General features: G+C 44.6%; 2 protein-coding genes and 1 pseudogene across 3 annotated transcripts; all 3 read left to right on the top strand.

The window, feature by feature from the left end:
• Positions 1-89,244: 89,244 nt before the first annotated feature.
• LOC143729386 (uncharacterized) lies at positions 89,245-94,785 on the top strand (annotated as a pseudogene).
• Positions 94,786-139,760: 44,975 nt separating this feature from the next.
• olfcb1 (olfactory receptor C family, b1) lies at positions 139,761-230,059 on the top strand. Of its 2 annotated transcripts, XR_013200068.1 has the most exons (8): positions 139,761-139,844; positions 164,759-165,168; positions 196,615-196,906; positions 217,775-218,530; positions 220,027-220,230; positions 220,318-220,435; positions 225,970-227,663; positions 229,876-230,059. XR_013200068.1 is itself a non-coding variant. In XM_077221193.1 (7 exons), exons 2-7 carry the CDS (start codon positions 164,972-164,974, stop codon positions 227,046-227,048), a joined length of 2,646 nt encoding a protein of 881 aa, XP_077077308.1. In that variant the 5' UTR covers positions 139,761-139,844; positions 164,759-164,971; the 3' UTR covers positions 227,049-230,059. The 2 variants fall into 2 exon arrangements, 1 of the variants encoding a protein (XP_077077308.1); XM_077221193.1 differs by having other exon boundaries at positions 225,970-230,059.
• Positions 230,060-230,488: 429 nt separating this feature from the next.
• pcare2 (photoreceptor cilium actin regulator 2) lies at positions 230,489-248,025 on the top strand. The gene is made up of 2 exons (XM_077221192.1): positions 230,489-233,387; positions 247,493-248,025. The coding sequence occupies exons 1-2, from the start codon at positions 230,737-230,739 to the stop codon at positions 247,551-247,553; spliced, it is 2,712 nt and encodes a 903-aa protein (XP_077077307.1). The 5' UTR covers positions 230,489-230,736; the 3' UTR covers positions 247,554-248,025.
• Positions 248,026-288,358: the final 40,333 nt, after the last annotated feature.

Below are 288,358 nucleotides of genomic sequence, written 5' to 3'. Positions count from 1 at the left end.
AGAACTAACCTTAACTAAAACATGAGTCATATGAATTCCTGCATGAATATACCATCTTAACTACACGTTAGTTCATGCTTGTTATTGTTACTAATTGTTATTAATTAACACTTTCGTGTAAACTAAATCAAACATGCTCTAGATTAGAAGAAAGATGTATTAAACGGGAACAATGTAAAATTGTTCATAAATTTGCCACCAGCAACTTGCAATATTTACATTTAACCTTACTCATTGAACATACAATGATGCATTCATCATTAAAAACAAGTGTTTAAAGTGTTTAAAACATCCGTTTTAAAGGGGTGGTAAAACACATTTTTTCAAAGGCTTGATTGTGTTTGTGGGGATCATTGTAACATGTGTTCATGCTTCGTTTTTAAAAAATTGCGTTATTTTTCATATATTTTACCTTTATTCTATACTGGTCTGTTCCTCCTTGTAAAAACGGTCTGATGGTTTCCGGGTTCTATGAAGCCAGTCCCTCAAAAATACGCAATGGGCTCAGATTGGTTAGCTGGCCCAGTGTGTTGTGATTCGCTAACCGACTAGTGCATGCTTTCCGAAAACGTCACGCCCCGTACCTTTACCGGTAGCCTAGTTTGTGCTTTGGTGTATTATAAACGATGGCGTCAATATAACCATACCAATTTGAGCCCGATTCAGACCCAGAGAATGTTAGTGAAGATGATCGGGCAGAACCTGTTCAAGAACGGCTGTTAAAAGACGTTTCAGAAAGGTTTGTTTTTTGTTGTCTCATTACCTTTTAGATACACTGTTATTTAATTGTACTAATTATTATAGTTTTACAAAAAATAAGCTTCATAAACAAGAATTTCATATAATCATTCTAACAAATTATACTACAGTCCTAAAAGGGATTATTTTGAGTAAAGACTGCGGATCTATAGTGATCGTTACTGAGTGTATGGCATGGTTACTTTTGTATTTTTAGATCGATTGTAGCAAAATATCTGTCGACAGAACTATTAACCCAAAACGAACACTGCTTTACTACAGTAGCCAAATCAAACACAGAACGTCCTGGTTGCGTATGCAACCCACCGTTCCCTGAAGGAGGGAACGGAGGACGTAGTCGACGCGACTGAAATGGGATCACACTAGGGAGCCTATCATCTTCGAGTACTATTGAACGAGCCAATGTAATTGGCGTGCGTGATTCGCATCACACACTCCGCCCCCGCGGCGCGGGTATAAATACGGAAGTGGATGCACGCACTAGTTGCTTTTCGCTGAGGAGCCGAGAGTAACCCGGGGTCAGCGGTGGTCCAGCGGTAGTGGCAAGGGGACTACGTCCTCCGTTCCCTCCTTCAGGGAACGGTGGGTTGCATACGCAACCAGGACGTTCCCTTTCAGTCGATAACGTCGGACGTAGTCGACGCGACTGAAATGGGATCAACCATTGAACACGCCACTAACGCTGCCACCTTCCAGTGCCTAAACCAAAGCCTCCTGATGCCCCCGCAAACTTAAGGCGGGGAAGGACAGGGCTTAGGCCAGGGAAGTCACTGCTGTTCCTACAGGACCACTGGGAAAGCGTTCCCCGTACGTTGGAAGGAAGGGACGCTGCGGAAGCCACATCCAACCCGAGGGAGGAAATGTGGAGAATACACATATGAACTGGGCGGAAACCGGGCAGTCTAACATATGGAATGTCACTGGGGTGGCTCCAGCCTAAGACGGGGGGAGACACACCGGACAGTGACGGCAGAGAGACTCTGCCGAGGGAAGACACGGGCTCACCGCAGGGAGCCGTATCGTGGAAGAATACACATATGGGGTCACCGAAGGGACCGCAACATATGGACCCAGCCTAACACAGGTTCCACACTGCTTACGAGTGGTAGGCCTAACACCAGACGTTCCGCACGTCCGACGTCGGAGGGGTGTGGAGGAACTCAACAGGGTTCAATTTTAAGGGAACTCAACTGGAGTAAAAAGGCGCACGTATCCAGTCCATAGGAGGGGAATGGCGCAGCAAGCCGACACTTGAACCGGGCTCACGGTGAAACTGGCTTCATGAGAAGGGAGCCCACGGGAAGCAGCGGTTCAACCAGGTGTCGTCCAGCCCCCAACTCTAGAATCTGTTTAGCAAAGTATATCGTCAACGCCCAGGCGGAGCCCTTTACACTCATCATAGAGGAGCTCAACACCTAAGTGGACATGTTGCATCTCGGATCTTTGCCGAAATGAAGGCAAGCACTAAGTGCAACTTTGCATGGAAACAGCCTTCCCTCTCTGCTGCATTCCAACAGATATTTGAAGAGCTGGTCTGAGGTCTATGACTTGCATTCTGTACACGTCCAAGCAAACGGACAGAGAAGCCAGGGCTGGATCTGCCTCCTCCAGGGCAGCGCTTGCAGGCTCACCACCTGCTCCTATTACGGGAGAGGTAGGAACCTTGGGCACAATCCGAGCCGGGGTCTCACCTGTGAGAGTTAGCCGGCCCAGACTCCAGGCACAATACGTTGACCGAAAGCGAGCAAGTCCCTACCCTCTAGTAGAGACCACGCGAGCAGGAGAACTGATATAACAGAATTTTTAACTCACTACCTGCAGTGGCTCAGGGGCGGTCTCTGCAGTGCAGTCGCACCAGGGACAAGGCCCAAGAGGATAAAGAGGGACACAAGGATTTACAAGACCTTGCTCCTCAGGAACCTGACGACCAGAACGTGCTTCTGCATACTTCTGCAACATGATGAGCGTCGTTTAAACACCGAGGCAACATCATTTTGAGGGTGATTTAGGAAAACAGCCTACTGCAACCCATTTTGCAGGAAAGAGAGCACTGAAGTGATCGAAAGCTTTCAGGATCTCCTCAGGGGAGAAGACGCACTCAACGACTAGGTTCCACTTCTAAAGGCGTAAGCACGCTACCCAATTCTAGGGGGTGCTCGCAGAAGTGATGGTAACTAACACATGTTCTTGTGATAGCCACCTGAACCTCCGCGTTCGGATGTAAGACCGCCCGGAATCTCCGGGGGAAGAACGCGTGTGCCATCGTGCCCCGTCCCCGAATCCAGGGGAAGTCAGGAAGGCTGTTGAAGGGAACCAGGTCTAGTTGGGCCAATGAGGGGCAACTATGAAGACCTGTTCCTCTCCTGACATGGCACGTAGGTGCAAGTGACGGGCGCAAAAGACAGGAGCATTGCTCAACACAACATGTGAAGATCACTGGGCTTCAGGAGCATTTTCTGCTCAGCACTTGGGTGTGACAAGTTCACTGAGCTTCAGGAGCATTCCTGCTCAACACCTGAGTGTGATAAACTCACCGAGCTTCAGGAGCATTTCTGCTCAACACTTGAGTACGAAGAACCTCACTGAGCGACAGGAGCATTTCTGCTCAGCACTTGAGTGTGACAAGTTCACTGAGCTTCAGGAGCATTACTGCTCAACACCTGAGTGTGATAAACTCACTGAGCTTCAGGAGCATTTCTGCTCAACACTTGAGTGCGAGGAACTTCACTGAGCACCAGGAGCATTTCTGCTCAGCACTGCGTGTGATGAATTCACTGAGCTACCTGTGATGGACTCACTGAGCTACAGGAGCATTGCTGCTCAACACCAGAGTGCGATGAACTTCACTGAGTTTCAGGAGCAAATCTGCTCAACATGAAGAGTGATGATTTCACTGACTTGCAGGCGCAAGGCGACCATGAGTCGCAGTCACTTTTAGAAGGCTCACTGGGGTTAAACGCATTTCTGCGGGCCCCTGGGGCCGCTGAGTCCCAGTGTTTGTCCAAGGGTAGTCCGCTCGGTTTACCCAAACACTGGCGGAAAAATAAAACCGGGGGGGCAACTGAGCGGCCCCGGAATGGTCATGACCCAGCCGGACCCAGGGGATGGAGTCTCCACTTGCCCTGGCTATAACTGTCGTGAGGCTTGATGGCGGCACGATTGAGTAAGCGGGAGGAGTGGAATAAGGCGCCCTCAGAAGCGTCTGACTCCAAGGAGGAGGTGACGGGTGAGTTTGTGACATGCAAGGGAAGCTTGCGCAACGGTCGCAATGTCTAACAACTCGAGGCACGAATGCCCGTGTAGTCGGGGGTCGCCCAGGCCCCCATTAAAACACGCCCTTTGTACCTGGCCGCTCTGTTGAAGAGGGTTTGGCAGCAGACCGGGATGAACTATAGTCACACAGGGTGAGCTGCTCTGCCACGGTCACCTCGGGACTCGATCGTGAAGCTAGCGCTGAAGCGGTCACATATGGAGGGAGCCAAAGGCTGCGACTACCATATACCCCAGGAGCCTCTGAAAGTTCTTTCAGTGGGACCCTTTCTCACTTCAACACCAGCTGAACACATTCTCATTGGAGAGACATGTTGGACCGAGTACCTCTCCAAAACTAGAAAAGAGATACTCAGCCCGTGGGCGAGATTACTCTCTTCCAGTTGACCTGAAGACCCAACGGGCTCTGGAGCACTCGAGGGGAAGGACACTGTACTGATACTCCACCCTTAGACGCAACACACAGGATGGCCTGCGGTGCGGGAGGTAGAGATCTGAAGCACATGTCTTTCAGGTCAAAGCTGCAGACCAATCTTGGGCCAAGATGGTCACGACCCACCACCTAGTAGCACGAAGAACGAGTTTACAACTGGCCTTCGTACCGGCTGGAGGAGCGGCTATATCAAATCCTTCGCCAGCAGGATAAGATAAGCACGCACAAGTCAGGAGCACTGCTCAACACTCGGTGTGATGAATATCACTGAATTTTCAGGAGCACGTCTGCTCAACACCTAATGTGATGACTATCACTGACTTGAGCGGGGTAGCCGAGCCTGAGGTGGGGCAGCAAAGTAGAGAGAGTGGTGTTAGTGTGCTGTGCAACACTTACCTGTCTCCACAAGCGGCAGGGGGCGCGTGAGAAGGCGGATGACCGGGTCCTCGAACGCACCAAGCTGCCTGCTGGCGACCAAGGGGGAGCTGAGGGGTGTAAGGCTATACAGGGTCACACCCGCCAGACTGGCCCTCTTGGGACCCAGGAACAGATGAAATTGCTCTCTCTTTGAAGTGTGGGTACCGCTTGCTCCGCTTTTTTTTTTTTTTTTTTTGGGAGCCAGCGGCGGAACAGACACACACACAAACAAAGGCTCCACCCGGCCCTCACCCGGGGGGAGGGAGTGATCGTGCCACTCCAAGAGCATCTCATCCATTCCTGGGCGGCCCGCTCCGGAATGCTTTCGCTGTCGCTTGCCACCTGGCTTGGCAGCGCCTGGAGCGGGCTGGGCGTCTCTACTGCGGCCGGCTCCCTGCTGAGGCCTGGGTGGAGGCTGCTGCGGAGGCCCAGCAGGAGCGGCGGCCGGAGAACGCCCACGGCGACGAGCAGGCGGAGGAGCTGCCACCGGCGGCGGGTGGAGGCAGCAGCTGGCCACCGGGGCAGGATGTGCCGGATGACCTCCGTCTGCGCTTGAGCGGCAGAGAACTGTTTGATGCAGTTCTCCACCGCGTCGCCGACCAGTCCAACCTGGGAAATTGGGGAGACCAGGAACCGAACCTTGTCCGCATCCGCCATACCAACCAGGCTGAGCCAACGAAGGCGCTACTGGACCACCAAGGTGGACATCGCCAGACCGATCACGCACGCTACGACACCCGTACCCCGGAGGGTGAGGTCGGATGCAGTGCGGTGCTCACCTATGAGCGCACGGTCTGGATTACCCTCGTGCATGCCATGGGTGCCCTAGCCTGCAGCAACGCCATGGCACGCAAGAGGAAGGGGCTTGCCCACAGGCTTTGTAAGCTCTGCCCGTCGGAACGGACGAAACTCACAGGCCTTAGGGGGGAGACGAGGATCCCCCCAAAAGGCAGCGGCCGCCGGACACAGGTGCACCTGTGTCGACAGACCGCTCCAATGGAGGGACACCTCGCAACCCTTCACCGTTCCTCCATCAAGGGTAATGAGGGGGAAAAGCTATTCAGGCAGTTTCTGGCAGAGAAAGATGCTGTTCACCACCTGATAAGCTCTCCATGCATTTCGGGAAAGAAAGGCACTGGGGCGGCGAGCTGAGAACCAGCGCGGCCCGCCCCAAGATACCAAACTCCAGATTCCAACCGAGACTGAACGGGACACGGTGGAGGTTCCACTCGAGCCCGGCAGCCTAGGCGGCCCGTTTCAGCATAGCTGATAATTCTGGATCCGGCTCGGGCAACATTGAACTCCCGGAGGGAGACAATGCAGCCGAGTCATCATCTCCAGAAGTCAGCTCACCCTCTGATGCTGCAATCGGCGTCCTGTCCTCCAGGGGAGCCCCGAGTGAAACCGCTGGCCCACCCATTACAGATGGACCAGCAGACAACACAGGAGGCTCCAGTGGTTGCAGTGGAAGGGAGGAGTGAGGAGCCCACAGGGAATGGTTACCGGGCGGGACATCCAACACTATCCTCCGGTCACCCATCCCACACAGCACCCGAGGGTGGGGCATGGTAATGGGGACTCGCTCTCCGCGAACGAAGGCGAGTCTCGCCCTCAACACTGCGACAGTCATGTTCCCACAGTGAAAACATGAGCTGTCCACAAAAGCTGTCTCAGCGTGCTGTAAGCCAAACACGTGACACAACAGTTGTGACCATCAGAGAGAGACAGGGAACGACCGCACCCAGAAACGCACGGGCGGAATGACATCTTGAAAAAGACGCAAACGCACCCGTGTTGCTCTTTCAGAAAATAGGACCGTCACCAGTGCCGGAGCACACAGGGAAATGACCGCGGCAACACTGAACAGAGAACTGAAACAGTGAAGCACTCACTTTTCCGCCCTCTAACCAGCCATCAACACACACAAACATTTAGAAATTTGTTGCTGTTAAAACAGCAGTTGAGAGCTCAAAGCTCGCGATCACCGCTGCACTCGCGCTGTAGAACACCAGCACTGGGAGAGTCTTCCTGAAGAACACCGACACACTCGCTCGTTGTAGACAACAGCACTCTCAGAGACATCAAACGATCGGCTCCGAAGCGAAAGGCAACTAGTGCGTGCATCCACTTCCGTATTTATACCCGCGCCGCGGGGGCGGAGTGTGTGATGCGAATCACGCACGCCAATTACATTGGCTCGTTCAATAGTACTCGAAGATGATAGGCTCCCTAGTGTGATCCCATTTCAGTCGCGTCGACTACGTCCGACGTTATCGACTGAAAGGGAACCATGTTTAGCATGCCTGTAGATAAACAAGCGATAAACAATACATAAAAGCTCTAATCAAAGAATAATTTACTCTAATTCCAAGTTCGCTGTTGAGATTTAAAAAAAGTTTGTAACGTAAGGTGTTTGTCGGACAACGTTAAGTATGAATGAGCATTTAACAAGCTGGTTTGCAGAGTCAAACAGCGTTGTCATTTGTTTACTTCCTTGCTGCAACATACAACCTTCATATTGTCTTCGTTTCCTGTTTACAAATCTTGGCTTTGGGGTCCATATGACCCCAACAATTGATAGAGTAATTGTACAAAAAATATACATTTTTAATCATACAAATAATATATCTTTTTTTTTGTTTACTTCTCATCTATTCATTAATGCTGTGTTTTGGGGGATATGAAGTACTTTTTTACCTATTTACTGCAGAATCCCTCCACTACACCATTAGCATATGTATGAAATATTAATTTTTTATGAAAAAAACACATTAATGATGATCAAATTTAAATAGGAATTGTTTCTGGATATTGATCTAGGTGTTAATGCATAATTCTGCCATCTGCTGGTTAGCTGTTTTTTTGTAGATAATATATTTTTAGCCTTAAAGTGTAATTACCATATACTTCCAGCAGAGGCCCCATAGAGATCCATTCATTTTTCTGGATGTGACTTACTGCTCTTATAACAGCTTTTGGTATGAATATATACATGTAAACGTTTAAAATACATTAAATCAGTATTTTGTCAAAGTTTAGAATTATTTTTGTTGTTGTTTTGGGGTCTTTTGAAGTATCTTGTTATTGCAAAAATGCTATATAAATTTGCAGTAATGCCAAATAAATTTGCAATAATGCCACATAAGTTACCACTAAAAGAAAATACTTGATTGCAATTACACATTATTTCAATAATCAAAATGTACAAAATTATTAACTTTAGAATAAGAAATTAATTTTTAAAAAGTAAATAAAAACAAAAAACAAACAGCTATAGGCAGATATAAACAGGAGTGAAGAGTAAACACACCTGTGTGTCTGTGTGTGTTTCTGTGTGTGCATGTGTGTGTGTAATCATGCTCATTCCACATTGTTTTTTTCTCTAATGCCAGGCCTTCATTTATGTGTGAACATTTTTAGATTCATGCTGGAATTATTGGTTTTATTTCCCAATTTCTATAAAAATGCTCTCTTTTGCTGTCACACCTGTTTGTTTGTTTGTTTGTGTGTTTCTCTGTGTGTATGTGATCTGTGTGTAGTCATGTTCTTTCCATATTGCATTTGTGCTCTCATACCATACCCTCATTTGTGTGTGAATATTTTTAGATTTATGCAGAAATTATTGATTTTATTTCCCAATTTCTATAAAAATGCTCTCTATTGCAGTCACACCTCTCTCTATCTGTGTGTGTATTTGTGTCTGTGTGTGTGTAGGCGCACATGTGTGTGTGATAATGTTCATTCCACATTGTATTAGTGTTCTAGTACCAGGCCTTCATTTATGTGTGAGAATTTTCAGATTTATGCAGGAATTATTGATTTTATTTGCCAATTTCAATAAAAATGCTTTCTTATGGAGTCACACCTGTGTGTGTGTTTGTGTGCGCGTGCACGTGTGTGTGCAAGTGATCATGTTCGTTCCACATTGCATTTGTGCTCTAGTACCAGGACTTCATTGCGGTATGGAATTTTTCAGATTTATTCTGGATTTATTAATTTTTTTTGACAAATGCAAAATAAAAACCATTTTTTTTTCCGATTTTCCCATTCATTTCAATGTGGGGTCATATTGACCCCGAAGACAAGAAGTGTAAAATTTTTTTTTACATGCCTATAGAACAACCGAATCAAGCCCAGTTTTTTTGTGTGTGTATAGATAGATAATGTAGGAAAAGTCACAAAATCTTATTCCACTGAGATGAAGGGAACCATTTTTTTTTACTAAGGAAAAGTCGATTGGGGTCATATAGACCCCACTACAAAATTGAGAGTTAACAATACGAACTATTGCAGGAAAACATCAACGGAAAATAAATCATACTTACAGGTTGTGGCCCGTAAACAACAGCTTCTGTTCTTAAAGTTGGAACTGCTCCATCTTTCAGAACAAGCCGTTGTGCGAATCATGCATCGAACTCGCGAAGATTGTGAAAGCTTTCCTCCGTGTGCAGCACAGAAAGCGGTAATATTTGGGTAATAATTATGAGGGACTGAGTTAAAAATAAATTTTAACCATTGATCCCTAAATCCCGCGACCCTAGGATGGCTGAACACAGTGGACCGGCAATCCGGGCACTGATGAAAATAACAGCGTTTCGACGACATTGCGGCGGCAACAACACTCCTATACTACAATAACTCTTCTTCAACGCAATATAAAATGGCCTCGCCCCCCTTTTTTAGTATTCTCGGAGGAGGGGTTTATGTAAATAATGGGGTTTACTGACGTCAGCAACCCCGGAGGAATGCCGTGTAGTCCAAAACCGTCTGTTTGCTGTAGTCCTTAGAAATTGATTTCTTTAAAAGCAAATATCTCCGTTTGCTTTGAACTTTGAGCGCTGTAACTTGCAGATGTTGTTTATGCTCAAACAGCAACATTACACACTAACTAAAGTTAGAAAAGTTAAATCGTGTTTTACCACCCCTTTAAGTGATTCCACTGCTGCCATCAAGAGTGAAATACCTACACTAACATATCCATTAAACAGGTGCAATTTTCAAAATTAAAATCAGTGTTAGCACAGATGATAGTTATTTCTGTGGATTGATTTACTGTCTTTATATCATAATGCTAGTCTTTGTCACATGCTGTCCTGTCTTGTGTTGGACATGGGTGTTTGTTATGTTGTGCCATGTGCTGTTGTGATTGTTGATCCCTCCCCCTCGTTACCTGATTAGTGTTTGAGTTGTTCCACCTGTCCCCTCTTTATTTGTTCCCTTTTTAAGTCTCCTCTTGGATGCAGTCTTTGTCGGTTCGTTGTCATACGTCTTCCCAGTTCCTTGTTGATGTTCTTATGTTCAGAGTCAGTGTTGGTTTCATGTTCATTTATTATGTTTTTCCCCTCGTGGGTTGTTGATTTGTGTTTGTACAGTTTTTGTTATTAAATCCTCCTTGTTTTTGCACTTGAGTTCTCTTCCCATTTTGTATGTGTTGCGTGACAGAACGAACCGACCCTTTGAGAACTCCACAGCATGGAGGATTTTTGCTGGAGGTATATGGATGACGACGACTTGGATTGCCCAGATTACTTCGTTTCCAGATTTGGATCAACCCAATTCTCTCCAATCGGCGGTGTCAGAAGGACTCCGTCAAACCTGGGTTCCAGCGGGGGGTTTTCGGACTTCTCTTCCCCAGCCAAGGAGCGGGGGAGGAGAGATTTTCGGGGGACCCGCCAGGTAATTTTTCGTGGGACCCGGGGAGGTTGTAAAGGAGGAGGAGGTGGTCAAGAGGAGGGTCAACATCACTCTCCATCCTGGCCCCCCTTCGATCCTGGACCGGTGGAAGGCAGTTCTGGGCTGGCTTCTCGCCGTCATGGACGGAGGAGGAGGAGACGCCCGTCTGCCCAGCGAGAGACTGCTCGCGTCCCGTCTGCCCAGCGAGAGACTGCTCACGTCCCGTCTGCCCAGCGAGAGACTGCTCGCGTCCCGTCTGCCCAGCGAGAGACTGCTCGCGTCCCGTCTGCCCAGCGAGAGACTGCTCGCGTCCCGTCTGCCCAGCGAGAGACTGCTCGCGTCCCGTCTGCCCAGCGAGAGACTGCTCGCGTCCCGTCTGCCCAGCGAGAGACTGCTCGCGTCCCGTCTGCCCAGCGAGAGACTGTTCGCGTCCCGTCTGTCCAGTCTGAGACCGAGCCAGAGATTCCCTTTGGCGTGGCCGCCAAAGTTGTGACAGACTATCTGGAGCGTCTGACTCGGATCTTGGAGAGGCCGGTCTCTGCTATGCCTGTTCCTGAGCCGGAGGCAGAACCAGTGCCTGTTCCTGAGCCGGAGGCAGAGCCAGTGCCTGTTCCAGAGCTGGAGCTCATGTCGGTTCCGGACCCAGTGTTTGTGTCTGTGTTTGTGTCTGTCCTTGTGACTGTTTCTGTTCTAGTGTCTGTTCCTGAGCCGGAGGCAGAGCCAGTGCCTGTTCCTGAGCCGGAGCCGGAGGCAGAGCCAGTGTCTGTTCCCGAGCCGGTGTCTGTTCCCGAGCCGGTGTCTGTTCCCGAGCCGGTGTCTGTTCCCGAGCCGGTGTCTGTTCCCGAGCCGGTGTCTGTTCCCGAAAGATCTGCTCCGCCCTGGCCACCCGAGGAGTCTTCACCGCCCTGGCCACCTGAAAGATCTGCTCCACCCTGGGCGCCCGAGGGGTCTGCACTGCCCTGGCCGCCCGAGGGGTCTGCACTGCCCTGGCCACCCGAGGGGTCTTCACCGCCCTGGCCACCCGAGGGGTCTTCACCGCCCTGGCCACCTGAAAGATCTGCTCCACCCTGGCCGCCCGAGGGCTCTTCGCCGCCCGAGGGCTCTTCGCCGCCCTGGCCGCCCGAGGGCTCTTCGCCGCCCTGGCCTCCCGAGGGCTCTTCGCCGCCCTGGCCGCCCGATGGACTATATGTTTCGCCTTGGCCGGCCGATGGACTATGTGTTTCTCCCTCTCCGCCCTATGGACTCTGTGTTTTTCCCTGTTCGTCTGATGGACTCTGCGTTTCTCCCACACCGCCCTATGGACTCTCTGTTTCGCCCTGGCCGCCCGATGTCCCTGTCCCTCTCGTCCCGCCCTGGTCTGTCCCTCCCGTCCCGCCCTGGTCTGTCCCGCCCTGGTCTATCCCTTCAGTCCCTCCGATCAGTCCCTTCCGTTCCGTCCTGATGTTTCCTTCCTGCCCCGCCCTAGCCTGATGGAGCGTCTGGTAGCCGCTCCGTAGGGAGGGGGTTATGTCACATGCCTGTCCTGTCTTGTGTTGCACATGAGTGTTTGTTATGTTGTGCCATGTGCTGTTGTGATTGTCGATCCCTCCCCCTCGTTACCTGATTAGTGTTTGAGTTGTTCCACCTGTCCCCTCTTTATTTGTTCCCTTTTTAAGTCTCCTCTTGGATGCAGTCTTTGTCGGTTCGTTGTCATACGTCTTCCCAGTACCTTGTTGATGTTCTTATGTTCAGAGTCAGTGTTGGTTTCATGTTCATTTATTATGTTTTCCCCCTCGTGGGTTGTTGATTTGTGTTTGTACAGTTTTTGTTATTAAATCCTCCTTGTTTTTGCACTTGAGTTCTCTTCCCATTTTGTATGTGTTGCGTGACAGTCTTGTGTTCTTGATCCTCTTTGGGGCCACTATTGCCCCTTCAAAATGTGTCCACTTTCCTCCTACCGTTCAGTTCCTTCTCCATCCAAATTCAGGCACAGCACCTCTGCTCTTCCACTTCTTTACAAACCACCGAAAAGCACCAAATGATATCTGATTTAGAACAGCTGAATATGTATAGAACAGGTGTAATTGATAACTTTTGTATAAGATATACTCTTTAAGGGCCAAGACAAGAAATGACATAATGATACATTAAAAAGTCATGAATTCATATTACTTTATAAGTAATTAATAATGAGTTAGTAATGATGTGCACCCTCAAGAAAAGTCATGGCATAATGATGGATTAACAAGTCATTAGTTGATGTTAGTGTATGGTTAGTTAATAATGAATTAATTATGATTTTCCCCCAAGTAAAGTCATGACACAATGATGCACTTACAAATCATTAACTTAAATATGAATAAACATGTACAATAAGAGTGCCATCCGTATTCCTTTACACCCATGGTACAAAAAAAAAAAACAAAGATAAAAATTATGTGTAGTTCTTTTATTTTTATTTATACAATTAAACATATATGGACTTAAAAGAAAGTCCAAACATACCTGTAAAAACAGACATAAGACACGTTTACATGTAAAATAGGGAATAAGCTATAAGCTAATGCTAAGTGAAGCATATATATTTAAACAACAAAAATACAGTTAATTACTGTACATAATCTCCTGAAACCTCCTAAATACAACATATATGCAAACATGTCTTTAATTATTAATTCTGTTTACCAAAAAAGTCAACATTTATGAGATTAAAATGCCAGCATTACCATAAGAACACAACCAATGTGCCGAGCAAGGGGGCAATCCATCAGCAGGAAACTGAAGCTTCACGGGCGCCGCCATTGTAGCAGAACTTCACCTGCTGTTAGCATTCCATTGACTCCCATTCATTTTGGCATCACTTTCATCATGCCAAAATGAATGTTCGAATTATTCATCAGCGAATAACTTTACATCTGAGGCGTCCAAAGACTTCATTTGTCCATTATTTATTTCTAAAGAAACACAACAATGTATAAAAGGCTCCATTACTTTGTATCTTACGTTATGGCCCCGTAGAAGTCGTTTTTTTAAAAATAGGCTAACGATTGCGTCATAACCACGCGTCTATCTGTCGCATTTTAGAGAAATGACCGTATAGACAGGAGGAGAAGCTCATAGGCAATCTTTTACTATCTATGAGTCAATCGTGGGGACATAGAGGCATAAAGTCGAGGGAGAAGCCCATAGATAGAGAGTCCATAAAAGCAACGGGACTAAATATTTCAACAACGTGTTTGAAGAATTAGGTGATTCAGATTTGTCTTGGCACAGCTACTAGAAGATTTACAACTTTCAGACTGTCGTCAAGCTCAGTTTGAGCCTGCGCAGTTGCTCAGCCATCAGGAAGGAAGTTATATAATCGGGCTTCAGTTTTCTCCGTTGAAATCAATGGGGTCGCTGTGTCCATTTCTTTTACTGTCTATGGTGCCGAGCCAGCACCGGGTGCGCCACCAATGAGTGTCCCACCAGAAACAAACCCTACATACTGTAGTTCCAGGAAGAAAAGTAGCTATTACTAAACATAGGTCTTAATAAACTATAAAAATCAGAAAACTGTTTGGATCAAATTAAATGTATTAGTGCTGGTTATTAGTATATTTTCCACATTTGATTATACGGATCTGTGTAATTAATGGCTAAAAAATCATGTGCCATTCCAATTATTTGTCACAAAGCTGCAGATTATGATATTACAGTTTAAATTATGGCAGTATTAAATTATATGTTTAATTCAAATTTAGATTACTTCTTATTTATTCTTACGGAGACTGATTGATTTAATTTACCCCTAAACGTTAATTAATGCATTGACTATTGTAGCGACAATGACTTTTGTAGGGAATTATTAACTCAGAGGGGGAATAATATTCATGAGATGATGAATATGCATTATCGTATACACAAATTAGATTATCCCAAATAGGGAATAGACTAAACCTCACCGTATATGAACAATTAACACGATTGTTCGTATTAATTATTAATATAGGTCGGTAAAATCATATAAATTATCAGAGTAAATTTTGATATAATTCAAGTTCAGTTATCACACAACCTGTCCGTCCAGCGGACGTGGAGGAGAAGACTTTCTTTATCACAATTTACTAGCCGGTAGACAACGAAAACACACTTTCCTGTGGCCACAAGGAAGGATATTTTCGTGTCAGGCAGTTTAGATATTTCAATAGTTAAACCAAATAGAGCTTGTAGCTTAAATCGACATTTTCAGGGACTTCAAGTATGGAACAATGAGACAGATTCAATTCAAAGGATTATGGAATTTAATAAAACAAGACTAAAGATTAAATAAACTACTTAAATCACGCAGGAGTAAATATGCATAGCAAAACAAACAATTACAACGAAACAGAAAATGATTGCAATTCGAAATATTGGAGAGAGAAAGTTAGAGGGTGAGAGAGAGAGAGAGAGAGAGAGAGAGAGAGAGAGAGAGAGAGAGAGAGAGAGAGAGAGAGAAATCTTCTCAGGACAGAACAGTTCAAACAGTTACTTCAAAATGAGACCCAAAGGCTTCTTAGGAAGTTCTAGACAACCTTAAAAACAGCATTCCATTTTAGATTATACTTGCATTGATATGGTCCCTTTTGTGCAGCTGGTTTGAAAAGAAACGTAGGCTGAATATCTGGAGTTTCGTTCGGACGGAGGTAGATGTTGTGATCTCTTCAGCTCGTACGACAGATGCTTAATCTTAAATTCGTTTCGTTCGTGAGTGCACTGAATGAAGGAAAACTATCAACTGAGGTAGATAAACGGAAAGAAAAACTTAGATTAAAACGAAATTTAGAAATCAAACGAAGAGCTCTGGTTGGAGTTCTTGTTGAAGAAGGGAACCTCTCTCTGGCGTAGGACTGCACAGAACAGAAGTGGCGCTTCATGTTTAAAGGGAGCAGTGGCACGCCTTTCTCACGTGCCCGATCCAATCGTTTGGGAGGAGGCGTGGCGGCACACTTCGTTCCGGTCAATGTACAGAGGAGACAGAATTGAATCATACAACATTTCGGGTCTAGTATTAATAAAAGAATGCATCATGTTGCACTTTGGGTTAAGTATTCGATACCATTGAATTTCTTGGATCATAACAATACCACACACGGTACTTCTGTGTGCTAATAAGATAAAGATACATGATTATTCATGATTAAACGCATATCACATATCCTAAAGCTGATGGTTGTAGCAATGAAAATCACATGGGAATAGTGCAACACAACAAGAAACATTTTATACAAATATCGAAACATTTAACAAGGTATTTTGTCTCACACGTGGTCAAAATGAGTGTTTCTGTGTGTGTTTTTGTGGGTGTATGTGTGTGCGTGTGTGTATAAGTTCATCCCGTGGTTGGCGGGTGGTGAACTTTTGCTCATCCCCTGCGGGGGATTGTTCCGTGTGTGCGTATTCTGTGACTTGATGAGTTTAACACCAGAATAGTGGTTGACTATCTGGCTACACAATGTCTTGTTTGTGAGGGGCAATCTTCAGGAGGGGGACCCTGGGGAGTTTACACACGGGATCTCTAGTTAGAGCGGCGCCTTTTGGTCACATGTCGGTAAAACCGGACACTGCTTTGTGTATTCACTAGTAATTTAATCAAATGGCAGCCACCCATTTGCTGGTGTCCCGATCAGAGAACAGTGGAGCTATGTTTGTAGATTAGATTGTCAGTAATTGAATCAAAATGGCAGAACTGGCCATCTGCTTGCGGTGGTGGTCAAGAGTGGTCAAGAGTTGCGTCGCACAGTAAAGAACTTATTTGAAGCAGCAGAAAGGAGCAGCAACTGGCTGTGGTTGAGACGGAAAGTTTCTAGCTGGCTGAGTACAGGCCGCCATGCTACGGTTTCGTAGAATTCTTGAAAACTTGAAGGGTGTTGGTTTATTTGTATAGGTTGTATAGTATTTACAGTCATTACGTTCCTGTGTATATTGCGTGAATGACGGGATGTTGGGCAGATATTGTGTTTTGCGTTAGGTGGTATGCCATACGGAACCGTTGCCACTGAAACTGCATATTAACGCACCAGTGGGGCTCGACAGCCTTAGTCAAACGGGTTGGCGCGTATGGTTGGGTTGCGGAGAGATTGTGAGATTGTGGTTAGGTCTCAGCAGCACTGTTGGTTTATTTGTAGAGGTTGTATAGTATTTACAGTCATTACGTTCCTCTGTATATTGCGTGAATGACGGGTGGTTGGGCAGATATTGTGTTTTGCGGTAGGTGGTGAAGGGTTGGTCAAAATCCCTTGCCTCTTCAAATACATCTATAATCATATCCTTTTGAATGTATATACTTCCTTTATAAAAATCAATAATCAAATATATTCATTATCACATATTAATTTTTATATTCTTTGTGCTTGTGAAATTATATTGTCTTAAATGCATGTGATGTAAGTAACCAGTTTCTTTTAGGTGAATTCCAATCTTACTTTGAGATCGCACGCAGTACACGCAGGACACGAAGGCCACGTAACCCACAAGGCCGTTTGTCTCTTTCTCTGGTATCAGTAGAGGGTCCTAAAGGCAGCGTGGACACATATGATTCTTGGCTGGACATATGGTCAAGCTATATTGAGCGTTACTATATCGAACTTTAATTGTTGTATTAAAATGTATTCTTTCCAGTATATTTCCTTCCTTCGGAGTAAATGCCAGTGATCTGTTTTTCTCCCAAATGAGTGAATGTTTTAGCATTATGTTTTGGTATACTTAACTGATAATAAGGAGCTCAGACTCTCTTCAGCCTTGATGGGAGCTGTTATTTGCTAGTGTCTGTTATGTGTGTGTGTGTGTGTGTGTGTGTATGACATTCTATGTAGGTTCTGGACGTTCGGACCAGACACCCCGGCGCCCTTCTCTAACCTGCGAGGCCACCACAGACCTAAATCTAATGAGTGGACGACAACTATCTTGACTAATGGCGATAGGCACCCCTATCTCCTCACATGTGTTAAATTGTTTAGGCTCTTAATGTTTCTTAGCCAATGAGAATCATTCAACCTGTAAGCAATGACGTAGCTTAGACCTTGGAAATGGTATAACTGCTGTGATCTTTGTAACTGTAAGGGGGGCGGCCTACGAACTCCTGTGCGAGTATTGAAGCTGACTTCTGCTGATGAAACTGCAAACTATCTTCAGTAAATATTTTCTTTAATTTTTTATAATTCTGACTCTGGGTCTTCATTCTTCATATCTGGTTCTGGGTCTTTAACTGTACACCCCTTACAGTTTGGTGGAGAATGCGGCGGGCAATCATTCCGTGGTGACATCTCTGGCAAATCAACACACAAGGTAGTAAGCTTTTATTAATTGTTAGGGCTGTCTGACTGGAAGAGATTTTGAAGGAGAGCGGGAGAGCCTTCACTCCGATGAGGCGAGTGAAGGAGTAAGTAGCCTTCACTCCGATGAGGCGAGTGAAGGAGTAAGTTGTAGGCCTACTGCTGAGAGGATAAGAAGTCGCTGAGAGCGTCGTTAAGGGTAACGGCAGCAGACAGCGCAAGCGAAGCGTGCTCTGTGGGGGCCCCGCTGGCAATAATGGTGTAGCACCACCCCAGCAGAGTACGTCCCTGGACGGGAGGTCCAGTGGCACCGTAAACCTGCTCAATCTCCATCTCAGATAGGGGATCCCCGAATTTAGTGAATCAGGCAGTTAGGGATACTAACAAAAATAGGGTTGTTTGCCAGGGATGCATCAGGAACGATCCCGAGAGAAAAGAAAAAAAAGAAAGAAAAAAAGTTGTGACCCAAATTGGCATGGACCAGTATATGTAACTGTGATTTTGGAGTATACTCTGCAGTTTCATCACGGAGAAGCCAAGCTGTGTTGTTCAAAGATCGCCGCCTCCATTTCTGCAATGACTTCAGGTGAGTTTGAACTGTTATTAAGATATGGCAGACAAACTGAGTAACTTGATCAGTAACCTGAACAGTCCTGAAACTAATAGTGAGACAGAAAAGAGCGAACGCTGTAAGCAGCTGTGCTCTGAAGCCCTCACTTCAGAGAAATTTGCAGAAATTATTAAGTAAATGGTTGTCTTGATAAGTTTTGCTTCTGTTTGGAAATTTAAACAACAACTTGACTGGCTACAAACAAACAAAGAAACTGAAAAATTAAAATGATTAGCCTTGTATTGCTTACGATGATTACAAAAAGCAAGTATATTAAATTATGGGTCGAAGATCATTTCCTTGGACAAGTGTGACAAAAGTTAAACAGACACTTTGTGAAAACAACTTAGAATATTTTGCAGCTTATGAAAATTAATGTTCTGCCAATAATAATGATGAAGATTATGATTGGGCTATTATGATTAAATCAGCCACTGGTGGACGGTAAAAGAATACAGAGAACTGTTTAATCAGTGGCTCTGTTTGCATTCCTGAATGGGACACACACTGATTCAAGGGTGTGCAGTAAGTTGGAGCCGAGAGTGTTTTAATGGTGGTCATCAGGACCATTTAATACGTAACTGTAAATGCCCACCGAGAAGGTGTTTAAAATGTGATAAAATGACAACACATTTTTGGTAATAATATTGGTTTGAAAGTAGATCAGTGTTTAAATGACGACAGTGACATTTTTCGTCTGAGAAATAAGAGATAAAAATGTCAAAAGATTGAAGTCTTAAAGTGAATCCTTTTGAAGAAAATATCTATAATAGTAATTTCTATAATAGTAATTTTTATAAGTGAATTGATGAATACAGGTTGATGTAAAATTAATGACTCCAACAGATGTGAGTTGCAAAATATATCAAAGTAACTAAAAGGATGATTGTGTTGTAATTAAACATTTTAAAAAGGTTCTAGATGATATTGAGAGACTAATCTCACAGATGATTTACAATAACTGCAAAAGTATCACAAGCAGAGAGTGCTTGCCTCGTCAAACTTATAGTGTGAATCCTAATTGGAGATTGATAAACTCCAAGAGAAAACTAAAGTCAAATATTAAACTATGGTTGAGAACTTGACAATTAAAATTGAGATTGAGAAATGTGAAACGTTATTGAGAACTAGAATAATTATTTTTATGTAAGAACAAATAAGCAGAAGTAGTAGGCTACTGAATTAACAGTTGCTAAATGTAAAATGTGTTGAAAGGCATTTGATTAAACAAACAGCTTGAAAAGTTGACCATGAAAGAGCTAGAAGCTGATGTTTTGCTTTCAAAAGATAAGGTTGTTATTGGCTGTAATGAAACAGTTTGCTTATCTGAATCTGATGTGTGCTGTGGCTGAAACTGCCAGTGCAACAGACTCAATCTGAGTGGAAATTTGTAATGCCTAAATTTCCTGATGTGTGGGCAAAAGACAAATATAAATAATATGTTTATTTGAAACCGTATGTAATATCTGGCAAAGATGCCTTAAGCTGGGCTAGAGTTAAAAGATGGTAGATAAAGTCTAATGTTAAAAGTTTTATGACAATGCAGTGTACCAGTCCTGAATGCCTCAGAGTCTCTCTCTCATTCAATGTCAGCTAAAAGCTGTTATCTGAGCCTGTGTCAGAAGTGAAAATAAGTTATTGATAGTAAAGCACAGTGTTTCAGTTGAAAACCAGAGACACAGAGATGTTAAAAGAAATCATTACCATTCAGAGGGCAACTTGTATTTAAATGTTAAAAATGTTTTAAATGTAAAACTGAATGACTTTAAAGAAGTCTTTAAAATAATAATACAGACCTTAAATGATAGAGGTGACATCTTTGATTAGGTTATTTTAGGACCAGTAACTTCTTTGTCTGATCTTAGTCCCCACCATGAAACGGGGGCGGGGCCGACGGAAATGTTCACTGAATGTACGGTTGTGATGTAAATCCACTGAGTAGCTAGGTTGCTGCTTTTAAGATAGTTAATGGATTTAAGTGATTAAATACTGTTGTTATTAACCTGTCTCCCTGTGAACACTATTAGGCAATCGGAATGGCTCTGGTGACTCTTGAACGTGCCTTTCCTAAGCTCCAGAAAACAGCTGAGTTCTGTTGAAGAAAACTGATTGTATTGGGAATGAGCGGTCACCAGTGTGTACGTGTGTACGAGTGGCTACTCAATGACGGGATGATCTTCCTGGCCAGGGGACAGCCCAACGCAGGGGGTCACGAACACTGGAAAACTCCGGATGGAGTTGTTATTTGTGAGAAAGGTATGAGAGTTGAGCGCTGATTACTGGAGGCCACCGGGGTCAGCAGAGCATTGAGAGGTGACATGCGCTGTGAGGTTAAAATTAACTTTACGGCAGTCTGACCCAGAAATGTGAGTTCCTCTATACCACTCACCAGAAACCGCATTGATTGTATGGCTTGTTTTTCATTGTGACAAGTGTCTGCAACTATGCCAGGGGACGACACCCTGAAGAGAAGAAAATTAAAGATAAATGATTAGCGGGAGTGGACTTTCAAAAGCCAGCTGATTCCATGAAGTGATTGCCATTATTTGCTGCGGAGACAGTAACAAAACTTAATTATATGAGGGACATGATGTTGGTTGCCATATGGGCAAGTAAAATATATGAGTTGATTTTGAACTAATATGTCTATAACATAGTTTTAACTCTTGAAGGTCGTTAGACATGGTGGTGGAAAAGTCTGGATAACAAAGGTGAATGGTCAAAGATTATTGTAACGAATTTAATATTACATTTTATATAAGTTACAGTCTTAGAAATGTATTTATAGTGAGAGAGACTGCTTGAGCGGAGGAAGGGATGGTAACTGTGTCTGTCTTTCTGTCATCGGCCTGCTAGAGCAAGCTGAAGCAAAATAATGATAATGAAACAAAACAACCCAGCTGACCTTGTTAAATTCTAATGAATAATGAACAGGCATGCTTTGAAACTGGTTAAGAGACCATGTAAAATTAGGTAGAAGCTACAGGAAAATGGGAAGTTTAAAATCCTATTTAAAATTTAAATCTTTTAGCAATAATATAAAGAAAAATGACATTGAAAATGAACAGTTAACATATGTGTGTCTAGTATGAGTGCGTGTGATGGTGACAGCACTTTATGTCTTGTATGTGTTAGTTTGGGGTACTATTATTTCCTGATTTTGAGGATATTGTGTCATTAACCTCTGGAATTAGTGTTTTATCATTACAGATGGGTTAAGTGAAATGACCAACTTTAAAAAAGTTGATAATTCTAAGTCAATCTGATGAAAAGACAATGCAGAACATGGGACGAGCTTTAATTGGAGTGGTTCTCCAGCTCTGTCTACTATTGGTAATTATGAATGCTTTTGTCATTTATGATATTGAACTGAATTACTCTCTGGATTAGTATTTTATATAAATTGGAATTGTAAAGAAGATTGCCGTCCATTCTGGGGTAAAACTCTTGTGTAAATTCAACTAAGGGTCTAAATTTAAATAGACAACTAGGTGGGATCATAAGGATAAACGTAGGAAAAAAATATATATATATATAGACTTGACGGCAGAGAGACAAAGTGACACATTGGCTAAGTCACTATCCAAATTATCCAGAGTGAGCTCCCTCATTTTTATTGAAAGGCCGGAGGGCGAACAAAGGAGGAGTGAATATAACCTCTAAAAAGAAAAGGTTTTATTTCTCAATCCATTAAATGTCTGTATGACATTAGATGTCAAAGAAAACGTCTCGGTTACGTATGTAACCCTCGTTCCCTGAGTAGGGAACGGAGACGTTACGTCGGATGACGACGAATGGGGTTTCGCTTAGAACACCTATCGACTTCGAGTATTACAAAACGAGCCAATGGCAAGGAAATGCCATGGGTCTGCGGAATTTGCATGGCGTAACTCCGCCCCACCTCGTGGGTATAAAAGGAGGACGCCGGCAACAGGCAGATATGTTTCTTCGCTGAGGAGCCAAGACTGAGCTCAGGCGATCCCCGCGGTACAGCGGAAAGTGGCAGGCAGACGTAACGTCTCCGTTCCCTACTCAGGGAACGAGGGTTACATACGTAACCGAGACGTTCCCTTTCGTTGTCACTCCGAGTTACGTCGGATGACGACGAATGGGGTTACCAGTCTAATCACGCCACCTTCTCAGCTGTCTTCCAGTGCCCTGCGTAAATCTGAGATCCCTGTCGTGAGACTGGCACGGACGAAGGACTCCTATTTAGCACAGGAATACCAAGGTACACTGGGGAGCATATCCCAAGTTCAGGGGAAATATGCAATTACTGCCAACCCAGAGGGGGGGACTTAGAGAATACACATGTGACCCGAAGGAGACATGGAGAACACTGGGGTGTCCAGCCGCAGGTGGAATATTTCAACCCCAGGGGTGGCAAGGTGGCTTGCCAAGGGAAAGACACATGCTCGGGAGGCTTACAGTGGAATACACATGTGGGGGTCGCTCAGGGGAGGGAACAAGCACACGGGAGGCACCTAGCCGACACACAGGCAATAGACACTGGCGCCAACGTCAGGAGTGCTGGAGGTACTCAGGGCTTTTCGGGGAAGCTCACCTGAGGAGAATATCGCACGTATCCAGTCCGTGGAGTGGAATGGCGAGCAAGCGATGACACCTGAGCGGGTCCAGTACTAGCTGGTTGAAGCGAGTACATGAGAGGACACTGGCTCCACTCGGAGATTGTAGAATCTGCCGAATGTGTTAGGTGTCGCCCAGCCTGCAGCTCTGCAGATGTCTGTTAGCGAGGCGCCATGCGCTAGAGCCCAAGAGGATGCCACACTCCGGGTGGAGTGGGCAGTCACACCAAGGGGGCACGGTCGACCTTGCTGCTGGTATGCCAAGGCAATGGCGTCCACTATCCAGTGAGACAACCTTTGCTTGGAGAGAGCCTTTCCCTTCAGCTTCCCACCATAACAGACAAAGAGCTGGTCTGAGGTCCTGAAACACTGCGTCCTGTCTACATAGGCGCGGGGGGCGCGTACTGGACAGAGCAGTGCCAAGGCTGGGTCTGCCTCCTCCGGGGGCAGCGCTTGCAGGTTCACCACCTGGTCCCGGAAGGGAGTGGTAGGAACCTTGGGCACATATCCAGGCCGGGGTCTCAGGATCACGTGAGAGTAAGCCGGCCCAAATTCCAGGCACGCTTCGTCAACGGAGAATGCATGCAAGTCCCCCACCCTCTTGATGGAGGCCAATGCAACCAGGAGCGCTCTCTTCATAGACAGGAACTTAAGCTCCACTGATTGCAAAGGCTCAAAGGGAGCACTCCGCAGGGCAGTTAGAACCACTGAGAGGTCCCAAGAGGGAACGAGAGGAGGGCGAGGAGGATTCAGTCTCCTCGCTCCTCTCAGGAACCTGATGATCAGGTCGTACCTTCCAACAGGCTTACCTTCGACTGGGTCATGGTGTGCGGCAATAGCGGCAACATAGACTTTCAGGGTGGAGGGAGACAGCCTTCGCTCCAGCCTATCTTGAAGGAAGGAAAGCACGACACTAATCGAACATCTCCGGGGGTCTTCTCGGTGAGAAGAGCACCAGTTGACGAAGAGGTTCCACTTCAACGCGTAGACGTGTCTCGTGGACGACGCTCTAGCGGAAGTGATGGTAGCCGCCACCGTAGGTGGAAGGGTACTCAAACCTGCTTCGTCCCGTCCAGGAGCCACACGTGGAGGTTCCAAAGATCGGGACGAGGGTGCCATAGGGTGCCCCGTCCCTGAGAAAGGAGGTCCTTCGTCAGGGGAATCGGCCAAGGAGGTACTGTCGCGAGGAGTACTAGTTCGGAGAACCAGGTCCGGGCGGGCCAGTACGGCGCGACCAGAATGACCTGCTCCTCGTCCTCCCTGACCTAGCGCAAGGTCTGCGCAAGAAGGCTCACTGGGGGAAACGCATACTTGCGGCCCTGCGGCCAGCTGTGCGCCAGAGCATCCGTGCCGAGCGTGCCCTCGGTCAGGGAATAAGACTGGGCGCAATGGGTCGAGTCGTGGGAGGCAAACAGATCTATCTGTGCGTCCCCGAACTGGTCCCAAATCAGCTGGACCGACTGGGGATGGAGCCGCCATTCTCCAGGGAGTGGCTGAAGCCGTGAGAGCTCGTAGGCTGCACAGTTCAGGGCTCCGGTGGAAATAAATGGCATGAAGCGACCTCAGATGCTTCTGACTCCATATGGGGAGGTGGCGAGCGAGTTGCGACAAACGGCGGGAGCGTAGACCACCTTTATGGTTGATGTACGCTACAGTGGCGGTATTGTCTGAGCGGACTAGTACGTGTTGGTTCTTGAGCACGGCCCGGAAGCGGCGCAAAGCAAGACGTACGGCCAGCAACTCGAGGCAATTGACATGCCAGAGGCGACGGGGTCCTGTCCAGGAGCCCGCGGCAGCACGTCCATTGCACATGGCACCCCAGCCCGTGGAGGAGGCATCTGTCGTTACAACAACATGCCGCGAAGCTCGTTCCAGGGGCACTCCGGCCCGTAGAAAACTGAGGTTCGACCACGGGGTGAAGGTCTGACGGCAGGTCGGAGTAACTGTTACTTGGAGGGTGCCGTGTTGCCATGCCCACCTCGGGACTCGGTCGCGAAGCCAAAGCTGAAGCGGTCTCATATGAAGCAATCCGAGCGGCGTTGCCGCGGCTGCAGAAGCCATATGCCCAGGAGCCTCTGAAAAAGTTTCAGTGGAACCGCACTCTTGCCCTCGAACTGTCTCAGGCAAGTCAGCAGTGACTGCGCGCGCGCTAGCTCGTAAGCTGCGCGGACATGGCGACCGAGTCGATATCCATACCGAGAAAAGAGATCCTCTGCACGGGGCAAAGTTTGCTCTTCTCCCAGTTGACCCGAAGGCCCAGACGAGCTAGGTGCCGAAGCACTAGGTCCCTGTGTTCGCAACCTGAACTCGAGAGTGAGCTATGATCAGCCAGTCGTCGATATAACTCAGGATGCGAACCCCGTGTTCCCGAAGGGGAACAAGGGCAGCCTCGACGACCTTCGTGAAGATGCGAGGAGACAGGGCTAGCCCGAAAGGGAAAACCGCGTACTGGATGCCTGCCCCTGAAAGAAAACCGAAGGAACGGTCTGTGTCAAGGAGAATAGAGACATGAAGTAGGCGTCCTTCAGGTCGATCGCTGCAAACCAATCCTAGGCCGTATGCATTCGAAAACGCGTTTGAGCATCTTGAACGGCATCCTGTGAAGGGAGCGGTTCAGCACGCGCAAGTCCAGGATTGGCCGTAACCCACCGGTTTTATTGGGGACAATGAAGTAGGGGCTGAGAAGCCGGCTGACCTCATCTCGGCTGGAGGGACAGTCTCGATTGCGCCCTTCGCCAGCAGGGTGGCAATCTCTGCTCTCCTGATGGGGGCATAGCCACCGACAAAAGTGGAGCGGACTCCCCAAGTGGGGAGGAGACCGTGCGAACTGAATCGCATAGCCAAGCCTGATGGTCCGCGCGACCCAGTGGGACAGACGGGGAAGCTCTAGCCAGGCTCCCAGGAACTGAACCAGCGGGATCATGCGACCACAGGCGTCCCCCCGGAGGGGCAGCGAAGCGGAGTAACTGGCCCAGACGTGGACAGCATAGCGGCCCGATGTGGGGGCATAGTTAGCAACCGCGCCCTGGCAGAGGGGCCAGGGGAGGACCAGGCTGGTCGTCCCGCGGGGGCCTGCTCTGCCAGGGGTCTGGCGACAGAGGGGGACAGGGGCGAAGCGGTCCGTGGACGGCACGCCATGTCAACCACCTCTGGATTCTTCCCCGGCCCTCCCCGGGGAAAGGAGTGGTCCTGCTACCAACTCCTGGAAAGAACTGAGTCCCATCTCTGAGGAGCCCAACTCAAGAGCGCCGCTTAACCCGGCGTGTAGCGGGGTGCGGGGCTGGAGAGGACTGTGGCGTCCGACCGCGGCCTCCAGAGCCGACCCGGGTGAACGGGCGGGGTGGGAGCCGCGGGGGGGCGCCCTCGGCAGTGGGCAGACCGAGGGATCTGAGCGGACGGCGGGGCCGTCGGGACAGAATCAACCTCAGTCTGCTCCATCGCCGAGGTGCCCGTCTGACGAGCGCTGCTTAACCCGGCGTGTAGCGGGGGGCGGGGCTGGAGAGGGCTGTGGCGTCCGCCCGCGGCCCCCAGAGCCGGCCCGTGAACGGGCGGGGTGGGAGCCGCGGGAGGGCGCCTTCGGCGGTGGGCAGACGAGGGATCTGAGCGGACGGCGGGGCCGTCGGGACAGAATCAACCTCACTCTGCTCATGGGCGGCTGAGAGCTGTTGGGCAAGCCCTCAACCGCACCGCCGAAGAGGCCGACCTGGGATATGGGAATGTCGGACAGACGGGTCCGCGCGACATCCAGCACATCAGACAGGTTCAGACACAGACTGGTGAGCATCACCTGACCCAGGGAGCGTACGGCCACTTTCGTCGCTCAGAGAGCAAGGTCAGTGGCGGCGCGCAGCTCAGTGAAGAGCCCTGGGTCAGTCCCGCCCTCGTGCAGGTCCATGAGCATCTGGGTCAGGTGGACCAGCAGAATGACCATGGCATGCAGTGAGGCGGCTGCCAGTCCCGTGGCGCTATAGGATCTCGCCACAAGCGTAGACGAAAAACTACAGGCCACGGGCGGGTGCTTAGGATTGCGCCGAGAAGAAGCACTCTGAGGACACATAGCATCGCAACAGAGCGTTCAGCCGGGGGAACCCCAGTGTACCCAAGGGCAGCGGCCCCATCGAGGGGAGGAAAGGCGGATGAGATCAGCGAGCGGTCCTAAGAAGACAAGGGGGTCTTCTAGGACTTCGAGATCTCATCATGCACGTCCGGGAAGAGAGGTATTGGGGTTTGCCACGGACGAGAGTCGGCGGCCTTACCCAAAACCAATCGTCCCAGGAAAGCATGGCCGTCATCTCCGGATCAGACTTAGGCACAGCCGTATGCGCACCGGAAGGTGGCAGCTGTGACGAGCCCTCACTTCCAGAAGACTCAAGCCCACCTAGTGATGCTGCAACAGACATGGCATCTTCCTCTGTAGCTTCAACTGAAACACGCGGGCCACCAGAGGGTAGACTCGCGGGAATCAGCAGTTCACTAGCGGGCACCGTCATTGAAGAGGGGGGCTGGGGTCACGGACACATAGTCGGCGCCTTGTTCCAGACCGTAACCCTCAGGTCACCCTGGCCACCCGCCGAAGATCGGGGGGTGGATGAGGGGACTCTCACTCTTGCGAGTTCACCGAGTCTCGACCTATTTATGACGCGATGATCACGTTCCCTTGCGAGAACATGAGTCACCCACGAGCGCTGTTCAAGCATGATCAAACACACTAGACAGCGCTCGTGCCCATCAGAGTCCGATACCAGTCCGCTGCAACCAGAAATGCACGGGCGAGCCGTCTTTAAAAAGACGTGCCGCGTGCGAGCTCTTTTATGAGAGGAGAGAAAAAAACTCTGCGATGTTGAAGCGCACAGGGAGACACACACACACTGGCAGATTACTGCACAGATCAGCAGGCACTGTGAGCTCGCTGCAGATCGCCGTCACACCAACACCGGAGAGAGAAGCTCGTCTCGTAGAGCGAAGTCAGAGATGACTGTGGAGTGAAGAAATGCTCTTGGCTCCGAAGCGAAAACATATCTGCCTGTTGCCGGCGTCCTCCTTTTATACCCACGAGGTGGGGCGGAGTTACGCCATGCAAATTCCGCAGACCCATGGCATTTCCTTGCCATTGGCTCGTTTTGTAATACTCGAAGTCGATAGGTGTTCTAAGCGAAACCCCATTCGTCGTCATCCGACGTAACTCGGAGTGACAACGAAAGGGAACTACAATTTAATAAAGGTAAAAAGAGAAAGCAGCTATATGGCTGTGGGCTGGGATCTGAGTAACATAATATTTTGGTTTCTGTAAAACTGTAAAGATAAGTGGAACTGAGACAAATACTGTGAGAAGTAGTTATAATGAAAAATAAAGTTGAAGTTAATGATAAGAAAACAAGAGTATTGAAGAATTAATAAAATACCATGATTTCCCTAACGAGGGAACTTTAAGTGTCACTAGGCTGACAGTGGTGAGAGACTCGGATGCAGAAGGAACTGTAATGTAGGGCAAGATGGAAGAAATATAGTAGAAAAAAAAATGTATGTTATGAAAATACAATTTCTGATAGAATTTATGGAAGTCAAATTAAGTTTAAATGGTATGGAAAAGTGAGTTTCAAAATAAAAACAATAAGACATTGTATGATTGACAGGGATTCAAGTGATATAAGGATAAGGAATGAACAAAAGCTTTATTAAGCAGAATGGGGAACGATCCTATATTTTAGTGGTAAAATAATGACTGAAATGATGATGTGAATTTGTTTTATTTTATTTCTATTTTTGAAACAAACAAAAAAGGGTATAAGATGTTATACAATTAAAATGGTACATGCTATGTGACTGTAAACTGAAGGATGATTTCAGTAAAGACTTAAAGTGCTTACATCGATTATTATGGGCCTTAATTATTAATATTTTAATTGTTTTTTGTTTATTTTTAGTTAGACAACCATTGTGTTTTGAACCTAAAGGGTCTATAAAAGGGGTAGTGAAAATAATGGATTAAACATCCAACTTTGTTTATAATAAAAGGATTTGGAAATCATAATTTTATTTAAAAAAAAAAAAAAAAAAAAAAAAAAAACCTAGTGCTTATATTCTGGTATTCATGATTATAGACAATGTCTTTATTTAGGATCTGAGTAGTGACTGTGGATCTAGCCCATGCTAGGAATACAGCAATAGTGCTTGCTTATTTGGCCTGGCTTCCAGAGAATAAATATGTACTTGTTTCGTAATCAGTTATGTGTTTTATAAAAATTTTAACCTGACTGATAAACTGAGGAAGAATGACATTGATGTCCTGTTGTGAGTGGAAGGTGGGAGAGCCTCTTAATAGGGACTGGAATTTTTAGTATCCAGCATGTCCGTGACGAGGTGAAGAGACAAGTTTGACCCGTCAGGGGAGCATGCGTCACCACTCCTCCCTTCCGTAGTGACCTCAATGGTTAGACCAGACGTGGCGGTATTGGACCCCACATTGGTCTAAAACGGGGGACTGAAGGGTTAGTCAAAATCCCTTGCCTCTTCAAATACATCTATAATCATATCCTTTTGAATGTATATACTTCCTTTATAAAAATCAATAATCAAATATATTCATTATCACATAATAATTTTTATATTATTTGTGCTTGTGAAATTATATTGTCTTAAATGCATGTGATGTAAGTAACCAGTTTCTTTTAGGTGCATTCCAATCTTACTTTGAGATTGCACGCAGTACACGCAGGACACGAAGGCCACGTAACCCACAAGGCCGTGTGTCTCTTTCTCTGGTATCAGTAGAGGGTCCTAAAGGCAGCGTGGACACATATGATTCTTCGCTGGACATATGGTCAAGCTATATTGAGCGTTACTATATCGAACTTTAATTGTTGTATTAAAATGTATTCTTTCCAGTATATTCCTTCTGTAACGATCACCAGCTGGAGTGCCCTCCAGAGCCACCAGAGGGCGCTCCACAATAGACTATGATCACTTCCTCACAAACTACATTTCCCATACTCACTGCCTGGACTCATCATCACTGATCACATTCACCTGTACCTCTTTGTCACTGATTGTATTCACCTGTGTCTTGTCATCCTGCTAGTCTCAGTCTATTTATACCAGGTTCATTCATTCACTCACCGCGAAGTCTTGTTGTACTGTGTGTCTGCATTTCCGAGCGTTTTCCCGTGTTTGTTTTTCTGGTTTTGACTTTGGATTGCTCTTGGACTCTGATTATTGCTGCCTGCCCTGACCCTGGACTGTTTCACTGGACTCTGATTCTCTCTGCCTGCCTCGACCCTTTGCTTGTATCTGGTTTGTCTCTGCCTTGTCTCCGTTGCCCTGTTTTGCTGTTGTTGATCCCTGCCTGTTTGACTATTCTATAATAAAGCTGCATTTGGATCTTCACCTCCAAGTCTCGGAGCAGTTCATAACAGAAGACTTCGCCACACCAAGATCCAGCAGCGATGCCAACCATGGATACAGGTATACAAATCATGCGTCTCCGTCAGGGGAATCGGCCGATTGAGAAGTATGTTGAGGAGTTTATTGAACTGGCACATCTCACCTCAATGGACACAGTATGTCTTATGATCTTTTTTCGGGGAGGACTATCTGAACCGCTCAGTTCATTCATGCCGTTGCATGATCCTCACTGGACTTTAGAGCACTATATTAAACTGGCCCTTTTGTTGAGCGACTCATCGTTTACTGTGGGCGTGGTAGAGAAAGAGCTCCGTGAACCCACAGTATCTCCTCCTGCCGAGACCGGGTTCCTTCACATCTTCTCTACTGAACCTGAGGATCCTCGCGACACGCCAGTCAGCGGGTCTGACACTGGATCGGTCTATGGGCGTTCAGGGCTGATGTCCAGCCTGGCAGATTCCCCGCTAAGGTCTGTACGGTCTGCAAGGATCACCGTCCTGCCTGAATCTCGTCCCGCCGAACCAGTCCCAGAGCCTGTCCAGCCAGAGCCTGTCCAGCCAGAGCCTGTCCAGCCTCGCCACGTCTCAGCAGAGATTCCAGAGCCTCGCCACGTCTCAGCAGAGCTTCCAGAGCCTCGCCACGTCTCAGCAGAGCTTCCAGAGCCCAGCCACGTCCAGCCAGAGCTTCACGTCAGCCACGTCCAGGCAGAGCTTCACGTCAGCCACGTCCAGGCAGAGCTTCACGTCAGCCACGTCCAGCCAGAGCTTCACGTCAGCCACGTCCAGCCAGAGCTTCACGTCAGCCACGTCCAGCCAGAGCTTCACGTCAGCCACGTCCAGCCAGAGCTTCACGTCAGCCACGTCCAGCCAGAGCTTCACGTCAGCCACGTCCAGCCAGAGCTTCACGTCAGCCACGTCCAGCCAGAGCTTCACGTCAGCCACGTCCAGCCAGAGCTTCACGTCAGCCACGTCCAGCCAGAGCTTCACGTCAGCCACGTCCAGCCAGAGCTTCACGTCAGCCACGTCCAGCCAGAGACGCTTCACATCACTTCTACAGAGCCAGTGTCTGAGGACAAGATGGCCGATCCAGAGTCGGTTCACGTCACTTCCTCCGAGCCAGTGTCTACGGACAAGATGGCCGAGCCAGAGACCGTTCACGTCACTTCCTCCGAGCCAGTGTCTACGGACAAGATGGCCGATTCAGAGACCGTTCACGTCACTTCCTCCGAGTTAGTGTCTACGGACAAGATGGCCACCTTCGAGCCAGTGTCTACGGACAAGATGGCCGATCCAGAGTCTGTTCACGTCACTTCCTCCGAGCCAGTGTCTACGGACAAGATTGCCGAACCAGAGACTGTTCACGTCACTTCCTCCGAGCCAGTGTCTACGGACAAGATGGCCGCCTCCAAGCCAGTGTCTACGGACAAGATGGCCGCCTCCGAGCCAGTGTCTACGGACAAGATGGCCGAGCCAGAGACCGTTCACGTCACTTCCTCCGAGCCAGTGTCTACGGACAAGATGGCCGATTCAGAGACCGTTCACGTCACTTCCTCCGAGCCAGTGTCTACGGACAAGATGGCCACCTTCGAGCCAGTGTCTACGGACAAGATGGCCGATTCAGAGACCGTTCACGTCACTTCCTCCGAGCTAGTGTCTACGGACAAGATGGCCACCTTCGAGCCAGTGTCTACGGACAAGATGGCCGATCCAGAGTCTGTTCACGTCACTTCCTCCGAGCCAGTGTCTACGGACAAGATGGCCGAACCAGAGACTGTTCACGTCACTTCCTCCGAGCCAGTGTCTATGGACAAGATGGCCGCCTCCAAGCCAGTGTCTACGGACAAGATGGCCGCCTCCGAGCCAGTGTCTACGGACAAGATGGCCGCCTCCGAGCCAGTGTCTACGGACAAGATGGCCGATTCAGAGACTGTTCACGTTACTTCTGCCGAGCCGGAGTCTGTTCCTGTTCCTGAGCCAGAGCCAGAGTCTGTTCCTGTTCCAGAGCCAGAGTCTGTTCCTGTCCCAGTTCCTGAGCCGGTTCCTGCGCCGTGGCCGCCCGAAGGGTCTTCACCGCCGTGGCCGCCCGAGGGGTCTTCACCGCCGTGGCCGCCCGAAGGGTCTTCACCGCCATGGCCACCCGAAGGGTCTTCACCGCCATGGCCACCCGAAGGGTCTTCACCGCCCTGGCCGCCCGATGGACTGTCTGCTCCGCCCTGGCCACCCGATGGACTGTCTGCTCCGCCCTGGCCGCCCGATGGACTGTCTGCTCCGCCCTGGCCTTCCGTCCTGTCGCAGTCTCCAGGTCCTCTTCTGCTCCACGAACCTGGCCCTCCATCCCGCCTCCGGATCCGCCTCCATGCCACCACCCACCCGGACAGTTTTGGAGCGTCTGGAAGCCGCTCATTGGGGAGGGGGCTATGTAACGATCACCAGCTGGAGTGCCCTCCAGAGCCACCAGAGGGCGCTCCACAATAGACTATGATCACTTCCTCACAAACTACATTTCCCATACTCACTGCCTGGACTCATCATCACTGATCACATTCACCTGTACCTCTTTGTCACTGATTGTATTCACCTGTGTCTTGTCATCCTGCTAGTCTCAGTCTATTTATACCAGGTTCATTCATTCACTCACCGCGAAGTCTTGTTGTACTGTGTGTCTGCATTTCCGAGCGTTTTCCCGTGTTTGTTTTTCTGGTTTTGACTTTGGATTGCTCTTGGACTCTGATTATTGCTGCCTGCCCTGACCCTGGACTGTTTCACTGGACTCTGATTCTCTCTGCCTGCCTCGACCCTTTGCTTGTATCTGGTTTGTCTCTGCCTTGTCTCCGTTGCCCTGTTTTGCTGTTGTTGATCCCTGCCTGTTTGACTATTCTATAATAAAGCTGCATTTGGATCTTCACCTCCAAGTCTCGGAGCAGTTCATAACACCTTCCTTCGAAGTAAATGCCAGTGATCTGTTTTTCTCCCAAATGAGTGAATGTTTTAGCATTATGTTTTGGTATACTTAACTGATAATAAGGAGCACAGACTCTCTTCAGCCTTGATGGGAGCTGTTATTTGCTAGTGTCTGTTATGTGTGTGTGTGTGTGTGTGTGTATGACATTCTATGTAGGTTCTGGACGTTCGGACCAGACACCCCGGCGCCCTTCTCTAACCTGCGAGGCTTCAGTAAATATCAGTAATAATCTTCAGTAAATATTTTCTTTAATTTTTTATAATTCTGACTCTGGGTCTTCATTCTTCATATCTGGTTCTGGGTCTTTAACTGTACACCCCTTACAGTGGTATGCCATACGGAACCGTTGCCACTGAAACTGCATATTAACGCACCAGGGGGGCTCGACAGCCTTAGTCAAACGGGTTGGCGCGTATGGTTGGGTTGCAGAGAGATTGTGAGATTGTGGTTAGGTCTCAGCACCAAGAGGGAAGTAGAGGTCAGTAAGCTGGGTTGAGTTGAGTGGGGGACGGAGGGGGGTGACTCTGGGACGCCAGAGTCACTGTCGAATCCCCTTGAGGTGTCGTGGGCTAGTCGACGAAACACTGAGGACGGAAGGTGCCCACTTGAAGACCCTAGAGATGTTCCCTACTCCACTCAATCCAGAGGGTTGTTATGGGGGGACCGCACTGTGGTTGCAGCCGTTGTGTGTGCTGACGCGCAAATACACTATTAACACCAGACAGAAGGAGATTCACGTCACCAGATGGAAAGAAGCGTAAATGGATGGAGAAGCATAGGTTACTGTAAAGCTACGTCTTAGTTGGTGCTTATCTTGGCGAAAGCCGAGTACAAATCAGCATGAAGTTTTAACATCTACTCTCGTGTAATGGAAATCATATCATAAGTACAATAATACAATCATAAAAATATTGCTAATAGCATAGTTTATGTATAATACTATAATAATAGCAATATAATAATAAATATCAATTACAGAATATAGACAATAAAAAATAAGTTAAATAGTGACTATGATAGCATAACTATAATAGATTGTATAATATAATATAATATAATAACAATAATAATAAGAACAGCAAATAAAATGTAATATCAATTGCAGAATAATATAGACAATATGAAAAAAATTAGAAACATTGTAATATTAATCATTAAACTGACATTTAACAAAAAGAGGTTTGTGTCATTTTATTTTATGTAGGCCTACATACAGTGAAGATAATGTATAAATATGCAAATATAATTTATATATTTTAAAATATTCCTAAATAGGCTATATAAAATAAAATGACACAACCCTGTCTCTTTTTTGTTAAATTTCAGTTTTATTTGATGAGTAATAGCAATTATAACAGTATAAGTAGCCTAAAAGGTATAAAAAGCTATACAAGACAAGAAATAAAGTAAACGATTCAGTCAAACATACAGCAGGATACAACGTTAAAATAGCCTAAATATAAAGTTATGAAACTTCACTTTGCCCTCAGCCAAAACGATTTGCCAGGGAACAAATTATAGATTAATGAGACAGGGCTGCCAACTTTTCAAAAAACCTTGGAGTGAGATTTGGTGGGGCCAACCAAAATTTTGCCGCATACAAAGCAATTTGTTTGGCTCATTCAGCATCATTACCGTACAGCAAAAAATAAAATAAATTATAATAAAAAAACACACAAACACACAGGTTCTAAGTGTAGGAACCAGGGTCCCAAACTTAAATTAACATTGGTCTACCAAAGGGATCTACTAAGACCACTGAAATTATAAAGAATGAGAACCACTGATTTACATAAATTCTAATCCTTCAAAACTAAACAAATAGAAATAACCATTTATGGACACCAGGGGGGTGGTGGCCAAAGACCAAACCTCATTAGATTAGGCAGTGAGGGAAATTCATTCTTCAATCAAGGCCTTTCCCCACCGCAAGGTCCAGCAGAAAAATACCACCAGCAAAACAAAAGACACAGCATGGCTCCTTTTGTGCATGTTTACTTTGGAATAAAGGTCATGTTATTTTAACATTCACAAACTATACATGCAGCTAATAACAACTTAAATACAATAAGTTTAACCACTGTGTGAACATTGTATTTAAGATCTGTGTGCCTTGTTGTACTGAACTGTGGCCTTCTTAGAGGCCTTGATGATTGCTGGGGGGGGGCTCCCACTTGAAGCAGGGCTCCAGGCCAGCCATTTTTATTGTCATTATTGATGACAGGGTGCCATCCAGGGCAAGGCTGTTCCTGGTCTTTGTCTTGTTGAGTCCCACCACAGAAAACACTCTCTCTGCATCAGCATTTGAATGGGGTAGCACCAGGACAATCTTTGCTATGGTGGCAAGCCTCGGGAACAGGCCTACACCTGTCACTTGTGAAGAATGAGCCAAGAACACAGTGGAAATAAGCTCTCAAGTAGTATTGTTTTTGTTTTGTTTTATTTCTTTGTTGCCGTTGTTAGATAAGTATAGGTTGATACATAATTAATTCTGTCTATTAAGACAAAATGCATGCATCTATATGATCCTTTGTATATACAGTATATCCTATAGACACACACACATAATTTTAAAGCACTATAGAGGCATGATTTTATCTAAATAGAACAAATTGATTAACATCAACCTACAGCATACTTTTACAAAAAAACAAAAAAAAAACTATTTCCACTGTGTTTTTGGTAAAGAATAATTCTTACCTTATGTTTTAGGCTAGCCATTTCAGCCCAGAAGCTCTCCATCTCAATTTCCTCTGGGACCTGCAGGTGTGGTATTGGCATAGTCTGGTATTCCAGGAACTCGTCACTGAGTTGGTTATACTCCTGAGGCCCATGGTAGGGGAGCAGGTTGGGAAACCTAAAGAAAGCGATATATATATATATGGTCATCAACCAAAAGGAGCAAATAAGATCTTTTTTAAAAAAAGAAGCCACTTAGGAATGGCTCATGTGTTCTTAGAGTCGAAATTCTGGTGTTAATGCCTTTGTATTAAATTCAGGGTATTTAATGTCAGATAAAGCATAAATTGCTGAAAAAATAACCTAACCTCTCAACAAAGTAAAGGGCATCTTCTACACCGCATTCCAACCTCTGCCGAAAATCAACAAACTTTGCGTGCTTGAGCAGTGGCTCTTGTAGGGGCAGCTTTTTTAGAGCATAGTCCACAGCATAGGTCAGAAATGCCAAGGCAGCTTCATGGAATTGCTCCATCTGCTCTGGCGTGATGTCTCCATCATCCAGTAGCTTGTTGAGCTTCACCCTGGTGGTGAATCCAATATTCAGCTTTCTTCCTGTCACAGATACAACAAATCATGTTAACAGAAATGCTGTGTCATGCTGATCATACAACAGCATGACACTAGGCATGAAGTCCAATGTTTTTGGGCTAACCAGAAGGTCAGTGTTAATGGAAGATGTGGATCAATGGATGGATCCTTTAACACTGAGCTTCTGGTTAGCCCAAAAAACTAGGACAACTTTACCAGGCTAAGGCTAGGTACAAGGCAAAGCATGACATGGGGTTCCCCTGTAGTCTGATCTCATCACTTGTAAAATTAGAAGAATTAAAAATAATGATAGTTAATGATCAAACACTGACCTGGCAAATGGTTTGCCCTTTCTTTAAAAAGCAAGAATTGTTTGTCTTCCTGCAGCGCTGTAGGCACCATGAACTTGGCGCACAACTTGCGAATGAAGTTCATCATCTACAACACAGACATTTACAGGTATAAAACAGTGGGTGAAATTTGCATAAGCTTCCAGAAGCAGCAAAAAAAACAAAAAACACAACAGCAGAAGCATATCCCACCCTCCCATTGTACCTCATCGTGTAACAAAAATATTGAGGACCGTTCTCTCTGGAGCAGAAGGTTGAATGAGGTGAATACTGGTAGGGTGGCCTGGAAGAAAAGTAAGTACACCTCCGTCATGGGGTCAGAGAACGCCTTCTGAAGTCTCCTGAACCTCGCCTGACTATCATCTTGAATAATAAAAAATAAAAATAACAAGGTTGTCAATATCACAAGTGTACAGTTAACAATTCTGTGATACTTGTAGTAGCTGCATAATGAAAATAGTATGAGGGATCATACTAGCAGATTTGAAGTAGCTGGCCAGAGGTTCATATATCCTCAGAATCCGGGTCAGACAGCATTCCAGACTTAACCAACGAACGGAGACATGCATGAGGATCTCCATATACTCCGCCTCATGGAGCTCACAAAATTCTGTCACAGACATTTCATTATAAATCATATGTATTCAAAAACATTTCAATATTATAACTGGTACTGTCAAAAGTGCATACCTGTCAAGTACCCCTTTCGGTTTGTGCTACCCTTGAACCAGTAGCCAACATCAACTACCAAGTCCTCCAGATCAAATTTGGACACCTGCAATATATGAATCAGACCGTAAACATTCAGTTAATGCATGTAATTAGTTGACAAAAATAAAGTTGTATGTAAAGTACAATTAGGCCTATACTCACATCCAAAAATCCCATCCCAGCTCTTTTAGCGGTGTTGTGGACTATATGACATGGGCAACCATGAACGTAAATACTGGAGTGTTCTTTCAGGATTCTGGAGGCGATGGAATTCTTTGAACCTATGTTTACAGCAGCACTGTCCACAGACAGACCAACACAGTTTTGCCATGGGATAGCCTTTTCTGCTAAGGTGGCATTTATCTTGCTGAAGATGATGTCTGCTGTCCCACACCTTGTTCCGCTAGTAGTACACATCCCCAGGAAGCGGTGGACAACCTTATCTTTCATAAACATCCGGACAGTCAGGGGGTTCATCTTCTCTACTCCTGCAATGACAGCATGTAAGCATTTAAAGCCTTCCATCTTCTTATATACATGTTTAAAAAACTATATCATGCCTGATTATTATGGAAAAGGAGGAAAACATCATCATGTCCAATAGTTTGGGAAATACCTGTGTCATTGGATCCATCTGTAATGAGGGTGTATGGCCCTTCCCTCATTTGTACCACCAACTCACTCATGAAATGTGGTGCCAGTGCTTCGTTAACTATACATGAACTCTTGGTTCTGGCACACTTGTACTCCTGGGCTGTTTTGGAATCCTTGAAACACTCCTTTAGAAGAGGGCCCAGGTGGTCAGTCAACGCAAGTGGCACATTGTGCTGAACTAATGTTGCTGTCATTTTAACCTCAGCCCTTCTTGTCTGTAAGAAAAAATGTGAGTTTAAATAGACACCAGAGCCAACAGGGCACAGGTGAACACAATGGGCAATTAAGATGGAGATGGAGATAAAACTAAGAAAACCTGACTGTGAAATAGAACACAGAAATACAAAACCTAAACAAGATGGTAAATTAGTCAAAACTATAAACCATGACAGAACAGTATATTACACAAAACTCTTGAACCTTGACAGGACCATCCATGACACATAGCATACCTTAGCCTCTTGGTCTGACATCCAACCAACTGAGGGAGCGGACATTGAAAATCTGTCAATTTTAGTGGTGGATTCAATGGCCCGTTCTTTTTCCTGGTGGCCCTTGGTCTTAACATGTCGCAAAATATCTGTAACACCCTGGTGGCAACATGTGTTTTCCACACGACATACAGAACACCAGTAATGTGTGCTGAGGCTACCTTTAGTGATGAATGGCCATTTTGTGGTCCACTCATTCTTGAATGTGCATCTATATGTTGCAGCTCCACACAAGGCTCTAATCTTCGACCTCTGCTCGGGCTGCTGCTGTTGGTGGTTTTCTGCCTGTCGTTCTGTCTGTCTTTGTTCTAAATCAGAATCGGCAACAAGCAAATCTATCTGTTGCTGTTCTGTCTGTTGCTGTTCTGTCTGTTGCTGTTCTGTCTGTTGCTGTTCTGTCTGTTGCTGTTCTGTCTGTTGCTGGGTTTGTTCTGTCTGTTGCTGTTCTGTCTGTCGTTCGGTTTGTTCTGTCTGTTGCTGTTCTGTCTGTCGTTCGGTTTGTTCTGTCTGTCGCTGTTCTGTCTGTCCTGTCTGTTGCTCTTCTGTCTGTTGTGTGGCTCTTTTTTGCTGTGGCTGATCTTTCAGTAAGAAAAACAAAATGTCTTTACTCCTCTTTTCTCCTGGCCTTGCCTTATTGCGGGGCATACTTGAAACCTTCAGGAATTTAAATGATCATGTTTAATACATACACTAATGTATCATTTAAAGCATGTATATAGCCCTTACTAAAATGTGACCCTGGCCTGGACCACAAAACCAGTCATGAGCCGCACGGGTATTTGTGGAAATAGCCAACATCATATGCGTAAAAATTATAGATTTTTCTTTTATGCCAAAAATCATTAGGATATTAAGTAAAGATCATGTTCCACGAAGATATTTTGTAAAATTCCAACTGTAAATATATGAAACATTTATTTTTGTAAGTGAATGCAGCACAATTGCCAACATAAATGAACAAATGTAAAGGCAATTTTTGGTAAATCAAGTTATACATGTGATGAAGATATTTAGTAAATTTCCTACCGTAAATATATAAAACATTTATTTTTGTAAGTGAATGCAGCACAATCGCGAACATAAAATGAACAACTTTAAAGGCGATTTTTGGTAAATCAAGTTCATACACGTGCAACGTTAGTCTGGTTTTGTGCAGGGTCACAATTATGTTCACAAAGCTCTCGAAAATGCCTTTAATATAACAACTGAACTCACATAAAACGAATAAGCAAACGTTATAAAGTTTAAGAGCATAAATACTCAAGCATATACTTAATAAACATAAATAAATATAAAAATAAATACTTACCTGCAGCCGGGGGGAAATGCGAGGGAAAATGCGCCTGGGATGGCTTGTGAAGTGTTGTGAACTGAAGTAGCGATCGATCGCATGTGAGAAAATGTCGCAAATTCCACAGACAGGGCGGGGCGGGGCGCTCTTGAAAGCCCTCCCGAAAGCATAACTCGATCACGAGTGGCTCAACAGGTAGATCAATAGATAAACTCATCTTACAGGCATTTGACCGACCGGGTTGACACTTAAGCGTGAGAAATCGGGGGTGTGGCGTGTGAGCGTGTGAAACCAATCAAATGCGTGTGTCTCACGGCCAATGCGTGAGAGTTGGCAGCCCTGATGAGAGCAAAGATCGCACGTTAAATATAGCCTACACACAGGGTCGGGGAGTAACGGAATACATGTAATGGCGTTATGTAATCAGGATACAAAAATCCAGTAACTGTAATTCGTTACAGTTACGTCAAAAACGGGGGGGGGGGTGTAGTGTTGATGTGCGGGCCGGGCGACACCATGTTGTGCCTGTGTGTGTGTGTATACGTGCTTGCGTGCAGGCAGGTGAGCCTGCGAAATGATTCTGGGTCAGAGGGAGAAGCGGTAGGATGTGTGTTTGGACGAACGTCTGAAAACTCTGAAATTATCGTACATTATGGGATTTTTTTCATTATTGATCGTACTTCGTACAGTGGTCAAAATTATCGTACAAATGCGATAATTATCGTACATCTGGCAACACTGTTACATAGATATAGTCGGTTGGTCTGGGAACGCCTCCGGGAACGCCCCGTCACGTGATGTAAATTTAGCCCGTGGGGAAAAACATTAGGCTTGTTTGAGATGCGCCCTGCCTCGCCTGAAATGTAGTCGAGAGTAGGCGGCTGCAGTGAGAGGAGGAGTGAAAAAAGCGTAGGCAAGCCGGACAGTTCTCGCTTCTCGCAGTGGATCTGACACCTGCGAGATCAATGATGGATATCGCGGGATTCACGCTCGTGCACAATGTTGCTAATAAACTGGATGTAATTTAAGTTCTGTTGCTTTTATATGAAAATAAATATAATGAACAAGACACCCAAACTACTTATTATTTAATTCTGTGGCGAACAGGACGGCCGAGGGACGTGAGAGAACGGCACGAGGCCGGTGATGCGGTTGCTAATGAGTAACACCTGTGAAGCGCACCGGTCTCGCATCTCTCACGGAGGAGCGGAAGCATAAAGTAGGAGCAACAACGTTGATGATCGAGAGAGGAACAGGCCTGTATTTTAGTTGTCTTTGGTTTTTGTATTTGTATTTTATTTTAGCCAGCAGTCGTCCGCGAGGGGCTGCTGGCAGTTATGTTTATTTTTGGTAGCCAGCAGTCGTCCGCGAGGGGCTGCTGGCGGTATTTTGGTTTGTTTGTTTTATTTTAAATAAAGTATATTTTGATTTTTCGCCGGTTCCCGCCTTCTTCTTCCCTGAACATTGCTACAAATTCCATTCCAAATAAGTGTTTGTCAATCATTTTTTTTTTAATACAGACATAGGCTATGTGTTTTTTTGTTTATGTTTTTTTATAATTTTTGCTGTGTTGTCAACAAGTCGTTTCCCATCATGCTTTTCAGTGGAGTCAGCTTAGTCAGTGGAGAGCAACTGCGCGCTACTGCAGAATCCGACAGGTGCGCCTTGCGCTCGCGAGAGTTTTTTGACGCACGTCAGCATGACATCAGAGCAAGGCGGACAGCACTCGGACACATTTCTAACCGGCATGCATCAGTTCTGCGCAGATTTTGCTCATCTCAAACAAGCCTATTGCCTTGGCGCTCATTGAAATACAAGCGACAATCATGCCGAAGAGGTGCTGTGTCGTTTTCTGTACAACAAATTATGAATTGAAGTTCTACATCCTTCCTAATAAACACACAGAACCGGAAAGGAGGACAAAATGGCTACAAGCAATAAATAGTAGTGTAATATTTCTGTGATGTTCTGTAATACCTCTATAGTACTTCTATAGTATGTCCCAAAATACTATAGTATTCCTATAGGATTACTATAATATTTTGTCCTAAAATACTACAAGATTTTTATAGTTGTTTTTCATAAGGGATGTCTCATTCACATTAGCGTTATCAGCTGAAGGCTCGCTTGATAGGCCAATCGCTACGGTCTACACTCAATACAGGCTGCAGTCTGTGAGTTAGGATCACCGTTTTACAAAAGGATTAATAGTTTGGAGTGAAGCATACGTACAATTGGTAAGTGACAAGGTTTTATGGAGTTATTGTATGCAACATATGATTGAGTTATAGGCAAATGTTACCGGTAGCTTACCTGCAGATTCAACCAGATAGCAAAATATGTCTGGAAACGACACCTCCGGCCATTTGGTCGGGTCATTGACCCAGTTTTTAATTAAATATGGGCAATCGTACCCTATTGCAGTTAATTTAGCAATATATCGTTGCCGGTCGGCAGGCGTCAATGCTTCGCAATAAGACATTTTGTCATTCAAATACACATGATGTTCGCGGTGTTTTCCCCCACGCCGACCACGCCCCCCAACTATGACGCGTTGCCGACTGTATGTATGAGCGCTGAACGCACGGGGATCGCCTGTATCTTACAACTCCGAAAACGTCAGATCAAATTTTTAAATAGGCCTATCTTTATAAATAAACCACAGATTTGAGCTTTAAACAACTACATTGTTGACTGAAAAACTATTAAGACCACATTTCGTGACACAATAACTCAGGGCCGGCCCAAGGCATAAGCGAACTAAGCGGCTTTGAGATGACTTAAACAAGTGACATAAATGAATGAATTAATATGAATGAATGAATGAATGAATGAATAATTAAAGACAAGAAAATTCTGCTTTCATGATCAATATACCTGCCTACAACTGCTGCTGTGTTTGCCAGCGTTTAAGTCATGTGCATAATCTAGACAGCTCGCGCATGCATAGACAATTCGTGCGCAACTGCGCATAGTCGCAGTAATGTTAAGCCACGTCACAAAAAAGGACGTATCCCTCTGGTGCCGAAAATAGAAAGAAGAAAATGACAGAGGAGGAGAAAAAAAGAGCAAGATAAAAGTATGTTCCCTTTCGTTGTCACTCCGAGTAACGTCGGATGACGACGAATGGGGTTTCGCTTAGAAAGCCTATCAACTTCGAGTATTACAAAACGAGCCATTGGCAAAGAAATGCCATGGGTCTGCGGAATTTGCATGACGTAACTCCGCCCCACCTCGTGGGTATAAAAGGAGGACGCCAGCAACAGGCAGATATGTTTTCGCTTCGGAGCCAACTGTAATTCTTCACTCCTTAAGCTATCTCTGATTGTCAGCTTCTTACGAGACGGGCAACTCTCCAGTGTTGGTGTGACGGCGATCTCCCGGCGAGTGCACACTTCCTGCTTATCTGAGCGTGGTTTGCCAGCGAGTGTGTTCTCCGCGGGCGCTTCAGCACTGAGTTTCTCTCACAAAAAGAGCTTGCACGCGGCACGTCTTTTTAAAGATGCCTCGCCCGTGCACTTCTGGTTGCGGTCGGCTGGTGTCTGACTCTGATGGGCACGAGCGCTGCTTGGTGTGTTTTGGCTTTAATCACGCTAGAGCAGCGCTCGTGGATGAGTCATGTTCTTTCTGTGGGAACATGACAATCGCAACACTTAGATCGAGACTCAATGATCTCGCAAGAGTGAGAGTCCCCTCATCCACACCACGATCTAGCGCCTCCTCGAGAGGCTCTACTTCGGCTGGTGGCCAGGGTGATCTGAGGGTGACTGTGTGGAACAAAGGGCCGACTATTCGTCCGTGCCCCGCAGCAGCTTCTCCAGTGTTGCAACCCGCGAGCGTTCAGGGGATCCCCGCGGGACCGTCCTCTGAGGTCCCACGGGTGTCCTTTGGCGCTCCAGAGGAAGATGCGATGTCAATCGCAGCATCACAAGGCGGCTCTGATTCGTCTGGAAGTGATAACTCGTCACAGCTGCCACCCTCGGGTGTGAATACGGCTGTGGCTCAGTCCGATCCAGAGATGACGGCCATGCTTTCCGGTGCGGCCGCGAGCATTGGTTTGGAGTGGAACCCTCCACCCTGTCCTGAGCGCTCGCGGCTGGACGATTGGTTTTTGGGTGCAGCTGCGGCTTCCCGTCCTCAGCCTGCCCCAATACCTTTCTTCCCGGACGTGCATGATGAAATCTCGAAGTCCTGGAAGACTCCCATGTCTTCCCGCGACCGCTCGTTGGTTTCATCCGCCTTTCCTCCCCTCAATGGGGCAGCAGCCCGTGGCTACACTGGGCTCCCCCCGGTTGAGCGCTCTGTTGCGATGCAGCTGTGTCCTCAGAGTGCTTCTTCTCGCGGCGAGCCTAAGCACCCATCCAAAGCCTGTAGGTTCTCGTCTACCCTAGTGGCGAAGTCCTACAGAGCGGTGGCACAGGCGGCTGCCTCTTTGCATGCCATGGCCACTCTGAAGGTCTATCAGGCCCAGATGCTAAGGGACATGCACGAGGGTAGGACGGACCCAGGGCTCTTCGATGAGCTGCGCGCCGCCACCGACCTCGCCCTTCGGGCGACGAAGGTGACCGCACGCTCCCTGGGTCTGGTGATGTCCACAGCTGTGGTCCAGGAGAGACACTTATGGCTGAACCTGGCTGACATGCGGGATGCTGAGCGTTCTCGCCTGCTCGACTCACCCATGTCCCAGGCCAGCCTATTCGGCGGTGCGGTGGAGGACTTCGCCCAACAGTTCTCCACCGCCCAGAAACAGACTGAGGCCATCAAGCACATTCTGCCCCGACGACCCGCTGCTGCCTCCACCCAGCCGACCGGGCAGATCCCTCAGTCTGTTCGCCGCCGAGGGCGCCCTCTTGCGGCTCCCGCCCCTCCCGCCCGGCCCAAGCAGCAGCCTCCACCCAGGCCCGGTCGCGGAGGAAGCCGTAAGAAGGCGCCCCAGCCCTCTCCAGGCCCGCCCCCCACTAAACGCCGGCCAAGCGGCGCTCCTGAGACGGGCTGCTCAGGGACGTTGAAGGTTACTTCTCAGGAGATGGTAGCAGGACCACTCCTTCCCCCGGTGGAGGGCCGGGGGAGAATCTTTTGTTCTCCACTCCCCGCTGCTCACCCACGGGTGGGCAGCACCCTAATTTGGTTAAAGAAAGAAGTAACATTTCCATCCCTGAGCACACAGAGTTCTCGGACGACTGCTGGCGAAGGGTGCGATCGAGACCGTCCCTCCGGCTGAGATGAGGACCGGCTTCTACAGCCCGTACTTCATTGTCCCCAAGAAAACCGGTGGGTTACGGCCAATCCTGGACCTGCGCGTGCTGAACCGTTCCCTTCACAGGCTGCCGTTCAAGATGCTCACCGCCAAACGCATTTTCCAATGTGTGCGGCCCCAGGATTGGTTTGCAGCAATCGACCTGAAGGACGCCTACTTTCATGTCTCCATTCTCCCTCGACACAGACTGTTCCTTCGGTTTGCCTTCGAGGGGCAGGCATACCAGTACGTGGTTCTCCCTTTCGGGCTAGCCCTGTCTCCTCGCGTCTTCACGAAGGTCGTCGAGGCAGCCCTTGTTCCCCTTCGGGAACACGGGGTTCGCATCCTGAACTACATCGACGACTGGCTGATCCTAGCTCACTCTCGAGACCAGGTATGCGAACACAGGGACCTAGTGCTCCGGCACCTAGCTCGTCTGGGCCTTCGGGTCAACTGGGAAAAGAGAAAACTTTGCCCCGTGCAGAGGATCTCTTTTCTCGGTATGGATATCGACTCGGTCGCCATGTCCGCGCAGCTTACGAGCGAGCGCGCGCAGTCACTGCTGACTTGCCTGATACAGTCCGAGGGCAAGAGTACGGTTCCCCTGAAACTCTTTCAGAGGCTCCTGGGGCATATGGCATCTGCAGCCGCGGCAACGCCGCTCGGATTGCTTCATATGAGGCTGCTTCAGCTTTGGCTTCGCGACCGAGTCCCGAGGTGGGCATGGCAACACGGCACCTTCCGAGTAACAGTTACTCCGTCCTGCCATCAGACCTTCACCCCGTGGTCGGACCTCAATTTTCTACGGGCCGGAGTGCCCCTGGAACGAGCTTCGCGGCACGTTGTTGGAACGACAGATGCCTAATCCACAGGCTGGGGTGCCATGTGCAATGGACGTGCTGCCGCGGGCTCCTGGACAGGACCCCACCGCCTCTGGCACGTCAATTGCCTCGAGTTGCTGGCCGTACATCTTGCTTTGCGCCGCTTCCGGGCCGTGCTCAAGAACCAACACTTACTAGTCCCTTCAGACAATACCGCCACTGTAGCGTACATCAACCATCAAGGTGGTCTACGCTCCCGCCGTATGTCGTAATTCGCCCGCCACCTCCTCATATGGAGTCAGAAGCATCTGAGGTTGCTTCATGCCATTTATATCGCCGGAGCCCTGAACTGTGCAGCCGATGAGCTCTCACGGCTTCAGCCCCTCCCGGGAGATTGGCGACTCCATCCCCAGTCGGTTCAGCTGATTTGGGACCAGTTCGGGGACGCACAGATAGATCTGTTTGCCTCTCACGACTCGACCCATTGCGACCTGTATTATTCCCTGACCGAGGGCACGCTCGGCACGGATGCTCTGGCGCATAGCTGGCCGCGGGGCCGCAAATATGCGTTTCCCCCAGTGAGCCTTCTTGCGCAGACCCTGCGCAAGGTCAGGGAGGACGAGGAGCAGGTCATTCTGGTCGCGCCGTACTGGCCCGCCCGGGCCTGGTTCTCCGAACTAGTACTCCTTGCGACAGCACCTCCTTGGCCGATTCCCCTGAGGAAGGACCTCCTTTCTCAGGGACGGGGCACCCTATGGCACCCTCGTCCCGATCTTTGGAACCTCCACGTGTGGCTCCTGGACGGGACGAGGCAGGTTTGAGTACCCTACCACCAGCGGTGGCGGCTACCATCACTTCCGCTAGAGCGTCGTCCACAAGACACGTCTATGCATTGAAGTGGAACCTCTTCGTCAACTGGTGCTCTTCTCACCGAGAAGTTCGATTAGTGTCGTGCTTTCCTTCCTTCAAGATAGGCTGGAGCGATGGCTGTCTCCCTCCACACTGAAAGTCTATGTTGCCACTATTGCCGCACACCATGACCCGGTCGAAGGTAAGTCTGTTGGAAAGCATGACCTGATCATCAGGTTCCTGAGAGGAGCGAGGAGACTGAATCCTCCTCGCCCTCCTCTCGTTCCCTCTTGGGACCTCTCAGTGGTTCTAACTGCCCTGCAGAGTGCTCCCTTTGAGCCGTTGCAATCAGTGGAGCTTAAGTTTCTGTCTATGAAGACAGCGCTCCTGGTTGCATTGGCCTCCATCAAGAGGGTAGGGGACCTGCACGCATTCTCCGTTGACGAAGCGTGCCTGGAATTTGGGCCGGCTTACTCTCACGTGATCCTGAGACCCCGGCCTGGATATGTACCCAAGTTTCCTACCACTCCCTTCCGGGACCAGGTGGTGAACCTGCAAGCGCTGACCCCGGAGGAGCCAGCCTTGGCACTGCTCTGTCCAGTACGCGCCCTCCGCGCCTATGTAGACAGGACGCAGTGTTTCAGGACCTCAGACCAGCTCTTTGTCTGTTATGGTGGGAAGCTGAAGGGAAAGGCTCTATCCAAGCAAAGGTTGTCTCACTGGATAGTGGACGCCATTGCTTTGGCATACCAGCAGCAAGGTCGACCGTGCCCCCTTGGTGTGACTGCCCACTCCACCCGGAGTGTGGCATCCTCTTGGGCTCTAGCGCATGGTGCCTCGCTAACAGACATCTGCAGAGCTGCAGGCTGGGCGACACCTAACACATTCGCCAGATTCTACAATCTCCGACTGGAGCCAGTGTCCTCTCATGTACTCGCTTCAACCAGCTAGTACTGGACCCGCTCAGGTGTCTTCGCTTGCTCGCCATTCCACTTCACGGACTGGATACGTGCGATATTCTCCTCAGGTGAGCTTCCCCGAAAGCCCTGAGTTCCTCCAGCACTCCTGACGTTGGCGCCAGTGTCTATTGCCTGTGCGTCGGCTAGGTGCCTCCCGTGTGCATGGTCCCTCCCCTGAGCGACCCCCACATGTGTATTTCCACTGTAAGCCTCTTGAGCATGTGTCTTTCCCTTGGCAAGGCACCTTGCCACCCCTGGGGTTGAATTATTCCACCTGCGGCTGGACACCCCAGTGTTCTCCATATGTCTCCTTCGGGTCATATGTGTATTCTCTAAGTCCCCCCCTCTGGGTTGGCAGTAATTGCATATTTCCCCTAAACTTTGGGATATGCTCCTCAGTGTACCTTGGTATTCCTGTGCTAAATAGGAGTCCTTCGTCCGTGCCAGTCTCACGACAGGGATCTCAGATTTACGCAGGGCACTGGAAGACAGCTGAGAAGGTGGCGTGATTAGACTGGTAACCCCATTCGTCATCATCCGACGTAACTCGGAGTGACAACCAAAGGGAACGTCTCGGTTACGTATGTAACCCTCATTCCCTGAGTAGGGAACGGAGACGTTACGTCTGCCTGCCACTTTCCGCTGTACCGCGGGGATCGCCTGAGCTCAGTCTTGGCTCCTCAGCGAAGAAACATACCTGCTGTTGCCGGCGTCCTCCTTTTATACCCACGAGGTGGGGCGGAGTTACGTCATGCAAATTCCGCAGATCCATGGCATTTCTTTGCCATTGGCTCGTTTTGTAATACTCGAAGTTGATAGGCTTTCTAAGCGAAACCCCATTCGTCGTCATCCGACGTAACGTCTCCGTTCCCTACTCAGGGAACGAGGGTTACATACGTAACGAGACGTTTGCATGATTATTTACGGTATGTTTTGAGCAGCAATTGACCCATTCCTATCTACGGCAAGCCCCGAGGGGAAAAATACATTGCATACACACATATACAACGAGCAACGAGGGTATTATAGTAAAAGACTTTGTTGGATTCTGTCATGTAGGCTACAATCCAACAAAGTCTGTTACAATATTAATAACACCAAAAAAAAAAAAGTTACACTGTATTGAGACAGTTGACAAATAATAATATTTTTACAGTTTTCAACAATAATTGCCATTGTTGAACCCTTGCTCTTATTATGTTTCTGATTTTTCAGTTTTGTCATTGTTTAGGCAAATAATTTATTTGATATGTTTTGAGACAGTTTGTTTTAAGAAGTTTCAGAGAGTTAGTAAAAGAGTAAAGTAAAAGTTAAAACTTTTTTATTTAAGTAGGCTATCTATTTTTTATTAAGTATTTATTTTGTATTAATACATAACCTCACTGTATTAATTTATAATGTATCATTATTGCGTGATATTTGTGTCAATAATCGTCAAGCTCAGGTGACTCCGCGTAGTGGGAGGGGGCCCCCAAATCAAATTCTGCTTAGGGCCCCCAAAAGGCTCGGGCCGGCTCTGCAATAACTGTAGAATTTTTAAATTTCGCGGCCTTTCTCCTCTGAACATTACTATTACTAATTATATCATGACCAAATACAACCAGAAACAAATGTTCAGTCTTGGTTGTGAAAGGTAATTCCTCGAGACCTGTTTTCAGTTGTTTGGCGATTTGTACTGCCCCAAGCAGCACACGAAAAGTGCATTTTTCTCAATTCCCGGTATAAGACGTATGGGAAAGTTGCCCTCCGCAATATGGCGGCGCCGTTGGCGTACGCTTCAGCGGCCAATAGGGCGTATGTATTTATTATTTCTATGTGCCCAGTTACCATACGTAGTACGTACCATCAGAACCGAATACGAGCAAGAAGCACAACTGAATGTACGGGAAGCCAAAAGGTTAAAAAAGGATTGTATTTTTTTCCCGAAATCTAAGAGTTTTTTATTTATTTATTGTTTTTATTAGAAGCGAGTTTTTCCCCATCTGTCAATTCAATCCAGATTATTTCTTTTTTTAAATAAAAAAATAATAATAATTAATAAACAATAATATGAGGAACTCCTTTCTCATGTGCATTTTGGTGACATTTAACAATATAGTTAATACATTTTGTATACTGTTAACAAAGTTGTATATCATAAACCTGTAAATTTGGAGAAACCTATCAGTGACTTGATAAGATATTGATAGGGATATTGATGTAGGGATTTTCATGACTCAAGTCATGTTTTTCTGTGTTATTATTGGTGATTGAGTGCTGTTTTTCAGTTTTTTACTTCTTTGTGTATATATATTTTAATAAAGACCCTGTTATTCTCAATCCTTCATATAGCCGTGAGTTTGTTTGTTTTAATTCGTTTTGTTTGTTTTTCGTCTCTGTCAAAAAGGCCTGCCCTTTTTGTTTTCTGACCTACTCCTGTGCTTCCTGTGCACGTCCCTGATTAATGCCCTGTTATTGTAAAGTGTTACCAATTTTTTGCAACCTTATAATAAGCATAGACCTACTTCCCCTGCTTTTTACAGGGTTTCCATGGTATTGTACATTTTGGTAAAAATGCTTCCCAATCTGATGGAGATTCAGTAAAAGTATAAACCCAGTTTTTACTTTATTTTAACCCTTGTGCATCCTTATAGACATTTTGTCTTTTTCAGTTTTTTTGTTGATAATCGTGTTAATGCCAACTGCATAAATCTGGGCACAGGTGTGTATTTTTATTGGAATTGTACTATTTCAACCCCAATTCCTTTAATTGGAAGCCATTAGAACTGCATTTTTTAATCCCAGGGCCATTTAACTATAAAATGATGCAATCTTTCTTAATAGGCTTTCATTTTGTTGGCAAGGCATCTTTTTGTTGTTGTTGTTGTTGTTGTTGTTGTTGTTGTTTTTTACCAGATGGCACCATTTTCTCATGTTTGGCCTATAAAGCAAATACTCTCTTTGTACCTGTTTTCTGCTTCAGCATATTATAGGGCCAATTGGATAAATTATGCAGCTATAATTGTGTGGGTGTGTGTGTTGGTGTGGAAGTCAGTGTGGGTTGTATGTGTGTAATAAAAAAAATACTGTGTGTGTGTGTTTGTGTGCACCAGTGGAGTTTTGCTGGCACCCACTGGGAAAAATCTGTAACTGCGCTCAAACAAAATCTTACCGAAAGCTCATTTTTTGGGATCTCAACCTCACATTTGGAACATGACTTGTTTAAATTTTTGGCTTTGATTTTCTAGCAGTTTTAGAGTTAAAAATTATACATTTTATATAAATCATTTTCATAAACTTAATATAACTTTCTAACTTTATTTTTACTTCAACAGTTATCTGCCACGGGTCTTCTTTAAAATAACCAACCTAAGTTGGTGCTTCCAAGCTTCAAATTAATGATCTATACTCAGTCTCTTTTGTTTGATCCAACCACTTGTATTAACCTTTATGAACACAAGTTAATTTTTTTGTACACTTACTTTTTTCTGTATTTACTCTTATATGCAATGCTGTTGTCCTGCATTCTTTTGTGCAAATCCTACCAATGCTACAGCAGATGTGGAAAGGATTCGAGCTCTATGGCCTCCATGAAATGGAGGAACAAAATCAGCCTTTTTATGTTCCTGGGCATTTTACAAAAGTAAGTGTTGTTACTTGCATTTTTTTATATTGGCTTTTGAGTTATGTATAATAAAAGGTTGTTCTTTGCAGCCTGAATCAGATTTTCTCACAATAGTCCTGTCACCCATTTTAAGTGATGTGTGTTCAGTAATGCGGCAGAGGGAATCGAGAATTGTGAACTACTTGCAGGACTTCATTCAAAGACTTGAAGATGAAGGTAACATTTTTGAATACTCTGAATTATATTTAAATTACATCAGTTTGAGTATGTTCCCACTCAGTCACTATTATTTAAAAAAAATACAATGTCAGGTATTGTAAATACAAGTAAAGGTGCAGACACAGAAATGGTTTTGATTGTTTTCTTGCAGAAGAAGGGAGCAGTGGTAACGAGAGCAGAGGAGAGGATGACAACGAATAGGTAGATAAAACGGAGGACTGCACTAAAGGAGACGCGGAACAAGACCAGGGCTGGGTTTCCAGATAACGATGTATCTTAGCTCTTAAGAGCGCTCTATACGTGCAAGGTTACGAACGCCCGCCACAATTCCTCGCGAGAACACGTTCTACGTGCTACTTAAGAGTCGCTGTCCCTTTGCGAAGTGCTGAAATATAACCTTATATGGAATCGTATTCTGAACGTTTAACCTAATAATCGACATCTGTTGTGGATTAGGAATCAAGACAAGTCTATATAGCACCTACAGGCAGAGGCACTGACAAATGGCTGAACAAAAAATCTCGAGAAAAAATACCTTTCAAAATCATGAAATGAATGTCCTTTTAGCGGAAGTAGAACGAAATAAAGATGTTATTTTTAACAGATTTAAAAGGACACCATAGAAATTAGGAAAAATAAACATCTGGGAGGCGATTGCTACCAAACTAACTGCAACCAGGCGTGTTCAACGATCAGGGAAGGAGGTCCGCAAGAAGTGGCAAGATTTTGCAAGCCTGACATCTTTTTGAAGTGAATTTGGCTACTTAAACAGTTGTCAGAACAGATACCACTGAATTAAGAATTGGTCTAGTAAGGTTGCTGGGGTAAGTTTGTTGACAAGGGGTTCTCTTACGAGAAGATCTCTCGTATTGCGTAAGTATAGCTTACGCTACGGGAAAGATTTATCTTTTCGAGATTTTGAAGCCAAAACATTATCCTTAATTTTTGTATCCATTGTCAACACAGTGCAGCAGCTGGCAGACCTAGAGCAGGCTGTCTAGCGTGCTCATAGGCTGCCCTACGGGAAATGCAGCAGCCTATCACTGAACCCGACGTTTCGCGCCTTCACAGCGTCAAAGCCCGCCAATATGGGCGTGGCTTAGCGTATATAAGCAGGGTTCGTAGGCTGATTGTCTGATTTTCATCTCTTCAGCGAATCTCTTGCATCGCTGGATCTAAAGAGAAGCCGCCGCCGTCGAGAAAGCGACAAACCAGCTTAGGACAGCGCCTGAAGAAGCCGGCCATCTTTGCCACCTTCAGCCATCCGTGCGAGCTACGCTATCCGGCGACATATCCTTTCTTGCAAAACTTACTGTCTAAAAGAGCAGCGAGCGTCTTTTTCAAGATGCCTCGCACTTCCTGCGGCTCGTGCAGAGCCCCGCTCAGTGACGGAGACCGCCATGTGATCTGCGCTCTCTGCCTGGGCCAGGAACACGCAGCTCTTGCCTTCTCGGGGGCTTGTGAGCTCAGCGACACACTTCCGATGTCGACCCTGCGGGCTCGGCTCGAAGTGTTCAACCCTCAAGCTGTCACTCCGCCCTTTGCAGGACCGCGCAAAGAAGAGCCATTCTCAAAGACCGCTGGAGCCCGTGGCCACCGCAACCCGCTCGCTGGACTCTCCCTCGAGCTCTATCTCTCCTTCTGCGCCCCCCTCCCGGACGCGCAGCCGCCGGCTCCCGCCCGCGCTGCCGCTGCCTCAGGGGACGAGGCGCTTGATATGGATGAGGACGCGCCACTGACAGCTGTTCTAACCGCGGCTAGCTTTCTTTACGTTACAAGAAAGCTACGCCATCCCTAATGCGTCACCAGCGAAATGAGGAAAGAGTGTGTTAGTCCCGCCGAGGCCGGAATATCCCCCATTTCTCAAACATTTCTCAGCTCCTCTTAATTCGAGCAGCTGGTAATGTCAATATTGCAGCATGAGCCTGTTATATAACACGCTCGCCTGCAAACAGACGCCGACACACAGAAACTGTGATGACGCTCTCTTTATCTGCTCGCGCTAACTGATGTCATTTCCCCCCTGTGGCTCAGTGGCGAAACCCACAGCTTTCGCGCCAGCGACCCGTGTTCGATCCGGCTCTTGCAGCGGATAAAAATTGTATGCAGCTCTCTTCTCTGAGATCGCGGTCAGCTTTCTTACGTACAGAAAGCGAACACGCCCTCCCGCGCGCCCCGTGCGCATGCGTCACCAGCGAAATGAGGAAAGAGTGTGTTTTAGTCCCGCCGAGGCCGGACTATCCCCCATTTCTCAAACATTTCTCAGCTCCTCTTAATTCGAGCGGCTGGTAATGTCAATTTTGCAGCATGAGCCTGTTATATAACACGCACGCCTGCAAACAAACGCCGACACACAGAAACTGTGATGACGCTCTCTTAATCTGCTCGCGCTAACTGAAGCTGATGTCATTTCCCCGCTGTGGCTCAGTGGCGAAACCCACAGCTTCGCGCCAGAGACCCGTGCTCGATCCCGGCTCTCGCAGCTGCGGCTCTCCTCAGCAAGCTGCCGTATATCCGGCGCTCTATCACACGGTCATTAAAACTCAGGCTACTGCAATGAGTCATTGAGCAGCCAACGAGTCGGTAACACAACCCGCTCGCCTGCACACAACCACCGTTTTTACGGCGAACAAGAGAAATCTCAGAAAGAGCATAATATCTGGTTATCCGGCTCACGCCGGTGGTGTTTTAAGTGTAGAAAAAGTGCCCACGCCACAGTGCTCACCCCTACACACAAACACAGCACTTCCCGTGTCACCCGGAAAGGCCACTCTCATAAAGCTGGGCAAATGCCGCTCGAGTGTTAACTGCAGGAGATGTGCCCACGTGTCCGTGCCCACATCTACTATCCGCTCTATTACACGGCCAAGTCACGCGCATCACAAATTGCAGACTCATATCTATCAAGTTGTGGATGTAAGTCTCGTGGTCGAACGCAAGCGCTCACGCTTACTAACAAGCACTTCGCACACAGCACCGCGCGCGCACCACGAAGTGCAGCCTTATATGAGTCAGAATATGAACTTAAGTCTCGTGCCCGCTTGCAAGCGCTCACGCTTTCTACATGCACTTTGCCCACGGCGTTAAATGCGCGTCACAAAGTGCAGCCTCATATTGGTCAAGTTATGCATGTAAGTCCCGTGCCCGCTCACGAGCGCCCACGCTTACTAACATACGCCCATGGCGCCGCTTGCGCATCACAAAGTGATTATAAAGCGTTCCCCATTCACAGCGATCGGGATGCTATATATGAAACAGCCTGCTATCGCTGTCAGCGAGCCGCCCCATTCAAGCACCAAGAGTGCCACGGAAGCCATTCTGTTCCTAGCTGCACATATAAAAGCATGGGAAGCGATTCCAGGGGTATCAGAATGGGTGCTAAGCACAATAAAGCAGGGCCATGTGTTACAGTTCGCTCGCCGCCCCCCTCGCTTTCGAGCACGGACCGCGACGACAGTGAATGCAGAGGTAGCACATCTACTTCGCTCAGAAATACGAAGCTGCTGTGCAAAAGGGCCATAGAACCGGTACCTCCTTCTCTGAGCGAGTTAGGCTTTTACAGACGTTATTTTCTCGTGCCCAAGAAGGACGGGGGTCTTAGACCCATACTAGATCTGAGACATTTGAACAAAGCTCTTATGATAAGACCGTTCAAAATGATTACAACCAGACGACTCCTCGCGCACGTTCGCCCAGGAGACTGGTTTATATCTCTCAATCTAAAGGATGCCTATTTTCAGATTCAGATAATACCCCGTCACAGGCCATTCTTGAGATTCGTCTTCAACGGTCAGGTTTATCAATACACTGTCCTGCCGTTCAGTCTGTCCTTAGCACCCCGCACATTCGCGAAGTGCATGGACGCGGCACTCGCCCCCTTGAGAAATCAGGGCATGCGAATTCTGAACTATCTGGACGATTGGCTGGTTCTAGCACAATCAGAGACAGAAATACTGTCTCTGATTGTGGCTGTCTCAACTCTGTGACACAGAGCTGTGCTCCTCAGTCACCTGGAAAGCGTGGGTCACACGGTCAACTGGACCAAGAGCTCATTAGTGCCCAGTCAGTCAATTTCCTTTTTAGGAATAGAACTGGACTCTGTGACTATGACGGCACGCTTGTCAACACAGCACACGTTCCAGGAGAACAGCACAGCACCTCTGAAGACATTCCAGAGAGCTGCGCACGTGCCAGGCCACCTGAACGACAGCCCAGACAGACTGTCCAGGGACAATGTTCCCCCTGGGGAATGGTCCCTGCACCCCCAAACAGTCCAGTTGCTATGGCGCCTTTTTGGCAAAGCGGAAGTCGACCTATTTGCGTCACAAGACAACGCTAACTGCCCAAAGTTCTTTTCAAAGATCCAGGACGCGCTGGCCCAAACCTGGCCCAGCCGCCCACTATATGCATTCCCTCCGGTCTCTCTGTTACCACAGGTAATCAAGAGAATCAGGGAAACGCGCCAATCAGTGCTCCTCATAGCCTCGCGTTGGGAAAACCAGACTTGGTTCCAGGGCTGTCTGTGACAGCCCCGTGGCCTATTCCGGTTAGAGCATATCTCCTCTCGCAAACTCGCAGCTCGATCTGGCATCCCCATCCAGAGCGCTGGTCTCTGCACGTATGGTTGACCAACGGTTACCCGTTGCCCTGCCAGACGCAGTAATGAACACAATAACGCAGTCTAGAGCTCCTTCTACCAGAAGGGTCTACGCGTCCAAATGGTCTGTGTTCTCTAAAATGGTGCGCTGACAAAAATCTGGACCCACGGGAGTGTGGGGTTTCGCGGTTGCACAGTTTCCTTCAAGAGCTGTTGGAAAAAGGGAAGGTCCCCTTCCACGCTCAAAGTCTATGAGGTAGCCGTCGCAGCATTCTCAGAATCGACGCACGGCCAGTCAATAGGCAGGAACGAGCTCATCATCCGCTTCCTCAGAGGAGCCAGAAGGATGAATCCTCCGCGCCCCCCTTCAGTTCCCTTGTGGGATCTTTCTTTGGTCCTCGAGGCCCTGAAGGCATACCCCTTTGAACCTTTAAACTCTGCGGATCTAAAGTACTTATCACTTAAACCGTTTTTCTGATCGCTCTGTCGTCAGTCAAACGTGTGTGGGACTTACACGCGCTGTCTGTTAGCGCCGCGTGTCTTCAGTTTGGCCCGAATAACTCAAAAGTCATCCTCAAACCTAGACATGGCTATGTTCCTAAAGTGATTGGCACTCCGTTCAGAGCACAGGTCATTTCGCTATCGGCTCTGCCAGCGTCCGATAGTGAGAGTGATGTTAATCTCCTCTGCCCGGTCAGGGCGCTGAGAGCTTACATTACGCGCTCCGCCCCTTTCAGGCGTTCTGAGAAGCTTTTTGTTTCATTGGTGGGCGCCCCAAGGGTCTCGCCGCCTCGAAACAGAGTCTATCCAGATGGATAATAATAGCGATTGCAGCTGCCTATACAGCAAAAGGTCTGCAATTTCCCCTGGGCGTCAGGGCTCATTCCACCAGAGGCGTGGCCTCTTCGTAGCCATGGTCCAGTAGAATTTCCATTCATCACATATGTGTGGCGGCGGGCTGGGCTTCCCCTTCCACCTTTGTCAGATTCTATAATCTGTAAGTTCCCGCCCTACAGGCGAAACTACTGTCAGTTTAGTGAGAGGTCAGTTCTGCCCAGATACTATCATGCGTAAACTACTCTCATATGACTAGCTCTTCTGGTTGAGCTGCACTGTATCAGGTTATGTGCTATATGCTTATACATTGAACGGCGTCGCTGCTCTGTATTCCCTGTGAGTGCTTATATACATGCGCTTATATATAAATGCGCTTATTCACGCTGATCTGGGATCCTCGAAATTCTGGGACTCATAAGTGGATGCTGGTGCGCACGGCGTTGACAAGGGGTTCCCGTAGCGTAAGCTATACTTACGCAATACGAGAGAACCTCTCGTAAGAGAATGTACTCGGTTACCTAACGTAACCTCGGTTCTCTCGAGAAGAGGGAACGAGTATTGCGTAACCTGCCGTGCTTGCGCCACGAGCGTTTTTCGCTTCAGTCGATGAAAACCAGAGAATCAGCCTACGAACCCTGCTTATATACGCTAAGCCACGCCCATATTGGCGGGCTTTGACGCTTTCGCTTTCGCCTTCATTGGACGTGATGTCACGTCGGGTTCAGTAGTAGGCTGCTGCAATTCCCGCAGGGCAGCCTATGAGCACGCTAGACAGCCTGCTCTAGGTCTGCTAGCTGCTGCACTGCATTGACAAAGGATACAGAAATTAAGGATAATTTTTTGGCTTCAATATCTCGAAAAGATGAATCTTTCCCGTAGCGTAAGCTATTCTTACGCAATACTCGTTCCCTCTTCTAGAGAAAATCGAGGTTACGTTACACTGTAAAAAATGATATTGTGGTGAAGTAAATACTACTGAAAAAAAAACAATGTAATTTACATGAAAAAGTTAGTTCAGGCAAGAATTAAAAAAAACTAAGTAAATTCCATATCAGTACTTAATTCAAGCGAGTAGAAATGAAAGCGTAAATATCAACTTAATAAAATTAAGTAAAAATTACTCAACTTTTCTGATACTGGGTTTCCCATCATGCACTGGACCTTGAATAATTAATGAGGTTGATTTTTCACTGGTTTCCAGCTGTATTTACACTGTTTTATCATTGCTTTTGTTGTTAGGATTATAGTAACTTGCCATTTTGTGACATTTCGAGTAAATTTTCTGCTCAAAATGACACATTCAAACACAAAAACGATCCATCAAATGTTCCCGTCATTGTGTATTTTCTACCAAGTATTGAGGTCTTTGCATTCACATGATGTTTAGCTTCTGACATGATGTAGTATAAATTACTTAGAAGTTCTAAGTAAAGCACATACTGGTATTTCAATATTATTGTTTGAGTGAAATGTAATGCAAAGGAAATTTCAATTAAATTGATATTACTCAACCTTTTACTAGCCAAGTTAAAATTTCTTATTTTCTTTGTTACTTTCACTTGACTAGGTCAAGTAAAGTTTACTTATTTCCATATTCCAAGTAAATAAAACTTAAATATTTCTAATTAAAGCTACTGATAAATATGTTTAGGTTTTTACTTGGCAAATCGTTGAAAATTTACTAGCATTTTCTGAGTGAAAAAAGTTGGATAGCTTTTTTCAAGTAAATCCTACTCCAAATTTTTTTCAGTGTAGGTAACCGAGTACGTTTTCTACAAGTCTACTATACCGAGGTGAGGTATACCAAATATGTTGCAAAAGAAAGATTTACTGTCAATCAACTTTGACCCAATTAGCTTACTTCTCCTTTAACAGGTGTCTCAGAAGAATGTGTCTTGACATTGTCTTTGTGAACATGGTGTTTACATAGTCGAGAACATGCTCATGGCCAAATGAAAGCAGTTGTAGTGTAAATAGTTTCGTTCTGAGAGGCTTGATGAACACATGCTATGCAGTCATTGAACAGGAACAGACTGAAAAATTGAACAGAATACCCAAACCCATCCCTAAACATTAGCCTACTCTCAAGCTCAAGCTGTGTGGTTTTTCATTCTTCTGCATGGACCTGTGACAAGCTGCTCTGACACTGACAGTACCTGTCAACCTGTCTTTGTTTGAAACTGGTGGACAAGATAATACATCATTCATTCATTCATTCATCACATTTGTCATTATTCTAACAATGTTTTAGAAATCTGAAACGCCTGCCAGAACAATAGTCAACATTAGACCTACAGTCAGATAGATTACCCAACATAACTGAAGGTTGACCAGTATAAACACACAGGACATCGTCGTAATTATACTGTTGGTACTATAACCCGATAGCTAAAATGCAGTCTTCATTTGATTGTTTTAATCGTCTGTGAGCAAAAATATAAGGCTAAACTACTGATAGCATACAAGTCTAAACTAACAACTGATAGTTAGTTAACACTATATTGGATGCCCTTAGCAAAAGCTACATATACTAACTTACATAAATTACCTTCATAATTATGAATAAAAACCCTCTCCCTTGAGCCTCACATCCGTCATGTCATTAAAACCTCCTTCTTTCACCTCCGCAACGTCGCCAAAATCAGACCCTCACTCACACTCTGTACTGCTGAAAGATTCATTCACACCTTCATCTCCTCACGACTGGACTACTGCAACTCATTACTCCTTGGTATCAGCTCGACCTACACAAAAAGACTCCAACTGGTCCAGAACGCAGCCCGCGACTTACCCATGAGATCCACACCTCTGAGTCCCTCACCATCTTCCAGTCCCACCTCAAGACCCAACTCTTGGCGTGTAGCCTTGGTGGCCGCAGAGAGTCATTTATGGCTTAATTTTTCGACTATGAAAGAGAAAGAAAAAGCTTTTCTTTTAGATGCTCCTCTCTCCCCTGTGGGGTTATTGGATGACTCAGTTAATTCTGTCATTTGATAAATTTCAGGAAGAAAAACAGGCAGCTGCTTTAAAAAAAAAAAGAAAAGTTTCTTCCATTAAAAGTTCACGTCCCCGGGGCTGCTGGGCGGGAGCAGCCCCGGCCGTCTACGAGCTCTTCGCATAGGGCAGAAGGAGTGTGTCGCGTCTCGCAGGCATTGGCTGAGGGTGCCGCGTCTGGTCCCACTATCTAGCAGGAGGAGCGCGAGACCAGACGCGGCACCCTCAGCCAATGCCTGCGGGCGATAGAACTGATCTGAGGACAGTTATATTGGCGAAGAAGGCTTCAGCCAAGAAAAAGTCCTGACGTCATAAAAGTCAGGACACTGAGGGTGGTCCCCACCGAGGGAGAAAGGTGTTCACCTCTTTTTACGGTGCCTGTTCTGCCTCGGTGCCCTCAGGGGCCCGTTCTGCCAACCCCGCCTCTATGCCGGGGCGTAGACGGTCCCAGCGAGCGCTTTTCCGAGGGACGCTCGCTCCCTCTGAGGAGGGTCTCAGGGCAGTCAAACCAGTTGTTCCCTGCCGGTGCGCCGTTACAGGGCACTGTGTTTGCTGCTCAAGTTATACCAGAGGCCAGTCTCGAGAGACTGGTACCCTTAGTAGAATTTCTGGCAGAGGGGGTTCTGCCCAGAGTGGTGGGCCCCGAGCAGGCTCTGGTAATGGAACAAGAGGTGAAAACACTCCTTCAAAAGGGGGCTATAGAACGGGTTCCTCCTCCCAGTTTGGAGCTAGGTTATTACAGCCGATATTTCATCGTTCCAATAAAAGGATGGGGGGTTGCGTCCGATTTTAGATCTGTGCCCATTAAATCGCTCGGTAGGGAAGCTCAAATTCAAGATGCTCACTATTAAGCAGATCGTGTCACAAATCAGGTCCGAGGACTGGTTTGTCACGATAGATCTAAGGATGCATACATCCACATTTCCATCCTTCCACAACACAGGAAGTCCCTGAGGTTCGCTTTCGGGGGCGAAGCGCGCCAATATCGGGTTCTTCGGTTCGGCTTAGCACTGTCTCCCTGATCTCCCATGGATACAGCTCTGGCTCCGCTGCGACTCCAGGGTATCCGCATTTTAAATTTTATCGATGACTGGTTGATTCTAGCTCAATCGGAGCATCGGGCGATTCGGCATCGAGATGTCGTGCTCGCCCCTGTCAAAAGCTGGGGTTGAGGCTCAACCCCAAGAACAGTGTGCTTTCTCCATTGCAGAGGACCACTTTTCTGGGTGTGGTTTGGGTTTCGACGACGAGGCAGGCACGTCTGTTTCCTGCTTGTATAGCTTCGATTCTCTTAGCCGTCAAACAGGCAAAGCTAGGCCAGTCACTTACTGTAAAATAATATCAGAGAATTCTGGTCTGATGGCAGCAGCGTCCAACGTTATACCTTGCGGCCCGCTGTACATGAGACCGCTGCAGTGGTGGCTCAGGGCCAAGGGGCTCTCCCCGAGGGGAAACCCGCTCCACATGATCAGGGTCATGCGACGGTGTCTTCGCGCCCTGGCTATGCGGAAAGAATCTTCCTGTCCCATGGACCCGTGCTAGGAGCTCCCTGTCGTCGTGTAACGCTAACGACGGATGCCTCCCTCACGGGCTGGGGGGCGAAAATGAGTGGACGCCCTGCTCAGGGTCTGTGAGGACCATCTTTTTCATTGGCATATAATTATCTAGAAATGCTGGTGGTGTTTCAGGCTCTGAAACACTTCCTCCCAGACCTGAGAGGTCATCATGTTCTTGTCCGGTCAGACAACACATCGGTGGTCTCCTACATAAATCACCAGGAAGGTCTGCGTTCGCGCCCGTTATACAAGCCGGCTCGCCAGATCCTTCTATGGTCCCAGGGGAAGCTTCTTTCATTGAGGGCGATTTATATCCCAGGGTATCTAAATCAGGGGGCAGACATCCTGTCGAGGCGGGGGCCGATGCCCGGGGAATAGAGACTCCATCGCGAGGTGATGGAGCTCCTATGGAAACAATTCGGTCGTGTCGAGGTAGACCTGTTTGCATCCAGGGAGACATCACACTTCCACTTTGGTTCTCTCTAAGCCATCCAGCCCTCTGGGGTTGGACGCTATGGTACAGGCGTGGCCAAGGTCACGCCTGTACGCATTTCCCCCGATCGTTCTGCTCCCAGGAGTTCTGGATGTTGGTTTGCGGACCTATTTTCTCTCCTCGACGGCTCTCCCCTGGAGATTCCGATCAGGAGGGACCTTCTCTCTCAGGCGAGTGGGTTGATCCTTCACCCCCGCCCAAAACTATGGAGGTTGTGGGCTTGGCCTCTGACGGGGCCCAGCTCATAGAATCTGGTCTCTCGACCGAGGTCGAGGAGACCATCCTCCACTCCAGAGCTCCGGTCACTAGGAAATCTTATGCCTTGAGGTGGAATATGTTCACCTCTTGGTGTGGGGAACACCAGTCGGACCCAATTAACTGCCCGGTGGGTGCAGTGCTGGAATTCCTTCGGGAGCGTTTCTCCACAGGGTTATCCCACTCCACACTGAAGGTGTATGTGGTGGCCTTAGCTGCTACCACATCCCTTTAAGTGGAGCCTCTCTCGGGAGACACCCACTTATAATTTGTTTCCTTCGTGGCACTTTGAGGCTGAGGCCAGCAGTTCGCACAAGGGTGCCGACCTGGGACCTTGCGGTTTCTCTCTAGAGCCGTTCGAGCCCATTAAAGAAGTTTCTGAGAAGTCATTACTCTAAAAACTATTTTTCTTCTTGCTATCTCTTCTTTAAAAAGATTTTCAAGCTCTATCGGTCTCTCCCTCGCGCTCTGACTTCACACAACGGACACTTGCTCGTATGGCGGCATTGGTATTAGCGTTCCCAAAGCGTTGTCACGCAGCTCGAGTTCCCTGATAGGGAAGGTCTCTGGTTACGTATGTAACCCTAGTTCCCTGAAGGGAACGAGACGCTGCGTGTCTGTGCCATACTCCCAGCATGCCCGTGAGCACTTGCTTCAGTCTTATCAGAAGCTGATGCGCTTGTGTTTTGGGGTGCTTATATAGTTTCCTGGTCGATGACGTCCCCCGCCTATGACGTTCCGTCTCGCCATTGGACTGATTTCATACGTGCTTCATGACGCACTCACGCAGGGGCGTTCCCAAAGCGTTGTCAAGCAGCGTCTCGTTCCCTTCAGGGAACTAGGGTTACATACGCAACCAGAGACGTTTTTACAATATAATGTTTGACAATCGCGGGATAAGTGGCAAATATAATCGTTAGTGTGTGCGGGCAAAGAGCACTGAAACTTAGTAAAAACATCACTTAGTATATAAGCCGTTTTCCAAAAAAAGGAGGGGTTGGGGGAAAAAAAGAAAGAAAATACCCATAAGGACAACATTTTCGTATTTTGCCATTTTTGTAGGGACAAAGACAAAATGTCCCCACAAAGATGGCAATTTCCGAAATCCTTGTGGGGAATGTTTTTTTTTGTTTTTTTTTAAGTGATGATTTTTGAAAATTTAGAAAGTCATCTGTGATAGGGTTAGTGTAGAGGGATTGAACACACAGTTTGTACAGTATAAAAATCATTATGACTATGGAAAGTCCACATTAAACATGAAAACACAAAATTGCTTGGTCTGTTGAAATGAGAGGTCTGTTTGATCAAGTTGAAACCCTTGTCATCCCAGTCTCATCAGCTGAGGATGAAATAAGTTTCATTGCTCTTAGGAGACTGAAAACATGGCTCAGAACAATGGCAAAAGTTGTTGTGTGTCATGTCCAACAGGATAAACTAGACAGTAATGATGTGAAACAAATATGCCAAAAGTTAATTTCTGTTAACGGGATAGTTTCCTTAAAAAATGAAAATTCTGTCATCAAGTTGTTCGGTCATCAAACCAGTTTCTTTCTTCTGCTGACCACAAAAGAAGTTATTTTGAAAAATGTTGGTAACTAGACAGTTGATGGGCCCCATTGACTTCCATAGATTTTTTTTTTCTTACTATGGTAGTCAATCGGGTCCATCAACTGTCTGGTTACCAACATTCTTCAAAATATCTTCCTTTGTGTTCAGTAGAAGGAGTAAATTTATAAGGGTTTAAAACAACTTGTGGGAGAGACAGAATTTAAATTTTTGGGTGAACTATCCCCTTAACTCTCCCTTTAATGACAGATGCAGACATGTGTTTGGCTTCTTCAAAACGCAAGGAACAAGACCGTATTGCACTATTACATTGCACTATGAACGGAGTAAAGTTAAAGTTAACTCTCTGTTAAACTCCCTTCTTGTCTTTAATAGTAACATTACAGAATTCATTAATGTAACATTACAGAATTCATTAATGTATTGTTAAAGCCAATATAGACTAAAAACCTTAATATTATCCCATTAATCCTATTAATTTCCTGATTCCTCAGCTTCCGGGAATGTCCCCACCAATCTCAAAACCAAACCTACGCCCTTGGATCCACATATATCCTGATGGGCCACATACAGGGCACTGTCATTGTAATCTTCAAAAGTCAGTAATTAAGACAGATAAGTGCGGAAATAATTATAAGTGAGATACTGACTTTGTAGTTAGAGGATCGATAAAAATACTAAAAACGAATTTATCTTGAAAATTAAAATTAAAATGAACTAACAGCTTTATTAAATCGGAGAAAGCTGATAGAGTATTGACCTAGACAGAGACATCAGAAACACATTATTAATAAAAGATAAACATAAACATCTGTCAATTTTAGGCCTATTAAATTTTTTTATATTTTATTTGACTGTATGCTGAATGACTATAATTACAAATTTCCCCATAAATCCCCATAAATTGAAAAATAAAAATCCAACAAATAGAGGCATCAGTATCAGTGTTGGTCATACTGGCCTGCATTAATAGTTCTTGTGTACAACAAACATGTCAAAAATACTGTCTTAATGTCTTTAGCTGCATTACTTTAAAGATTCAAATGAAATTTTACAATTTAATGTTGGGTGCGATTAATCTTAGTGTGTGGTTAATTAATTAATTTGTTTAATCGGTTGACAGCAATAGTTTCTGCATATTTTATATGGTCAAAATATTACGTCATCACAACGAGTCCATCTTACCAGACAGCTCAGACTAAACTGGCCCTGTGGGGTTGCGATGTCTGAATACTGAGATTCTGTCTGCAGACCAGCACACACAGGAGAGGGTCTGAAATCAATCTCACACTCAACAAGAAACGAGGAATACACCAAACATGAAGAGATTGAGGAAAAGATGGAGTAGAGTTTAAGAAGAAACTGAGGAAAATATTGGGAAGATAAAGCACCAGTGAATATGAAAACAACCCAAATGATCTGGTTCTCTTGATGTGTGAGAGTGACGATCAGTACAACACAGAGCAAAGCTAGATATTATCCATGCGATCACTGATATAATGAACACGAAAAGATCAACAAAAAAAAATCTCACCGAAAATGATACAGAGAAACACCAGTATATAGAAAGTTTTGAAAAAGGGTGAAAACCGAAGCAGTGTACAGTGGATATTCCACTGAGATAATTCGCTCTAGCGCCACCAGCTGGTTCAGGAGGAGACCACAGTCTCTTGACGAGGACCAGAAAGATACAGAAACCAGAAATGTCCCATTTTCATTCCAGTGGAGCTCATTTAAGACAAGGTTTAACAGTATGACTGGACTCAAGAAAATCTCAACAAAGTCAGTGAGGAGGAGGAGGAGGATAATGAAGGCTGAAATACGGTGTCCATTCTTTCTGTGATGAATTAGATCGCTGGCAGACCAAGGAAGAGCTGCTAGACCTGCACACACACATGATGGTGATGAAGATGGGCCATCTGACCCTTATCTGTAGCGGGACCGGCAACCAGAGAATGTCATGATCCTGGTATCCTTATCCTTTACTCTATCTCCCTCTGCTGGTCATATTTGTTATTGCATCCTCGTACACACTCTCATTCACACTCATTATCCCATTCATCTCCAGCCGTTTCTCATTATCCCATCTGTTCCTCTTCTCCGCACCTGTTTCCCACTTTCTCTGATTCTACTCCCTATTTCTAGGCTTTCCTTTTCCTTTGTTCTTTGTCAGATTATTGCCAAATGCTGTGTATCTACCTGCTCATTGATCCAGTGGTTTTGTACTCTGTCCTGTCTTGTCTTGTCTCGTCTCGTCTGCTGGCAGAAGTGTTCTGATGACCCTGTGCTTCGCCTCTGCTTATCCAAAGCCTCGGTAAACGTGAGTGGTCTTCGGTTTGGCGTTCCCGTACTCTCTCTCTACAGACCCAGCCTGTCTCAATCGTCTGGGATTCCTGTTTCGGCTGAAGCCAAGAATTTCTGTTTCATTAATTGAGAGACTTTTGTTACATTTACCAAGGACTGTCTTCTAATTTTGCCAAGCGGCCTCCTGTGTTATTTCTCCTGAACTGAGATTAAAGAATATCAGTGTAACGATAGGCATTCTATGGAGTAACCACAAGGTGGCAGTATAGCCTTGACTGTTGAGTGATGCCACATGTAGTGAAGAAGAAAGGAGAATAAAAACAATAAAAGTAAGAGAGCCTGCTAACACACAGAGCTAGCAGCACAAATGTTCATGAGTGACTTTATTGAATAATATAAAGCAGAACATAACATGGTACCAGGAGTTCGGTAAAGAAAAGAACTGATGCAAGATGGACGCAGTAAAACCACCAACTCCGCTGAAAATGACGGGGAATGTGGATGCGAGCTGGCGAACCTTCAAGCAACAATTTCAGCTCTACATTGCCGCGGTAGGAGTTGATCGTCGGGAGGAAGAAAGAAAAATAGCCCTTTTGCTAACCATTGCAGGAGCGGAAGCTATTGAGGTATTCAACAACTTTGTATTTAATGAACCCGGCAATAAAGACAAGTTTGAAGAGGTCCTAAAAATTTTTGATGAACACTGTCTTTCGAAGAAAAATAAAACTTACGAGAGATATGTATTTCGTTCTCGTCTCCAACAGCCTGGTGAGTCGTTTGATAATTATCTCACCGATCTCAAAATAAAAGCTCAGTCCTGCAACTTTGGTGATCTGAAAAACTCAATGATAAGGGATCAGGTTGTATTTGGAACAAATGAGAAGAAGCTAAGAGAAAAGATGTTGAGGGAAGCGGATCTCACACTTGAAAGTGCAATAAAAATATGTCAAGCTAATGAGCTGGCAAAGCAACATGCTCTTACTTTTCAAGCGGCCCCACATAACCAAGAAAGCGAATCCGTGAACGTAGTGAAAATGAAAGGAAAATCACGGTTCAAGTTCAAACAAAAAGACAAAAACAGAGATGATGATCAAACACAGTTTGACTGTAAGAAGTGTGGTGAAATGCATGGACCAAGAAAATGCCCTGCATTTGGGAAAACATGTGCAAAGTGTAAAAAGCAAAATCACTATGCAAGAATGTGTCATACCAGAAAAAAAATACACACAGTGCAGGAAGACACAGATGACAGTGATGATTTGAGTGATACATTTTTCATCAAAATGGTGTCGTGTGAGAAAAACTACGTGCAGCCCCAAAATGCAAGTGACACAGAGCATTCAATACTTGCAGTAAAAGATGACAAATGGACTGCACCTCTGTTAGTCAATGGGACACTAGTAACCTTCAAAATTGACACCGGGGCCAAAGCCAACTTGATCAATGAAAATGATCTGAAAGCTCTTGCAGAGAAACCTAAAAGAGTCGCTGACAAGGAAATGTCATTAAAAGCATACAACAATCAGCCAATACAAACTATGGGTGGTTGTAGGCTCAAAGTGACTGCAAAAGGCAGACAACACAACTTGATGTTTACAATAGTGCCAAGTGGACACGAGTCGATCCTTGGAGACAAAGCATCTGAAGATCTTGGACTAGTCAAGAGGATCTACCAGATCAATGACGACAACATAAAAATAGACCATCAGACTAAAAGGCTGTCACAAAGCGAAGGTAGTAAAAGTATTGTGAACAAATACTCGTCTGTCTTTAAATGACATGGTGCACTACCTTTCACGTACAAAATACATCTCAAAGGAGATGCTAAATCTGTGGTGCATGCCCCAAGGAGAGTGCCAGCCCCTCTTAAAGCAGAACTTAAAAAGGAACTGAACAGAATGACACAGATGGGAGTCATCGAGCGAGTAGAAGAGCCCACAGACTGGGTTAATTCCATCACATGTGTTAAAAAAAGAAACTCCTCTGAGTTACGTGTCTGCCTAGATCCTAAGGATTTGAATGAAAATATTAAAAGAGAACATTATCAAATCCCCAAGCGAGAAGAAATCCTGAGTGACATGGCCGGTGCAAAGTACTTCAGCAAATTAGACGCCTCGCATGGATTTTGGCAGCTGAAACTGGACCCAGAAAGCAGCAGGTACACCACCTTTAACACTCCGTTTGGGCGTTACTGCTTTCTGAGGCTTCCATTTGGCATCAAGTCGGCGCCAGAGATTTTTCACAGAGCTATGGAGTCAATAATAGAGAGTCAGGAAGGAACACGAGTGTACATTGATGACTTAGTTGTCTGGGGAAACACAAAACAACAACATGATGAGAGACTTGAGAAGCTGTTACAGAGAGTGAAAAAGTACGGACTAAAACTAAAAAGAGAGAAATGTCTTGTTGGAGTGACAGAAATGACATTCTTGGGAGACAAGCTCACAGCAAACGGCGTGCTCCCAGACAACACAAAAGTGCAAGCCATACTGAATATGCCGGCTCCAACTGATAAAAAAGGAGTTTTGCGAGCAATGGGGATGGTTAATTTTCTGGGTAAGTTCATTCCCAACCTCTCCTCAAAAACTAAATGCCTCAGAGAACTGTTGCATCACAACGTTGCGTTTGAGTGGACAACAAAACATGAAAAAGAATGGAAAGAACTGAAGAGAACTGTGACTGCTGAACCAGTTTTAAACTACTTTGATCCAACAAAACCAAATAAAATCTCCACTGATGCATCAAAAGACGGACTAGGAGCCGTTTTGCTACAAATGAACGAAGAAAAATGGCAACCTGTAGCATATGCATCGAGATCAATGACTGAGACTGAAAAACGCTATGCTCAGATTGAGAAGGAGACGTTGGGCCTAGTGTTTGGGTGTGGGAAATTTCACACTTATGTGTATGGACTGCCCACATTCACAGCCGAAACTGATCATAAACCGCTCATATCAATCCGTAAAAAGAATCTCAATGACATGTCGCCCAGAATCCAACGGATGATGATGACATTGCAGCGCTATGATTTTGACCTAATATACACGCCAGGTAAATACATAGTGCTTGCTGACACACTTTCTAGAGCACCAGAACTCAACAGTGGCACAGCTGAGAACACCGCAGCAGAAGAAATTGAAACGCACATCAACATGGTCACTGCCTCACTGCCTGCAACAGACACCATGCTGCAGCAGATTGTTAAGGAGACAGCAGTAGACTCTATGCTGCTCAAAGTGGCTCACTGTGTGAACAACGGCTGGTCAAAAGGAGTGTGCCCACAGTTTTTCCCGGTGCGGGCAGAGCTGTGTATGTCAAAAGGACTCCTGCTGAGAAAGAACAGGATTGTTATCCCACAGACCATGCGCAAGGACATGCTTCAGCGTCTTCATGAAGGACACCTGGGAGTGGAAAAATGTAAGAGAAGAGCACGTGAAGCCATCTACTGGCCAGGTATCAACAAAGACATAGAGGAAATAATTGCGAAATGTGACATCTGCCTCAGACATCACTACAAACAAGTCAAGGAGCCAATGCTGGTGGCCGAACTACCCAATACTCCTTGGCAAAAGGTGGGCACAGATTTATTTCATCTGCATGGCAAGGACTATCTTCTTGTTATAGACTATTACTCGAACTACCCTGAGATTGCACAACTCTCCAGCACCACCGCACAGTCTGTTATAGTGCACATGAAAGGGTTCTTTGCCAGACACGGAATCCCACAATGTGTTGTGAGTGACAACGGTCCGCAGTATGATTGTGGAGAGTTTACAGAGTTTGCGAAGCACTACGGATTCAAACATACTACCTCAAGCCCATTGTACCCACAAGCCAATTGTCAGGCTGAAAAGGGAGTACAAATTGTTAAGAGGCTACTGAAGAAAGCCAAGGATGGTAAGACTGATCCTCACCTTGCTTTACTAAGCTACAGAGCTGCACCTCTGGAGTGTGGAGCATCCCCTGCTGAGCTACTTATGAATCGCAAGCTCTGCACCACACTACCGCAATTGCAACCAGGACGAGACAATAACAACTGGATTAACAACAAAAAGAGACTCAAAATCAGACAAAAAATGGCCTATGACAGAGCTACAAAAAGTCTAGGGCCTCTTTGTGAAAAGGACACTGTGAGAATTGAGGGACCTAATTGCTGGGACAGAAAAGCGACTGTGCTCAGTGAAGTCGGACCTAGATCTTACGTTGTGGAAACAGAGAATGGACATAAAGTGAGGAGAAACAGGAGGAGTCTGTTAAAGACTCATGTGGACACTGACAAACATGGTGAAGCTGAATCTGAAAAACAAAGTGATACACCAAATGCACACCAAGCTGAGCCTCACACCACAGACTCTCAAATGACTGAACCAATCAGAAAGTCTACTAGACCTAGAAAACCACCTGAGAGACTTATTGAAAAAATATGAGGCTTTACATGGTTGTTTAAAGTAGAGTGCCGTGTTATAGTTATTGTTATTTCTTTGAGGTACGGGTACTTTGCAATATGTTGACCTTTTGCATTTTCGGTAGCCCGTTTTCTCGAGGGGCTAAACGCCGACATCAAGGACGAGATCCTAGCCCGCGAAAGCCCTACTCAACTGGACACCCTGATCGACATGGCCATTCGAGTGGAGAGGCGTTTTGAGGTTCGCCGCCGCAGCCGCGGTTTTGATAGATCTTTTCTCTCCGCTTCTCCGACCTCCTCAGCTTCCTCCGCCACTGCCAAGATCGAGCCCAAGCAGCTGGGAGGTCTGCGTGTCTCCGCGGCTGAGCGCCAACGCCGCATTTTGGCCGGGCTATGTATGTACTGTGGATCTGCCTCCCATCTTGTCGCCACCTGCCCGGTAAAAGCCAGGGCTCACCAGGAGAGAGAGGGTTACTGGTGAGCGCTTCTACCCTAGACCCTCCGCCACGCACTCGCACTACTTTTCCGGCCCATCTCCGTTGTCCAGGAGTTTCCGTCTCATGTTTGGTCCTTATCGACTCGGGCGCTGAAGGCAATTTCATTGATGAAACCTGGGCTCGAGAGCAGGGGATCCCCCTCATTATTCAGAAGGAATCCTCTCCTGTCCACGCCCTCGATGGTAGTATTCTCTCTTTGAGTGCGATATTCTACTGACCCGGTGAGTCTCACCGTCTCAGGCAATCATCAAGAGACAATTTCTTTTCTAGTTCTACATTCACCTTTTAATCATGGTGTTTTAGGCCATCCCTGGTTAGTTGAACATAATCCTCAAATTAATTGGTCTAATGGCTCTATTCTTTCTTGGAGTTTGACGTGTCATGTTAAATGTTTGTTGTCAGCTGTTCCTCCTGTCTCTTCTGTTTCTGTTTTTCAGGAGGAGCCAGGTGATTTGTCAGGGGTCCCGGAGGAGTACCATGATCTTTGAGCGGTCTTTAGTCGTTCCAGGGCCACTTCTCTTCCTCCCCATCGGCCGTATGACTGTGGCATCGCCCTCTTTCCTGGCACTACTCCTCCTTGCGGGAGACTCTATTCTCTCTCTGTCCCAGAACGCAAGGCTCTCGAGAAGTATCTGTCCGACTCGCTCGACGCAGGTACTATTGTCCCTTCCTCCTCCCCTACCGGTGCGGGTTTTTTCTTCGTTAAGAAGAAAGATGGTTCATTACGTCCCTGCATAGATTATCGAGGTTTAAATGACATCACGGTCAAGAATCGGTATCCCTTGCCGCTCATGTCTTCTGCCTTCGAGATCTTGCAGGGGGCCAAGGTCTTTACTAAACTGGATCTTCGTAATGCGTACCATCTGATCCGCATCAGGGAAGGGGACGATTGGAAGACGGCGTTTAACACCCCTTTAGGGCACTTTGAATACCGGGTTCTTCCTTTCGGTTTGGTCAACGCTCCTGCCGTGTTCCAGGCATTGATTAATGACGTTCTCAGAGACATGTTAAACATTTTCGTTTTTGTCTATCTTGACGATATTTTGATTTTCTCTCCCTCTCTCCAAATGCACACTAAACACGTTCGTCAGGTTCTCCAACGTCTCCTCGAGAATTGACTGTTCGTTAAGGCCGAGAAATGTGAATTTCACGCAAAAGTCTATTCCTTTTCTCGGATCTGTGATGTCTGCTGAGGGTATTAATATGGATATTTCCAAGGTACGTGCCGTTACAGAATGGCCAGTTCCCGAGTCACGCGTCGCCCTACAGCGCTTTCTAGGTTTCGCAAATTTTTATCGTCGGTTTATCCGCAACTTTAGCCAGATTGCCGCGCCCCTCTCTGCCCTTACATCATCCAAGGTCCGATTTTCCTGGACGGAGGATGCGCAAGCTGCATTTGATCGTCTGAAATCGCTTTTTTCGTCCGCTCCGATTTTACGAACTCCCGATGTCTCCAGACAATTCATAGTTGAAGTTGACGCATCTGAGGTGGGCGTGGGAGCTGTCCTCTCCCAACGCTCACACTCTGATGGCAAGATTCACCCCTGCGCGTATTTCTCGCACCGTCTCTCACCCGCCGAACGAAATTATGACGTGGGCAAACGTGAATTATTAGCCATTCGTTTGGCTCTCGGTGAGTGGCGTCACTGGCTTGAGGGTACCGCTGTTCCATTCATTGTCTGGACGGACCATAGAAATTTAGAGTACATTCGCTCTGCTAAGAGACTGTGCGCTCGTCAGGCCCGTTGGGCACTTTTCTTTACGCGCTTTAATTTCTCTATCTCGTACCGTCCCGGCTCTAAGAACCTCAAGCCGGATGCTCTCTCACGACAGTTTTCTTCCCCCGAGGCTCTTCCCAGTAAGGAGGAGATCCTTCCTCAGGGCATGGTGGTGGGGGCAGCTGTCTGGGGAATAGAACGTTTGGTTAAGCGCGCTCTTACCCACGCCGTTACTCCTCGTCTTTGTCCAAAGGGACTTTTATTCGTTCCGCCTTCTGCTCGTCTAGCTGTCCTCAAGTGGGGGCACTTGTCCAAACTCTTCGCCCATCCCGGCGTCCGGGGCACCGTCGCCGCCGTTCGCCAGAGGTTTTGGTGGCCCTCTTATGAGCGTGACGTTCGTCGTTTCATTGCCTCGTGTACAGTCTGCGCTCAGACTAAGTCTCGTAATTCTCCTCCAGCCGGTCTGCTACGCCCTCTCCCGTTGCCTTTTCGCCCGTGGTCGCACATCGCTATGGATTTTATCACGGGTCTCCCTCCTTCTGAGGGGAACACCGTGATACTTACTGTTGTTGACCGTTTTTCTAAGACCGCTCGTTTCGTTCCGTTACCTAAGCTCCCCTCTGCAAAGGAGACGGCCCAAATTGTCGTCGACAAGATTTTTAAGATCCATGGTCTCCCCACGGATGTTGTTTCCGATAGGGGTCCCCAATTTGCCTCCTTAATTTGGAAGGAGTTTTGTCGTTTGATTGGTGCGTCGGCGAGTCTCTCCTTCGGTTTCCACCCTCAAACCAATGGCCAGGCCGAACAAGCTAACCAAACTATCGGTCGTATTCTCCGCAGCCTCACGTTGCGTAACCCTGCCTCCTGGTCTGAACAGCTTCCCTGGGCTGAGTACGCCCTTGATTCCGCACCGTCCTCCGCTACAGGGTTATCTCCTTTTCAGTGTTGTCTCGGTTACCAGCCCCCGCTATTCTCCTCACAAGACTCCGACTCTAAATTACCATCCGTCCAAGCCTTTATTCAGCGTGCTAAACGCACTCGGAGAGGGCTTAGATCTGCTCTTTGCAAGTCCCGTTCCCGTACCCGACGGTTTGCTAATAGGCGTCGAGTCAAGGGCCCTCGTTATTCTGTGGGTCAGAGGGTTTGGCTGTCCTCTACTAATCTTCCTCTCCAATCCTCTTCGCGTAAGATGGCACCAAGGTTTGTCGGTCCGTTCCGTGTCCTTGAAATTCTTACTCCTGTCTCTGTCAAGCTTAAGTTATCCGCTAACCTTCGGCGCATTCACCCGGTCTTCCATGTGTCCTGTATAAAGCCTGTTATTCGCGCCCCTCCTCGTCCTGTCACTTCTCCTATCCAAGTTGAGGGCGCCCCCGTCTATAGAGTTCGCAAGATTCTTGACGTCCGCCCTCGAGGTCGTGGCCATCAGTATCTGGTGGATTGGGAGGGTTACGGTCCTGAGGAGAGAAGCTGGATTCCATCCCGGGACGTCCTGGACCGCTCACTGATCAATGACTTCTACCGCTCCCGCCAGTCTTCCTCCTTATCTGCGCCAGGGGGCGCTCCTTGAGGGGGGGGGGGGGGGGGGTACTGTCATGATCCTGGTATCCTTATCCTTTACTCTATCTCCCTCTGCTGGTCATATTTGTTATTGCATCCTCGTACACACTCTCATTCACACTCATTATCCCATTCATCTCCAGCCGTTTCTCATTATCCCATCTGTTCCTCTTCTCCGCACCTGTTTCCCACTTTCTCTGATTCTACTCCCTATTTCTAGGCTTTCCTTTTCCTTTGTTCTTTGTCAGATTATTGCCAAATGCTGTGTATCTACCTGCTCATTGATCCAGTGGTTTTGTACTCTGTCCTGTCTTGTCTTGTCTCTTCTCGTCTGCTGGCAGAATTGTTCTGATGACCCTGTGCTTCGCCTCTGCTTATCCAAAGCCTCGGTAAACGTGAGTGGTCTTCGGTTTGGCGTTCCCGTACTCTCTCTCTACAGACCCAGCCTGTCTCTATCGTCTGGGATTCCTGTTTCGGCTGAAGCCAAGAATGTGGGGTGGTGGGAAGCGTGGCCATAGCCTATCATATTCCCCTGAATTCGCCATTATAGCAGATTTTACTCCTTCAGCGACAACTTCACGTCTCTGACTTTTTACTGAGCTATCGCCGTCGAACAAGCCTTTCAGCCTGAGCGAGCATGACTTCAGTGGACTACGCCTTTTCAGCCATTTTCTCCTGACGCCGTCTCACCTGTGGCTATCCGGCGACCACGCTATATTCTTTTTCTATTCTGTGAATTGCTTCATTTCATGCCTGGGAGTCGACCATGTGGAGAATGCACTCTCTGCCGGCGGATGTTCGGTCTGCGATAGTATGCCCATCGCCGTGCTTCGGATGCGGCTAGCTCTCTCTCGAGATGGCGACACCGCTCCACCCGCATTTCCCTTTCCGGCCTTACTTCATCCTAGGAGGAAGAAGCGCCGCAACCAATGCCAACCGGAGAGCATGGAGGTTTGTGAACGCACGCCGGCCACGTCCCCGCGTGCTTCGCTTTCCCCTGCTCGGGCGCCTTCCCCGGTCCTGTTCGAGGGAGATCAGCGCCCCCCCCCCACGTGGCGGGCCTCGTCTCCTTCGGCGGATCCGTCGAGCACGACGACAGCCTCTCCATTGCTGCTTCAGAGGAGGAGTGGCCGGACTCTCTCGACCCCGTCACTGCTTCCCAGTCTGAAACCAGCGTGCCAGCTAGCAGGACCTACTTTGATGCGGAAATGCTTCGGATCCTGACGCAGGCCGTCGCGGACCTACAGCTCGAGTGGGCCTCGCCCGAGAAACCTCCTAGAAGCCGGCTGGATGGCTGGTTCCTGTCGGGGCGCAAGCAGGCCCCTCCTCACAGGCCTGCACCGTTCTTTTCAGAGGTGCACGAGGAGCTGACCAAGGTGTGGCGCGCTCCTTATTCTGCACGTGTGGGATCTTCAGTATCCGCAACACTCTCCTCCGTGGACGGCGCGGTGGAAAAGGGCTAGGAATCGTTGCCGCCCAAATCAAAATGTAAGGGTATCAGGTCCCCCCATAGAAGGTGACCCGTCTCAATCAGTGTGTCAATCCCTAGCCACACGGGTGCCAGCCTGGCTAGCCATCCCCGGTGTGTCGAGTTGGGTCATAAACACTATAAAGCGAGGCTACTCGCTCCAATTCGCTCGCAGACCCCCAAAGTTTCAGGCGGTCATCGAGACTTCAGTGAGAGGCAGAGTGGGTTATGTGCTTCGTGCCGAAGTGCAGAATTTATTACCAAAAGGGGCGATAGAGCTAGTCCCCCTTGTGCTAAAACATTCGGGTTTCTACAGTCGCTATTTTCTAATCCTGAAAAAAGCCGGCGATCTCAGACCCATACTAGATTTGAGACATTTGAACAAGGCTCTCATGAGACAGCCTTTCAAAATGTTAACTATCAATCACATCCTCACGCAAGTTCGCCCGGGGGATTGGTTTGTCTGAAAGATGCACACTTTTACATTGAGATAAACCCTCATCACAGGCCATTCTTGAGATTCGCCTTCAAGGGTCAGGCTTATCAATACACAGTTCTGCCGTTCGGTCTGTCACTGACACCCCGTACATTCACAAAGTGTATGGATGCAGCGCTCTCTCCCCTGAAACTTCAGGGAGTGCGCGTCCTAAATTATCTCGATGACTGGCTGGTGCTGGCACAGTCGAGAGTCAAGCTGCTAGCTCACAGAGATTTGATTCTCGGCCATTTAGAATGCCTTTGAAACAATCAATGTTTCAAAGAGCACGGGGATGTTTTCACGGACGCATCCAACCTGGGTTGGGGGGCGCTGCACGAGGGCAAGCCTGCCTCCGGCCTCTGGTCGAGCATGGAGCAGAGCTTACACATCAACTGTCTGGAGACTCCCCTAGGCGAGTGGTCCCTGAACTCACAGATGGTTGGTCTGATATGGAGTGTGTTCGGCGAGGCCGAAGTCGAAAAATCGTGTGGACCCAGAGTTGTGTGAGATATCTGCGGTACTCTCCTTCCTGCAGGAGCTGTTGGATGCGGGCCACTCCCCGTCCACTTTCAAAGTGTACGTGGCAGCCATTGCAGCGCATCATGCTCTGGTGGCGGGCCAATCACAGGGAAGAAACGATCTGGTGATACTGTTTCTAAAAGGTGCTATGAAGATGGACCCCTCCAGACCTCCTTCTGTGCCGCCTTGGGACCTCTCCACGGTCTTTGGGGCTCTGAAGGGTCCGCCTTTTGAACCGCTCCAGTCGGTAGATCTGAAACCTCTCTCACTAAAGACTGCACTCCTGTTGGCATCGGCATCTATCAAGCGAGTGGGGGATCTGCAGGCTCTCTCTGTGAACCCTTCATGTTTGGAGTTTGGTCCAGATGACTCCAGAGTCATTCTCAAACCCAGGCATGGTTATGTACCCAAAGTGCTCTCAACACCGTTCAGAGCACAGGTAATTACATTATTAGCCCTTCCCCCTTTTGCAGAGGATGGGCAGGTTAATCTTCTCTGTCATGTCAGAGCGCTGAGAATCTATCTGGAGCGTTCTGCGTCTTTTAGACAAACAGAACAGCTTTTTGCCTGCATGGGTGGCCGATCTAAGGGTGATCCAGTCACTAAGCAAAGACTGTCTAGATGGATAGTGGATGCCATTTCTATGGGATATACATCAGTGTGTCAGGTTTGCCCTATTGGTTTCAAGGCCCATTCGACTAGGGGCATGGCCTCGTCATGGGCTTGGTCATCTAGCTTTCCCATTCAAGATATTTGTGATGCGGCCGGCTGGTCCTCGCCCTCCACATTTATCAAGTTTTATAATATGGAGGTGCCTTCCCTGCAGGCGAAAGTGCTTTCAATATGATTAAGGCCTTACAGGGTCTGGTCTTGTCTAAAAATGTTACTGTGCACAATCACATACATATTTATATAAAAACCGCTTTGGCTGGTTGTTTTGTCTTATACTAATAATCCCGACAGTGTCTGGTTTTATTAGTATATTATGTTGGTCTGCTACTAACACGTGTATATTATTCTGGTCCCGACGGTGTCCGGGCTGATATATACAGGTCCTTCTCAAAAAATTAGCATATTGTGATAAAGTTCATTATTTTCAATAATGTAATGATAAAAATTAAACTTTCATATATTTTAGTTTCATTGCAAACCAACTGAAATATTTCAGGTCTTTTATTGTTTTAATACTGATGATTTTGGCATACAGCTCATGAAAACCCAAAATTCCTATCTCAAAAAATTAGCATATCATGAAAAGGGTCTCTAAACGAGCAATTAACATAATCATCTGAACCAACTAATTAACTCTAAACACCTGCAAAAGATTCCTGAGGCTTTTAAAAACTCCCAGCCTGTTTCATTACTCAAAACCGCAATCATGGGTAAGACTGCCGACCTGACTGCTGTCCAGAAGGCCATCATTGACACCCTCAAGCAAGAGGGTAAGACACAGAAAGAAATTTCTGAACAAATAGGCTGTTCCCAGAGTGCTGTATCAAGGCACCTCAGTGGGAAGTCTGTGGGAAGGAAAAAGTGTGGCAAAAAATGCTGCACAACGAGAAGAGGTGACCGGACCCTGAGGAAGATTGTGGAGAAGGACCGATTTCAGACCTTGGGGGACCTGCGGAAGCAGTGGACTGAGTCTGGAGTAGAAACATCCAGAGCCACCGTGCACAGGCGTGTGCAGGAAATGGGCTACAGGTGCCGCATTCCCCAGGTCAAGCCACTTTTGAACCAGAAACAGCGGCAGAAGCGCCTGACCTGGGCTACAGAGAAGCAGCACTGGACTTCAGGCATTTTGGCATTTTCTTGTCCCCAGTCTTCCTCTAGACTCTGGCACCTTGATTTCCGAGAGACATGCAAAATTTGCCTTCATCCGTAAAAAGTACTTTGGACCACTGAGCAACAGTCCAGTGCTGTTTCTCTGTAGCCCAGGTCAGGCGCTTCTGCCACTGTTTCTGGTTCAAAAATGGCTTGCCATGGGGAATGCGGCACCTGTAGCCCATTTCCTGCACACGCCTGTGCACGGTGGCTCTGGATGTTTCTACTCCAGACTCAGTCCACTGCTTCCGCAGGTCCCCCAAGGTCTGGAATCGGTCCTTCTCCACAATGTTCCTCAGGGTCCGGTCACCTCTTCTCGTTGTGCAGCGTTTTTTGCCACACTTTTTCCTTCTCACAGACTTCCCACTGAGGTGCCTTGATACAGCACTCTGGGAACAGCCTATTTGTTCAGAAATTTCTTTCTGTGTCTTACCCTCTTGCTTGAGGGTGTCAATGATGGCCTTCTGGACAGCAGTCAGGTCGGCAGTCTTACCCATGATTGCAGTTTTGAGTAATGAAACAGGCTGGGAGTTTTTAAAAGCCTCAGGAATCTTTTGCAGGTGTGTAGAGTTAATTAGTTGGTTCAGATGATTAGGTTAATAGCTCGTTTAGAGACCCTTTTCATGATATGCTAATTTTTTGAGATAGGAATTTTGGGTTTTCATGAGCAGTATGCCAAAATCCTCAGTATTAAAACAATAAAAGACCTGAAATATTTCAGTTGGTGTGCAATGAATCTAAAATATATGAAAGTTTAATTTTTATCATTACATTATGGAAAATAATGAACTTTATCACAATATGCTAATTTTTTGAGAAGGACCTGTATATATACTTGGTTTTCTGGCTTGTTCTGTGAGCTCAGGTGTCCTGAGTTTCCCTGGCAACCAGCTGCTTATAGTGCGGCGTTTTGCATGACGTCCCCACAGCATATAGCTACGCAATACGAAGTGACCGTTCGAAAGGGAACTACTCGCTTACTATCGTGACCTCAGTTCCCTGAGATAGGGAACGAGTATTACGTAGCCGGCCGCACTATAGTAGCCTAGAAAGTTGTCGCTTCAGTCGTGCTATTTTGGCAAATTCGGGGGACGTAGGGCTAGCACATTGGTCACACGTCGAGGCGCCCGCACCATTGGATGTGCAGTTGCCGCAGCACAGCCTATGAGCGAGCCAGACGCTCAATGTGCTAGCTGTGCAGCTGCAAATGCGTTTTACATACAAGCTTGAGTAAATCGAAGAAAAGGAGTTTCCCCCCTGCGTATACTGGTTTCCAAAAATTTGAGGTTACGAGAGTAACCGAGTACTTTTCTTTCTCTCATCAAAACTGAATATGTTCATCATTGGTTACAGTCTATATCAAGCAGGGACACGTTTGTGTGCATTTTATTTTGTGATTTCACCGGAATGAATAGAGAGTCTCCGCAACGGCGATAGATTGAATCCATGTCCGAGTGAAGACTGCGCGAGCCACTAGAGAACACTGTATCCATGCAACCGATAGCAGCGGCCACGAGCGCTCAGCTTGAGTTCAAAAACAACACATTTTAGCGCTAGATCTCTTATTTAATAGCGAACTCTGCTAGTTAACTGGAGATGTTTTATTTATTTGTATTAGGTACATCCGTGCCTCAATGTTTCAAAAAGTGGTAGGGACAATATCGATCATGAGAAAAAGTGGTGGGACACGACTTCATTGGATCTAAACAAATCAATCTAACCATAGATGTGAGCAGTAGTGGTGGCTTTCTTAATCTATTTAATATAATTTTGCAAGGGTTCTAGCTAATTTTATTTTATTTTATTACCAAAGAATACTCCCCACCACGATGGGTACGATGCATCGTAGAAACGATTAATGTCGACACCCCTAATAATGAGTCACGCCCACTGATTTCCACAGCCAGTAAGTTTGAACTGTTCTCTCCAAATCAATGATGAACTGAGTCAGACCCGACCAATTCAGCACGGATCATTTGTGGTAATCCATTAAACAAAGAAAATAATCCTTCTTTTCGCAGTCGTTCAGAACCTGAAGACCCTTGATGTGAGGCATAGCGTCACTACATGTTTGCAGAAAATCACTAAACTCTCTTAGCTTAACATACTCCTTAGCATTAATCTTTGGCCACTTATTAAGCTTCTCTCGGAAAGCACGCTGTACCACGAAGGAGTGACCATACCTTGCGTTTAGCTTCTCCCATGCTTGCTGATATGCCTCTTCATCTTTTCTGTAGAAGCTGCCTTCTAGAGCAGACCTCCCCTCCCCACTTACGTACCTTGGTAGGTAGAACAACCTATCTGCAGGATTTGACCATCGTCTCTATAAGGACTTTGAAGCTTGTGCTCCATTCTGTAAACTTCAGTGGGTCACCAGAGAATAAAGAAGGTTCTGGTAATGGAAGTCAAGTAAGGGCCATTGACTCCTGTAATGTCTGAACCAAGGATGCTTCATTCTGTGTAACTTGCTCTTTCAGGCATCCTGCAGGGGGAGTGAGTTGACTAGGAACCTTTCCTTCACTACATGGAAGACTGCATCTTTCACTCTTTTCTTTTGACTCTTCCTCAGTAAACACTCTGAGCCTTGCTTCAATAACCTCAATGTCTCTTTGATTTTGTTGCTTTTTCAGTTGCAGACGTTGTGCTTCAATGTCAGCTTCCCTTTCAACCTCAGCTTTATTTGCAGCCAGCTGTGCTGCTGTCTCAGCTCTCTGAACTGAAATACTTGGTGACTCTGAAGAATGGTTGGAGCGGTGGCTGAGTGCGGTGGCTTTGGAAACTGTGGATCCATATATGGACTTAGCATATTCACTGTCAAGCAGCATGCGTAACCTTGCTCTTTCCGCCTCAGCATCAAAATCTTCTTCTCCCTCAATAAGGCGAACTCTCATTAGTCCCAAAAAATCGGCTGTCACCCCTACACTTGCATAGATTTTTCTCAGAATGTATTGGCTTGGTCCACTTTTGAGCCGTATGTTGTCGTATAAGTCTTTTAATTCAGACTCAAGCTTCTCAACCACATCCATCATGTCATACAAGTCACTCTCAGAGCATGCCTGCTTTTTTCATGATTCACTATGGACTGAGATATCTTTTTTCTTTATTCCTTTTTGTTTAATAGCTGACACTCGAAAGAAGAGACAAGGTAAATTACAAGCCTATGAAATACTAAGACAGACAATGAAGCACTGTTTAGGCTAAATTTGTTACACCTTTAACATATGGCTAATACTGTTGCCCATATGGAATTTTGACACTTAAATGACAGATAAACTCAAATTGTACCAGCGCTTGTGGTTTATAAATATCATTGACTTTATAGAAAGTCTAAGTGCAAAACAGGAAGTTACAATCAATAAACTTTTAACCTTACCCAATGTCTTTCTCACAATCCTGAGCATCTCTAGGTTTTTATTTCATAGCAGTCAGTCTCTTTATGGCATTGTTGTGGACCTGTCTATCATTTGACAAGAGGACTAATTTTAAATTTCAGTATTGTATAGTCTGACCTGAAATGGCTGCTGTCGCTGAAGTCGACTGCAGGAGATGAGGCAATACTGCACGCTGAAGCCTGTAGTCCACCACAGGATATGAAGCAGAGCCGAACACTGAAAACCTGAAGTTTGCCACAGGATACGAAGCAGGGCCGTACACTGAAGACCTGAAGTTCGCCACAGGATACGAAGCAGAGCCGCACACTGAAGACCTGAAGATCGCCACAGGATAAGAAGCGGAGCCGCACACTTAAAACCTCTGGATGATGGAGTTAAGCCACGTTTTCCCTGTAAACTGGTCATAAATGAGTCCACGCTTTTTACTCATGTCCACATTCACATTTATTCTTCTCTGAAGTATCATGGAACACCGTGAAAACTAGAAGATAAACAAAACAGCTTCAAGCACAAAGCACCTAAAACAACATACATACACTCTTATTTCTTATGCAGACAAGTACAATGTGTCTCACATTTTCTTGCAAACAGAATTTAACAGTGATTAATAAGATAGCTCGATAATTATTACCGTGTTCTCCTGGTAGACCAGCTGTAGAATAATAAACGGGAGCTTAAAAGTTTGCTGTTCTCACCCGCCACTCCCTCTTCTCTCTTGCGCTACTTCTAATACTTCCGGGGTTAATCATGTGACTAGCAATGAAAACCTTTCTCTTCTTCATCACCAGTCACGGAAACTAGGGACACAAGTCGGTTCTGGGGCATTTTGAGTTATTCATAGATTCTGAGAGTGTAATATCCAAGCTTTCCAACGATGTGTAACATGTGGAAATCTGATAATATTTGGAGAAGTTGTGGCCATTTTAAAGTAGGCACTTAAAAAAGCTCAAAGAGGAGAAAACGAGCTCTAAAGAGATTCAGTTCTCACCTCTCTCTGCTGCTGGGGGTGACAATAGGGCTCATTTACATCTCATTTAGATAAGCCATACCCCCTGTAAAGCTCCTCCATGTGCTTTACAGCTTTTTTTACACTTCGAATGAGTGCACTTCTGCCGCACTAGGCGAAAAACAATTGTGCTGCCCCTCTATTTGCAACGTACCAGCAACAACACACAAAGACCAATAATGCCATATAGCCTGCATATAACGCGAAACCAGCAACAACACATAAAGGCCAATATGCCATATACATACAGTATAACGCAAAACCAGCAACAACACACAAAGACCAATATGCCATATACATATAACGCAAAACCAACAACAACAAACAAAGACCAATAAGCCATAGGCCTACATATAGCGCCAATAGTACGCAACGCTCGTGTGCCCAAAATGTCAACAATATTAAAGTTTATGTAGGAGGCAAAAGCCTGCTGGCATTTTTCTTTAAGCAGTCATTTCTGCAATTTTCCAAATAATCACATTTCACCTCCTCAAATTACTGTTGCAAATCTCTTTACACCACTTTCTTATGTGCGTATACACACACAAATGAAATGTCCGCAAGCACATAATATCATCAGCAGGTTCAGCATCTTAAATAACGACTAAAGAGCAAATGAAGCTTAACTTACATTTCAGAAACACGCACGGCAGGCCTTCATCGCAGCAGCAAATGTCTTAACTGCATCCTCTATTTCGATTCTCCGTCACATATGAAACAGCCAGCCACCGCTGTCAGCGAGCCGAGCCGCCGTATTGAAGCACTGAGGGCGAGCGCGCTGCGCCCATACCTCCGGTTCAGTTTCCCGAGCCCACGAAGTGCGGCGAAAACATTTTCGGTGTAACTGCCAGACGGTTCATCTCGTCTGCGACAATCTTTGCGGCATCCATCTTCATTGAATTTTGATATCAGAGAGAGCTGGCCAGAGCACAGCATAATAAGTAGCCATGTGGTTGACTTGGAGGGCGGGGGCAAAAGCGCCGGGTTATTCAGTATGGATATACACACAGACAATGACACGCCACGCCCCTACTGCATACTAGAATCTCCGAAAACAAGCCGATTTCAACCTCAAAATGTAAGCTTTTAAATATACCAATACTGCTATCTCAAACATGGAGAGGCTTCTTCGTGATTTCAATTAACAGATTCTCCAAAAAATTGAAAATCACCAATTTTGAAAAAAAACTCTTCTTTCTCATTTTGCTCGAAAGTTGTGCTGCCGACTTGTGTCCCTGGTTTCTGTGACGGGTCACTATAAGAACAACATAACAACAACATTAAATCACACTATTACTCAGAATTACAGTAAACAAGACACATTATAATTGCATTACAAAAAACAACTTTATGGTCGTAAAGGTTACCCATGCACAACTTCCGGTGCTGTCATGGAAACGCTTTTATACTGGACTTAGCGTCAGTTACACTGTGTGAACACGTGGCTTATGAGTCTTCTCATTGTTTTTCATGTCTCATTTTGTGTGAGTGCTTTGCTTGTCATTTGTTTTACTGTCCATGTGCTTGTGTTTTTTGTCATGTTTGGTGTGAGCACATGGCTTGTCATGAATTTCCTTGTGCCATGTGCTCTCCTGTCGATTGTGTCGACTCCCATCTTGTGACCTGATTATTGGTTCAATTTCCCCACTTGTCCTCCCTCGTTACCTGCCTTGTTTGCTCCCTATTTATTCTCCTTGCGTTTGCAGTCTTGTGCTGGTGGCGGTAAAGCACATTAAAAAGTTGTTTGCCAACCACCATTTAAAAAATCAGAAGACAAATTTTGTAGAATGTTTATATTTAGTTTTATTTTATTATTTAAATAAAGCCCATCAAATCTGCACATAAGTCATCGCTCCTTTCTCCACCCCCACACCACAAAAAAAAGATCTTCCCCTCTTTGAAAGACCAGCAGCCGCCACTGTAATAAACACATACAATAAGAGTGCCATTCGTATTCCTTTACACCATGGTACAAAAAAAAAAGATACAAATTATGTGTAGTTCTTTTATTTTTATTTATAAAATTAAACATATATGGACTTAAAAGAAAGTCCAAACATACCTGTAAAGACACACATAAGACACATTTACATGTAAAATGTCGTGGTACATGTAAAATAACTGGTTAGTGCACCGCGGCAGCGGTCGCGGCTGCCCTCGTGTGAAGCCCTCATTGTGTGAAGACCAAAGAGTGTAAAGACCAGCGACTCTACCTGCGCGACTCCACCGAGCAAGGACACCGACAAGGCACTTGAGTATTAAATTCTTCTTGTTTATTATTTATTGTTGTTTCCTTTCTCTTCTGCAACTTTTCGTTGGATCTTTCTGTTTGTGAGCTCCTTTACACTATCTGTTTTCAAATCCCTACTATTACTAACATACGTAAATCAAATGTCACACGTCGGAGGCTGTACAATCCTAACAATCTTCGTAACTTTCCAGTGTCTTCTAATACTTTATTCTCTTTTCCTATTGGTCTCTGGAACTGCCAGTCCGCTGTTAACAAAGCTGATTTCATTACATCTTTTTCAAGTCATTCAGGTCTCAGTCTATTGGCCCTGACTGAGACCTGGACCAGACCAGAGGACACAGTCACACCTGCTGCCCTCTCCACTAACTTCACTTTCTCACACACCCCCCGCCTGACCGGAAGGGGTGGTGGTACTGGTCTGCTCATCTCAAATGACTGGAAATTTGATCCTTTACCACCTATCTTGACAACAGCTCATTTGAATCACATTCAATTACCATCACTAGTCCTATCTACTGTGGCTGCTCACAAATCAGGTAACCAATTGGACCTTATCTACACGCGCTACTGCTCCACGGACAATACACTGGTCACTCCACTGCACACCTCAGATCACTTCCTCCTCACTCTCAACCTCAACCTGCCTCAGAACACAACACGCACTCCTCCACAGGTCACCTTTCGACGGAACCTACGCTCACTTTCACCCTCTCACCTCTGTGGTCTCATCCACACTTCCTCCACCTGATCAGCTCTCAACACTAGATACTAACAGTGCAACTGATACTCTTTTAACTTTAACATCCTGCTTCACTTTAACATCCTGCTTGGACAACTTCTGTCCCGTTTCCTCCAGGCCAGCCCGCGCCACACCCTCTGCCCCCTGGTTATCTGATATTCTCCGCGAACATCGTACTAAACTCAGGGGTGCAGAGAGGAAGTGGCGCAAATCGAAAGATCCGACAGACCTGGGTCTTTATCAGTCCCTCCTCTCTTCCTTCTCTGCTAATATCTCTACTGCTAAAATGGCTTACTATCACAACAAAATTTTAAATTCTTCTGACTCTCACATGCTTTTCAAAACCTTCTCCTCACTTCTTAACCCTCCTCCTCTCCCTCCTTCATCAACCCTAACAGCTGACGATTTTACCACATTCTTCATAGAAAAAACAACCACCATCAGCGGCCAATTTACCAATCCACAAACTGACACACACATTTTACCAACAAACGCACACATTCTACCCTCCTTCTCTCTACTTTCAGAGGCGTAATTCTCTAAACTCCTCCTTTCCAATCGCCCTACTACCTGTCCGCTTGATCCTATCCCCACTAATCTACTTCAAGCCATTTCTTCCTCAGTTGTACCCACACTCATGCACATCATAAACACCTCCTTCACACTGGTACCCTTCCCACAGCTTTTAAGCAGGCTCGAGTAACCCCACTGCTTAAGAAACCCAATCTAAATCCAGCACATCTAACAAGTTACAGACCGGTATCTCTTCTTCCATTTGTCGCGAAAATACTTGAACGAGTTGTTTTCAACCAGATCTCCTCCTTGCTTACACAGAACAACCTCTTGGACAACAATCAGTCTGGTTTCAAAAGCGGACACTCAACTGACAGACATTTCAGGCTGGATGAAGGACCACCACCTTCAACTAAACCTTGCGAAGACAGAGCTACTTGTGGTCCCGGCCAACCCAACATCACAACTTCTCCATTCAGCTAGGCTCGTCATCCATAACTCCATGGTCAGCTAGGAACCTTGGGGTTGTAATTGATGATCAGTTGAAATTCACAGACCACATTGCCAGAACTGCCCGGTCCTGCAGATTTGCCTTGCACAACATCAGGAGGATCAGGCCCTTCCTTACAGAGCATGCTACACAACTCCTTGTACAAGCACTTGTTTTATCCAGACTGGACTATTGCAATGCTCTCCTGGCTGGTCTTCCAGTTTGCTCTGTCAAACCTCTACAATTGATACAGAATGCTGCAGCCAGAGTAGTCTTTAATGAGCCAAATAGAGCACATGTCACTCCTCTAACTCACACAATTGCACTGGTTGCCAGTTGCCGCTCGCATTAAATTCAAGGCACTGACGTTTGCCTACAGAACAACCACTGGCACTGCTCCCTCTTACATAAACTCATTACTTCAGACTTATGTGCCATCCAGAAACTTGCGCTCTGCTAGCAAATGTCGTATTGTGGTACCATCTCAAAGAGGCACAAAATCTCTTTCTCGGACCTTTACCATGACTGTTCCCTGTTGGTGGAATGATCTGCCTAACTCAACCAGAGCTTCTGAGTCAGTAGCCACTTTCAAGAAACTGCTGAAGACGTATCTTTTTCGGCAGCACTTGATTCAGTAATACTAACACTTTAGCTTCTCTTCTATTCTTTAAAAAAACTAAAACTTTATAGCAGTTACGTATTGTTGTCCCACTGTTAGTTTAACTGCTTCTATTGTTCTCATTTGTAAGTCGCTTTGGATAAAAGCGTCTGCTAAATGACTAAATGTAATGTAAATGTAATGTAAATTAGGGAATAAGCTATAAGCTAATGCTAATTGAAACATATATTTAAACAACAAAAAAATAAAGTTAATTATTGTACATAACCTCCTGAATAGAGATGCGCGGATGGGCTATTATTTCATCAACGTTTTTGACCAACTTTCAAAACCGCACCCGCCAGCCATCGGCTGATACAAAATACAAAAATTTAAGTCCGCGGCTATAACCGCCAACCGCACATCTCTACTCCTGAAACCTCCCAAATACAACATATATGCAAACATGTCTTTAATTATTAATTCTGTTTACCAAAGAAGTCAACATTTATGAGATTAAAATTCCAGCTTTACCGCACCGACTGCGCCACTAATGAGTGTCCCGCCAGAAACAAACCCTACATACTGTAGTTCCAGGAAGAAAAGTAGCTATTACTAAACATAGGCCTAAATAAACTATAAAAATCAGAAAATTGTTTAGATCAAATTAAATGTATTAGTGCTTGTTATTAGTATATTTTCCATGTTTGATTAGACTGATCTGTGTAATTAATGGTTAAAAAATCATGTGTCATTCCAATTATTTGTCACAAAGCTGGAGATAGCAGATTACTATATTACAGTTTAAATCATGACAGATTTAAATTAAATTTTTAATTCAAATTTAGATTACTTCTTATTTATTCTTACGGAGACTGATTTATTTAGTTTACCCCTAAACGTTAATTAATGCATTAACTATCAAACATGTGTTATTCATGCATGAATCAGTATGACTCCTGTTGTAGTTAAGGGTCATGAGATCAGGAACATCACTGATGATGTGCCCTAGCTTAGCATCAGAAGATGTATCATTACAACTGTCAATCTGAAGAAATCAGTGACTACCAGGAACAGGCTGGTTGACAACCAAGAATAGGTTGGGGACATCTGGAGAGACAGATGGCAGCTCGGGAAGACGGCAACCAGGGTGGTATGGGCTAGCACCCCTAGCCGCAGCCTCTGTGAAGAGGAACCCAAAGCTAGCTACGGAAAAATTAAATGAACAATACCCCCAGGGGAGCCCGAGAGGGGGGGAGAAAGAGAACCCCAGTCAGACGGACCTAAGGTTATCGACCAACAGCAAAGGAAAAACGACTACGAGCGTGGTTTGTCAGTGTGGAAAGATTTGTAAAAATGCAAGAGGCTTGAAGATCCATCAGTCACGGATGAAATGTCTGGAGCCACGGCAAGTACCACAATGCACAGGCATAGTGCCTGGTGAGTCAGAGGAGGAGCAGGGCCTGGAAGCACCCCATAGAGCCCAGAGCCTCCATGTGGTACAAACTGTCCCCCCAGTCATGCAGCCCGAGAAGAGGAGGATCAGGTGGCCTCAAGCATGTAAAACAGCCGAGTGGCAGAAGTTTGATGAGGATGTGGATAAGGTGCTGGAAGTAACGGCCAAAGGTGATGCGGAGAGGAGACTGCAAACTATAACGACCATCATAGTGAGCATGGCGGTTGAGAGGTTTGGTGTGGAGGAGGTGAGAGGAGTAACAAAGCCGTACACCAAAAACCAGAGTGCAGTCAAAATTCATAACATCAGAATAGAGCTGAAAACCCTAAAAAAGCAGTACAAGGAAGCTGGTGAGGAGGAGCGTGGGCCACTGACAGAGCTGCGCAGCATCTTAAGGAAGAAGCTTGTTACCCTGCGCAGAGCCAAACGGCACAGGAAGCGGCGACGGGAGAGGGCTAGGAGGAGAGCCGCCTTCATTAGAAACCCATTCGAGTTCACCAAACAGCTCCTCGGGCAGAATAAAGGTGGACGCCTAGTCTCATCTAAGGGTGAAATTGACCAGCACCTTGCAGATACATTTAGTGACCCCTCCAGAGAACAAGAGTTGGGGCATTGCGATGCCTTGATAACACCACCAGAGCCTGTGGAGGCATTCGACCTGAGGGAGCCACTCCTGAAAGAAGTACAGGAAGTAGTAAGGAAGGCAAGGTCTAGGTCTGCACCAGGACCAAGCGGAACATCGTATAAGGTGTACAAGTACTGCCCCAAGCTGCTACATCGGCTTTGGAGGATCCTAAAAGTCATCTGGAGGAAAGGGAAAACTCTAAAACAGTGGCGGTGTGCAGATGGAGTGTGTATCCCAAAAGAAGAAGACTCCAAGACCATCAGCCAGGTCAGAATCATCTCGCTTTTAAGCGTTGAAGGAAAGAACTTCTTCAGCATAGTTGCGAAGCGGTTGGCAAAGTTCTTCCTCAAAAATGGATACATTGACACCTCTGTGCAGAAAGGCGGCATACCAGGTGTTCCAGGCTGCCTAGAGCACACAGGAGTGGTTACACAGCTCCTCAGAGAAGCAAAGGAGAATAGGGGTGATCTGGTGGTGCTGTGGTTAGACATGGCCAACACCTATGGCTCTATGCCCCACAAGCTGGTACAGGAGGTTCTGGAGAGGCACCATGTTCCTGCCATAGTGAGAGACCTTATCCAGGATTACTATAGAGATTTCAAGCTGAGAGTCTCATCTGGGTCAACAACAGCAGAGTGGCACAGGCTGGAGGTGGGAATCATCACAGGCTGCACCATTTCAGTGATCCTGTTCGCTCTGGCAATGAACATGTTGGTGAAATCTGCTGAACCGGAGTGCAGAGGGCACAAATCCAAGACTGGAATGTGGCAACCACCAATCCGTGCCTTCATGGATGACCTCACAGTGACAACGGAGTCAGTGCCTGGAGCCAGATGGATCCTGAAGGGTCTGGAGAGGGTGATTGAATGGGCCAGGATGTCATTCAAGCCAACCAAATCCAGATCTTTAGTGCTAAAGAAGGGCAGGATGGTGGAGAAGTTTCGTTTTATCATCTCAGGAACTCAAATCCCGACCCTGTCTGAAAAACCAGTAAAAAGCCTGGGAAAGATCTTCGACAGCAGCCTCAGGGATACAACATCCATCAAAAACACCTGCGAGGAGCTGGAGAGGTGGCTGAAGATTGTCGATAAAACTGGGCTCCCTGGAAAATTTAAGGCATGGGTGTATCAACATGGGATTCTGCCAAAAATACTATGGCCTCTGCTTCTGTACGAGTTTCCGATCTCCCCCATCTCAGAACTAGAAAGGAGAGTCAGCCGCTACCTAAGAAGATGGCTGGGATTCCCGAGGAGCTTAAGCAGTATTGCCCTTCATGGAAACACCTGCAAACTGCAGCTCCCGCTAAAATCCATCGAAGAGGAGTTCAAGGTCTTGCGTGCAAGAGAGGTGCTGCAGCTACGTGAGTCTAGGGACCCCAAAGTCTCTGGGGCAGGTGTAGAGGTCAAGACGGGCAGGAAATGGAGGGCAGAGGCGGCAGTAGACCAGGCAGAATCACGGCTGGACCATGGAGTCCTAGTGGGAGCAGTGGCCAGAGGAAGGGCTGGGCTAGGAACCTTTCAAGGGCCCCGGTTCGACAAGGCTCGGGGGAAGGAGAGGAGGCAGCTAGTTCAAAGTGAGGTGAGGGCAGCGGTGGAGGAGGAGAGGTCCAGCAAAGCAGTGAGAATCACTGCGTCAAAAGGGGTGTATACGGGAGAATTCAGACAATGAATACGCCCGCTAAATGTGCTGTTTGGCAGGGATCTTTGGAACTTTGTTACGCGTACCTGTAAATGCCCGCAAAGGCCCGAAAACAGGAACTTGTCTGACCACATGCTGTTAGTTGATGGCTTGCTTTGTAAATGCTAATTTATTTTGGGACTGGCAGCTCAAGATTGCCCCTATTCCCCTGCCCCCCTCATTAGTATTCAGGAAAGGTGGGCTGATAAGTGCTTTACATTGTGTCAATCTACAACAAAGACTGTAGACCCTGAAAAGCAGTTTGTATCTAGGTGTCCTCTGCTCTTCAAGATGGCTTGCAAAAGATCGGTGAAGTGTTACGGGGAGCAGAGTAGAGATGTTACTCCTTTACGTCGGGACAATGTGGCTATTCAAACTCCGAGTCCGAACGAAAACAGACTGGTGTATATGGTAAATGCAAGTTTGAAGAGGATATTTGAAAAGCTGAGGACGATGGACAAGAGGTTGGATAAGATGGAGGCTGACATCAATGAGCTCAAAGAGGCAAAAGAGGAGCCTGCTTCAAAGAAATTAAAGAGAGCTGGGAATAATTCTGTTGTGGTAAGTTATTTTCTGACCGTCACAAACATTTGACGCTGTCCGCTTAACTTTGTGTGCTTTATTTATTAATGTATTTGAATTGAGCCCTCATACTATGTTGGATGTTTACAGAAAGCTGTACGGAGATTGCACAATGGGGAAAAAAACATACACAAATATGACCCACAGACAAGGTATATCTTTAAAACTATTGTTTCATAACAATCCTTTCTTCTAAATTATATTTTTAATCAACCTTCTTTAATTACTGCTCCACAGTCTATCCTCCCCCCACAACCTCGAGGTCACAACCTATCTTTATAATGGCGTCTCCATGGCTGTACTGGACGTAGATCCTGCTGTTTTTAAAGGTAAGTCACAAGAGAATGTCCCAAGGCTACAACTATTTATCTGTATAGATTAGTTAGTTATAAATAAACACATTCTCCCCCCTCACTATCTTCCTCTCTCTAGCATCCTGCAAGACGTATTTTGAAACTGTTAGAAGGGGTTACAGGATGGCCCAAGATGAGAACAAAGACAAGATGGAGGACAGCAGGATCATTGTGCGCATGAGACAAAGAAAAAGAAGAGTAAGTGTAAATAAATATAAATCTCAGTAAAAGACTCAGCCTGGGAGAGGCTCCCATCCCAACCAATTTGATATTTTCAGTGGTTTAATTACTTTTTTTCCGCCTATTTTGCAGCTAATGAGCAGCAGGACTGGCGTTCTCCAGACAAGAGGAAGACGCAGCTATCTGGAAGACTACAACAGTTGACCACATGTCTGAAGAGGAGGATGCTATCTTGGATGGAAAGTCAGTGTGGGTTGTTCGGCCTCCAACCCGCAGTACAGTTTTGTCTGCGCTGTGTGGGGTGCTACAAAAAAGACTGGAAGCAGACCAGAAGTACTTGGGAACTCATCATGCACGAGTTGGTGCAGATCGAGTCGCGGTGGAGACCACAGAAGCTGGCCTGTGAATTATTTTAGTATTACGCATCTAAATATTATTCTATAGTATAATTTGAATATTCTGTTGTTTTTTTATATATAGTATTATTTATATTATAAAGTATTATTTATAGATTGTATTATATATACTTCTATATAGTTTTCTATATATATATACTGCATTTATATATTCTATACAATTCCATATTGTTATCTATTTATAAATTGTATTATTTATGTATTGTACTATTTATATATTCTAAAGTATTTGTATATTATATTGTTTTCTATATATTAAACACAGACCTTATATATTATATGGGGTTATATATTGTATGACTAATAGTAAAGTGTATTCTGTGCTAATGTATTTTTATTTATAGAATTTTGAATGTGTGTATATATATGTGCCCAGTGTCATTTACAAATAATAAAAATAACAAACTCAACTTTGTCTATCTGACTGTCTTGACATTATAACCATGAACACCAATGATAATAAATATTAATAATGAGTAATAATAAACCCAAATGAGGCCATAAACTGGACCAATAGTGTGGGGGTTTAGAGGAGGGACAAAGCATTGAGCAGCCAATCCTATGTAAGACCTCTGACCAATTGAAGGAGGCCACTGCCTTGTGTCCCAAACGTGTGAAATGCTAATATTCCCTTGCATTGACCCCGACCGGTGGATTATTCACCATGGTAACTGATGGCCCTTAGTGGCTCCCTGCTGTGCCCCAAAATTGGTACATATCCAGGAGTATTCGGGATTGTGTGACGGGACAGCAAACTCCCGTACACACACGTTTATTTGTGGAGTACACAGGAGTACTCAGGAGTTTTACATGCCCGATTACAGCTCTTTTCATGCAGTGAATGGCACGCCATGGTGCCTGGATTAGATGGGAACAAGCTGTGGAGAGGAAGATCACGTGGACTGACCTTTGGCGGGCAGAGCCACACTGCATCAAGTTCCTGGTCCAGGCAGCCTATGACGTCCTCCCCAGCCCGTCCAACCTGCACACCTGGGGGCTGGTCGATACACCAGGATGCGCCCTGTGCCAGAGAAAGGGAACCCTTGAGCACATCATGAGCTGCTGCCCAAGAACTCTGGGGGAAGGACGATATCGCTAGCGGCATGACCAGGTGCTCAAAACAATTGCAGAGAGCATCCAGGTTACTATCAGCAGCTGCCGGAGGTCAAAGCCCTGCAAACATATCCATCAGCTTCGTCAGGGCAAACAACTTAAGTTCCCCCAGCATGTCGTCGAGACCACCCTGAGACCTGACATTGTCGTGATATCAGAGGCAACAAAGAATCTGGTCATGTTGGAGCTCACTGTGCCATGGGAAAACTGAATGGAGGAAGCCTTTGAGAGGAAGAAGGAGAAATATGATGGCCTCGTCAGCGACTGCCACAACCAAGGCTGGAAGGCAAGGTGCTTACCTGTGGAGGTGGGGTGCAGAGGCTTTGCAGCCAAGTCCCTCTACGGGGCCTACACTGCACTCGGCATCACAGGTGAGAGAAGGAGAAGGGCTATCAGTAATACCTCAGAGGCTGCAGAGAAGGCGTAGAGGTGGCTCTGGATCAAAAGAGCGGAACCGTGGTTAAATGATGCTAGGGCACAAGCTGAGGCCTGATCAACCTCAGCTGGGTCGCCTGAAGGAGGGTGTCTGATGTTTCGAAAGACCCGAAACACCCAATGAGATCAGGAACATCACTGATGATGTGCCCTAGCTTAGCATCAGAAGATGTATCATTACAAGGGTTGCTCTTCATTGGTTCATGATTAGTTCATATATTCACTAATCATGAGTTGGTGTTGAAGTAACTATTAATTCAGGTTTTAGTACATGATTATTCATGCCCTGTTATTGTAAAGTGTTACCGATATTTTACGTTATATTTGCTTCTGCTTTTCAGACGTGGAAGTGTGATAAAGGCACGATAGGTTATAAAGCCACTAATGTGGATAAAGGCATTTTGTAGACGTCACTACAACATATGTTGTCCTTATTAAGAGAAAATATATGTTGTTTTAACGAGAAAAATGTCATTTTAACGACATACTATCTCTTTATTACAACATAATTGAGTGGAAAAATAATATGTGGCAGCAATGCGTTCTTTGTAATACTGGTTTCAGGCTGGAAACAAGCACAGAAAAGAGTGAAGAAAACAAACCTATGGATATATGGAAGTAGTTTTGTTTCTTTATTATTCAATCAAAAAAAATATTTTCAATTAAAAAAACCTTCACTTCAATAAAAGAAAAACTTTTCAATCAAAGAAAAAAAGTATTTGAATCCAAACATATATTTGAGACTCAAAAAAATACATTTGAACACTGCTTTTCTTTGATTGAAAATGTTTTCTTTGATAGAAGTCCGTTTTGTTTTGTTTAAAGCAACCTTTTAATTGAAGTAACATTGTTTTTTGATTGGACCATATAATAGGTAGGACATTTGTGTCTTTATCATTCAATCAAAAAAGAAGTTGCTTCAAACAAACAAACAACAGAATCAATAAAAAAGTCACTTCAATGAAAAGATAAACATTTTCAAATATAGAAAATCGTTTTTGAATGCAAATAAATATTTGAGACTCCAAAAATTGCATTTGAACACTTTTTTTTTTTATTGAAAATGTTCTCTTTGATTGAAGTAATCTTTTTTGTGCTTGGGCCATACATGGTTAGGACATTTGTGTCTTAATCATTCAATTCCAAAAAAGTTGTTTCAATCAAAAAAAATATTTTCAATCAAAGAAAAAACTGTTCAAATGCAAAAAAAAAATTACCCCGTAGATAAAAAAAGTATTGAAGAGAATGTGTTCCCTTTCAAGGGAACTCGAGCTGCGTTTGAGACGCGATGGGAACGCTCTGCGTGATTACGTCGTGAAGCACGTGTAAAATCAGTCCAATGGAAGCTGATTGTGAGCATTGTATGAGTCATGAAGACGCTCCGCTCTCGCCGATCGTTCTTTGAGGAGGACGGTTCGGTTCGCGCTCCCCGCGCGGGTCCCGCTGTTGCCTAGACACGGCGGCGACTCGCATTTTGGGGTTCCCAAACGGATCTGACAGCGTGGGTTGGGACGGCCCGCCCTATCTCAGCTTTCACCTGCAGATCCAGTGTACTGCGATTTCCAGTTCCGAGGAATTGGTATCGTTAGTGTTTTGTTAAGAAAAAGTGAACAAAACAAATAAAAATATTAAGAAAAAGGCAGATGTTTGATTTTTCAATAAATAGGCAGCTCATAACTCTGTTGAATAAACAGGAGCTTTTAAAAGGAGGTTTTTCTAATGCTGTTGCTAGTTAAATATTTACTGGACAGCTGAACATTATGAGAGTGAAAATAAAAAGAGTTTATTAGATGAAATATATCTAAAAAAACTGGAAAACTCCTTATCTCAGCCTCCTCGTCGGGGACTACTGGTTTTTCCCTATCTCCACACTGAGGTGTCGAGATCGTGGAATAAACCGGTTTCTATTTTATGTGTTTAATACCCAAACGTCTAACTAGAGTAATGTTATGGGTATTAAGTATCATGGTATGACAGTGCCTTGGATTATAGAGACGCTTGCGAGCTTTTCTCTCTCCCGAGTCGGCATTTTTAACCCCGACGTTACCCACCAGCCATCTTTAATAATAAATAAATTTTATTAGGCAGTACTGGTGGGTAAAGTATTTAAGGACATAGATGAATGTGAGGATGTCAGCATTGACTGTTTATATGTATACGCTTTTCGGATATAAAAAGAAAGTAAAAGAAAGATAAAAATGTCTGTTCTTCTGGACGCTCCGCTTTAAAGAAAACTAAACCTTTCAGCGGCGTTCCAGAGGTTTCTTCCTCACCAATCTATGTTCCTGAAACTGGCATAGAGTGCAAGAAGAAGACCTGATGCCGAGGCTATCAGGCTTCTAAGGGTGGTCCCCTCCGGGGTAGGGACGGTTTTGAGAAATCGTTTCTCCTCGGCGCCCTCTGGGGTGCGACTCTCTGAGGAGGGTCGCAGCGCTGCCAGTTTGGTTGTTCCCTGCCGGTTCGCCGTTCAGGGCACCGAGGTGTCAGCGTACCCATACGATCCTCCGAGGAGGGTCGTAGAGCAGTCAGTTCGGTCTCCCTGCCGGTTCGCCGTTTCAGGGTGCCGAGGTGCCTGCTTTTTAGAGGTAGGCAAGATCTGAGGACTGTCGTCATCTCTAATAAAGCTTAGACAAGAAGTCCTCTCGAATGAAAAAAAGAGGGACGGTTTTGAGAAATCGTTTCTGTAAGGAACTCAGCTTTTTGGAAATATTAATAATAATATCTTGTTATTATTAATTATAAATATTTGGGTCAGTTAATTGGATTAACTTGATGTGGCTGAATTAATATTACAATCAATTAATCAGTTCTTCCAACGAACTCTTTTGATTATTAATTTATTCTAAGAAAAGGGTATCTTCCATGGCCACAGAAGAATAATTATTTCTTCGCCTGTACAGTACTTTGAGCCAGTAGCAAAAACCGTGATCGTAAAGTGACTTGTATTGCAAACAAAACAGAACCAAATACATATTATGTACAAGTTTTATTAACTAAATATAGATATTTATATGAATATAAATAAACTAAACAACATACACACATGAATACATAAATAGGTTAGTGATAGGATGAAATTGGAAACCGGAAGAGGGTCTATGAGAAGAACCATCAGAATTTCATTTTCACATTTCATTGAATTGAATACTTGCATTAGTAATGGGAACAATTCTTGAAGTTGTTGAAAATTGAAGTCGTTGATGGTTCCGGCAGTGTCAAGTGGAAGTTGGTTGAGCGTTGTCTTTCTCCAGGAACGCATGGCTGGTTTGGTCAAGGCCTGGGACTCTGTTGAGGCCACGCCGAGCACCCAGGAGAAGTGAGGAAGTCGGAAGGATGGGTGATTGGAGTCGTTGTTGGTTGGAGTCTTTGTTCCAAAACTCTTGAAATTGTCCTTGGTTCTTTGTGAGAGAGTCATCTCTCTCCTGCCTGAGCCCATATCTGGTTGGAATCGAGGCCTGCTGGGCCCTGGGGCCCCCGTGGAGGGGGAGGGGGTTCCCCAGAATTACCAGAACAGTGTTGCGGCTGGATGAAAGAACTAAGAGAGAGAGGTCACATGTGGACTGTCTCTAATAAGGCCTGGAAAAGATCCTCCCCTAAGGGTTGAACTCGACCAATCAGAAAGGTGACATGTCTGAGAGGGAAAGTGGCTCTTAGTTGATTTACGGATCTTTGTCCCTAGCATGATTATACCTTCATTAATGCTCAGATAGCTATAACACATCCACACTGCATTCTAGAAGAAGGTGCTGTACATCAAAGTGTGAGTCATTAAATGAGGATTAATTAGGTAGGAGGCATGATACAGATGAGGTTACATTGATCGTTAGTTGGTTGTATACCAGGATACATACCATAATATATACCTAATAGTACACGAGACAGTAAACCATTTACACTGTTTCTTTCACAGTTTTATGGATGTTCATTTATAGATCAGTTAGTCTATGATTAATGCAGCAAAGTCTGTTTTAAAGAGGGTTTCTGTTTCATAGTCTCTCTCTTGAGTATGTGGCCACATTCCTTGGAGGTCGTAAAATCTCCTTATCATGCCCTGTAACATGACACTGTTTCTGCCCTTGTGTTTGTTCATTTGGGCTGTGTGAGGAGTTTCATAAACCTTTGTATATAATGAATAATTAGTATGTGTCTGATTGGTCCATACCCTACATTTCTCCTCAGCGCCCTCTGGGGTACGACTCTCTGAGGAGGGTCGCAGCGCTGCCAGTTCGGTTGTTCCCTGCCGGTTCGCCGCTTCAGGGCGCCGAGGTGTCAGCGTCCCCGTGCAATCCTCTGAGGAGGGTTGTAGAATGGTCAGTTCGGTTGTTCCCTGCCGGTTCGCCGCTTCAGGGCACCAAAATGATTGTTCAATCAAATCCAGAGGCCAGTCTCGAGAGACTGGTTCCCTTATCGGAATGGAACTTCACGTTGAGGAATTTTTGTGATGGTGTTAGGTTTGATATCTAAATATATTCAGCTTTGATAGCAAAGTGCGCGAACGGCTAGTTGATAACGTTCGCTGATGCCCCCCGCTGATGCTGATGCTTATTTTGAGAGTGGGATATAGGCTGCTATGCTGTTGTTACGTCAAGCTGCATGCTTCCACCCCCCAGGCCCCCCCCCCCCCCCCCCCCCCGCGTCCCCGTGTCGCTCAAGTGGCAAATATTGAGTGTGCATGTTGCTAACTCGCAACAGCTGCGCTCTCACTACAGGGGAACTACGGCAACCGTGGAAGCTCAAACAAGTCGATCTACTCTTTTTGAGCTAGTGTGTGCAGTGTGCACTCATTAGACAAACTGATATCAGTTTATGGATACGTATTTATGGATGGATAGATAGATTGATAGATAGAATTAATGCACACACATAGATAAAGAAATAAATAACAGATTGTTTAACTTGATGTATGATTGTGTTCTTATTGTCATTTTCAGCAATAGACAGCTAAATACAAAATATGGAACAGATTATTCAATTCCTGAAAATAATCATGACCACAACTGCGTACATCACTTGGTTTTAGGGTGCTAGGTGCAAGATTGACTATGAACCAAAATTACAAATAATTGGAACACTCATTTGATCATCAGTTCACTACCCCCTGTACTTGGCCGCTGCAAGGCTCACAGAGATAGATCTGTAGCTTCAGGAAAATGAACTTCACGGCTGCTCCCTCCACTTGCTGGCAAAAAGCTTGCTGGCGAGTGGCGAAAATGACTTCTTTGTCAGAAAGATGTCGTTGGTGTAGACACTTGTCGATCAAACATGTCTGACCAATAGAGAAGCACCCGCCCACTGCGGAACGTTTGTGTCAAAATGATTCAATCAAAAAAAAAATTGAACTTCAAAACTTTTTGCACTTCAAAAAAAAAAGTGATTCAAACGAAAAAATCTGAACTTCAAAACTTTTTTCACTTAAAAAAAAAAGATTCAATCAAAACAATTTGAACTTCTACATTTTTTTCACTTCAAAGAAAAAAAACAAAAACAACGAAAAAACACATTCTCTTCAATACTTTTTTTATTCACGGGGTTATTTTTTTTTTTGCATTTGAACAGTTTTTTCTTTGATTGAAAATATTTTTTTTGATTGAAACAACTTTTTGGGAATTGAATGATTAAGACACAAATGTCCTACCCATGTATGGCCCAAACACAAAAAAGATTACTTCAACCAAAGAGAACATTTTCAATAATAAAAAAAAAAGTGTTCAAATGCAATTTTTGGACTCTCAAATATTTATTTGCATTCAAAAACGATTTTCTATATTTGAAAATGTTTATCTTTTCATTGAAGTGACTTTTTTATTGATTCTGTTGTTTGTTTGTTTGAAGCAACTTCTTTTTTGATTGAATGATAAAGACACAAATGTCCTACCTATTATATGGTCCAATCAAAAAACAATGTTACTTCAATTAAAAAGGTTGCTTTAAACAAAACAAAACGTACTTCTATCAAAGAAAAGCAGTGTTCAAATGTATTTTTTGCGTCTCAAATATATTTTTGGATTCAAATACTTTTTCCTTGATTGAAAATGTTTTCTTTTATTGAAGTGAAGGTTTTTTTAATTGAAAATATATTTTTTGATTGAATAATAAAGAAACAAAAATACCTCCATATTATGGCACTTACTGTAACCAACAGTTTTGTAAACCACTTTGCTAAATATTTATTAACTTAAAGGAATACTTCACCGATCAGCGTTAGGCTTTGTATCCGTAGTACCCCGGTAGAACGTGCTTCGTTCCCTCATATCCCTCTGCGACGAGAAAACTTTATTTTTTTCACATCATTTTGCATCATCGGGGGGAGGCATTTTTCCCACACACAAAACAGAGATCGCAGTGGGATATGAGAGACCGACGCACTTTCGTTCGAAAAGAGTATGGATACAAAGCTTAATGCTGATCAGTGAAGTATTCCTTGAAGGCCAGCCTTTGATAAGAGAGTATTGACATACGTGGAATGTCTTCATAACTAATGTTTGCAAGCATAAATGTAGGGATTTATACTATTGAAAGCATTCAAGTTGTACATTTGGTACATACCTCCATATTTTCTGGGCCTTGAATCGGGTAATGGATTCGGCCCAGCTCCCACAGCTGTTGGCCTTCTGTTCTTATCGGATGATTGTCCCAGCCACTGCGGAAATTGTCCAGGGAATCTTGCAGCCGTGGCAGGAACACATAATGGCAACAGAGGAGGTGTGTAGCATTAGCGATGTTGAGGAAGCCCTCTTCTTCAAGGTAGTGGAGAACATCATAGTAGATGTTTGTGACAGCTACCCACAGGTCTCTCCAAAGCCTCTCGATTCTGGAAAAGGGAAGTTCAATAGGAACCCTTAAACTTAATGTACAGGGAAGTGTAATAGCTGGATTTCAAGGCACATGTTTGTATTAAATATTTATATTAAACAACTGATAATGCAAAATCACTGCAGATTCCTTGATTGAGAAAATATTTCCACCCACAACAGATAAACACAGTTTGAATTTCTTTCAATGCCGTAAAATTCATCAGATTGTTCAATGCATAGTTGTGTTTTTCTTTATCTACATATCTTTATCGCTTTTTACAATATAGATTATTTCAAGGCAGATTTACAGCTTTACAGTTTTGTTGCGTTTATAATTTTGTTCAATATATATAGCCGCTCTGGATAAAACAGTGATGTCATCGTCCAAATGTCATTCATGCACAAACTATTCATTGAGCGCTAGCAAAAGTGTTTGTTTTGCAGTTGATGGCAGCAATCTTCCACTAAACTATGGCACGTTTCATGTTTTCACCATGAATGAAACTGCGAAATGTCTTCTTTAATGTTAATTTCACATATAACGTTGCTACTTTTAATAAATCTGTAGCCTTTATAAATATCATTAATAATTTTGGCAAATAAATTTAAAAAATGCTATATATCCCCCTCAAAACTGCACAACTGTAGAGTAAAACATTAATTAATAAAAGTGATAGTGAATGCGTCTAAAAAAACTGATGTGATTATTACAAATCACTGTCTGGGGCCTCTGGAGAACTCAGAACAATTGTTAGCTTAAAGTTTAAGGTAAATATAACTGCCATTAAATTATATATCATACTACTATGCAATTAGATAAACTGTTCATTCATTACATTACCACTGTCTTTATCCCCTTTTAATCCTCTTCTCTTCCGTTTGCCACTGTATCTATTGCAGGCTATAATGCTAATCTAAAATATGTCATGTAAATTTGGCCATCCGTCACAATCAGGTAACTTTCACCATGTCTAGACCAGGCGCGAGCTGCCAGGCCCGTTTCTACGGGGTGCTTGAGTGTGTTAAGTGCCTTCAAACGAAAGAAATGTTGTCTACATTGGATGCAGCGAGGGGCGACGCTACACAACAAATTACCAACAGTAAACTGATCGCGCGCGCTCTGTTTCTGACGCACTTCAAGCACTGGCTGGGCGGGGGAAGGTTGATGCGCCGGACCGGAGTAGGGGGACTTAGTTAAGTTTTTGTGGAGTTTTTTTGCTTTATTTTGTAGTATTTTGAATTAATGTTTTTAAAATAGTATTAGTAAATAAAAATTGTAAAAAATTCACTCATTCACTCATTTTGGCGCACCTATTGAGTGGCGCCCCTAGCATTTGCCTAGTCAGCCAGACCCATTGCCCCACAAAAAAACAAACTTATTTTTTTGCAGCAAGGGAAAGGCTGTTTAATTTGCATGCTAGGTTGCTATTCAGTACCCTTTAACTGACAGCAGCTTCCACTGAAGATATGACTTTCAGCTCACACTTCTCAAATAGTAGTCCTACTGCAAGCTGATATACTGTATTTGTAGCAAATAATAATGTTCTTGCATGGCAGCAATGAGGTGGTATCTTTCAGCTAGCATTATCTGAAGTTTTGGACTGACCGTTGATTGTGAACACTCTTGACATAATGAAACGGCCCCTTCCAGTGCCACGGACTGTAAACATGAGGCGTGCAATGTCTACATTTTCCACACCCTGATCAGCCCGTACCCTTAAAACAGAGAAACATTTACAAGAGTTTTTTTTTAAATGTATATATATCTCAACAAAAAATTAATGTGGAACATGATGCATGCTTTTAACTTAGTTATAAAGTGTACCCCATTATATCTATATAGACTTTGCTTTAACAAAAAAGATCTATACAGTCATGCAAAAAAAAAAATGAAATCCTGTATAAATGGATCCTGAAATAGAGCATGATCTTTATCCAATTCATAAAAATATATTAAACAGTGTTTTAAGCAAATACCACACAAAATTGTACTTTTGGTTATTTCAAAGAGGTTTAAAACCATTCAGGCATGACTGACTACGTTTAAAGCTGTCAATATTCAGGTTAAGGCCACGCATACAAGAAGTTCCTCTACTCAAAAGACCAAGATTTCTTGTGAATAGAACATGCAGAGAACACAAATCAATGTTCCTCTTGATGGGGATAGGCCGATACGCGTTAACAGGACCAAATATTCAGGTAAGAAAAGGGGTAACCCAGGGATCATATACGGGTTTTTAAAAACCGGAATATGAGCATATTCGGGTTGTTGCCGTGTTTACATGGCTGTGCGCGACTGGGTTATTGCTAATATTTCCGGTTTTGAACGGATTATTGGCTGCTTGTAAACGTAGTCACTGTAAAACTTAAACATTCCTAACTAAAATACTTACCTAAGAGGGAAACCAAACTTCTCCACAGATTCTTGGAAGAATGCCAGGGATGTTGCCGCAAGGTTCAAACAGATGCACAAAGCCTTTATTTAAAGTGAATTTCGATTTGTATTAAATGTATCTAAATTTGAATCAATGTTTTATCAACCAATTGCCTGGATTTAAAAAATAAGAAGTAATTATAGCAGACAATAGACATGAGGGCACGGAGGCGCCAGCGCGTGAACTGGGGCTCGTCTCATAAATAACCGAAACTTAGCGTATAAGGTAGGCTAGCCTACTTCCCTCACAGACATGTCTACTTTTAAACAGAAAAATTCATAACAAAAGAAAACAGACTGCTCTCTGTTTATGTAATCCGTATGAAATGTGTATTTCTCTACGGCGCGTTCACTAGGCTGCTGCGAAGATCGCGACTCAGCATCGTCAACTTAATCTTTGCAGCCGACACCAACATATTCAATCATTACTTTTGCCGGTTCTTTGAGACAGCTTTTAGGTGCTTTTGGCAGCTCCACCCTTACATGTTACATGTACGAGTCACCACATCACCGCAGCAGTGACCGCAACATACACTATAGTTTTTGTTCTTCTATAGCAAATTATAGGCCTAATTTATTGCACTTTCAGGGAGACATGGGCCTATAACACATTCAGCCAGTTGGAACATGCAGAAATACACACCAGCATAGACCTGTTTAGTAAGCAGGATGTGATGACCGCATTCCTACACTTATTCAATGCAATTCAATGTGGAAGTAATCCAAGTATTCAGAATACGTTACTCAGATTGAGTAACGTAACGGAATACGTTACAAATTACATTTTTGGGCATGTATTCTGTAACGAAATACGTTTTGAAAGTATCCTTCCCAACACTGTTTACTAATGATAAACCATGGTTTACTGGGAAACTCAAACACCTTCGTCATGCCAAAGAGGATGCCTACAGAAGTGGGGATAAAATCTTGTATAACCAGGCCAGAAACAGACTGACAAAGGAGAATCAGAGTTGCTAAAAGAAGCTACTCTGAAAAACTGAAAAAACAGTTTTCATTCAACGACCCATCATCCGTCTGGAATTGCCTGAGGAACATCACCAACTACACCCCCCGATCTGTGGTCAATCAACACCTGGCTGATGATTTAAACTCATTTTATTGCAGGTTTGCAAAGCCCTCATTCACACCCCACACCCGGTCTGATCTGCACTTCACACAATCACCATCAACTCCTGCACCCCCATTACTCCCCCCTCCTGCCATCCAACCTGAGCTTAAGGTCTGTGTGTAGGACGTGAGCCGAGTCTTCAAAAAACAGAAGACTAGGAAAGCCTCAGGCCCAGACGGCATCTCATCTGCTTGTCTAAAAGCCTGCGCTGAACAACTGGCCCCGGTCTTCACGCAGATCTTCAATAGATCATTGGAGCAGTGTGAAGTTCCCTGTTGCTTCAAACGCTCCACTATCATTCCTGTCCCCAAAAACCCAATATCACTGGACTTAATGACTACAGACCTGTCGCTCTCACGTCTGTGGTCATGAAGTCTTTTGAAAGACTGGTGCTGGCCCACCTGAAGGACATCACTGGACCCCTGCTGGATCCCTTTCAGTTTGCTAACAGAGCAAACAGGTCTGTGGATGATGCAGTCAACATGGGACTGCATTATATCCTGCAACATCTCGACAGACCAGGGACTTATGCAAGGATCCTCTTTGTTGTCTTCAGTTCGGCCTTCAATACCATCATGCCTGGTCTTCTCACAGCCAAACTGACCCAGCTCTCCATTCCATCCTCGATCTGTCAGTGGATCTCCAGCTTCCTGACGGACCGGCAGTAGCGAGTGAGACTGGGGAAACACACATCCAGGACTCTCACCACAAGCACTGGCGCCCCCCAAGGGTGCGTTCTCTCCCCACTGCTCTTCTCCCTGTACACTAATGACTGCACTTCTAAAGACCCCACTGCCAAGCTCTTGAAATTTGCAGACAAAACCACTGTCATCGGTCTCATCCAAAACGGTGACAAGTCTGCTTAATAAGAAATTACTCTTTACATTAAGGTAGTAGCCTAGTGAGAACAGGGTGTTGGGGGAATCTCTTTTTTTCTCTTTTTCATCTAACCGCAGTTTTTGCAAGTTCCCACAATTTTTGCAAGTTCCCGCAATTTTTGCAAGTTTAAAATTGCATAAATATCCCCCATATTCCATCGCATTTTTAAAGAAAACGGCCCGCATAATCAAGGATTTTTGCACGCAACAATCACAAAAAACTCCGCATTTTTCTGGAAGGACTGGTTAGAAAGAAAGAAAGATTAGTTAGAAAGAAAAAAAGAAAGAAAGATTAGTTAAAAACAAAGAAAGATAGATTTGTTAGAAAGTAAAAAAGAAAGAGATAGATTAGTTAGAAAGAAAGAAAGAAAGAAAGAAAGATTAGTTAGAAAGATTAGTTAGACAGAAAGATAGATTAGTTAGAAAGAAAGAAAGATAGATTAGTTAGAAAGAAAGAAAGAAAGTTTAGTTAGAAAGAAAGAAAGATAGATTAGTTAGAAAGAAAGAAAGAAAGATAGATTAGTTAGAAAGAAAGAGAGAAAGTTTAGTTAGAAAGAATGAAAAATTAGTTAGAAAAAATATTTGTTGGGAAAGAAAGATTAGTTAGAAAGAAAGAAATATTAGTTAGAAAGAAAGATTAGTTAAAAATAAAAATTAGTTAGAAAGAAAGATTAGTAAGAAAGAAAGATTAGATATAAAGAAATAAAGATTAGTTAGAAAGAAAGAAAGTTTAGTTAGAAAGAAAGATTAGTTAGAAAAAAGATTTGTTAGAAAGAAAGATTTGTTATAAAAGAAAGATTTGTTAGAAAGATTAGTTAGAAAGAAAGAAAGATTAGTTAGAAAGAAAAAAATGTGTTAGACAGAAAGATTAGTTGGAAAGAAAGATTAGTGAGAAAGAAAGATTAGTTAGAAAAAAATAAAGAAAGATTAGTTAGAAAGAAAGATTAGTTAGAAAAAAAAGATTTGTTAGAAAGAAAGATTAGTTAGAAAGAAAGAAAGATTAGTTAGAAAGAAAGATTAGTTAGAAAGAGAGATAGATAGATTAGTTAGAAAGAAAGAAAGATTAGTTAGAAAGAAAAAAGATGTGTTAGAAAGAAAGATTAGTTAGAAAGAAAGATTAGTTAGAAAGAAAAAAAGATGTGTTAGAAAGAAAAAAATAAAGAAAGATTAGTTAGAAAGAAAGAAAGAAATAGATAGATTAGTTAGAACGAAAGAAAGAAATAGATAGATTAGTTAGAACAAAAGAAGGATAGATTAGTTAGAAAGAAACAGATTAGTTAGAAAGAAAGAAAGATAGATTAGTTAGAACAAAAGAAGGATAGATTAGTTAGAAAGAAACAGATTAGTTAGAAAGAAACAGATTAGTTAGAAAGAAAGAAAGATAGATTAGTTAGAAAGAAAGAAAGAAAGATTAGTTAAAAACAAAGAAAGATAGATTTGTTAGAAAGAAAGAAAGAAAGATTAGTTAGAAAGAAAGAAAGAAAGAAAGATTAAGAAAGAAATGTCAAAAGAAATGTCCGGGTCAAAGTGACCCTGCACTGTCGCCAAACCTTCTCCCCGTGGTCAGATCCTGCGTTTCTACGGGCCGGAGTGCCCCTACTCCAGGTTTCCAGGCATGCTATGGTTTTCACGGATGCCTCTGCCACCGGGTGGGGGGCCACATACAAAGGGCATGCAGTTTCAGGTTTGTGGACGGGGCCTCAACTGCATTGGCACATCAACTGCCTAGAGTTGCAAGCAGTACGTCTAGCCCTGCGTCGCCTCAAGGGCTTTCTCAGACACAGGCACGTACTGGTACGGACGGACTGGTACTGGTACGGACAGCACTGCGACCGTTGCGTACATCAACCATCAAGGTGGTTTACGCTCCCGTTGCATGTCGCGACTCGCCTCCCACCTCCTCCTATGGAGTCAGAAGCATCTGAGGTCGCTTCGTGCCGTTCACATTCCAGGGGAGCTCAACCGTGTGGCAGACAAGCTGTCGCGATTGCCTCCCCTGTCAGGAGAATGGTGACTCCATCCCCAGGCGGTCCAGCGGATTTGGAGTGTCTTCGGAGCCGCAAAGGTAGATCTGTTTGCGTCTCCAGACACGACCCATTGCCAGTGGTTTTACTCCCTGACCGAGGGAACCCTCGACACGGACGCCCTGGCTCACACCTGGCCCCGGGACCTGCGCAAGTATGCGTTTCCCCCAGTGAGCCTTCTTACACAGACTATGTGCAAGGTCAGGGAGGACAAGGAGCAGGTCCTTCTAGTGGCGCCGTATTGGCCCACCAGGACTTGGTTCACGGAACTCATGATCCTCGCGACAGCCCCTCCTTGGCCGATTCCTCTGAGGAAGGACCTTCTTTCTCAGAGACGGGGCACTCTATGGCACCCGCGTCCAGACCTCTGGAAACTCCATGTCTGGTCCCTGGACGGGACGCGGAGGTTCTAGGTGGTCTACCACAGGCAGTGGTAGACACCATCACTTCCGCTAGAGCCCCCTCTACGAGGCGCCTCTATGCGTTGAAGTGGAACCTGTTCGTCGATTGGTGTTCCTCCCGTCAGGAGGACCCCCGGACTTGCCCGATCGGTGTCGTGCTTTCCTTCCTGCAGGATGGGTTGGAGCGGAGGCTGTCCCCCTCCACCCTCAAAGTGTATGTCGCCGCAATAGCCGCGCATCACGATGCAGTGGAAGGTATGTCCCTGGGGAAGCACGACCTGGTCATCAGATTCCTTAAGGGTGCTAGGAGGTTAAATCCACCTCGTGTTTTGCACCCTGTACCCTCTTGGGACCTGGCTCTGGGACTTAGAGCTCTTCAAAGTCCTCCCTTTGAGCCTTTGCTGACTGTAGAGCTTAATTTCCTATCCATCAAGACAGCGCTCTTGTTAGCTTTGGCCTCTTTCAAGAGGGTCGGGGATCTGCAGGCTTTTTCGGTCGACGAATCGTGCCTAGAGTTCGGGCCGGGCCTTTCTCATGTTGTATTGAGACCACGGCTCGGATATGTGCCCAAGGTTCCTACCACTCCCTTCGTGGACCAGGTAGTGAACCTGCACGCGTTGCCCCAGGGGGAGGCAGACCCAGTCCTAGCTTTTCTCTGTCCCGTCCGCGCTCTGCGGGTTTATATTGACAGAACGCAAAGCTGCAGAACCTCAGATCAGCTCTTTGTCTGTTACGGAGGCCAGCAGAAGGGGAAGGCTGTCTCCAAGCAGAGGTTAGCCCACTGGTTAGTGGATGCTATCACCCGAGCGTATGAGTCTCTGGGTGAGCCTTGTCCTCCCAGGTTGCGTGCTCACTCTACTAGAGGTGCTGCCGCTTCCTGGGCTTTGGCTCAAGGCGCCTCGCTGACAGACATCTGTAGAGCTGCGGGCTGGGCGACACCGAACACGTTCGCTAGGTTCTATAGCCTTCGTGTGGAACCTGTTTCCTCCCGAGTTCTGGCTACGGCCAGCGGGTCGAGGGAATAGGTTGTATCGGCTTGCTACGCCACTCCGCCTCGCAGCGGATACGTGCGTTCTTGCTCCGTTGGCGCCCTACGTTGGTGAGCCTCGTGAGTTCCTCCTTCACCCCTCGGTGCTGGGCGCGGCGGACCGCCCGGCGCCAGGTCTGCTACCTCTAGTACGGAGTTGTTAGTAGACTGGGTGCTCCAGTGGTCTCTACTGTGACCCATGATGCCATGTGCAGTTCAGTCGTGTCTTCCCCTTGACGGACTCGTTCGTCGTCCCCTTGAGTACGCTCCCACTTCCCTTGGATTGGGACTATCTCTGGGACTGCCATATGTTTCACTATTCCTTCGGGCTAGTACATATGTGTATTCCTGGCCTTCCTCAGTCAGGCTGGGGCTTCCGCAGCGTTCCTCCTCTGAGCTTGAGGGAGGGCTTTCCCAGTGTTATCCAATTCCACTGTGCGGGTCTTGCTGAACAGCAGTGTGGTTCCTGTGCTAGCTCCCGCAACTTATTGCAAGAAACTGCTGCAGGGTAGCTTAGCCGGGCGCTGGAAGGGGCCATCACCATGGCGTTTTATTAGGGGGGATCCCAATTCGTCAGGGAACTCCCCCGTCGACACGTCGGAGTTCCCAGGACGAAAGGGAACGTCTCGGTTACGTATGTAACCCTCGTCCCCTTACGTGTCGTCCCTTCACCATGTTGCTATACCTTCGCGGAGGACTGGAAACTGTTCGGCTCCTCAGCGAAAAGCATTGCGCAATGTTTACTTCCGCCTTTTATACCCGCGCTGGTACGCAGGTCGCGGAATGCAAATCTTGCATGCCAATGTCTATTGGCTCGTTTTTAATTCTCTCGAAGGCAATTGGCTCCCTAGCATGATCCCAATTCGTCAGGGAACTCCCCCGACGACACCCTGAGTACAGGGAACGAGGGTTACATACGTAACCGAGACGATTTCCATGCAAAATATGCAGGGTTTGCATGATTTCATAATCCTCGCATTTTCGTTGCAAAAAAGTCACATATATCTTAGCAGAAAGTTGAAAAATGTTGCGTTTGCTTCACACAAGAGCAGCCATTTCCCCGTTTCCATGGGAAGGTTATGAAGTGACGCAATTACGCGACGGGATAGCTCACAGCTGAAGTTATTCACTTCTCGTATAACTGTCTGTCACATGTTCTACCGTCACATCGTTACTTAATAAACAAAATAAGAAAAAAAGAGAAAAAAAGAAGTAGCATCAAACAGAAATTACACGCACACATGAGGTGTTCGAGGCGCACATACAATATAACACTGCAGACAGTTCAACAGGGAGCGCGCAGCTCTTAAAGGGATCACACCTTATTTACACTCGTTACAGTTAGAAATAAAACAAGATTTGAAATTAAATATTCCCAGCACTTTCTATGATGTAGTATGTTTGCTTATCAAAGGAAGTAATAAGAAATGACTCTTTACATTAAGGTAGTAGCCTAGTGAGAACAGGGTGTTGGGGGAATCACTTTTTTTCTCTTATTCATCAAACCGCAGTTCCCTTTCGAGGGAACTCAACACTGCGTCGAGAATCAACTCTTTGGGGACGCTCCGTTAGCGTGCGTCTCTGAAGTATGAATGAAACTATTCCAATCCTGATTGGTGTTGCGTCATGACGTAACATGTGACGGCATAACCGGATGCATAAAAGCGACGCCGGCACACACACACACTAGCTTTTCGCTCTTCAGCAAGCGCTCTTTGTTACGACTGTCTGTCTTATTTGGTGTTGTTTGTCTATCCCTCAATATATATATATATATTATGGCCAGCCAGCAGTTCAGAATGTGTGTGCACCCCTGTCCTCGTTTTATTACGGATGGGGACACGCATGTTTTGTGTGTGAACTGTTTGGGAGCGCAGCATGCCCAGGCAGCTCTCGAGGGAGCTGCCTGCGTACACTGTGAAGCACTACCCATGAGGGTGATGCGCTCCCGGCTGGCGTGCTTTGATGAGCTCGGTCAGGCTCGCGTTCCCCGCGGTTCTGGTCTCGCGTCTGTTGAGGCGGCGCGGCGACTCAGATCGTGGGGTTCGCAGCGGCATCTTGCAGATGAGAATGAGACTGCTGCGGCACTTTCTCATTCTTCATGTGAAGATCCCGAAGCCCCTGTGAGTGGTGCAGAAGCCCGCGCTGCGGCTTCTTCTGCCCACGACCAAGTCCCGGCGCTTGAGTTCTCTGCTTCCGAGGAGGCAGAGGTGATCAGCATCGAGGATGACCGTGAGTCGAGCGCACAAGTTCACGGCCAGGCTTATGAGGAGCTGGTGGAGGTTGTGACTCGTGCCGTGGCCAGACTTAACATCAGCTGGCCACAAGATGAGCAGGGAACACAAGTCGTCAGCAAGTTAGACGAGGTCTTCCTGCGGCACAGGTTACAGCCTCAGCGCCGGGGTTTGCCATTTTTCCCCGATCTCCACAAAGAGATCTCGAGATCGTGGGATAAACCACATTCGTCCCGTGTCTCCCATCCATCTGTTGTCGATTATAGCAATGTTGTGGGGGCACGGGATATGGGTTATGGGAAGATGCCTAAAGTCGAAGAAGCTCTAGCCGGTTATCTATCTCCTGAGTCGGCATCTTCCCTTAAAACCCCGGCGCTGCCTAGTAAGCCCTGCAGAGATACATCCGCTTTAATAGGCAGGGCTTACATGGCGGCAGGTCGGCAGGTCGGCACTCTATGGCTATCTTGCAGGCATACCAGGTCGACCTCCTGAAAGATTTGGACGAGGGGGAGGGGCCAACTCCTGAAGATATTGCGGAGTTGCGCAAAGCCACAGATTTGTCTCTCCGGGCCACTAAAGAGACGGCCCTCGCTATTGGCCGCTCTATGGCAGCTATGGTGGCCACGGAGAGGCATCTGTGGCTCAATTTATCAGGTTTAAAGGAAAAAGATAAATCTGTTTTGCTGGATGCGCCGCTTTCGCCTTCTGGACTGTTCGGCGACGCCGTTACATCGGTCAGGAGGCGAAGAAGCAATCTGCGGCGTTCCAGCAGTTCCTCCCCCGAAAATCGAAGTCCAAATCGAGTAGGGTGGGGCAAGAACTTCAGCCCCAGCCATCAACCAGCTCCTCACACCGGGCAGAGCAAAGGGAGAGCGTTTCCTCTAGAGCCCCTCCTCCGGGAGCTTGGCAACGGAGGAAACGCTCCCAGGAGAAGCCCCCCAGCCAGAAGGGCGATTTAAGGGATGTCCTTCAGGCTAGGAGGGCTTCAGGAAAGAGGTCCTAGCCAGAGTGGTGGGACCTCTGAGGGCTGTCCCCTCAGTTGTAGAACAACCGAGGTTGTTCTCACAGCTGAGCCCTCAAGGAAACGATGTGAGTTGCCCGCCATCGGTGACGCTTCGGGCCGCAACATATTCCAGCGAACGCACTGTGAGTCGTTTTTCTCGAAAAATAAAAAACGAGCATCAGTTATGGTCACGAAAACCGTATCGACTACAGCCTGCTGGTCTTCCGCTTAAGGGGGTCGAGAAGGGTGCTCGAAAAACACCAGAGGCCAGTCTCGAGAGGCTGGTTCCCTTAGTAGATTTTGTAGAGGCATGGTATCACCTTACCAACATATCTGCATGGGTCCTGCATATAATAAAGTCAGGGTACAGACTGCAGTTCGGGCACCGCCCCCCCAAATTTTCTGGGGTGGTGTAGACTACAGTGGTTCCAGAGCAGGCTCAGGTGATGGAACAAGAAGTGCAATCTCTGCTGCTAAAGGAGGCCATAGAACGTGTTCCTCATTCTGACAGGGAGTCCGGATTTTACAGCCGGTACTTTATAGTTCCAAAGAAGGATGGGGGGTTGAGGCCAATTCTAGATCTCAGGGTTTTGAACCTGTCTCTGAGGAAGCTCAGGTTCAAAATGCTCACTATTCCTGTCATCATGAGTCAAATCAGATGCGAGGACTGGTTTGTCACGATAGATCTAAAAGACGCCTATTTTCACGTATCCATCCTTCTATGTCACAGGAGGTTCCTGAGGTTCGCTTTCGGGGGCGAAGCTTACCAATATCGGGTTCTTCCGTTCGGCCTAGCACTCTCTCCCCGCACATTCACCAAATGTATGGATGCAGCACTTGCTCCACTAAGACTTCCGTGACTTTTCTCCCGAGGGGGAATCCATTTCAGAGTAACCCGCAGATGCCTTTGTTCTCTAATAATATGGAAGAAACCTTGGTTCCTGTCCCAAGGGCCAGTGTTAGGAGTGTCATGTCGCCGGAAAACCGTTTCGCAGACGCCTCCCTCACTGGCTGGGGCGCGGTCGTGGACGGCCGCTTTGCCAGGGGTCTGTGGCAGGACCATCATCATTTTTGGCACATAAATTGTCTAGAGATGTTGGCTGTGTTCAGGGCACTGAGGAGCTTCCTTCCAGACATCAAGGGTTACCATGTTACCATGTGCAGACTGGCGCATCAGGTTATTCTCTGGTCCCAATGGAAAATACTGTCTATCAGAGCTATGTATATTCCGGGGGTTCAGAATCAGGGAGCAGACATCCTGTCGAGGCAGGGGCTGAGGCCCGGGGAATGGAGACTTCATCCAGATGTGGTGAAGTTGATATGGGAGAGGTTTGGGGCAATGGAAGTGGATCTATTCGCGTCTCGAGAGATGTCCCACTGCCCACTTTGGTTCTCCCTCTCCCATCCAGCCCCACTGGGGTTGGATGCCATGGTACAGGCCTGGCCGAGGCTTCGCCTGTACGCATTTCCCCCGATCGTTCTGCTTCCGGCAGTCCTGGAGAGGGTCCGTCAGGAGGGCATCAGTCTACTTCTGGTTGCCCCAATGTGGCCAACCCGAGTATGGTTTTCAGACATAATTTCGCTCCTGATAGCTCAGCCATGGCAGATTCCTCTGAGGAGGGATCTATTGTCTCAGGTGGAGGGCACAATCTTCCACCCTCACCCAGAGCTGTGGAAACTGTGGGCCTGGCCTCTGAGGGGGCTCAGTACTTAAATGCTGGTCTATCCGCTGGGGTGGTTGAACCCAAACTTAGCTCTAGGTCTCCGTCTACTAGGAGATTATATGGCCTCAAGTGGAATGTTTTCGTCACTTTGATGTAGAGAACATAATTTAGACCCAGTTAACTGCCCAGTGGCTTCAGTTCTGGAGTTTCTTCAAGATCGTTTCTCTGCGGGTCTCTCCCCTTCCACGCTTAAGGTGTACGTGGCTGCCATTGTGGCCTTTCCACGCGCCATTAAGTGATGGGCCTCTAGGGTGGCACCAGCTGGTCATTCGTTTTCTCCGTGGTACTTGGAGGATGAGACCGACAACCAGGTCCAGGGTTCCTGCCTGGGACCTGGCAGTGGTTCTGGAAGGGTTATCCCTGGCCCCCTTCGAACCTCTTCAGTCTGCTTCGCCTAAAGATCTTACCTACAAATTGGTCTTCTTCTTAGCCATCACCTCTCTTAAGAGGGTGGGAGATCTCCAAGCCCTGGTAGTGACACCAGCTTGCTTGGAGTTTGCCCCTGGCAAGGTTAAGGCCTTTTTGCACCCGAGACCGGGCTATGTGCCTAAAGTGCCTGCTAATACGGCTAGGTCTACGTCCCTTCAGGCTTTCCATCCTCCACCTCATGTGACAGCAGAAGAAGAGAAGCTTCATTTGCTTTGCCCCGTCAGAGCTTTGAGTATTTATCTCGAGAGGTCCTCTTCTTGGAGTTGGTCGGACCAACTGTTAGTGTGTTTCGGGTCACCTAGGAGAGGGCTCTCGGCATCCAAGCAAACCATTAGTAATTGGATTGTGCAGGCTATTACCTTGGCTTATGAGGTGCGCAATTTGCCTTCACCTCTGGCCATAAGGGCTCATTCAACTAGAGGGATGGCGTCCTCTAGGGCCCTCCTCTCGGGAGTTCCCCTCCAGGAGATCTGTGAGGCAGCCGGTTGGGCTACCCCACACACTTTTATTAGGTTCTATAGTCTGCACCTCCCCAGTACGCCTGGCGCACGTGTGCTCTCGTCCTGCTGAGTGCCTGAATCAGTTTCACTCCTGGGCAGGCCTGTTTTCGGTGCGTGGCCTAGTGGGCATTCGTTCCCCCAAAGAGTCGATTCTCGACGCAGTGTTGAGTTCCCTCGAAAGGGAACGTCTCGGGTTATGACTATAACCCTTGTTCCCTGAGAAGGGAATGAGACACTGCGTCGTCCTGCCACGCCCCTCTGGGCCTGAGAGCATCTTGCTTCATCGCTAGGCTAGTGTGTGTGTGTGCCGGCATCGCTTTTATGCATTCGGTTATGCCGTCACATGTTACGTCATGACGCAACACCAATCAGGATTGGAATAGTTTTATTCATACTTCAGAGACGCACGCTAAGGGAGCGTCCCCAAAGAGTCGATTCTCGACGCAGTGTCTCGTTCCCTTCTAATGGGACCAAGGGTTATAGTCATAACCCGAGACGTTTTTGCAAGTTCCCGCAATTTTTGCAAGTTTAATATTGCGTAAATATCCCGCATATTCCATCACATTTTAAAAGAAAACGGCCCGAATAATCAAGGATTTTTGCACGCAACAATCACAAAAAAACTGTTCTGGAAGGACTGGTTAGAAAGAAAAAAGTTAGAAAGAAAGAAAGATAGATAGGTTAGAAAGAAAGAAAGAAAGAAAGAAAGAAGGATTAGTTAGAAAGAAAGAAATATTTGAAAAAAGAAAGAAGGAAAGATTAGTTAGAAAGAAAGAAAGAAAAAAGAAAGAAAGAAAGATTAGTTCGAAAGAAAGAAAGATTAGTTCGAAAGAAATAAAGATTAGTTCGAAAGAAAGAAAGAATAAACAAAGAAAGATAGATTAGCTTGAAAGAAAGATAGATTAGTTAGAAGGAAAGATAGATTAGTTAGAAGGAAAGATTATTTAGAAAGAAACAAAGATTAGTTAGAAAGAAAGAAAGATATATTAGTTAGAAAGAAAGAAAGATAGATTAGTTAGAAAGAAAGAAAAATAGATTAGTTAGAAATAAAGAAAGATAGATTAGTTAGAAATAAAGAAAGATAGATTAGTTAGAAAGAAAGAAAGATTAGGTAGAAAGATTAGGTAGAAAGAAATATTAGTTAGAAAGAAAGAAAGATTAGTTAGAAAGAAAAAAGATTAGTTAGAAAGAAAGAAAAAAAAAGATTAGTTAGAAAGAAAGATTAGTTAGAAAGATAGAAAGATATATATATATATATATATATATATATATATATATATATATATATATATATATATATTGTAAGGAACTCAGCTTTTTGGAAATATTAATAATCAATAATATCTTGTTATTATTAATTATAAATATTTGGGTCAGTTAATTGGATTAACTTGATGTGGCTGAATTAATATTACAATCAATTAATCAGTTCTTCCAACGAACTATTTTCATTATTAAATTATTCTAATAAAGGGTATCTTCCATGGCCACCGAAGAATAATTATTTCTTCGCCTGTACAGTACTTTGAGCCAGTAGCAAAAACCGTGATCGTAAAGTGACTTGTATTGCAAACAAAACAGAACCAAATACATATTATGTACAAGTTTTATTAACTAAATATAGATATTTATATGAATATAAATAAACTAAACAACATGCACACATGAATACATAAATAGGTTAGTGATAGGATGAAATTGGAAACCGGAAGAGGGTCTATGAGAAGAACCATCAGAATTTCATTTTCACATTTCATTGAATTGAATACTTGCATTTGTAATGGGAACAATTCTTGAAGTTGTTGAAAATTGGAGTCGTTGATGGTTCCGGCAGTGTCAAGTGGAAGTTGGTTGAGCGTTCTCTTTCTCCAGGAACGCATGACTGGTTTGGTGAAGGCCTGGGACTCTGTTGAGGCCACGCCGAGCACCCAGGAGAAGTGAGGAAGTCGGAAGGATGGGTGATTGGAGTCGTTGTTGGTTGGAGTCTTCGTTGGTTGGAGTCTTTGTTCCAAAACTCCTGAGATTGTCCTTGGTTCTTTGTGAGAGAGTCTTCTCTCTTTTCCATGAGGCCGGATCTGGTTGGAATCGAGGCCTGCTGGGCCCTGGGGCCCCCGTGGAGGGGGAGGGGGCTCCCCAGTCTCACCAGAACCTATGAGTAAGGTGACATGTCCGAGAGGGGAAGCGGCTCTTAGTTGATTTATGGTCTTTGTCCCCAGCATGCTTAGACTGTTCATTCAAGCTCAAATAGACATAACAAATTCACATTGCATTCTAAGAGAAGGTGATGTACATCAAAGTGTGTGTCATTAAATGAGGATTAATTTGCTAGGAAGCATGATACAGGTGAGGTTATATTGACCGTTGGGTGGTCGTTCAACCACATACACCCCAATCAAACATACCATCTTGTTATACCTAATAGTACACGAGACAGTAAATCATCACAGTTTCTGTGAGGCATGTTCCTTCATAGATCAGAGTAACACCGCAAAGTTTATTTAATTAAAGATGGTCTCTCTCTCTTAAGCATGTGGCGCATGTGGCCACATTCCTTTGAGGTCGTAAAGTCTGTTATCAGTCTTAAAGTGTTCTGTAACCGGACACCCGGCTGACAAAGTAACTTCATTTGTGAGGTTAGTTTTGGGGGAGAGTTTCATAGACCTTTATATTCATTAAATATAGTGAATATGAATAATTAGTGTGTGTCTGATTGGTCCAGACCCTACATCCCCCCCTTTCGACCGTTGTTGTCCCCCTCAAAGGGTTAGTTCACCCAAAAATGAAAATTAAGTCATTAATTACTCACCCCCATGCTGTACCAACCCCGTAAGACCTTCGTTCATCTTCGGAACACAAATGAAGATATTTTTGATTAAATCTGAGAGGTGGATCACTGCTACATAGGCTGCCAGAGGGAATGAAACTTGACGGCCCAGAAAGTCATTAAATAAAATGTTTAAATATTCCATGTGCCTACAGTGGCTCAACTATAAGTTTATCAAGCGACGAGAATACTTTTTTCCCGAAAAAAAAAACATAAATAACGACTTTATTCGACTATTCCTTTTCTTCCTTGTGGGCCTGAGACGAGAGTTCAAGAGATTTCCACGACGCATGCGCGAGAACTGAGAAGAGAACGTTCTTCTTCTAATACCTCTTGTTCAGTTCTCGCGCATGCGTCGTGGAAATCTCTTGAACTCTCGTCTCAGGCCCACAAGGAATGAAAAGGAATAGTCGAATAAAGTCGTTATTATGTTTTTTTTTTCGGGAAAAAAGTAGTCTCGTCGCTTGATAAACTTATAGTTGAGCCACTGTAGGCACATGGAATATTTAAACATGTTCTTTAATGACTTTCTGGGCCGTCAAGTTTCATTCCCTCTGGCAGCCTATGTAGCAGTGATCCACCTCTCAGATTTAATCAAAAATATCTTCATTTGTGTTCCGAAGATGAACGAAGGTCTTACGGGGTTGATACAGCATGGGGGTGAGTAATTAATGACTTAATTTTCATTTTTGGGTGAACTAACCCTGGACAACCATGATCGAAGTTGAAAGTGCCGACAGATCAGACACACCTTTGTCATAGAAGGCTGGAAGGCCATGGTGGCCTCTGGTTGCTCGCGTCTTCTGCAGTGGTGGTCGTTCCACGGCGTTTGATGTGGACAGTAGCCCAGTACAGGTCTCTGCAGCAGGTGTTGGGGCAGAAGGTGCCTTGACTGGGTATCACCTGTCATTCTGGAGTTAGGGTGAAATTGTGGTTCTTGAAGAAGGATGAGGTTTCCAGCTTTGATTCAGGTTTGGCCTCAGCAAGGCAGCGTGTGTCTTGGATCAGAGACTGCAGACCAGCTGAGTTTGAGTAAAGTCATTCTGGAAGACAGTAAACAGCTGTTTCATGGAGTTCACTGTCTGGTTCAGCCGAACGCTGTGGGTGTTGAGAATTACCACAGTTCCCTTCGATGTCTTGCCGATGGACGGCAGGGAGGCACTCTGTGTTGTGAGTTGCCCTTTTAGCTGTGGGATTTCAGTTTGAATTTCATCCACACGTTGTCTCACGGTGGCTAGGTTCAGTGCGTTGACACTGGACATGCCAATGTTAACAGAGTTCCGACGGCAGTGGCGGTTGTGTCCATCTGGCTCTGCTTGTGTGACATTTTTTTTTTTCAAGTTGGTTGAGCATGTGTTCGACATTGGCCTCAGCGTGGGCGAGGGAGTGGAGTCGAACATACACTCTCTGGGTGTGGGTCCTGCAGTTGGTGATAAGTAGTCCCGGTTGTTCCTTCGGGACGCTGCCTGATACCGGACCTGGTGAGATGACCGACTGCGGCTGTCCTCTGGTTGGCTGGAGGCACAGGAAGACTAACCACAGCAGCATCCTGGAACAGACAAAGGGGAGAGGGAGAGAGAAAGGGAGGAAAGATCTCAGCGACTGTCGTCCTTTGTTGGCTAGGACAGTCTTTCCGCTTCGAGGACGCCGGTATGCCAATTGCTTCGGTGTTCTGGTGCTGCGGTGTGCAGCACATGCTGCGTCATGGGCATACACTGGCATGAACCCCCCTTTTGCACTGTGGCACCACAAGCTTTGGCGCAGCGATGTCATCAGGTGCATAACACAGAGTGTTGTCCTGTGCACGCAGCGTGTGCTTGTTGATTTCAGTTGTCTGGGGCACCGGTTGTCGGTGGGTGCAGACGGCGTTCGTGGGTGGTATGAGGGGTTAGAGGTGGTTTCTCATAGTGTCCATTGGTTTGTCATAGTCTTTGGTAAGCTGGAAGGTTGGGGTCAGGTTAAGCAGAGGCTCTGTGACATTTTGGCACACTTGTGGTGAGAGACTAATTCATGACCCTAAAAGTTCAGAACCACTGTTTAATGGGTTCGCTAGATATGTAGCATAAAGTTAGGTGTTTCATGTGTATCTAGCTAGTGATGTGTCTCTTGTATCTTTATCATCTTAGCTGTGGATGTTAGGAGGCTAAGACTTGTGTGGTTCCTAGAGTATTTCCTGGAAAGGGCATAGCCGAGATGAAATAAATGACTTAAGATGGTTCTTATGACTAAATTATTTCTCTGGACTTAAATGGTGGTTCACTGCGGCTTGAAGAAGTGAAGGATAGGAGGAAAAGGGACAGCTTTCCTATTCAAATTATGCTTATTATCAATCCTCAGGACTATAGTTATGCCCTAGTAATTGTTGTAATTACTTGTGTCGCAGGGTCACAAAAATGAGTGCACTTGTTGAAAATAAACACAATCACAAATAAAGGTGTCTCTGTTTCCTTTCTGGGCCCAATGGGAAATAGAACCACATTCGAACAAGAGAGGAAATGGAATTAAATCATATAGATGACCGAATAGACAAGGGAATAGCTGACTGCTATTATTATCAAAGTGGAAATAAAAGAATAAAATAAAAAAATAAAGTAAGTAATCAAAACAGCGGTAATGATCTGAAATTAAGAATAATCAATAGCACTAGTGACTAACCTTTAGATTTGCCTGGACCAACACTCCCTAGTGGGTCACAGCTGTTGCGTGTTTAAGACCACACCGTGTGTGTCCCTCCAAAGGTTTAGTCAATATGCTGATGAAAATTCTCATAACTATAATAATTCTTCTCTAGCTACACAGCTTACATGTAATTAAACTTGGGTTTAATTGCCAGGGCATCTGCAAATTTAGCCTACAGCGCTCAGCAAGGACTATGCCTAAACTAGTGAAGGTGAAATTCAGCTGAGAAGAATTGAAAGTAAGGAAAGAGAAAAATTAGAAACCCTAAATGGGGTTAAAGAAAGTATTTTAGAATACTTTGCGCTGTATACATAAAAGCTGTAATTAAGGCTTCAAGTAAATGATGCTAACCGCTAACTGTAGAAGTTATTATGTAGCTTAGCCTAAGCTGGATGGATGCTAGGTTAGCTTAGCTTAGCCTAAGCTGGATGGACGCTAGGTTAAGTTAGCTTAGCCACCTAGGCTGGTTTGATTACAAAATGACGTCACGAGTTAGCACTTCCTGTGACAAGTCGTTGTCAGGGGAACCAGTGCATGTCAGAACAATTCAACAGTACCTGAAGAATGTCTACACATTTTACTGAGTTATGCATGTTTAAACGGGTTAAAAGGGGGCGCCTATACTTTAAGTCTTTCAAGAACTTGATGTTACATTCAGTAAAATGCTAATGTGTTTTGGCATTTGCTAATTTTACTCATGGAACTCTTCTCTTTACTTTACACAACTTATTCTATTCGTTTAGAAAGTAAGGAAATAGATTTGCTGTAAGTCAAAGCTTGTCTAAGCCTATATAGTTACGTCCCTCTCATGCATAAATGCTGACTTTTCAGCGAGTGAACAGTTTTGATCGCTAGGTAGCTCTCTGCTTGTGGATGCAGCTAAAAATTTAGGTGAATTACATCAATCTAACAATAATTTGTAAGGCCTTTACATTGTAGAAAGGGGAGCATCACCCAGGTCTACGTATATATAACACTGTCCTGAGCTTTCTTTTTCAGAAACAGGTTTAGCAATACTGCAATTTGGATTTCTTTAACCAAAGCAGGATAGATATCGGTACAGTTTACAAGCTGCTGAGATGAGATTCCTTTGTCAAACAGACTTACGCTTTAATGCTGAACTTACTGATACCAGTTGGAAATCTAAGACTCTTTCACTTACAGTAGAGATGTCAATTCCCGCTATCGTTTTATCTGCATTTAGACAAGCCAGCAACCAGTGATCAAAATGCGTATCGCATGTTGTGTTCCAGTTGGACCGCAATGGTCAAATGCACGCCTGTAGGTTAACAGTAGTTTAAAACTCAGGTGGTTTTCCTACACTATGGCGTCAAGGTATGCCCTATTTGGAGCTAGTGTTTCCTGTAACCCTTCATTGTCATGGAAACTAATGTAGCAGTGCCAATTCAACCAGCATGTAGCAAATGTTTGTTTCAAAAGAGTTGTGCATAGTCTGTTGGCAGGTGAGGCTTACACGTCCATTCAAGATTTTCTTTATATCAGTAAAATTCTATTTTTACCAATGCAGAGTCTTGCTGCTCTTTGAGCACCCATTTTCATCTACTTTAAAAGTTTTATGTCCTATGCTGACCAGGGACTTTTTAGCAGAGTCTTGCATTGTGTTCATGCTGTGTGGCTTCTGGTTTTGCAGTTCAGGATCAATGGGGTCTTAGGAACCCTTTCTGGGGAGGCCTTCTGTGTTAGAGGCCTTCCGCATCAGGTCACACATCGTTGAGTGGGCATTGCGTGGGGGCAGGTGAAAATATGGTGACTAACTGGTTTTGGAGGAAAAGTTTCTTGAAGCTGGTGTCCTCCGTCACAGGTTCGTTGTAAGTTCCACAGACAACTCGTTCGGAGTTGGTGGTGGTAGCACAGGGCCTTCTAGGTCTGTCCTGCTTGGTGTTTGGGCAGGGCCCAGCTGGGCTGGATGTGTCCAGATCAGATGGAGTCTGTCTCGGTGTGCCATACCGGTTGGAGACTGCAGGTGAAAATCAATGTCTCGTAGATTGGCAGGGATGTTTCTGACCTTTCACTTGAGATTGTTGAGTGTCACTTCATGTGCCATTTCAGGGTTTGTCTGATTTACCTTTTCCTCCTGCAGCTGCAGGGGCTCTCAGGGCACTGTCTGGTGAAGTGTTAAGCCGAGGGCTTTGGCTCCTCCCCCCTTTGTGCAGGGCTGGGGAAGCTTACGCTGCTAATGTGAAGGTCAGCAGGGTCCATCTTTCTTGTGTGGTCCATTTGCAGTGGGTTGGACTGTTGCAGCTCTCTTTGGACCACATGGAGTGCGTCAATAATGTTACAGCATCGCTAAGTCAGTGTTCGGACTTCCGCTGCACATTGATGGCTTTAGCTCTCTTTGAGTTCAACCATTTCTTTAAGTTCTTTGAGTGAAACAGTTCTTTACCCGTCGGTTTGCAGGTGCTCAGAGCTGTCGTCCGCCTGAAAACTGATGATCTCTTTCAGTTGCTCTGCTCTGTCAGGGTCCTTGCATCTGTCCTGTGCCTTCTCCCGTTGAGCAGGGTTCGTTCTCTGTGGAGTCCTGTGGCTGGCAGCGTTAGTTCATTTACCTCCTGTTTGAGGCCTGCGGGAGCATGGCCAAGGAGAAGATAATGCTGGTCAGCTCTTGGTGGCTCAGGCTGGGTGTCAGACGTCTGCTTTCATTGTTGCCTAACTGTTCCTTCCTCTGCCGTGGCAGGTCGTTGCCTGCTTCAGGCTGAAGGATGTCCATGACACTGCTCTGCCGGGTCTTCAGGTGGTCCTGGTGGCAGGGCTGGGTGTCTGAGGCCTACTGGAACACTTGTGGGAACACGAGAGAGAAATGGCAAAGGCAAATGCAAGTTTCTACAGAGGTGGTGAGCTATCTGTGTGGGAGAATGGCTATGTGGAGCAGCTAAAATTTAGTGTTGGTGAGCACACACAACAAAAAAAAAAAGTTTTGAGTATCTTAGTTGACGTGCTTTAAGCAGCATCGACTGATGACTGGGCTCTTACATGTCATAACCTATTACTCAAAAATGCTGATGGTTCTTCTCACATGTTGTGCTATGAGAGTAACAGATAGAGCAAAACCAAAATAAAACAATGGGATGAAACCAGAAAAGAAGAGTAAGAAAGGAGTGTTTTACCTATTTAGGTTTAGCTAGGAGACATAGGTAAACAGGAGTCACTTATGGGTTATGCTGCTGTTAGACTAAGCTACCAGGGACACATCAGACATCTCAAGGTCCAAAAGAAGAAGAAGAAACAATGGGAAGTGTTTCCAGTTCTGTCTGGGGCCTACTGTGCGTTTGTGTTTAGCCGTACTTCATGTACTTAGCTTGGTGCTAAGGAGTGAGGATGGGTAAAACACAGACAGGAAGTAGGATATTAATGACCTGTGTAACTCGCTATGGAAACAACAGTCACTAGATATTGTAATCCTATAGAGAGAGAGAAGATGAGGATAGTGACTAGTGATCTAAAATAAGGTAAAGGTAAAGTTAGAACGTCCTTATAGCTCTAAGAAAACTAAAAGGAAAGGGAAGCGTATCAAGTAATTTAATTAAATTTCAAATTTAGTTAAGCCCTTCTTTTTTTCTTTAGCTGAATATAAGAATTCAGGCTGAAACAAACGTAAATAACTAAATTGAAATAAAATAAAAAAAAATAAAAAAATGTATGTAAACATTGTGTGTTCTCATAGCTCTGGTAACTAGAGGGGAACTTGACTAAGCAAATTGATTTAATTAAATTCCCAATTTAATTAAATTCAATTTAACTGAATAGGACTATTCAGGCTCAGCAGGTGTAAATACACAAAATAAAATAGGGGTAGATTTAAGTAAAAATAAAAGAAACACAAATAAAAACCCAAAGTATCTGGGTTTCAATCTGAAAGTGAAACCAAGAGGAAGGGGTCGAGAGAGAGAAAGAGAGAGAGAAGAGGGTGGTTTAACCCTCTTATGAGACGTGCTTCGTGAAGCTCTGACACCAGGGTGAATCATTCGTCTCAAATCATTCGGAGTGTATCACTGCTAAGGTCACGTGATTTTATTAAACTGGGCTTCGTTACGCGTCATAGCTGTTTCGAAATTGTTTTAAATTTCAACGGTTCGTGAACCATTGTGTATCTGGTCTCTATGTGATCTCGTATCACTTTATAGATTCGTACACATTTAATGACGCATTTGATAAAGGGTCTGATTGACTTTCAAGTCAAGCTTTCATAAAACGAGCCCTACGGTTTACTAAGAAATTATGCCTTGAAAGACACCTCATATTAAACGATATTAGGTAGCTCGCGGATTGCCATTACCTGATTACACCTTTTGATAAAACCTTTGCGATTGGTTTGTAAAAGGTGTTCCATTGATTTAAGTTTCCGCTACACTTCCACTGTTTTGACCAGCAGGGGTCGCCAGCGAGGGCGCTTCAAACAAAGAGTCATTTGTGACTCAGTTGACTCCTTTGATTCAAAGCCTCGAAGAGCTTTGACTCTCATTACTCGTGTTCAAATCACTCAGTTCAAATCACGCAAAATCTATAGTCTTTGGTTTAAGGTTACACTTTACGCTCTAACGTGTCTAAGTTTTTAGGCGGTGCTAAAACTATCACTCGAGGTAGAGGGTTTTACTTGTAAGTCATGCGTGTAAGTTAGGATTGAGGGAGCTATTGGCTACAACCGTCGCTTGTTTACACGAGGGTCTGTGAGATTGGTGCTGTTGTCAGAAAAACTAGATAGGAACGCCTGCTCGCGTTCCGGACGCAATGCCAACCAACAACACAGATCGTTCGGAGCAGCGATCGAGCTGTGCTGACAGTTTGCACTGAGTCTCTCGCTTAGACACGACGTTGCGTGTGAGTGACTCTTTTTAACAAATCAAAACAGCACCGTTCTTTCACAGACAATGGCAAATTACTAGTTAGCTAAGCTAGAATTTATACCACTAATTCGACGCGATTGTTTCACATGAGCGCTTCAGCGGTTTAATATGAATACAATGACGTAACGCATAATAAGGCCTTAATCGGTGATTGAGGAACATCGCTCAGATCACATTCAAAAATGCTGAAAATGGAGATTTCTTCGTCCATATCAGGTTAATTAGTTCTGGTACCATTTATGCGCGCGGCTAATCTGAGAATTCTTCGTCAGAGAAGGCTTATGCTCGATTTATATCTGAAATTAGGCTTTCTTCGCTAATATCAGGAGTTTCTTATCGTACGATTTAAATATGCATTATAGCATTTGTGAACTTTCTGCCATTCGTAGGAAGGCATATTCAAGCTATAGTTTTGCTGATTTACTCAGAAACTTGTACGTGCATGTATGAGATGTTAATAAAACTTATGGGACAACATATGATTGATTACTGTCTGCTTGCATACAATGTTTAATACGATGCCTTAAAATTCTCCACCATTATGTAAGGAACTCAGCTTTTTGGAAATATTAATAATCAATAATATCTTGTTATTATTAATTATAAATATTTGGGTCAGTTAATTGGATTAACTTGATGTGGCTGAATTAATATTACAATCAATTAATCAGTTCTTCCAACGAACTATTTTGATTATTAATTTATTCTAATAAAGGGTATCTTCCATGGCCATCGAAGAATAATTATTTCTTCGCCTGTACAGTACTTTGAGCCAGTAGCAAAAACCGTGATCGTAAAGTGACTTGTATTGCAAACAAAACAGAACCAAATACATATTATGTACAAGTTTTATTAACTAAATATAGATATTTATATGAATATAAATAAACTAAACAACATGCACACATGAATACATAAATAGGTTAGTGATAGGATGAAATTGGAAACCGGAAGAGGGTCTATGAGAAGAACCATCAGAATTTCATTTTCACATTTCATTGAATTGAATACTTGCATTTGTAATGGGAACAATTCTTGAAGTTGTTGAAAATTGGAGTCGTTGATGGTTCCGGCAGTGTCAAGTGGAAGTTGGTTGAGCGTTCTCTTTCTCCAGGAACGCATGACTGGTTTGGTGAAGGCCTGGGACTCTGTTGAGGCCACGCCGAGCACCCAGGAGAAGTGAGGAAGTCGGAAGGATGGGTGATTGGAGTCGTTGTTGGTTGGAGTCTTCGTTGGTTGGAGTCTTTGTTCCAAAACTCCTGAGATTGTCCTTGGTTCTTTGTGAGAGAGTCTTCTCTCTTTTCCATGAGGCCGGATCTGGTTGGAATCGAGGCCTGCTGGGCCCTGGGGCCCCCGTGGAGGGGGAGGGGGCTCCCCAGTCTCACCAGAACAGTGTTGCGGCTGGATGAAAAAACTAAGAGAGGGCGGTCACTGTTGCCTGCCTCTGATATACCCTGAGAAAGAACCAACCCCTAAGGTTTGAATGGACCTATGAGTAAGGTGACATGTCCGAGAGGGGAAGCGGCTCTTAGTTGATTTATGGTCTTTGTCCCCAGCATGCTTAGACTGTTCATTCAAGCTCAAATAGACATAACAAATTCACATTGCATTCTAAGAGAAGGTGATGTACATCAAAGTGTGTGTCATTAAATGAGGATTAATTTGCTAGGAAGCATGATACAGGTGAGGTTATATTGACCGTTGGGTGGTCGTTCAACCACATACACCCCAATCAAACATACCATCTTGTTATACCTAATAGTACACGAGACAGTAAATCATCACAGTTTCTGTGAGGCATGTTCCTTCATAGATCAGAGTAACACCGCAAAGTTTATTTAATTAAAGATGGTCTCTCTCTCTTAAGCATGTGGCGCATGTGGCCACATTCCTTTGAGGTCGTAAAGTCTGTTATCAGTCTTAAAGTGTTCTGTAACCGGACACCCGGCTGACAAAGTAATTTCATTTGTGAGGTTAGTTTTGGGGGAGAGTTTCATAGACCTTTATATTCATTAAATATAGTGAATATGAATAATTAGTGTGTGTCTGATTGGTCCAGACCCTACAATATATATAGTAACAGATAGATAGATATATAGATAGATAGATAGATAGATAGATAGATAGATAGATAGATCATTAGTTCATTAGTGCATATAGAATGGTTGTTTAATTGAGTCTAGGATTTCAGGGAGTTTAGATTTGAGTTTATTTGTTGTGCACTACTGGGCCACCGTAGCCTTGGCTCAATTTGAACTGTTGCAATGAAATTCAATGGGATTTTTATGATTTTTAATATTAATTTTTAAGAAATCTGAAAGTCAAATCAGTCAATCGAGTCAGAACAGTCTGAAGGTCTGACCTGAGTTTGGAGTCTGTAGAGTTAAAGCTCTAGGAGGAGTTAGAGTCAGAAAATTTTGGGGAAGAAGAAGAAGAAGAAGAAGAAGAAGAAGAAGAAGAAGTTTAAATAGGATTTCAGTAAGTTGGCTTTTCCAAGCCAACTTAATAAACAAAAAATGTAAACACGTATCCACAATACACGGTTTCACAGAGAAAAATATTAAATTGATTTGTTTGTGGCACCACAACAGCACACTCACACATCAGCCTATACCGAGAGACCCTGAATGAATATTCAGCCACTCTTTTATACTGTTGGCTCCTCCCCCATTGGAGCCAACCATTTACAAAAACCAGGGGGAATATTAAATTTTATGGTGCTCAAGTACTACATAAACTCGCACCAACAATCAACACCAAACATAAATATACCCACAAAATACATACCAACATCATTCTTTTAAGACATACATTAACTACAGACACAAAAACATTTCCCACATCACATGACACATAGAATCCTCCGTTCCGGGTGACGCCATTATTGCGGAGACACGACAGTGCGCCCATAAATAGCTCTCGATACCAACAATCACGTTTAATCTCCGTCCCCTTCACACCCGGAATCAACTCATCATAAACCGGTAAACGTATTTGAACGTATATGTATGCGTGTGTATGCTATGTGAGTTTATGTATCAGGGCGATGGGTACTTTGAGTCTGAATGAATAAGTGCTATGTGTCTCGTGTGCACCTGGACCATAACGGTAACAGAGGAGCGGCAAATTTGAATGTGTGTGTGTGTGTGTGTGTGGTGTGTGTGTGTGTGTGTGTGTGTGTGTGTGTGTGTGTGTGTGTGTGTGTGTGTGTGTGTGTGTGTCAGAGCTAGCGCTGAACTGCCACCAGATTAGGTCTCCTTCTTTACAGACACCTAGACCACAGAGACGATTCTAGTGTAGCTGGACCACACTCCCGTTGGCACCTTGATGGCAACCAGAAATTGATAAGGCAGATACACGTTACTCGGCTATGCTTTTTTTATTATACATATAATATTTAATAAAGTGTATACATTATAAAAAAGTATCCATGAACTTCCCATTATGAAAATATTTGTAACAGGAAAATTTATATGGCTACAGTTGTCTCATAGTCGTTCTCCGTGCCTCAAACAACAACCGCAGCAGCACTGTAATGGATTGCTTTTTGAAAGCTGTGGCCAGATATGGAGTGCCTTCTAGGGTCAGAACAGATCAGGTGAAAACAATGATGTCTGTGTGATGATGAACATTTTCAGGGGCTCAGGAAGAGACAGTGCTATCAGAGGCAGGAGCACTCATAACCAGCGTATTGAGAGGCTCTAGGGTGACGTGGACTAATGTCTATTATAACCTCTTCCACTTCCTTGAGAGTGAAGGTATAGTGGACATCGACAATGAAATGCATCTCTGGGCTCTTCATTATGTCTATTTACCACGGATTAACAGGGACTTGACTGCATTCATTCAACAATGGAACAACCATGGGCTGAGAACTGAAAGACATCAGTCACCAATGCAGCTGTTTGTCCGAGGCTGCCTGGAACAACAAGGACAAAGAACCACAGTGATGCAAGAGATCTTTGGCAGAAAAGCTGGGCCAGCAGATGTAACTGTTCTTCAGGGACCATCTGAACAAGGACAAACGGCATCAAGAAAGCAGGGGCTGCAGTGATTTACCACCAGTACCACAGAATCACTACAATGTGAACAATGCAACCTTGGAGCAACTTGTTGCACAATTTGGTGGGGCACAAGCAAAACTTGGGATAGACATCATTCTCAATGTTTTGTCTATTTTACATCTTTAAATCAACTGTAGGAAAGGACGAGTTCATCCCAAAATAGAACTTAAGACTGCGTGTTATCGTTGACTTTCATTAAATGGACAACATATAGTACTAACCTTTTAATTTTACCAGAGTATGTTATATTATAATGTACATTATTGCTTTCAACTTCTATTTTATTTCATGACTCTAAAACATCCACAACCTTTTTTGTGTAATTTGGTCACCTTTTTACATTTGTATGGACCCAAATAATTGCTGCTTGCGGCTATGACTTTAATAGTCATTATTGTAATATGTAAATATGGTAAGATGTTGCAATAGTCATTTTAATTTAAGGTCATGTGCATCAGTGTTGAAGTCTTCTGGAATGTTGGTAAAACAAAAGTGCCCAGTTCCCACACCAAAAGTGTTTTGGGATTTACTTATTCTTTGACGATCAAATACATTTAGATCTTGCACCAAAATGTTAACCAGAACTGTTATAAAAAATTCAAAACATTCAGTTTTTATTTAATGAACACAAGTATTGATTGGTTTTGTATTGTAATACAATAATGCCAGAATAAAATGTTTTATTTTGAAACGCTGAAAAGAAAAAAATGGAAACTTGGCAATTTAAAGCCATTTAAATTTGTTACAAAGTCCCTGAAATGAAAGTTCACAATTCTTATAGATGTAAAGTTCTAAGATGTTTATCTGTATGTTATTTCATCACTGTTTGCTCTTCATCTTCAATCAACAGTAACTTCTACGAACCCCTCTCAACAATTCTCATCTCTGGATGACGTAGGATATGTCTTCATGTGAGGGTGAAGCCGATGGGTTTCAAACCCTCCCATCCAATTGTTATTGGCATTGAATATTTCCAGCAATAAGCAAAACAAATACATAGTGGTAAGGTCTCAATTTGTGAGTGAGGCAGGTGTCTGTCAAGTGAGGAAACTTGACAGACATTTCATGTTCCCTTTTGTTGTCACTCCGAGTTACGTCGGATGACGACGAATGGGGTTTCGCTTAGAACGCCTATCGACTTCGAGTATTACAAAACGAGCCAATGGCAAAGAAATGCCATGGGACTGCGGAATTTGCATAGCGTATCTCCGCCTTACCTCGTGGGTATAAAAAGAGGACGCCGGCAACAGGCAGATATGTTTTCGCTTCGGAGCCAAGAGTATTTCTTCACTCCACAGTCATCTCTGACTTCGCTCTACGAGACGAGCTTCTCTCTCCGGTGTTGGTGTGACGGCGATCTGCAGCGAGCTCACAGTGCCTGCTGATCTGTGCAGTGATCTGCCAGTGTGTGTGTGTGTGTGTCTACCTGTGTGCTTCAACATCGCGGAGTTTTTTTCTCCTCTCATAAAAGAGCTCGCACGCGGCACGTCTTTTTAAAGACGGCTCGCCCGTGCATTTCTGGTTGCAGCGGACTGGTATCGGACTCTGATGGGCACAAGCGCTGTCTAGCCCTGTCTCCTCGCATCTTCACGAAGGTCGTCGAGGCTGCCCTTGTTCCCCTTCGGGAACACGGGGTTCGCATCCTGAGTTATATCGATGACTGGCTGATCATAGCTCACTCTCGAGTTCAGGTTGCGAACACAGGGACCTGGTGCTTCGGCACCTAGCTCGTCTGGGCCTTCGGGTCAACTGGGAGAAGAGCAAACTTTGCCCCGTGACGAGGATCTCTTTTCTCGGTATGGATATCGACTCGGTCGCCATGTCCGCGCAGCTTACGAGCTAGCGCGCGCGCAGTCAGTGCTGACTTGCCTGAGACAGTTCGAGGGCAAGAGTGCGGTTCCACTGAAACTTTTTCAGAGGCTCCTGGGGCATATGGCTTCTGCAGCCACGGCAACGCCGCTCGGATTGCTTCATATGAGACCGCTTCAGCTTTGGCTTCGCGACTGAGTCCCGAGGTGGGCATGGCAACACCGGACCCTCCGAGTAACAGTTACTCCGACCTGCCGTCAGACCTTCACCCCGTGGTCGAACCTCAGTTTTCTACGGGCCGGAGTGCCCCTGGAACGAGCTTCGCGGCATGTTGTTGTAAGGACAGATGCCTCCTCCACGGGCTGGGGTGCCATGTGCAATGGACGTGCTGCCGCGGGCTCCTGGACAGGACCCCGTCGCCTCTGGCATGTCAATTGCCTCGAGTTGCTGGCCGTACGTCTTGCTTTGCACCGCTTCCGGGCCGTGCTCAAGAACCAACACGTACTAGTCCGCTCGGACAATACCGCCACTGTAGTGTACATCAACCATCAAGGTGGTCTACGCTCCCGCCGTATGTCGCAACTCGCTCGCCACCTCCCCATATGGAGTCAGAAGCATCTGAGGTCGCTTCATGCCATTTATATCCCCGGAGCCCTGAACTGTGCAGCCTACGAGCTCTCACGGCTTCAGCCACTCCCTGGAGAATGGCCACTCCATCCCCAGTCGGTCCAGCTGATTTGGGACCAGTTCGGGGACGCACAGATAGATCTGTTTGCCTCCCACGACTCGACCCATTGCGCCCAATTTTATTCCCTGACCGAGGGCACGCTCGGCACGGATGCTCTGGCGCACAGCTGGCCGCAGGGCCGCAAGTATGCGTTTCCCCCAGTGAGCCTTCTTGCACAGACCTTGCGCAAGGTCAGGGAGGGCGCGGAGCAGGTCATTCTGGTTGCGCCATACTGGCCCGCCCGGACCTGGTTCTCAGAACTAGTACTCCTCGCGACAGCACCTCCCTGGCCGATCCCTCTGAGGAAGAACCTTCTTCCTCAGGGACGGGGCCACCTATGGCACCCTCGTCCCGATCTCTAGAACCTCCACGTGTGGCTCCTCGAAGGGACGAGGCAGGTTTGAGTACCCTACCACCAGCGGTGGTGGCTACCATCACTTCCGCTAGGGCGTCGTCCACGTGACACGTCTATGCGTTGAAGTGGAACCTCTTCGTCAGCTGGTGCTCTTCTCACCAAGAAGACCCCTGGAGATGCTCGATCAGCGTTGTGCTTTCCTTCCTTCAACAGGGGCTGGAGCGAAGGCTGTCTCCCTCCACCCTGAAGGTCTACGTTGCCGCTATTGCCGCACACCATGATCTCATCGAAGGTAAGTCGGTGGGGAAGCACGACCTGGTTATCAGGTTCCTGAGAGGAGCGTGGAGACTAAATCCGCCTCGCCCTCCTTTCGTTCCCTCTTCGGACCTCTCAGTGGTTCTAACTGCCCTGAAGAGTGCTCCATTTGAGCCCCTGCAATCAGTCGAGCTTAAATTCCTGTCTATGAAGACAGCGCTCCTGGTTGCACTGGCCTCCATCAAGAGGGTAGGGGACCTGCACGCATTCTCCGTTGACGAAGCGTGCCTGGAGTTCGGGCCGGCTTACTCTCACGTGATCCTGAGACCCCGGCCTGGATACGTGCCCAAGGTTCCTACCGCTCCCTTCCGGGACCAGGTGGTGAACCTGCAAGCGCTGCCCCTGGAGGAGGCAGACCCAGCCTTGCACTGCTCTGTCCAGTACGCGCTCTCCGCGCCTATGTAGACAGGACACAGTGTTTCAGGACCTCAGACCAGCTCTTTGTCTGTTATGGTGGGAAGCTGAAGGGAAAGGCTCTCTCAAAGCAAAGGTTGTCTCACTGGATAGTGGACGCCATTGCTTTGGCATACCAGCAGCAAGGTCGACCGTGCCCCCTTGGTGTAACTGCCCACTCCACCCGGAGTGTGGCATCCTCTTGGGCTCTAGCGCATGGCGCCTCGCTAACAGACATCTGCAGAGCTGCAGGCTGGGCGACACCTAACACATTCGCCAGATTTTATAATCTCCGAGTGGAGCCAGTGTCCTCTCGTGTACTCGCTTCAACCAGCTAGTACCGGACCAGCTCAGGTGTCTTCGCTTGCTCGTCATTCCACTCCACGGACTGGATACGTGCGATATTCTCCTCAGGTGAGCTTCCCCGAAAGCCCTGAGCTCCTCCAGCACTCCTGACGTCGGCGCCAGTGTCTATTGCCTGCGTGTCGGCTAGGTGCCTCCCGTGTGCATGGTCCCTCCTCTGAGCGACCCCCACATGTGTATTTCCACTGTAAGCCTCTTTGAGCATGTGTCTTTCCCTTGGCAAGCCACCTTGCCACCCCTGGGGTTGAAATATTCCACCTGTGGCTGGACACCCCAGTGTTCTCCATATGTCTCCTTCGGGTCATATGTGTATTCTCTAAGTCCCCCCCTCTGGGTTGGCAGTAAATGCATATTTCCCCTAAACTTTGGGATATGCTCCCCAGTGTACCTTGGTATTCCTGTGCTAAATAGGAGTCCTTCGTCCGTGCCAGTCTCACGACAGGGATCTCAGATTTACGCAGGGCACTGGAAGACAGCTGAGAAGGTGGCGTGATTAGACTGGTAACCCCATTCGTCGTCATCCGACGTAACTCGGAGTGACAACGAAAGGGAACGTCTCGGTTACGTATGTAACCCTCGTTCCCTGAGTAGGGAACGGAGACTCATTCACAAATTGAGACCTTCATTCTGTTCATCAGAGAGGCTTCTAAAAGCTACAGACTTGATCACTTTGTTTCAAATGGAACTGTCCCATCCTGGAAGCAATTGGTGGCAACTGGAAACAAAAGTGGAAATATTCTGGAGAGACTTCCTTTTAGATATTGAAGGTAAATTAATGATTTGCTGAGTAACAGTATTTTGATTTAATTTGAGCTACTCTGAATTTTGCACAACCCTTCTTATCACAAATGGTATTGATTTTATGACCTTACTCTTTTATAGATGGTGTGTTTGAGTGTGGTGTTGGTGTCAACTGCTGGTGTTCAGCTCTGGAGCTGACAGAATACCAGCACTTGGTTTTTCGCCACCGCCAACGCTGAATTTCAATCATGAGACAGGGCGGAAGTACCCCAAGGCCAATACTTGCCTTGTAAAACTTAAACTACCCATCCAAAGCTCCTTTTCGGTGTTCACCAAGTACACGTGTGAGGGCATTATTCAAGCTCCCACGTTTGGACTGGCTTAAAGTTACCATTTAATACATACAGTATTTGGACTGCATGGAGTTTGATCGCTCTCGCAAAACAAACATAGAACAGGCAATAGAACAAAATGTTTTTCTTATTTTATTCGATGTCTATATAATCTATAAGTCTATTGATGTCGAGTATAAAGGGGAAGTTATCAAGTGTTTTCCAGTGTATAGAGTGGTGTGATGCCAATTACTTTCCAGTGCATAGAGTGGTAGAATGACAATTAATTTTTTATTTATTATTATTATTATTTTTTTGTCACTCAAGTGTACAGAGTGGTGTGATGTCAATTACTCTACAGTTTATAGAGTGGTATGATGCTAATCTCTTTCTAGCGTATAGAGTGGCGTGATGCCAATTTCTTTCCAGTGTATAGAGTGGCGTGATGCCGATTACTTTCCAGTGATGGAGTGGAGTGATGCCAATTACTTTCCAGTGATGGAGTGGAGTGATGCCAATTACTTTCCAGTGTTGTGATGTCAATTATTTTCCAGTGTATAGAGTGGTGTGACGCCAATTACTTTCCAGTGCATAGAGTGGCAGGATGCCAATTACTTTCCATTTTATACAGTGGCGTGAGGCCAACTACTTGATTGTGAATGTGTTTTTTGTATTGTATTGTGTTTGTTTTATATGTTTGTTGTTTCAGTGGCTGTATTCGTGAGCCCAAAATAAATTTCCCATCGGGACAATAAAGTATACAACAACAAAACGTACAAAATGTGAAAGCTTGGAATTTGTTTGACATCAAAGCAGGTTTGCCAATTTGTTGTGAGATTTACTTGGGCAGAGTGAGAGAGTGAGGCAGAGCCCAGAAGCATGAGAGTTGGCAACCCTGATAACCCATATTTAAAAAATGTTTTATATAAAATGTATATTTATTTGCAGCAGTTATGTTAACACCAATAATAAGAAATTTCTGTCATAAGAACAACTAATCAGCTGATGGACACCGCGTTGTCACTGGAACATCCCAGGTGAAGATAATGAATGTACCTTCTCACTCCAAAGTCCCCACTTCAAGGGCTGTTCCCTTTGAATGGAGTAGGCCATAGAAGGAGAAGGGATTCTCACTTCCATTTGGAATTTGCCCTCGAAGTACACTCGCTAAAATCGAGGGCTTGAGGGGGTGTCCAAATAAACTTCCCCCGTCCACTTTAGAATTGATTTTATTCTCCTGTTTGCAATCTGCTGCTCCACACTCCTGTCCTAGAGGAGGCGGTAATGCTCCTTTTTATTAGGTTGCCAATCAAATCAAAAGAAGATGGTGGCAGTCTGTGATTGATTAATTTAATTTAAAGGAGCGGGGGTTTGAAGCCAAGGTGGCTCTTGCAACTTTTCTGGATCACTGTAAAACTACATATTCACAAAGTGCCAGAATTTTCCTCACGGATAATGTATCCAGTGATGTTCTGCAACCGGTGTGTTACGGTGTTTATTCATTTTGTCATGTTTCTGGTTTGTGGTTTCTCTGTCTTTGGTCTTTTATTCAGTTTGTGCCTTGTTAATTGTAGTCTGTTATCCTAGTCATGTCATTATTAGGTCCCTTGTTTCAGGTGTGTTGTCTTGTTAGGTTGTATGGTCCAGCTCGGTGTTCGGATTTGCCCCAGCTGTGTCTTGTTCCCTCATCCCGTCTGTGTATTTAAATCCTGTCTGCTCTTTTGTTCGGGGTCAGTTATTGAATGTATGTTTTAATGTGCGTACCACGAGTATCTTGTCTGTTCTGTATCTGTAATTAAAGTCTACTGCTGCATTTAGATCCGCCTACTGCCTTTGCTTCCACGCAAATTCGTAACAGAATAACTGACCCCCTAGGATCTAGCAGCCATGCCTACCTGGAGTCCTGATGTCCAGATCCTCCGTCTTCGCCAGGAGAATCGCGCCATCGAGGATTATGTCGCAGAATTCCTCGAGCTGGCATATCTCGCGCAAATGAACACCCACGGCTTGAAGATCTTCTTCCGCGGAGGATTATCGGAACCACTCCGGTCTCTGATGCCCGAACCTGGTCCTCACGGATCTTTAGAATGGTACGTTGACCTGGCCCTGTTGTGGAGCGGTTCCCCGTTTACCGTGGGCGTGGAGGAGAAGCTGCGAGAGCCTGCGCTTAACGTCAGCCCGGTCGCGCCCGCGCTTCACTTCAGCTGCTCAGCCGAGACCACGCTCCACAAGCCTGCGCTTCACGTGAACCGAGTCGAGCCCGCTTTCCACGACATGCCTGAGCTTCTTCCTGCGAGAACGACATGCCTGAGCTTCTTCCTGCCGAGATCGACATGCCTGAGGCTGAGCTTCCGTCTTCCGAACCCGCACGTCGCTCCAGCCTCGACGAACCCGAGTCAAGTGAGTCAAGTGCCGCCGAGTCAAGTGAGACCGCGCTTCCCGAGTCAATTGCCGCCGAGTCAATTGCCGCCGAGTCAAGTGCCGCCGAGTCAAGTGAGTCAAGCGCCGCCGAGTCAAGTGAGTCAAGCGCCGCCGGGTCAAGTGAACCAAGTTCCGAGTCAAGTTCCGAGTCAAGTGAATCAAGTTCTGAGTCAAGTTCCGAGTCAAGTGAGTCAAGTGAGTCAAGTTCCGAGTCAAGTTCCGAGTCAAGTGAGTCAAGTTCCGAGTCAAGTGAGTCAAGTTCCGAGTCAAGTGAGTCAAGTTCCGAGTCAAGTGAGTCAAGTTCCGAGTCAAGTGAATCAAGTGCCAAGTCAAGTGAATCAAGTGCCAAGTCAAGTGAATCAAGTGCCAAGTCAAGTGAATCAAGTGCCAAGTCAAGTGAATCAAGTGCCAAGTCAAGTGAATCAAGTGCCAAGTCAAGTGAATCAAGTGCCAAGTCAAGTGAATCAAGTGCCAAGTCAAGTGAATCAAGTGTCAAGTCAAGTGAATCAAGTGCCGAGTCAAGTGAATCAAGTGCCGAGTCAAGTGAATCAAGTGCCGAGTCAAGTGAATCAAGTGCCGAGTCAAGTGAATCAAGTGCCAAGTGCCGAGTCAAGTGAGTCAAGTGAGTCTACCGAGTCAAGTGAGTCTACCGAGTCAAGTGAGTCAACCGAGTCAAGTGAGTCTGCCGAGTCAAGTGAGTCTGCCGAGTCAAGTGAGTCAAGTGAGTCTACTGAGTCAAGTACGTCCAGTAGTGAATCAAGCCCAGTGAAGCGTTGTCGCAGAAGGAGGAGGAGGACTCGTTTGCTTCGCCAGGCTACGGAGGGCGTTCCCAGACTCCTCGCCCTGCCGGCCCCGCCTCTGCGCCTCGCCCTGCCGGCCCCGCCTCTGCGCCTCGCCCTGCCGGCCCCGCCTCTGCGCCTCGCCCTGCCGGCCCCGCCTCTGCGCCTCGTCCTGCCTGCGCCCTTCAAGCTCCGGGAGGCCTGCCCGGAACCCATCTACCACCTGGAGGTTCCTCCCGAGGATTTCCCCAAGTATTTTTTGGGGGGGGGCAGAAGGTACTCCGTGAGGGCCATGGAGACGACGTCGACATGGTCCTCATCCTCGTCTGAGTCTGCTCCGACCTGGCCACCATCTCATCGTGCTCCGCCCTGGCCTTTGCCACGCCATGCTCCACCCTGGCCTTTGCCACGCAATGCTCCGCCCTGGCCTTCGCCTCGTCCTGCTCCGCCCTGGCCGCCGTCACGTCCTGCTCCGCCCTGGAGGCTTCCTGTTCCGGGCAAGCCACGCCCTCGTCAGCCTCCAGGGCACCCACCCTCCCGCCCCTATTTGATGTTCATTCGGCGCGGGGTCGCGCCTTATGGAAGGGGGGGATAATGTTACGGTGTTTATTCATTTTGTCATGTTTCTGGTTTGTGGTTTCTCTGTCTTTGGTCTTTTATTCAGTTTGTGCCTTGTTAATTGTAGTCTGTTATCCTAGTCATGTCATTATTAGGTCCCTTGTTTCAGGTGTGTTGTCTTGTTAGGTTGTATGGTCCCGCTCGGTGTTCGGATTTGCCCCAGCTGTGTCTTGTTCCCTCATCCCGTCTGTGTATTTAAATCCTGTCTGCTCTTTTGTTCGGGTCAGTTATTGAATGTATGTTTTAATGTGCGTACCACGAGTATCTTGTCTGTTCTGTATCTGTAATTAAAGTCTACTGCTGCATTTAGATCCGCCTACTGCCTTTGCTTCCACGCAAATTCGTAACACGGTGCTTGTAAGGTAACTATAGTGACAAATACTTTACGTTCGATTATGAAAGAATGAATGAATGCTACACGCATCTTTAAGCAACGTTAGTCCTATTTAATGATAAAAGCTATGGAAGCTTGATTCCGCTACTAAATGAAAAAGGTCATTGCGACCTTTTAACTTTTTTCCCCGTCATTGCGAGTTTACATCTCAGAATTCTGGGATAAACTCACAATTGCGTGTTAAGTCAGAATTGCAAGAGCGAAAAGTAGCTTTTTTATTTAGTAGCGGCGGAATCAAGCTTCCATAGTTTCCCGAGTTTTTATCACGCAATTCCAGTGCTTCAAGTCGGCAATATTCTCCATTTTAATCTGTACCGTACCCTCACTTTTTCTTGTGATCAGGTGTTGTGCCGAATTTTGACCCCCTGCCAAATTCTCACATGTTGACACTCGACCGCGCACAACGAAACATTAAATTAGTCTATTAATTGTATTCATCATGCGTTAGGACCTGAACTGAACGGATCAATTGTCTGCACTTGTACAACCTAAGGTCTTGTAACAATTAAGTTTGGAGTTATTACCACTCTTCCTGTTCTCAGTTATGCTTAAATTGATCTATAGAGATTGTAAATTTTACATTCCCATCAAAGAAAGCTGCTGTGTAGTGAGCGCACTCGCGCCGTTGTTCGGTGGCGCTGTCCCATCATCCACATGTTTGTAAAGCGCTTTGGGTGTACAGTAGTACACATGAAAGCGCTATATAAATGCCTAATTCGTAATTTTTTTTTTGAAAATTAGATGTAATATTTAGCTTCCATTGTATTATGCTAATTCCCTAGAATGGAAACCCTTGAGAGGAGCATACGATGGGCAGGAGGGAGGATTCTCCATCTTAATGATGCTGATGAACTTCTCCCATTAGTGAGTGAATTTATTCAACTTGTGCAAACAGCTTTGTCAACTGAAGAAGGTACTGACTTTGATTCATATAGTGGGCCATTTCTTACTAGTCAGTAAAACTTACCGGGACGGTATAGTTCAGCCCAAAAAAGTTAAATCGTTTCTTGCATTTTCATCATTTATTCATCTTTATGTCAATCAAACCCTGTATGACTTCTTTTTTTTTTCTGCATAACACAAGAACTATACCTGTAAGTAAATGTCATTGGGTGTGGTTTCATTGCAAGTTATAAAACAAAAATCCAAATTAAACCGAAAATAATCCATTTGTTTTACTAAATCCAGTAAGAAAAGGTGGACTTGTTTTCAACATGTTTAATTCACAGTAGTTTAAGTTGTTGGTGTTGTGAGATGTTAACCATGGCAGTTTAAGTTAGTCTTAAAAAGACATGAGATGTGTCCAAAATCGCCTACTTCCATACAATATAGTAGGGAAAATCAGTATGTGTCTTGAATAGAATGTCCGAAACCTCAGAATGCAAAAAAACAAATGACAAATACCCGGATGGTTTACTGCTTTCACCAATTTTTGTCAGTATGCATTGGATGGACCCTATTCTATCCCATTATTCCACGGTAGCTGAACAGCTCCCAAATTCAAAAAGTGAAGAAATTAAAAATAGCCGAAAACTGTAGACGGTTGGGACTTTTCTAGCATAAGTTATAAAGGTAACAAGAAGTATAGTCCTTGTGATTAAATTGCCTGTTTGACAACGCACAAGTACCTTATTTTGTAAGATGTTATTAATAATGTTACCAGTCAAAGAGCATACGGGTCGCATGACAATGAAAACATGGCGTATGTAGCATGTCTGAAATGTATTCATTCCACACATACACTCATTCACACACACACAACACACACATACATACACACACATTTTGTGTCTCTGCATGTCATGTTTGAGTTGTGTATCATTATTGTGTGTTTATCTCTGCGTGAGTGTGTGATGCTGCGCTGCATCTCCAGCCCTTTCACTACACCCAGTAGCCCGGGAAGGGGGGTGCCGCGGGGGCTCAACCCCCCTCGTTATAGCATCAGCAGCCCCTGGTGGGGGGCTGTGGACTAACATAATATTGTACTTAAAAACGTGATTTAAAAAAAATTATTTCGCTCATTCCACTCAGGCTCGCTCCTCAACACAGAATGGCCTGCTGGAATAAGTTTTTTTTATAAGACTAAGTTTTTTTCTAGCTGACTAGTAGTTGTTCATTTAAGCCATTAGTGGACAAACCACGCCTTTATATTAATTGAATTACTTAAATAGGCTGTATACAGGATAATGAGCGTTTACGTAATATAGCCGCACTCAAACGCACGACCGCACGAATGAAGCTTGCCACAAAGAACCAACAAAAGTAATGTTTATGAATGTGTCAAAAATAGCAAGGAGACATTTAATTTTTTATTAATAAACTGATGTTTTCTGTGTCGCTGCAAAAATTAAGTTGACGATGCGGACTCGCCATGAACGCCAGAGAGAAATTCACATTTCATATGGATTACATAATCAGAGAGTAGCCTATTTCTTTTCGTTTTGAATAGTTTCGTTTAAAAGTAGACATTTCAAGCTTTCTATAATAGATAACCTATATTTCTCAAATCTGTGAGGCACAAGCTGAGTTTCGCCTCCAGTTCAAGTGCAATGCAAGTGATCGAGCCGCGCCTTATTACATTGTCTGCTATATATTTGCTTTAGAATTAAGATACAATTTATACAAAATGAAAATCTTTTAAAAAGAGTCTTTCTACAAAACAAAACTCAATGAAGTTGTCAAAATCATGTCTTACCCACTCCATATCTCCAGACATATTGCGCATTGCATGATGCATCATATCTTTCTCATGCTGCATGCTCACTTTCATGATCAACATTGATTAAATAAAAATAAAAAAAACATTAGCCTACAATATTTAAACATAAATATGAAACTAAATATGCATGTTTTCTGTAATGGCTATAACACATATACAGTACAGAGAAATTTCATGTCTTGTCGTCAGCCACAACATAATGACGTCACAGTCCTGATGTGAGGCAAGATAAAGATAACGATAAGGGGGTTCCAAGATGGCAGCCGAGGAAGTTTGTAACTGCTGAGCTCCCGCACAAAAGTTCTAATTTGGTGGCAATTCCAGAAAAACTGCATTCCTCTGATGTCGGATTATTTCCTATTTCTTTGAGAACAACCTAATGTAACCGCCTGAGAGGAAAAGGATGCACAAGAGCAAGAAGAACATCATCCCTGATGCACAACTAAGTAACGCTCTGATAGCCTCGTGTCACGAGTATGCTAGCACTGTGTCTACAGTAGAGGTCTCCACGTCGGAGGAAAACTTTACCCCGCTGCCTGTGACTCCATGTGATTCCTCAGCAGCAAAAAAGGCTCTCTTTAATGCAAAACACGAGCACACATCCCAAGACAACATCGTCATTACTACCCTTTCCCAGCTTATTAAGGAGCAGGCTGACTCCATAAAAATTTTGGTGATTGAAAACTCCAAGAAAATTTATGGAAACGCATTGAAAATTGAAGGGCTAAAGAAAACCGTGGACTTTGTATACAGTGAAATAAAAGAAACCAACGGCGAGTCAAGAATGTTGATGGCCAGCTTAAAGAGGAAGAAAAAAAAGTGGCGCCACTCCTAACTCGCGTGTGTGAACTCGAGACTTACCCAAAACACGGCAGAAAACGTGAAGGAAAAGGTTACAGAGCTTTCCCGGAGTATTCTGCCAGATGACAAATTGACACCAGCGATCGACATTGCCCATCGCATTGGGAAACTAACACCAGCCAGCTCTCGGCCGAGAGCAATCATCATCAGATTTTCCCAGAGATCCTACAGAGATGCTCTATGGAAAGCGGCAAAAAATCACCCAGTCATGCATGATAACAAGCTTCGCTTTGTCGAAGATCTCCCTCAACCTGTCAAGGAGGCCAGGATGAAGATGTGGCCATTGGTGAGTAAAGCACGTAGTGCAGGAAAATCTGCTTACTTTTTTGGTGCACAGGCTTTTGTCGATGGGAAGGAAATCACTTGAAGAACTGAACTCTTATCCTCATATTTTTGGATAAAATATTCTTTTATTTTTTTGACACATAACCCAAATGATTTTTCAGGCTCTTGGCTCTTTATTCTAACTTGTTCTGAAGCCTGATCCTTAGTATTGATTAGTAAAGAACATTTATGTGGGATGTAGCTTAATATTCCCTCAAAGATCATACTTACTGACCAACAATTTAAAAGACTTTTATTCTTTTTTGATAAATACGTCGGTCGTCTTTCCTTTTCCTGAATCACAACAAATATGGTCTTAAGTTTCCACCATATAACACTATTTTTATTTTAAGGTGCAATTGGTGCTCAGTATAACATTGTTTGTTGATTGTTCCGTTGTACTTCATAAGTCTTTTCTATTCTTGAAAATGTCATTGTCTATAGTTTCTTTAAATGCCAGGGGGTTAAGAAATATAACTAAACGTAAAGCTTTATTTTTATTTGTTTAACAGCTGAACACAGATTTCTCATTTTGTCAGGAATCTCACTCAAACTCAAATGATGAGAATTTTTGGAGATCTCAGTGGGGGAACGATTTATGGTTTTCTCACAGTTCAGAATGATCAGCTGGTGTCTTAACGTTGAAGTACAAATATAGTGGTGACATTTTACACACAGATACAGATCCAAAAGGAAATTTTATCTGCCAAGTGGATGGCTACAACAAGATTGTTTTAATTATCTTCAACATTTACGGGTACAATTCTAATTTAGGAAACACCCAATTATTTGCTAACATAGAAAATAGACTCAAGTTTTGGCTAACAAAATTTCCAAACTCACACATTTTACTTGGAGGAGACTTTAATGTTACTCCTAACTCTGAGATTGACAGATGGCCACCTACACGTGATAATGATAGAAATACATATTTTAAGCTTTTTATGGACAGGTATTGTCACAGACTGGGTTGGGGGGGGGGGGCGCTCTGCCCCACTGGCACCTCCTTCTCCTAGAGGAACAACACGTATCCCACCCAACAAACGCCAAGGCAAAAGGATGTTGTTTAGCACAAGGAAATGTTCTTTATTTAGTATATTTGCTAAAGGAAAGTCTTGGAGAGTTGTGGGACGGTAGAGCAATCAGAGCTGTTAGCTGGTGGCCAGATGGAGCTTTGGGTTTCACAGAGGCGAGACACCAGGCGAGTTGGCTTGATGTGTTGGCCGGGGTGCTGGGCCCCTCCAATGCAGGACAACAATAGTTGGAGGGCTTGATAAAGTAGGAAGGCCGACCAGACTCTGCCGGGGCGAGACAGCCGTGGACAGATAAATTCGATGCGGCAGATGGCCCTCTAGACTCCTAAGACGAGGCGGCAATGCGCAGGTGAACAGGCCAATTAATGTGCCGAGCAGACTCAAACCACTGGACGTAACAGTAATGAGAAGGTTGACGGGATGCAGCAACTACTCTCCGGACTCAAACCACTGGGATGTAACAATAAAAAGGTCGGTTGGATGCGGCGGTGGCTCTCAGGACTCTGCTGGTACAGGGCAGCAATGCACAGGTTAACAAGTCTATTTTGACACAATAAACAGACTCAAACCATTGAGAGTAATAGCAATGGGAAGGTCGGCTGGATGCAGCGGCGGCTCTCAAGACTCAAACCACTGGAATGTAACAATGAAAAGGTCTGCTGGTAAAGGACGGTAGTGTGCAGGTGAATTTGATGTAATAAGCAGCCTCAAACCACTGGACGTAACAGTAATGAGAAGGTTGACTGGATGCAGCAACGGCTCTCAGGACTCAAACCACTGGGATGTAACAATGAAAAGGTCGGCTGGATGCGGCGGTGGCTCTCAGGACTCTGCTGGTACAGGGCAGCAATGCACAGGTAGCAGATCAATTTGATGTAACAATCAGACTCACCGAACCACTGGTGTTTCAATGAAAAAGGTTGGCTGGATACAACAGCGGCAACGGCAATGCACGGGTTAACAGATCAATTTGGTGTAACAAGCAGCCTCATGCTAATGCATCGTGATGAAAAACTACTCAGGTTAAAGTCACTCGTGAAGAAACTACACTCGGGGTGTTTCCTTTAAGGTGGGCATTTCAACCAAACGTTTATGGCATCTAACCACTACAAACAAAGCTCCATGCAATAACACACAGTGTAAACAACGTAGGGAGCAATTTCTCTTACGGGGCAGATTCACGTGGCTATTGAGTCTCGTCGTAAAATAACCAGATCAACATAGAAAGTCCCGGCAGACAGCCGCACATAAGTACATTTAGTCAAAAATAGGAAGAGCCAGAGAGCAAAAAGACACGTTGTAGACCTACGTTCAGGGGAATAACAGCTTCCTAGCGTGGTCTAACGGCCACATCAATATAAAGCAAGCACTTATCTGGCGGGGGCACGTATCCTCAGCCTCCCGGCATCCACAGGACAAGTCGCTATAGATGCAATTCTCAGGCTCCACATTTAGCCATAGGTATGTCCGCCTCCAACTCGTCTCAGCTCGAGATGATCTAGGCACTAGGCAACTCGCCAGCTCCACAACGTCAACACTCAAGCCCACCGTGCTGCCGTCCTCCTTCCCCAAAAATTTCCTCTGTCCTTTTACGGCTAATTCCTGGGATATTTAAAGTATTTCAAACAGCATAGTCACCAATCACAAGTGTAATTCAATTAACCCATGCACCTGTTTCCATTTTTCCATTACGAGTACCCGCGACTGATTTGTTTACCAAAAACCGGAAGTTCGACCATCTTGTCGCCGTCTATGTTTATGTCAAACCATTCCCCCCAGGGACACTCGCCTTGTCCATCATGGTTCCGCCTCCTCTGAACATTGTCACCCCGTGACACTCTCCCCCACTACTTGGTTTTAGTCCCTAGAACCTCAATTAGGAAGTCCAGTTGCCATACCTCGGTGGGGGCCGCCGCTGCGTGTCCCGTTGAGAACGTCTGGGTTGGGGTGGAATCTCTTAATCCGCTTGCCCGGGGCCAGCTGGAACCAATGCCCACCCTACCAGTGGTTGTCGTAGGGCCTCTGGTTCCTCTTCCCGCTCCGCGTTTGTCCTCAGATAATTGGGGCAGGGTCTGAGCAGGTTTCGATGCAACACCCGCTCGGGGCCTGGTTGTCCCTCTGGGCGGACCCTATACACCGGTAGGTCCGGCCGCTGACAGCATACCACCACATGTGGTGTGGCCTTCCATCGATCACTAAGTTTACCTTTGCCCTGGCGACGACTGTCGCGGATCAGCACACACTCTCCTGAAAGGAGTGGGGCGTCCCGGGCTGTGCGGTCGTATAGCTGCTTATTCTTGGCAGCTGCTGTACCAAGCTGTTCAGTGACCCGCCCGTAGGCATAATGTAGCCTCTGATGGCGTTGTCTCGCCCACTCAGTCATGCCTTGCACTCTGTCCGTCTCCGCCATCCCTGAAAGCAGATCAATGGGCAGGCGCACATGCCTCCCAAACATTAGATAAGTGGGGGCATATCCTGTGGTACTATGAACACTGTTGTTATAAGCTTGTACGAGGGAAGGGAGATGTTCTACCCACCGGTTCTGTTGTTCTGTTTCTAGAGTGCCCAGTAGACTCAACAACGTCTGGTTAAAACGCTCACACTGTCCATTGCCCTGCGGATAGTAAGGGGTGGTGTGTGTCTTCTGGCTTCCATAGAGTTGACAGAGTTCCCGAATTACTCTGGCTTCAAAGGCTGGACCCTGGTCTGAATGTAAATTTCCGGGCACCCAAATGCCTGGAACACAGTACCCCAAAGGACCCTAGCTGTGGTAGCAGCTGTCTGGTCCACAGTGGGGACAGCCCAGGCATACTTCGTGAAGAGATCGGTAATCACAAGGATGTTTTGATATCGGTCAATGGGCCGACTCAGGGACAGGAAATCCATAGCAATAATATGAAGAGGTGCTCTAGGAAGCATGGGTACCAGCGGGGCTTTCCCATCTTGTTTGGACTTAAAAAGGATACAGCGTGGGCAGCCCTGGATAAAAGCGGCAACCGAGTCTTCCATCTTCGGCCAGTAGAAGTTCCTCCTGAGAAGGGATAACGTCCGCTCCTGGCCTTGGTGGCCAAGCTGAGTATGGTAGGACCTCAGGAGGGGTGCAACTTGACCCTGAGGCATGACTATCTGGAACACTTTAGCATGGGTTGCGGTGTCCTGCACAGTTCTACAAATGACCCCCTCCTGCAGACTCAGCCTTGCCCACTGACTCAGCAGTCGTCTCAATGTCGGGGAGTGGGTTCTCCACTCTGTGGCAATTGGCAGCACCCGGCGCCCCAGGTATTCCCGGGCCATTGCAAGGTCCTCGTCTCCCTCCTGTAGGCCCTCCCATCGGACCGGATCCCAACCCCAACTGGTAGGGACAGTCTTGTGGCTGGTCCCCGGTGCTTCCACTACCCCTACCAGCAGGTGCTCCTCTTGTGGGGTGATCGATGTTGCGGTTCCTCCATCCATAACCGGGAATCTAGAAATCACATCCGCATTAGTATGCTCCCACCCAGGCCGATATTGAATCTGATAATCATAGTTTGCGAGCTGCTGCATCCACCGCTGCTCTACTGCCCCCAATTTCGCTGTTTGGAGATGGACAAGAGGATTGGTGTCAGTCACAACAGTTATTTTTGCACCCCACAGGTAATCCTTGACCCTCTCGCTCATGGCCCAGTTCATGGCGAGGAGTAGAGTCGTTCCTCTCAGTTGCTTGGAGGCTCCTGCTGGCATAAACAATGACCCTCTCCACTCCCTCTTGCTTCTGGGACAAGACTGCTCCAAGACCAAAGTTACTAGCATCGGTATATAAAATAAATGGTTGTGAGAAGTCAGCATACGCTAAGATTGGGGACTGTAGGAGCTCAGTTTTCAATCGTTGGAAGGCTGACTCACACTCTGGACTCCATGTCACAGACGGGGAAGTGCGACCCAGAGGGCGCCCAGTACCAGCCAGCAGTTCATGAAGGGGCTTAGCTATCTTCGAAAAGTCCTGGATAAATCGTCGATAATACCCCACAAAGCCCAAGAATGAGCTCACCTGTCGCACCGTTTTAGGTGGCTCCCAGCCCTGGACTGCAGTCACCTTCTCTGGATCTGGCGAAATCCCCTGGTTGCTTACACAATGGCCCAGAAACTTGACTTCTTTTCGAAGTAGCTGGCACTTTTCGGGCCTCAACTTTAGGCCATACCGTTCCATGGCCCGGAACACTTCTTCCAAATGCCGGAGGTGGGAAGGAAAATCAGGGGAAAAGACGATAACGTCATCAAGGTACACTAAGGTGGAGTCGACTAATTGTCCGCTCAAGCAACGCTGCATTAGCCGCTGGAATGGTGGCCGGGGCGTTGCACAGTCCAAATGGCATCCTCTCCCACTCGAAAAGACCAAAGGGCGTAGTAAAAGCGGTTTTCTCTCTGTCTTCCTCTGCTACTTGGACTTGCCAGTACCCGCTAGCTAAGTCAAGGGTGGAGTACCATGCTGCCCTGGTCAAGCTGGTCAGGGAATCCTCGATTCTCGGAAGGGGGAATGCATCTTTTTTGGTCACCTGGTTGAGCTTCCGGTAGTCGACACAAAACCTCCAGGCTCCTGACTTCTTCCGCACCAGAACTATTCCAGCGGCCCACGGGCTGCTACTCTCCCGAATGATACCCCCCTCCAGCATGCCCTGTAGCAGAGTACGAATCCCTCGATACAGAGTAGGTGGTACTGGCCGGTATCTTTCAAGGATGGGGGAAGCCTCCCCAGTGGGGATCTGATGTTGGAAAATATTAGTGCAACCGTAGTCTTCATCGTGGGTAGAGAAAACATGTTGCCACTTCCCCAGGAGGCTTTGTAGTTGGCGTTGCTGGCCTTCCTCCAAACCGTCCCCCTGCAGAGACTCACAAGTTAGATGCTCTGGAAGGCCTCCTGTTAACTCACTGGCCTCGTGGCTAACCTGCATAATGCCCACCTCAACCACCCCTGCACCTACTTGGTCGAAGCGCAGGTCTCTCTCTCCCCGAATCTGCTCGGGCTTCACCACAGAGACTCGCGCCAGCCCTTGATGGCGAAGGAGATGGACCGGGTATGGTCGTACATTTCGTACCCTCACTGGAACACGACCCCCACGTACTGTGGCCACCACCCGGGCCACTTCAACGTCCTGGCAATCTCGATGTGGCTCCACCAGGACCCAGTTATCTTGTTCATAATTCCGTGCAGTCAACCGTGCCCACACCAGAGTCTCGCTCCTAGGGGGAATAGAGATGGCATAACGGCAGGCCAACCGGGCCGTATCTTCATACTCCTTCTGTATCTGATTAGACTGGATCCGGTGGCAATCTGCGAAGATGTGCTCCCATTCTTTACTGCAAGGGGGGTCGTGAGATCGAGCTGTCCGTCCCTGTCGGCCCTTAAAAAGCTCTTCCCAGCAGACAGAGAGGACGTTCATCCCCAACAAGGCACGATGGGCACCCAGACATTGGTCTTTAACTACCACTGCCCCCTTCTATGGCACCCTGATGCCTTGAACGTGGAAGTCAGCTATCACATAGCCGATATATGGGATGTCCAGTCCGTTAGCTCCACGCAAGGTTAGCCATGGCGCCTCAGCCCCTGTAGTTTCCGGACATCGAAAAGTTCATCACATAAGCTCTTCGAAAGCAAGGTGACTTGTGATCCCATGTCAACAAGGCATTTAACGGTATGCCCATTAATATGGACATTAACTACAGGACACTGACCAATTATCACATCGTTAGGAAGAGATGAGGAGCCAACTTCAGGGGATCTGGCTACTTGCTCCACAGTAACCGGCAATGTTCCCTCTAATTTTTTTTCTTGCTGAGCAAAACTTTTTTCTATTGGGCGGACATATTTCGCCACCTGAGCAAAAATATTATTTATACCTGACCTGTACAGCATACGTATAAACACAATGGTTTCAACATTCAGTTGTAACTTTTAACTTGAATTTGGCATTTCTATTTTATTTGACCATTGATGTAACTTATTGGTATTAAATCATATTTTTGAAAAACAAGCAGTTAATTAAGAAGTCACTAAATGAAGCACATTTTAGGTTACCTGATATTTTTTTAACAGTGCTGTCAACTGTACAGTCTTTACCAAGAAATCCTATGAAAAATAATTTACAAAATCTTCTGCAGGACAGTTCAATTCTTTACAATAATAGAATATAGTATGAAAGAAAAGTAAGCTGTTACACTGAGATGGTTTGGGAAAAACATAAAGTGTTTTTGAACAGTCAATTAATTGTGTACAGGAAGCATTAAACCATCAAAGTTAAATGATTGTTTATTTCTTATAAATTTTCCAATATTTTCTTTAGCAGGGGGTTTCATAGTTTTTAATGGCAATGGGCCCGTGAGATTCTTTATTTAGGCTTATAATATAATAAAATATAGGCCTAATATAATATTTAAAAAACTAATTGAAGTATTTGAAGTGATATAATATATCAGTTTAAATGCTTGAATTTGTTTACATATTATATTATTATAATATGAAAACAAACTGAAGCATTTAAATAGATCGAATAGCTAAATATTTTCAAGAAAAGTGAATATGTGAACCCCCCCCCCCCCCACACACACACACACAAAAACATAGATTTAAACTAATGATCGCCTATTTTGAATTTGCACGCTGGTGGGTGTGTAATTGTTACCGTTCTGTGTCCATCAACAGTTATTTCTACCATTTTAATCAAACCACTCTTCTTTAAAACATTATGATGTGATTTTATTCCACATGTCTGCATTTCTCGTTGCCTCTCGTATTGAGCTATTTGGTCCGCACGCAAGACTCACTGCCAATCACACGTGCTCACATCATTCTCTTTCTATGAAACCTGTAAACTGCATTCACCAGTTTTCACTCTTTAGCGGTTGACCAGAGCACTGAAATTATTTCTCACTTAAACTACAATCAAATGGATTTCCCCACACATTTCGCGTCAGTCCTCTGCGTGGCATTTTAATCTTTTCTGCGCGGCCGCGCCTTCAGAAGTGCGCGGCCTCAGCATCAGAATTGCGCGGCCGCGCACGCGCGCAGCTTAGAGGGAACATTGGTAACCGGTAAAGCTGAAACCCCCCTGGGAAGCACGGCGAACCGTGCAATGTCGGCTAATGTGGCCCATTATGCCACAACGCAGGCATATTGGCCTACCGTGCTCATCCCACTCCAACCTGGAGCCTGGATTTTGATGGCGTTGTGAGTCCGCTCTCCATCCGAATGGGTCCTATCCCATGGTGGTGGACTGGCAGGTCGTCCCCGGCGCAGCTCTTCCAGGAGCGCCTTAGATAGCTCGGTCATATGCTCCTTTTATCTCAGCCAGAATTTCTGAACGCGGCTCGCGTTTCCAATCAGCCTCGGAGGGTGGAACAGACGAGCCTGTAGTCCCGCTGGTGGCCATACACACAGGTGATTCACTCACCTCAGCGTGGTCCTGTTCAAGGGCCATGGCTTCATTGCGGATCTGCTCAAAGGTTAGGTCAGGGTTCTGGCGAAGCTGCAGTTTTAAGTTTTAACGAACAGGACCTTCCCTCAACCCAAGAAGAAACTGGTCGCACAACAGGGTCTCTTCTCCACCCAGGCCATGATATCGCCTTCGTTTCAGCTGGGCAAACAGCTCACGCAACTGTAAGGCAAAAGAGCGCAAAGACTGTCGGGGCCCTTGTTTACAATTGAAAAACTGGGACCGCAAAACTGCCACTGAGATGTTGTCTCCAAAAAGGTCTGACAAATACTTGAACACAGCCGTTGCCATATTTCTCTTGTCTTCTGGTGCAGCTTGCACTTCTCTTTTCGCCTCGCCTTCGAAAGACCCCAGAACAAACTGCAGCTGTTGTGACTTGCTCAGCCCTTGCAAGCTGCCAAAATATTCTATTTGGGTCTTCCATTCTTGAAAGCCCAACTCGGATCCTGGTCCTCCAAACCTCTGGGCCCAGGGGGTCCCCAAGAAGACAGGCATCACCTGAGGACGTGTAGCGGAGCCGTCGGTGTGTGGCATCGTCAGGGGGTTACGGTTGCTCAACCCAGCAAGAAATCCTGCCCGACTACGCCAAGTGTCACAGACTGGGAGGGGGGTGCTCTGCCCCACTGACACCTCCTTCTCCCAGAGGAACAACACGTATCAGGACCGGACAACAATAGTTGGCGGGCTTGATAAAGTAGGAAGGCCGACCAGACTCCGCCGGGGCGAGACAGCCTTGGACAGATGAATTCGATGCGGCAGATGGCCCTCTAGACTCCTAAGACGAGGCGGCAATGCGCAGGTGAACAGGCCAATTAATGTGCCGAGCAGACTCAAACCACTGGACGTAACAGTAATGAGAAGGTTGACGGGATGCAGCAACTGCTCTCAGGACTCAAACCACTGGGATGTATCAATAAAAAGGTCGGCTGGATGTGGCGGTGGCTCTCAGGACTCTGCTGGTACAGGGCAGCAATGCACAGGTTAACAAGCCAATTTTGACGTAATAAACAGACTCAAACCATTGGGAGTAATAGCAATGGGAAGGTCGGCTGGATGCAGCGGCGGCTCTCAAGACTCAAACCACTGGGATGTAACAATGAAAAGGTCGGCTGGATACAGTGGTGGCTCTCTGGGCTCTGCTGGTAAAGGACGGTAGTGTGCAGGTGAATTTGATGTAATAAGCAGCCTCAAACCACTGGACGTAACAGTAATGAGAAGGTTGACTGGATGCAGCAACGGCTCTCAGGACTCAAACCACTGGGATGTAACAATGAAAAGGTCGGCTGGATGCGGCGGTGGCTCTCAGGACTCTGCTGGTACAGGGCAGCAATGCACAGGTAGCAGATCAATTTGATGTAACAATCAGACTCACCGAACCACTGGTGTAACAATGAAAAGGTTGGCTGGATACAACAGCGGCGACGGCAATGCACGGGTTAACAGATCAATTTGGTGTAACAAGCAGCCTCATGCATCGTGATGAAAAACTACTCAGGTTAAAGTCACTCGTGAAGAAACTACACTCGGGGTGTTTCCTTTAAGGTGGGCACTTCAACCAAACGTGTATGGCATCTAACCACTACAAACAAAGCTCCATAAAATAACACACAGTGTAAACAACGTAGGGAGCAATTTCTCTCACAGGGCAGAGTCACGTGGCTATCCTGTCGTGTCGTAAAATAACCAGATCAAGATGGAAAGTCCCGGCAGACCACCGCACATAAGTAGATTTAGTCAAAAATAGGAATAGCCAGAGAGCAAAAGTACACGTTGTAGACCAATGTTCAGGGGAATAACAGCTTCCTAGCATGGTCTAACGGTCACATCAATATAAAGCAAGCACTTATCTAGCGGGGGCACGTATCCTCAGCCTCCCGGCATCCACAGGACAAGTCGCTATAGATGCAATTCTCAGGCTCCACATTTAGCCATAGGTATGTCCGTCTCCAACTCGTCTCAGCTCGAGATGATCTAGGCACTAGGCAACTCGCCAGCTCCACAACGTCAACACTCAAGCCCACCGCGCTGCCGTCCTCCTTCCCGAAAACTTTCCTTTGTCCTTTTATGGCTAATCCCTGGGATATTTAAAGTATTTCAAACAGCATAGTCACCAATCACAAGCGTAATTCAATTAACCCATGCACCTGTTCCATTTTTCCATTACGAGTACCCGCGATTAAATTGTTTACCAAAAATCGGAAGTTCGGCCATCTTGTCGCCGGCTATGTTTATGTCAAACCATTCCCCCCAGGGACACTCGCAGTGTCCATCATGGTTCCGCCTCCTCTGAACATTGTCACCCCGTGACAGTATGATTTAACTGACATATGGAGAGGTAAATTCCCAGATGTAGTTTCGTTCAACTGGAGTAACAAAGACAACACTAGACTTTCTCGTATAGACGTCTGGTTAGTATCAAAAAGTATTAAAGAGCAGGATATCTCGGTTAACATTCTTCCCTGTCCATTAAAGGATAATTCCGGTATTTAACACTTTGAGTCTATTTTGTAGTTTGTTTTGAATGAACTAGAGTGGTGGACTTAGAAATTTTGACAATGGGTCCTGTCTCGACTTTTTGACTATTTTAGGATCGCCTCTGACCGCTTCAGAGTGGATGTCTATGGGCATGCTCAAACATGTCCTTAAAACAACCCTTAACGTTCATTTACAAAACTGTGCAACTCACCGAGTGGTTAGTGGTGTTCGTTGATGTTCCAAAACAAGTAGCGTAGCGAAATACAGTTTCTGTCGTGTTTTATTTGCCATTTTTTAAAATCACATTGATGTCTGCTGACTCAGTGCTCGTTGATATTACTGCGCTACCGGAAACGGAAAGGGGTCTGTTTACATTTGGTTGTAGTCTTTTCGCTCGGTTCTCTGTCTCTCAGAAGGCTAGCGTGAGCAGAGCAACTGTGCTCCCGGAGTAGCGAAATAAACAAACAAAAAATCCTTACATCTAAAATGGATTATTCGACTGTGACTTTTTTTACGGTGCCTAGACACCGTCCAGCGTCCTTGTTGTCGCCATCAAGTGGTCGGGAGTGTGCTTACGCTTCAGATTCAAATATCGAGCGGAAGTTTATACGCGGTTGTGAGGTATCTGAAAAATAGTTCCACTATAGCAAATAACACGGATTGAAAGCATACATTGCGCCGATATATTTGTTTTTAATTATCAACGAACACCACTAACCACTCGGTGAGTTGCACAGTTTTGAAAACGAACGTTAAGGGTTGTTTTAAGGACATGTTTGAGCATGCCCATAGACATCCACTCTGAAGCGGTCAGAGGCGATCCTAAAATAGTCAAAAAGTCGAGACAGGACCCATCGTCAACATTTCTAAGTCCACCACTCTAGTTCATCCAAAACAAACTACAAAATAGACTCAAAGTGTTAAATACCAGAATTATCCTTTAAGTGATCATAAAGCAGTATTTATCTCTATTAAATTATTTTCAGATAATGATTTTAAAGCCACGTACTGCAAACTAAATAATTATTTTCTTAAAGTGGAGGAGGTTAAACAGAAAATCCCACAGTTGATTAAACATTTTTTTCACAAAGCTGTGGTGGAAAATTATTTTAGTGTTAATTGGGAGTTTAATTGTGAATCAGCAAAATACCTTAGGAAGCTTGGTAGTAGAGGGCTGCATTGGGATTGAGTCCCGCCGGGTCCCGCGGGACCCAACGCAAATCTCGCGGGATCGGGCGGTTTGAACTTTGCTGCGGGCGGGAATGGGTGGCTAAAAAAAAAACTGCGGGATCGGGAGGTAGCCTAGCGACATGATGGAGATGTCAATAAATGATGTGGAAAAGAACCTCAAATGAGGTATTTACAGCACAAAACCTAAGCAAGGCAAGTCTGACATTTGGACAACTATTCATCTTCCTGATCAGTGCGTCAGAATACATGCAGGCCAGGGAAACGAAACAAACAACCCCATGAATCTCTTTATTAATAGCAATACAAATACGTGTTTTTTCCTGCGGGATGGGAGAAGACACAAAATCAATGCATCTCTATTATTGTGCGGGAATTAATTCTCAGAGTTTTGCGGGTGCGGGCGGGAGTTGGCATACATATTGCTGGAGCGGGCGGTAATGGTCAGAAATTCGGCAGGCGGGAGCGGGATGAAGAAACAGATCCCGCAGTCTGATGGGGCAGGGCTCTACTTGGTAGTAAACTTGCTAAAATTAGAAAATTGGAGGAACAAAGAGTTATCACAGTCATTGCGGTAATATCTCAAATATCACCAGACGTCTTAACAGAAGAAGAGGAAAAAATAGAAATGCTTAATCTGCAAGACAGCCTGGATAAAATATATAAAAAGAAGGCAGAAGGAGCTTTTATAAGGTCTCAGAAACGGTGGTTAGAGGAAGGGGAAAAAAATTCATCATACTTCTTCAAACTGGAAAAGTTTCACGCAAAGATGAATACCATTAATGAATTAAAAATTGGCAACTCTATAAGTGACGATCAACATTTAATATCTGATTTTTTATCCTTTTTTTATAAAAATCTATATACCTCAGAATATGCTGACAATGATTCTTCAACATTCCTTAATTCTCTACATAATACCCCTAAGCTCGACAACTCAGAAAGGAATTTTTGTGACCTCCCCTTATCCCTGGCAGAAGTCAGTCAGTGTTTAGATTTGTTAAAAGACAACAAGTCATCTGGGACAGATGGTCTATCGTCTGAATTTTATAAATTGTTTTCCCAGCAGATGGGGCCCTTCTTACTGAAGGTGTTTAATGAAAGTATAATAGCCAAAACCTTACCATGGAGTATGACTCAAGGTTTGATTATTTTACTCCCTAAGCCACGCAAAGATTTGCTATATATTGATAATTGGCGTCCAATTAGCCTCTTGAACAATGATTATAAAATTTTGGCCTTGATATTTGCTAGAATTAGTATTAGAGTATATAATATACAAGTATTAGATATAAGTATTAGATTCTATAATTGATGAAACACAATCAGGCTTTATGCCTAAGAGGCATATCTCTGATAACATTAGATTAGTCTTAGATTTAGTTGATAATTCATATTTGATTTCAGATGACAGCTTCATATTTTTCCTAGACTTTTCCAAGGCTTTTGATACTGTCGAACATAATTTTCTTTATCATTCACTCAAGAAGCTTGGCTTTGGGGATTTCTTTTGTGGTGCAATTGAAACGTTATACTGTATAGTAATTCAAATGGATCAATTAAGCTTAAAAATGGGTCCTCTCCCAGATTTGAAATCAGACGTGGAATTCGACAGGGATGCCCTATTTCTCCCTATCTTTTTTTACTAACAGCCCAACTTTTATGTGAACATATTAAAAATAGTAATTTGCAGGGCATTTCCATTGCTGGGAAAACAGTTATTATTAGTCAGCTGGCAGATGACACAACACTGTTTTTAAAAGACAGCTCCCAGGTTCCTATAGCTATTGACATAATAGAAGTCTTCAGTAAAGCCTCTGGTCTCCGTTTAAACCTTAAAAAATGTGAATTGCTGGCTCTTAAAGAGTGTGATGTTGATTTAATTGCTAAAATTCCTGTGAAAAGCTCTATTTCTTACTTAGGTATTGTGATTGATACAAATGAACCCCAAAGAAGCAAGAATAACCTCACTCCCATTGTTGAAAAAATGAAGAAGAATTTGAACGTGGCTATTACATGACTTATCTTTGAAAGGCAGGATTTTACTCTCGAAGGCAGAAGGAATATCAAGGGTATCATACGCTGCTCTATCTTTATATATAGATCAACACATGTGTAAAACCATAGATAAAATCCTTTATGACTTTGTATGGAAAAATCGTAATCATTATCTGAAAAAGTCTGTATTAATGAATGAGTACAGTAAAGGTGGCCTTAGTTTTCTCGATTTTACTACTTTAAATTACACGTTCAAGATCAATTGGATTAAGTGATATTTAAAGTGCCCAACCAATTTGTGGAATTTTATTATGTCTTCTCTTCAGTTGGTGGGCTCCAGTTCTTGTTGGTATGCACTTATAATATTGAAAAAAATCCTTCTTTCTTCGTTTCATAAGCAAAGGCTTCTGGCTTGGTCCCTAGTTTACAAGCACAACTTCACTCCTCATAGATTTTATATTTGGAACAACAGATATATTTTGTACAAAAACAAATCAATTTTCTTTCAACAGTGGTATGACAATAATATTTTGCTTGTAAATCAATTATTCAACCAACGTGGTCAACTCTATAACTACATTGAGTTTATTCATCACTATGGTGGTATCCCTATTTCACCAAAGGACTTCTCTATCGTCTTCGATGCGATACCTTCAGCTGTCATCACACTTTTTTAAAGGTGCTATTGGACTTGTTTATCCCCCTACACTGGTGGATATGAAGGAAACAACTGTTGGAAATATCTGTTTCTGCTGCAACCTACAAGAAAGAATAAGGCAGTTCGTCAACTTTTTCAACAGGATATTTGGAGTACACCCGCTGCTGTATCATAATGGTCCTCATTTGTTGGGAAAAAGTGTGGCAAAAGTTTTGCCACACAAGTTTTTCTTAACCAACAAAGTAAAAGAGATCTCATTCAAAATGCTTCACAGGTTTTACCCCACTAACTATTACCTGCAAAAACGTCTCGGTTACGTATGTACCTATCAGGGAACGAGACGCTGCGTCAAACGCTGCGGGAACGCCCCTGCGTTGTGCGTCATGAAGCACGTATGGAATCAGCCCAATGGAGAGATGAAACGTCATAGGCGGGTGACGTCATCGACCAGGAAACTATAAAGCACCCCAAAAACACAAGCGCATTAGCTTCTGATAGGCTTGAAGGAAGCGCTAACGGGAGTGCCGGGAGTATGGCGGAGCGACGCAGCGTCTCGTTCCCTATCAGGGAACTAGGGTTACATACGTAACCGAGACGTTCCCTTTCAAGGGAACTTCGAGCTGCGTCAAACGCTGCGGGAACGCGAATACCCACGTCGCCATAGGACCAAATGACCGTCATGTGAGACTAGCGCACAGAGGACGAGAGCACCTGTGCCCCAGGGGTAGAGCTTAAGTCTAGGTCATAGAACTTAATAAAAGTATGCGGTGAAGACCATCCAGCCGCATCACAAACATCACTCAGGGAAACCCCCGACAAAAGAGCTTTAGAAGCAGCCATACTCCTGGTAGAGTGAGCTCGGACAACCAAAGGTGAAGGCTGGCCAGCCGACTCATAAGCAAGTGAGATAGCCTCAACCACCCACTTGCTCATTCTCTGTTTAGACGCCGGACACCCTTTCCTGGGTGGCCCGAAACAAACAAAAAGTTGTTCTGATTTCCTCCACAGGGCAGCTCTGTGGACATAAGCGTCTAATGCCCTAACAGGGCAGAGTGAATTAAGTTTCTCCTGGTCCGATGACATAAATGGAGGAGGACAGAAAGCCTGCAGAACCGTAGGTCTAACAATATTAGTAGGAACCTTAGGAACGTAACCTGGTCTAGGATGCAGAAAAGCTTTAACCATGCCAGGTGCAAATTCCAGGCACGAGGGTGAAACCGACAGAGCCTGCAAATCTCCGATTCTTTTTAGTGAAGAGATAGCAAGCAAAAAGATAGTCTTAAAAGTGAGAAACTTCTCGGGAACCTCTTCGATAGGTTCAAAAGGAGCTAGGGAAAGACCTTCTAATACAATGGCCAGATCCCAAGTCGGCACCCTCGTACGAACTGCTGGCCTCAGCCTCAAAGTGCCACGGAGGAAACGAGTTATAAGCGGGTGTCTCCCAAGAGAAACTCCACTGAAAGGGACGTGGTAAGCAGCTAGTGCCGCCACATACACCTTTAGTGTGGAGGGGGATAACCCTGTGGAGAAGCGCTCCTGCAGGAATTCCAGCACTGCACCCACTGGGCAGTTAACTGGGTCCTGCAGGTGTTCTCCACACCAAGAAGTGAAAAGTTTCCACTTCAAGGCATAAAGCTTCCTCGTGGATGGAGCTCTGGAGTTAAGAATGGTCTCAACAACCTCGGTTGAGAGACCGGAGTCTATGAGCTGGGCCCCCTCAGAGGCCAAGCCCACAGTTTCCACAATTCTGGGCGGGGGTGAAGTATCGTGCCCCCCGCCTGGGAGAGTAGATCCCTCCTGACCGGGAGCTCCAAAGGAGAACCGTCCAGGAGAGAAATCAGGTCCGCAAACCATACTCGGGCCGGCCAGAACGGGGCTACTAGTAGTAGACTGACCCCGTCCCGGCGGACCCTCTCCAGAACTCCTGGTAACAGAGCAATCGGGGGAAAGGCGTACAGACGTGACCTCGGCCACGGCTGCACCATAGCATCCAACCCCAGGGGGGCTGGAAGAGTGATGGAGAACCACCGATGACAATGAGTGGTCTCCTTGGAAGCGAATAGGTCCACCTCAGCGCGACCGAAACTCAACCAAAGGAGCTCCACCACCTCGGGGTGGAGTCTCCATTCCCCTGGCCTCGGCCCCTGCCTCGACAGGGAGTCTGCTACCACATTCAAATACCCAGGGAGATACATTGCTCTCAGAGATAGTAGCTTCCCTTGGGACCACAGGAGGATCTGACGGGCCAACTTGTAAAGCCGGCGAGACCGCAGGCCCCCCTGATGATTTATATAAGAGACCACCGACGTGTTGTCTGATTGAACTAACACATGATGGCCTCTCAGGTCTGTTAGGAAGTGTTTCAGAGCCTGAAACACAGCCAACATCTCTAGACAATTTATGTGCCACGAAAGATGATGATCCTGCCACAGACCTTGGGCTGGGCGACCACTCATGACCGCCCCCCACCCTGTGAGGGAAGCATCCGTCGTTAGCGTTATGCGACGACAAAGAGCCCCCAGCACAGGACCTTTGGATAGGAACCAAGTTTCTCTCCACATGACCAGAGCACGAAGGCAGCGCCGCGTGACTTTGAACGTGCGGAGCGGATTTCCCCTCGGGGAGAATCCCTTGGTCCTGAGCCACCACTGTAGCGGTCTCATGTACAACAGGCCGCAAGGTATAACGTTGGACGCTGCTGCCATCAGACCCAACAGTCTCTGAAACTGCTTGACAGTGAGTAGCTGGCCTAGCTTCACTTGTTTCACAGCTGAGAGAATCGAAGCGATGCGGGTCGGAGAGAGTCGCGCCCGCATCGATACCGAATCCCAAACGACACCCAGAAAAGTGGTCTTCTGGGAAGGAGATAATACACTTTTCTTTGCGTTCAGCCTCAACCCCAACTTTCTGATATGAGCGAGGACGACATCTCGATGCCGAACCGCCATCTGCTCGGTCTGAGCTAAAATCAACCAATCGTCGATGTAATTGAGACGTGAAAGTGCGGGGAGATAAAGCTAGGCCAAACGGAAGAACCCTGTACTGGTACGCCTCGCCCCCGAAGGCGAACCTCAGGAACTTCCTGTGTTGTGGAAGGATGGACACATGGAAGTATGCGTCCTTCAGATCTATCGTGACAAACCAGTCCTCGGACCTGATTTGAGACACGATCTGCTTGATAGTGAGCATCTTGAATTTTAGCTTCCCTACCGAGCGATTCAATATGCGCAGGTCTAAAATTGGACGCAACCCCCCATCCTTCTTTGGAACGATGAAATATCGGCTGTAATAACCTGACTCCAAACTGGGAGGAGGAACCCGTTCTATAGCCTCTTTTTGAAGGAGCGTTTTCACCTCTTGTTCCAATACCAGAGCCTGCTCGGGGCCCACCACTGTGTGCAGAACCCCTCTGAATTTTGGTGGACGACACCTGAACTGGATAGCATAACCCTTTTCTACTGTCTGCAGGACCCAATGAGATATTTTTGGAAGGCTTTTCCACTCTGCCAGAAATTCTACTAAGGGTACCAGCCTCTCGAGACTGGCCTCTGGTGTAACTTGAGCAGCAGACGCAGCGCCCTGTAACGGCGCACCGGCAGGGAACAACTGGTCTGACCGCTCTGAGACCCTCCTCAGAGGGAGCGAGCGTCCCTCGGGAAAGCGCTCGCTGGGATCGTCTGTGCCCCGGCATAAAGGCGGGGTTGGCAGAACGAGCCCCTGAGGGCACCGAGGAGGAATGGGCACCGTAAAAAGAGGTGAACACCTTTCCGCCTCGGTGGGGACCACCCTCAGCATCCTGAACGGCTTGGCGTCAGGACTTCTTCTTAGCCGAAGCCTTCTTAGCCAATATAACTGTCCTCAGATCAGTTCTACTGGGAGAAGGCTTCGGCTGAGAGTGTCGCGGCTGAGCCCACTGTCCAGCAGGGGGAGCACGAGACGCGACACTCTGCCTCTGCTGCGCTCTATGTGATGAGCTCGAAGACGGCCGGGGCTGCTCCCGCCCAGCAGCCCCAGGGACATGAACTTTAAGGGGAAGAAACTTTTTAAAAGCTGCAGTTTGTTTCTTTTCTTCTTGGAATTTATCGATAACTGAATTCACAGCATCACCAAACAACCCCATGGGAGAAAGAGGAGCATCTAAAAGAAAAGCTTTTTCTCTCTCTTTAATATTAGTCTGATTTAACCACAAATGTCTTTCTGCGGCCACCAGAGCTGCCATAGAACGACCCATTAATTTGGCCGATTCTCTGGTGGCACGCAGGGATAAATCAGCAGCCTGACGCAGTTCGCGAACTACGTCAGTACTGACCTCCTCACTCTCACTCATGTCCCTTAGCAGATCAGCCTGGTATGCCTGCAAGATTGACATAGTATGCAGACATGACACAGCCTGACCTGCTGCCGAATATGCTTTACCCACCAAAGCCGAAGTGTTTCTTAAAGGCTTGGTGGGTAATGCCGGTGCCTTAAAAGATGATGCTGCTTCGGGGGAGAGATGGCTCGCAAGCGTCTCTTCCACACGAGGCAAAGCACCATAACCATGAGCCTTGGCTCCCATAATATTAGCGTATGTTGAAGTCTGGGGACTAAACACTCTATATGACACCGGTTTTCTCCATGATTTCGACACCTCGGTGTGGAGATCATGGAAAAACGGCAGGCACCGGCGTGGAGGCTGCACACGTGACGGCAAAAATCTCTCATCCAACTTTGATTTAGAAACAGACTCCTGTCTAGTCACTGGCCATTCAATATTAAGTTTTTCAACAGCTCTTGTTAACACCTCCATAAGCTCATCACTCTCAGGAGTGTGGGGTGGCGAATCCTCCACATCTCCCTCAACACTAACAACATCAAGTTCCTCAGAACTGGATAGCTGCAGCATTGGTGCCTCAGCCCGAGCGGAAGAAACCGCAGCGCGTGCTTCCGAACCCGGGACTGAGGCACTGGATCTCACAGGTGAAGGGAGAGATAAGGCAGAGCCCGTCTCAAACCCCGCTGTGAGATCCATCTGCGATCCCCACGATAAGCGCCGCCGCTCTGCCTCGGCAGAAGCGGGACCCGAACCGCGGGGAGCGCGCACCGAACCGCTCTCCTCAAAGAGCGATCGGCGGGAGCGGAGCGTCCTTAACGGCAAACGCTCGCAATGCTCACAGTCTGCTCCCTCGAGAGCAAACTGGGCATGCTGAACTCCCAAACAAACAACACAAAGATCATGTGTATCCCCGCTCGTTAAATAACGCGAGCAGGGAGGAACACACTTTCTAAACTGCTGTTCGTCCGCCATAATCTCTCAATATATATATATATATAGGGATAAATTGTTTGTGTGGTGCAGGGTATGTAAGACAGACAATATCACACAGGGACAGATTCACATGTAGCGCGACTGAAAGCACAGAAGCTAATGCGCTTGTGTTTTTGGGGTGCTTTATAGTTTCCTGGTCGATGACGTCACCCGCCTATGACGTTTCATCTCTCCATTGGGCTGATTCCATACGTGCTTCATGACGCACAACGCAGGGGCGTTCCCGCAGCGTTTGACGCAGCTCGAAGTTCCCTTGAAAGGGAACTGAAAAAAGACTTGGATTTTAGCTGTACTTTCTCTGAAGAGCTAAACGAAACACTGGTGCATTTATTTTGATCTTTCCCACATACCAAGAAACTTTGGAGCACACTGTCTCAATTTATTGTTGTCCATATTTACCCTCAATTTGAATTGCGGTGGGAAAATGTATTGCTTGGATTCACTCAACATGACAAAAAATTATGTTCTGAGTATTATGTGGTTAATTTGCTTATTCATTTGACCAAATTTTATTTGCACAAGTCAAAATTCCAAAAAAAAAAAAAAAGAAGCTTTTTGGAGCTTGCTGCTAACATTAAGCACTATGTTATCTCAGTATCTGAGTGTACAAACAAAAAAGCTGTTAAATCATATGAGCTCTGTAAGCATTACAATATATTTATTTAAGAAAAAAAATAATATATATATTATATTTTTGTCTTTGTTTACTCTATACTTTTTTGATAACCCCTTGACCTCCCTGGCTTATTTGTGATTTGTCCATAGACTTTACTGATGTACAGAAGATGTTGTTTTCCTGCTGTATGTCCTAATTTTGAACAACAACAACAAAAAAGATAACGATAACGATAAAAATGTAATCAGACCTGTGGCTCGACTCCTCGACTTCTGATTTTATCTTATACTCAGTGTTTACTGAAGAATCACATTCATCCAGTTTTACAACATTTTCTGTTTCCAGTTTTAAAGAACCTGAAGAAAAAAATTCCAATTCTGAAGCCAGAGAACACAAAGTCTCCATCTAAAATATTTTTTTTTATTACTGTACGATAAGTTAAAGAAAATATTAATGAGAAAATACAGTTTTGAAATAGATTTGTAAAATATATCTTTAGAAATCAATCAGGCACACTGAGGATTTCAGTGACAAAAATCCATCATAAAGATCATAATGTTCCCAACTTGAATCTTTTGATCAATACACAGAAGATGGACACAAGTTGTGAAACATTTTTCAGGTGTCTGTCTTAATATTCTTTTATTGTGTTTTCATATTCAGTGTTTCATGTTGATATGTTTAATACTGTATGTACAGCATAACTGGGTTCAGGTTTTGCTGTATGATATCATATTTGACATATATGAGATGAATCAGTCATTGGAAATCTCCCTCTGTCGCTGTAAGCTCACGTAAGGCACCATAATGGCCTAAGTTAAGCACAATGTAAGCAGTGATGTACATTTATCATTATTAAAGTGTCAGGTTGGGGTTGATAATGTGTAACACATGAGTCCACTTCTTCATCATCACTGGTTTAGCAGATAAAACATCTCACAGGAGACATTCAGTGACATGAAATGTCAAGATGTCGGACATTATACTGTATTACACGAGACACTCTGTGTGTGTGCGCATCAAACCTCTTTACATTTCACTCTCACTTCTTTTACTTAATAGCTATAGCTTCAATTGGTTGGTTTGTCATTTTTCTGATCTCCGTTTCATCAGAAATGTTTCTTTGGTCAGATTTGACGGTGGATTGATCACAGGCCCGCTGAACCAGATCCTGAAGTCTCTCCGTTCTACCAAACGTGAACAAGTGTTACTGTAACTCCACATTCCTCCAGGGAAACATGAATCGTTCAGACACTGCCAGCCCTCTGGCTCACGTCACCCGAAAAGCAGAACCAGTTTTACAATAAATACTTGATTTGATGTGTGCGCTCATGTTCTTTCACGATGGTGTCTCATCTGGATCTGTGTGTGCTGGCCGTGCTGATGCTGAGCTCTGTTCTCTGGGTCCGGTGTGATATTCCCAGCTCCCTGAGTGGAGCGTTCATGGATGGAGACGTCAACATCGCCATTCTGAGCTCCATTCACTCTAAAGTGGTTAACCTCCACAAGAGAACCAGACCTCAGCCCTTCGTCTGCACCGAGTGAGTACCTGTGAATCACCACACAAACACAGCACTCACATATTTACTACCACTAACGTGACTAAGTGTTTACAAGTTCAGTTCATGAAATCTCACTTGGTATATCATCTGAGAATTACAGTAAAACACAGGAAAAAAATCATTATTGTTTTTTAATTGGTGTTGCTTCCATGTACTATTATTATTCTATTTTAAGGATTAGTTCACTTCAGAATTAAAACCTCCTGATAATTTATTCTCCTCCATGTCATCCAAGATGTTCATGTCTTTCTTTTTTTTTTAAGGAATAAAAAATGAATTTTTCCTTTTTTGAAAAAGGAATTAAGGTTTTTGAGGAATTTTTCTCCATAAAATGACTTCAATGGAGTCCAACTGGTTGAAGATCCAAATGTCAGCTTCAGAGTCTCGACACGATCCCAGCCGAGGAATAAGAGTCTTATCAAGCCAAACCATCGCTCATTTTATAACAAAAATAACCATTTTAGTGTTGGGCGATATGCTCCATTTCTATATCGTCCTATCGTCAGCCTGTGAGATCGGCGATACACAATATAATCTTGCGGGGGTGGGGCTTACTTATTTGATCATTAACTTGCTTATTTACTCATTAATTGAGAGAGAGCAAGCGCAAAATGCGGCACTGGCATCTCGAAGCGGCACTTTCGGTGGCATCTCCAGCGGCCATCAGTGAGATGCCGCTGGATCATTTTCATTTTCATCAGATCATTTTCCTCTTTCACACCTTCCACCGTCTACATAGTTATTTAAAGGCCATGTTGCAGGTTAACCACCACTGTCGATTAATGGGTAGGCCTACATAAATCACTCAAGATATATATATCATTTTTAAAATGTCTCAAAAATGGTTCTTAAAGACCAGTTTTTTACGTTTTTGGTAGTAACAGGTTTTTTTTACGCAATTCGGTGATAACGTCACGTTGGGGAGAAGTGGAGGAAAGGTAGCCTCAGTCTAGTATATGGCGACTGACTGGGATGAGGAAGAGGTGGCAGAGCCAACATGTATGATGGCCCGCAGCCGTATAATTTCGAACCTGCCAGACGTGAGAGGGCAAATGAGGAATTGCCAAGAACTGATGGCCGTTAAAGCCAATTAAATGCATGGTCCGAGGAGAATGAGTGGAGAGTTGGTGAAGTGTCCTGGTGAGTTGCTATCATTTAGCAACGCAGCAATGAGCACTGGAGCTAGTCTAGGAGCAGCAGTGCACAATAACGACATATATTTTTTTTTACTGTCATTGAATAGCACCAAGTGAAAAATCTGTCTTTTTATCTAGTGGCAGTGATTATGACGTTAGTTCAGATAAGTACCGGTAACCTTTGTCATAGTTTCGTAGTACTGGTAAACTTTGTCTTTGTCATCTAGAAATAGAAGGCATCATGCTAGCTATATGGGCGTGGTGTGTTCACACTGAACGCAAATTTAATTATTTGCGCGAGTAGATTACATACAAAGTCAATGCCGAGACGTGAATAGACGCATCATTCGCGCCGGGCGTCGCGAATGACGCGAATTGGGCGATGCATTTGCCGCGAACGTCTTCCGCGCAAGTTCAAATATTTGAACTCGAGCGAATGTTCAAGCGTCTAACTAGACGCGTATTTGACTCTCTATTCGCGTTCGGTGTGAACACACCATAAGCGTTTATCTCTTCCTCCGGTGAGAATGTTGTTGCAAACGTGGTGCTTGTGTGGGCGGTATAGAGAGAGATAGGCAGACAGCCAGATAGCATAACGTTAGCATAGATAGCTAGCAGCTAGATAGATAAATAGATAGAAATATATAGTAGGTAGATTGACAACGTAGAGTTGGTCGCACGTCAGAGGCGCCCGCGCCATTGGATGTGCAGTTGCCGAATATACTAGCCTATCTATCTATATCTATCTGTCTGTCTATATATGTAGTCTATATATCTATCTATATCTATGTATTTATCTATTTAATTTATCTATAATCTTCCATCTGAATAATCTCGTCTACTACTCGTCTCTCTCTACCCAGCAAGCAATTTTGCGTCTAATAGACGTCTAATAGCCGTCAAAACACAGCCCAGACGTCTAGGCTAAAACGAGGCTAATTTGGGGCTGTCAGTGAAAATCTAATAGACGTCTAAACATAGCCCAAGAATAGACAGCTATTAAATGACTACATATATACGTCTAATAGACGTCTAACCATAGCCCAAGAATAGCCAATCAGACAGCTATTGAATTACTATATTCATACGTCTAATAGACGTCTAACCATAGCCCAAGAATAGACTAGTCATCAATTAGACAGCTATTAAAAGACTACATATATACGTCTAATAGACAATATGGGTCTAGGCTAAAACAAGGTGATTTTGGGCTGTCAGTGAAAATTTAATAGACGTCTAATCATAGCCCAAGAATAGACTAGTCATCAATTACACTATATATACATGTAATAGACAACAAAATGAGGCATAAGGATTCTTTTCACTCAAATACAACAGGTTCTCATAAATGAAAATCCATCCAAACTAATTGAATATAAAGGGTTTATTTAGAACAATTATATGAACAACTTAGACAACATTCAAACATAAAAACGAACAAATAAAATATTGGAAAATATGTAAAACAACTTAAGATACTAAAATTTTTAAGAATTAATTGTTAGCTTTATATCCATAACCACCACCCCCTGCTCTCCCTGGTGCTTGTTTAAAATGACCAGAAATTGCATTTTTTATTTCCCATTCAGTCGCCGAAGGAAAGTTGGTCATCACTGCGTCTGCCAAATGAAAAAAAGAAAAAAAATTATTGCTCAAGAAAAGCATTGTTGACAATCATTTTTAACTAATTACTGTCATTCACTTTTGCTAGGATGCACACTAGAGCTGGCCAATATAGAGTTAACGGAATATAGATTGAGACTATATAATTTATATCAATATTATTAATTAATATCAATAATTGAAATTTTTTGCCTGCATAATGGTGATGCACTAATATATATATATATATATATATATATATATATATATATATATATATACACATACATATATTTTAGGGGTGTAACGATACACGTATTGAACCATTCTGTACGAGACTTTCAGTTCGATTTCAGTAATTCTTAAACAGAACTGGTCGTTAGACAATTTTTCCTGCTGACCAAAATTTTTAAATCACAAATGTAGGCACGTCAAAAAGCACGCTCATAATGTAAGAGAAATCATAACAAATCGTGACAACAATCGTGCTCTATCCGGTAGTGTGACCATATAGATCTGCATTATAATACTGACTGACAGACAAGAACAGTTTGACCTAAAAACATCAAAATTTAAACTACTGCAGAAACAAAGACACCTACATCTCGGATGCCCTTAAGGTAAGCTAAAACATACCAAAATGTTATTTCAAAGTGAACTATCCCTATAAATTATTCTTTATTACTTACTCAAATAACTCTAATGAACATAAAAAGATACTTATAGGGGTAATTCACTTAAAAAAATAAAAAAGTGAAATCACTTTGACTTGGTTTCCAAACCTGTATGGCTTTCTTCTGTTGAACACACACAAAAAATATATATATTTTGAAGAATGTTGGTAACAAGACATTTAATGGTAGTCATTGACAAGTGTTCTGTATTCAATTGCTGTACTTTGTTGACTGATTGCTGGATAATTTGCAATAAACAGTATTTTTAAATCAAATAAAGTGGATTGCATCACTCCAGTTCAGAGGTTTTAACACTGGCTATCTGTCTGTCAAAGAATTCATATCAAAATACTACAACTGGTTATTAAATTAATCAACATTTCAAGGCCAAAGTAAATTTCTAATCTTCTGATGCATTATGAACCATCCAGAGCAGGTTGAGAACATGTTGCACTATGTTGCTTGCTGTTAAGATTTTTGTAAAGTATACTTTGAAAATTTGCATTAAATCAAAAACTATTATTTCCTACTCTAATCTAAAAACAAAAATATATTGGTATCTTTAATAATAATAATAAAAAAATAGTAATGATAAGTTTCATAGTTTATAACAACTTCAGTCTTAGGGTGTCCTCTGGGACTTCAATATCGGAGTGGCATCGTCTGGAGAAGGGCATCATTACAGGCTGCACAATCTCTGTGACTCTGTTTGCACTGGCCATGAATATGTTCGTGAAGTCTGCAGAAGTGGAATGTAGAGGTCCACTGTCCAGATCTGGCACCCGCCAACCCCCGATTAGAGCATTCACGGACGATCTCACGGTCACCACAACCACAGTGCCCGGATGCAGGTGGCTTCTGCGAGGCCTCGAACAGCTCATCACTTGGGCAAGAATGAGCTTCAAGCCCGCGAAATCCAGGTCCTTGGCCTTGAGGAAAGGAAAAGTAGCTGATCAGTTCCGCTTCATGTTGGGAGACACCAGAATTCCATCAGTGTCAGAAAAGCCAGTGAAGAGCCTGGGCAAGCTCTTCACTCACAACCTGAAGGACACCGCCGCACGGAAGGGAACCAGCGATGACTTCGACACATGGCTCTCGGCAGTGGATAAGTCAGGGCTTCCTGGTAGGTTTAAGGCCTGGATGCAGTGGAACGGGCGGAGGCAAGGCTGCGGCATAGCACCCTGGTGGGTACGGTGGCTACTGGGCGGGCCGGGCTTGGTAGCAATCCCAAGCCATGCTACAGCAAAGCCAGAGGAAAGGAGAAGCGGAAGCTTATCCAGGAGGAGGTACGAGCCGAGGTTGAGGAAGCTCGCTTCAGCAGAGTGGTGGGCATGTCCAAGCAGGGGGCCTGGACAAAGTGGGAGCAAACAGCTGGCCGTAAGATCACTTGGGCAGAACTCTGGAAGGCGGAACCACACCATTTCAAGTTCTTGGTCCAGTCAGTGTATGATGTCCTTCCTAGCCCTGCCAACCTGTTCACCTGGGGCCTGGTGGACTCACCTGCTTGCCAACTCTGCCAGAAAAGGGGATCATTAGAGCATATCCTCAGCTGCTGCTCAAAAGCCTTGGGAGATGGGCGTTATCGTTGGCGCCATGACCAGATCCTGAAGGCAGTAGCAGACGCCATCAGCACTGGCATTAACATTAGCAAGCAGCATCATCCAACCAAGTCTGCAATTGCCTTTGTTCGAGCAGGAGAGAAGCCTCAGCCCCCTAGAAAGACCCAAGGGGGCGTCCTCGCAACAGCAACAGACTGGCACCTCCTGGTGGACCTGGGGACTCAATTGAGGTTCCCAGAAACCATTGCAGTTACATCACTACGACCGGACATGGTCTTGATGTCCGCAGCAAGTAAGCAGGTGGTGTTACTGGAACTTACGGTCCCCTGGGAAGATAGAATGGAGGAAGCCCAGGAAAGAAAGAGGGCCAAGTACGCTGATCTGGTAGCGGAGTGTCGGAGGAATGGGTGGAAGGCCCGCTGTGAGCCTGTTGAAGTGGGCTGTAGGGGCTTCGCAGGCCAGTCTCTACACCGGGTCCTGGGACTCTTAGGGATTTGCGGACTGCACAGGCAAAGAGCCATTAAGCACATCCTGGAAGCCGCTGAAAAGGCAGCACGGTGGCTCTGGTTAAGGAGGGGGGACGCGTGGCGTAGAGCGCTACCTGGACACAAGTCGGGGCTTGATCACCCCCGGCTGGGTCGCCCGGGTGAGGGTGTCTGATGTAAGACCCGAAACACCCTATGACCCCGGGAGTATCACTGACGATGTGTCCAGGTTGCACCACAAGGTGTAATCAAGTACTAAGCCAGCATGGCATCGCCATTGACTTCCAGGAAAAGGCTGGATGACGACCTCGAAAGTGTGGTGACTGCTGGAGAGACAGTGGACAGCGCGGAGAGACGGCAACCAGGGCAGGGCGGGTTAGCACCCCAAACGGCAGCTCCCGAGAGGGAGCACCCAAAACATGCTACGGAAAACCCTAAGGAGAAATACCCCCAGGGGCGCCCGAGAGGGGGGGAGAATGATCGCCCTGAACGGACTGTTTTTCTGGTAACGACTAATGCAAATGGACAATTGACTACGAGTGCAGTCTGCAAATGTGGCAAGGTCTGCAAAAACACGACTGGTCTAAAAATACACCAGACCAGGATGGGCTGCCTAAGGAAGCTTGTGACGCAACGCACAGTGCCAGTACTCAGTACAGCACCTGGTGAGACGGAGGAGGAACCAGGCCCGGATACATACCACAGTGCCCAGAGCCTCCGAGCACCACAAGCTACACCCCAAAGCAGACCATCAGAGCGGCGTCGGTTTTTGTGGCCTGCTGCCAACAAAGAGTCAGTGTGGCGCCAGTTTGATGAAGATGTTGATGCAGCCCTTGAAGTAACAGCCAAGGGTGGTGTGGACCAGAGGCTCCGAACCATGAGCACGTTCATAACCAGCATCGCTTCAGAAAGGTTTGGCGCCAAGGAACAGCGCGCCACCAAGACGTCTACTGCGGCACCAATTCCGAATCGACGAGAGGTCAAGATTACCCAACACAGACAAGAGCTGAGGACACTCAGGAGACAGTACCGGAAGGCAAGCGAGGAGGAGAAGGTAGCCCTGGCAGAACTTAGGGGTGTGGTAAGGAAAAGGCTAATCACCCTTCGGCGGGTTGAGTGGCACAGGAAGAGGGGCAAGGAGAGGGCCCGTAGGCGCAGTGCCTTCATTGCAGATCCATTCGGTTTTACAAGGAAGCTGCTGGGAGAGAAACGCAGTGGTCAACTCTCATGTCCTGAGGAGGATATCAACCGCTATATCCGTAACACCTATAGCGATGGCATGAGGGAGCACGACCTTGGTCACTGTGCAGCCCTTATTTGTCCACCTGAACCTAGCACCCTCTTTAACATCAACGAACCCACCCTGAAGGAAGTCAAAGAGGTTATCAAATCGGCCAGAACATCATCAGCACCGGGCCCAAGTGGAGTTCCATACAAGGTCTTCAAACATTGCCCCAGGCTTCTGGAACGTCTTTGGAAGATTCTAAGAACCATCTGGAGAAGAGGGAAAGTACCTCAGCAGTGGAGATATGCAGAAGGCGTGTGGATTCCCAAGGAGGAAAATGCAAGTAGCATCGAGCAGTTTAGGACAATCTCCCTCCTCAGTGTTGAATGCAAAATCTACTTCAAGATTGTTTCCAATCGTCTGATGGGGTTTCTCCTTAAGAACACCTACATAGACACCTCGGTGCAGAAAGGAGGAATCCCAGGGGTCCCAGGGTGTATTGAACACACAGGGGTGGTGACACAGCTGATCAGGGAGGCACGAGAGGGCAAAGGGGACTTGGCAGTGCTGTGGCTGGACCTTGCCAATGCTTATGGATCGATACCACATCGATTGGTGGAATTGGCCCTGAGCAGATACCACGTCCCAGAGAAGATTCGTAATCTCATCCTTGACTATTATAACAACTTCAGTCTTAGGGTGTCCTCTGGGACTTCAATATCGGAGTGGCATCGTCTGGAGAAGGGCATCATTACAGGCTGCACAATCTCTGTGACTCTGTTTGCACTGGCCATGAATATGCTCGTGAAGTCTGCAGAAGTGGAATGTAGAGGTCCACTGTCCAGATCAGGCACCCGACACCCCCGATTAGAGCATTCATGGACGATCTCACGGTCACCACAACCACAGTGCCCGGATGCAGGTGGCTTCTGCGAAGCCTCGAACAGCTCATCACTTGGGCAAGAATGAGCTTCAAGCCCGCGAAATCCAGGTCCTTGGTCTTGAGGAAAGGAAAAGTAGCTGATCAGTTCCGCTTCATGTTGGGAGACACCAGAATTCCATCAGTGTCAGAAAAGCCAGTGAAGAGCCTGGGCAAGCTCTTCACTCACAACCTGAAGGACACCGCCGCACGGAAGGGAACCAGCGATGACTTCGACACATGGCTCTCGGCAGTGGATAAGTCAGGGCTTCCTGGTATGTTTAAGGCCTGGATCTACCAACATGGCATCCTCCCTCGTCTCCTCTGGCCACTGCTGATATACGAAGTCCCAATTACCACCGTGGAGGGCTTTGAGCGGAAGGTCAGCCGATTTCTGTGCAGGTGGCTGGGCCTGCCACGGAGCCTAAGCAGCGTTGCTTTCTTTGGCCATAACACCAAGCTACAGCTTCCCTTTAGCAGTCTGGCAGAGGAGTTCAAGGTCACCCGAGCCAGAGAAGTCCTGCTCTACCGAGACTCAGTTGACACCAAGGTCTCTTCAGCAGGGGTAGAGGTCAGAACAGGAAGGAAGTGGCGCGCCCAGGATGCAGTGGAACGGGCGGAGGCAAGGCTGCGGCATAGCACCCTGGTGGGTACGGTGGCTACTGGGCGGGCCGGGCTTGTTAGCAATCCCAAGCCATGCTACAGCAAAGCCAGAGGAAAGGAGAAGCGGAAGCTTAGCCAGGAGGAGGTACGAGCCGAGGTTGAGGAAGCTCGCTTCAGCAGAGTGGTGGGCATGTCCAAGCAGGGGGCCTGGACAAAGTGGGAGCAAACAGCTGGCCGTAAGATCACTTGGGCAGAACTCTGGAAGGCGGAACCACACCATTTCAAGTTCTTGGTCCAGTCAGTGTATGATGTCCTTCCTAGCCCTGCCAACCTGTTCACCTGGGGCCTGGTGGACTCACCTGCTTGCCAACTCTGCCAGAAAAGGGGATCATTAGAGCATATCCTCAGCTGCTGCTCAAAAGCCTTGGGAGATGGGCGTTATCGTTGGCGCCATGACCAGATCCTGAAGGCAGTAGCAGACGCCATCAGCACTGGCATTAACATTAGCAAGCAGCATCATCCAACCAAGTCTGCAATTGCCTTTGTTCGAGCAGGAGAGAAGCCTCAGCCCCCTAGAAAGACCCAAGGGGGCGTCCTCGCAACAGCAAGAGACTGGCACCTCCTGGTGGACCTGGGGACTCAATTGAGGTTCCCAGAAACCATTGCAGTTACATCACTACGACCGGACATGGTCTTGATGTCCGCAGCAAGTAAGCAGGTGGTGTTACTGGAACTTACGGTCCCCTGGGAAGATAGAATGGAGGAAGCCCAGGAAAGAAAGAGGGCCAAGTACGCTGATCTGGTAGCGGAGTGTCGGAGGAATGGGTGGAAGGCCCGCTGTGAGCCTGTTGAAGTGGGCTGTAGGGGCTTCGCAGGCCAGTCTCTACACCGGGTCCTGGGACTCTTAGGGATTTGCGGACTGCACAGGCAAAGAGCCATCAAGAACATCCTGGAAGCCGCTGAAAAGGCAGCACGGTGGCTCTGGTTAAGGAGGGGGGACGCGTGGCGTAGAGCGCTACCTGGACACAAGTCGGGGCTTGATCACCCCCGGCTGGGTCGCCCGGGTGAGGGTGTCTGATGTAAGACCCGAAACACCCTATGACCCCGGGAGTATCACTGACGATGTGTCCAGGTTGCACCACAAGGTGTATTCAAGTACTGCTTAACACCTTGAATTAAGATACATTTTAGATTAAGGGCACACATTTGCAATAACACTTGCAGGTAATGTTAACTTGTTGGAGAAAAATAGTAGCCTACTCTGCAATGGTAATGTTAAAATGTCACGGTTTCTACCCATTATAACAACTAACTAATTTAAACAATGAACATAACAAAAATAACACGCATACTTACAACATCGATGTATACATTTGAAGGTTTTCAAAGTGTCGCTCGCCCGTTGCTCTCCGACAGCTGCCTCGTGTAAAATAAAATAGAAAATTGCAGAAATGTTTATCGCGAGATCTGGTTAAAGTGATCCAGTCGCGCAATGCCAGTAGTCCCAGTAGTCATGTCTCAGTAGTGTTTCGATTGTGCCATCTCGCGGTTGAGAAATGTAATTGCATTTGATTTAATTTGAAATGATAGACAGTCATATCGTATTGTGGAATGTTATGTTTATGTGATTGCTTTGATTTCGCCAGGTGGGCTAAAGTAGACCGCATAGCCTATAGCCCATCCAATTCAGAGCTGAATCGTGACTACAGATCGACCATGTCGTGAAATGACACATTGAACCTTGCAGATATCATTACCAATGCGAACATGATGGAATATCAACCATTTCATGCACTGCCTGGCAAAAAACTACAATTATCAGTTTTGACTAAAAGTGGGCTGCAATGGCCGGGTCTGAATACGAGCAAAATCGTGGCTACGCACAGCCTACATATATAGCATGTAAAATAAAGCAAACCAAACACCTTGTAATCACAGTTGACTTTGCTTACATGATGGAATATCATACATCTCACAAGTTATTTTGGAAAAAAATTAATTTATCCAGATTAAATGGTATTTGGGCTAAAAGTGGGTTACACATAGCCGGACTATATCGGGTCTATATTTAACCGAGACGTTGAAATGACGGCTATGCTGGGTAGTCACTCTCAATGCTCTCAAGGCGGTCTTTGGTAAATTCTGCCCCCAAGGTGACATAATGCAATGCATTGTGGGGGAAAGGAGAATCATTGCAAACCGCTGTAAGATAGTACCTACTTTTTCGTATTATATTCCGTTTTGTGATTACCAACAACATAAAATACATTGGATGAGTGTTTAAATGTTTATTACCAACAAGCAAATTGCACAAATTCGTTGAAAAATTAACCCTGCAACATGGCCTTTAAGGGAACGCCATCGTCGATATAGGCCAACATAATTATTAAATACCATATTCCTTATTAATTATAATATAAAAGACACATATTTATTAAAAACATACGTTGTTCAGTTGTAGGCTACAGTAGGCCTACAGATATGTTTTTAATAAAATGTGTAATAGTACTACTAATATAAAGATTGCTAATCGTGACGTATTACCAGTGGTGAACGCAAAGCATTTTGGGAATCCGCGGCACAAACAACAGAAGGCGCCAGACTTGATTGCATGGAGGGAAGAACGCAGTGTTCAAGATGCCGTCTACCTGCTGTGTTATAAACTGCAATAGTCCTTCTTGCACAGTTTTGAAAACGAACGTTAAGGGTTGTTTTAAGGACATGTTTGTGTATGCTTGTAGACAGCCACTCTGAAGCGGTCAAAAAATAAAAGATTCAAACGGTCGAGACAGGACCCATCGTCAAAATTCTACCCACCACTAACTTAGTTCATCCAAAACAAACTAGAAAATAGACTCAAAGTGCTAAATACCTGAATTATCCTTTAAGAAAGGATCAATATATTTGTTTTCCTTAATTTTAATGAACCCTAACTTTATTCTCATCTGAATGGTAAATAATTGATTTTCTTATAAAATAATACTACCATTAAAAACGAATTTGATTTTGTTTTTTAATAAATGTAGAATATGTAACTGCTCTCAAGACAAGAAATGAAAACCAATGCGATATGATTAATGTCCAAAGGATGTAACCCACAGACTCTTTTGAAATGGGGTTGGATGTTGTGTGTGTTTGTCATGGGAAAGGACGAGAGGCGGATTAAAGTGTGAATGAAACACGGGCTTTAATTTGGAAACATGGAAGACGGAGGAAGTACGCAGAACTCCTGTACGCCGGAGGAAGTTTGATTCGGACTGCCACCGGACTAAGGATTTTGGTGACAGGAAACGGGCCGATAAATTTAGGAGCTACTTTATTGGAAACGGAGCGGAGAGGAATGTTCTTGGTTGAAAGCCAGACTTTTTGACCAACGACGTAAACGGGAGGCTTCGACCGGTGGCGATCGGCCTTAGCCTTGGTGCGCGCCCCCACCTGGAGCAGAGTCTCACGGGCTCTGGTCCATGTGCGGTGGCACCTCTGGACGAAGGCGTGAGCGGAGGGGACCGCAACTTCGGGTTCCAGACTAGGAAAAATAGGTGGCTGGTAACCTAGACTACACTCAAACGGAGATAGGCCCTGTGGATGACACTGGCAACGAGTTATGAGCGTACTCAACCATGGAAAACTGTTGACTCCAGGAGGAAGGATTCTTGGAGACCAAACATCACAACACTCTTTCCAGATCCTGGTTGGCTCTCTCGGTTTGGCCATTGCTCTGGGGATGAAACCCTGAGGACAGACTGACAGTCGCTCCCAGTAACTTACAAAACTCACGCCAGAATTTGGACACAAACTGGGGACCCCTGTCGGAAACCACGTCAATCGGGAGGCCATGTAAGCGAAAAACGTGGTCAACCACAGTAACCACTGTCTCCTTGGCAGAGGGTAATTCGGGCAAGGGGATGAAATGAGCCGCCTTCGAGAACCGGTCCACTAGAGGGCGGTGAAAAAATCTAGCGCAATGTGGGACCAGGGTCTCGAAGGGACAGACAGCGGTTGGAGTAGCCCATCCGGGGGTCGATTGGAAGTCTTACCAGTGGCACAAACCGAGCAAGCCAAGATGAAACTGCGAATGTCGCGAGCCATTAATGGCCACCAGAATCGTTGCTTAACCAAAAAACTGGTGCGTTTAACCCCTGGATGACAAGCCACGTTAGAACAATGCCCCCATTTGATGACGTCGGACCTTAACCCCTCCGGCACAAATAATCAATTCGGTGGGCCACCGGGCGGAGGCGTTACCCCTTCTAAGGCCGTCTTGTCCTTCGACTCGATCTCCCATGTGAGTGTGGAGACAAATAGGGTCTCAGGTAAAATGCACTCAGGAGTAAGCGGGCGTTCGGAATGGTCAAAAATACGAGATAAAGAGTCGGGTTTGATGTTCTTGGAACCCGGGCGGTAAGATAGAGAAAAATCAAAACGACCGAAAAAAAGAGCCCACCGAGCCTGCCTGGAGTTGAGTCTTTTGGCAGTGCTGATATATTCTAAGTTCTTATGATCAGTCCAGACAATAGAAGGTACCCCCGATCCCTCTAACCAATGACGCCACTCCTCTAACACTAGCTTGACCGCCAACAACTCCCTGTTGCCAATGTCATAGTTATGTTCAGCAGGTGATAGACGGTGGGAAAAAACGCGCACGGATGCATCTTGTCGTCTGCGGAAGAACGCTGGGAAAGAACTGCGCCTACCCCCACCTCTGACGCGTCGACCTCGACATGAGGGATCAGGGGCTATCAAGATGGGAGCCGAAACAAAGCGGCCTTTCAGTTTGGCGAATACAGCCTCAGCTGTATCGGACCACCTGAACGTAGTTCTGGGGGAGGTCAAGGCAGTCAGATGTGCGGCTAGTTGGCTGAAATTGCGAATGAAACGCCTATAGAAATTGGCGAACCCCAGAAACCTCTGTAGGGCCTTACGGGAGTCTGGGCTTGGCCATTCTACCACAGCCTTAACCTTATCAGGATCCATGCGCATTCCCTCAGACGACACGATGTTCCCTAGAAAAGAAACAGACTGTGCATGAAAATCGCATTTCTCCGCCTTGACAAAAAGCCCATTCTCTAGCAGTCTATGAAGTACTCGTCGGACGTGCTGCACGTGTTCCTGGAGAGAAGATGAAAAAATCAATATGTCGTCCAGGTAGACATATATGAACTGATCAACCATATCTCGCAGCACGTCGTTGACGAGTGCCTGGAAAACCGCTGGGGAGTTGGACAGCCCAAACGGCATAACCAAGTATTCAAAATGTCCCCTGGGGGTATTAAAAGCGGTTTTCCATTCATCCCCCTCCCTGATGCGAACCAAATGATAGGCATTACGCAAGTCCAATTTAGTGAAGATCGATGCTCCCTGCAACCTCTCGAAGGCTGAAGACATCAACGGCAAAGGATAAGTATTCTTTATCGTGATGTTGTTCAACCCCCGGTAATCAATACCAGGTCGCAGAGAACCATCCTTCTTCCCCACAAAAAAGAACCCCGCCCCCGCCGGTGAAGAGGAAGGCCGGATGAACTTAGACGCTAGAGAATCAGAAATATATTTCTCCATAGCCTCCCTTTCTGGTACAGAAAGTCAATATAACTTGCCTTTAGGCGGAGACTTACCTGGCAGTAAATCTATGGCACAGTCATAGGGACGGTGTGGAGGGAGAGAAGCAGCACGGGACTTACTGAACACTTCCTTCAGGTCCAGGTACTCAACGGGCACGTTAGATAAATCCACTGCTTCCTCCTGAAACACAGAAACAGGTACAGACGGACAGGCAGACGTAAGAAAAGACTTATAACATTTATAAGTCTTCTTCTCCTCCCGGGAAAGTCGAGCTCTACCCACCTGCATGGGCTCGTGATCGACGACGGGGCTGACCGTGTCTCTGCCGCTGACTCGTGGGGATTCTGTGACTCCAGAAAAACGGACAGGGGGAGCACGACGTTCCATCCTCGCGAGTCTAGCATCCACTCTGAGAGCCAAATCCATGAGGCCGTTCAAACTTGTGGGTAGGTCCAGCGTGTAAATCTGCAACCGACCGGTCAAACACCCTCTTCATTTCTTCGGCGAGTGCCTGGAACGAGGCGCAGCATGGGTCTTGGTTCTTCTACACCGCTGTTCCCCATAACGCCACCCTCCCAGTCAGCAGCGTCAGCACGAAGGCTACTCTGGATTTCTCGCTGTTGAAGGTGCGGGGTTGAAGCGAAAAATGCATTGAGCACCCGGTAAGAAACGCCCTGCAGAAATTAGGTTCCCCTCCGTAAGCCTCCGGAACAGGGAGACGAGGTTCCGACTGGAAGGACGGCTCAGGTGGTGTGGGTTGAACCGGCGGTGTGGGCGGCGCAGCGGGACTCCTAAGGAGTTGAAGCTGTTGGGTGAGCTCGGACACCTGCATCACTAAAGCTTTACCTGCCCGCCCTGTGTTCGCGATGCACTCCTCCTGAGAATCTATCCGATTGACTGTGCGGGAGACAAACTCATTAAAAGTGATCTCCGATCTCCCTGCTGCCTCCATGCCGTGGTCAGATCGTTCTGTCATGGGAAAGGACAAGAGTGGAGGCAAAAGCAGGTAAGTGATGTTTATTTACAGTGAAATAGTGAGTCCGACACACAGGGATGGGCAAGCGATGCAGGGACCTCGATGGACACCGGTAGAGTGATGTGAGATGGGTGAAGCGATGGTAGCCAGTCCAGAGAGTGCTGTAGAAATCAGTGACGAAGAACACGAAGATATCCAGGACAGGAATGCAGGTACAGATAACAGCCAGACCGGAACAGGAACGAAAACCGGGAACACATCACAACGATCTGACAAAGACAAGACGAAAACAGTGAGTATAAGTAGGCATCGCTGATCAGATTCAGCTGGTGCTGAGATAGAAAACAGCTGGCGCCACTGATCAGCGGTAGTGATAGGAGACCACGCCCATACTCACACGCACAACAACAATGACACGAGACAAGAAGGACACAATGAATTCAAAGACCGTGACAGTGTTTGGTTGGGTGACAGTTGTAGGTTACAGCTTGACAAGAATTTAGAGTGTGACAAAAGCACAATGTTGTGTTTTATTGCGAGTGCAAGTTACACAAATATAAGTAAACACTTTGTAGTTTCTCGCGGGCGCACACACACACGCACATAAAAATGAAATAATATTTAATACTATAACTGATTTTTGTTGTATTTTTAATCAAATAAGCGCAGCCATGGTTAGCAGAAGAGAATTCTTTTAAAAGTATTTAAAATCGTACCGACCCCAAACTTTTGAACGGTAGTGTATATACATATATATGTTATATGTTAAACAATGAAGACAGACTTCACTGTCTCTCTCTCTCTCTCTCTCTCTCTCTCTCTCTCTCTCTCTCTCTCTCTCTCTCTCTCTCTCTCTCTCTCTCTCAATTTTCAATTTTCAATTTCAAATTTGCTTTATTAGCATTACTGTGTAACACAATGTTGCCAAAGCATCAACAAATTATATATAAATAATAAAACATACTGGTATAAATCATGTCATATGTAGCATTGTAAATAAATCTTAATAAATAAATAAATAAATACATTGGGTCACTCTAGAGAATTAGCTGTCTCTAGCTAACACATATTTAGCCGCTAGTGCAGCTGTACTATCATTTTCTATTTTCTAAGAGCAAAAATAATTTTTTTTCAGTGTCACTCAGTTCAAAGAATGATGGGATCAAGGTTTCAAATCTGGGCAGAAAAGTTTCTCTTATATTAGTAAACGTTTTCCTAAACCTAAACGTTTTCATATGTGTCTCTCTCACTCTATTTGCAAGTGTAACTCTGTTACTATGGTTACCAATGTTTATAGTAGCGGATTAATTTCGAACTGTAATCAAACTGACTGGAACTACCTGTGCATTAAACGGTTTTACTGCACACCTTCCAGCCAATCAGAATCGAGTATTTAAACAGCCTGTGGTATAAATATATATATATATATATATATATATATATATATATATATATATATATATATATATATATATATATATATATATATATATATATATATATATATATATATATATAATGTATATAAAATATATATAATGTAACTGTAATGAAGACAGATTTCACTGCCAGTTCACTGTTCACACACACACACACAGTTCCATTGCAGGCTATAAGAGTCCCCACTTGGTTGGATAGAAATCGTTCAGAGAGTCCCCTCTTGGCCAGTGTTGAGCGATACTGCTCTGTTAGTAATATAGACATGTATATGGTAGTAATATAGACATTGTGTGTGCAATGGCACATAACAATGGCAAGTAAATTGTTAGGGACTGCATAACAAAGCATAGAAAGTATCTATGAAGAGAGAGCGTTAAATAAGAAAAATAATATTATAAAAATAATATTAAGAATTACAAGAGGCTTCTTCTCGCCTCTGCTTTTGAACTGTGTCCGTCTGTATTTTTACCCCGTTGCAGATTTAAATGATCTTTCCTCAAGTAATTTTTTTTTTTTTTTTGATAACTGATGGGGTTGGTCATTGTTTTTTTTATTGTATATTGTATATGTTTATCTATGCATATTGTGATCTCTGATGCCTGTGTGAACACACAAACACACACATACACACACACACATATATATGTATATATACAAAAAGTTATAAAATGAAGACAGACTGCACTGCAAGTTCACTTCACTGTTCACACACAGGTCCTCTGTTAGATAGGTAGACATCGTTCAGAGTTGCAGGTCCCATCTTGGCATGGTTCATTTTTGTTGTTGTTGCATATTTGAAGTTATATTATGAATCAAGACCTTAAAAGAAAATTGTGTTATGTCATTTTTGTTCCTTCAAAATGACCAGATGCAGAAAGTCAGCTTAAAAGTTTTGAATTTGATCTTCAAGAAAGGTCCCCTGATGTATGGTAAAGAATAACATATGTTTGGTTGCATTTAGATTGAGCACTGACTATCTCTGTACATCAACATCCTAGAAACAAAGGAAACAAAACAAAAAAAGGACATGTCTATTTATTTTAGAGTAGAAATTACGTTTTAGTTAATAGGCAGCCAATACTATCAGTCGCATTATTAATATCTTGGTGTTCTTGACAATAAGCTTAAATGGGATATGTTGAACGGTCATATAGTGTAAGTATAAAGCCACAACAGAGAATTAATTTCCTAAAGCAATAACTTTCCTGTAATGTCCACAACATAAAGCTTCAGATGTTTTATAGTGCTTTCATCGAAAGTGTTATGATATTCAGTATTATTTGTTTGCTTTTGAACTGTTTGCTGTCGGGCTGTCTGTATTTTTTACCCGTTATATGTCTTTTCAATGGTCTTTCCTCAAAAAAACATTTTTTTTAATTTTTGATAACTGATGGTTTGGTCATTCTCTTTTTAATATTATATTGTATATGTTTATCCATGCATATTTTGATCTCTGATGCCTGTGTGAATATATATATATAAATAATGTATATAAAAAATATATAACTGTAATGAAGACAGATTTCACTGCCAGTTCACTTCACACACACACACACACACACACACACAGTCCCCACTTGGTTGGATAGAAATCGTTCAGAGAGTCCCCTCTTGGCCAGTGTGGAGAGATACTGCTCTGTTAGTAATATAGACATGTATATGGTAGTAATATAGACATGTGTGTGTGCAATGGCACATAACAATGGCAAGTAAATTGTAGGGACTGCATAACAAAGCATAGAAAGTATCTATGAAGAGAGAGCGTTAAATAAGAAAAATAATATTATAAAAATAATATTAAGAATGATAAGAGGCGTCTTCTCGCCTCTGCTTTTGAACTGTTGCCGTCGGGCCGTCTGTATTTTTACACGTTGAATGAAAAACAGATTCAAATGGTCTTTACTCAAATTTAATTTTTAAATTTTTGATAACTGATGGTTTGGTCATTCTCTTTTTAATATTATATTGTATATGTTTATCTATGAATATTTTGATCTCTGATGCCTGTGTGAATATATATATATATATATATATATATATAAATAATGTTTATAAAAGATATATAATGTAACTGTAATGAAGACAGATTTCACTGGCAGTTCACTTCACACACACACACACACAGTCCCCACTTGGTTGGATAGAAATCGTTCAGAGAGTCCCCTCTTGGCCAGTGTGGAGCGATACTGCTCTGTTAGTAATATAGACATGTATATGGTTGTAATATAGACGTGTGTGTGCAATGGCACATACGTAGCAATGGCAAGTAAATTGTAGGGACTGCATAACAAAGCATAGAAAGTATCTATGAAGAGAGAGCGTTAAATAAGAAAAATAATATTATACAAATAATATTAAGAATGATACGTCTGTATTTTTACCACGTTGTAGATTTTAAGGGATAGTTCACACCAAAATTAATATTTTTTCAGTAATTACTCTCCCTAATGTTGTTTAACCCAGTAAGACTTTCGTTCATCTTCGGGACACAAATTAAGATATTTCTGATTAAATCTGAGAGCTGTCTCAATCCTCCATAGGCTTCTAAGGGACTGAAACTTGCCGGCCCAGAAAAGTTATTAAAGAAATTGTTAAAATAGTCCGAGTGACTACAGCGGCTCAACCTTAAGTTTATCAAGAGACGAGAATACTTTCTGTGCGCAAAAAAATAAACAAAAATAACGACTTTATTCAAGTATTAATTTCCTTCTCGGTCGGCCTCAAGATTTCACGTAGTGTAACATCGTAGAGCTTCTGGTTGAACGTCACACGCAGGCTCACTATTGGCCGACACTGGTCATATGTGTGTATGTGTGACGTCTTCCGAAGATGAACGAAAGTGTTACGGGGTTGAACAACATGAGGGTGAGTAAATACTGACAGAATTTTCATTTTGGGGTGAACTATCCCTTTAAATGATCTTTCCTCAAGCAATCTTTCGTGATTCCCGTGTGAACATTATAATACATACATATATATATATATATATATATATATATATATATACATATATATATATATAATTTACTCACACGTTCTAAGTGATCTTATGAACCACTGACAACTCCTAAATAACTGGTTGGTAAATAATGCTATACTTCATTTAGACATTGTAAATTGATCATTAATAAAGTATGAAAATACAATTATTAAACACATTATAGATATGCTATTAAAACAAGAATAAAGCATTTATAGCTGTATTTATATACTGCTTATTAATGTATTTTAATGCTTAATAAATGATGAATTATCAGTTCACTTATGCTTAACTAATGATTAATAGCATGCAGTTATTACAAAGTTACCCAAAGTTCCTTAACAAAGCAGCCAGTTAAACAGCAGCTCTACAGTCTCAGAGACTCTCTGGGACAGCAAGCCATGCAAACAATAGAGAAGTGTGAACGACGTGTGTTAATGGGCCATTGCAGTTCCTGCTCCAGCCTACAGGAGCGCTGCTGAGTATGGGCTTAAACACACACACACACTTGCAGGTCACCACTTGGTCAAAAATGTAAAAAAATTACCAGACCGTTTTTTACTTGATTTTGACATGTTTTAAAGCATGACCAACAGGGGACTTGAAAAATGTCCCCACTTGGCTCGGCGGTCCCCTGTTGGTGAGTGTGTAACGACACCAAGGTCCCCACTTAGATAGGTAGACAAGTACACACACACACACACACACACACACACACACACACACACACACACACACACACACACACACACTCCAGCATTGAAATCTTGACATGAATTCTGACTGCATGCAGATAGATAAGAGAGAGAGCGAGGAGTGTGGTGCTTAAAACATTAGCATACTTTTGAACGGACGACAGTTTTCTGGTATGGTCCGACAATGTTTTCTTTAGCCCGCTGCATTTTGTAGGATTATATTCTGTTTTTCACGCTATTTTTTTCTTTCATGCCAGAACACTAGCCTGCTATGCCAGCCCATATAAACGGGCCAAACATACCCATAATTCTTTGCCTTCTGATGACGTTGCCGCCCAGTTGGTCACATGTCCTAGCGATCTCTATTGTTAATATTTATAATATTATTGTTGGGGCGGCGCTAGGGGTGGTCTAAGGGGGCTGGAGCCCCGAATGTTTTCAGTAAAGCCCCGAATGTTTTTATTACCATGCATTGTACGCACCATCACTGAGTTTTCATGTACATTAAAATATTTTTTATTAGAATTTAATTAATTAAATGTATATCTCTCGACTCTCACATCTACAGTGTCCGTCAATATACCGCCCACTCAGGCTAGTGCTTCTGACTGACATGTAAACTGGCCAACATTGGATGAGAAGTTCAGCGTCTGTACGATCATCCAGCCAATGAAATTATATATTTTGGAGCCAGGCGGTTTGTTGATGTGTAAGTTAGTAAAATGGGTATATCAACATTCTTCAAAAAAAGGAAGTAAAACACCCCCAGCCAGCACTAAAACAAGATACAACAGCTTCAGCTGGTATCTGTAACTTTTAATCATAGTATTATATTTCTTATTCGGTTTTAAATTGTGTCTGATTTACATTTTGATCGTCTAACAGTTAATGGTTAGGCAGCACAGTCACACACACGTGCGTGCACGAAAATGGTTTCAAACAAAGCATCACGGTGTTTACTGAATGAATTTGCTTGTAAACGATTCACTCACCCCGTTATTCAAAAAACATTTCTTACTTTTTTTCTAAATGGATCATCTGTTTTGAACGAATTGATTGAATAAACCGACTCACTAATTAAGGCAGTGGCTTGCCACCATCTAGTGGCAAAGCAACGTTACCATTCTAATGTATAATTCTGTATTCCAAATTTGAGATTTGATACATTAGCCTCATACGATTATTTATGCAAATTGTAAGTGCTGTGTAATCGCTATCAATTGCTATTGAAGTTCCTGGGTGTGCACATTACTGAGAACCTCTCCTGGACCGTAAACACAGCAGCACTGGCAAAGAGATCACAGTAGCATATCTGCTTCCTCCGTAAACTGAGAAGAGCCAGAGCTGCGCCCTCCATCATGTACTCATTTTACAGAGGCACCATTGAGAGCATCCTGACGAGCTGCATCACCGTGTGGTAGGGGGTCTGTAACGCATCTTGTCGGAAGAGCCTACACCGCATAGTGGGAGCAGCTGAAAAGATCGTTGGTGTCCCTCTTCCCTCCCTCCAGGACATTTACGAAAACCGTCTCACCCGCAAATCCTTCTGCATTGCAGGAGATCCCACTCACCCGTTATACAGCTTCTTCAGTCTGCTGCCATCAGGGAGGAGATTGCGGAGTCTCCAGGCCAGGACCGCCAGACTGAAGGACAGCTTTATTCATCAGGCTATCAGGAAGCTGAATTCAGCGAATCCCCCCCCCCCCCCCCCCCCCCCTTTCCCTAGTCTGCCCTAGGCTTATGTTGATGCACCAGTCACTGGTGACGCATGGGTCTGCTTACTACCTCATTCAGCATAGAACGGACGTTCTACTACCTCATCAGTCAGTTTTTAACAGTTTTTAACTTTAATCAGACAGGAATAAGCACTAAATATATTTTTATCGGCATTGTTTGGTCATTTTACTTGTCATGTGTTTTACGCTGTTTTCTTTTTCTTTTACTATTTATTAGAGAGTCGTATTTTTATATTTGATCTAGATTTTTAGGCTTTACTGTTGATGTTATTGGTAAGCACCATGGGTCTGAGAGTAACACAATTTAAATTCTCTGTATGTATGTACTGTACATGGAGTAGAACTGACAATAAAGCATACTTGACTTGACTTGACTTGAATTGCACTTGACCTGATGTTGAACTTGACCGGTTCTGTTCCCTTTGTTTGTAAATAGCATCTTGGAATGTTTGGTATTCTTACTTTGGAATGCATTATTGCATTTTTGTTGATGAGGGTGGATTGATGTTTCAGTTTGACTCTGTGTGACATTGTGACTTTTAATTTTAATAAGCCAGAAAGATTTATCTAGTTAAAAACAAAAAACAAAAAAACAATGAAAGAAAAACAAAAAACAAATATTAAACATTTTATTTAAAGTTTATTCCTTGTATCCTGACACATACATGGATTTCTCTGGGCTAAGCCCCAGATATCCACTCACCCTAGAACCGCCCCAATATAATAACAATAGTATATTGATTAGTTGAATCTAGCTCATATAGCCTATGTTTGTAAAGACTATTTAATTTGAAGAATAACAAATGTTAAATTAAATTACAATTTGGCTATATTTTGGTGTGTTTCAAATTCATTAGCTACAGTTCCCTTTCGTTGTCACTCCGAGTTACGTCGGATGACGACGAATGGGGTTTCGCTTAGAAAGCCTATCAACTTCGAGTATTACAAAACAAGCCAATGGCAAAGAAATGCCATGGGTCTGCGGAATTTGCATGGCGCGACTCCGCCCCACCTCGTGGGTATAAAAGGAGGAAGCCGGCAGCAAGCAGATATGTTTTCGCTTCGGAGCCAAGTGTATTCTTCTCTCCACAAGCCATCTCTGAATTGTCAGCTTTACAAACGAGTACCTCGAGTGTTGGTGTGACGGCGATCTACGGCGAGAGCGTGCTTCCTGCTGATCTGTTGCAGTGGTCTGCTAGTCTGTGCGTTCTCCCCGGGTGCTTCAACACTTGAGTTTTCTCTCACAAAAAGAGCTTACACGTGGCACGTCTTTTTAAAGATGTCTCGCCCGTGTACTTCTGGTTGCGGCAGATTGGTATTGGACTCTGATGGGCACAAGCGTTGCATAGTATGTTTGGGCATTGATCATGCTAGAGCAGCGCTCGTGGATGACTCATGTTCTCTCTGTGGGAACATGACCATCGCGTCATTACGGTCGAGACTCCGTGAACTCGCAAGAGTGAGAGTCCCCTCATCCACCCCCCGCCCTGCGGCTGGTGGCCAGGGTGACCTGAGGGTTACGGTCTGGAACAAGGTGCCGACTATGTGTCCGCGACCCCAGCCCCCCTCTTCAATGACGGTGCCCGCTAGTGAACTGCTGATTCCCGCGGGTCTACCCTCTGGTGGCCCGCGTGCTTCAGTTGAAGCTACAGAGGAAGATGCGATGTCTGTTGCAGCATCACTAGGCAGGTTTGAGTCTTCTGGAAGTGAGGCCTCGTCACAGCTGCCACCTTCCGGTGTGCATACGGCTGTGCTCGAGTCTGATCTAGAGATGACGGCCATGCTTTCCCGGGCCTCCACCCTGTCCTGAGCGCTCGCGGCTGGACGATTGGTTTTTGGGTAAGGCCGCCGACCCTCGTCCTCGGCAAACCCCAATACCATTCTTCCCGGATGTGCATGATGAGATCTCGAAGTCCTGGAAGACCCCCCTGTCTTCTCGGGACTGCTTGCTGGTCTCATCCGCCTTTCCTCCCCTCGATGAGGCAGCTGCCCGTGGGTACACTGGGCTTCCCCCGGTTGAATGCTCTGTTGCCATGCAACTATGTCCTCAGAGTGCTTCTTCTCGGGGCGAGCCTAAGCACCCATCCAAAGCCGGTAGATTTTCGTCGACCCTGGTGGCGAAGTCTTACAGAGCGGCGGGACAGGCGGCTGCTTCACTGCATGCTATGGCCACTCTGCAGGTCTACCAGGCCCAGATGCTCAGAGTGATGCACGAGGTTAGGACAGACCCAGGGCTCTTTGATGAGCTGTGCGCCGCATACCGACCTTGCTCTCCGGGTGACGAAAGTTACCGCGCGCTCCCTGGGTCTGGTGATGTCCACAGCTGTGGTCCAGGAGAGACATCTGTGGCTGAACCTGGCTGACATGCGGGACGCGGAGCGGACCCGTCTGCTTAACGCCCCCTTGTCCCAGGCCGGCCTCTTCGGCGGTGCAGTTGAATATTTTGCCCAACAGTTTTCAACTGCCCAGAAACAGACCGAGGCCATCAAACATATTCTGCCCCGCCGGCCCGCTGCTGCCTCCAGCCAGCCGGCCGGGCAGACGCCTCGACCTGTTTCCCGCCGAGGGCGCCATCCTGTGGCTCCCGCCCCTCCCGCCCGGACCACGCAGCAGCCTCCACCCAGGGCCGGTCGCGGAGGAAGCCGCAAGAAGGCGCCTCAGCCCTCTCCTGCCCCGCCCCCCGCTAAACGCCGGGCCAAGCGGCGCTCCAGAGACGGGCTGCTCAGGGATGATGGTTGTTTCTCAGGAGGTGGTAGCAGGACCACTCCTTCCCCCGGTGGAGGGCCGGGGGAGAATCTTTTGTTCTCCACTCCCCACTGCTCACCCACGGGTGGGCAGCACCCTAATGTGGTTAAAGACAGAAACAATCCCCTCTTCCCTGAGCTCACAGAGTTCTCGGGCGACACAGAGCGCCGCCCACGAGCCGTGCTCTCCTCGCCCCCCTCTGTCCCAGAGGCGGTTGACACGGCGTGCCGTCCACGGACCGCTTCGCCCTTGTCCCCCTCTGTCGCCAGACCCCAGGCAGAGCAGGCCCCCGCGGGACGACCAGCCTGGTCCTCCCCTGGCCCCCTCTGCCAGGGCGCGGTTGCTAACTGTGCCCCCACACCGGGCCGCTATGCCGTCCACGTCTGGGCCAATTACTCCGCTTCGCTGCCCCTCCGGGGGGACGCCTGTGGTTCACATGGTCCCGCTGGTTCAGTTCCTGGGAGCCTGGTTAGAGCTTCCCCGTCTGTCCCGCTGGATCGCGCGGACCATCAGGCTCGGCTATGCGATTCAGTTTGCACGGTCTCCTCCCCGCTTCAGGGGAGTCCGCTCCACTTTGGTCGGTGACAATGCCCCCATCAAGAGAGCAGACATTGCCACCCTGCTGGCGAAGGGTGCAATCGAGACTGTCCTTCCAGCCGAGATGAGGTCCGGCTTCTACAGCCTCTACTTCATTGTCCCCAAGAAAACCGGTGGGTTACGGCCAATCCTGGACTTGCGCGTACTGAACCGCTCCCTTCACAGGATGCCGTTCAAGATGCTCACCGCCAAACGCGTTTACGAATGCATACGGCCCCAGGATTGGTTTGCAGCGATAGACCTGAAGGACGCCTACTTTCATGTCTCCATTCTTCCTCGACACAGACCGTTCCTCCGGTTTGCTTTCAAGGGGCATGCATACCAGTACGCGGTTCTCCCTTTCGGGCTAGCCCTGTCTCCTCGCATCTTCACGAAGGTTGTCGAGGCTGCCCTTGTTCCCCTTCGGGAATAAGGGGTTCGCATCCTGAGTTATATCGATGACTGGCTGATCCTAGCTCACTCTCGAGATCAGGTTTGCGAACACAGGGACCTAGTGCTTCGGCACCTAGCTCGTCTGGGCCTTCGGGTCAACTGGGAGAAGAGCAAACTTTGCCCCGTGCAGAGGATCTCTTTTCTCGGTATGGACATCGACTCGGCGCCATATCCGCGCAGCTTACGAGCGAGCGCGCGCAGTCACTGCTGACTTGCCTGAGACAATTCAAGGGCAGGAGTGCGGTTCCACTGAAACTCTTTCAGAGGCTCCTGGGGCATATGGCATCTGCAGCCGCGGTCACGCCGCTCGGATTGCTTCATATGAGACCGCTTCAGCTTTGGCTTCGCGACCGAGTCCCGAGGTGGGCATGGCAACACGGCACGCTCCGAGTACCAGTTACTCCGACCTGCCGTCAGTTCTTCACCCCGTGATCGAACCTCAGTTTCCTCAGGGCAGGTGTCCCCCTGGAACGACCTTCCTGTCATGTTGTTGTCTCAACAGATCGCTCCACAATGGGCTGGGCGCCATGTGCGATGGACATGCTGCTGCGGGCTCCTGGACAGGACCCCAGCGGCTATGGCATGTCAATTGCCTCGAGTTGTTGGCAGTACGCCTTGCCCTGCACCGCTTCCGGGTGCTGCTCAGGGGTCAACACGTACTAGTCCGATCAGACAATACCGCCACAGTAGCGTACATCAACCGTCAAGGTGGTCCACGCTCGCGCCGTATGTCACAACTCGCCCGCCACCTCCTCCTATGGAGTCAGAAGCATCTGAGGTCGCTTCGAGCCATTTTCATTCCCGGAGCGCTGAACTGTGCAGCCGACGAGCTCTCACGTCTTCAGCCACTCCCTGGAAAATGGCGACTCCATCCCCAGTCGGTCCAGCTGATTTGGGACCAGTTCGGGGACGCAGAGATAGATCTGTTTGCCTCCCACGACTCGACCCATTGCGCCCAGTTTTATTCCTTGTCCGAGGGCACGCTCGGCACGGATGCTCTAGCGCACAGCTGGCTGCAGGGCTGCAAGTATGCGTTTCCCCTGGTGAGCCTTCTTGCGCAGACCTTGTGCAAGGTCAGGGAGGACGAGGAGCAGGTCATCCTGGTTGCCCCTTACTGGCCCAACCGGACCTGGTTCCCCGAACTAGTACTCCTCGCGACAGCACCTCCCTGGCCGATCCCTCTGAGGAAGAACCTTCTTTCTCAGGGACGGGGCACCCTATGGCACCCTCGTCCCGATCTCTGGAACCTCCACGTGTGGCTCCTCGATGGGACGAGGCAGGTTTGAGTTCCCTACCACCAGCGGTGGTGGCTACCATCACTTCCGCTAGGGCGTCGTCCACGAGACACGTCTATGCGTTGAAGTGGAACCTCTTCGTCAGCTGGTGCTCTTCTCACCGAGAAGACCCCCGAGATGCTCGATCAGCGTTGTGCTTTCCTTCCTTCAACAGGGGCTGGAGCGAAGGCTGTCTCCCTCCACCCTGAAGGTCTATGTTGCCGCTATTGCCGCTCACCATGACCTCATCGAAGGTAAGTCGGTGGGGAAGCACGACCTGGTCATCAGGTTCCTGAGAGGAGCGAGGAGACAAAATCCGCCTCGCCCTCCTCTCGTTCCCTCTTGGGACCTCTCAGTGGTTCTATCTGCCCTGAAGAGTGCTCCGTTTGAGCCACTGCAATCAGTCAAGCTTAAATTCCTGTCTATGAAGACAGCGCTCCTGGTTGCTCTGGCCTCCATCAAGAGGGTAGGGGACCTGCACGCATTCTCCGTTGACGAAGCGTGCCTGGAATTCGGGCCGGCTTACTCTCACGTGATCCTGAGACCCCGGCCTGGATATGTGCCCAAGGTTCCTACCACTCCCTTCCGGGACCAGGTGGTGAACCTGCAAGCGCTGCCCCCGGAGGAGGCAGACCCAGCCTTGGCACTGCTCTGTCCAGTACGCGCTCTCCGCGCCTATGTAGACAGGACGCAGTGTTTCAGGACCTCAGACCAGCTCTTTGTCTGTTATGGTGGGAAGCTGAAGGGAAAGGCTCTCTCCAAGCAAAGGTTGTCTCACTGGATAGTGGACGCCATTGCTTTGGCATACCAGCAGCAGGGTCGACCGTGCCCCCTTGGTGTGACTGCTCACTCCACCCGGAGTGTGGCATCCTCTTGGGCTCTAGCGCACGGCGCCTCGCTAACAGACATCTGCAGAGCTGAAGGCTGGGTGACACCTAACACATTCGCCAGGTTCTACAATCTACGAGTGGAGCCAGTGTCCTCTCATGTACTCGCTTCAACCAGCTAGTACTGGACCCGGTCAGGTGTCTTCGCTTGCTCGCCATTACACTCCACGGACTGGATACGTGCGATATTCTCCTCAGGTGAGCTTCCCCGAAAGCCCTGAGTTCCTCCAGCCCTCCTGACGTTGGCGCCAGTGTCTATTGCCTGTGTGTCGGCTAGGTGCCTCCGTCTCCATGGTCCCTCCCCTGAGCGACCCCCACATGTGTATTTCCACTGTAAGCCTCTCGGAGCATGTGTCTTTCCCTTGGCAAGTGTCTTTCCCAAGGCGGAGTCGCGCCATGCAAATTCCGCAGACCCATGGCATTTCTTTGCCATTGGCTCGTTTTGTAATACTCAAAGTTGATAGGCTTTCTAAGCGAAACCCCATTCGTCGTAGTCCGACGTAACATCTCCGTTCCCTACTCAGGGAACGAGGGTTACATACGTAACCGTAGACGTTCTCTATGTAAAAACCTTTAAAATAAGTAATTATAATTTTTCACATATAGCCTAGGATGTTCAGTTAGCCTAAGTTTTTATGAAAAAATTGGATTTAATAATTTCCTCTGCGGAGAAACATAACTAATTAATCAGAAAGTGGTATCATCACACTTACTTTGGCAGCAGCCACAGCTGGACAAAGTAACGTTATTGGCTGTTGGAGATGCCGCTACGAGATGCCGCTGGAGCGACAGGTGGCTGTTGGAGATGCCGCCGCAATTTCAGCTTTGTAGGCCTACAGCATATTTGAATTAATATCAGAATTGTGCAGCACATCAGAAACTCATTGAACGCATTTCTGTATTAACGGAATAACCGTTTATATTCATATTTAATAACATTTCAAATTCATATTTAATAAACAGCATTTTCTGAAACATTAAAGTGATATTGACACTTCTTGCTGGAAACCTATAACGTTGCATAGCCTGCATCAAGGCTACTCAGAACAATTGCAGCTTTCTCTAATGTAATGGAGAATCATAAACTCAAAACTTTATTTACAAAGGATATGCTTACACATGATATGCAACTCTGTGGTAGCTACATAATGTTATTTAGTTAAAATGCAGTTAATAAAATAAAAAATATTGATTGCGGAGATGCCGCTGCACCGGAAGTCCTGGTCGCTGGAGATGCCACTCACTGATGGCCGCTGGAGATGCCGCTGCATTGATGGCCGCTGGAGATGCCACTAACTGATGGCCGCTGGGGATGCCGCTCACTGATGGCCGCTGGAGATGCCACTCACTGATGGCCGCTGGAGATGCTGCTGCACTGATGGCTGCTGGAGATGCCACTCACTGATGGCCGCTGGAGATGCCACTCACTGATGGCCGCTGGAGATGCCACTCACTGATGGCCGTTGGAGATGCCACTCACTGATGGCCACTGGAGATGCCGCTGCACTGATGTCCGCTGGAGATGCCGCTGCACTGATGGCCGCTGGAGATGCCACCGGAAGTGCCGCTTCGAGATGCCATGCCGCATGTTGCGCTTACTGCATTAATTTGCGTGTTTTATGTATTATAATCCTTTTCTATTTTCCTAACAAAGGTGGAGTGTTTATTAATAGGCTAAATCAGGTTATTTCCCAGTATAGTGAGGTAAAAAAACATCCTAATCATTCTTGTATCTGACTACGAGTATTCAGTTTATTATGTCTGTTGTGATGTTAAATAAAGCATTAAATACGCAAGAGCATTTCAACGTAATCGGGACACATATTATATGAAGTTTTATGTAACAAAGTTCGGGAGGAGCATGTTCAGGTAATCAACCAATCAGCACAAGAGGAAGCCGGTAAAAATGTAGCCTTCCCTCACCTCTGACCCATGACACGGCATCCCTCCACCACCCCATCACCTCACTCTCGGCAGGTTTCTATCCCAGTAAAGGGGGAGTACTCTGGGTTCGGTCCAAATTCCGAGCTCGGAGCCCTCCCCCGGACACCACACCACATACGCATTACTATATCGGATTTCATTTACATGTGAACTTGTGAACCTCTCATGCCGTTACAAGTGCAGACTGTACTGCACAAGATGAGAACACGTTTTTATAATTTCTTTGATCAGTAAAGTGTTGGAGTTTGTGTTATATTTCCTCCTACCAGTTTTCTCTGTTTGGATGCACTTAAATTCACAGTAAGGACGCTTTCCTGTCATATAGCCTATAACATATGCAAACTTTAATAAGCACAAAGAATGCGGGTTCATGTGTTTTACATGGCGGGAGAAATCAGTATGGGGCAAAAATCGAAAAATCAAGAGTCATCTGTCGCTGCATTAACAGCACATTTTCTCTGAGATGACAATGGATATAAGGGTATAGCAACTATCTTAATTTACTGGCTTAATATTTCTCTTGTGGACCTACATTAATGACAGTGAAAAAAATTTCTTGTTAAACAAGTTGTTTTTTAAGTGTTTGAAGCTGCTTTTGATTTTCACAGATGGCAGAGTTGTGATGTGTTTGTGAACTAAAGACTGTTATTAGGCCTATATAATTTAAGTGATATTATTTTTATTAATAATATTTTGTAATTGTATTGTTTTTAGTGTTATTAGAGTCATTAAATGTTTTTTTAATGTGCTATGGAAATAAAATGCTGATGAACAGATGATGCCGTTTTCATCTTGGCTCAAACAAACTGTATAAGAAAGATGCGTCTGTTAACAAGCAGTCTTTACGTTTTGTGAATACTTAGATAATCTTGCAACTCAATTTTGATGTGGGATGAAGTTTTGTAGTCTGTTTTAAAAATAATTCTTTGAGAAGTCCTCATACGTGTGTGTCGGTGATTTCGCAAGTGTGATTATGTGGTGATGTCGTTGTAACAAGGTTTGTTGTTATGGGAAGAAGGAGGCGGGAACTGGCAAACATTCCAAAGATTTTAATACAATAAATAAACAAATACAAAAATGAAAGTAAAGACGGCAGTCCCTCACGGTTGATAAATGATGATGCCGCCACACATAATGAAAGCAAAACATCAAATAAAATAGTCCAGGCCTGGTCCTCTCTCGATCTCCACTGTCGTCGCTCCTCCTTTTATGCTTCCGCTCCACCGAGAGAGATATGAGACCGGTGACGCTCATCAGCTTCGTCCTGCTTGCCACAGTCGTTATGAATTTAGGCAAGGCAAATTCACCACAATCTATCGGTACAACCCTAAAACATTTATATACTTTTTATCAACAAATGCTCGTCTTGCACTAGCTGTAATGCGCCACGCATTATGTAATCACGTTGAAAGGTCACGTCTGTACAGTGTTTATAAAGCGAATGTGCAAAAACTAAGTCAAAGGCCATTTCCTAAATAAGTAAATACAAGGTAAAACAATGATGTCGGATGATTTTGAAGTTGGAGGAGGAGAACGTGAGATGGAATTTTTTGCCCTTCCCTACATTTTTGAACCAGAACACACATATACCTTTCAACGTGTAGTATAAAAGTTTATAAATGTTTTTTTTTTTTTTATAAAATGAGCGCTGTTTTATCTAGATAAGGCTCTTATTCCTCGGCTGGGATTGTGTAGAGCCTTTGAAGCTGCACTGAAACTCAAATTTGGACCTTCAAACCATTGGACCCCATTGAAGTCACTTTATGGAGAAAGATCCTGGAATGTTTTGCTCAAAAACCTTCATTTCTTTTCGACTGAACATCTTGGATGACTTGGGGGAGAGTAAATTATCAGGAAATTTTAATTCTGAAGTGAACTAATCCTTTAATAACAAATAATCTTACAGCTGGTCAGCTAAGAAATTAATCCTAAGAAGTGTCTATCTCTATATTTCCAGTTTTGATCTGATCCCATTTCTACAATCGCTGGGTGCCATCCACACAATTGAAGAAATCAACAACTCTTCGTTTCTTCCGGGGATTAAGCTGGGATATGAAGTGTGTGATTCGTGTGCTTCTCCCACCAAAGCTCTGCAGTGCGTGGAGCATCTGCTGGCCGTTGATGGGTCGCTGCCAGCACTCTCAGACTACTCCAACTTCCGTCCGCCGGTGAAAGCTCTTCTAGGAGAGAGGTACTCCGAGCTGTCCATCGCCATCGCCAAGCTCCTCAGCCTCTACCTGTGTCCGCAGGTAATCTCTTCACTCTCTTCCTTTGTCCGCATGTAACCGCTAAACTCTCTACCTGTGTCCGCAGGTAATCTCTCCACTCTACCTCTCCACTCTCTACCTGTGTCCACAGGTAATCTCTCCACTCTCCACCTGTGTCTGCAGGTAATCTCTCCACTCTACCTCTCCACTCTCTACCTGTGTCTGAAGGTAATCTCTCCACTCTACCTCTCCACTCTCTACCTATATCCACTTAATCTCTCCACTCTATCTCTCCACTCTCTACCTGTGTCCGCAGGTAATCTCTCCACTCTACCTCTCCACTCTCTACCTGTGTCTGCAGGTAATCTCTCCACTCTACCTCTCCACTCTCTACCTGTATCCACAGGTAATCTCTCCACTCTATCTCTCCACTCTCTACCTGTGTCCGCAGGTAATCTCTCCACTCTATCTCTCCACTCTCTACCTGTGTCCACAGGTAATCTCTCCACTCTACCTCTCCACTCTCTACCTGTGTCTGCAGGTAATCTCGCCACTCTACCTCTCCACTCTCTACCTTTGTCCACAGGTAATCTCTCCACTCTACCTCTCCACTCTCTACCTGTGTCTGCAGGTAATCTCTCCACTCTACCTCTCCACTCTCTACCTGTGTCCACAGGTAATCTCTCCACTCTCCACCTGTGTCTGCATGTAATCTCTTCACTCTACCTCTCCACTCTCTACCTGTGTCCACAGGTAATCTCTCCACCTGTGTCTTCAGGTAATCTCTCCACTCTACCTCTCCACTCTCTACCTGTGTCCACAGGTCATCTCTTCACTCTATCTCTCCACTCTCTACCTGTGTCCGCAGGTAATCTCTCCACTCAGCCTCTCCACTCTCTACCTGTGTCCACAGGTAAACTCTCCACTCTCCACCTGTGTCTGCAGGTAAGCTCTCCACTCTACCTCTCCACTCTCTACCTTTGTCCACAGGTAATCTCTCCACTCTACCTCTCCACTCTCTACCTGTGTCTGCAGGTAATCTCTCCACTCTACCTCTCCACTCTCTACCTGTGTCCACAGGTAATCTCTCCACTCTCCACCCGTGTCCACAGGTAATCTCTCCACTCTACCTCTCCACTCTCTACCTGTGTCCACAGGTAATCTCTCCACCTGTGTCTGCAGGTAATCTCTCCACTCTACCTCTCCACTCTCTACCTGTGTCCACAGGTCATCTCTTCACTCTATCTCTCCACTCTCTACCTGTGTCCGCAGGTAATCTCTCCACTCAGCCTCTCCACTCTCTACCTGTGTCCACAGGTAATCTCTCCACTCTCCACCTGTGTCTGCAGGTAATCTCTCCACTCTACCTCTCCACTCTCTACCTGTGTCTGCAGGTAATCTCTTCCCTCTCTACCTGTGTCTGCAGGTAATTTCTCCACTCTACCTGTGTCCGCAGGTAATCTCTCATTAGAGTCAACCTTACTTCAATAATTCACCACATAATGTCCCTTCTGTCATCTTTTACTTGCACTTGTGTCTCAAATCTGTTAATTTCTTCTGTGGAGAATCTTCATGCAGCTTGTTTCCATACAGCAACAGTTCATAGCCTATCAAACGTCAAAAAGAAGAAAGAGTGACCGGAAAAGCATCATAAACGTATCCAAACTCTAGTCTTAATGGCTCACATGTTATATCCCATCTATTCTGAAGTCATGTGATGCTTTGACAAATTTCTGCTTGATAGTTCCATGAAGTAACTTTAACATCAATGGAACCTTTCCATTCCACAAAAGGTTCATCATAGTGGACTTTTTCTTTTTTTTTTTTTTACAATGTTCTTCACACCAAGAAAAGTAGTTTATTTTATGATCTGCACACTGACATGTTTCTTTTGGGAACCAGAAATGGCTCTTCTATGGCATCCCTACAACCCCATTTAGAACCCTTTATTTTTAAAAGTGTATATTCAAAAATGGAAAGATCTCCACTGATAAACACGTTGTAAACTAATGTTGGTCTGTCCATCACACAAAAATGGCTATAGGAAATGTGTAATTTAGCACACAAGTCGTATTAGGAGCTTGTCGAGCTGAATAAAACTGCCTCCTGATGACAGAATTGTCAGTTTTGCTTTCAGACCAGTGAAACTCTCAGAAACTTTGTCTTTAGGATACGTACCGAAAAACTTTTAAGCTGGCTATGATTAAACCACTTGTTAAAAAAACGCAACTTGAGCCTACAGAATTAGTCGATTACAGGCCGACCTCGAATCTACCTTTTCTGTCAAAGATACTAGAAAAGTCAGTATCCTTACAACTATGTTCCTTTTTTAGGAAGAAATTGTATCTGTGAGGATTTCCAGTCAGGATTTAGACCGTACCATAGTACTGAGACAGCTCTCATTGGAGTCACAAATGATTTGCTCTTATAATCCGATCGTGATTGTATCTCTCCATTAGTGCTACTCGATCTTAGTGCTGCATTTGACACTATCGACCACAACATTCTTTTAAATAGACTCAAAAATTATGTTGACATTAGTGGAATTGCATTAGAATGACTGAAATCATACTTATCTGACCGTTATCAGTTTGTAGCAGTAAAGGAAGAGATGTCTTATCGATCACAAGTTCAGTATGGTGTACCACAAGACTCAGTACTAGGACCGTTGCTGTTCACTCTGTACATGCTACCTTTTCACAGCTGTTTCACTGAGCTGATGATGATACTCAGCTCTATATTTCTTCACGCCCTGACGAAACTTACCAATTCACAAAATTAACGGAATACATGGTTGATATAAAAAACTGGATGACTAGCAATTTCATACTACTTAACTCTAAAAAAACAGAGATTCTAATTATTGGACAAAAAACTTTGTCACGTAATAACCTAGACTACTGTCTACAATTTGATGACTTCTCTGTCAAACCTTCGTCGTCGGTTAGGAACCTGGGTGAGCTCTTTGATACCAATATTTCATTTGAAAGTCAAGTTTCTAGTATCCGTAAAACCGCATTCTTCCATCTTAAAAAATAAATCTAAATTACGTCATATGCTCTCAATGAAAACTGCGGAACAATTAGTTCATGCGTTCATGACATCAAGGCTAAATTATTGTAATGCTCTACTGGTTGGTTGCCCTGCATGCTTAATACATTAACTACAGTTGGTCCAAACGCAGCAGCTAGAGTTCTTACCAGAACCAGAACCTGGTTCTGTCAACACTGCATTGGCTACCTATTAAACATTGTATACATTTTTAAATATTGCTGGTGACTTAGAAAGCACTAAATGGTTTAGCTCCCCAGTACTTGAGCGAGCTCCTAACGCATTATCGTCCTTCACGTCTATTGCGATCACAAAATTTTGGCCGGTTGATAATACCTAGAATATCAAAATAGAAATCAGCCAGCAGCCATATCACCCTGTAGCCCAAGACTGGTTGCCCACTGAAGCTAAGCAGGGCTGAGTCTGGTTAGTACCTGGATTGAAGACCTCCTGAGAAAACCAGGTTGCTGCTGGAAGAGGTGTTAGTGAGGCCAGCAGGGGGCGCTCACCCTGTGGTCTGTGTAATCCTAATGCCCCAGTATAGTGACGGGGACACTATACTGTCAAAAAGCAACGTCCTTCGGATGAGAAGTTAAACTGAGGTCTTGACTCTCTGTGGTCATTCAAAAAAGGATGTCCTTTGAAAAAGAGTAGAGGTGTAACCCTGGCATCCTCGCCTAATTTGCCCGTTGGCCTCTGTCCATCATGGCCTCCTAATCATCCCCATATACTGATTGGCTTCATCGCTGTCTCCTCTCCACCAGTAAGCTGGTGTGTTGTGGGCGTTCTGGCGCAATATGGCTGCCGTCGCTTCATCCAGGTGGAGCTGCACATTGGTGGTGGTTGAGGAGATTCCCCCTTCCATGTAAAGCACTTTGAGTACCCAGAAAAGCGTTAAATAAATGTAACGAATTATTAAAGTTGACTGCTGGCGGTAGATCCTTTTCCTATTTAGCACCAAAACGTCTCAGTTACGTATGTAACCCTAGTTCCCTGATAGGGAACGAGACGCTGCGTCAAGCTGTGGGAACGCCTCTGCGTGTGTGCGTCATGAAGCACGTATGGAATCAGTCCAATGGAGAGACGGAACGTCATAGGCGGGTGACGTCATCGACCAGGAAACTATAAAGCACCAGCCAAACACAAGCGCGACAGCTTCTGATAGGCCTGAAGGAAGCGCTAACGGGCATGCTGGGAGTATGGCAGAACAACGCAGTGTCTCATACATACGTAACCGAGACGTTCCCTTTCAAGGGAACTCGAGCTGCGTCAAGCTGTGGGAACGTCAATACCCACGTCGCCATAGGAGCAAATGACCGTCATGTGGGAACTAGCGCACAGAGGACGAGAGCACCTGCGCCCCAGGAGTGGAACTTAAGTCCAATTCACAGAACTTAACAAATGTATGCGGTGAGGACCACCTAGCCGCATCACAAACATCACTTAGCGATACTCCTGACAACAATGCTTTAGAAGCAGCCATACACCTAGTAGAGTGGGCTCGTACAGCCAAAGGTGTAGGCTGACCAGCCGACTCATAAGCAAGTGAGATGGCCTCAACCACCCACTTGCTCATTCTCTGTTTAGACGCGGGACACCCTTTCCTGGGTGGCCCAAAGCACACAAATAACTGTTCTGATTTCCTCCACAGGGCAGCTGTGGACGTAAGCGTCTAATGCCCTAACCGGGCAGAGAAGGTAAGGAGGATAGAAAGCCTGCAGCACTGCAGGTCTAACAGCATTAGTAGGGACCTTAGGGACATAGCCTGGTCTAGGGTATAGAAAAACCTTAACCATACCCGGCGAAAACTCCAGGCACAAGGGTGCAACCGACAGGGCCTGCAAATCTCCGATTCTCTTAAGTGAGGAGATTGCAAGCAGAAAAAGAGTTTTATACGAGAGAAATTTCTCAGAAACTTCCTCAATAGGTTCAAAGGGGGCCAAAGAAAGGCCCTCTAGTACAATGGCCAAATCCCAAGTCGGCACCCTCGTACGAACTGCAGGCCTCAGCCTCAAAGTGCCACGAAGGAAGCGAGTTATAAGTGGGTGTCTCCCAAGAGAAACTCCACTGAAAGGGACATGGTAAGCAGCTAGTGCCGCCACATACACCTTTAGTTTGGAGGGGGATAACCCTGCAGAGAAACGCTCCTGCAGAAACTTCAGCACTGCACCCACTGGGCCGTTAACTGGGTCCTGCCAGCGTTCTGCACACCAAGAAGTGAAAAGTTTCCACTTCAGGGCATATAACTTCCTCGTGGACCGAGCTCTGGAGTGAAGGATGGTCTCAACAACCTCAGTTGAGAGACCAGATTCTATGAGCTGGGCCCCCTCAGAGGCCAAGCCCACAGTTTCCACAACTCTGGGCGGGGGTGAAATATCATACCGCCCTCCTGAGAGAGTAGATCCCTCCTGATCGGAATCTCCAAGGGATAGCCGTCCAGAAGAGATATGAGGTCCGCGAACCATACTCGGGCCGGCCAGAACGGGGCTACTAGAAGTAGACTGAACCCGTCCCGGCGAACCCTCTCCAGAACTCCTGGTAGCAGAGCAACCGGGGGAAAAGCATACAGACATGACCTCGGCCACGGCTGTACAAGAGCGTCCAACCCCAGAGGGGCTGGCTGACTGATGGAGAACCACATATGACAGTGCGTTGTCTCCTTGGAAGCGAATAGGTCCACCTCGGCGCGACCGAAACTCAACCAAAGGAGCTCCACCACCTTGGGGTGGAGCCTCCATTCCCCCGGCCTCGGCCCCTGCCTCGACAGGGAGTCTGCTACCACATTCATATAACCAGGAAGATACATAGCTCTCAGAGACCGTAACTTCTCCTGGGACCACAGGAGGATCTGACGGGCCAACTTGTAAAGTGGACGCGACCGCAGGCCCCCCTGATGATTTATATACGAGACCACCGACATGTTGTCTGACTGAACTAGCACATGATGACCTCTGAGGTCTGCTAGGAAGTGTTTCAAAGCTTGGAACACCGCCAACATCTCTAGACAATTTATATGCCATGATAGATGATGGTCCTGCCACACACCTTGGGCTGTACGACCACTCATGACCGCCCCCCACCCTGTGAGGGAAGCATCCGTCGTTAGCGTTACGCGACAACAAAGAGCCCCCAACACAGGCTCTTTGGATAGGAACCAGGCTTCTTTCCACATGACCAGAGCACGAAGGCAGCGCCGCGTGACTTTGATCGTGCAGAGGGGATTTCCCTTTGGGGAGAATCCCTTGGTCCGGAGCCACCACTGCAGTGGTCTCATGTACAACAGGCCGCAAGGTATAACGTTGGACGCTGCTGCCAGCAGACCCAACAGTCTCTTAAACTGTTTTACAGTGAGTAGCTGGCCTAGCTTTACTTGTTTCATAGCTGAAAGAATCGAAGCGATGCGGGTTGGAGAAAGTCGCGCCCGCATCGAGACCGAATCCCAAACGACACCCATAAAAGTGGTCTTCTGAGAAGGAGATAATACACTTTTCTTTGCGTTCAGCCTCAACCCCAACTTTCTTATATGAGCGAGAACGACATCTCGATGCTGAACCGCCATCTGCTCTGTCTGAGCTAAAATCAACCAATCGTCGATGTAATTGAGGATACGAATGCCCTGAAACCTCAGGGGCGCTAAAGCTGCATCCATGCATTTCGTGAAAGTGCGGGGAGATAAAGCTAGGCCAAATGGAAGAACCTTGTACTGGTACGCCTCGCCCCCGAAGGCGAATCTCAGGAACTTCCTGTGTTGTGGAAGGATGGAAATATGGAAGTACGCGTCCTTCAGATCTATCGTGACAAACCAGTCCTCGGATCTGATTTGTGGCACGATCTGCTTGATAATGAGCATCTTGAATTTTAGCTTCCCTACCGAGCGATTCAACAGGCGCAGATCTAAAATTGGACGCAACCCCCCATCCTTCTTTGGAACGATGAAATATCGGCTATAAAAACCTGACTCCAACCTGGGAGGAGGAACCCGTTCTATAGCCTCCTTTTGAAGGAGCGCTTTCACCTCTTGTTCCATTACCAGAGCCTGCTCGGGGCCCACCACTGTGGGCAGAACCCCTCTGAATTTTGGTGGACGACACCTGAATTGGATAGCATAACCCTTTTTTACTGTGTGCAGAACCCACTGAGATATTTTTGGAAGGCTTTTCCACTCTGCCAGAAATACTACTAAGGGTACCAGTCTCTCGAGACTGGCCTCTGGTGTAACTTGAGCAGCGAACACAGCGCCCTGTAACGGCACACCGGCAGGGAACGACTGGCTTAACTGCTCTGAGACCCTCCTCAGAGGGGGCGAGCTTCCCTCGGGAAAGCGCTCGCTGGGACCGTCTGTGCCCCGGCATGAAGGCGGGGTTGGCAGAACGGGCCCCTGAGGGCACCGAAGAAGAGCGGGCACCGTGTAATGCGGTGAACACCTCTCTCCCACGGCAGGGACCACCCTCAGCATCCTGACGCTAGTGGCGTCAGGACTTCCTCTTTGCCGAAGCCTTCTTGGCCATAATAACTGTCCTCAGATCAGTTTTGCCAGAAGATTTCGGCTGAGAGTGCCGCGTCTGGTCCCACTGTTTGGAAGGGGGAGCGCGAGACGCGACACTCTGCTTCTGTTGCGCCCTATGTGAGGAGCTGACTGACGGCCTGGACTGCTCCCGCCCGGCAGTACCGGGGACATGAATTTTAAGGGGCATAAATTTCTGAAACGCTGCCGACTGTTTCTTCCCTTCCTGAAATCTATCTATGACAGTATTGACAGAATCGTCAAAAAGACCACGAGGAGAGAGTGGAGCATCCAAAAGAAAAGCTTTGTCTTTTTCTTTCATGCCAGAGAGATTTAACCATATATGCCTCTCTGCGGCCACCAGGGCTGCCATAGTACGGCCCATTAGCTTGGCCGACTCCTTGGTGGCGCGCAGAGATAAATCTGCAGCCTGACGCAGTTCGCGAACTACGTCAGTGCTGACCTCTTGAGTGTCACTCACATCCTTTAATAAGTCAGCCTGGTATGCCTGCAAGATGGACATCGTGTGCAGGCACGCCGAGGCTTGACCAGCCGCCGAATACGCCTTACCCACTATAAAGCTGATGTACTTCTAAGAGGCTTAGAGGGTAAAAGTGGTGCTTTAAAAGAAGATGCAGCTTCAGCAGAAAGATGACTAGCAAGCGCCTCTACTGCTTTGGGCATCGCCCCATAACCATGAGATTTAGCCCCCACAATGTTTGAATAAGTGGACGTTTGAGGGCTAAAAACACGATAAGAGACCGGCTTTTTCCACGATCTCGAAACCTCTGTGTGGAGATCAGGGAAGAAGGGCAAGCACCGGCGTGGAGGTTGAAAACGGGAAGGCAAAAATCTTTCATCTAATTTAGATTTTTCTCTAGACTCCTGCCTAACAGCTGGCCACTCGATGCTTAATTTAGAAACAGCATGAGTGAGCACCTCCATAAACTCCTCACTTTCGGGAGAGCGAGATGGCGAATCATCGACATCTCCCGCATCCAGACTAACAACATCCAGATCCTCAGAACTGGATAGTTGCACTACTGGGGCCTCAGTTCGGGGGGAAGAAACCGCAGAGCGTGCTTCCGAACCCGAGACTGAGGCACTGGATCTAACAGGTAAGGGCTGAGATAGGGCAAAGCCCGTCTCAAGCCCCGCTGTTAGATCCATCTGCGATCCCCACGATCCTCCATTGGACTGATTCCATACATGCTTCATGACGCACACACGCAGAGGTGTTCCCACAGCTTGACGCAGCTCGAGTTCCCTTGAAAGGGAACCAAACAATCTTCCTAACAATGTCCGGGAAGCTGACACAGTCTGTCAGTTCAAATCTAGACTAAAAACACATCTCTTTGGCTTTTCATACACCTAAAACATTATAAACTTCTACAATTCAATGTTAAGCTGCATAGATTATTTCAGCCAGAACCGGGAACACTGCCCATAAATCCTGATGTACTCGTTACATCATAAGAAGAATGGCGTCTACGCTAATATTAGGTTTACCGCAGTCCGCCGGATCCAAATCAGATCCAGATCTGATGAAGGACCAGCGCCTAGACACAATGACAACGCAGTCCTGAAGTGTCACTAGTCCCTCCCCTTTGAAGGCCTACTTCCCTTTACCCCTCTACTGATAAAACGTGGTCAAAATAGTTCCGGTTCACAAGGCCATTCAGAAGCGATAAATAATTATGTATTATAAATGTTTAAGGCTAGACAACTAATATATTCAAATGTGCATACCTATAGACTAAACACGTAATGTCAAGCGTTTATTTGACTGTGTGTTTCCCCACACTTGAAAGAGATAGGTTCTCACTATTTGAAATTATAAACTGGATTCCACTCAATAATTAGGCCTTGTGAATTATTTCCATCCATTTATTTAGAATTCATGTAGGTAAAAAAAACTTTATTGACAACCATACATACAGTGTTAATCAGGAAAACCCAATAAAGTGCATAAGTTGGCAGGTTTAACATGACTCAATTTTACTCATGAGCAGCACTACAAACACATCAGTACCTTAAGTTAATGAACCGTCTAAACATGAACATTTCACCAAACCTAAAATATATTTCACATAGGTCTGAGTTGGTAAATATTACACATTAAATTAAAGGTGGTAAGAATTATACAGATCAATAACAATAAATTACATCCGTAATTGAATCCACATTTCAAAAGTACAAAATAAATGCATTTAAATACCTTTTACACATTTGCATGGTTTGAATTGACAGATCCAATGCTTTTAACCATATTTATAAATGAATTGCTATATTAACCATTTACCAATCTATATGCAACTATATAATCAAAAAACCTATTTCTATTTATATCAAATGGGTTTAAAAAAAACAATATTTAATATGATTTAAACAGCTGTTAAATATCTCAAACATACAGCAACTAACAAACATAACAAAGTTCAGCGTTTCTCAACCAGCAGAGCTTCAAGCTTACCGGCTCTCACTTCACTTCACTGAGTTTTTTGGTGAGTAACCGATCCCGCACAATGTTCAGACATCAAGCTCGACACTCGAGCCAGCGCTGCTGTCTGCCCCCAGTGCACACAAACAAGAGCAACAGTGCGCTGCTTTATCCGGCCTGGGCACGCACAACTGATTGCAGATTAGCTTCACCTGGTACTAATGAGGGAATGCGAGATGACGTGCGATTTGCCGAAACACGTAATACGCATCTGCACGCCATCAGCATTTTCACAGGTTTGCGTTTTTAAAGCTTGCGCAGAGATAAAAAAAAATATATAAATATATATATATATATATATATACTGTATATATATAATGCGTAATATCTTACGCTGTGGGGAAAACCTCTGTTCCACGAGATATTGAAGCCAAAAATGATCCTTGATTTTGAATCAATGTAAAACGCATTGCAGCAGCATGCAGACATAGTGAAATATCCAATGGGCCATATCCAATGGGGGCGCTTCGCACCCACTTCGTCACGTTCCGCCGAAATAGGCGTGGCCTTGATCTATAAATATAGCTCGATAGGTTGATACAAACTGATTTTTCATCTCTTCAGCGAAGCTCACGCATCGCTGGATCCAGAGTGACAAGCCGCGCCATTGAGAACAAGCCTTCTGCGGGACGAGCCTCTGAGTCTGAAGCCGCTGGCCTTCACCTCGCCGCCTTCAGCCGCCGTACCTGCTACGCTTTCCGGCGTTATATCCATATCCTTTTACCTCTGCTAAGATTGTGTGTTCGCTGCCGCAAGAGCTGCATCTTTTTCAAGATGCCTAAATCCTGTGGCTCGTGCCGAGCCGCACTCAGCGACGGGGACGCCATGTCATCTGCGTTTCCTGCCTGGGTGAGGATCATGCGGCTCTCGCTGACGGTGGATGCCCTCATTGCGAGCTGATGCCTATGGTGACTGAGGACACGTCTGGCATCTTTCTCGGAGCCTGCACTTCAGCCCGCTATGGTGCCGCGCCGCAAAAAAAGCGCCGTGCTCAGGGCGCCCCTGAACCTTCTCCTGCATCGCTTCCGCCATTGAGGTCGATGAAACAGCAGAGGCCTGCTGCTCCATCCTGGTATCGGACAGTGAGGATTGGGTGAGCTCTGTGGACCTCCCCCCCTCTACCCGCGAGCCGTCAGGAAAACAGGCCAGCATCGAGTCAGAGCTGATGCATCTGCTCTCTCAGGCTGTCGACAACCTCGGCCTCGAGTGGGAGGCGCCCGCGGGCTGGACGGATGCTTCCTGCAAAAGGACCGCGCCCCGTCACAGTCTAGGTCCGCGCCCTTTCTTCCTGAGCTTCATGAAGAAGTCGCGAAATCCTGGAACGCCCCCTTCTCGGCCAGACTGAGTACCTCTACCTCTGCAGCATTCTCCACGGTGGACAGTGCAAAAGACAGAGGATACCTCTCTCTTCCTCCAGTGTAAGCAGCCGTAGCTGCCTATCTTTGCCCGCCCTCTGCTGGACGGCGTGCTCAGACGGTGCTACCCACTAAAGCCTGCCGTATGACTTCCGCCATGCTCAGTCGCGCTTACACCGCCGCTGGGCAGGCTGCGTCAGCACTGCACACTATGGCCATACTACAAATCTTCCAGGCCGACCTTCTCCGTAGAATGGACGAGGAAGGACCGGAAGCTGTCAGCGTGCCGGATTTGAGAAGCGCTACAGACCTGGCTCTACGGGCTGCGAAATCTGCTGCACAGGCCATTGGACGGAACATGGCTTCTCTCACCGTGGCTGAGAGACACCTTTGGCTGACGTTATCAGAGATGACGGACTGTGTGATGGTGTTCAGATCCCGCTGCGGCCGGATTTTCACCAAAACTTCTCGCTCGTTCAGTTCCAAACAATACGACTGTACCAGTGTATTTAGCAGTAAACAAGCCGGTACCACAGCCCGTTTGCCTGCACACAAACGCCGTTTTTACGGCGACCCAGATAAATCTCATAAAGAGTGTATTTTCTGGTATTCTGGCCACGGCCGATGGTGTTATGAGTGTAATAAAAATGCCCACGACTCAGTGCTCATTCCTACATACAGACACAGCCCGCAGCGCAGGGCTCGCACAAATAAAATCGACTCATGTCGATTGTGTATTAAATGTAGTGAATGAGCCCACTACACAGTGCCCACAAACACTACACAATGCATTTCCCACGGTTTCTGTAAAAACGAAACCAACACACATACAGTCAGCCCAGGCCGACGGTGTTCTCAGTGCAGTGAGTGTGCCCGCTGTCTCGTGCCCACATTCCCTCACAGACATGCTAAACCCCACAGGGTTCGTCCCACTCTCTCTCTCTCCACAAACTGTCATAGAGAAGTCGAGCACGGTCAGGCTGCCCGCTATCATCAGGGCGCCCCCGCCTCGAACGCGGCAAACACAGTGTTTACTCTTCAGCACACTGGAGCTCTCCGATCGCCACTATGTTGCGGCCAGAGCTCAGATCTCATTCTACCTCTAGCTATTCATGCAAATGCGTGGGCAAAGCTTCCAGGGGTATCAGAATGGGTGCTGAACACTATAAAAAGAGGCTATTCGCTGAAGTTCGCTCAACGTCCCCGCCGTTACACGGCTCGAGTCGAAACTACGGTAAAAAATTAAGTAGCTCATCTACTTTGAGCCGAGATAGCGAAACTACTGAGCAAAGGGGCCATAGAACCTTTATCTCACGCTCAGAGCGAAGGGGGTGTATACAGCAGATATTTTCTGGTACTGAAAAAAGATGGGGGTCTCAGACCCATTCTAGATCTGCGACAGCTGAACAGAGTGCTTGTGAAGCACCAGTTCAGAATGCTTACAACCAAGAAAATCCTCGCGCAAGTTCGCTGGTTTATGTCAATAGATCTGAAAGACGCTAATTTCCAAATACAAATAGCGTCACGTCACAGGCCATTCCTGAGATTCGCCTTCGAGGGCCAGGCCTTTCAATACACAGTCCTGCCGTTCGGCCTTTCCCTGGCACCCCGTACATTTACGATGTGTATGGACGCGGCTCTCGAACCCCTTAGACTTCGGGGCATGCGAGTTTTGAACTACTTGGACGATTGGCTGATTCTAGTTCGATCGCAATCAGAGCTCATAGAACACAGGACCACATTACTCAAGCATCTTGAGAATCTGGGTCTCACAGTCAATTGGGAGAAAAGTTTGCTGTCTCCCAGTCAGAAATTTCTTTTCTGGGCACAGAACTGGACTCGCTGTCTATGACAGTGCGTCTGTCGCCGGAGCGCGGATTGGACATTCAGCGCGCCGCGAAATCCTTCCGCCGCGGCTCTATAGTCCCGCTCGAAAGCTTTCAGAGAATGCTGGGCCTCCTGGCCTCAGCATCCTCGGTACTCCAGCTGGGTCTGCTTCGCATGCACCCACTGCAGTTTTGGCTGAAAGCGCGAGTTCCACCCCGGGCATGGGCCTCCGGTTTGTTTCGCCTCAGGGTCGATCTGAAATCCGTCAAAGCTCTGGAACCTTGGACAGCAACCGACTGGTATCAGTCAGTTGTGAGCCTGGGGACTTTCTCGGGTGTGAAGGTGGTGTCCACGGACGCCTCCACCTCGGGATGGGGAGCGCTGCTCGAGGGCAGACCGTTCTTTGGCCAGTGGTCAGAACGGGAAAAGCTTCTAGTCAAGTCAAGTCAAGTCACCTTTATTTATATAGCGCTTTTTACAATACAGATTGTATCAAAGCAGCTTCACAGTGATAACATGAAAATAATATAACAGAGTTTGTTTTCTAAAAGAAAATTGAGTCAACGTCCACCTTAAGTAAGGCAGATCAATAATATTATTCAATATTAAATGTCCCCAACTAAGCAAGCCAAAAGCCAAGGCAACAGTGGCAACTGTTCTACACATAAACTGTCTGGAAATGATGGCAGTCGAAAACGGGCTGAGGCGCTTCTGTCCCCAGATAAAAGGTCACCACGTCTTGGTCCGGTCGGACATGTCGGTGGTGGCTTATATTAAGCTCACCAATTGTAAGCTCAAAAATAATGTTTATTTAACTACAAATGATAAGACAAGACTAAATAATAAAATGAAGACAATTTAAAAAAAATAAGAGTGTTTCTGTATTCATCAGCAAGCTCAGTGTGTAAAGCAAGATGCAGGGTGGAAAGTGTAATGTAGTGTTGAAGTTGAAATGTAAATGCAAGCAAACACCAAAAACAAAGTCCAAAACCAAAGTTCCCTCCCCTTGGCTCAGTTGGTGATCTCTAATGCCGAGTTCAGACTGCACGATTTTAGCCCCGATTTTGGCTCGCCGACAGGTTTTGAGAAATCGCAGACAAATGCCCGAAATCAGGCAAATCGGTGCTCGTTCACGTGAGTGACAATCACGCAGTGTGAATGAGCAAAGACGCGATCTGAGAGAATCGCAGACGAGTCACCGTGACATATTTGGCATGCTAAATATCTGGACCTGTCGGCGATTCACAATCCTGCTGTGTGAAAAGTGTTCTGACTGAAAACTACATCGGCGATGACCGACAGCCAATGAGAGAGCAAGATACAGGACAGTAGGATGTTCAGGGAGGAGTTATAGACCAGAATATAAGTATTTTAATAGATAGGCCTATATTTACAATTATATCAAACAGAAACAAAGCACAAACATTTGCATGACCAGCAGCAACAGCAGGACATTTGTAAAATTATTTAATTACCCCCAACTCTCTTTGCAAAACACAGTCCTTGCTCCCCTCGTCTTCCAAACCATTTCCTCCTGCATAAACTGTTTATTTTTCTCATTTTCGCTGCAAATCAGCGCTCAGACAATTTGGATCGCAATCTTCTTGTAGGCTATAATTTTTAATTACAAATTCAGTGTCGCGCGAGAACTCCGGTCTCACGCACGCGTGATCTTCCGTTATTTCTGTCAGGTCCATTAAGTCAAGAACACACAGACAAAAAATTAATTTAAGAATTTTATTGAATAGATTGCAAACAAGTTGATGTTCCTGAATTAAAATTTTGGCGGTATGGCTCTGTTCAGGGAGTCCTCTGACCTTTCATGAGCACCATGAAATAGCAGAGAGTCAGAGGACAGCAGCAGCAGCATTAGGGAACGCTCACACGGTTTAAGACTGTGAGAGCTAAAATATCCCCCTGTGAACAGAGCAGGCAACATGACATAAGCAAATGCCACGTTATGCATAAGGAGGAGCTGGGGAGGTGGCGGGCAGCAGAAGCGAGCAGCGAGCCAGCAGAGCGAGCAGCAAACCAGCAGAGCGAGCAGCAAACCAGCAGAGCGAGCAGCAAACCAGCAGAGCGAGCAGCAAGCATGTATGAGCAAGGTGAATGAGCTTTAAATAGGCACCTTGTTTGAGCTTTGGCCATTGAGCAACGAGGGGAGTTAATCAGCTAATACAGCTCAGCTGGAGCTGATCAGCTGACGGGACAGTGTTGATAGCAAAGCATTAGCAGCGTCTTGACTACCTGGCCTGCCAGAACTGACGCTGACGCTCAATTTCTGTCAGGTCCATTAAGTCAAGAACACACAGACAAAAAATTAATTTAAGAATTTTATTGAATAGATTGCAAACAAGTTGATGTTCCTGAATTAAAATTTTGGCGGTATGGCTCTGTTCAGGGAGTCCTCTGACCTTTCATGAGCACCATGAAATAGCAGAGAGTCAGAGGACAGCAGCAGCAGCATTAGGGAACGCTTACACGGTTTAAGACTGTGAGAGCTAAAATATCCCCCCCAAACAAAACCACACCTGGCAATCCTCTGTGATACAGAGGATGATTAATTGACTAGAAATGTTCTATTCCCCCCAAAACAAAATTGAGTGTCTCGAACGGTGATGACTGAGGCGCCCTAATTTAGCGATTTATAATAATGGTAAAATTATTAATTATTTACTGTAATGACTAATCAAGATCGCAATAGCTAAAACATGCTGTTATCTAGATAATCTGACTTGAATTGTTTGACGGTCTACAGTGTAAGCTCTGAAGAGATGACTAATCTACCTCTGAGAAACGGGCTAGATGAGAAATTAACGGCTGATAGCGCATCAGGGGCATTTATACTGAGCAGAGCGCGAGCAAAATACTTATCAAATGTATTTATTAGCGAAACAAATCAGAGACTTGAGCTCATGGCTTTCTGGGCATCAAGAATAGCCCGAACATCGGGACGGAGGTATCGTTCGTAAGCAGCAGAAGACCACCGCCCCATAGCTTTGAGGGTTGAAACCGGAGCGGAAGCTGCCGCTGTTGTTGCTGCACCGATGCGCAGAGAATGAGCAGTATAGCGGTCCGGGGGCAGTCCACAGAATTGGCAAAGGAGGCGTAGGTGACAAGAAAACCAGGTTCTGGACATTGTTTTCCCTGCCTGCGTGACGAACAGCGGCTCCTGCGGATCGGCACTAGGGCGGTACCTCAAATAGAACAGCATGGAAATTAGAGGACAAAAAACAGTGTTAGACTCAGAAATGTACACGATTACGCCTTTACGATTTTTATCAGTTTTGGAATGTTTTAAAAATAATGTGAAATGGTGATCATGAATTGAGACATCAGAAATTGTTAGATTGAGATTTGGGTCAAATGAACAAGTGCGTGAAGAAATTTCACCACCCCTTAGAAAACCAAAAAAAGCTGTGAGAATGACTGTTTCTAACAACTGATCGGTGTACGGCCCAAAACACCCATCCCGTAATTTTGATATTACTTGTTTAACCAAAGGTAGAGTAAAAGGGAGACGTTTATCATTGCCTTGTGGAGATTGTCTTTTTATCCCGTTCAGCAAAAGGCGAATGGAAGGATTTTCCAAAATACTGGAGGCAGATGGATCCAAGCAGCGCATGTGGAATTGAATGCCAGCGACCGTACTTTTGATGGAAGAAGGCTGCAGTTTCCGATTCTCGAAGCAGTGGACTATAAACGCACTAATATATGATATATTGACAGGCAGAGCAGCTACAGATAAAGAAGCACAAAAACTGATGAAATAAGACCATGCAGAGTCATACGATTTTAATGTAGAACTAGCCAAACCCCCCCGCATGTACTGTGCAGCAGAATGCATATAGAATTGAAGAGGGTTATTCAATCTAGAATGGTTTGGCTGAAAGGCGGGCATTCCAGGCTTGATTGTGCTGCAGCTGGACACAGGAGATGAAATTTCTGAAAATTGAAACGAGACAAAGAATCGGCCACTTGGTTATTCAAACCGGGAATATGTTCTGCACGAAAATGATAGTTCCCCATAACTGACAGCCATGTAAGACGTCTCATGAACCTGTTGATAAATGGAATGGATGAACGCCTCTTGTTAATTATATTAACAGCAGCTTTGTTGTCGCAGAAAAACATAATTTGTTTCCTAGCCCAGTGTTTACCCCACAGAATGCATGCGACGACGATCGGATACAATTCTAATAGGGCTGTCGAGGAATCATCGGCAGGTGCGGAACGCAATTCTTCCGGCCATGCAGACGCAAACCATTCGTTTTTGAAAATCCCCCCGAACCCTACGGAAGGTGCAGCATCAGTATACAGATTAAGAGCTAAAGATGATTCCATGAAATCATTAAGAGAAAAGGAAATGCCATTCCATTTATCTAGAAGCAGAGACCAAAATTTTAGCTCAGATCTACATCCTGCGTCTAAAGAAACTATATCACTGAGAGCTTTTGCAGATTTAGAAAGGTCAAGAAGCCTGGAAATAAATGATCTGCCTTGAGGAATTACTCTCATAGCGAAATTAAGGTGACCCAAAAGAGAGAGCAAGTCCCTTTTTGAAAAAGATTTTGAATTTTTTGCGACTTTCATAACTTGTCTTATCCGGGATAATTTCTCGAGGGGGAGTGAAGCTTGCATGCGATTTGAATCGAGAGAAATGCCTAGGAATTCGATGATTTTGACTGGACCCACGGTCTTTTCCTCCGAGAGAGGAACGCCTAATTCAGAAAAGGTGCGTTTGAGAGTTGAGATAGAGAAGTCTGATTTTTTTAAAGGAAAATCTACTAGGAGAAAATCATCTAAAAGATGAAGGACGAATGGTAATTTCTCGTTATTAAGAAGAATCCAGCACAAAGCCTCCGACAAGGTATCGAATATTTTTGGACTGCTACGACAGCCAAAAGTGAGTCTAACCGCAAAATACAATTTTTTCCTCCACTGGACGCCGAACAAATGCCACTGTGAGGGATGCAATGGCATAACTTTAAAAGCATCGGAAATATCTGCCTTTGCAAGCCAAGCTCCACGTCCTGCCTTTTTTATGAAATTGATGGCATCATCGACAGTGTTGTAAAACAGAGAAAATGGGGCTAAAGGAATAAGGCTATTGATGCTGTCAGCCAAACCATTGTGGGGAGCAGAAAGGTCGATAATTAAATGTTTTTTACCCGAATATTTTCGAGTGGCTACTCCTATAGGACTTATCCTAAAAATCGGGAAAGGAGAATAATCAAATGGGCCTATCATGAATCCTTTCTTAACCTCTTTCTCGAGCAAGGTATCCACGGTTTCCGGCTCCTGAGACGCGGACAGTAGGTTATGGCAATGAAACGATACAGCAGGAAAATGCAGCAGGCCAGCAAAAAAACCCTGAACGAGACCAGTCAGTAAATAATCCACAAAACAGCGGTCAGGATGCTTTCTCAACGCCCGTCCCAGCTTGGGAACGTTTATGGGAGTTGAAGGTTTTATTTCTTTCGCTCCATTTTTATGAAGCGTGTTCTCCTCGGGCACACGGACTTTGGGTGGGCGTTCCCACAGTAGCTACAAACATGAAAATATTTACAATTATGCATCCTACAAATATTTTCATTGAAATTGAAGCAAATAGGAGTACCAAAGTTATTCACCTGGGGGCCGGCTTTATGGCTCGGGCCAGGATGAGACATGGAGGAAATAGGCTTAGATTTAGAGCATAAATTAGAAGAATGCGAAAGAGAGCCGCAAACGGAGCAGGACAGGATTTGGTGACCTGTGAAGTGTCTACTTATGAGCGCGAGATCGACCACGGACCAGTCTAGTCTTTGATTAAAGCGTTGAATGAACATGGCTGCCTTTGCAGAAAAAGACTTGTGATACTCGTAGAACAGAACCCCACCGTAAGAGAGAGCTAGGTCAGAAATAATGGCCAGATAGGTATCTAGTTTGGCTCTGCGCGCTGGATGGACCTCACAGATAACATCCCTATAAACTCCAAATGCGGTAACGAACTCGGGAAAAGTTAGAATTTTTGAAAGTCTAGGGTCCCCATCTTTTAGCTCGACATGCACGTCACCACAGTCTACTATACGCCGTTCACACAGCTCGGAACCCAGCAGGAGTTTAACAAGGTTGATGTCATTACCTGCCAATATCTGTCCCCTCAGCTGATGAGAGATGGCAGCAGCTGGTGGGAAAAAAGGCGAGCCAGTGGAAAGAGGTACGGCGGTTGTTAGGGTCCTTTTAGGTGAAAATTCCGTGGTGACGTCATCACTTTGAGGCTGGCGCGGATGTTGATGCGGGTCGGAGAAAACAGCGGCGGTTGAAGCAGGGAAGATGGTCGAGGAAGGTCTGGAAATGGAGCCGTCTTCCAGTGTTGATATCCTAGCGGACATGCCGAGGAGAGAAGTTTGGATGTCAGAAAGTGCCATGAGCATTGGATCATCTGCTGAAAAAGTACTTGGGCCCGGACGAACAGAGCAGCCGACCCGTTTTTGTGCTGGGGCTTTGCTGGCTGTCTCGGGATTTTTTCGCTTCGAGGTGTGCTTTTTTCCGGAGGACTGAGGAGGCACCGGCGGAGATTCAACAACTGGGATTATTAGAGAATCGCAGAGGAGGACAAATAGGTCCTCGTGAGAGGCGCCACGCGGAGGCTGAATGTCATTTAAAAATAGGGTTTCCAGTATTTTTGCCGCGGGCCAATCGCCGATGCATGGTTGGGACGAGGATTTATTCACCAACCGCCGAGAACTCCTACGAGCGGTAGCGTTATCTTCCGGGCAGGCATCCTGCACCTGATCCGATTGAAATGGTGATGGCCGGGTTTCCTCAGAAGAGTCTTGCCAATCTTCCTCGACAGCGGTGGAAGTCATAGCCGACACTAGGGTAAATAGAAGCAGTACTTTTGCGTTTAACAACATGAGTGTTTTACCAGCGTACAGAACAGCAGAAGCGAGCAGCGAGCCAGCAGAGCGAGCAGCAACCAGCAGAGCGAGCAGCAAACCAGCAGAGCGAGCAGCAAACCAGCAGAGCGAGCAGCAAACCAGCAGAGCGAGCAGCAAACCAGCAGAGCGAGCAGCAAACCAGCAGAGCGAGCAGCAAACCAGCAGAGCGAGCAGCAAGCATGTATGAGCAAGGTGAATGAGCTTTAAATAGGCACCTTGTTTGAGCTTTGGCCATTGAGCAACGAGGGGAGTTAATCAGCTAATACAGCTCAGCTGGAGCTGATCAGCTGACGGGACAGTGTTGATAGCAAAGCATTAGCAGCGTCTTGACTACCTGGCCTGCCAGAACTGACGCTGACGCTCAATTTCCTTATCACTTCTCGCGTTTGTTTGGTTGTGAAACGTAGTTTGCAGACCAGGGAGAAGTTGTCGGCGATTCTTTCTTTTGTAAAGTCATGCAGTGTGAAACCTCCTGTCGCCGATCCATCGTGCAGTGTGAACACACCAGCAACTGAATGTTACCCCAGATAGTCACGCAGTGTGAAAACAACAGTGACACAATTATTTTGAAAATCATGCAGTCTGAACTCGGCATTAAGCGTCTAAGGCACGATCACAGGTGTTTTCAGTTGACTGCAAATTGAGGCAATTAATGGCAATTAATTAAAGACCAACAGCAGAGGTCGTCACACAGCATCACATCTGTTTTGGACACTGTGTTAAGGCATAATCTTCATCTGCCAACAGGTCAGCACCTCATCCTCTGCTCCAGTCCTGAGCGACAAACTGCGGTACCCGTCCTTCATGCGTGTGATTCCCAGTGACGTCTACCAGACTCAGGCGCTGGTCAAGCTCATGTCTCATTTCTCATGGAACTGGATCGGTGTCGTGTATGGAGATGATGACTATGGGAGAGCGGCCTACCAAAGCTTCGTGCAACAGTCAGCCGGAACGGTATGTGTCGATTTTGAGAAAACAGTAACGCACTACTTGGACCACGTCAATGTGGAGAAGTACATCAAAGATGCCGCTAAGATCATTAGAGAGTCTCGTGCCAAGGTGGTGCTGCTCATCCTGAAGCCACAGCTAGTGGAGAAGCTTTTCAAGGAGATGATTCAAACCAACACAAGCAGAGTCTGGATCGCGAGCGACGCCTGGTCCATTTACCGGCCCTTAACAAAGATGAACGACATAAACAAAGTGGGTAACATCTTTGGCTTTTCCTTTACCATGGGAAACATACCAGGGTTTGAAGACTTCTTGAGAAACCTCAGGCCGACGCCAGGAGCAAGAAATGCCTTCATAGAAGAGTATAAGCAGCTGAGACTGAACTGCTCGCTTTGGCCCAGGAACTGCTCCACGGATGACGTGCTGTACGCAGTGGATCTGAGAGAGGCCTACATGGAGAGGCTGGCCATATATGCTGTAGCACACGGGCTCAGGAGACTGCTGAACTGCAACCACACTGCCTGCTCCGGGGACAACAACTTCCCTCCCTGGAAGGTGAGATCTCTCAACCCCATGGCGCTTTGAACTTACAATAAGAGTAGAACACTTCACCATGAGGTTCAGCGGGTTAACATGTCACTTATGAGGTTAATGCTCATTGTTAACTCATGCTAGTTCAAAATACAATTAACTGATGCTAATTGTTGCATCTGTTTATATTTCAAAAATGCATTTGTATATGTAGAAATCAATGTTAATGTTAATCTAGAACTAGAACCTAGAAGCACATTAACGCTATACATTTGCATAATTTCCAACATATTTGTGGACAAAAGGTTACAGCATTTTATCTGTTTTCCGCCAAAATAAAAGCTCAAGGATTTGTAATGTTTATAGCTCAAGGGTTTGAACTTTGGAAAGAATTTAAGACATGAATATAAATTTTTGACTTGTAGTGTAAGTAAAATGATTATATAATAATCAAATAATATTTTTTATTTTAAAGTTATAACTGTAATTTACAACATATTTTTTTTAACTAGTTAAAACTTAATGATTATAATATTATAAAAAATATATATAATTATTTTTATTATTCAATTTGATTGAGTTGCAGTGTGAATGTAATGTGGACTGAGACACTATCTCAACTTAAAACAGGGTTGAATCCACTCCAGCACAATCAAAATAAATAAAACGCTCTAATAAAGATTAACTAATTTAACATGGTTGTATATTTAACTCTTACCCCGCCAGAGTTTTTTTTTTTTTTTTAAGTTCACATGTTTCTACATGTTCTTCGCCTGTGTTTTGATCGGGAGATTCAGTACTCTTTCAGAAGATGCGTAATGGGGCAATAGAAAATGGACATCGGTACTCTCCTGCTATCCCTTCAGTTCCCAGATGTGCAACGTTGAACTTTCTGTCGAATTTGAACCACTGAATTTGTAGAAGGGAACTTGTAAAGCAAAATAAAATGGACGGAATATTGCCTGTAGAATATTATAGGTTGTCATTTTTAAACAGACTGTGGATTATTGAATTTTAAATAATGAAAATGGGTGTGAAATGTTTTGAATTGAAATATTCACTGCTTTAATATACAACCATGTTGAATTTCAGACCCTGAAAATACAGTGCATTAAAATGCAGGCACTGTTAAAGCAATAGTTTTTTTTTTTTCAATTAGTGCAATTCAACAAGCTTTTTTATTTCAAATATATTTGTCATTAATTTACTTCCATAGTCATGTGACCATTAACCGACATCAGAAAACCGTGTACATGCAAATATGGCATTAAAATATTGACTTAAAATCTCAGGGGAACTTCAGACAAATATTTACATCTAAACCGTTCAGCTGGAAAAAATGTTGGGAACCACTCACCTAAATTAATAAATGCTGTTTATTGTTCATAGATAATGAATTTAACCTTACTGTAAAGTGTTACCAAGATCAAACCATATTCTCCAGTGATTTTTTTTTTAACAAGCATTAACAACGGTGTGATAAATTGTTTAATCTCAAGAACACTTGTACTCTTTTGCAGCTATTGGAAAGTATGCACAGTATGAATTTCACACTCGATGGCACTAGATATTACTTTGACGAAAACGGTGACTTTGTGGATGGTTACGACCTCATAATGTGGAAGGAAAAAGATGATGAACGAATTATTGAAATTGTGGGTAAATTCCTCTTGAAAAAAGGAGACGTGGAGATCTTCAGTGAATTCCAGTCGATAAATGACAGCGTGAGTTGTGCTGTCTCTACTTTTGCTATTCTCTTGACCACCACAAGAATACAACCATCACTGAGATGTGTCTCTTTTGTCCTCCAGCTACCCTTGGCCAGGTGCTCAAACTCTTGCACACCTGGCACTGCTAAGAACCAGTCCAAGATCCCCTGCTGCTACAACTGCGTTGAATGTTCTGAAGGAAAATATACTGATGGATACGGTAAATCAAGATTTTTTCACAGAATTCACTAGGAAATTTTTTGATATCTGACGATAAATAGCAGAACACAGCAACACTGGAATTGTCTTCAGATTGTATTATTATTATTATTATTGAAATTATTGAGCATAGTTAAGCCAAACCCATCAGTCAAAACAAAAAGTTGTGACAAAATATGTAGTAACTGCATTTGCGTTTTTCACTGCAGTATGTCACACCCAGAGGTACAGTGTTTCTTGCCAACAAGCCTATTATTTTAACTCTTTCCCCGCCATTGATGGAATTTTCATCCAGTCTGTGTTTCCACTGTTATACAGTAGGGGGCACAATTACACATCTTCTGAAAGAGTACAGAATCTCCTGATCAAAACACAGGAGAAGAAACAGCAACAAGCGATAGAAGATTGGTAAATTGTAAAATAACATGATCATCAACATTAAACAGCATATAAATCAAATCTGGCTAATGTTACTGAATGAAATGTCGACCCAGGACGGGCTACAGGACTGTGAAGCTTTAGGGGTGTTGATGGGCTCTCTCTACTTCATCGGTGTTTAATCATCGTTCTGAATCTAATCCAGATGTAGTCTTTTGGGCTGTTTACACAACACTGTTTTCAACCAAAAACTTTTTATGCGTTTTGGCCGTTCATTTACCCGACAACAGCGTTTTGTGTGCCTGAAAGCGCAAAGTTTTGAAAATGTAGATAATTACATGTAGATAATGAAAAAGATGCATTGGGATTGGCATTTAAAGACATTCTTAACTCTATTGGAGTTAGACAACACGTGTCAGGACCTACTCATTGTCGAAATCATACCCTAGATCTAATATTATTACATGGAATCAATGATGCTGTTGAAATTCTACAGCAGAGCGATGACATCTCAGATCATTATCTGGTCTCGTGTAAACTTCATTTAGCCAAGGCTGCAAAGCCGACTCCATGTTACAAATATGTTAGACCTATAACTTCTGCCACTAAAAATTGCTTTATTAATAATCTTCCTGATCAGTTTCCTCATCTCAGCATCCCAGATAGCTTAGAAGAATTCAATATTGTGACAGAAACTTTAAACACTCTCTTTTCCAGCACTTTAGACACAGTTGCTCCGTTGCGCTTAAAGAAGATCAAAGAAAATAGTCCAACGCCGTGGTACAACGAGTACTCTCAGGCCCTAAAGAGAGCAGCCAGAAAAATGGAGCGAAACTGGAAGAAAACAAAACTAGAGGTATTTCGCATTTCATGGAAGCAGAGCTTGATTGCTTACAGAGAGGCCTAAAAAACTGCTAGATCAGCTTATTTTTCAACCCTATTAGAAGAAAATAAAACAAAACCCTATTTATTCGAAATAGTTGCTAAACTGACGAAAAATAAAGTTTCAAGCCCAAAAGTTTGCAAGCAGCACAACAGTAATGACTTTATGAACTTCTTCACTTGTAAGATTGATCGCATCAGACAGTGCATTGTAGTCTCACTGAAGAAAAATTTGATTCATTCATTGCTATAGGAGAGGAAGAATTTTCTAAACTTGTTAAAAGATCTAAATCGACAACATGTATGTTAGACCCTATACCGACTAAACTATTGAAAGAGATGCTTCCAGAGGTCATATACGTATATCATTAGGATACGTACCCGAAAACTTTTAAGCTGGCTATGTTTAAACCACTAGTTAAAACACCGCAACTTGATCCCACAGAATTAGTCAATTACAGGCCGATCTCAAATCTACCTTTTCTGTCAAAGATACTAGAAAAGGCAGTATCCTCACAACTATGTTCCTTTTTAGAAAGAAATGATATCTGTGAGGATTTTCAGTCAGGATTTAGACCGTATCAAAGTACTGAGACAGCTCTCATTAGAGTCACAAATGATTTGCTCTTATCATCCGATCGTGGCTGTGCCTCACTATTGGTGTTACTCGATCTTAGTGCTGCATTTGATACTATTGACCACAACATTCTTTTAAATAGACTCGAAAATGATGTTGGCATTAGTGGAATTGCATTAGCATGGTTTAAATCATACTTCTCTGACCGTTATCAGTTTTTAGCAGTAAATGAAGAGATGTCTTATCGATCAAAAGTTCAGTATGGCGTACCACAAGGCTCAGTACTAGGGCCGTTGCTGTCACTCTGTACATGCTACCCTTAGGAGATATCATTAGGAAACATGGCATTAGTTTTCACTGTTATGGCGATGATACTCAGCTCTATATTTCTTCAAGCCCTGATGAAACTTACCAATTCACCAAATTAACGGAATGCATAGCTGATATAAAAAATTGGATGACTAGTAATTTCCTACTACTTAATTTTGAATAACAGAGATTCTAATTATGGGACAAAAAACTTCCTCACGTAATAACCTATACTGTCTAACACTTGATGGCTGCTCTGTCAAGTCCTTGTCGTCGGTTAGGAACCTGGGTGTGCTCTTTGATAGCAATCTTGCATTTGAAAGTCACGTGAATGGTATCTGTAAAACCGCATTTTTCCATCTAAAATATATATATCTAAATTACTTCATATGTTCTCAATGACAAATGCAGAACAATTAGTTCATGCGTTCATGACATCAAGACTAGATTACTGTAATGCTATTATGGGTGGTTGCCCTGCATGCTTAACAAAAAAACTACAGTTGGACCAAAACGCAGCCCCTAGAGTTTTCACCAGAACCAGGAAGTATGACCATATTAGCCCGGTTCTGTTAACACTGCATTGGCTCCCTATTAAAGATCGTATACATTTTAAAATATTGCTGATTACTTACAAAGGACTAAATGGTTTAGCTCCCCAGTACTTGAGCGAGCTCTTAACGCATTATACTACTTCACGTCTATTGCGATCTCAAAATTCTGGCCAGTTGATAATACCTAGAACAGGGGTTCTCAAAGTTTTAATAGGTGAGGGCCAATTTAGTAACCCAACATTGAACTGAGGGCCGCCAAAGGGGCGGGGGAGAAAAAGAAAAAAAACTGAAAAAACAACCCATTTGAAATAATTTTAATGAACAGATTGCATCTCTACAGTTTACATTTATTGCAATAAACACATTTTAATTCATAACTGAGACAAAACCTGGCGAGTTTTTTTTTTAACAGAAACTTTTAAAATAGAAGCTTACCAAACAAGTCATCATCATTCATATCTATCATTGCCTGTCAGTCGCGTTTCCATTATTGCAGATTTTCGCAAATGTTTTGCGCTATTATTATCTATTTTTTTTAACCGTAACTGAAAAACGAAAAATTAACGGTTGTTGTCTTTTTAAAATGCAAAGTTGAACACCAACATTTTAATTTGAACTGGCAACAGCAACTGCTGCGCAAAAAAAGTAAATATCGACAGACTTTTTCAGATTTTTGTTTAAATTAGCCTACTTTTTGCCCCTTTATTAAACATTTAAAATATTCACAAATTAATATGGAAAACATGTCGATTTTACTGGTTTTCTAAGGCCAAATTAGAACCTGGAATTTATATTTTTCCCGCAGTGCTGAATGAGAAGAGCCATAATATAGGCTATAGCCTGTGTCTTTGGAACCACAGCCCACAGAAAGGTGATTTATAGGTGAGTTATAGGCGAATGATAATAAATGAGTCTGAAAAAACAACGAGGCATTTTAATTGTTTATTAATTATTGTTTTCTAAGTGTCGGCTAAAAACATATCTCTATCTCCGCTGTTAAGCAGATGCGCTTTTAGAGAGAAATGCACCTTTCATACGGATTACATAATCAGAAGGTATTGCTTTCGATTCAAATTTGTTTAAAAGTGGACATTTCAAGCTTTCGCCTATAGGTTATATTGTTTCAGTTCTCGCGCTCCAGTTCACGGAGATCATGAAAGCGCGTAGGCTAGCTACTGATTGTTTTATTTTTTTTTTAAAAAGCACATTGTTTTCTTGTTATTATGAGTTTACACAAATAAAAGTAGTTGTGAATAATGTATTATTATTTTCTGTATTACCAGAAATGATAGAGTATTTTAAGTTGTTTCCACTGTTGATAGGAAAATGCAAGTGTTCGCGCCAGCGAAAAATTTGAAAGGTAATGGAAGCGCGGCTATTAATAAGCTTGTCATTAAGTCACACTGAATATTGATTACTTGGTCAACATACCCTTTTAAATTGCAATGGGATTTGTGGTGCTGTTTTCGGCCGCTAAACACCACTAAACGGATGGATTAATTTTTTCAAAGCAATGTACAGTTTTAACAGTTTTACAGATGTTTTTCAGATGTTATCGAGGGCCACCAGAAATGTTTCCACGGGCCGCCATTGGCCCGCGGGCCGCACTTTGAGAACCTATGACCTAGAATATCAAAATCGACTGCAGGCGGTGGATCCTTTTCCTATTAGGGCACTAAAACTTTGGAACAATCTTCCTAACATTGTCCGGGAAGCAGACACAGTCTGTCAGTTCAAATCTAGACTAAAAACACATCTCTTTGGCTCAGCATACACATTATAGACTTCTTAAATTCAATGCTAGGCTGCATAGTTTAGATCAGCCGGAACCGGGAACACTTCCCATAAATCCTGATGTACGTAGTACATCATAAGAAGGATGGTGTCTACGCTAATATGTGTCTCTCTGTTCATCCCGAAGTTTACCATGGTCCGCCGGATCCGGACCGTATCCGGATCTGATGTAGGACCTGTGCCTGGACACGACGACAACGCAGTCCTGAAGTGTCAACTAGTCTCTCCCTTGTGAAGGCCTCCTTCCCTTTACCTCTGTACTGATAAAACGTTGTCAGGATAATTCCGATTCACATGGCTACGCGGAAGCAATAAAAAATTCTCAGAGCCACTAGGCACTGTTTTATTGAAATGAGCGGCCGGATCGCATTAAAGAATTTTCTGTTAGAACAGTGTAGTGTTAGCAGCCCCTAAGTTAATAACTAATGATCGTTTCGACGGAAGTGAATCAATCAAAACTAACTTTATCTGGACAATAACTTTATTCTAGAGCTGCTGTAAAGCCAAAACAATCTCTGTTACTTTAATTTCCTATTATCACTGTAAAGCTGCTTTGAAACAGTCCATATTGTTAAAAGCGTTATATAAATGAAGGTGACTTGACTTGACTTGGTTTTGTAAGTTTGAATATCTGTCAGCTGTTAAATTTAACTACACAATTAGATCATACCAATTTAGCTCAATCAATTACCAAGCAATGCTTAATTTTGTTCAGTCTGTGGTGTTAAAAGGTCGCATTAGCAATTAAAGAAAAAAACACTTAAGCAAAACATGGTCAGGTTAAAGTATCTGAATAATTTTTGGTCCCAAATTTGTATAAATGTTACAGGTAGTCCACTGAATGAAGAATTTTTTGGGTATAATATGTCACAGTTTACTTCATTTTGCTATCATCACTTACAAAAATGAACTATAGTGTCCTGCACCCACTAGAAAAAAATTAATAAAAATTATATTTGTCTGAATCATTTTTGGTTTGACTGTATATTGTGCTTTCCGAGTTCAAAATTGATGACAAAATAAGTGTGTTTTCCTTTTCAGATTTCTCTGAATGCCTGAAATGTCCCGAAGGAAAATGGTCTACTACGGGAGCAAGTGAATGCGAGTATTTCAAGGAGATTTATCTGGTTTGGAATGACAGTTATCCCATAGCTCTGCTAGCGGCCACAGCGATAGGCTTGATTCTAGTGTTCACCTCCTTCATCATTTTCAATGTGCACAAAAACACCACAGTCATCAAAAAGGCTGACAACACGTTGTCTTGTTTCATGTTCCTGGGGCTGACGATCAGCTTCGCCAGCGTGGTCATGTTTATCGGCCGCCCGAACGAGCACCAGTGCAGGGCTCAGCAAGCCTTGTACGGTCTTGGGTTCACCCTCTGCATTTCCTGCATCCTAGTTAAAGCCTTCCGCACTTTCCTGGCTTTCCTGGCCTTTGATCCGGACACACAGCACCAGCTTAAAAAGCTCTACAAGCCTGTTATCAATTTGGTCCTGCTTACCGGTGCTCAAGGAATCATCCTGTTGTTCTGGATGACTCTGGGAAAGTCTCCTAGACCAGATATAAAGTGGCCTGAGAGTGGCCTAGAAAAATACGTTGTCTGCGACGAGGGCTCCATCATAGGTTTTGTGGTGATGCATGGTTACATAGCTCTATTGGCCTTCATTTGTTTCATTTTTGCATTCAAGTGTAGAAAAGTGCCACATGATTTCAACGAGACTGGCGTCATCATCTTCAGCATATTAATTCATCTGTTTGTCTGGCTTTGCTTTATTCCCATTTATATTGAAAGAAACAAAACCGAACAGCGGCACATTGTTCAGGCCTCGGCCATCCTGGCATCCAACTATGGCATAATATTTTGTCATTTTATCCCAAAGTGCTACATAGTCCTGTGGGAGCTGTCGGAGAACTCAAGGGCATCGATCTTGAAGAGGTTGGCTAGACGCATTATAGAGGACACCGCCACCGTGGACATTACCGTACTACATGAAGCTGGCCGGATCACTCCAGGCGCCATCAGCCCTGGTGTAGCACATTTTTTAAATACGGATAGAGGCGGTATAGATCGCACAGTGTCCCGCCATTTCCGGGTGAGGAAAAGACACACTACGACATAAAATAAAAGAGTTGTCTTGTATTCTTCGAGCAATTCCAGCAACAAACAAACACTTCCTTGGCCAGAACAGTGAGTCTTTCAGACTTTCTTAAATAATCTGGATTTTTCATCTTCTTCAAAAATGCTTTTCTTACTTAGTATTTCTGTCTTGTTTCCAGTCCAAATATCTAAAAATTCTTAAATCAAGATGCATCTTCTTGATGAGTAAAATGCCATACGATATTATGTCTTGTTTTCTGGACAAACAAATCAAAATTAAGTGATTTGTTGCTTAAAAAAAAGCTAAATTAATCCTAATTCAAACAGAAACAAGAATATTTTTCTTACCCTAGTGGCAGATCATTTTGCTTGTTTTAAGGAACAACTCACTTACTTTTGATTTATATTCCCAGAAAACAAGACATAATATCTTATGGCATTTTACTACTTTAGTAAAGACATCTTTATTTAAGGCTTTTTAGATATTTGGACTGGAAACAAGACAAAAATACTAAGTAAGGCATTTTTTTTCCAGTGAGTATACATTGTATCAATACTGCATGTAACCTATGATGGAAGTTGCTAAAACGGTGATTTGATGAATTTTGCTATATGTTTTTATATATTTACAGTCATGGTCAGAATTAATGGCACCCCTGGTAAATATGATCAAAACTGGCTGTAAAAAATAAATCTGCATTGTTTATCCTTTTTATCTTTCATGCAAAAAATTGCCAAAAATCTGACCTTTCATTGAAGTAAAAGAATTGAAAGTGGAGGGGAAATCACATTATGAAATAAATGTTTTCCTCCAAAACACATTGGCCACAATTATTGGAACCCTTTTATTAAATACTTTTTGCAATCTCCTTTTTTTAAGATAACAGCTCTGAGTTTTCTCCTATAATGTCTGATGAGTTTGGAGAAAACCTGTCAGGAGATCATAGACCATTCCTCCATACAGAATCTCTCCAGATCCTGTAGATTCCCAGATCCATGTTGGTGCTTCTCCTCTTCAGTTCACTCAACTCATCAGGTCAGGGAACTGGGACGGTCATGGCAGAAGCTTCATTTTGTGGTCTGTAACACATTTTTGTGTTGATTTTGATATTTGTTTTGGGTCGTTGTCCAGATGGAAGTTCCAAACATGGCCCATTATAAGATTTCTAGCAGAAGCCGTCAGGTTTTGATTTTTTATCTGTTGATATTTGATAGAATCTACAATGCCATGTATCTGAACAAGTCGTCCAGGACCTCCAGCAGAAAAATATGCCCACAACATTAAAGATCCAATGGTACATTAAATTGTACACATGGGGTACTTTTTATCCTTGTGTGCACCAAACCCATCTAGCGTGTTTGCTGCCAAAAAGCTTTTTTTTTTAGTTTCATATGACCACAGAACCCTATGCCGTTTAAAGTTCCAGTCATTCTGACAACCGAATATGCTGGAGTTTGTTTTTGGTCGAGCGAGGAGGATTTTTCTTGAAACCCTCCCAAACAACAGACTCAAGTAATCTCTGCAATTCTCCATCTGTGATCCTTGAAGAGTCTCTGGCCACTCAAACTCTCCTCCTCACCGTGCATTAAGGCAATATAGACACAAGTCCTCTTCCTGGCAGATTAATAACATCTTTAGTTGATTGTAACTTCTTAGTTATTGCCCTGATGGTCAAAATGGGTATTTTCAATTCTTTAGCTATTTTCGTACAGCCACTTTCTATTTTGTGATGATCAACAATCTTTTGATGCACATCAGAACTATATTCTTTGGCTTTACTCATTGTGATGGATGAATAAGGGAATTTTGATTTTCTTCACATAGCAGGAAAATAGACTTAAAATACTCTGTCATTTTTGGTCATACAGACTTAAGAAATATAAATAAATAATCTCTTCAATGTCTATTTTTTTTGTGTCCACTTACAATCGAAATAAAACATTGTGCTTTTCTAAAATAAAGAAAATAAACAGGGTGTGCTTTCTGCCTCTCCATCTCCTTTAACCTTTTATCTGGAGCACGTCTCTAAACTTAAACAAAACTCAGCGAATACTATTCACCCAAGCATGAGCAATATATCTTTGTTATCATTTAAGTTTGTAGTTTTAAAATATCTAATTCAAAACTAAAATAAATATTCTCTGTTTATGTAATATATAAAAAAAAGAGAGGGGTGTCAGCCGATCTCATTATCGTTCTCTCAGCTCATTATTCTGCTAATTTGACAGTATGTGTTTTGTGTTATGTGAAATGTGTATTTCAGAAACTTTATTTTTTATTTTTTTCAATAACCATGCATAAACAATATTCCCTCAAAAACATGTACATGTACATACATGTTGCTCACATATTATGGTAGCCCTGTTTGTCCTAAATAGAGTGTAATTACACCTTTGCCATTAATATGTTTATAAGCAACTGAAAAAAGCACAAATGTAAGGGCTTGTCCGTACATCTCAAGGACCCCAAAAACCCCTTCGACCCCAGAGGGTTAAACTTCTGTGAAACAAGAAGTCATAGCTAGACAGTTTCATGTTCCTAGTCACCCTGGTGTGCTAAAAAAAGGTAAACATTAATGGGAATATACTTCAGGGATATTTTACTCGTAAAAATTCTAGGGGTAGGCTACCAATAATTTTGGCCAACGTGTTTTGGAGAAAAGCATTTATTTTTATAATGTGATTTCCCCCCCACTTTCAATTCTTTTACTTCAATGAAAGGTTAGATTTTTGGCAATTTTTTGAATGAAAGATCAAAAGGATAAACGATGCAGATTTATTTTTTACAGCCAGTTTTGATCATATTTACCAGGGGTGCCATTAATTCTGACCATGACTGTAACAGGGAGTGTGCACTAACGTATTAATGTACTAAATGTAATGGTGAAGTGTGTAATCCTAAAAATAATGAACCAAACCGTTGCTACATCTGACCCATGGCACAGAAATTACACACCTCTTTCTGTACTGTTTCTTTTTGCATATTGTATATGTAAAACTATACATTTAATAAAGCTTTGAACTTTAATGCCATTATCAGTGTCTGCCACTGCTTGTGATTCTTGTGGATCATTTTACCCTGTTTAAATCCTGGCCTTTTCCAGCAGATTGCAGACATCACTGGCATAAATCCAGGGAGGATTTCAGTCAGAAGTAAACATCTAAAAATACTGCAACCTCAAGCCACACTGAACTTAATTCATCATCTGCTGGTTGTTGTTCAGTTTCACAGAAACAAAATTGATACAGTCACTTAAATAGTTTTTTTATGCAAACTGTTTCCACTGTAGAAAAAACTTCACTGAAGAATTTTACTATATATCTTGATTCTAACGGATAGATAATGTTAATTCAATCAGAATTAACCAGTGGTATAAAGAAAAGAAGACAAGGTAACCAGCAGGGTATCTGATTAGTGAGATGAGCTTATGTTCTTAAGCATGTGCTTTATTCCTGTAGCTTGATCGTGTGTGTGTGTGTGTGGGGGGGGGGGAGAATGGAAGCTTCAATCCTGGGCTCTCTATGACATACAAAACCAACTGGCCAGCGGTAATAAGTACAGAAAGACAGGGATTGTGGACAGGGACAGTAAAGGACAACGGGACACAATTGGTATGATACGTAAACAAGAACCAAGTTGAGGTTTTCTGACACACCACTTTCAAATCTGCAGTCAATCAAAAGAAAAGCAACAGGATTCTCCCATCAACATGGGGTGCTCTCCCTCTAAAGGTCAACTCTTCAGCAAAAAAGCTTTGCTGTCTGGATCACCGGAAAGCCAGAAAACTGCTGACCTGCCCTCTGATGGGGCACAACTGCAAATCAAAGAAGAGATAAACACTGCTTCAAAAGGTCTAGAGATACAAGAAAATGCAAACCACATCGAAGGTAAGAGATCCTCAGTCGATGATGTAGTTTGTGATGCCGCTGTGATAGTCGAAGAAGAAGCTTCTGAGAAGATGCTAGATGTGGTCCGCTCTCAGGATGAACAAGAGGGCCTCTTAGAAAACCAGAAAGAAGGAATAGAGGAGATACAGACAAAAGATAAGCGAGAAAAGCGGAGGAGGCAGAGGAAACAGAGACTGACAAAAAATTCCTGTGCGCAGTCAAAGGCAGAGTTCATACTGAAAGCCCACCAGGCAGCCTATGCGTACCTGAACCCCAGCATTTCCAAATACGAGTCTCTTTTAGGGCTCGTAAGCCAGGCTGCTCAGACCCATCTCTCCGTACAGACCGCAGTAGCTGCAGCAGTCGTGCACTACGAAGAGATCAACCAGGCTTTGGAAGAAATGGCCACTGAAGGCGAGCTGCTGCTGAGGGAACATGGACACAACATGAAGTGGCCTGCTTTACTTAAAGACTATCCACCTACGACCAAACCAAGCAACGACCTGAACCAGCTTCCCTCCGAACTGCTGCAGCACATGCTTCTTCACTCCACAGTTCAGGTTATCTCAGTGGGAGACTCTGTGAAGTGCCTGAGTGATGCAGCCTTACAGGAGCTAGCTGACTACGTTGGGTCCCTGTCTGAGGTCTTAGGAGAGAAGCTGCGGGCTAAGCATGCGGCAGAGGAGCGCCTAAAGCAGGTTCTGTCCCGTGTGGAAGCTGCTGCCCTCAGGAATCCCGGCCCAGAGGACTCTGCGCTGCACAGTGAGGACAGCGGCATAGGGGCGGACAACGAGTGCCAGAATGGCTTCCGTCGGAATAGAGGGAGCTCGGGATCAGGAGCAAACGCTGGAATAACATCTGTCTTCACCACTGGCTTCTCTCCAGATCAGCAGCTCCATAACGCCAATGAGGAAGGCACAGACAATGATGATGATGATGAAGATGAGGATGATGAGGATGCAGAAATTGAGGATGACATCAGTGGAAAAGATGAGCTGGGGAGGTTGACCGACAAGACAAGGGGAACAATGTATGGTTCTTCTGAAGCAAACTCCAGCTTTCCCCCAGATCAGGGTGGCATTCAAAACCAAGATCAAGTCACGACCAGTAACTTGAAAAGGAAAATCGGACGGCCAAAAACAGCAGACAATACTTTTCAGATAAAACTAAAACACCGCTATTTAAGACGACCAAAGCGCTCGCAATCCGCTGAGTGCTTGTGTAGCAAAGCAGAAGAATCAGATCCTAATGAGGAACAAGGTAACCCGAGGAACATGCACTGGAGGAGAAAAAATAATCTCCAAGAAGACCATGGAGGCCATGTACGGACAAAGATGGGAAGAGGTTCATCTGTAGGACAGTGCTCCGCAAGGTACTACGGCCTCCAGTATGGCAGCAAAGGGCCTTTCAGGGCATTACAATCTAGCTCTCCTCCAAAGTTTACTCCAGAACCACCGGGGCGACATGCTGTCAAGAGGCTCATTAATACATTTAGCCAAGGGGTGGAGGATCATTCAAGACAAAGTTCTGTAGACCATAGATCGGTGAGAGTTAGGGGCAACAAGAAATGCTCTCTCCCACTGCTGCAGACCAGCAGAGAAGCACTTACCACCAGTAGGAACATCAAGAGTAGCATCTGTTCGCTTGAGCCCAGACCGGCTGACAAACCTGAGCATCTGGATATAGACAGCCTCCCGCCTCCACCCCCAGAAATGCTCATGGACAACACATTTGAAAGCAGCGTAGGGTGTCCCGCTGAGGACCGGGCTCGTAATTCACAGTGCAGAGGGCAACGACTCCGCACTTTAACTCAAAGAGAGACTGCTCCCCCCAACAGGGCACACATCCAGAGAGCAATTACTCAGCCACTGAGGCCGGATGCTTTGCAGGGATCCTGCATTGAACAGGAATACAATGCAGGTTTGCGAGGTTCTGCGACTCATCAAGGATGCAAGACCCACAATGAGGGCGAGACTGCAACTATGCACTCAAAAGGTTTCCCCCCAACGACTCCTCCAGTCTCGAGGACACGGCTTCCACCCTCCTGTCCCACTCTGCACCACCCAGTGCCAACCCCTCAATCCACGACTCCTCCAGTGTCGAAGACACAGCTTCCACCCTCCTGTCCCAGTCTGCACCACCCAGTGCCAAGCCCTCCATCCACGACCTGCCCCCCGACTGGGAAGTGGACTCCATCAAACACCTCCAGTGTTTCAGGCTCTCAAGGATATGTTGAAGCCCGGGCTGTGTTCTGTCAGGAGAACCCGCCACTCCCTCACACATGGACCCCTGCATGTACGTCTACATTGCCTCGGCCTTGGGGAGAACCTGCCAGACCTCGCCTTCAAACCTCTTTCATGGGACTCCTTCCGTCGGGTCATAGGTCATCCCACACTGAGCCGCCGCAGTCATTGCCTGATGCCAAACAGCAACAGGGTCCGGGCAGTGACGACACACCTTCCACCAGTGAGGGGTGAGTACCTTCCAGCGTCATTCCTTGTGGTGCAATATGTAGCAAATCTATGGCACAACAAAGGTCTGAATACAAAAAGACAAAACAGGTAGAACATGACTGAGCCTGTTGTATCAGATTTTGCCAATCTTTATAACAGGGCTGAGATTCACTGGGGAGACTCTAGTTGGGAAGATGTTTATGTTTACTTTTATTTTAAAAAAAATCAAAAATTTATTTCAATTAATTTTTGATGTATTTAAATATAAAAGTTAATGTTTCCTCCAAAGATTGTTTTATTGTGTTTAATGTTTTAACATTTATGAATTGTGTGTGGCCCAAACTCTTCTTCATTCAAGAGTATCTCTGCTTCGATCTGCTTGGCCAAATTAAAAATTCTGTTGAAATTCCTTCGGTTTCACAGACATGGTTTAAGCTAGTTTGAGCTGTCTGAACTGAAAGCAACTTGCACTGACAAATCTTAAAATATATCAGTGCCATTGTTTTGTCTCAAGATGCACATCAGTCATGTTTTTTTTCTAAGGCATGTTTATAAAAGCTACTTAAATGCCCTTATTGAACTAAGGCCTAATCTGTGAAACCGAAACATTGTGTAAGAATCTGCATATGTATATAGAGAATTTAACAGTTGAAACAAACCTTTTGAAACATTAATCTTCAGGATAAAGTAGAAAAGGTGTAGAATGTTTTGGATGGCAAATTCTCAGTTTAGTGCTTTGAATATAAACAATTATTAAACACTAAAAATTAATCCAGTTTTAAGGGAAAGGGGACTTAATGTGCATTATAAAATTAAAATAATTTGGATAATGCTTCCAGAATACATAATAATATTAAATAATATTTGTTTGAGGGCCTTAGACATTGGTTTTTAAGCATGTATGTATTCTAATATAAGAATTCTCAGAAATAATTCCAATTGCTTATTAAATTTTTTTTAAAGAAAAACTTAGAGTATTAATGAGTTGATCTCCCCCTCCTTCTCACAACTTGCTTCGTCACATGAGGTTATGATACTGATTTTACTCAATGAACTGCACAATCCTGGAAATTAAGAATCACAACTTTTTTGTTTTAAAACCGAGATCACGATTCTGAACTAAACAAAATAGCAAATAATTACTAAAGGTTCTGACAAAATGTTAATTGCTGCAGTCTGTTTAAAAATAAAATTAATGAATTCAAACAATTTTTTTTAATCAGTTTGAATCAATCATTCAATGATTCACTTCTCTTGTTTCAGTACTGGATGAATCATTGATTTTAAAAATCTATTGAATGAATGATTCAATGACAAAAAAGCATTTTTTAACAGTCACTTGTCGCCACCTACTGGTGTAACAATATAATTGTAACAATCTTTTATTTGAAGGGTCAAGTAACTTTCAAAAGGTACCATTTTAAGATTTACTCTATATTAATCGCTACCGTAGCCATCAGTGTTTATATCCGAACTACAAACTTTTATTCCAGTACTTCTGTGATAATTTGAATTATTTAAGAAATATTGATACAGTTGAAAAGACTGTTTGTGAAGCGGTTTCATATCTATAGGCTAACTGCTCTCTTTGGGTCAGCGCCAACACAGATCTGAATGTTCACCGTGATCGCACTGGTCAATGCTTTATTAGACAAATCATTGTCATTTAGGAATAAGATCACGTGGATGTTGGATCTTCTAATGATTAATCGTGCAGCTCTACTATGCGTCTCATAACGGAAACATGGTCACTTTTCAGGCAAGAAATCATTATTAGACAGAGTTTGCATTAAACCTGATTAAACCTGGATCATTTCAGATAGCCTATGCAAATGTGGTTTCATCCATATCAAATTTAAAATCTATTAAATTAAGATTCCAGCTAAAATCTCAGTTCAGCCCACTTAATTTACCAGAAGTGATTTGCTTTGATTGATGTCCATCGGCTGCAACCTGCAGATATTATGGCCAATCACAAAAGTCAATTGTGCAACCAAATGTATAATACATCGACCACTGCATTTTTTATATATTTTTAACTTCGCTATGTTTTTGTGCTGAATTCGTATCACTTTCATAGGCTATTAAGTGAATAAAATATAGAAATCCTGATCTAACCTCATTATAACATAACTGTGGATCTGTTTAGTGTAGCTATAGTTACTGTATCAGCCACTTGTTTATAGCTAGTATCTCAGTAAACAAACGCTCTCATCTCCCTCCCTCATCTTCGGGGGTTTCTTGTTGAACTAATTTGACCCAGAAAAAAATAACATATTTGTAATGTACAGATTTCGATTGTTTTGCCATTACAACTGATTTCATCACCCTGTCATGCCTGCAATGTAAGCAAAGAATTAGCTGTAACCATCTGATATGTAATCAAATCTTACCTTTCCTGGTAACCGTAAACCACCCACAGTTACACAACTGCACTTTTTGGCAGATACTCCAACTAATAATGTTTGAAAATGAATTGATTTATTGAACATTGGTGTCTTTTATCATTTTACCGCACCAGAGGATTTTCTTTGTCTGACACCCTCAATATTTCAAAGGTCTCTGAGCCATAAAAAAGAAATGATCTTGCATTACATAAACTTTTTAACTTTAATATTTGAACTTCATTGAGATGACATGTCAATCAAGGGGAAAACCCTGCAGAAAACCAGAAGAACTGGGAAACTTATGTTTGCACATTCTTCTAGCTACGAGCCCAGCGTGAAAAACACACACACCACACACACACACACACACACACAGGAGATGACAAGATAAAGACAGTACACAGAAAAAATCGTTGTATCAAAGTAAACAAATTACTTCAACTTTTTACAAGTAATCGGTTTACTTTCTCAACTTAAATTTAATTTACACGAATCACATTTCTATATAGTCAATTGAAAGTAAAAATGCTCTTTCAACCAAAGAGATTTGTTTAATTAGCATTAAATTATATATTATTTTTTGGATTAACTTAAATTTTTTTTTTTTTACTTTTAGATATTAAATATCAAAATAAATACTAAAACAAAATGACACACATGAAATATCACATAATTTTTTTCTGAAAAAATAAGCCTTTTACACTCTGGAATCAAACATTTAACTGTTTATTTAGTGCAATCTTCCAACAAACTCACAGAAAACGGAATGTCAACTTGTTCTATAAACATTTGAGGGAGAATTCATTTGATTTAAAATACTGAAATTGTTTTTAGTACATGACTTAATAAATAGAACACCATTCAATAAATAGAACACCATTCAATAAATAGAACACCATTCAATAATAAAACAGTCAACAAAGTTATTTTGTAAAAGAAAAATAAATCCATCAATGAATGTATACATCAATTCCATTCGCTAAAGTAAAATTGTCACTCAGACATTTCTGATTATCTTGCATTCAATTTATGAATGTAACAGAAAACACTAAAAAGCACTAATATGGTGTTCATAAATCCTCCAGTGTAACATCAATTAATTTTTAAAAAAGTTTAGGTTACACTTTATTTCGATAGTCACTTTAGACATTCTACTAACTATAAGTAACTTTTCAACTACATGTAACTAACTGTCATTAGAATATTAGTAGACTGTAGTAGACTGTCAGTAGACTGGTAGGTTATGGTTAGGTGTTAGGGTTCGGGTTAGGAGAACAAGTTGACTTGTAGTTGCTAAGTTACTTATAGTCAGTAGAATATCTGTTGGGGGACCAACAAAATAAAGTGCTAGCAGATATTAAGCAGAAACTCTACTAATACACTAATGACAGTTAGTTGACATGTAGCTGCAAAGTTACTTATAGTTAGTTGAATGTCTAAAGTTGACTATCGAAATAAAGTGTTACCAAAGTTTAACATCAACATTGAAAGCTCCTTAAAGCTGCTGTAGGTAACTTTTGTAAAAAAAATATTTTTTACATTTGTTATAACTGTCATTTTGTCCTGACAGTAGAATATGAGACAGATAATCTGTGAAAAAAATCAAGCTCCTCTGGCTCCTCCCAGTGGTCCTATTGCCATTTGCAGAAATACACCGCTCCCGGTCAGAAACAACCAATCAGAGCCAGGAGGAATGTCTTAGCAGTGTCAATCACGCTCGTGTACGCGCTGATCACACCCCTCTCTTGCACAGCGCGAGCGCGTACCGTCGTTCAAACTCAAGATTGCCGATGTGCATCAGCTGTGCTAATGGCGGAGAAACAACCTAAACTGCCAATTTCTCGAGTGGCACCTGCTCATAAAACAAAGAGGTAAAAGGAAAAAGAATGATGACGATAAACAAGCGAAAAAGAAAGAATTAGACAGAGCCCATTGTGTCAAAACTCTAACCGCATAACATGTAGATAAAATGTCACGCACTGTGCTAAGCAACAATTGAAACCTTCTAATTCACTGGCTTGTCATGTTGCCGAAATAATGTACAAGCAAACCTTATCTAGCATTACATATCGCTAGAATAATTACTTGCATACTGTAACGTTAGTTACCGTTATATTAACGTTATCTTACTAGCTATATATATAACTTATAGAAAGAGTGCAACATTATAAAGTTACATGTATTGCAAAATACATAATGATTTGAGGACCAAGTTTGTAGTCAAAGTATGGACAGGCCATAGTCAATGTAAAGCATATTGTTGATGTTTCGTCCCTATTAGTGAACGTGCAATAACTGTTTAAATCCACGTCATATATTAAGGCGCTCAGTTCAGTTTTCCTATATATCTCAGGTGAAATTTGGGGCTGTAGATAGTTTAAAATTTCCATCAAGAAAATTAAACATCCATTCTATTTACTATAGAACAAAAACAAACAATTGTCACTCAGACATTTCAGATTTAATTGTAATAATGATTTCATTAAATTAAAGAGTTCCGGTTAACACTGAAAACTTCCTAAGTGATTGGGCACAAAAAAGGAAACAATATAGTAGCCATATGTTTATAATATGGTTTGTATACTAAGAAACGTACTCCGTTACATACGTAACCTCGGTTCTCAGGGACATGCGTAACCTCGGTTCTCGGGGACGAGTATTGCGTAAGTTGCTTACACTACGGGTAAAGTCATCTTTTCTCGAGATATTGAAGCCAAATATTATCCTTAATTTTGCATTTATTGTCAACGCAGTGCAGCAGCCAGCAGACCTAGAGCAAGCCATCTTGCGTGCTCATTGGCTGCCGTGCGGCAACTGCTGCAGCCTACCACTGAGCTTCGTGTGACGTCACGCCCAATGAGGCTGCATCACTGGTTTCATCAGCTGAAGCGAAAACGCTCGTAGGGCCTGCACGGTCGGGTTACGCAATACTCGTTCCCTCTTCTAGAGAGAACCGAGGTTACGTATGTAACCGAGTACGTTCTCTTACAAGAGGTTCTCAAATATTGCGTAAGTTGCTTACGCTACGGGAACCCATTGTCAACGCCGTGCGCGCCCAGCCTCCACTTCATGAGTCCCAGGGATTCCCGGGGAACATAGATAAGTGGGAAACAGGTGGCCAGCAATGCGGGCCAGCACTTGTCATAAGCACATACAGGGTATACAGAGTGGCGTCGCCGGTCCATATAACTATTCACCATATAGTGCAGCTCAGCCAGGAGAGCTAACGTCGCGTGAGAGTAGTCTGCGCATGATAAATCTGGGCAGGATATACACACCGCTCACACTGACAGAAGTCTAGCCTGCAAGGCAGGAACTTCCAGGTTATAAACCTAACAAATGTGGACGGAGAGGCCCAGCCTCCCGCCTCACAAATGTCTTGAATGGAAATTCCACTGGACCAAGCCCACGACGAGGCCACGCCTCTGGTGGAATGCGCCCTGATGCCCTTGAGGCATTGCAGACCTTTAGACTTATAAGCGGATGAGATGGCTTCCACTATCCATCTGGACAGGATCTGTTTCGAGGCGGCGAGACCCTTGGTGCACCCACCAAACGAGACAAAGAGCTGTTCCGAACGCCTGAAAGAGGAGGAGCGCGTAATGTAAGCCCTCAGCGCCCTAACGGGGCAGAGGAGATTAACATCACTCTCACTATCGGATGCCGGCAAAGCCGAAAGAGAAATGACCTGCGCTCTGAAGGGGGTGCCCAACACTTTAGGGTTAAGGATGACTTTAGAGTCATTCGGCCCGAACTCAAGACACGCAGCCCTAACAGATAGCGCATGTAAATCTCCCACACGTTTGACTGACGACAGAGCTGTCAGAAAAAAAACGGTTTTGAGCGAGAGGTACTTTAGGTCCACGGAGTCTATCGGTTCAAAGGGGAAAGCTTTCAGGGCCTCCAGGACCAATGAAAGATCCCATATGGGAACCGAAGGGGATCACGGGGGATTCATCCATCTGGCTCCTCTAAGGAAGCGGATGACGAGCTGTTTTCTTCCTACTGACTGACCGAGCGTCGACTCAGCGAACGCTGCAACGGCCGCCACATAAACTTTAAGCGTGGATGGAGACCTGTCCTTATCCAACAGCTCTTGAAGGAAGCCAAGCAACCACGATTGGATTGCGTAATCGTGTTCATCACTCCTTCTGGCAGGACAACGGGTATCCGTTGATTAACCATACGTGCAGAGACCAGCGCTCTGGATGGGGATGCCAGATTGAGCCTCGGGCTTGAGAGAGGAGATCTCTCCTCACCGGAATCGGCCAAGGAGCTGTGTGAGACAGCTCCGGGAACCAGGTTTGATTCTCCCAGCGCGGGGCTATAAGGAGCACCGAGTGGCGCGTTTTCCTGATCCTCTTTATTACCTGTGGTAACAGAGAGACCGGAGGGAAAGCAAAAAGTGGGAGGCTGGGCCAGCGCATCCTCGTTCTTTGTGAAGAACCTCAGGCAATGAGCGTTGTCTTTTGTCTGTAGCCTGAAACTCAAGCCTGGTGAGGCACTTGGGCGTTGTAGCGGGCGCATGCGCAGCAGGCCCAGCTGAAGCACAGCCGCAGCTGATGCCATACAGCCTAGTATCCTCTGGAATGTCTTCAGAGAGGCGATGCTGCCCTCCTGGAAAGACGCAGCCAGGCGTCGATCACGGTGCGCGCGCTGTTTCGATAGGCAGGTCGTCATAGCCACAGAGTCCAGTTCTATTCCTAGAAAGGAAACTGACTGACTGGGCAGTAATGAGCTCTTGGTCCAGTTGACCGTGAGGCCCAAGCTTTCCAGATGACTGAGAAGCACTGTTCTGTGAGATAACAGTTCTATCTCTGACTGTGCTAAAATCAGCCAATTGTCCAAATAGTTCAGAATTCGCAGTCCTTTCACTCTAAAGGGGACGAGAGCCACATCCATGGACTTCGTAAATGTACGGGGTGCCAAAGACAGGCCGAACGGGAGGACGGTGTATTGATATGCCCGACCGTCGAAGGCGAATCTCAAGAATGGGCTGTGACGGGGGACTATCGGAATCTGAAAGTATGCAAAGTCCCTCGGGCGAATTTGCGCTAAGATTTGTCTGGTCGTGAGCATTTTGAACGGCTCTCATGAGAGCTTTGTTCAAATATCTCAGATCTAAGATAGGTCTTAGAGCTCCTTCCTTCTTGGGTACGAGAAAATAACGGCTGTAAAAGCCTGACTCGCTCAGAGAAGGAGGTACTGGTTCTATGGCCCCTTTGCACAGCAGTTTGGCTATTTCTGCGCGGAGTAGATGCGCTACATCCGCTTTCACTTTTATCTCGGGCCGTGCTCGAAAGCGAGGGGGACGGCGAGCGAACTGAAGCGAATAGCCCCGTCTTATTGTGCTCCGCACCCATTCTGACACACCTGGAATAACCTTCCATGCTCCGGGTTCCGATCGCCGCACTCTGCGGGCGCGGGAAATTGAACCGGAGGTGTGTGCGAGGTGCGCGCGCCCTCGCATCTCAGGAACGGTGGCTCGCTAAAAGGGGGTCGCCGTCTGGATCACTTGAGATGACCCGATTACTGGGAATGGGGAACATTTTGTGACGATATTTAATGCGAGCGGAGCCTGGGGTGAAGTGTTTGTCAGTAAGCGCTCGTGAGAGGGCAAGTGACTTACATTCATAACTTAGCCGCTGTGAGGCTGTTGCCGTGTAACAGAGCGGGCAGCGAGTAGGTGCGAGCACATTCTCTATGTTGGGAACATTCTCTCTCCACATCTAGCACTCGAGCGGCATTTGCCAGCTTTATGAGAGTGGGCTCTGTGAGTGTGTGAGACACGTGGGGCATTGTGTTTATGTGTAGGGGTGAGCACTGACTTGTGGGCACTTTTTCTACACTTAAAACATCATCGGCGTGAGCCGGATAACCAGAATTTATACTCTTTCTGAGATTTCTCTGGGTCACCATAAAAACGGCGTTTGTGTGCAGGCGAGCGGGTTGTGTTGCCGACTCATTGCCTGCTAAATGTACATCTGCAGTAGCCTTCTCTGAGGGGACTGACAGGATGAGATATTTTGACGGTGGTCCGGCCGCGGCAAGACCCAGCCATCTTTTCCTCTCTGGTGTTGTTAGGAGGACTTTTTCTGCTCGGGCTTCAGCGCAATCCTGGCCCGGGGTCCCCTGTCGACGCTGTGGAGGCTGGGGCTGAGCTGGGAGCTGACTAGCGTGTCGTGCAGGTGGCTCGCGTGGGCGGCTTGCAGAGGAGCTAGAGCGTCGAGGCAGGAAAAGGTTCATGGCCTGCGAGGTCGATCTGTACTTCGGAGAAGCGGTCGACGATCCCACCACTGGGCCGAAGAGACCAGTAGGGGGGAGCGGCGAGTCGAGAAACGCAGAGCGCTCTGACTCCCTCATATCCGCAAGCGTCAACCAGACGTGCCTCTCTGTGACAATGAGCGAGGCCATGCATCTGCCAATTGCCTGAGCCGCGGATTTCGTAGCACGAAGGGAGAGATCCGTTGCGCTCAAATTTGTGATGGCAGCTGGGTCCTTGCTTTTCTCGTCCCATTCGCGGAGGAGATCAGCTTGGAGGATCTGCAGCACAGCCATCGAGTGCAGGGCGGAAGCAGCTGGTCCGGCGGCAGAAAACGCGCGGCCGACAAGGGCTGAGGTGGTCTTGCAGACTTTAGACGGGAGGGCAGACTTTGAGCGTCATCTCACAGAGGGCGGGCAAAGGTGCGCTGCGACCGCCTCTTCCACTGGGGGGATGGCTCTGTACCCCTTCTCGGTGGCGCCGTCCACTTGGGAGAGCACCGAGGAGACGTGAGTGGAGCCTCGCGGAGAATGGTGCGTTCCACGACTTAGAATGCTTGGCATGAAGCTCTGGCAGAAATGGCGCAGATCTGGAAACGGGCGGGGGGCGGCGGCTGTGTGTTGGGCGCGGGCTCCTTAGGCGGTGACCAATCTAGGCCGAGTTGGTCGACGGTCTTCGAAAGGAGGCGTATGGGCTCAGCGTCCATGCAAGCCCGAGTCCTGCTGGATTCCTGGATCGAGGAGGAGGCGGAGTGATGGGAACTCGACCACTCCTCGCTGTCCGATGCCAGGATGGAACAGCTGTCACCTGGGTATGCTCCTTCAACTTTGTCCCCTGAGGCGGCGGCAGTGAGGGCCAAAGCCGGCAGCTGCGCGTCCGGGAGGGGCGGAGAAGAAGAGAGTGAGGCTGGTGGGATGCAATCCGGCGAGCACTTCACTGTGGCCTCAGGCTCTGGAATCCTCTGCGCACGGCACTTCTTGCGCAGTCCAGAGGGTGGAGTGACAGCATCCGAGGTGAAGGCTTCGAGTCGAGCCCGCAGGGTCGACAGTGGAAGCACTCCACAGTGTTCGCAGCTGCCCGAACCCAGGGCGAGGGCTGCGTGGTCTGGGCCCAGGCAGAGCGCAAATCACATGGCGGTCTAGGGCGCTGAGCTGGGCTCTGCACGAGCCGCAGGAAAGGCACGACATTTAAATAAAAACACTCGCGCTCTTTTAGAGAGAGAAAAGCAGCGGCGAACACTCACAGAAGGCAAGCACAAAAGGATACTCAACGCCGGATGGCGTTGCAGGCACGGAAGGCTGAAGGTGGCGAAGACGGCCGGCTTCTTCAGGCGCTTTCCTCTGCGTGCTGGTCGCTAGTTTCGACGGCGGAAAAGGGTTCTCTCAAAGTCAGCAACTGAGGACAATTCATGTAAAACCCCAATACCATCAATGACAATGCTGATGTGCAGTGGAGTGCTTACACCATCACTTTCACAGAGCACAGAAATGGGCCAAATGTGGCCTGACCAAGTTCTTTCTGTGCTTCATCTTTCTGGCCAATCTGAGAGACACACAAGCACAGAGAAAGTGAGAGCTAAGCAACTAAACTGTTACTTGGATCATTTTAAAGTATAAATCACTCTTCCTACTTTATTTTTCTCTTCACCAATATTTCTTCATCAATCCAATGTCAGAAATTATGCAATCCACTCAATGAAAATACAGATGTATTATACAATCTCTACCGATTGTAATTGTATAATATAGCTGCAAGCAGCCATTGCCGGGGCCAAGCGCAATGAGACGACAACAGATGCCAACATAGCTGGGAGTGTCAGACCAACTGCAGCAAGGAGCAATTAAAGACATTTTAAAAGAATTTTGGGCAAATGGCTAAAAAAAAAAAAATCATACATACAGTAACTTAAGATGATTTAATGGTTTATCACTTTCGACAAATAGTTAGTGCAGTTACGAAATTGATGTGATGTGGTCAGAGTGAGGTGACAATGACACACAAAAAGTTTGGTGTCCAAATGTGAAGGCATTGCAGAGATAAAGCCCGAATAGTCATTTTGGCAGCATGCCTCAAATTTGATGATGTGGTATACGAAAACGGTTTTGTCTATCGTCACGAAATCCATAACTTTTAGTCGGCATGGTCTTGAGATGATACAGTTTTGATTTTGGTGAAAATCGGACGAATGGTCTAGGAGGAGTTAGAAAAAGAAGGTTTTAAAATAAAATAAAGATGGTGGACAGGAAGTTTGGGCAAAAATGACAAACTTTGTATCTATGTTTTTGGCATAGCCCAAGGAATCTATTAAGACCAGTGTCGTTACAATAGGCAAATTCATTCAAAAGTGATTAGCATTTTTGGAAATTTAATTATAACTTTTGACCAAAAGGAGTACCTTTTGAGCACCTTCAGGGCATGCTGCTGATGGCACATACTGAGTTTCGTAATGTAACACCAATGCATTCGTTAACTATAGCATTTTAAATCACAAAAATGTATTGAAGTCAATGGGAATTTCATGATTTGTTCTATTATAGCGCCAACAAGTGGCACAATCCCACCATTTTTTTCAAGTGTCCTCAGAGTGAGCCCATACATGTGTGTGTCAAATTTGGTGAGAACATCTAATTTCGTTTTGGAGTTAGACAAGTGTTTAGACATTTATAGGTATTAACACATAAAAAAATGACCCACACATTACTTTGTTTACATTTTCATGCTACTTACTATTAATATTTTGACATTTGGGCATTTTTGTTTAGCTAACAACCTATATTTCAAAATTTCTGACGGTGGTTTCGTCTCGATCGGTCAAACGGTTTCAAATATATTGGCAAATGTTTTTTAATCGCTCTATCACAACGCTACACAAACTGTAAGGCGAAACCTAGCATGGGTGATATCGTTGGACTCGGCAAGGATTCAGGAAGCCAAGGAGATGACCACACCCAGAGTTATAAGCATTTGAAAAAATGTAACTCAAGTGGTAATAGAAAAACTCTATTTTGAGCTGGTTTGAAACTCCTTAGGCTTCTTCAGGGTATCTTACTGATGACCCATATCACGTTTCGTAATGATATGTTCATGCGTTCAGAAAATACAGCATTTTGGTACAAAATTCAAAACGGCCGACGCCTAAAATGGTCGATATGTAAAAATTGGATATCAGTCGACTCGGCATGACATCCTGAATCTAACGAGTCCGAACCAGTAGGTGGCGCTGCGCCGAAAAGCTGCATGTAGCCTCAGGTCATGCTTGTGATGATATGTACCAAGTTTGGTCTGAATACGATAAAGCGTTGCGGAGATACAGCCTTTCGCCTGTTTTCGCAAGCGCTATGTAAAATTAGTTTGCGCAGTATTCGAGAACGGTTTGACAATCGACATGAATTCCATAAATTTTTGTCGGCATGGCCTGGAGATGATCTGGATCAATTTTCGTGAAAATCGGAGAATCGGCCTAGGAGGAGTTTGAAAAGTAGGTTTTTCTGAAAATTCAAAATGGCGGACAAATTCTCATGACGGTAAATGACGTCACATGATACAATTGAATCGGCTTGAGCTAAGGAATCAGTGGGAAAAATAATTTTGTTTTTAACCCTTATGGTTCTAAAGTTATTAGCATAAACATGAGTGAAACTTTGGACAGTTGGTGGCGCTAGTGGAATTGATTTAGAGACTCCAAATTTGCTATGGCGACAGTTCAGACTGTCCTCTATCAGTGTGCCAAATTTCACAACTATCCCGCAAGCGGTTCTATGGGCTGCCATAGACGCCCAGTCGGAAGAAAAAGAAACGGAAGAGGAATAATAATAAGAACCGGAACAGATACAATAGGTGTATCCTATTCTGTCCCTCGCAACAAGCAATGAAATTACTTTAGACCACTTGAATCATTATATTAGAATTTCTGAAGGATTGTGTGACAGATATATAGATTTCCGATCTTAGGCCTAATCTGAGCATGCGAGTCGTGACTGCCTGTGTGAGTTTTGTGGACAGCCGGATGGGGCACGATATTTGGCCGCCTCGTAATTCCCAATGCAGGAAAACCCCAAATAAATCATGCAATTTAAAGTCCACAAATGATCTATTACTAAAGTATTTATTAATGGCTATCCATCGCTTACTTAGACCTATAGCTACCCTTGAAATATCCGATGACTCTGAACAGCCTTTAAAGTAGCAGTGTGTAATTTTTAGCGGCATCTAGTGGTGAGATTTGCGAATTGCAAACAGCAAGTCACTTGCAGCCTATCCCTCGGTTTTCAAACTCGAATGAGAAGCTACGGTGGCCGACGTAAGACAAAAGATGTCGTCGTCTGAGTCTGAGTCAGCAGCAGAGAGTAGTAAGTCAAGCAATGAGGTTTCTTTAGCGCTGTTTGTTCGCTTTCGGCTTCGGTAGACACATGACGTCACAATATGTCGACCTTCATAGAAGGGGATTCCCGCGCCTATGTAGATATAAATGTCTCATTCTAAGGTAATAAAAACATAACGGCTCATTGAGTAAGGTCTTTATACACCACTGAAAACATAGTTATGGATCTTATATTGCATTTCTGTCAATAGATCCTAAGAAATATCACACATTGCACCTTTAAAATTAAACAAATATTCAACAAAACGCATGCATTAATGCATTGCATTCTACTTTAATATCATACAAGTGTATATCAACGGCGACAAAACTTAATGAAAACTTATTTGTAAGTTTATTTGTAAGGTTTCTCGACCCAAACTCGATGACGTCAGTAGTCACGTGGTTTGAACGTGGACGTAAAATTGTAATTTGATTTAAAGCAATTAGTTTAAATTACACTCAAAAAACGTAGTTTTACTTCAAGACAACTAAACTAAATTACATTCCACCAATGGCAAGGCAGAAAAGTGAATTTATTGATTCAGATCAAGTATAAAAAGTTTAACAATGACAAGCCATATGCACTTTTTTCAGTGGGGGAAGTTCATAAGTTCAGTGTAAAGCACTTCTCACATGTTTCTCTGAGTGTTACATGACTGAAACAGAGGGTTGGAGAGCTGTTAATCTGATCCGTGTTAATCTGAGTGAGGCTCAGTGTAATCCTCACCTGTCCTGATGGCCTCATTCACCATCTGTGTGTCAGCATTCATTACTCCATCAAACACACATCAGCTGGAGCCCTTACACTGTAGGCTTACAGCACTTACAGCACCGACAAGGCTTACAGCACTTATTACCTTGTTTACCACTGAAAACTCATATTTATATATATATATATATATATATATATATATATATATATATAAAAGATACAAAGTTGTCATTTTAAGAGTTTAAACTGTTGTGCCCTGAAACACAGGATTTCTGCACTTACAAGATCTTAAAGATATTCAAATTTCCCATTTCAAGGCTGTTTAAAAGATGTGTAAGTGTTCAGAAAAGTGTGCTTGTATAGGACTTGTCCTATAGATGTTTCTGTGTGTGTGATTTCAGGACGCTGAGAGCGGATCTGGACACACACGGCCAGTTGGACATCACACACCAGCTGGACTAGGCCTTTTCTCTCTACGCAGATCTGGGACATTTCAGGAAACATTTCCAAACAAACATCAACACCACTATGCTTAAAAGAGCTTAGAAGTGTAAAAACAACGACGTTTCTGTGTATTTATTACTCTGTTAATCTCTTATTTAAGTGTGTGTTTACCTCTGTTTGTAGCCTGATCTTTCTATCGGTTTTGATACGTAACACAAAGGAAATGTGTTTCAAATTTCTTCTTATATTCTGTTATATGGCTCCTATCATACTCTCTCCTTATTTATCAGGAGCTGTTATTGTGACTTACTCTTAGAAATATCTAATCCTATCGCTTCACAGTGCGTCTCGTTCATAAACTCTTACGATTATTATCTGTTAATTTGTGATCGTAGTCCATCTGTGTGGAAGACGCTGAGCTCTTCAGATTTCTGCATGATGTTCTGTTGAAATGTGATCTGATCCTCAAAATAAACACACACACACACTTCTGCAGTGTCCAGTAACTACATCAATATTTCATACTTGTTCTCTGTAGAAACAATAAAGTCACTGTGGTATTTCATCTGATGGACTCACCAGCGCCACCTGATGGACAGCAGAGAGAAACACTTCAGTCTGAGTCTCTGTGTGTTTGTGTGTTTGTGTGTGAGAGAGAGAGAGTCTCTATCTGTCAGCACCACCTGATGGACAGCAGTGAGAAACACTTCAGTCTGAGTCTCTGCGTGTCTGTGTGTGTCAGAGAGAGTCTGTCAGCACCACCTGATGGACACCAGTGAGAAACACACTTCAGTCTGAGTCTTTTTCTCTGTGTGTGTGTGTGTGTGTGTGTGTGTGTGTGTGTGTGTGTGTGTGTGTGTGTATATGATATGGTGATATTATATTAAACTTTTGCTTTCCGATACAAACAGTCTCTGATAAACTCAAGGAAATGCTCTCTCCCCTGTGCTGATATACTCACACACACCATACCTGTCAAGTATTCCGTTTTGGCCGGGAAAGTCCCGTATTTAACCCTTCTTTCCCGCCGTCCTCTCGTATTAGTATTTTCCCGTAAATCTCCCGTATTTTTATGGAGGACCAACTCTACCATATTTAAAAATAAATACAGAAATAAATAAATGCTCAATAAATAAATAAGCATGCAATTAAATGCCCCCAAAAATACAATAAACAAATGTAGGTAGAAATTAAATTATACAGTGAGACATAAATGTATATATCTCTTTTAATTAGCTTCTTTATTTATTCACCTTTGTAATAATTACCTCATTTATTTATTGTCCTTTATAATCTTCAACTTTATTTATTAACTACTTATTTTTTTAAGTATTTATTTATGTGCATGTTATAATATTTTTGTCTGTTTTATTCTTCCTTTGTATTTTTTTACCCTATTTATTTCTTCAATGTTATTTATTTCTGCCTGTCGTTTTTACATTTCTGTATGCATTTCTGCCTCATTATGCAAATGAGGAGGGGCTGTGTCTTAAGGGGTCAACTTCTGCCCATTGGTTTGTTAGCATTTTACTGCATCGGTCGAACCTACATTCCACCGGCCACAGTCACAACAAAGATGGCTACCTACGATGAAGTTGTCAGTGAGCGGAGGCATTTAGCAACTGTTTTTGAAAACAATGCTAACGTTTGTATTGATTTTATTATTTTTCGTTTGGACGCTCTGACAGAACGTGTGTTTCAGTTAGCGGCACACGTGGACACAGATGTCGACAATGTAGTTTTTCAGAATCTGGAGGAAGCGGCCCATCTTCTTAACTCGGTCGCTAACGTTAATCACACACCTGGGATAGCTGGTCGCCCTGCTTATATGCTGCCTGTGGACGCCGTGGAAGGACTTTTACATGCGGGTTTGCCTGTGGGTGCCATTGCAAGACTTTTGGAGTCAGCGAAACAACAGTTCGTCGTCGGATGGCAGAGAATGACATTAGGTGAGTGTACCATTAAATGTGATGCCAATAGAACCAGTGTGTGTAATGTTACCAAATCACAAGAATGACACCGGAGAAAGACAAACCCTTCCTAGCTTGTGTTAATTTACAAAGTTATGGAACTAAACAAGAACGCATAGAAAGTAACGCTAAGTCGCACACACAGTGACTTCAGACTCCACTTTAGACTCTCCTCAAAAGACCTCAGACTCCAGATGGCCAATGCTGAGCTAAACATGTTTACTCACCACAGGTTACTAACCTATTTTGCGTTCAGCGTTTCTTTGTTTGGGTCTTGTTGTGTGACGTTTTAAAGCCAAAGTTTATGATGAATGGTGGAGCAGCTGCCGGTGTTTGTTGTCAACTCTCACTCATGTGCAGCCGCGCGCAGCAGATACTACGTGTTACGTAGGCAGGTTATAGGTAACGGAGGAAGCTCATCAGACGCTTCCTAAAAATAAACATTGATCACGAGTCCCGCACCTCGACTCCCGAGTCGAGTCTGAAGTCTTTTGAGGAGATTCTAAAGTGGAGTCTGAAGTCACTGCGTGTGCGACTTAAAGTTACTTTCTATGCATTCTTGTTTAGTTCCATAACTTTGTAAATTAACACAAGCTAGGAAGGGTTTGTCTTTCTCCTGTGTCATTCTTGTGATTTGGTAACGTTACACACACTGGTTCTATTGGCATCACATGTAATGGTACATTCACCTTATGTCATTCTCTGCCATCCGACGACGAACTGTTGTTTCGCTGACTCCAAAAAGCCTTGCAATGGCACCCACAGGCAAACCTGCATGTAAAAGTCCTTCCACGGCGTCCACAGGCAGCATATAAGCAGGGCGACCAGCTATCCCAGGTGTGTGATTAACGTTAGCGACCGAGTTAAGAAGATGGGCCGCTTCCTCGAGATTCTGAAAAACTACATTGTCGACATCTGTGTCCACGTGTCCCGCTAACTGAAACACACGTTCTGTCAGAGCGTCCAAACGAAAAATAATAAAATCAATACAAACGTTGGCATTGTTTTCAAAAACAGTTGCTAAATGCCTCAGCTCACTGACAACTTCATCGTAGGTAGCCATCTTTGTTGTGACTGTGGCCGGTGGCATGTAGATTCGACCGATGCAGTAAAATGCTAACCAACCAATGGGCAGAAGTTGACCCCTTAATACACAGCCCCTCCTCATTTGCATAATGAGGCAGAAATGCATACAGAAATGTAAAAACGACAGGCAGAAATAAATAGCATTGAAGAAATAAATAGGGTAAAAAAATACAAAGGAAGAATAAAACAGACAAAAATATTATAACATGCACATAAATAAATACTTAAAAAATAAGTAATTAATAAATAGAGTTGAAGATTATAACGGACAATAAATAAATGAGGTAATTATTACAAAGGTGAATAAATTAAGAAGCTAGTTAAAAGAGATATATACATTTATGTCTCACTGTATAATTTAATTTCTACCAACATTAATTTGTTTATTGTATTTTTGGGGCAATTAATTGTATGCTTATTTATTTGAGCATTTATTTATTTATTTCTGTATTTATTTTTAAATATGGTAGAGTTGGTCCTCCATATATTTTAACCTGCGCTATTAAAAAATAATAATGGCCCGGGCGGATTAAAAAAAAAAACATTACCAATCTGAGCTGTCACTAGCCACACGATAACTGCCAACTGCAGTAGCCTACTACAGGTACTGTGGGTACTGTAGGTGGCAGTTGGCGCGAGGTTAGTGTGTGAGGACAGATGATGAGTGACAACGCGGGGGAAAAAAGAAAAAAAATCGGAGACGGATGATGGACGCTACGACAGAGACGGAAGGCACTCCTGCCACAAAACCAAAACGTTCATGTAAATACCGCGATCAATGGGACAGCGAATATACTTTTCTGAACAAGAGCAGGGTAGGGGACAGTCACGCGTTTTGTAACTGCGACTTCAGCATCTTAAAACCTGTTAACCGTGGCCAGTGCGCCGACGCACTGAAGCGTTTTTTTGTTTGTTTAAATAGTTAAAAGCTACTATCAGATTTAATGTTATTACCTTGACAAACTAGGCCTATACATCATTAAGATATAACACTCAAGTTTCAGTATTTGACCACTATTGTATTCTCAGAAACTTTGAAGATGTTTCATACAAAATAAATGTCTAATAACTTTACAAAACTTTGTAGCTATTATTTCATTATGACAATTAATTCTACATTTACAATAAACTGCCAGGTGTCAGCTTTCAAATGAGATCATACTTGTGATTTTAGTGCAAAGTGTTTATGAACTGTAGGCTATCTGTTTCAGTTTGCGTATGCCATTTCTGAGGATTTTTCAAAAGTGGGGTTGCAGCCTAAAAGGTTACAGAATGCAAAGTCTGCAACAAATTTGAACAATAACTCACTAAAAGAGTAAAGAAAAGTTATGTGACATGTAAAGAAAAACTGTAAAAGAAAAGCAATATGAAATTAAAAGAATGTGTGGAATGAAAATAAAATGTAAATGAGACAAGCAATGTTAAATGAACAGAATGAGCATATGCAAATAAGCCTTTAAAATAAATGCTCTTCATATATACCCTTTTGCGTTTTCATTTAAGCGATAACACTTGTCTGAAAATGTAAGGGATAACGTTACTGGAGCTTGGTTGGGGTGGTGGGACTGCTCGCGGTGGGCGCCGGAAAATTTCCCTTATTTTCAAATCCAAAACTTGACAGGTATGACACACACACTATCGACTGAACACGAGATGTGCATGTGCCGTCTGCGTTTTTGAGGTTTGCGCAGAGAAAACGGATAATCGTTTGCACCTACGATACCTGTTACAAGGAGTGCGTTCTCGAGACTCCAGTCACTGTTTTAAGCGGATGGGCGACCATAAATTGACATTTGTCAATATACCTTGAGGTCCAAGAGGAACAGCAAATTCGAATCCAGAGAGGACTGGTTGGTGCTCTCTGTCATGTCACTGTCACCTTTTGGAGTCTGAACCACTTCTGCTGCGAAGCCTGATCAGGGACTGGTCTTCTCCCTCCGAAGTTTGGGAACTTTCATCACTATGTATATCTAAAACATAAAATCAAATACCATGTTAAATATTAATCTATGAAGTGGTATCATGTGAACTGGCTGCAAAGGTGAAAAATAAGTGTCATGAACGAAAGAGAGAGAAGGCAAAAGCAGGTCAATTCACGTGTATTATAAAATAAACAGAGAGGGTCAGATCCACGCAAAATAGCCTACGACACACAGGTGCGAACAAGTGACGCAGGGACCTCGATGGAAACCAGGCTGATGGTGGCTGATGTATGAAATGATGTGTCCAGATCGAAGACAACATGAAAAATCCAAACAGGAACTGAGACCACGAGCGAGAACCGAACAGGAACAAACACCGGGAACACCACAACGATCTGACAAAGACTAGACGAAACTGTGAGTATAGGCGCTGCTGATACAGCTGGAGCCATAGATGAGATGCAGCTGGCGCCGCTGATCAGCGGTAGTGATCAGTGGCCACACCCACACACATGCACAATAACAATGACATGAGACAAGGAGGACACAGTGAATTCAAGAATCGTGACAATAAGAAAATGCATAAAATGCTCATGTTCTGATTTCACCTGTTGCTGCAGATAGGTGGCTGCTGATGTAGCCCTCACTGGTCCTCTAAGGCCGGCTTTATAATGTGCTAGGAGGACCATGCTTGTTAATTTGTTGTCCCTGCCTGCAGGAATTTTGGCTCTGATCTTCACTGGACTGCACTGCATCTGACTGGTTTCTGACATGGTTTCTTTTTAAATAAAATTTGGATGTCCTGTTGCTGTGTCTGACTGTGTCCTCTTTTCATTCTTAACTTTTTTTTTTCTTTACTCAATTCTGCCTAAAAATAAACAAAACCCCATTAAAGAAATAGTTAACTTAAAAGAAGTTAAAAATCTATGTGCGGTATACTGTCACAAGGTCACTATACTGAGGTCCGTGGACTACTTTGATGATGTCTTTATTGCCTTTCTGGACAAGGACAGTATACCGCACATATATTTTCAATGGAGGGACAAAAAGCTCTCGGACTGAATCTAAAATATCTTAAACTGTGTTCCGAAGATGAACGGAGGTCTTACGGGCTTGGAACGACATGAGGGTGAGTCATTAATGACATAATTTTCATTTTTGGGTGAACTAACCCTTTAAGTATCTAAATTACTTGCATGTAGCTATGGTGTTAGTTAACGTTCTCACATTTCAGTGTTTACCAGGCCACGGCCTTTTTGGAAAAATATTATTGTGCCTTTAGTCTTTAAAACAACAGATAAAGTAATATTTATCTATTTTATGTTTATGTGGTGGTGTGCATTGCTGCTGAATAATACTAACAAAGTCAATTCTATTCAGTAGTCTGCCGAAGTTACGTTAGCTAATCTACTAGCTACATGCAATACCTTGGTCAGTCACACACATGAAAGTATCAGACTACTAACATACGATGCGATATTTCAAAATATATAGCTTAATATATAGCTTGGTCAGTCACACACGAAAGTATCAGACTAAATACTAATATACGATGCGATATTTTAGTTTCCCCCTTGTAGACACGCCCCTGCTACCAGCCCTCAAAGTTTCAAGTCTCTACGACTTCGAGTTCGGACTGCCCGATCAGTTCTAGATGGAGAATGCTGCATCATGGGGAAATTAACAATAACAATAGGGTTCCAGCTACTTGCTTGAACTACCAAGTATTAAATGTCCCCAACTAAGCAAGCCAAAAGCCAAGGTGACAGTGGCAAGGAACCAAAACTCCATCAGTGACAGAAAGGAGAATAAAAAACATTGGGAGAAACCAGGCTCGGGGTGGGGGGGTAAATCACCATAAAATATTGTGATATGTTATAACGATATTTTAATTGCACAAGAGAAACAGGTTAAAAAGATAGACAAACTTCAGTGTTGTCTACTTTATTAACTTTTTAAATAACAAAAAGTACCTCAAACATTTAAATACAAATAAAACAATACACAATATAAAAGTAAACTGAGCAATTATATCAAAGAGAATAATGTGACCTGACTCACCGCAATACAGGCAGCACTTATCTCTCATCCGTCTCTCCCTCTCCGCCTGTGACAACCGGGTTCTCCCCAGTTGCATAGGCTCCTCAGAACACCCGATCAGTGAGGAAGGCTCCATAGAACCAGTGGAGATGTTAAACTCAGGCAGTCGAGTCTCACGGCGACGTTCACCTTGTCGATCCCGGATGCGGTTGTCCAGTCTGATGGCAACATCGATCAGAGACTCCAAGTCAGGGGCTGGGTCTCTGTATGCCAACTCATCCTTTAATTCATGTGATAGGGCACGATGGAATGCAGCTTTGAGGGCCTAGGCTCAAGTAGGAGACCTGCTGGTGGACCTGGCTGAGGAGTACCTTGAGATTGAGCTGGTAGGACTGGAGCAGCTTGAGATATGGACTGGGTTGGTGGAACTGGAGAGGCTTGAGATATAGACTGATGTCTTAGACGCTGGAGAATCTCATTTAGAATCGGTTCATGCTTGTTAATGGCTGAAGCTTGGCTAGAGAGCTCAGAGAGGATGCGTTCCACGTTGGAGGGAGGAGTATGTCCTTCTACTGGGTCTACTTCCATGGTTCAGTCTTGCTGTCACAAGTGACTGTCATAAAGTGTCGAAGGTGGGTCTAGAACCCGGGTCTCCCGGTTAGAGAAAGCTATTTCTCTACCTCTTGTCTACTGGGAAGACAGTTTGTAGAAGACCCATGTGCAGAAGCAAAAGCAGACTAGGAGGCTCAGATAACTCAAAAGCAGGTAGTCTTTACTTGATCACAGTTCTCAAATACAAACAAAAGAGCAGTCATAGCTTTACAAAACAAAACAAAGTAAGCCCAATGGCAACATAGAAACAGCACTTAACTCTTCAAGAACTCAGGATATCCATAGATGGTAGGCTTAAGACTGAACACAGCTCAAAGAAAACTGCCAACTTGAATAGGGCAAAATACAGGTGGAACACATTAACTTCTTCTTCTTCTTCTTTCGTTTTTTGGCGCGTTGCATTCTAAGTGCATATCGCCACCTACCTTTGCTGTTGTGCAGTCATGATTTCTTATGATCAGATTTTCCTTATCATTATTATTTCCTTTACTTCCTTCTCAAATATCTATTCTTATTTAATTATTTTGATGCTCCATCTCATTCCATCTCCCATAGGCCACCTGGCGCTGCGTGTTCAGCTCCTCCAGACTGGACAATAAATTCTGGAATAGTCCAAAGCATCCTTATTCTATATTTAAATCCTTTCACTTAATCCAGTACTATATATATATTCTATTAGTATTCTATATCCTACTCTATCTTTATTAAAATCATAACCTAACAAATATGGCACATCTTTATTAACCTTCCCTCTTTCATTTAAATACAATATCAATCCCTTTCTTTCCTTATCATACCTTTTACAATCATATATCACATGCTCCACTGTTTCTTTCTCCCCACAATTCTCACATAAACCAGTCTCATGAACTCCAATTAAAAAGAGCGTTGCGTTCAATCTTGAATGCCCAAGTCTCATCCTAGTCATTATGACCTCTTCTTTTCTATTTCTACCATTTATGCTTTTCTTAGTATCAACTATTTTTTTGATATTATATAAATACCGCCCCTTATTATCTGTATTCCATTTTTCCTGCCACTCTTTAATAATATTTTCCTTAATAATAGATTTAACTTCACTTTTACTTAATGGAACATTAAAATCTATTTCTTCCCTTTTTAAAGCATTTTTTGCTAATTCATCAGCAGACTCATTACCAGGTACTCCTACATGTGCCGGCACCCAACAGAATCCAACTTCTACTCCTTTCCTTTGTATTCGCCATAATAATGAAAATATTTCGCACATCAAATCTTCTCTAGAAGTACAATGAGTAACTAGTGATGTTAAGACAGAAGCAGAGTCAGAGCATATCACTATTCTGTCTGGCTTCACCTCCTCTACCCATGTTAATCCTATTATAATAGCGACCATTTCTACGGTATATATTGACAATTTAGATGTTAGTCGTTTAGATATTAATATTTTAAACTCTGGAATATATACTCCTATTCCTGTAATCCCTGTTCTTGGATCTTTAGATCCGTCAGTATAAATGTGCATACTTGCGTAAAATCTTTCCTGTATGTACTTATTAACTAGGTACTTACTCATACCCATCTCCTCCCATTCCCGTTTCTTATCTAATATTCCTAAATCAATTTTAACCTCAGAGACAATCCATTTTGGAACCTCTCCCCATACAGGAGACACACTACATTCAATATTTGCAATCTGATATTTCTCTGCTAACTGATTTATCTTCCATCCATATCCTCTCTCGATACTACTTAAGTATTCCCAACAATTATTTAAGACATCTTTAGCTATATTTCCTCCAGTGTAACTCTTTAAAGATGTCCAGAATACCAAAGACAATTTCTCTCTCCTTAATTTCAACGGCATTTCATTTGCTTCTACTAATAATGCATTGACTGGAGTTGTTTTAATTGCTCCTAAACATATTCTAAGGGCTCTATATTGTATTCTATCTAGACTTCTTAATAGTGATTCTGAAGCTGACCCATAAATCATGCAACCATAATCAATAGTTGATCTGATCAAGGCTTGATATATTGTTATCATTGAGTCTCTTTCTGCTCCCCATTCTTTCCCAGCTATTCCCCTCATCACATTTAAGACCCTCCTGCATTTTTTATCAATTTCCTCAATATGTTTTTTCCAGGTATATCTCCCATCTAACCACATTCCTAAATATTTAAATGTTTTAACTTGTTCTAAAGATTTCCCATACAATACTAATTTAACATCCTTAAAATCTTTTTTCCTACTGAATATCATATAACATGATTTACTAGTTGACATTTTAAAACTCCATACACATTAACTTGATTAGCAGCCATAACTAAAGAGTTCACAGCAGGTGGTGCAGGCTAGTGGCTGGGAGAATAATTGCAGGAAGGAGCAGTCAGCTCTCCCTAGTGGCTTGGAGTGTCATTGCAAGAGGGATCAGACAGTGCTCCCTAGTGGCTTGGATAGTCATTGCAGGAGGAGTCTTACATGAAGGTGCTACATTATGAAGAGCCTTATAAGTAAAAAGCAAAAATTTTAATTGAATACGATATCTGATTGGAAGCCAATGAAGATGCTCTAAAACCGGAGTAATATGTTCATTCAACAGTGTTAGTGTAATGATCCGAGCTGCTGAATTTTGAACCATCTGAAGGTTATGAATAAGTTTCTGTGAAACACCACTGAGCAGAGAGTTACAGTAGGCTAGTCAATTCGAGAGGCAACTAATGCATGCACGAGGACAGCAGTACCATTAGCAGAAAGAGATGGTGGAAGACTATTAAAATATCACAGATAGTAGTATGCGGACCGTGTAATATTATTTACATGAGCCTTGAAAGACAGAGTACTATCAAGGATGACACCCAGACTCTTGACCTGAGAAGAAGGAAAGATAACAGAGTTGTCAATAGTAAGTGTAAAATTTCCACAATTACGCAGTTTTGATTTAGTACCTACTAATAAAATTTCAGTTTTCGCACTATTAACTTTGAGAAAATGGCATATAAACCATGATTTTATTTCAGAAAGACAGAGCAAAAGAGAGGAAGACAGTAATACTATACTAGGCTTTGAAGATATTTAGAGCTGGATGTCATCTGCGTAGCAGTTCAAATTTGTACTAAATTTATGGAAAATCTGTCCTAGAGGCAGTAAATATACAATGAACAGAAGAGGGCCCAGGGCTGAGCCTTGAGGTACACCACTGGTTATCTGAGATATCCGCGATTTAAAACCCTTTATCTGAATGAACTGAGTCCGACCAGATAAATATGATTTAAACCAATCATGGGCTATATCAGTGATCCCAACAGAAATCAACCTCTCCAATAAAATGCTATCTGAGATAGTGTCGAAAGCTGCAGTTAAATAGAGAAGAATAAGTATTGATAAAAGTCCAGATTCTGCCGCCATTAACAAATAATTTGTGACTTTAATAAGTGCTGTCTCCGTGCTATGATATGGACGATAAGCAGACTGAAATTGCTGAAACAAGTTATTCTCCATTAAATGAGTATGCACCTGCTGAGCAACAATTTTTTTCCAATAATTTAGAAAGAAAAGGTCAATTAGAGATGGGTCAAAATTTTTCAGGGTTATTACTGTCATGATTCCTGTCTTGTGTTCTCCTTGTCTTGTGTGGACTTTTGTTATTTCCTGTTCTGTGGCATGTTTTGTAGTCCTTTGTAGTTTTTATTGTTTATTAGTCTCTCCAGGTGTTTCTAATTAGCCCCGCCCCCTTGTTATCTTGTTTAGCTTGTCTGCCTGTGTGTTTAAACCTCTGTGCTTCAGTTGTTGTATGTCGGTCGTTGTTGCTTGTAGCTGTTGCTGCTTGTAGCTGTTTCTATTTCATGTTCTTGTCCTGAGTTCTATTGTTTGCCGTGGATTACCTGTTTGTTTTATAAAGTAGTGCATAAAGTAGTGCTTGTAGTATAAAGTAGTGCTTGCATGTGGATTCTCTCTCCGCTTCGTTCCTGCCTGATCGTTACAGAACGACCGACCAAAAGATGAATCCAGCAGCACAGATTATGTGTCTCCGTCAGGGAGAGAGGTCCATAGAGGAATACATCATGGAGTTTTTGGAGCTGGCTCACTTGACCTGTATGGACGAGTTATGTCTAATGGTCTTTTTCCGTGGAGGACTATCCGAGCCGTTCAGCTCTCGTATGCCACTTCATCACCCTAGCTAAAATCTTCAACATTATGTTGTCCATGCTCTTTTGCTGGCCGGATCAACTCTTACTGTGGGTTTTGCAGAGGAATCCTGCAAACTGACAGTAACCACTAAGCCTGAGTCGCTTCACGTCAGCCCTGCCGAGCCAGAGACTGTTCACGTCACGTCTGCCGAGCCAGAGACTGTTCACGTCACGTCTGCCGTTCCAGAGACTGTTCATGTCACGTCTGCCGATCCAGAGACTGTTCACGTCACGTCTGCCGATCCAGAGACTGTTCACGTCATGTCTGTCGAGCCAGAGACTGTACACGTCACGTCTGCTGAGCCAGAGACTGTACATGTCATGTCTGCTGAGCCAGAGACTGTACATGTCATGTCTGCTGAGCCAGAGACTGTTCACGTCAAGTCTGCCGAGCCAGAGTCTCTGGAAAAGATGGCCGCCGCCGAGCCAGTGTCTCCGGACAAGATGGCCGCCGCCGAGTCAGCGTCCCTGGACAAGATGGCCATCCCGGTGTCTGTTCCTGAGCCGGTGTCTGTTCCTGAGCCGGTATCTGTTCCTGAACCACCGGTGTCTGTTCCTGAGTCGGTGTCTGTTCCTGAGTCGGTGTCTGTTCCTGAGCCAGTGTCTGTTCCTGAGCCGGTGTCTATTCCTGAACTGGTGCCTGCTCTGTCTGTTCCTGAGCCGGTGTCTGTTCCTGAGCCGGTGTCTGTTCCTGAGCCGGTGTCTGTTCCTGAGCCGGTTGCTGTTCTGAACCGGGGTCTGTTCCTGAGCCAGAGTCTGGTCCGCCCTGGTCCCCTGAACTGCCTGGTACACCCTGGCCACGAGAACTGCCTGGTTCACCCTGGCCACGAGAACTGCCTGGTTCACCCTGGCCACCTGAACTGCCTGGTCCACCCTGGCCACCTGAAATGCCTGGTCCACCCTGGCCTCCTGAACTGCCTGCTCCGCCCTTGCCTCCCGTCCTACAGCAGTCTCCAGGCCCTCTTCCGCTCCGCGCGCCTGGCCCTCCATCACGCCCCCGGGTCCGCCTCCCTCGTGAACTGTTTTCCTGTCTTGTGTTCTCCTTGTCTTGTGTGGACTTTTGTTATTTCCTGTTCTGTGCCATGTTTTGTAGTCCTTTGTAGTTTTTCTTGTGTATTAGTCTCTCCAGGTGTTTCTAATTAGCCCTGCCCCCATGTTATCTTGTTTAGGTTGTTTGCCTGTGTATTTAAACCTCTGTGCTTCAGTTGTTGTTTGTCAGTCGTTGTTGCTTGTAGCTGTTGCTATTTCATGTTCTTGTCCTGAGTTCTATTGTTTGCCCTGGATTACCTGTTTGTTTTATTAAAGTAGTGCTTGCATGTGGATTCTCTCTCTGTTTGGTCTCTCTCTCAATTGCATGTTATATAAGATTGCGAATGTAATGAGAAAACATATGGTGGTTGCAAAATATTATTCATTGTAGAGAACAGTATTTTTGTATTTCCACCCCCAGAGTTTATCAAACTGGCATAATAATTTGTCTTAGCAGTGTAAAGGGCATCTTTGTAGTCTCTGATGTGGTGATCATACATTTCCTTGTGCACAATTAAACCAGATCTTATTTATAAACACTCTAGAGCCCCTTTCACACAGAAAATACATGGATAAAGTGACCCTGGATTTGACCCGGGTTCATTGGATTTTGGTTCATTCACACTGCCAGTGATTTTCCGGAATCAGAGAGTGCGTTCACACACAACCCGTAAAAATCCCGTAAAGTAACGTGACATTGATGTGACATGTAATGTCTCAGCAGCGTCTATAGTTTGCTTATGAACTGCCATTTCTCTCGAGAAACCACGCTTGTGCATTTTTTTCTCTGATTCGATCATGAACTAGCGCATTATGTACCGTTTCACTAGCCTGCTTTCACTTCACTTCAGCGTCATCATTACGACACCGCATTGATTATGGATTTTGTTCACACAGCGCGCATTCCAGGACTGTTCCCGGCAATGTTACTAGGTCCCCAACCCGGTATCGATCCCGGCATCAATCCCGGGTCGTGTTTGCGTTCACACAGAAGGCGTTCTGGCAATTTCCCGGTAATTTCCCGGGATCAACGCGCTGTGTGAAAGGGGCTTAGTTGACACCCCTTAGCTTTTAACAAATGTAACTCAGAAGTATACCATGGAGCAGTATAAGCAAATGAGACAATCCGAGTTCTAACAGTTGCGACAACATCTAAAACATTCTGTAACTGGTCGTTGTAGTAAGAAGTCAACTCATCCAGGCTAAGTAGTCCATCAGTGTTCAACAAGTTATCAATTTCATTAGAAAACACAGACAATTCAATGTTCTTAATATTACGAAATGTGATAGTACGGCTTTGAGCAATTTTTGATACAGTTAATTTGGCACTGAAGAACACAAGTTTATGATCAGATATAGACAAGTCACGTGAACTACAATCAAAAGGTGTTATTCCAATACAGCAAATAAGATCAAGTGTGTTACCTTTTGAATGAAAAAATCTAGTAGCGATAAGCCTTCACGAGGTTTTAGCCTGTGCATAGATTTGAGACGAATTCTAGGCCGTTTATAGTTCCATAAGAATTTTGTTACTTCTGTACGAAGCTCTTTAAAGTAACCAATAGGTGGTGCCAGAAAAGAAAACTCTAATTCCAAGATAATTAAACTGGTCGCTGACTGGAATCATGGTGGGTAAGGCCTGGATCTCTGATTTAGCAGCTAGGTTAAGGGGCAAAAGTATGGATTTGCTCTAGTTAATTTTATAACCGGACAGTTTACCAAATGTATCAAATAATTTTAAGGGTTCTTTAACCGAATCTGTGATATTTGATAGATACAAAAGAATGTCGTCAGCATAGAGTGAAATCGTATGAGAAGTATTAATACAGCTTATAGGGACTATTGCAGAGCATTGTCTAATCGCTTGGGCCAAAGGCTCTAATGATAAATTAAAAAGCAAGGGTGACAGGGGACATCCTTGACAAGTGCTTCTGCCAAGGCGGAAGGGAGGAGAAATATGAGGACCAGTAAGAACTCTGACTGAACAATCAAAATAGATAGTTTTGACAGCTTGCCCAAAAAAAATAATCAAATCCAAAACGCTCCAGGACAGACCACAAAAAAATCCACTCAATTCTGTCGAATGTTTTTTCTGCATCCAGAGAAAGGACTGCAGAGGAAGGTGTATAGGAGTCTGCTTGTTGAATAATATGAAGAAGCCTATGTATATTGTCAGCAGCAAATCTCCCCCTAAGAAAACCTGACTGATCATACTCGATCTCCTACACACCGATCCAATCTTAAGTCCAAGACTTTTGCCATCAGCTTTGAATCTGTGGACAGAAGGCTAATTGGTCTGTAGCTAGAACACTCAAGAGAATACTTCCCTTTCTTCAAAAGCAAAGTTATTAAAGCTGTGTTTTGGTCCCTGTGCAGAGCACCTTTTTCTAAAGCAAAATTAAAAGAATTAAGTATCAAGGGAGCCACTATGTACCATTATGTCTTCAATAACTCCCATCTAACCCAGGGGCTTTATTACTGCTCATGGAGTCCAGGGCTGATTTCATTAATTCAATTGTCCCAATTGTCAAAGGGCTGTCCAATATATCGCACTGAGAATCATTTAATTTGGGAAGATTTAAATGCTTAAGGAGTAAATAAAATGTTTTTGGCTCAGTGCTGTATTCTGAAGTATACAGCTGTTAATAATATGACTCAAATATTCTATTTACATCCTTAGGTTGAGTATATACTGAACCCTCATGCCTAATAGCAGATATGTTGGCCTTAGATTCAGGGACGTGCAAAGGAATTATGAGGGGCAGTTGCTCTGACCTGAAAAAAGGGCTTCCCCTACATTCAGTTGTGCTTCTTGCTCGTATTCAGTTCTGATGGTAGGCTACGGGCAACTACGCATGATTTGAGGTATGATTGCGTAAAGGGAACAGGAATTCCGGTAGGGAACAGAATCGACTGCTAAACCCAGGGCCGATCCTAAACTCCCCCTGGGACCCTAAGCAAAAGGGGCCCTCTACCTGACCTGTGACGCCGTGAGCTATGTAAACCATTTGCCATTGCCACACAATCACACCTGACACTTCAGTGCTCCCAATACAATCCTCCCTCCTTTAAACAAAACAGTCAAAGAATAAGTACAAAAATATAGAACAGAATGAGGTTCAAACAAACAATATTTTTTGAATAGAGTATTTTCTATAGAATGTTAACATAACAAGTGAATATTAACGTAAACATAAATAAGAAGAAAATAATAAATTATAACCCTGAGCTTTGGCTTTTGGGATTAACTTTGGTTCTCTCTACAGCCTGGGTATTTTCGGCATCAGTATGATTTTTTTTATTTATTATTATGCATGTTGAAGCAATTCTTGATTTATGGTTATTATTTACTGAGGGATGTGCATCCATATTGACCAGTATGTCCAGCTAATCAACATTTTAAATTCAATATAGCCTATAAATCAATAGTCAATCAATGTCAAATTGTCAATACATTGCTTTCTATCTTGCATAATTAGTGCAGTTGTTTAGAGTTTTTAACTACACTGAGACTAGATAATCAGTTTCTTGTTTTATAAATGTGACTTTGATTGGGAGTGCCATCATTCACGTGCATGTATTGTACAGTATGTCTGGTCTCCACATATTTCTGCTTGAAAAATGCGAGTTTCATTTCGTGCACGCGCATATGAACGCACGATAACACACGCGACGCGGTTATGTTTTCCGAGCTGCAGTAAACAAACACTGTTGCACTTTGTCGTTTATCAAAAACAAACGTAATATTTTTTTTTATTTTACTCTCACTTTTGTCAGGCACAAAGTGATGCAAGAGATGCACTGCCTGCCCAGCTAGGTTAGCAAGACCGAAAAACATCAAACTTTGCTGACATCAAACTTAGAGAGGAGAGAACACAAGTTTACCTGATTGTTGTTCCCGCAATTCACTCTCATGGGTTTTTTCTTCTTCCTCTTTTCGTGACCAGAAGGATAGTTTCGCTTCATTTTGTCATGGATGTTGTACACATTAATTGACACGCTATGACACGAGATGGAGGCGGGGCCTTAAGTAATTTGTGGGGTCTAACGCACCGGTCGCGTGCAGCGCTGCAGCCACATAAACAGTTTGCCCTTACCTTACTGACTTTCACTTTCGGTGCACGAATGGAAGTGAATGAGGCTTTGCGATTTAAAAAAAATAAATAAAAAAATTATCTAGGCCTATGTGAAATTCCGCAGCCATTGTACGATTTTTTTTTTTTTTTTCTCGGAAGGGCAACCTGAGTCGAGAAGGGCATATGGGCAGTTGCCCGGGCAACCTGAGCAACCCCCCTGTGCACGTCCCTGCTTAGATTCACCATCCTTCAACATCAAAGCCAAAAGCTTAGAAGGGCGTTCTCCATTGAAATAATAAGATTGTCTTGTGCGGTGTATGAAAAATTCAGCTCTATGCAAATACATTGATTTTAATTCTGATATAAGGACGTTTACTTCTTTGGCTTTGATCTCAGAAAATGTACCTTTTAATACCTTCTCTAGTATATCAATTTGCTTTTCTAAATCGATTTTACGTCTCCCTCTATGCTTTTTACTGAAGGATGAAAAACTTAAACATTTAACACTAATAAATCATTTAGGGGTTTCCCACAATACTTGAGGGTTAGAAGCTGAATCCCTATTAATCTGCAAAAACACCTTCAAAGAGCTGCGTAATTCAGCCACAAATGTACAGTCCTGTAACAAGGAAGTATTAAATCTCCAACGATTGTGTATGGAGCCCAATGATACAGGGGTTAAAGTAGTAATTATTGGGGAATGATCAGATAAAAGAAGTGGCAGAATATCTACTTTATTAATATAAGGAATTAGAGAGGGAGACATAAGTAAATAGTCAATCCTTGAATAGCTCTTGTGACGAGCTGAAATGAATGTATAATCATTGGAACCATCATTTTGTAAACGCCAGACATCACATATGTTAGAATGTTGCAAAAAGGAATTAAAACATCCAGAAATCATTGAATCAGCCATAGAAGCATGAGATCTATCTAGCTGAGGATCCAACACAGCATTAAAATCACCCCCTAACACCAGACACAGTCCCCCAAACTCACAACTGAACTTAATAATTCTTGAAAAAATAAGGGATCACCCTCGTTGGGTGCATATACAGACACAAAAGCGTATTTAGTATTATTTAGAGAACCAACAACACAGGTGATTCGGCCTTCTTTATCCCCACCAGAATGTGTAATTGAAAAATTAGTAGAACCCCTAGACAATATAAGCACCCCTTTAGATTTATTGACGGCCGAAGAGGAGGACATCTTTTTAAAGTATCTATTTTGAAAGCGATGCACGTCAGCTGACTTCAAATGAGACTCTTGAATGAGGGCAGAGATAATCTAAGCATTTGGTTTGCTTGATGGGGCTATTTAACCCATTAACGTTCCATGAAAATATATTTATAGCCATAAGTTATTGAATAACAGCAATATGCAGACCATCCAGAACAAGGCGGGAAGACCAAAGAGTATAGTCCCCAGAAAAGATAGTGGGCGGCAATCAACACTGCGTCAAAAGGGGTTTATACGGGAGAATTCAGACAATGAATACGCCCGCTAAATGTGCTGTTTGGCAGGGATCTTTGGAACTTTGTTACGCGTACCTGTAAATGCCCGCAAAGACCCGAAAACAGGAACTTGTCTGACCACATGCTGTTAGTTGATGGCTTGCTTTGTATGTGCTAATTTGTTTTGGGACTGGCAGCTCAAGATTGCCCCTATTCCCCTGCCCCCCTCATTAGTATTCAGGAAAGGTGGGCTGATAAGTGCTTTACATTGTGTCAATCTACAACAAAGACTGTAGACCCTGAAAAGCAGTTTGTATCTAGGTGTCCTCTGCTCTTCAAGATGGCTTGCAAAAGATCGCTGGAGTTTTACGGAGAGCAGAGTAGAGATGTTACTCCTTTACGTCGGGACAATGTGGCTATTCAAACTCCGAGTCCGAACGAAAACAGACTGGTGTATATGGTAAATGCAAGTTTGAAGAGGATATTTGAAAAGCTGGAGACGATGGACAAGAGGTTGGATAAGATGGAGGCTGACATCAATGAGCTCAAAGTGGCAAAAGAGGAGCCTGCTTCAAAGAAATTAAAGAGAGCTGGGAATAATTCTGTTGCGGTAAGTTATTTTCTGACCATCACGAACATTTGACGGTGTCCGCTTAACTTTGTGTGCTTTATTTATTAATGTATTTGAATTGAGCCCTCATACTATGTTGGATGTTTACAGAAAGCTGTACGGAGATTGCACAATGGGGAAAACAACATACACAAATATGACCCACAGACAAGGTATATCTTTAAAACTATTGTTTCATAACAGTCCTTTCTTCTAAATTATATTTTTAATCAACCTTCTTTAATTACTGCTCCACAATCTATCCTCCCCCCACAACCTCGAGGTCACAACCTATCTTTATAATGGCGTCTCCATGGCTGTACTGGATGTAGATCCTGCTGTTTTTAAAGGTAAGTCACAAGAGAATGTCCCAAGGCTACAACTATTTATCTGTATAGATTAGTTAGTTATAAATAAACACATTCTCCCCCCTCACTATCTCCCTCTCTCTAGCATCCTGCAAGACGTATTTTGAAACTGTTAGAAGGGGTTACAGGATAGCCCAAGATGAGAACAAAGACAAGATGGAGGACAGCAGGATCATTGTGCACATGAGACAAAGAAAAAGAAGAGTAAGTGTAAATAAATATAAATCTCAGTAAAAGACTCAGCCTGGGAGAGGCTCACATCCCAACCAATTTGATATTTTCAGTGGTTTAATTACTTTTTTCCCTCCTATTTTGCAGCTGCTGAGCAGCAGGACTGGCGTTCTCCAGACAAGAGGAAGAGGCAGCTATCTGGAAGACTACAACAGTTGACCACATGTCTGAAGAGGAGGATGCTATCTTGGATGGAAAGTCAGTGTGGGTTGTTCGACCTCCAACCCGCAGTACAGTTTTGTCTGCGCTGTGTGGGGTGCTACAAAAAAGACTGGAAGCAGACCAGAAGTACTTGGGAACTCATCATGCACGAGTTGGTGCAGATCGAGTCGCGGTGGGGACCACAGAAGCTGGCCTGGGAATTATTTTAGTATTACGCATCTAAATATTATTCTATAGTATAATTTGAATATTCTGTTGTTTTTTTATATATAGTATTATTTATATTATAAAGTATTATTTATAGATTGTATTATATATAATTCTATATAGTTTTCTATATATATACTGAATTTATATATTCTATACAATTCCATATTGTTATCTATTTATAAATTGTATTATTTATATATTGTACTATTTATATATTCTAAAGTATTTGTATATTATATTGTTTTCTATATATTATACACAGACCTTATATATTATATGGGGTTATATATTGTATGACTAATAGTAAAGTGTATTCTGTGCTAATGTATTTTTATTTATAGAATTTTGAATGTGTATATATATATATATATGTCATGTGCCCAGTGTCATTTACAAATAATAAAAATAACTCAACTTTGTCTATCTGATTGTCTTGACATTATAACCATGAACACCAATGATAATAAATATTAATAATGAGTAATAATAAACCCAAATGAGGCCATAAACTGGACCAATAGTGTGGGGGTTTAGAGGAGGGACAAAGCATTGAGCAGCCAATCCTATGTAAGACCTCTGACCAATTGAAGGAGGCCACTGCCTTGTGTCCCAAAGGTGTGAAATGCTAATATTCCCTTGCATTGACCCCGAAAGGGGGATTATTCACCATGGTAACTGATGGTAACTGAATTTACGTGGGCAGACTCAGGCATGGAACAAAAAAACACAAACAAGAACAATAAAGGAACTTGTAGTAAGCAAAGAGTTGAAACACACTCTTCTACCTGCCCTTAACATAACAGACTTTGGATTCGCGGCCAACTAGCAGTCCGGCTCGTCCGTCAATTCACCTGACCCGGTCATTTTCCGGATTAAATCAAATCAATCCGTCTCAGTAAGGTCCTGCATGGGAACTGCCGATTCATGCTAATTCACCTCGGATTCTCATGACACGACCGCCTCAGCTCCCTTCGGAGAAGATTTTGCGATGGGATCCCGATTGATGATGAACTTTTCAACCTCCGCTGGTGTCTCAAGAAGTGAAATCTTCCCTCGGTGAGTAACTTTCACTACCGCGGGACAGAAAAAAAAAGAGTTTCTTCCTCGCCAATGCCATCGCTCTCTTCTTAGACGCAGTGTGAGTGCTGTAGTCTGGGAAGAAAAGTAGTGGAGATCCATTATGAAGAATTTGTACAGCAACACAGGCTCCATTCAGGATTGCATTCCGATCTTGATAGCGCAGCATCTTAAAGATGAACGTACGAGGGTTAGATTTTGTGTGCTCACTGCTGTAGATATGGTGAGCTCTTTCAATCTCCAGTACCTTGCCAGCAAGAGAGAGAATCCATTTAGAAAGATTATTCTGTATAAATCGCAGAGGGTTATCTCCTTCCACACCCTCTTTAAGTCCCACTAGACGTACATTGGACTGGCGGCTTTTGTCTTCGATTCTCGCCAACTTTTCCTGAAGAGAGTCCACTGCTAGCTTAACCTCCACGGTGTCTTTTTTGCGTTACGAAGAGCTGCCTGCATGTTGTCAAAGTTGTTTCTTATCAGCCGAACGTCCTCTTCCAGGACTCCATGTCTATCCGCGATCGGGGCAAATTCTTCCTTAAACAGTTCCCTGATGAAGCTAAGGTGCATCTTTAACTCGTCAACAACAATAGCGCAAATTTCGCCCTCAGGAGCACCGTTAGGGTCTTTAACTCGCTTTTTCTCTGGGGAAGCCAACGTTAATTGACGTTTTGCCATCTTCATTTGTTGCACCGTTATCAGAGCAATCAAAACTAACCAAGCGTTGATAGTTTTACTGAGAACAAATAGATTTAGGATACGGGGGAGCAGTCGAACTACACAGCCATTGCTACCGGTAGTTCACGTGAAGGAAGTGACAACTTTTGTCAAATATTTTATGTTTTGATATTTAAATGGTTATACTGACAAATTACTTACTAACGACTTGTTAATACGACAGTAGTACTGTAATTCAAGTTATTTTATTCTGGATAGCAAAGCCAGTAGGTAAGCTAATATAGCTAGCTAAACATTTATAAACAGCAAGTTTACTCGAAGTTTACTGTGTGGAAATGTTTAATTGTGTTACATTCCTTTTTTAACTTAAAATCAAATGAATTATTCTGCCAAACTTCCAATATTAATTACTTACTTTTAGCTGATTATTGTATTTTTGTTGTTAAAATACGAGATGGAAACTTGGAGTTTAGGCTAACTCTTAAACTACGTGGAAGTAAGCTACATGCAGCAAATGGAAATAATTTAACGTAATTTTGCCATCCTATCTTTAAAATAGTTGATTTTATGTGGTAACCAACATGAGTAAGTCTTACTTTTATCTCCCTGAATTGAACTGGATGGTTGTCGCGAAGATGAGCGAACATGTTATAGGTGTTCCCGTGTTTTGCAGCCACTTTCCGTCCACATCTCTTACACAAAGGGAAACCGTCTTCGATCAGCAATCCCTCTGCATTATTTTGGAACCCAAAATATTTTCAAACCTCTGACTTTACCCGTTTAGAAGGGGGACAAAATTGTCGGCAGAAGGGGGATAAAATTGTTTTTAGTCTAGATTTGAACTGACAGATTGTGTCTTCTTCCCCGACAACGTTAGGAAGATTGTTCCAAAGTTTTGGTGCTAAATAGGAAAAGGATCCAGCGCCAGCAGTCAATTTTGATATTCTAGGTATTATCAACTGGCCAGAATTTTGAGATCGCAATCGACGCGAAGGACTATAATGTGTTAAGAGCTCGCTCAAGTACTGGGGATGAGGACTAAAATTTACTGTTTAATGTTATTTTGGAAACGCTTCATTTTACAGTACGTTCACATGTACTTACAGTGTACTTACCTAAGAAAGTACTGGGTAATAACGCTTAATTTTACAGTGCGTTAACTTATGTGTACTTACAGTGTACTTACCTAAGAAAGTACTGGATAATATAAGGTAAGTACCTTAAGTACATTAAGGTTAGGTTTAGGAGTAGGTTCAGGGTTAGTACCTAGTTATTACACAGTTATTAAGTTGGCTTGTGAAAGCCAACTTACTGAAATCCTATTTAAACTTCTTCTTCTTCTTCTTCTTCTTCTTCTTCTTCTTTTTCTTAACCAAAATTTTCTGACTCTAACTCCTCCTAGAGTTTTAACTCTACAAACTCCAAACTCGGGTCAGACCTCCAGACTGTTCTGACTCGAGTTGCTATATCTTTTCAGACTGATTTGACTTTCAGTTTTCTTAAAAATTAATATTAAAAACCATAAAAATCCCATTGACTTTCATTGCAACAGTTCAAATTGAGCCAAGGCTACGGTGGCCCAGTAGTGTACAACACAAAAACTCAAATCTAAACTCCCTGAAGCCCTAGATTCAATTAAACAACCATTCTATATGTACTAATGAACTTATCTATATATCTATCTATCTATCTATCTATCTATCTATCTATCTAACTATCTATCTATCTATCTATCTAATAATCTTTCTTTCTTTCTAACTAATCTTTCTTTCTAACTAATCTTTTTTCTTTCTAACTAATCAATCTATCTATCTTTCTTTCTTTCTAACTAATTTTTCTTTCTTTCTTTCTTTCTTTCTTTCTTTCTTTCTTTCTTTCTTTCTTTCTACTTAATCTATCTTTCTTTCTAACTAAGCTATGTTTTTTTCTAACTAATCTTTCTTTCTAACTAATCCATCTTTCTTTCTTTCTTTCTTTCTTTCTTTCTAACTAATCCATCTTTCTTTCTAACTAATCTTTCTTTCTTTCTAACTAATCTTTCTTTCTTTTTAACTAATCTATCTATCTTTCTTTCTAACTAATCTATCTATCTTTCTTTCTAACTAATCTTTCTTTCTTTCTAACTAATCTATCTTTCTTTCTAACTAATCTATCTTTCTTTCTTTCTAACTAATCTTTCTTTCTTTCTTTCTAACTAATCTATCTTTCTTTATCTTTCTTTCTTTCTAACTTATCTATCTTCCTTTCTTTCTAAATAATCTTTCTTTCTAACTAAGCTATCTTTCTTTCTCTTATTTTCTTTCTAACAAATACATCTTTCTTTCTAACAAATCCATCTTTCTTTCTAACTAATCTTTCTATCTTTCTTTGTTTCTAACTAATCTTTATTTCTTTCTAACTAATCTATCTTTCTTTCTAACTAATCTTTCTTTCTTTCTAACTAATCTATCTTTCTTTGTTTCTAACTAATCTTTCTTTCTTTCTAACTAATCTATCTTTCTTTCTTTCTTTCTAACTAATCCATCTTTCTTTCTAACAAATCCATCTTTCTTTCTAACTAATCTTTCTTTCTTTCTAACTAATCTTTCTTTCTTTCTTTCTAACTAATTTTTCTTTCTTTCTTTCTTTCTTTCTTTCTTTCTTTCTTTCTTTCTTTCTTTCTTTCTAACTAATCTATCTATCTTTCTTTGTTTCTAACTAATCTTTCTTTCTTTCTTTCTAACTAATCTATCTTTCTTTCTTTCTAACTAATCTATCTATCTTTCTTTCTAACTAATCTATCTATCTTTCTTTCTTTCTAACTAATCTATCTTTCTTTCTTTCTAACTAATCTACCTTTCTCTCTAACTAATCTATCTATCTTTCTTTCTAACTAATCTATCTATCTTTCTTTTTTTCTAACAAATCTTTCATTCATTCTTTCTAACTAATCTTTCTTTTTTTTAACAAATCAATCTTTCTTTCGAACTAATCTTTATTTCTTTCTAACTAATCTTTCTTTCTTTCTAACTAATCTATCTATCTTTCTTTGTTTCTAACTAATCTTTCTTTCTAACTAATCTTTCTTTCTTTCTTTCTTTCTTTCTTTCTTTCTTTCTTTCTTTCTTTCTAACTAATCCATCTCTCTTTCTAACTAATCCATCTTTCTTTCTAACTAATCTTTCTTTCTTTCTAACTAATCTATCTATCTTTCTTTGTTTCTAACTAATCTTTCTTTCTTTCTAACTAATCTATCTTTCTTTCTAACTAATCTATCTTTCTTTCTTTCCAACTAATCTATCTTTCTTTCTAACTAATCCATCTTTCTTTCTAACAAATCCATCTTTCTTTCTAACTAATCTTTCTTTCTTTCTAACTAATCTATCTATCTTTCTTTGTTTCTAAATAATCTTTCTTTCTTTCTAACTAATCTATCTTTGTTTCTAACTAATCTATCTTTCTTTCTTTCTAACTAATATAACTTTCTTTCTTTCTAACTAATCTCTTTCTTTCTAACTAATCTATCCATCTTTCTTTCTTTCTAACTAAACTTTCTTTCTTTCTAACTAATCTATCTATCTTTCTTTGTTTCTAACTAATCTTTCTTTCTCTCTTTCTAACTAATCTACATTTCTTTCTTTCTAACTAATCTTTCTTTCTTTCTTTCTAACTAACTAATCTTTTTTTCTTTCTTTCTTTCTTTCTTTCTTTCTTTCTTTCTTTCTTTCTTTCTAACTAATCTCTGTATCTTTCTTTGTTTCTAACTAATCTTTCTTTCTTTCTTTCTAACTAATCTATCTTTCTTTCTTTCTAACAAATCTATCTTTCTTTCTTTCTAACTAATCTATCTATCTTTCTTTCTGACTAATCTTTCTTTCTAACTAATCTTTCTTTTTTTCAAACAAATCAATCTTTCTTTCTAACTAGTCTTTATTTCTTTCTAACTAATCTTTCTTTCTTTCTAAGTAATCTATCTATCTTTATTTCTTTCTAACTAATCTATATTTCTTTCTAACTATTCAATCTATCTTTCTGTCTAACTAATCTCTTTCTTTCTAACTAATCTATCCATCTTTCTTTCTTTCTAACTAAACTTTCTTTCTTTCTAACTAATCTATCTATCTTTCTTTGTTTCTAACTAATCTTTCTTTCTCTTTCTAACTAATCTACATTTCTTTCTTTCTAAATAATCTTTCTTTCTTTCTAACTAATCTTTCTTTCTTTCTTTCTTTCTTTCTTTCTTTCTTTCTTTCTAACTAATCTATGTATCTTCTTTGTTTCTAACTAATCTTTCTTTCTTTCTAACTAATCTATCTTTCTTTTTTTCTAACAAATCTATCTTTCTTTCTTTCTAACTAATCTATCTATCTTTCTTTCTTTCCGGCTAATCTTTCTTTCTAACTAATCTTTCTTTTTTTCTAACAAATCAATCTTTCTTTCTAACTAGTCTTTATTTCTTTCTAACTAATCTTTCTTTCTTTCTAACTAATCTTTCTTTCTTTCTAACTAATCTATATTTCTTTCTAACTATTCAATCTATCTTTCTTTCTAAATAATCTATCTTTCTTTCTTTCTAACTAATATATCTTTCTTTCTAACTAATCTCTTTCTTTCTTTATAACTAATCTTTCTTTCTTTCTTTCTTTCTTTATAACTAATCCATCTTTCTTTCTAACTAATCCATCTTTCTTTCTTTCTAACTAATCTTTCTTTTTTCTAACAAATCCATCTTTCTTTCTAACTAATCTTTCTTTCTTTCTAACTAATCTTTCTTTCTTTTTAACTAATCTATCTATCTTTCTTTCTTTCTAACTAATCTATCTTTATTTCTAACTAATCTATCTATCTTTCTTTCTAACTAATCTATCTATCTTTCTAACTAATCTATCGATCTTTCTTTCTAACTAATCTATCTTTCTTTCTTTCTATCTAATCTCTTTCTTTCTAACTAATCTATCTATCTTTCTTTCTTTCCCATCTGCCTTTCTGCTGTTATCTCGGGACGCTAGTCTCGAGGTAAATAGCGTTCGTCAGCTCCAGTTTGTATCCAGCCTCTCACGGAGACTTCAGATGCCCCAACGCCTGTGAAGAGACGACTCGACGCCTGTGAAGAGACGACTCAAATCCGGCGATATGTTATGCCATAAATTACTACTTGATTAACTAACTGTATTTTTCTATGTAAATTTCCGAAATGCACTTTCTGTAAAGCTGCTTTGAGACAATGTGTATTGTGAAAAGCGCTATACAAATATTTGAATTGAATTGAATTTCTAACTAAACTTTCTTTCCCTTACGAAGGGAACTCAACGATGCGTCCATCGACGCCATGGGAACGCCCCCAGCGTGACTGCGTCTGAAGCATCTATGTCAACTAGTCCAATGGAAAGAATGAGCGTCACGGGCGGGTGACGTCATGACCAGGATATGATAAAAGCACATCCGGTGCAAACCGGCATTAGCTTCTGTTGCCTCAGCAAGCGATCTGTGTTATACTGTCTCTGTCTATTTATTGTTGTCTGTTCCAATTTATTCGGAAACGTTATGGCGAAACAAGTGTACAAGCAGTGTGTTCCTCCCTGCCCGCGTTATTTAACGGGTGGGGACACACACGAGCTTTGTGTCATTTGTTTGGGAGTGGAGCATGCGGTCTCAGCCTTCGAGGGGGCTGAGTGTCAACACTGTGAAATGCTACCGCTCCGCATGCTCCGCTCTCGCCTGTCACTCTTTGATGAAAAGAGTGGGCAGGCTCGCGATCCTCAGGGATCAGGACCCGCGTCTGCCGAGGCGGCGCGGAGAATGCATTCCTGGGGATCGCAAAAGGATCTTTCGGAGGGGTTGGAGACGGGTCCGCGGGCCTTTTCTCCTTCCTTACCCGGAAGATCCAGCGCTCTCCCCCCGGTGTCGGAAGCACGCACTGCGGTTTCTTCCGCCCGGGGAGAGAGCCCTCCATTACTTCAATGCTCTTCCTCCGAGGAGGTCGATGTTATGAGTATGGAGAGTGAAAGCACACACATGGGGGAAAGAGATTCACAATTTATTTCCCCAGCATATGATGAGCTGGTGGATGTTATGTCACGGGCTGTAGAGAAATTAAATATTGAATGGCCATCTGAGAATAAAGGCGCTCGTCCTAAAAGTAAATTAGATGAGCGCTTTTTATCTTCCACGACATTATCTCCACCACGAGGGCTTCCCTTTTTTCCCGATCTTCATAATGAAATATCGAAATCGTGGAATAAACCTTACTCTTCACGACTTTTTAGCCCTCAAGTTAACACTTATTCGAGAATAAGAGGGCTAAAAGAGTATGGTTATGAGGCGATGCCCCAGGCGGAACAGAATTTAGCCAGCTATCTTTCGCCTGGTCCCGCATCGTCCCTGAAAGCCTCGGCTTTGCCCACTAGACCGCTTAAAGCCACCTCGGTTTTAGTGGGCAAAGCTTATACGGCAGCAGGTCAAGCTGGAGCATGTCTGCACACAATGGCAGTGCTTCAGGCTTATCAAGCTGACCTGCAGGGGGATCTGGATAGTAGTGAGGGAATTTCTCATGACGATATTCGAGAACTTCGTCGGGCTACCGATCTTTCTCTCAGGGCTACTAAGGAGACCGCCAGAGCAATTGGGCGGTCTATGGCAGCCTTGGTAGCTACTGAGAGACATTTATGGTTAAATCTGTCAGAGATTAAAGAGAAAGATCGAGCTTTTTTATTAGATGCTCCGCTTGAACTTTCTGGTCTCTTCGGCGACGCAGTCCACGCGGTCGTCGAGAGATTTCAGGAGTCTAAAAAACAAGCTGACGCTTTTAAAAAGTTTATCCCTCGCCGTGTCCAGCCCCCTGGGGCTGCTGGGCGTGAGCAGCCCCAGCCGTCGAGCTCATCATATCGTGTGCATCAGAAAGAGAGTGTTGCATCTCGTGCACCTCCACGTAGAGACTGGAGACAGACGCAACCCTCTCAACCGAAGTCTTCTAAGTCGAAGCCGGATCTGAGGACCGTTCTTCAGGCGAAGAAGACTTCGGTTAAAAAAAAAAGGTCCTGATGTTCACGCATCAGGCCTGTGAGGACAGCCCCGACCGAAGTGGAGCGGTGTACACCTCATTTTACGGTGCCCGTTCCATTTCGGGGTCCTCACGAGACCGTTCTGCCAACCCTGCCACCCTCGGTGCTTCAGGGCGCAGCGATCTCCAGCGAGTCGCTGATGCTATGCTGCGGCACAGCATCGGTTTCGCGCCCTCTGAGGGGGGCCTTAGAGCGGCCAGTTCAGGTAGTTCCTGCCATTATGTTTCAGGCTCCGGAATTGGCTGTCTCGATAACACCAGAGACCAGCCTCGAGAGGCTGGTTCCCTTAGTAAATTTTCTGGCAGCGTGGAAGCTTCTGCCGAATATTTCTCATTGGGTCCTGCAGATTGTAGAGAAAGGATACAGAATCCAGTTTGGTTCTCGTCCTCCTCGTTACAACGGGGTGCTGCCCACAGTGGTGCATCCCGAGCAGGCTCTGGTAATGGAGCAGGAGGTAAAGGCCCTGTTAGCAAAGGAAGCTATAGAACAGGTGTACTCACCCGACAGAGAGTCGGGTTTTTACAGCCGTTATTTCATTGTTCCAAAAAAGGATGGGGGGTTGCGTCCCATTTTAGATCTTCGTCTGTTGAATCGTTCAGTACAGAAACTCAAGTTCAAGATGCTGACACTCAAACAGATCGCGACTCAAATCAGATCCGAGGACTGGTTTGTCACGATAGATCTGAAGGACGCCTACTTCCATATCTCCATCCTCCCTCAGCACAGGAAGTTCCTAAGGTTTTCTTTCGGGGGCAAAGAATACCAATATCGGGTTCTTCCTTTCGGTCTAGCTTTATCACCCCGCACGTTCACGAAATGCGTGGATGCAGCTCTAGCCCCTCTCAGGCTTCAGGGCATACGTATTCTGAACTACATCGACGACTGGCTGGTTCTGGCGGAATCAGAGCAGTCGGCGGTTCGGCACCGAGGTGTCGTTCTCGCTCATATGCAGATGTTGGGGTTGAGGCTCAACGCCAAGAAGAGTGTTCTTTCTCCAGTACAGAGAACCACTTTCCTTGGTGTGGTATGGGATTCAGTGACGATGCGGGCCACTCTATCGCCCGTTCGTGTAGCTGCTATCCTGACAGCCACCAAAGAGCTAAAGCTAGGCCAGTCACGCACTGTGAAACAGTTCGAGAGACTGTTGGGTCTCTTGGCGGCAGCGTCCAACGTGATTCCTTTTGGCCTGCTGTACATGAGACCTTTACAGTGGTGGCTAAGGACCAGAGGGTTCTCCCCGAGGGGAAACCCACTTCGTATGATCAAGGTCACGCGGCGGTGCCTTCGTGCCTTAATTATATGGAGGAAACATTGGTTCTTAACCCAGGGTCCGGTATTGGGAGCTCTTTGCCATCGTGTTACGATCTCGACAGATGCTTCCCTCACCGGCTGGGGAGCGGTAATGGAAGGCCGCTCGGTTCAGGGTCTGTGGAAAGGTCATCATCTTTCGTGGCACATCAATTGCCTGGAGATGATGGCTGTCTTCAATGCGTTGAGACAGTTTCTCCCAGACCTGAGGGGCCATCATGTGCTTGTACGAACAGACAACACATCAGTGGTCTCTTATCTGAACCGTCAGGGGGGTCTGCGGTCGCGTCCGCTCTGCAAACTGGCGCACCAGATCCTCCTGTGGTCTCTGGGGAAGGTACTCTCCCTGAGGGCAGTGTATATTCCTGGGGACCAGAATGTGGGGGCAGACATCCTGTCGAGGCAGGAGCTGAGGCCAGGGGATTGGAGACTCCACCCCGAGGCGGTGGAGAAAATTTGGGAGTTTTACGGCCAAGCAGAGGTGGATCTGTTTGCGTCTCAGCACACGACGCACTGTCCACTTTGGTTCTCCCTTACTCACCCAGCCCCCCTGGGGCTGGATGCTATGGTGCAGACGTGGCCGAGGCTACGTCTGTACGCATTTCCCCCTGTTGCTCTGCTCCCAGGAGTTCTGGAACGAGTCCGCCAGTACGGAATAAGCCTACTGCTTGTAGCACCACGCTGGCCGAGTCGGATCTGGTTTGCGGACCTGATCCATCTCTTAGACGGTCCTCCCTTGGAGATCCCGATCAGGAGAGACCTTCTGTCTCAGGCCGGGGGCACAATATTTCACCCTCGGCCAGAGATTTGGAACCTGTGGGTTTGGCCTCTGAGGGGGCCCAACTCATAGAGAGTGGTCTCTCAGCTGAGGCTGCTGAGACCATCCTAAGCTCCAGAGCTCCAGCTACTAGGAAACTATATGCGCTGAAATGGAAAGTTTTTTCTGTATGGTGTCACCGACATCAGTGGGATCCGGTTAACTGTTCTGTGAACACAGTACTTGAGTTCTTGCAGGAGCGCTTTACGTCAGGTTTATGTCCTTCCACACTTAAGGTTTACGTGGCGGCCATTGCGGCTTACCACGCCCTGGTTGGGGGTACATCGTTGGGTCGAGACCCCCTGATTACACGTTTCCTTCGTGGCACACTGAGGCTGAGGCCTGCAACTCGCACTAGGGTGCCAGCTTGGGATTTGGCATTAGTACTAGAAGGCCTGTCTAGGGCTCCATTCGAGCCCTTAGATTCGGTTTCAGAGAAATTTCTTACCCTTAAGACTATCTTTCTGCTAGCTATTTCGTCCCTTAAGAGAGTTGGAGACCTTCAGGCCCTTTCGGTTTCCCCCACTTGCCTTGAGTTTGCACCGGGGATGGTCAAGGCATTCTTATATCCAAAACAGGGATACGTCCCTAAGGTGCCGACCTTGATTCCGAGGCCTATCGTGCTGCAGGCTTTCTGTCCTCCTCCTTTTACATCTGCGGACCAGGAAAGGCTGAACCTCTTGTGTCCAGTGCGAGCACTGGATACTTATGTTCATCGGACATCTTCTATGAGGAAGTCCGACCAGTTATTTATTTGCTTTGGATCACCTAAGAAGGGTCTTCCTGCTTCTAAACAGACGGTTAGCAAGTGGATAGTCGAGGCTATTTCACTTGCATACGAGTACTCTGACCATCCGTGTCCCTTGGTGGTCAGAGCTCACTCAACGAGGGGTATGGCGGCCTCTAAAGCCTTGTTATTTGGGGTTTCCCTCCAAGACGTTTGTGATGCGGCAGGCTGGTCCTCACCGCTCACATTCGTCAGGTTTTACAGTTTGGACCTGGATGCTGCCCCAGGTTCTCAGGTGCTTAGTGCTTAGTTACAACAGACTGACACTCAGGTACTTGGAATTCTGGCGCTTTGGGTATTCTCGTTCCCATGGCGTCGATGGACGCATCGTTGAGTTCCCTTCGTAAGGGAACGTCTCGGGTTACTATTGTAACCATGGTTCCCTGAGAACAGGGAACGAGACGATGCGTCACCCTGCCATACTTCCTGCATCCCTGTGATCGGCTTGCTTCGGCAATTTTCGAAGCTAATGCCGGTTTGCACCGGATGTGCTTTTATCATATCCTGGTCATGACGTCACCCGCCCGTGACGCTCATTCTTTCCATTGGACTAGTTGACATAGATGCTTCAGACGCAGTCACGCTGGGGGCGTTCCCATGGCGTCGATGGACGCATCGTCTCGTTCCCTGTTCTCAGGGAACCATGGTTACAATAGTAACCCGAGACGTTCTTTCTAACTAATCTATCTATCTTTCTTTTTTTCTAATTAATCTTTCTTTCTTTCTTTCCTTCTAACTAATCTACCTTTCTTTCTTTCTAACTAATCTTTCTTTCTAACTAATCTTTCTTTCTTTCTTTCTTTCTTTCTTTCTAACTAATCTATGTATCTTTCTTTGTTTCTAACTAATCTTTCTTTCTTTCTAACTAATCTATCTTTCTTTTTTTCTAACTAATCTATCTTTCTTTCTAACTAATCTATCTATCTTTATCTTTTCTGACTACTCTTTCTTTCTTTCTAACTAATCTTTCTTTTTTCTAACAAATCAATCTTTCTTTCTAGTCTTTATTTCTTTCTAACTAATCTTTCTTTCTTTCTAACTAATCTAACTAATCTATCTATCTTTCTTTCTTTCTAACTAATCTTTCTTTCTTTCTAACTAATCTATCTTTCTTTCTAACTAATCAATCTATCTTTCTTTCTAACTAATCTATCTTTCTTTCTTTCTAACTAATATATCTTTCTTTCCAATTAATCTATCTTTCTTTCTTTCTAACTAATCTTTCTATCTTTCTTTCTAACTAATCCATCTTTCTTTCTAACTAATCCATCTTTCTTTCTTTCTAACTAATCTTTCTTTTTTTCTAACAAATCCATCTTTCTTTCTAACTAATCTTTCTTTCATTCTAACTAATCTTTCTTTCTTTTTAACTAATCTATCTATCTTTCTTTCTTTCTAACTAATCTATCTTTCTTTCTAACTAATCTATCTATCTTTCATTCTTTCTTTCTAACTAATCATCTTTCTTTATTTCTAACTAATCCATCTTTCTTTCTTTCTAACTAATCTATCTTTCTAACTAATCTTTTTTCTTTCTAACTTTTCTTTCTTTCTTTCTTTCTTTCTAACTAATCCATCTTTCTTTCTTTCTTTCTTTCTTTCTAACTAATCCATCTTTCTTTCTTTCTAACTAACTAATCTTTCTTTCTAACTAATCCATCTTTCTTTCTTTCTAACAAATCCATCTTTCTTTCTAACTAATCCTTCTTTCTTTCATTCTTTCTAGCTAATCTTTCTTTCTTTCTAACAAATCTATCTTTCTTTCTAACTAATCTTTCTTTCTTTCTAATCTATGTATCTTTCTTTCTTTCTAATTAATCTTTCTTTCTTTCTAATCTATCTTTCTTTCTTTCTAAATAATCTATCTTTCTTTCTAAATAATCTATCTTTCTTTCTAAGTAATCTATCTATCTTTCTTTCTAACTAATCTATCGATCTTTCTTTCTAACTAATCTATCGATCTTTCTTTCTAACTAATCTATCTTTCTTTCTAACTAATCTATTTTTTTCTTCCTAACTAATCTTTCTTTCTTTCTTTCTAACTAATCCATCTTTCTTTCTAACTAATCCATCTTTCTTTCTAACTAATCTACCTATCTTTCTTTCTAACTAATCTTTCTCTTTTTCTAACAAATCCATCTTTCTAACTAATCTTTATTTCTTTCTAACTAATCTTTCTTTCTGTCTAACTAATCTATCTATCTTTCTTTCTTTCTAACTAATCTATCGTTCTTTCTTTCTAACTAATCTTTCTTTATTTATAACTAATCATCTTTCTTTATTTCTAACTAATCCATCTTTCTTTCTTTCTAACTAATGTATCTTTCGTTCTTTCTAACTAATTTATCTTTCTTTCTAACTAATCTTTTTTTCTTTCTAACTAATCCTTTCTTTCTTTCTTTCTAACTAATCCATCTTTCTTTCTTTCTAACTAACTAATCTTTCTTTCTAACTAATCCATCTTTCTTTCTTTCTAACAAATCCATCTTTCTTTCTAACTAATACTTCTTTCTTTCATTCTTTCTAACTAATCTTTCTTTCTTTTCTAACAAATCTATCTTTCTTTCTTTCTAACAAATCCATCTTTCTTTCTAATCTATGTATCTATCTTTCTTTCTAACTAATATATCTTTCTAACTAATATATCTTTCTTTCTAACTAATCTATCTATCTATCTTTCTTTCTAACTAATCTATATATCTTTCTTTCTAACTAATCTATCGAACTTTCTAACTAATCTATCGTTCTTTCTTTCTAACTAATCTATCGTTCTTTCTTTCTAACTAATCTATCATTCTGTCTTTCTAACTAATCTATCGTTCTTTCTTTCTAACTAATCTATCGTTCTTTCTTTCTAACTAATCTATCGTTCTTTCTTTCAAACTAATCTATCTTTCTTTCTAACTAATCTATCTATATATCTTTCTTTCTAACTAATCTATCTATCTTTCTTTCTAACTAATCTATCGATCTTTCTTTCTAACTAATCTATCGTACTATCTTTCTAACTAATCTATCGTTCTCTCTTTCTAACTAAACTATCTATCTTTCTTTCTAACTAATCTATCTATCTATCTTTCTTTCTAACTAATCTATCTTTCTTTCTTTCTTTCTTTCTTTCTAACTAATCTATCTTTTTTCTTTCTAACTAATCTATCTTTTTTCTTTCTAACTAATCTATCTTTTTTCTTTCTAACTAAACTATCTTTTTTCTTTCTAACTAATCTATCTTTCTTTCTAACTAATACTTCTTTCTTTCATTCTTTCTAACTAATCTTTCTTTCTTTCTAACTAATCTATCTTTTTTCTTTCTAATTAATCTTTCTTTCTTTCTTTCTAACTAATCTATCTTTTTTCTTTCTAACTAAACTATCTTTTTTCTTTCTAACTAATCTATCTATCTTTCTAACTAATCTATCGTTCTTTCTTTCTAAGTAATCTATCGTTCTTTCTAACTAATCTATCTATATATCTTTCTTTCTAACTAATCTATCTTTCTTTCTAACTAATCTATCTTTTATCTTTCTTTCTAACTAATCTACCTATATTTCTTTCTAACTAATCTATCTTTTATCTTTCTTTCTAACTAATCTATCTATCTTTCTAACTAATCTATCTATCTTTCTTTCTAACTAATCTAACTAATCTATCTATCTTTCTTTCTAACTAATCTATATTTTTTCTTTCTAACTAATCTCTTTCTTTCTTTCTAACTAGTCTGTCTTTCTTTCTCACTAATCTATCTTTCTTTCATTCTAACAAATCTATCTTTCTTTCTTTCTAACTAATCTTTCTTTCTTTCTAACTAATCTTTCTTTCTATCTATCTCTCTAACTAATCTTTCTTTCTAACTATTCTTTCTTTCATTTACAATAATCTTTCTATCTATCTATTATTTATCTATCTTTCTAACCAATTGTTTTCTTTCTTTCTAACTATTCTTTCTTTCTAACTAATCCATCTATCAAACTTCAAACTACTTTAAACTTATTCAAACTCTCTGGTCCGGCTTTCTCAAGCCAACTTAAAGTTTGTCTCATCAAACTTTTTTTCTAGTTGTAATTACTATAATAAGTACATAGTATGTACATGGGGAACAGGACTGTAAAATGAAGCGTTACCATTATTTTCTAGTTTTATTTTTCTTTATTAATTTTCATAATAATTTCATAATTTATTTTGTGAAGTCAGACTATGTTTGTGTATATATGCTGAGCAGAGAGCTGGTAGAGTTATATTTTGCTTAGAGGTATGCAATATTCACTCAGCAGATATGTTCCAATGATGATTGTGATGTAGCTCAGGGTTCGTGTGTGGGTGATGGAAGGAGACTCGGGGTCGGCAAGTAGTGGAGCTCGTGCACTTTATTAAAGTTCCTCTTTGCACAGCGCTTTCTTGCGCTCTCAAAATTAACTCAAAACAAAACACTCAATTTTCACATGTAAGGCAATACTCTTCCCGCTGACTACAGCTTCTCAGATCACCAACGAGGCAGCACTCTTTCCACTGTTCACAGCTTCATAAACATTTCGTCCCGATCGTCAGCGTGCACGAGCTTCCAGTCTCTCTCTCTCCACCGTTATCAGCACAGCCCGCTTATATGCGGTCTCCTCACGCCAATTACTGAAATCACAAACAGGTGTTCGTCATTTGGACTTGACCCACTTACTCACCGCTCGGCTCCGCCCTCGCTCTCCCGCTACAGACTCCGCTGAACCACGCCCCCCTCGCCACATACCCCCACCGCCCGTCTCAGGCCGGGGAGCCATCCGGCCTGCAATATCCACCCACCCACCCCCCCCCCCCCCCCCCCGGGAGAGGAAGTCGGCCACAGCCATCTGTGCACCCGGCCTGTGGATCACCTTGAATTTAAAAGGCTGTAAAGCTAGATACCAACGGGTGATCCGCGCGTTGGTATCTTTCATGCGGTGGAGCCACTGCAGAGGAGCGTGGTCCGAACAGAGGGTGAACTCTCGCCCCAGGAGATAATAGCGGAGAGTGAGGACGGCCCATTTGATGGCAAGGGCTTCTTTCTCAATGGTGCTGTACATAGTCTCTCTCTTTGAGAGCTTACGACTGATGTACAGCACCGGCCGTTCCTCACCCTCCATCTCCTGGGACAAGACGGCTCCCAGCCCCCTGTCCGACGCGTCAGTCTGCAGGGAAAAAGGGAGAGAAAAGTTAGGAGCCTGTAATAGCGGCCCGCCACACAGGGCAGCCTTTATCTGGGTGAAAGCCTGCTGACACTGCTCCGTCCACTGGACGGTATCTGGTGCCTCCTTTTTAGTTAGATCAGTCAGCGGGCTAGCAAGGTCCGAATAATTAGGTACAAACCTTCTGTAATATCCTGCTAGCCCCAGGAACTGTCTAACCTCCTTTTTGGTCTTAGGTCTTGGACAGGTCGCAACTGCTGCCGTCTTATCAATTTGGGGACGCACCTGCCCATGACCCAAGTGAAAGCCCAGATACCTGACTTCCACGCGCCCAATCGCACACTTCTTTGGGTTGGCCGTGAGCCCCGCCTCTCGCAGCGTCCTGAGGATAGCTCGCAAGTGCTGCATATGCCTCTGCCAGTCATTACTATAGATGATAATATCATCCAAGTACGCCGCGGCATATGCAGCATGCGGCCGGAGGATTCTATCCATCAGGCGCTGAAAGGTGGCAGGTGCCCCGAACAAGCCGAAAGGAAGGGTGACAAATTGGTGTAATCCAAACGGCGTCGTGAAAGCGTTTTTTTCTTTAGTCATTGGAGTCAAGGGGATCTGCCAATAACCCTTTGTTAAATCCAGTGTCGAGTAAAATCGAGCCGTGCCGAGCCGATCAAGCAATTCGTCCACCCGTGGCATTGGATATGCATCGAACTTCGATACAGCATTCACCTTACGATAATCCACACAGAACCGCACTGAGCCGTCAGTTTTAGGCACTAAAACTATCGGGCTCGCCCAGTCACTGTTGGATTCTTCTATTACTCCCATATCCAGCATAGCCTCTAATTCAGCCTGAACTACTTTCTTTTTATGCTCAGGCAATCTATATGGCCGGCTGCGTACCACCACACCCGGTTCGGTCTCAACATGGTGCTGTATGAGGTTTGTTCGACCAGGGAGGGGCAAGAACACATCAGCAAACTCTGTTTGTAAGTTTCGAATGTCAGCGATCTGGGACGGTGAGAGGTGATCTCCGCAAATGGCCAGAGCGGAGGATTGAGACTTTAAATTCGCCTCTGGCCCGAGATCCTCCTCCCCACTCACTACCGTCGCCAGCATCGCTGACTCCGCCTCATTCCACTTTTTTAACAGGTTGAGGTGGTAAATCTGATGTGCTCCGTCCCTATCTGATCGAAGGACCTCATAGTTGAGATCCCCGACTCGCCGTGTGACCACAAACGGTCCTTGCCACTTGGCGAGTAATTTAGAGCTGGATGTGGGAAGCAATACAAGCACTTTATCTCCCGGTGCAAATTTACGTAGTTTAGCCCCCCTGTTGTACAGCCGACTTTGTTTGTCCTGGGCCTGTAACAAATTCTCCATAGAGAGCCGCCCCAACGTGTGGAGTTTTGTTCTCAGGTCCAGGACGTATTGAATTTCGTTTTTGCTATCCGAAGGTCCGTCCTCCCAAGCTTCCCTAAGTACATCCAGCACCCCGCGGGGCTGGCGACCAAAGAGCAGCTCGAAAGGGGAAAACCCCGTGGAGGCTTGGGGGCCCTCGCGTACAGCGAACAAGAGGAGTTCTAACCACTTATCCCAATTTTTGGCGTCTTCCTGTACGAACTTACGAATCATGGACTTCAACGTGCGATTAAATCGTTCTACCAAGCCGTCCGTTTGTGGGTGATAGACGCTGGTACGAATCGATTTAATACCCAATAATTCGTAAAGTTCGGGAATTGTGCGTGACATAAACGCCGTGCCCTGATCGGTGAGAATCTCTTTCGGGATTCCCACCCGGGAGATTCATTGAAACAGTGCACTCGCAACACTTTTAGCGGAAATGTTGCGAAGCGGCACTGCTTCGGGGTATCGCGTTGCATAATCCACCAGAACTAATGCAAAGCGATGCCCCCGTGCGGATCGTTCTAACGGCCCGATGAGGTCCATGGCAATTCTCTCAAAGGGGACCTCTATTAATGGAAGGGGGCACAAAGGTGCTTTTCGGTTGGCCGGTGGATTCACCAACTGACATTCACGACAAGACGCGCACCACCTGCGCATATTCTCGTGAATGCCTGGCCAGAAAAATCGGGTCATTAGACGATTCAGTGTAGCTGCTTGCCCTAAATGCCCAGCCATCGGATTACAGTGAGCCGTCTGAAAAAGTATTTCCCGGCGGCTCTTTGGAACTAACAACTGAGTTGTATCTTGTTTTGTCTGGGTATCCTGGGTCACCCGATACAACTTATCTTTTATCACGGCAAAATAAGGATACGAGAGCGGTTGGTCTGGGTGGACAGGCTGTCCGTCGATCACGCGGACCTGATCAAACGCATTTTTAAGCGTATCATCTCGGGACTGTTCCAGAGGAAAATCATCGCGTTCAAAAAGGATTTCCCTTTCTGAAGCGCTCCGTTCCTCTGAGACAGACCCCGAGGGTCCCGGCACAGCCTCTCCAACCTGAATCACCGCTCTCTTCTCCTGCCTTCTTTTAATCCCAGAAACACCCGTACATAAATAAGCCAATAATGTTTTAAACCCCGGCCAATTGGTTCCCAAAATCAACGGGTGCTGGAGGTGCTGGTTAACTGCCACCTCTACACTATGCTTTTTCCCCCGAAATTGGATAGTGACTGGCACTAAGGGGTAACCCACCACCTCACCGTGCACACACCGCACCTTAACCACGCGGCTCCTATCCAATGCCACTGGATTAATCAAACTTTGATGGATGGAGGTCTGGTTACAACCTGAATCCACCAAAGCTTGATAGGTACCCCCCTTTACACTTACTGGTATCTGGTACAACCCAGCTTGATCGGGGGCAACCTGTGGCGCGTCGGGGACCCTGACCAGCGTTCCGACCTCCATCACCGGGCACCTATCCACGAAGTGCCCAGGGTCCCCGCAACGCCAGCAGGCCGGCCCAGGCCTCCCCGCCATCCCAGTGGCGGGAAGTGGGTCAGGTGATTGACGTGAGAAGACCGCAGGGGCCGGGGTTGGCGGACCGCCAACCATCGATGGGGTTCCCCGGGGCGGCGCACGTGGTGCAGGGGCCGGATCAGCTGCAGGGCTGGTCCTCCAGCGGGGCGCCGGGCGTGGTGGAAAGCCACCTCGGGACCTGGGAGCAGGGACAGGGCGAGAGAGAGAGGGAGAAGGGAGAGAGAGAGAGAGAGATGTCGGTAGGGGTTCGCCGACCCCTGGGCACGCCACCAGCTGGTCCTCTGCCAATTGGATGGCCTGGTCCAGCGACGTCGGGCGGTGGCACTGGACCCACTGTGCGGTCTTCTTTGGCAGACGGGCGATGAACTGTTCCAGTACCACCACCTCGATGACTCCATCGACGTCGCGGGCCTCGGCCATCAGCCATCTGCGGCACGCGTCCCGGAGCTGTTGCGCAAAGATAAAGGGCCGGCCGGATTCCCCGAACTCCATGGAGCGGAACTGCTGACGACTCTGCTCCGGGGACCGGCCGACCCGCTGAAGAATGGCGCGTTTCAGGTCTTCATAGACCAGGAGGTTGCGGACTGGCAGCTGCTGGGCGGCGATCTGCGCTTCGCCCGAGAGCAGCGGGATCAGACGCATGGGCCAGTCCGCGGGCGGCCAGCACCCGGCCTCGGCCGACTTCTCAAAGAGGTCCAGGAACGCCTCCGGGTCATCCTGGGGACCCATCTTGTGGAGGGGAAGGGCCGTGGCCGGGGCCGACGAAGTAGACGCCCGAGCCTCCCGGTCTAGCCAGCTCCGGAACTGCTCGCGGTCCTCATGCTGGGTCTGGAGGAGTGCCTCGAAACGGCGCTGTTGCTGATCCTCCATCTTCAGCAGAGCCTCCTGGTGTTGTTGGTGGAGTCCCGCGAGCGCGTGGATGATGTCCGCAAATGGCGATGACAGAGCGGTTCTGGCGGCGGCCTCTCCTTCCATCCCGGGTTTCGGCACCAGTGTGATGTAGCTCAGGGTTCGTGTGTGGGTGATGGAAGGAGACTCGGGGTCGGCAAGTAGTGGAGCTTGTGCACTTTATTAAAG

The sequence above is a fragment of the Siphateles boraxobius genome, unplaced genomic scaffold, assembly GCF_051911475.1.
Source record: "Siphateles boraxobius isolate OS27281-9 unplaced genomic scaffold, OSU_SipBor_1 8, whole genome shotgun sequence".
NCBI classification, from domain to species: Eukaryota; Metazoa; Chordata; class Actinopteri; order Cypriniformes; family Leuciscidae; genus Siphateles; species Siphateles boraxobius.
This window is presented reverse-complemented; position numbering and strand designations above follow the sequence as displayed.

Excerpts from the sequence above, each read along its gene's own strand:
- pcare2 (XM_077221192.1), top strand. The coding sequence starts at position 230,737 with ATGGGGTGCTCTCCCTCTAAAGGTCAACTCTTCAGCAAAAAAGCTTTG. Across the intron at positions 233,388-247,492 it reads ACACCTTCCACCAGTGAGGG|GACGCTGAGAGCGGATCTGG; the intron begins GTGAGTACCTTC and ends GTGTGATTTCAG.
- olfcb1 (XM_077221193.1), top strand. The coding sequence starts at position 164,972 with ATGGTGTCTCATCTGGATCTGTGTGTGCTGGCCGTGCTGATGCTGAGC. Across the intron at positions 196,907-217,774 it reads GCCTCTACCTGTGTCCGCAG|GTCAGCACCTCATCCTCTGC; the intron begins GTAATCTCTTCA and ends ATCTGCCAACAG. Across the intron at positions 218,531-220,026 it reads ACAACTTCCCTCCCTGGAAG|CTATTGGAAAGTATGCACAG; the intron begins GTGAGATCTCTC and ends ACTCTTTTGCAG.